Source organism: Pelodiscus sinensis, chromosome 16 (genome assembly GCF_052426305.1).
Source record: "Pelodiscus sinensis isolate ZL-2025 chromosome 16, ASM5242630v1, whole genome shotgun sequence".
In the NCBI taxonomy this organism is placed as follows: domain Eukaryota; kingdom Metazoa; phylum Chordata; order Testudines; family Trionychidae; genus Pelodiscus; species Pelodiscus sinensis.
In genome coordinates, this window is record NC_143067.1 from 1,233,797 (window position 1) to 1,502,561 (window position 268,765).

The following is a 268,765-nucleotide window of genomic DNA, read 5'->3' on the forward strand; positions in this document are numbered from 1 at the left end:
GCTCCCGGGATGCCGGTCACGGCTCAGCACCTAGGCGCACGGCCGGCCGCGTCCCCAGGGCTCCGGGCAGGGCATGCTGCGCCAGGCCCAGAATGCTGGGGGGGGGGGGGGGGCTAGTCTGACATCCCAGCCGCCCTGTGTCGCCCCGGGCCCAGAGCGCAGCCTTGGACCCTGCAGCCGGCCCCTCCGGTGCACAGCAAGTCCCCGGACGGCGGGCCCTGCTCAGACACTGCGGGGGGCCGGGCCGCTTTCCAGGCGGGAGTGCGGGTCACGGGGGGCGAAAGGCCGGGACGGTTTCTCCTCCCAGGGGCCTGCTCCGCACACGCGGCCCCTCCCGAGCCCGGGCCCGGCGGCGCGTCCCTGCGCGAGGGCGCAGCTGCGGCTGGACGCGGGTTCGCTCCGGGTCTCCCTTCCAAGGGCCGGCTGAGCCGGGCCCAAGGCTGCACGTCGCTGGCTCCCTCTGCTGGCTCGTGACCCGACGTGCAGCTCACCCGCGGCTTGGGCTCCTCGGCCCAGGCCCGGGCCTGCAGTGAGACCCTGGAGGCACTGGCTAGCTCTCAGCCAGCATCCCCTCCGCGGGCGGCAGCCGGAAAGCAAACCCCTGGTGGGAATCAGGAGAGGGCTAGAGAGACTCGCCTCCTGCCCCTGAGAATCCAGGGCGCCCACCCTGAGCTCTGCGAGCAGGTGCAGGGGGGCTGTTGGAAAAGGGTCACAGAAGGGCAGCCAACACGATGAGGGGTTGGGAACAGGTCCCCTATAAGGAGAGATTAATAAGACGGGGGTTTCAGCTCCGAAAAGAGCAGACTAAGGGGAGGGTTGCCAGATGGTGTCACAAAAAATACCGACACCCCCCCCAAAAAACACTGAGAAAACAATTGGTTGAGCAAAAAAAAGTGGGGGTGGGCGGGCAGGACTGAAATGCAGTCGCAGCCTCTTTAATTCCCATGCCGCTCCCCCTTCCTCCGCCCTTCTGTCGGGTGCCGGAGCCGGGCCTTGGGGAAAAACAGAAAATAAGACATTTCAGATGTCCGATATTTTCTGAAATTTTACCAGATAGAAGGCGCACATACCGAGCTGTCTGGTTCAATACCGGACACCTGGCAACCCTAACTAAGGGGGATAGGATGGAGGTCTATAAAATCATGACTGCTGTGGAGAAAGCGAATAAGGAAACGTTATGTACGCCTTCCCATAGCAGAAGAACTGGAAGCCCACAAATGAAATTATTAGGCTGCAGGTTTAAAATAAACCAAAGGCAGTATTTCATCACAAAACACACAGTCAACCTGTGGAACTCCTTGCTGGAGGATGTAGTGAAGGCTATGACTATAACAGGGTTCAAAAAGAGCTAGCTAGATTCATGGAGGATAGGTCCACCAGAGGCTATTTGCCAGGATGGGCAGGGATGGTGGGAATGGCGACGGGGTGGATCAGTCTCACCTGGGGAGCCGGGTTAGGCTGTAACTTAAAAACAAAGTTAAAAATGACGTGTGGTCCTGCAGCACCTTAGAGACTAACAAAAAAGGACAGAGTCTCATGAGCCTCCGTGGTCGGTTCACCCCCTCTGGGGCACCAGGCAGCGGCCACTGTCGGAGGACAGGACCCTGGGTTGGATGGGCCCTTGGGTCTGACCCCGTCTGGCTGCTCTGACGTGCGGAGGGACATGGGCGCCCAGGCAGGTAGCTGGGGCTTCACGCACGGGAGAGTGCAGCTGGGGGCAGGGCACCCGGAACTCCACCTCGTGTCAAGGCTACAGCAGCCCCTGGCAGGCTGGGGGACGCTCCTCCCGCAGCCCAGAAGAGGCCCCGCACGAGGCTGCTGTGGGGAAGAAGCCCTGGGCCCATAGAGGGCAGCCCCCGAGCGGCCGGTCTGGCAGCTGCTGGAGCAGCCTCTTCTCCTGGCGGGCAGCTGGGGGTGCTGGCTCCAGCACTGGCCTGAGTTGGGACCAGGGGGTGGGGAGAAGAGGCCTGGATTTGAGCTGAGCCCTCCGTGTCCAGGCAGCAGGCCGAGCAGCCCGGCTGGATGCGGGAGGGGACGGCTACTGGAAGGGGCAGTTGCTGTTTCTCAAGCCCTGGGGGAGTCTCTTGTGAGGCCCACGAGGTGTCCGGCTGGTCCCCTCGCCGCTGGGGGGCAGAGGGAGACCCCGCCCGTGTGAAGGCTGCTAATCAGTGCGAGCGGCAGGAGGAGCGGCAGGATTTCCAGGGGCCCCCAGGAGCAGGGAGGCGAAGTGGCTCAGCCTTTTCGGGAGGAGGGTCTGTTCTACGGGGCGCTGCGGCTCCACGCTTCCAACCGGCCGGCCAGCGTCAACCCATGCTGTGACGGGCTGGGCCGAGTCTGGGCACAGCTGAGGGCGTCCGCTCAGGGCGAATTGCTCAACCTCGGGGCTCCTTACAGCCCCCAGACTGGTGACCTCTCCAAACAGGCCACACACCAGTCCCACAGAGCGCTTCAGCAGCCTGCCTGAAGCCTCCCGAGCAAAACCCCTCCCACACCCCAGCAATATCCGTGCCCCAGATGGCCCCGGGCCTCATACACAGGTGGGGGGGGGGGTCTTAGAACCCAATCCCACCTACCCCGAACAAGTTCTGTCTGGTCCCAAGAAACCAGCCACAGATCCCAGGTCAATTTACCCTCTGGACCTTACCCACAAATCACGCTGGGCCAATCCTTTAGCATCGAACATCTAAAGGTTTATTACCACAAGAAAGAAAAGCCTGAGAGTGAGGTTGTTAAAGGATAGTACATTACATGCACCGAATCTCCCAGTTCTCGATGCAGGCTCTAGCGGAGATGTCACAGCTGCTGGTTTAAAAGTCCTTGTTGCGCATCCTAGGATCAGGATGGGTCCACAGGTCTTTCCGGCCCTTTGATCCCTGCACTGCTGCCTCTGGGATGAAGAACTGAGCTGAGAACCAAGATGGAGTCAGCCACATGGCCCCTATATCCCTCCTTCCTGGTCTCTTCTTGGCTGCAGCAGGTCACCTGGCCAGCGGCCTATCCCTGTGCTCCCTGCTGGCAGCCCTCAGGTGTCAGCCTCATTCTTAGGTGTGTCCTTGGCCCATCGAGTGCCATTGTCCCACAGGGCCTCGCTGATTAGCATGTCCACAGGCCGGGCTCTGCCCAATGCTCAACCACATGCAGGGAAACATTCAGTCTCCACACAGATCACAGATTCCTAGCTCCACACACAGACATTCTACACTCACATGCAGGGAAACATTCAGTATCCATACAAAGTCCATGCTTAGAATTTCACACGCAGGCACTCTACAATCACATGACCAGCGTACACAGGACTATCAGACAGTGAGCTTCTATTCAACACCCCACATGGCCCCTTCTATACCATTTCTGGGGCCAACACCCCCCCGTGGGTGCAGCAGTGATCTGGCTGCTCCCAAGATCCAGCAACGTGACACGTGCCCCCACACACGGCATCCGAGCGCGCTCTCGCCATGGCGGAGGAGGGCAGCTGTCTCTCCCAGGCTTGCCTCCAGGGCTGACGCCGCCAGCAGGGGCATGGCCATGAGAAGGGGCCCGGCCCAGGCCTCGGGGCACCCTGTGAGGGCCGGCAGCAGGGCGGGCTGGTTCTGGAAGACTCTCAGGGCCTTGGGCTGCAGGCGTTCGCCAGACCAGGCAAGGCTCCAGGCCAGTCCTCCCCTGAGGGCCGAGCAGCAGAACCGCCAGGCTGGCTCTTGGAGGAGGGGCGGGAACAGGCCACGTCCGTCCCTCCTCAGGCCAGAGCTCTGGACAAGCCCAGCCACCTTCTGGCCCGAAACAGACCCCGGGAAGGCACCGGCGAGGGCAGCGCAGCCCATCCCCCTGCGGCTGCCCCCGCTCTGCCGGCCAGGGCCCTGCTGGGGTTGCCAGGCGTCCGGGATTCGCGCCCTCCGTGCGGCAGGACAACCCCCGACACGTGCAGTGTGCACTGCGCAATGGCCGGTGTCCCCTGAATTCCCGGCGGGCGCCTGGCGGGGGCGGGGAGCGACTGGGAGGGGGGCCGCCATTGGTGCCGGGAGCCTGTTGTCGCACGCAAAATCCGGGGGGAAGGGCTGGAACTCCCCCCACCCGGCTTCTGCTGGCGACCAGAGGCTCCCAGCGCCAATCGCGGCCCCGCCCCCCAGCTGGGAGCCTCTGGCTGCGAGCAGAAGCGGGGTGGGGGGAGTAGCTCCCAGCCCCTCCCCCGCCCCCACCCCCACCCGGCTTCTACTAGCAACTAGAGGGAGCGCCTGCCGGGGGGGCGGCCCCTTGGACTCCGGCTGGCTGCAGCCAGTGGCTGTGCCCCCTCCCCCACCAGCTCCACTTCCCGCGCCCCCCCCCCGCTCCCGTCCAGCCCCGCGGCCCCCAACCCTCCCCAGCTCTGCTTCCTGGTCTCCCTTCCGGCCAGCCCCGCGGCTCCCCCCAGCTCTGCTTCCTGTGCCCCCCCTTCCTCCTGGCCAGCCCTGCGGCCCCCAACCCTCCCCAGCTCTGCTTCCCGGTCTCCCTTCCGGCCAGCCCCGCGGCTCCCCCCAGCTCTGCTTCCTGTGCCCCCCCCTTCCTCCTGGCCAGCCCCGCGGCCCCCAACCCTCCCCAGCTCTGCTTCCCGGTCTCCCTTCCGGCCAGCCCCGCGGCTCCCCCCAGCTCTGCTTCCTGTGCCCCCCCTTCCTCCTGGCCAGCCCCGCGGCCCCCAACCCTCCCCAGCTCTGCTTCCCGGTCTCCCTTCCGGCTAGCCCCGTGCCCCCCCCCCCCCGGCCCCCCCCAGCTCTGCTTCCCGGCCCCCCTTCCTCCCCAGCCCCGCCCCCCGGCCCTGCCCCGCTCTGCCCCCGGCCCCCCCCTCCCCCCCCTCTCCTCCCGGCCAGCCCTGCGGCCCCCAACCCTCCCCAGCTCTGCTTCCCGGTCTCCCTTCCGGCCAGCCCCGCGGCCCCCCCCCCCTCTGCTTCCCGTGCCCCCCCCCCCTTCCCCCCCTCCCCCGGGCAGCCCCGCGGCCCCCCCCTTCCTCCTGGCCAGCCCTGCGGCCCCCAACCCTCCCCAGCTCTGCTTCCCGGTCTCCCTTCCGGCTAACCCCGTGGCCCCCCCAGCTCTGCTTCCTGTGCCCCCCATTCCTGCTGGCCAGCCCTGCGGCCCCCCCCCCCTCCTCCTGGCCAGCACCGCAGCCCCCAGACCCGCCCTGCCAGCTCCGCTTCCCACTCCCCCTCTCCCATCCAGCCCCGCAGCCCCCAGCCCTCCCCAGCTCTGCTTCCCGGTCTCCCTTCCGGCTAACCCCGTGGCCCCCCCAGCTCTGCTTCCTGTGCCCCCCATTCCTGCTGGCCAGCCCTGCGGCCCCCCCCCTTCCTCCTGGCCAGCACCGCAGCCCCCAGACCCGCCCTGCCAGCTCCGCTTCCCACTCCCCCTCTCCCATCCAGCCCCGCAGCCCCCAGCCCTCCCCAGCTCTGCTTCCCGGTCTCCCTTCCGGCTAGCCCCGTGGCCCCCCCAGCTCTGCTTCCTGTGCCCCCCATTCCTGCTGGCCAGCCCTGCGGCCCCCCCCCTTCCTCCTGGCCAGCACCGCAGCCCCCAGACCCGCCCTGCCAGCTCCGCTTCCCACTCCCCCTCTCCCATCCAGCCCCGCAGCCCCCAGCCCTCCCCAGCTCTGCTTCCCGGTCTCCCTTCTGGCTAGCCCCGTGGCCCCCCCAGCTCTGCTTCCTGTGCCCCCCATTCCTGCTGGCCAGCCCTGCGGCCCCCCCCCCTTCCTCCTGGCCAGCACCGCAGCCCCCAGACCCGCCCTGCCAGCTCCGCTTCCCACTCCCCCTCTCCCATCCAGCCCCGCAGCCCCCAGCCCTCCCCAGCTCTGCTTCCCGGTCTCCCTTCCGGCTAGCCCCGTGGCCCCCCCAGCTCTGCTTCCTGTGCCCCCCATTCCTGCTGGCCAGCCCTGCGGCCCCCCCCCTTCCTCCTGGCCAGCACCGCAGCCCCCAGACCCGCCCTGCCAGCTCCGCTTCCCACTCCCCCTCTCCCATCCAGCCCCGCAGCCCCCAGCCCTCCCCAGCTCTGCTTCCCGGTCTCCCTTCCGGCTAGCCCCGTGGCCCCCCCAGCTCTGCTTCCTGTGCCCCCCATTCCTGCTGGCCAGCCCTGCGGCCCCCCCCTTCCTCCTGGCCAGCACCGCAGTCCCCAGACCCGCCCTGCCAGCTCCGCTTCCCACTCCCCCTCTCCCATCCAGCCCCGCAGCCCCCAGCCCTCCCCAGCTCTGCTTCCCGGTCTCCCTTCCGGCTAGCCCCGTGGCCCCCCCAGCTCTGCTTCCTGTGCCCCCCATTCCTGCTGGCCAGCCCTGCGGCCCCCCCCCTTCCTCCTGGCCAGCACCGCAGCCCCCAGACCCGCCCTGCCAGCTCCGCTTCCCACTCCCCCTCTCCCATCCAGCCCCGCAGCCCCCAGCCCTCCCCAGCTCTGCTTCCCGGTCTCCCTTCCGGCTAGCCCCGTGGCCCCCCCAGCTCTGCTTCCTGTGCCCCCCATTCCTGCTGGCCAGCCCTGCGGCCCCCCCCCCTCCTCCTGGCCAGCACCGCAGCCCCCAGACCCGCCCTGCCAGCTCCGCTTCCCACTCCCCCTCTCCCATCCAGCCCCGCAGCCCCCAGCCCTCCCCAGCTCTGCTTCCCGGTCTCCCGCCTGGCTAGCCCTGTGGCCCCCGGACCCTCCTGCCAGCTCTGCTTCCCGCCCCGCCCGCTCCCGCCACCCATGCTCAAGTGTGTCCGGTTCTTTGGCGGGGTCTACCTGCCACCCTGGACTCCAGGCACCCTCGGGCCCTTCTCAAGGGCAGCGCCGACACGATGTCCCTCTGCAGCCTCCCCTGCTGGGAGTCCCAGCCCCCGGGGCCGCTAACCTCACAGAGCGGACCCGGTCCCAGAGCGAAGTTCCCACCCCAGTGGCCCCTAGCGCCTCGCCCGCACCGGGTGGCGGGTGGGCAAAGCTCAGTCTAACAGCATCTCCTTGGCCAGAAACCCCTCCAGGGCTGGGGGCTCCTCCGTCTGGGGTGGGGCCCCGCGCGCCTGGCGCCAGGCCGGTAGCCGCCTGCCCTTTGCCGGGTGCAGATCTGCCGAGGCGGCGGGGAGCCGGGGACAGCCGGTCGGGGCTGCCCAGTGACAGGGCTGGCGACGGCCTGGCCCAGCGCCGCTCTGTGAGGGGGCTCCCAGAGGCCGCTGGGAAGGGAAGGGAGGAGGCAGCGAGACCCGGGGCAGACTCAGCGCCCAGACCAGCCGAGGCCAGAGCTGCCTGGACTCCTCTGCAGCAGCCAACCCCCAGCCAGGCCTGGCCGCCAGGGCACCTTCGCCCCAAGCCCGGCTGGGGGAGCAGGCTGCTGGGCTCAGCCTGGGGGTGCTGGGCAGCTGCCAGTGAACCGCGAGGGAGGCTCCCAGTGGTGAAAGCTCCTGAAACCCGCAGGAAGTGTCGTCCTGAGCCCCGGGCACTAGGGGGGGGGGTTCAATTAACAGGCTGCACCCCGGGCACTGGGGGGGGTGTCAATTAACAGGCTGCACCCCGGACACTGGGGGGGGTCAATTAACAGGCTACAACCAGGGCACTGGTGGGGGTCAATTAACAGGCTACACCCCGGGCACTGGGGGGGTGTCAATTAACAGGCTGCACCCCGGGCACTGGGGGGAGTTCAATTAACAGGCTGCACCGGGCACTGGGGGGGGGGTCAATTAACAGGCTACACCCCGGGCACTGGGGGGGGTTCAATTAACAGGCTGCACCCCGGGCACTGGGGGGGTCAATTAACAGGCTGCACCCTGGGCACTGGGGGGGGGGTCAATTAACAGGCTGCACCCTGGGCACTGGGGGGGTCAATTAACAGGCTGCACCCTGGGCACTGGGGGGGGGGTTCAATTAACAGGCTGCACCCTGGGCACTGGGGGGGTCAATTAACAGGCTGCACCCTGGGCACTGGGGGAGGGGTCAATTAACAGGCTGCACCCCGGGCACTGGGGGGGTCAATTAACAGGCTGCACCCTGGGCACTGGGGGGGGTTCAAGTAACAGGCTGCACCCTGCGCCCCGGGCACTGGAGGGGGTCAATTAACAGGCTGCACCCTGGGCACTGGAGGGGGTCAATTAACAGGCTGCACCCTGGGCACTGGAGGGGGTCAATTAACAGGCTGCACCCCTGGCACTGGGGGGGTTCAATTAACAGGCTGCACCCCTGGCACTGGGGGGGGTCAATTAACAGGCTGCACCCCGGGCACTGGGGGGGGTCAATTAACAGGCTGCACCCCGGGCACTGGGGGGGGTTCAATTAACAGGCTGCGCCCCGGGCACTGGGGGGGGTTCAATTAACAGGCTGCGCCCTGCGCCCCGGGCACTGGGGGGGGGTCAATTAACAGGCTGCGCCCTGGGCACTGGAGGGGGTCAATTAACAGGCTGCACCTCTGGCACTGGGGGGGTTCAATTAACAGGCTGCACCCCTGGCACTGGGGGGGGTCAATTAACAGGCTGCACCCCGGGCACTGGGGGGGGTTCAATTAACAGGCTGCACCCTGCACCCTGGGCACTGGAGGGGGTCAATTAACAGGCTGCACCTCTGGCACTGGGGGGGTTCAATTAACAGGCTGCACCCCGGGCACTGGGGGGGGTTCAATTAACAGGCTGCACCCCGGGCACTGGGGGGGGTTCAATTAACAGGCTGCACCCTGCGCCCTGGGCACTGGAGGGGGTCAATTAACAGGCTGCACCCCTGGCACTGGGGGGGTTCAATTAACAGGCTGCACCCCTGGCACTGGGGGGGGTCAATTAACAGGCTGCACCCCGGGCACTGGGGGGGTTCAATTAACAGGCTGCACCCCGGGCACTGCGCCCTGCGCCCCCCCGCTCTCCTGGCCCCGCCAGCACCGGCACACGCCTCTCCTGGCCACGGCCGTGGCCCCCCAGCGCCCCCGCTCTCCTGGCCCCCCACACGAGATCACGGTGCCGCCAGCGTCCGAACCGCGAGTCCTTGCGCCTCCAGGCAGGAACGCTGAGGCTGAGCCTCCGGAGCCCTCCTGCCTCCCCGAGCGCAAGGGAGTCTCAGGCTGTCGGCTCCGCGCCGTGTCCCCGCAGCTACCCCCAGCGCGCTCACTGCCTCGCCCCCGGCTCCTCTGGCAGGGCCCCACCGCGCCACGGGCCACGCGGCCTCTGCTAACCCGAGGGGCGCCGCTTTCCACGAGGGCTCGGCCCGCCCTGGCTGGGAGCTCGGTCTGATCTTCCTTCCTGCCCCCAGGCCCACCCTGGGTCCCACTTCCCCGGCCCCTGCTCTGTCTGCACGGGGTGTCTGAGCTCAGGGCCCCGCCAGGGGGCTCGGGACAGGCTGTGGCTGTGGCTGCGGTTCCCCCCGACGGCGTCTTGTCCCCGGGCCGCCTTCCAGCCACCGGGCCGAGACTGGCCGCTGTGGACGCCAGGGCGCGGGCCGGCTCGGTCGAGTGCACGGAGCGTGGCCGCGCCGCACGACAGGGCGACGTCCTGCAGCCTGGGCCTGCACCCACCCCTGCCACCGGGCGCCGGCCGGCACGTGCGCTGCCCGTCGGAGGAGCCGGCCCCATGTCCAGTGCCTGCGTTTCGGGGGCGCCTGGAGGAGCCGACGGGAGCTGCTCTGGGAGACCCCTCCGGCCACGGGCGTGGCCACCAACGCAGCTTCTGGGCCGGGGCCAGCAGGGCGGGCTGGGACTGAGCAGCCCGCTGCCCATCGGCACCAAGGCCACCTCCCCCAGCCGCCCGGGCCACAGGGGCGCACCCGGGGCTGCAGCTCCCCGGCGGCCAGCAGGTGGCGCTCTCAGCCTGCGCCATTTCCAAGGCGGGCGGCCCCCCCCCGGGCCGGCCCCCCAGGCTCCCAGAGCTAGTCCCCCCCAGGGGCTGCCAGAGACCTGGAGCACAATCGGCTCCAGCACATGCCTGCCCCTGCCAGTCCCACGCCCGGAGCCGGGGCCTGCCATGCACGGCAGGGTGCCCAGCTCATGCCACTGGTGCCAGGGCCGGGCCACGCCCAGCAAGGGGGGAACATGCCCGGCTTTCTGTTCCTGGAAGCCGGTTAATCTGCCATGGATCCTCGTGCGAGCCCCGGTGCCAGGGGGCGGGGGAAGAGCGCTTGGGCCTCCCTCGTGCCTGGTTTGGGGAAGCTCTCAGCTTCTGCTGCGCCCCGGAAAGGCAGCTCACGCCCCCCGGTGGCCAGCCCGCCCCCAGCAGGCCTGGCAGGACGCGCTGCAGAGGGCTAAGCCGTGAGTGCCAAGCAGCTGGGCAGGGCCAGGGGAGCCCAGGGGTGTGCTCAGCTCTCCTGTGCAGGCCTGGGGCGGCCCCGACCCTGCCCCCAGCGGGGCGCAGCCTGGCCCCGCAGCCCAGCAGAGAGATGGGGCCGTGGCGGGCAGGCGGGAGGCAGAGCTGGGCAGCGTCCCAGGCCTGCGGGTCTCCGGCTGGGAGAGCGCGTGTGGGAACAGGAAGCCAGCGGGATTTACCGGCTGTGCCGCAAATCCTCTGGCACAAAAGCGGCCTGTTCCCGGGACAGGCTGTCGGCGGCTCAGCCGCACTTGCTGTGCCCGCGGAGCCGGCGGATTAAGGACAATTGGTTCAGCCCTGACAGAAAAGATCAGGAATGTTTGACAATAAAACGCTCCAGCTGCTGTGGGCTCGCTGGGCCCCACCCCCGCTCAGCTGCAGCCCCCACGCTGCTCCCACGCACCCCCGGCCCTGCGGCCTCAGCAGCCACTGCACCACGCCCAGCACAGACCAGCCCGCGTCCCCGGCAGGGCCTTGCCCACCCCGCGAGGGGGCTGCCCAGCTCCCCAGCACTGGGATGGCGCCATTCGACAGGCTGCATGGGGGCTGTCCTGCCAGCTCACCCGCAACAGCCACTATGGGGGTGAGACCCACAGGCGCCAGGGGTAGCTCAGCCCTCTGCCCGCTGAGCAGCCGTGGGCCCGGACTCCGCCGCAGGAAGGGCCCTGACAGAGCAGCGACTGTGGCACCAGCTTCTTCCCTGGCCCGCCAGCCCCCTGCCAGGCCCAGGGCAGGCGGGGAGCCGGGCCTGCTTGCTGCTCACCCCCGCCGCCCGCCTGGGGGGAGGCCTGCCGGCTCCTGGCACAAACACTGCCCCTTGTGTCCCTCCACCTGCCCGGGCCTGGCGAACGTTCACTGAGCCCCTCCCCACAGCTGCCAGTGGCCCCAGGCCGGGGACGAGGGAGGGAGACACCAAGTGAGCTGGGAAAACAGGGCACCTGACACAGGGCGCTCCCAAGCCGCGTCCTTCCCCGCCCCACACTGAGCACCAAGCAGAGGGCAGGGAGGCTGAGCACCGGGCAGGAAGCAGGGCGGGGCGTGGGGCGTGGCGGGCACGGGGACAGGCAGCGCTGTGGGGCAGGCCGTGGGGCGTGGCGGGCACGGGACAGGCAGCGCTGTGGGGCAGGCCGTGGGGCGTGGCGGGCCCGGGACAGGCAGCGCTGTGGGGCAGGCCGTGGGGCGTGGCGGGCACGGGACAGGCAGCGCTGTGGGGCGGGCCGTGGGGCGTGGCGGGCACGGGACAGGCAGCGCTGTGGGGCAGGCCGTGGGGCGTGGCGGGCACGGGACAGGCAGCGCTGTGGGGCAGGCCATGGGGCGGGGCTTCTAGCACCATTTCTGGTCAAACACCTTCTCCTGGCCCAGGGTGGCTCTTGCCTGCCCCGGCGCCCGCCCGCCCTGCTGGCTGCCAGGCTCTGCTTTGTCCGTGGCTCGGTGCCCGGTCCCAGGCTCTGGTCGCTGCTCTGTGGCTGGGCAGGGCCTGCCCGTCTGCCTGCATGAGGAGGCGCAGGAATTGCCAGCGCGGAGGGCAGCTGCCCAGGCGCCGGAGGGCGGGACAGAGCTGGGGAGCGGGCTGGGAAGGGTAGCTCCAGCCAGGCGGGGGTAGGGTGCCTGCGGGAGAGGGGGGAAGGCAGACACCCGCCCCTGCCCAGCAGCACCCGGAGGAGGATGCACCCGGCCAGGCTTTGCTGTGACGGGCCGGGCAGCTCGGGGTGCCAGCGGGCGGGCGGGGAAGGGCTGTGTGACCTCCAGGGCCGGCCTGCCAGGGAGTGGTACGGGCACCACTCACAGCACAGGGCCAGCAGCCCGCGCGCCTCGCCCAGCTCTCAGGGACCCGCGGGCAGGGACGGGCGGCGCGGCGCCTCGAGGGCTCCCCAGAGACGCGTCACCCTGAGAACCACCCGTCGGAGCAGAGCGCCCCTGCCTGTGCCGAGCCCTGAGCCGCAGTCCCCTAGTGCTAGGAGCCGCCCTTCGCCCACCTGGCACAGCTGGCACTGCCAGTCAGCCCCCGCCCCGACTCCCACCTGCACCGTGAGGGGCAGCTGGGTGCCCTGCCCTGGGCCACGCGCTGCCACAGGCGCTGACCCCAGTGCCCAAAGAGCTGGACTGTGCTTGCGGGAGCAGGCTGACCCCGCGGGGCAGAGGGGGACCAGGCCAGCCAACACCAGATCGCCAACCGCCCCAGGCTGCCAGGGCCTGGCCCCGCCTGCCTCTCTCGGGGGCCGGGAAGGGCAGCTGCAGCCGCAGCTGGCGGGGGAGGCTCCTGCAGCTAACGGCCCCGCGAAACCCAATGCTGCCCAAGCGAGGCGAGTCCCCGGGGACGGAAACCCGAGCCCAGCAGGGCCTGGGGCTAGGGACAGCTGCAGCCCCGGCTGCTGGGTGCCCAGGCTCTGGGCAGAGACCCAGCCAGAGCAGGGGGCTCCAAAGCGGGGCCCCAGCACGAGGCTGCAGCTGGAATTCCCCGCAGGGCTGGCACTGCCCGCCCCCCAGCAAGCCATGGGGCGCTGTGGCAGGGGCTCCGGCAGGCGGCTGGGGGGGGCAGTCTGCCCGGACGTTCTTCCCAGCCGGAGCAGGCTGGCAGCTGCGGGATCAGGTTCGGGAGGCGCTGGGAGCGGAGGTCACGGTGGCTTAGGGCCGGAGCAGCTAAGGCAGAGCAGATGTGGCCGCCCCGCCCCCGCCCAGGACACAGGTGCATCGGGCCCTGCTCGGAGCCAGCAGCGCAGGGGCTCCCGGCCGCGTGGCCCGACTGGCCCTGGCAGCTCCGCGGGACGGGGCAGGAGGGGACCGGCCAGGGCAAAGCAGCAGCGCTTGGCCTGGGCTAGGAACAGGGCCGGGGTCCTGCCCCCCAGGGTTGGGCCAGCCCGGCTCCGGCTGGCGGGGCCCTGGCTGCAGGAAGCAATTCTGCCCCCTGCCAGCTGGGCACTGAGCCAACGGGCAGGAGCCGTGGGTCTGCACCCCACCCCCCCCACGGGCCCTGCCCCGACCCACGGGGCACCACCCTGCTGGGAGGGCAACGGTTTCCCCTCCCCCAGCCTGACTACACCCCACCGTTGTGGGGAGGGGCCTACTCGCCCCCCGCCCAGCCCTCTAGGCAGCGGCATGGGGCAGCCCCCCAGCTCCCGCCTCAGGCCAGGCGAGTCTGCAGCCCCTCTTCAGGCAGCCGGATGGGCCCGGGCCTGGCTTGTCGGCTCCGGAGCTGGCGTCCTGGCCAGAGCCAGCTGCCGCTTTGGGGTGCCACAGGCAGACAGGGACAGGGACAGGGACCCGCAGCCACAGCGGGGATGAGGGGCGGCCCGGGCCCAGGACACACAAGGCAGAAGCCTCGTGAGGCAGGGCGAGGAAGGAGGGGGCTGGGGAACATCCCCACAGGAAGGGTCTGGGCTCGGCCCCCGCCTGGCAGCAGCCCCCGCCCTGCCCCGGGGCAACCAAGAAACCTGCAGCCAGAGGCTCTATTCCAAAATAATTTATCCAGCAAGATTTCAGTGCCCGGGGGACACTGCTCTGGTGGCTATGTACAGGGCGGGGCGGGGCCCTCAGAACGGCCTGGCCTCGGGGGAGCCGCGCCAGCCCCGCGGCCCTGGCGCCCTCCCGCTGTGGTAGGAGAGGCAGGGGGCGCCGGGCAGGGGCTCGTGGGTGAAGACAGAGTCGTCGGAGGAGCAGGTGCTGCCGGTGTCCTCGCAGGAGGGGGAGTACTGCTCGAAGGGCATGGCCAGCTCCAGGTACTGCGGGAAGGGAGAGAGCCGTCGGCTTGCGGGGCGCTGCCCGGGCAGGGAACCCGACACAGGGAGGCGTGCTCGGCCAACCTACCTCCTCCGAGACAGCTGCCAGGGTCTTGTCCAGCCCCTCCACCAACTGCTTGAAGGTGGGGCGCTGGGTGGGGGCCGCGTGCCAGCACTCCCGCATCAGCACGTACCTGGAAAGCAGGACAGAGCCGTCAGCCGGAGCAAGCCCTCCTCCCCCCCGGGGCAGCGGCACTCACAGCTCATGGGTGCAGTTGGAGGGCTTGTCCATGCGGTGCCCTTCCTTCAGCAGCTTGAAGAGCTCCTCCACTGGGATGCCGGGGTACGGGGAGCCCCCCAGCGTGAAGATCTCCCACAGCAGAATCCCAAAGGACCACCTGGGGACAGAGCAAGGGTCAGGCCTGGCACGGCCACGGGAGCCCCAGCGCCCATCGGCGTGTTCCCCGCTAGCCCTGGCGGGGCCGCCCCGGCTCACACGTCGCTCTGGTGCGTGTACACTCTGTCGAACAGGGCCTCGGGCGCCATCCACTTCACCGGCAGCCGGCCCTGCGGAGACAGCAAACCTGAGCCACGGCTGCTGCGCAATGACGGCCGCCTGGCCCCGCCCCTCCCATCAGCCCCGCCCCTCGGCCCCGCCCCTCCCGTCAGCCCCGCCCCACCCCTCGGCCCCGCCCCTCCCATCAGCCCCACCCCTCCCATCAGCCCCGCCCCCGCCCCGCCCCTCGGCCCCACCCCGCTCACGTTGCTGGTTTTCTTATAATAGTCGATGTCGTGGACGTCCCGGGCAAGGCCGAAGTCGGCGATTTTCAGCACATTCTCCTCGGTCACCAGCACGTTGCGGGCGGCCAGGTCCCTGTGGACGCACTGCAGGGAGGGGACGGAGCCAGACGTTTGTCATGGGCCTGGCCAAATAACCTCTGACCTCCCGCCACGGCCTGGCACCCGCACCCAGGGCTGGGCTGGGGGGGCCCATTAGCAGCCCCCACAGGGAGCCCCTCCGCCATGTCCACTCTGGGCAGCCCCTTGGGGGAGCCTGTGCCAGGCAGTGCCCAGCCCCTCTGCCCCGGAAGGAGCTGGAGCAGCCTGGGCGCCAGCTCACCCTCTTGGACTCCAGGTACTCCATGCCACGGGCCACCTGGTAGCTGCAGGAGACCAGGTCCTTGAAGGAGAGCTGCTCCTCGGGCATGGCGCGCACGTCGAAGGTGTAGTCGGGCGTGGGCGGGCGCCGGGCGCGCAGGTATTCCCGCAGGTTCCCCTTGGAGGCAAACTCCACCAGCACGAACAGCGGCCCTGCCGTGCGGCCCGGCCCCGTCAGCCCCGCCAGCTCCGGGGCCCGGCTCAGCCCCCCGGGCACGAAGGGGGGCAGCGCCCCCGCCAGCCCCAGCCTGCTCTGCCTTTGCTCAGATGTGAGCAGCCCCCAGACCCCTCAAGCGTGGCAGCGACCCCTCCCAAATACAGCAACCCTCCCTGTTCCACCCCGCACGAGCCCGGCAGCCCCTCCCACACCCACTGGGCAGCCCCTCCCGCACCGAGCCCGGCAGCCCCTCCCGCACCGAGCCCGGCAGCCCCTCCCCCACACACCTGGCAGCCCCTCCCACACCGAGCCCGGCAGCCCCTCCCCCACACACCTGGCAGCCCCTCCCGCACCGAGCCCGGCAGCCCCTCCCGCACCGAGCCCGGCAGCCCCTCCCCCCCCCAGCCCCTGGCAGCCCCTCCCACACCCAGCCTGGCAGCCCCTCCCCCCCACAGCCCCTGGCAGCCCCTCCCACACCGAGCCTGGCACCCAGCCCCTCCCACACCCACTGGGCAGCCCCTCCCGCACCGAGCCCGGCAGCCCCTCCCGCACCGAGCCCGGCAGCCCCTCCCCCCCCCACCCAGCCACCGGCCCGGCAGCCCCTCCCCCACACACCTGGCAGCCCCTCCCGCACCCAGCCCGGCGGCCCCTCCCCCACCCAGCCCGGCGGCCCCTCCCGCACCCAGCCCGGCGGCCCCTCCCGCACCCAGCCCGGCGGCCCCTCCCGCACCCAGCCCGGCGGCCCCTCCCGCACCCAGCCCGGCGGCCCCTCCCGCACCCAGCCCAGCGGCCCCTCCCCCACCGAGCCCGGCGGCCCCTCCCGCACCCAGCCCAGCGGCCCCTCCCGCACCCAGCCCGGCGGCCCCTCCCGCACCCAGCCCGGCGGCCCCTCCCCCACCGAGCCCGGCGGCCCCTCCCGCACCGTCCTGCGTGCAGACTCCCAGCAGGTTGATGATGTTCTTGTGCTTGTCCATCAGTTTCATCATCTCCATCTCGGAGATCAGGTCGGCCAGGTCCTTGTCTGTGGCGCTGTCTGGGGGCGCAGGGAGACGGTCACGGGGGGCAGGGGGGCTGCCCAGGCAGGGCTGAGACGGGAGCCCCCGCCCGGGACACGGCCCGGAACAGCCCCGTTACCTTTGAGCATCTTCACAGCCACCGTGACGGCTCTGTCTGGCCTGGCTCTGTCCAGCCCGTAGGCCTCGGCTCGCACCACCTGGCCAAAGCAGCCCTCGCCCAGCAGCTTGCCGAGCACCAGCCTGCGGGGAGACCCTTGTGAGTGGCAGGAGGGGGGCCATGGCCGGCAGGCCCGGCTGAGCGAGACAGGGCGCCCCAGGGAGCCCCAGGCCCGGCTGTGTGAGGCAGGGCGCCCCAGGGAGCCCCAGGCCCGGCTGAGCGAGGCAGGGCGCCCCAGGGAGCCCCAGGCCCGGCTGAGCGAGGCAGGGCGCCCCAGGGAGCCCCAGGCCCGGCTGAGCGAGGCAGGGCGCCCCAGGGAGCCCCAGGCCCGGCTGAGCGAGGCAGGGCGCCCCGGGGAGCCCCAGGCCCGGCTGAGCGAGGCAGGGCGCCCCACGGAGCCCCAGGCCCGGCTGAGCGAGGCAGGGCGCCCCAGGGAGCCCCAGGCCCGGCTGAGCAAGGCAGGGCGCCCCAGGGAGCCCCAGGCCCGGCTGAGCGAGGCAGGGCGCCCCGCGGAGCCCCAGGCCCGGCTGAGCGAGGCAGGGCGCCCCGCGGAGCCCCAGGCCCGGCTGAGCGAGGCAGGGCGCCCCGCGGAGCCCCAGGCCCGGCTGAGCGAGGCAGGGCGCCCCAGGGAGCCCCAGGCCCGGCTGAGCGAGGCAGGGCGCCCCGCGGAGCCCCAGGCCCGGCTGAGCGAGGCAGGTGCCCCGCGGAGCCCCAGGCCCGGCTGAGCGAGGCAGGGCGCCCCAGGGAGCCCCAGGCCCGGCTGAGCGAGGCAGGGCGCCCCAGGGAGCCCCAGGCCCGGCTGAGCGAGGCAGGGCGCCCCGCGGAGCCCCAGGCCCGGCTGAGCGAGGTAGGGCGCCCCAGGGAGCCCCAGGCCCAGCTGAGCGAGGCGGGGCGCCCCGTGGAGACCCGGGCCCGGCTGAGCGAGGCAGGGCGCCCCGTGGAGACCCAGGCCCGGCTGAGCGAGGCAGGGCGCCCCGCGGAGCCCCAGGCCCGGCTGAGCGAGGCAGGGCGCCCCAGGGAGCCCCAGGCCAAGCTGAGCGAGGCGGGGCGCCCCGTGGAGACCCAGGCCCGGCTGAGCGAGGCAGGGCGCCCCGCGGAGCCCCAGGCCCGGCTGAGCGAGGCAGGGCGCCCCGTGGAGACCCAGGCCCGGCTGAGCGAGGCAGGGCGCCCCGTGGAGACCCAGGCCCGGCTGAGCGAGGCAGGGCGCCCCAGGGAGCCCCAGGCCCGGCTGAGCGAGGCAGGGCGCCCCGCGGAGCCCCAGGCCCGGCTGAGCGAGGCAGGGCGCCCCGCGGAGCCCCAGGCCCGGCTGTGTGAGGCAGGGCGCCCCAGGGAGCCCCAGGCCCGGCTGAGCGAGGCAGGGCGCCCCGTGGAGACCCAGGCCTGGCTGAGCGAGGCAGGGCGCCCCGCGGAGCCCCAGGCCCGGCTGAGCGAGGCAGGGCGCCCCGTGGAGACCCAGGCCCGGCTGAGCGAGGCAGGGCGCCCCGTGGAGACCCAGGCCCGGCTGAGCGAGGCAGGGCGCCCCAGGGAGCCCCAGGCCCGGCTGAGCGAGGCAGGGCGCCCCGCGGAGCCCCAGGCCCGGCTGAGCGAGGCAGGGCGCCCCGCGGAGCCCCAGGCCCGGCTGTGTGAGGCAGGGCGCCCCAGGGAGCCCCAGGCCCGGCTGAGCGAGGCAGGGCGCCCCGCGGAGCCCCAGGCCCGGCTGAGCGAGGCAGGGCGCCCCGCGGAGCCCCAGGCCCGGCTGAGCGAGGCAGGGCGCCCCGCGGAGCCCCAGGCCCGGCTGAGCGAGGCAGGGCGCCCCGCGGAGCCCCAGGCCCGGCTGAGCGAGGCAGGGCGCCCCGTGGAGACCGAGGCCCGGCTGAGCGAGGCAGAGCGCCCCGTGGAGACCCAGGCCCGGCTGAGCGAGGCAGGGCGCCCCGCGGAGCCCCAGGCCCGGCTGAGCGAGGCGGGGCGCCCCAGGGAGCCCCAGGCCCGGCTGAGCGAGGCAGGGCGCCCCGTGGAGACCCAGGCCCGGCTGAGCGAGGCAGGGCGCCCCGTGGAGACCCAGGCCCGGCTGAGCGAGGCAGGGCGCCCCGCGGAGCCCCAGGCCCGGCTGAGCGAGGCAGGGCGCCCCGTGGAGACCCAGGCCCGGCTGAGCGAGGCAGGGCGCCCCAGGGAGCCCCAGGCCCGGCTGAGCGAGGCAGGGCACCCCGTGGAGACCCAGGCCCGGCTGAGCGAGGCAGGGCGCCCCGTGGAGACCCAGGCCCGGGTGAGCGAGGCAGGGCGCCCCAGGGAGCCCCAGGCCCGGCTGAGCGAGGCAGGGCACCCCGTGGAGACCCAGGCCCGGCTGAGCGAGGCAGGGCGCCCCGCGGAGCCCCAGGCCCGGCTGTGTGAGGCAGGGCGCCCCAGGGAGCCCCAGGCCCGGCTGAGCGAGGCAGGGCGCCCCGCGGAGCCCCAGGCCCGGCTGAGCGAGGCAGGGCGCCCCGCGGAGACCCAGGCCTGGCTGAGCGAGGCAGGGCGCCCCGTGGAGACCCAGGCCCGGCTGAGCGAGGCAGGGTGCCCCGCGGAGCCCCAGGCCCGGCTGAGCGAGGCAGGGCGCCCCGTGGAGACCGAGGCAGGCCGGGGGCTCAGCGCCCCGTGGAGACGCAGGAGGGCTGAGCAGTCAGTCTGTGTGCACGTGGCTGGAAGGCTGCAGGGCCCCACGGAGAGCTCAGCAGAGCCGCCCAGAGCCCGGTCTCAGAGCCGCGCGCGGGCTGGGACACACCCGGGCCCCACACAGTGGGGCAGCACGAGGTGACCCCCCGTCTGCCGGGAGCCAGGCCCTACTTGTATCGGGGGAACTCCCAGGCGGGGTCCAGCGGCAGGCCGAGCTCCAGGACCCCTGCCAGCATCGGGGTGCAGCTGGACGAGAGGCGGGCGACTCGCACCAGGGACGCGCTGGACTTTCCCGAGCAGCTCGACTCCAAGGAGAACTGTGGGAGACCCAAGAGCCCCCCTGTCAGCACCAGGCAGGCCGGCGGGGGGTGCAGGGCCCAGCCCTGGGGAGGAGAAAGAGGGGAAAGGGGGCAGGGCTGGGCCCCAGCAGCTCTTTGGGGGTGTTGCTGGGCAGCGCCGGTTCCTGGTGGCCGGGAGGGGGGTTGCCGGGCAGCGCCGGTTCCTGGTGGCCGGGGGGGAGGGTTGCCGGGCAGCGCCGGTTCCTGGTGGCCGGGGGGTGTTTGCCGGGCAGCGCCGGTTCCTGGTGGCCGGGAGGGGGGTTGCCGGGCAGCGCCGGTTCCTGGTGGCCGGGGGGGGTTGCTGGGCAGCGCCGGTTCCTGGTGGCCGGGAGGGGGGTTGCCGGGCAGCGCCGGTTCCTGGTGGCCGGGGGGGGGGGGGGGTTGCCGGGCAGCGCGGTTCCTGGTGGCCAGGGGGGGTTGCCGGGCAGCGCCAGTTCCTGGTGGCCGGGGGGGTGTTTGCCGGGAGCGCCGGTTCCTGGTGGCCGGGGGGGTGTTTGCCGGGCAGCGCCGGTTCCTGGTGGCCAGGGGGGGTTGCCGGGCAGCGCCGGTTCCTGGTGGCCGGGGGGGTGTTTGCCGGGCAGCGCCGGTTCCTGGTGGCCGGGGGGGTGTTTGCCGGGCAGCGCCGGTTCCTGGTGGCCGGGGGGGTGTTTGCCGGGCAGCGCCGGTTCCTGGTGGCCGGGGGGGGTTGCTGGGCAGCGCCGGTTCCTGGTGGCTGGGGGGGGTTGCCGGGCAGCGCAGGTTCCTGGTGGCCGGGGGGGTGTTTGCCGGGCAGCGCCGGTTCCTGGTGGCCGGGGGGTGTTTGCCGGGCTGCGCCGGTTCCTGGTGGCCGGGAGGGGGGTTGCCGGGCAGCGCCGGTTCCTGGTGGCCGGGGGGGGTTGCTGGGCAGCGCCGGTTCCTGGTGGCCGGGGGGGGGGGGTTGCTGGGCAGCGCCGGTTCCTGGTGGCCGGGGGGGTTGCTGGGCAGCGCCGGTTCCTGGTGGCCGGGAGGGGGGTTGCCGGGCAGCGCCGGTTCCTGGTGGCCGGGGGGGTGTTTGCCGGGCAGCGCCGGTTCCTGGTGGCCGGGGGGGTGTTTGCCGGGCAGCGCCGGTTCCTGGTGGCCGGGGGGGGTTGCCGGGCAGCGCCGGTTCCTGGTGGCTGGGAGGGGTGTTGCCGGGCAGCGCCGGTTCCTGGTGGCCGGGGGGGGGGTTGCCGGGCAGCGCCGGTTCCTGGTGGCCGGGGGGGTGTTTGCCGGGCAGCGCCGGTTCCTGGTGGCCGGGGGGGGTTGCCGGGCAGCGCCGGTTCCTGGTGGCCGGGGGGGGGGTTGCCGGGCAGCGCCGGTTCCTGGTGGCCGGGAGGGGGGTGTTTGCCGGGCAGCGCCGGTTCCTGGTGGCCGGGGGGGGTTGCCGGGCAGCGCCGGTTCCTGGTGGCTGGGGGGGTTGCCGGGCAGCGCCGGTTCCTGGTGGCCGGGGGGGGTTGCCGGGCAGCGCCGGTTCCTGGTGGCCGGGGGGGTGTTTGCCGGGCAGCGCCGGTTCCTGGTGGCCGGGGGGGGTTGCCGGGCAGCGCCGGTTCCTGGTGGCCGGGGGGGGGTTGCCGGGCAGCGCCGGTTCCTGGTGGCCGGGGGGGGTTGCCGGGCAGCGCCGGTTCCTGGTGGCCGGGGGGGGTTGCCGGGCAGCGCCGGTTCCTGGTGGCCGGGGGGGTGTTTGCCGGGCAGCGCCGGTTCCTGGTGGCCGGGGGGGGGGTTGCCGGGCAGCGCCGGTTCCTGGTGGCCGGGGGGGGTTGCCGGGCAGCGCCGGTTCCTGGTGGCCGGGAGGGGGGTTGCCGGGCAGCGCCGGTTCCTGGTGGCCGGGAGGGGGGTTGCCGGGCAGCGCCGGTTCCTGGTGGCCGGGGGGGTGTTTGCCGGGCAGCGCCGGTTCCTGGTGGCCGGGGGGGGGTTGCCGGGCAGCGCCGGTTCCTGGTGGCCGGGGGGGGGTTGCCGGGCAGCGCCGGTTCCTGGTGGCCGGGGGGGGGTTGCCGGGCAGCGCCGGTTCCTGGTGGCCGGGGGGGGTTGCCGGGCAGCGCCGGTTCCTGGTGGCCGGGGGGGTGTTTGCCGGGCAGCGCCGGTTCCTGGTGGCCGGGGGGGGGGTTGCCGGGCAGCGCCGGTTCCTGGTGGCCGGGGGGGGGGTTGCCGGGCAGTGCCGGTTCCTGGTGGCCGGGAGGGGGGTTGCCGGGCAGCGCCGGTTCCTGGTGGCCGGGAGGGGGGTTGCCGGGCAGCGCCGGTTCCTGGTGGCCGGGGGGGGTTGCCGGGCAGCGCCGGTTCCTGGTGGCCGGGGGGGGTTGCCGGGCAGCGCCGGTTCCTGGTGGCCGGGGGGGGTTGCCGGGCAGCGCCGGTTCCTGGTGGCCGGGGGGGGTTGCCGGGCAGCGCCGGTTCCTGGTGGCCGGGGGGGGTTGCCGGGCAGCGCCGGTTCCTGGTGGCCGGGGGGGGTTGCCGGGCAGCGCCGGTTCCTGGTGGCCGGGGGGGGTTGCCGGGCAGCGCCGGTTCCTGGTGGCCGGGGGGGGTTGCCGGGCAGCGCCGGTTCCTGGTGGCCGGGGGGGGGGTTGCTGGGCAGCGCCGGTTCCTGGTGGCCGGGGGGGGTTGCCGGGCAGCGCCGGTTCCTGGTGGCCGGGGGGGGTTGCTGGGCAGCGCCGGTTCCTGGTGGCCGGGGGGGGTTGCTGGGCAGCGCCGGTTCCTGGTGGCCGGGGGGGGTTGCCGGGCAGCGCCGGTTCCTGGTGGCCGGGGGGGGTTGCCGGGCAGCGCCGGTTCCTGGTGGCCGGGGGGGTGTTTGCCGGGCAGCGCCGGTTCCTGGTGGCCGGGGGGGGTTGCCGGGCAGCGCCGGTTCCTGGTGGGGGGGGGTTGCCGGGCAGCGCCGGTTCCTGGTGGCCGGGGGGGTGTTTGCCGGGCAGCGCCGGTTCCTGGTGGCCGGGGGGGGTTGCCGGGCAGCGCCGGTTCCTGGTGGCCGGGGGGGGGTTGCCGGGCAGCGCCGGTTCCTGGTGGCCGGGGGGGGTTGCCGGGCAGCGCCGGTTCCTGGTGGCCGGGGGGGGTTGCCGGGCAGCGCCGGTTCCTGGTGGCCGGGGGGGTGTTTGCCGGGCAGCGCCGGTTCCTGGTGGCCGGGGGGGGGGTTGCCGGGCAGCGCCGGTTCCTGGTGGCCGGGGGGGGTTGCCGGGCAGCGCCGGTTCCTGGTGGCTGGGAGGGGGGTTGCCGGGCAGCGCCGGTTCCTGGTGGCCGGGAGGGGGGTTGCCGGGCAGCGCCGGTTCCTGGTGGCCGGGGGGGTGTTTGCCGGGCAGCGCCGGTTCCTGGTGGCCGGGGGGGGGTTGCCGGGCAGCGCCGGTTCCTGGTGGCCGGGGGGGGGTTGCCGGGCAGCGCCGGTTCCTGGTGGCCGGGGGGGGGTTGCCGGGCAGCGCCGGTTCCTGGTGGCCGGGGGGGGGTTGCCGGGCAGCGCCGGTTCCTGGTGGCCGGGGGGGTGTTTGCCGGGCAGCGCCGGTTCCTGGTGGCCGGGGGGGGGGTTGCCGGGCAGCGCCGGTTCCTGGTGGCCGGGGGGGGGGTTGCCGGGCAGCGCCGGTTCCTGGTGGCCGGGAGGGGGGTTGCCGGGCAGCGCCGGTTCCTGGTGGCCGGGAGGGGGGTTGCCGGGCAGCGCCGGTTCCTGGTGGCCGGGGGGGGTTGCCGGGCAGCGCCGGTTCCTGGTGGCCGGGGGGGGTTGCCGGGCAGCGCCGGTTCCTGGTGGCCGGGGGGGGTTGCCGGGCAGCGCCGGTTCCTGGTGGCCGGGGGGGGTTGCCGGGCAGCGCCGGTTCCTGGTGGCCGGGGGGGGTTGCCGGGCAGCGCCGGTTCCTGGTGGCCGGGGGGGGTTGCCGGGCAGCGCCGGTTCCTGGTGGCCGGGGGGGGTTGCCGGGCAGCGCCGGTTCCTGGTGGCCGGGGGGGGTTACCGGGCAGCGCCGGTTCCTGGTGGCCGGGGGGGGTTGCTGGGCAGCGCCGGTTCCTGGTGGCCGGGGGGGGTTGCCGGGCAGCGCCGGTTCCTGGTGGCCGGGGGGGGTTGCCGGGCAGCGCCGGTTCCTGGTGGCCGGGGGGGTGTTTGCTGGGCAGCGCCGGTTCCTGGTGGCCGGGGGGGGTTGCCGGGCAGCGCCGGTTCCTGGTGGCCGGGGGGGGTTGCCGGGCAGCGCCGGTTCCTGGTGGCCGGGGGGGTGTTTGCCGGGCAGCGCCGGTTCCTGGTGGCCGGGGGGGGTTGCCGGGCAGCGCCGGTTCCTGGTGGCCGGGGGGGGGTTGCCGGGCAGCGCCGGTTCCTGGTGGCCGGGGGGGGGGTTGCCGGGCAGCGCCGGTTCCTGGTGGCCGGGGGGGGGGTTGCCGGGCAGCGCCGGTTCCTGGTGGCCGGGGGGGGTTGCCGGGCAGCGCCGGTTCCTGGTGGCCGGGGGGGGGGTTGCCGGGCAGCGCCGGTTCCTGGTGGCCGGGGGGGGGGTTGCCGGGCAGCGCCGGTTCCTGGTGGCCGGGGGGGGGTTGCCGGGCAGCGCCGGTTCCTGGTGGCCGGGGGGGGGTTGCCGGGCAGCGCCGGTTCCTGGTGGCCGGGGGGGGGTTGCCGGGCAGCGCCGGTTCCTGGTGGCCGGGGGGGGGGTTGCCGGGCAGCGCCGGTTCCTGGTGGCCGGGGGGGGGGTTGCCGGGCAGCGCCGGTTCCTGGTGGCCGGGGGGGGGTTGCCGGGCAGCGCCGGTTCCTGGTGGCCAGGGGGGGTTGCCGGGCAGCGCCGGTTCCTGGTGGCCGGGGGGGGGGTTGCCGGGCAGCGCCGGTTCCTGGTGGCCGGGGGGGGGGGTTGCCGGGCAGCGCCGGTTCCTGGTGGCCGAGGGGGGTTGCCGGGCAGCGCCGGTTCCTGGTGGCCAGGGGGGGTTGCCGGGCAGCGCCGGTTCCTGGTGGCCGGGGGGGGTTGCCGGGCAGCGCCGGTTCCTGGTGGCCGAGGGGGGTTGCCGGGCAGCGCCGGTTCCTGGTGGCCGGGGGGGTGTTTTCCGGGCAGTGCCAGGCGCCGGCTGCAGCCAGAGGGCAGTGCAGGTGGCGGCACAGCGAGGACAGCCGGCCCTTGCAGCCCAGCGCAGAGCCGCGACCCGCGGGGGGCGGCTGCAGGCTCCCTCCGGCCCCGCACGTACCTGGCGGACGAGCGGGAACTTGGAGAGCCTGTGTACGGCCAGCGGCTGCTTGCTGGGCCGGGTCTGCACGCGGCACCGCGCGGCGATCACCAGGCCCATGGCCAGCGCCAGCGAGCCCGACGTGTAGATGACGATGTCCGTGTAGCTGGTGTCCGGGGCGTCCGGCTCCTCTGCCACAGAGCGAAGCCAGTGAGCCCGGGCTGGGGCGGCCAGGAGGGGCCCTGCCTCCTCCCCACGCACCGCCCCGGCCAGCCTGCCCCTTACCGGGCAGCACGGTGAGCCAGGCCGACTGGTAGGACAGGCCGATGGAGTTCCCAGCCAGGCAGGTGTACTCGCCGGCATCCTCCGCGGAGACGTTGTGCAGGTAGAGCACCTCCACCTCCGAGCTGTTAATGTCGGCCGTCTGCGGCAGGAGAGACGCAGCCTCAGGGCAAAGCCAGAGCCTGTCTGGGGGGGCGCCGAGCTCCGTGGGCCAAGCCGAGCCTGCCCGGCCCCAGGACTGGCTCCCCGGGGCCCAGCTCCTCCTGCCGGCAGCTCCCCGCTCTGCCAAGGCCGCGGGCTCGGTGGGCGACGCCGGGAGGGGCTGCTGCAGGGCTCGGCGCCTGGCGCTTACCTTGAGCACCTGGACGTAGGGCACGCCGTCGGGGCCGGAGCTGCTGCCGTTCACCTCGATGTGCCGGAGCCACTGGATGTGGGGCTGGGCGTCGCTGTACACCTTGCAGAAGAACTCCACGTCGCTGCCCACCACCGCCGTGGTGTTGGCCGGCAGCCCGGCCTGCAGGATGGGCCTGTGCGGGGACCGCTCTGCCCGGGGAGGAAGGGGGCAGCATCGCCCAGCTGCGCCCAGCACGAACCCCGGGGGCAGAGCAGGGCACCTGGGCTGTGAGCCGCTCGCTCTGTGCCCTGGGCAGGGCCAGCCCCTCTGCACCTGCTCCCCAAGCTCTCCTGCAGCCCCACGCCTCCCACGCCCATCTGTCCACCTCCCACCTTGCCCTGGCACACACCAGAGCCACTACAGCCGCAGCGCCCTGCCAGGAATCCCCCCGCCCCCAGCGGCTGGCAGAGGGGCGCAGAGGCGTGGGAGGCGGGTCAGGGACAGGACCCAGGAGACCTCCAAGCCCTGTGACGCTCCAGGATCGGCGCCCTGGTGCCCAGGCCGCATGGAGACACCCCCGCCGGGACACAGGGCGCTCGGTGCGGCCCCGAGGCTGCGGGAAGCCCGAGTCGGTGCCCCTGGCCCAGGGCTGCCCACGCAGGGAGAGGCCTCACCGAGGACGTCGAGCAGGTAGCTGTAGTGGATGCTGCCAGCCTGGTTCTCCACCAGGCAGGTGTAGTTGCCGCGGTCGGAGGGCACCACGCTCTCCATGACCAAGCTCCAGTGCTGCGGCCGGAGCTGCGAGAGAAGGGGCAGCGCCAGGTGAGGGGGGCAGAGGTGCCTGCTGCCGCCCGGCCTCCCCCCGCGCAGCTGGTGGGCAGTGCCGGGCACCGAGGGCACCCCAGGGAGGGGCTGGACGGGGGCCTTACCCGGATGCCGCCGATGCGGTGCTCCCCCTGGAACTCCTGCCCGTTCTTCAGCCAGCGGATGCTGGGGGCAGGGCTCCCCGAGGCCGGGCAGCGGAACTTGACCGTGTTTCCCGCGGGGACAGCGTACAGCTTCTTATCCATGCGCTGCGGGTGCGTCCAGTACGGCGCTGGGGGAGACGGTGTGCCAGGGGCCAGCATAGGTGCCAGGTCTGGAGAGGCCCCAGTGCCACATGCCAGAGCTGCAGCCAGGAACACACCCACCCTGCGGCGGGGCAGTGCCCAGCCAGTGCTCATAGTGCAGTACCAAGCCAGCACCCACAATGCAGTGCCCAAGCCAGTGCCCAGAGTGGAGTGCCCAAGCCAGTGCCCACTACGCAGTGCCCAAGCCAGTGCACAGACTGCAGTGCCCAAGCCAGTGCCCACAACGCAGTGCCCAAGCCAGTGCACAGACTGCAGTGCCCAAGCCAGTGCCCACTACGCAGTGCCCAAACCAGTGCACAGACTGCAGTGCCAAGCCAGTGCCCACAACGCAGTGCCCAAGCCAGTGCACAGACTGCAGTGCCCAAGCCAGTGCCCACTACGCAGTGCCCAAGCCAGTGCATAGACTGCAGTGCCCAAGCCAGTGCCCACTACGCAGTGCCCAAGCCAGTGCACAGACTGCAGTGCCCAAGCCAGTGCCCACAACGCAGTGCCCAAGCCAGTGCACAGACTGCAGTGCCCAAGCCAGTGCCCACTACGCAGTGCCCAAGCCAGTGCATAGACTGCAGTGCCCAAGCCAGTGCCCACAACGCAGTGCCCAAGCCAGTGCCCACTACGCAGTGCCCAAGCCAGTGCTCACTACGCAGTGCCCAAGCCAGTGCACAAAGTGCAGTGAACATAAGAACGGCCGTACTGGGTCAGACCAAAGGTCCATCTAGCCCAGTATCCTGTCTGCCAACAGCGGCCAGCACCAGGTGCCCCGGAGAGGGTGGACCGAAGACAATGATCAAGCGATTTGTCTCCTGCCATCCCTCTCCAGCCTCTGACAGACAGAGGCCAAGGACACCATTTTATCCCCTGGCTAATAGCCTTTTATGGACCTAACCTCCATGAAATTATCTAGCTTCTCTTTAAACTCTATTATAGTCCTAGCCTTCACAGCCTCCTCTGGCAAGGAGTTCCACAGGTTGATTACACGCTGTGTGAAGAAGAACTTTCTTTTATTAGTTTTAAACCTGCTCCCCATTAATTTCATTTGGTGTCCTCTAGTTCTTCTATTATAGGAACTAATAAATAACTTTTCTTTATCAGCCCTCTCCACACCACTCATGATTTTATAGACCTCTATCATATCCCCCCTCAGTCTCCTCTTTTCTAAACTGAAAAGTCCCAGTCGCTTTAGCCTCTCCTCATATGGGACCCGTTCCAAACCCCTAATCATTTTAGTTGCCCTTTTCTGAACCCTTTCCAAGGCCAAAATATCTTTTTTGAGGTGAGGAGACCACATCTGTACACAGTATTCAAGATGTGGGCGTTCCATAGTTTTATACAGGGGCAGTAAGATATTCTGTGTCTTATTTTCTATCCCTTTCTTAATAATTCCTAGCATCCTATTTGCCTTTCTGTCCGCCGCTGCACACTGCGTGGAAGTTTTCAGAGAACTGTCCACGATAACTCCAAGATCTCTTTCCTGATTTGTCGTAGCCAAAATTAGCCCCCATCATACTGTACGTATAGTTGGGGTTATTTTTCCCGTTTTGCATTACTTTACACTTATCCACATTACATTTCATTTGCCATTTTGCTGCCCAATCACTCAGTTTGGTGAGATGATCTTGCAGTCCCTCAGGATCTGTCTACACTACCCCGCTAGTTCGAACTAGGCTGGTAATGTAGGCAACCGCACTTGCTAATGAAGCCCTGGATTTGAATTTCCCGGGCTTCATTTGCATAAGCCGGGTGCCGCCATTTTTAAATCCCGGCTAGTTCGAACCCCGTGCCGCGCGGCTACACGCGGCACGGAGTAGCTAGTTCGGATTAGGCTTCCTATCTGAACTAGCTGTACTCCGCGTGTAGCCACGCGGCACGGGGTTCGAACTAGCCGGGATTTAAAAATGGCGGCACCCGGCTTATGCAAATGAAGCCCGGGAAATTCAAATCCAGGGCTTCATTTGCAAGTGCGGTTGCCTACATTACCAGCCTAGTTCGAACTAGTGGGGTAGTGTAGACAGACCCTCACAGTCTGCTTCTGTCTTGACTATCCTAAACAGTTTGGTATCATCCCCAAACTTCACCACCTCACTGCTTACCCCTTTCTCCAGATCATTTATGAATAAGTTGAAAAGGATTGGTCCCAGGACTGACCCTTGGGGGACACCACTAGTTACCCCCCTCCAATCTGAAAATTTACCATTTATTCCTACCCTTAGTTTCCTGCCTTTTAACCAGTTCTCAATCCAAGAAAGGACCTTCCCTCTTATCCCATGGCCATGGAATTTACACAGGGACCTTGTCAAAGGCTTTCTGAAAATCTAAGTATACTGTATCTACTGGATCCCCCTTGTCTGCATGTTTGTTAACCCCTTCAAAGAACTACGCAGTGCCCAAGCCAGTGCCCACAATGCAGTGCCCAAGCCAGTGCACAGAGTGCAGTGCCCAAGCCAGTGCCCATAATGCAGTGCCCAATCCAGTGCACAGAGTGCAGTGCCGAAGCCAGTGCTCACTACGCAGTGCCAAGCCAGTGCCCACAATGCAGTGCCCATTACACAGTGCCCAAGCCAGTGCCCAATACGCAGTGCCCAATACGCAGTGCCCAAGCCAGTGCACAGAGTGCAGTGCCCAAGCCAGTGCCCACAACGCAGTGCCCAAGCCAGTGCCCACAATGCAGTGCCCATTACACAGTGCCCAAGCCAGTGCCCAATACGCAGTGCCCAAGCCAGTGCACAGAGTGCAGTGCCCAAGCCAGTGCCCACAACGCAATGCCCAAGCCAGTGCCCACCGTGCAGCGCCCAGCCAGTGATCTCAGCCAGCTGCTCCAAAGCGCTGAGATAGCCAAGGCAGGGCCAGCAGCACCACCAGTACAGCCCCTATGCCAGACAGAGCTCAGGCTGGGAACCCCGCGGCTGGGCACAGGCCAGGCATGGTCCCAGTCTGCCACCTGCCATGGGGGGCAGCAGAGGGAATGTGGGGTCTGCTGGGAGGGACGTTCCTGCAGAGAGAGGCAGGCGGGAAGGGGCTCTGCTCTCCTGGCCGCTTGAGGGACCCAGCCCCAACCTTGTCCCTCGCCTCAAGCTGCAGCGGGGGGGGCCAGACCCACTGGCCCCGTACTCACCCCTGCGGTACGTGGGCTCCTCGCCGAGGGAGCCGTCCCCATTGCTGTCTTCATCGTCATCGCCGGACGCCAGCGAGTCTGAGAGGAAGCACCAGGCGTGGTGAGCTCCCGCCCCTGCCGTGCCAGTGCTGAGGAGCAGGACAGGGCACCGGCTTGGGGCGTGCACCCAGCTACGCCAGCTGCAGGGACATGGCAGGAGCGCTGGCTTGGCAGGCGGCGCTCCCAGCAGGGAGCGCTGTTGGGGTTTAACCAGGAGCACTGGCTGGGGGTGCTTTCAGCAGGGGGCACTGTGGGGCAGGAGCTCTGGCTGGGGGAGCTCTCAGCAGGGGGCGCTGTGGGGCAGGAGATCTGGCTGGGGGTGCTCTCAGCAGGGGGCGCTGTGGGGCAGGAGATCTGGCTGGGGGTGCTCTCAGCAGGGGGCGCTGTGGGGCAGGAGCTCTGGCTGGGGGAGCTCCCAGCAGGGGGCGCTGTGGGGCAGGAGATCTGGCTGGGGGTGCTCTCAGCAGGGGGCGCTGTGGGGCAGGAGATCTGGCTGGGGGTGCTCTCAGCAGGGGGCGCTGTGGGGCAGGAGATCTGGCTGGGGGTGCTCTCAGCAGGGGGCACTGTGGGGGCAGGAGCTCTGGCTGGAGGAGCTCTCAGCAGGGGGCGCTGTGGAGCAGGAGATCTGGCTGGGGGTGCTCTCAGCAGGGGGCGCTGTGGGGCAGGAGCGCTGGCTGGGGATGTCTACCAGCAGGAAGGTAGTTGGTGGGGGAAGGGTGTTCAGGTACACTGGTCCCAGGCTGTTCCAGCAGGAGGGGCTGTGGGGACCAGGGTGGGAGTGCTGGCTGGGGGCTGTCCCAGCAGGGGGCGCTGTGAACATAAAAACGGCCAGACTGGGGCAGACCAAAGGTCCATCTAGCCCAGTGTCCTGTCTGCCGACAGTGGCCAGCACCAGGTGCCCCAGAGAGGGTGGACTGAAGACAATGATCAAGCGATTTGTCTCCTGCCATCCCTCTCCAGCCTCTGACAGACAGAGGCCAAGGACACCATTTTATCCCCTGGCTAATAGCCTTTTATGGACCTAACCTCCGTGAAATTATCTAGCTTCTCTTTAAACTCTGTTATAGTCCTAGCCTTCACAGCCTCCTGTGGCAAGGAGTTCCACAGGTTGACAACACGCTGTGTGAAGAACTTTTTTTTATTAGTTTTAAACTTGCTACCCATTCATTTCATTTGGTGTCCTCTAGTTCTTCTATTATGGGAACTAATAAATAAGTTTTCTTTATCGGCCCTCTCCACACCACTCATGATTTTATAGACCTCTATCATATCCCCCCTCAGTCTCCTCTTTTCTAAACTGAAAAGTCCCAGTCGCTTTAGCCTCTCCTCATATGGGACCCGTTCCAAACCCCTCATCATTTTAGTTGCCCTTTTCTGAACCCTTTCCAAGGTCAAAATATCTTTTTTGAGCTGAGGAGACCACATCTGTACACAAAATGCAGGACTATATAGCACTTTAAAGACTAACAAGATGGTTTATTAGATGATGAGCTTTCGTGGGCCAGACCCACTTCCTCAGATCAAATAGTGGAAGAAAGTAGTCACAACCATATATACCAAAGGATACAATTAAAAAAAATGAACAAATATGAAAAGGACAAATCACATTGCAGAACAGGAGGGGGATGCGGGGGGGGGGGGGAAGGAAGGAAGGTGAGTGTCTGTGAATTGATGATATTAGAGGTAGGGAGAGTGGGATGTTTGTGAGTTAATGGTATTAGAGGTGATAATTGGGGAAACTATCTTGGTAATGGGTGAGATAGTTCAAATGTTTGTTTCAACCATACGAAGAAACTCGCACAGATACAGACAGACATCAGCTTTCTATCCAAGTGCAAGAAGATGGACATCGTACCCAAAGGACTGAAAGTGAACAATCCATTAAGATCAACATACTGCACTGACTACAGTGAAAGACTCTGCCTCACACTATCCAAGAAATTAAGAAACCACCTGATAAGTATTTTATACAAGAAACAGAAAACCATCAAGAATGACATTTCTAACTTAGATCGTCTCATCTCAAGACAAACATCCACACCGACTGACACCTTGCAAGACTTTTGTTCCACCAGACAAGAAATCTACTATACACACTTCTATTCCCTACAACAAAGAAAAGACAATAAATTTTCTAACCTGCTCCATACCACTGGCTACAACAGCAACTGCCTCAACCCACCGGATAATATTGTTAACCTCTCCAGCTACAAACTCAATCCAGCAGAAAAGTCTGTCTTGTCCCGGGGTCTCTCTTTCTGCCCCACGTCCCCCACAAACTGGATACAATTTTGTGGTGACCTTGAGGCTTTTTTTCGCCGCCTCCGTCTCCGAGAATATTTCCAAACCACCAATGAACATCAATCTGACCTACCAGATCCCCCCTATCAACACCAAAGGAAAAATAATTCTATATGGACTCCCCCTGACGGTCGGAATTACAATCTGGATTTCTATATACACAGCTTCCGCAACAACGCACAGACTGACATTATTCGCAAACGACAACAAGCGACACACAATCTTAGCCGCGCTGAACACCATGCCATCCAGAGTCTCAAAAACAACCTGGACATTATAATCAAACCAGCTGACAAAGGGGGTGCTGTGGTCATTATGAATAAGGCCGACTATAACCAGGAGGCAACCAGACAACTCTCGAACACCACATTTTACAAACCTCTCCCCTCTGATCCCACCTTGGAATACCAAAAGAAACTACACTGTCTCCTTAAAAGCCTCCCCACAGCTACTCGGGAACAAATCCACACAGAGTCACCTTCTGACCCCCGACCAGGATTGTTCTATCTGCTTCCCAAGATCCATAAACCTAGACACCCCGGACGTCCCATCATCTCTGGTATTGGCACGCTCACTACTGGTTTATCCAGCTATGTAGACTCTCTCCTCAAACCCTACACAACCAACACCCCCAGCTATCTCCGAGACACTACTGACTTCCTAAGGAAACTACAAAACATCGATAACCTCCCCAATAACACCATCCTTGCCACCATGGATGTAGAAGCTCTATACACCAACTTCACACATGAAGACGGATTACAAGCAATTAGAAACACTATCCCAGAGGACACTACTGCCAACCTGACAGCAGACCTATGTAACTTTGTTCTCACCCACAATTATTTCCAGTTTGAGAACAACTTATACCTCCAGATCAGCGGCACAGCCATGGGTACACGCATGGCCCCACAGTATGCGAATATCTTTATGGCTGACCTAGAACAACGTTTCCTCAACTCCCGTCCCCTTTCACCCCTCCTCTACCTATGCTACATCGATGACATCTTTATGATCTGGACGCATGGCCAAGAAACACTGCAGATATTCCACAGAGATTTCAACAACCTACACCCCACCATTAACCTCAGCCTGGACCATTCTACACGAGAGATCCACTTCCTGGACACCACCGTACAAATCAACAATGGAAAATTAGACACCACTCTCTACAGAAAACCCACCGACTCATACAGTTACCTACATGCTCCCAGCTCCCATCCAGAACACACCACACGATCCATCGTCTATAGCCAAGCCCTTCGATACAACCACATCTGCTCTAATCCCACTGACAGAGACCAGAAGCTTCAGGATCTCTACCAAACATTTATATACCTCAACTATCCACCCGGAGAAATAAAAAAGCAAATTGAAAGAGCCAGACGAATACCTAGAAACCATCTACTTCAAGACAGACCCAAGAAAACCAACAATAGAACACCACTTGTCATCACCTACAACCCCCAACTTAAACCTGTCCAACACATTATCAATAAACTACAGCCTATACTGGAACAGGATACCATACTCAAAGAGGCTCTGGGAGACAGACCCATAGTCTCCTATAGACAACCACCTAACCTCAAGATGATTCTTACCAACCACCACAGGACATACCACACTAATACCAACCCTGGTACCTTCCCTTGCAACAAACCCCGTTGCCAGCTTTGTCCACATATTCATTCTGCTGATACCATTATTGGACCCAACCAAGTGAGTTATAAGATCAAGAACACATATTCCTGCGCATCCAGAAATATAATCTATGCTATCGTGTGCCGAAAGTGTCCGTCTGCTATGTACATTGGACAAACATCTCAGACACTTCGCCAAAGGATCAATGCCCACAAAACAGATATCAGACAAGATCACAAAGAGAAAACAGTTTCTTGCCATTTTAACCAGAAAGGACACTCTCTCAATGACTTAGCCACCTGCATTCTGCTACAAAGACCTTTTACATCTGCACTTGAAAGGGAATCCTCTGAACTGTCATTCATGTTAAAATTCGACACTTTCCAAAAAGGACTCAACAATCATTTGAACTATCTCACCCATTACCAAGACAGTTTCCCCAATTATCACCTCTAATACCATTAACTCACAAACATCCCACTCTCCCCACCTCTAATATCATCAATTCACAGACACTTACCTTCCTTCCTCCCCCCCCCCCCCGCATCCCCCTCCTGTTCTGCAATGTGATTTGTCCTTTTCATATTTGTTCATTTTTTTTAATTGTATCCTTTGGTATATATGGTTGTGACTACTTTCTTCCACTATTTGATCTGAGGAAGTGGGTCTGGCCCACGAAAGCTCATCACCTAATAAACCATCTTGTTAGTCTTTAAAGTGCTACATTGTCCTGCATTTTGCTTCAGCTACCCCAGACTAACACAGCTACATTTCTATCACATCTGTACACAGTATTCAAGATGTGGGCGTACCATAGTTTTATACAGGGGCAGTAAGGGTACGTCTACACTGCATCCCTAGTTCGAACTAGGGATGCAAATGGAGACAATCGAAGTAGTTAATGAAGCGGGGATTTAAATATCCCGCGCTCCATTAACATGATCTCGCCGGCGCGCTAGTTCGAATCACAGCTGATTCGAACCAGGAAGTGCGCGCCGGGACGCGGTAGTTCAGACTAAAGCCCTTAGTCCGAACTAATGTTACTCCTCTGATTCGAACTAGCGCGCCGGCGAGATCATGTTAATGGAGCGCGGGATATTTAAATCCCCGCTTCATTAACTACTTCGGTCGTCTCCATTTGCATCCCTAGTTTGAACTAGGGATGCAGTGTAGACTTACCCTATGATATTCTGGGTCTTATTTTCTATCCCTTTCTTAATAAATCCTAGCATCCTATTTGCCTTTTTGACCGCCGCTGCACACTGTGTGGAAGTTTTCAGGGAACTGTCCACGATAACGCCAAGATCTCTTTCCTGATTTGTCCTAGCCAAATTAGCCCCCATCATACTGTATGTATAGTTGGGGTTACTCCTTCACTGCAGGGAGGGGGCGGGAGCGCTGTGGGGAGGGGGCTCTGGTTGGGGGCTGTCCCAGCAGGGGGCGCTGTGTGGAGGGTGTGGGAGCGCTGGCTGGGGGCAGTGCAGGGAAGGGATGCTGGCCAGGGGCTGTCCCAGCAGGGGGCGCTGCAGGGAGGGGGCGCTGTCCGGGGGGCTGTCCCAGCAGGGGGCGCTGCAGGGAGGGGGCGCTGTCCGGGGGGCTGTCCCAGCAGGGGGCGCTGCAGGAAGGGGGCGCTGTCCGGGGGGCTGTCCCAGCAGGGGGCGCTGCAGGGAGGGGGCGCTGTCCGGGGGGCTGTCCCAGCAGGGGGCGCTGCAGGGAGGGGGCGCTGTCCGGGGGGCTGTCCCAGCAGGGGGCACTGCAGGGAGGGGGCGCTGTCCGGGGGGCTGTCCCAGCAGGGGGCGCTGCAGGGAGGGGGTCACTGTCCAGGGGGCTGTCCCAGCAGGGGGCGCTGCAGGAAGGGGGCGCTGTCCGGGGGGCTGTCCCAGCAGGGGGCGCTGCAGGGAAGGGGCGCTGTCCGGGGGCCTGTCCCAGCATGGGGCGCTGCAGGGAGGGGTCGCTGTCCGGGGGGCTGTCCCAGCAGGGGGCGCTGCAGGGAGGGGGTCACTGTCCAGGGGGCTGTCCCAGCAGGGGGCGCTGCAGGGAAGGGGCGCTGTCCGGGGGCCTGTCCCAGCAGGGGGCGCTGCAGGGAGGGGGTCACTGTCCGGGGGCCTGTCCCAGCAGGGGGCGCTGCAGGGAGGGGGTCACTGTCCAGGGGGCTGTCCCAGCAGGGGGCGCTGCAGGGAAGGGGCGCTGTCCGGGGGCCTGTCCCAGCAGGGGGCGCTGCAGGGAGGGGGTCACTGTCCGGGGGCCTGTCCCAGCAGGGGGCGCTGCAGGGAGGGGGTCACTGTCCAGGGGGCTGTCCCAGCAGGGGGCGCTGCAGGGAAGGGGCGCTGTCCGGGGGCCTGTCCCAGCAGGGGGCGCTGCAGGGAGGGGGTCACTGTCCGGGGGGCTGTCCCAGCAGGGGGCGCTGCAGGGAGGGGGCGCTGTCCCAGCAGGGGGTGCTGCGGGGGGCGGGAGCGCTGGCAGCCCACAGCGGGGTGGCCCGTGACTCTTGCCCCCGGGCCGGGGGCAGGGCTCTTACCCGCGACGGAGATGGTGAAGCTGCGCAGACGCTGGCCGGTGTCCTGCGCCCGGCACTCATACAGCCCTGAGTCCTCGTAGGCGACGCCCGCGATCTCCAGCCGCCGCTGCCAGATGCGGAGGCGCCCGCCTGGGGCGAGCTGCCTGGCCTCCTTGTACCAGGCGATGCCCAGGCTGCGGTTGGCGTCACAGAGAAGCTGCAGCACGCGCCCGGGATCCAGCAGGAGGTGCTGCTCCGTCTCCAGCAGCGCTGCCAGCACAGGGAGGAGACTGAGCCAGGCCGGGGGCAGGTGGCAGGACCCTGGCCCAGGCTGGGACGCCTGCCCTGCAGGGGGCAAGCTGGGCCCGTGGGGCGGCGTGTCCTGTGGGGCTGGCCCTGCCTTTGGCAGCAGCTCCAGGGAGGAGGCCACTGGCAGGCGAGGATTTATTCCCCTTCCCCCCCACACAGCTGCCGGGCCGGGCCCTGGGGGCCAGCACAGGGTTCCTGCTGGGGGGCAGGGCCGGATTTCTGCATCCCAGAGCCAGGCTGCCCGCGTCACTGGCTCCCCTTCCCAGGGGCCCCAGGATGAGGCGTGTCCAGCGTCACGCTGGGGGGAAGGGCCCAGGATCCCGGGAGGGGGCAGGCGCCAGCCCCCCTGTGCTCCCAGCCTGCTGCCATTAGCTGCCCCTCTGCCCCCAAGAGCAGCGCTGGCCCTTTGCCTCCTGCTCCAGAGAGCCCCTGCCAGGCGGGCCCCCCAGTGCGCGCAGGCCGGGCCCCCGGCTCCACAGCCCCCCAGCTGTTTGACAGGCTCCCACCAGGGCACCTCTGCCGCTGGGCCCACTGGCCTCCTCCTCCCCAGCCCTCCCCGGCCCAGCCCCCCTCTGCTCTGGCTGCCGCTGGGGAGGTGGCGGGGGAGCCCTGCAGAGGCTGGGCGGGGGCCCAGCGGGAGCAGACTGGTGGGTTTTCACACTCAGCTGCCTCCAGCACCTCCCGCCTGCCCTTTGTCTAACCTGGATTTGAACTGGAATTGCTTGGTGACACCCCCCGCCCCCACAAACCAGGCCACCCCCCCCACCCCAGGGCCATGGGAACCGCAGGGGCACCCCCTCCACCCCCCCCACACCAGGGCCATGGGAACCGCAGGGGCACCCCCTCCACCCCCCCACACCAGGGCCATGGGAACCGCAGGGGCACCCCCTCCACCCCCCCACACCAGGGCCATGGGAACCACAGGGGCACCCCCTCCACCCCCCCACACCAGGGCCATGGGAACCGCAGGGGCACCCCCTCCACCCCCCCACACCAGGGCCATGGGAACCACAGGGGCACCCCCTCCACCCCCCCACACCAGGGCCATGGGAACCGCAGGGGCACCCCCTCCACCCGCCCACACCAGGGCCATGGGAACCACAGGGGCACCCCCTCCACCCCCCCACACCAGGGCCATGGGAACCACAGGGGCACCCCCTCCACCCCCCCACACCAGGGCCATGGGAACCGCAGGGGCACCCCCTCCACCCCCCCACACCAGGGCCATGGGAACCACAGGGGCACCCCCCCACCCCCCCCACACCAGGGCCATGGGAACCACAGGGGCACCCCCCCACCCCCCCACACCAGGGCCATGGGAACCACAGGGGCACCCCCTCCACCCCCCCACACCAGGGCCATGGGAACCACAGGGGCACCCCCTCCACCCCCCCCACCCCAGGGCCATGGGAACCACAGGGGCACCCCCTCCACCCCCCCCCACCAGGGCCATGGGAACCACAGGGGCACCCCCCCCACCCCCCCCACACCAGGGCCATGGGAACCACAGGGGCACCCCCTCCACCCCCCCCACACCAGGGCCATGGGAACCGCAGGGGCACCCCCTCCACCCCCCCCACCCCAGGGCCATGGGAACCGCAGGGGCACCCCCTCCACCCCCCCACACCAGGGCCATGGGAACCGCAGGGGCACCCCCTCCACCCCCCCCACACCAGGGCCATGGGAACCACAGGGGCACCCCCTCCACCCCCCCCACACCAGGGCCATGGGAACCACAGGGGCACCCCCTCCACCCCCCCACACCAGGGCCATGGGAACCACAGGGGCACCCCCTCCACCCCCCCCACACCAGGGCCATGGGAACCGCAGGGGCACCCCCTCCACCCCCCCCACACCAGGGCCATGGGAACCGCAGGGGCACCCCCTCCACCCCCCCCACACCAGGGCCATGGGAACCGCAGGGGCACCCCCTCCACCCCCCCCACACCAGGGCCATGGGAACCGCAGGGGCACCCCCTCCACCCCCCCCACACCAGGGCCATGGGAACCGCAGGGGCACCCCCTCCACCCCCCCACACCAGGGCCATGGGAACCGCAGGGGCACCCCCTCCACCCCCCCACACCAGGGCCATGGGAACCGCAGGGGCACCCCCTCCACCCCCCCCACACCAGGGCCATGGGAACCGCAGGGGCACCCCCTCCACCCCCCCCACCAGGGCCATGGGAACCGCAGGGGCACCCCCTCCACCCCCCCCACCAGGGCCATGGGAACTGCAGGGGCACCCCCCACACCCCCCCCACACCAGGGCCATGGGAACCGCAGGGGCACCCCCTCCACCCCCCCCACACCAGGGCCATGGGAACCGCAGGGGCACCCCCTCCACCTCCCCCCCCACACACCTGGGGCATGGCCAAACAACCCATCAGCTGAGGACCAAAAAGCCACACAGTCCCCCTCCCCCCCAGCCTCAGTCTCTCCACTGCTCCTTCACGGAGCCCCTGGGAGTTGCCACAAAACTGAGGAGCCCTCCGCTCCACTGCAGGGGCCGAGCACCAGTCCTGCTGCGAGCCCTGCCTTTTACCTGTGCACAAGCCCAGGATCCTGGCAGCACGGCCAGGCGGCAAAAACCCTCGGCAGTGCCTGGCCGACTGGCCCAGCCGGCACCTGCCTCCTGCTGTCTGCACAGGGCCTAGAGCAGCAGCCCTCAGCCTGCCCGGAGCCCTGGGGGCAGTGGAGCCGGAATTCACCTGCATCTGAGCACTTCCTGTGCCTGTGCTAGTGTTACTGCCCCAGTCTCACACTCGCCTGTGCAGTGCACACTAGTGCTACAGCCGCATTCTCACACTCGCCTGTGCAGTGCACACTAGTGCTACAGCCGCATTCTCACACACGCCTGTGCAGTGCACACTAGTGCTACAGCCACATTCTCACACTCGCCTGTGCAGTGCACACTAGTGCTACAGCCGCATTCTCACACACGCCTGTGCAGTGCACACTAGTGCTACAGCCGCATTCTCACACACGCCTGTGCAGTGCACACTAGTGCTACAGCCGCATTCTCACACTCGCCTGTGCAGTGCACACTAGTGCTACAGCCGCATTCTCACACTCGCCAGTGCAGTGCACACTAATGCTACAGCCGCATTCTCACACTCGCCTGTGCAGTGCACACTAGTGCTACAGCTGCATTCTCACACTCGCCAGTGCAGTGCACACTAATGCTACAGCCGCATTCTCACACTCGCCTGTGCAGTGCACACTAGTGCTACAGCCGCATTCTCACACTCGCCTGTGCAGTGCACACTAGTGCTACAGCCGCATTCTCACACTCGCCAGTGCAGTGCACACTAGTGCTACAGCCGCATTCTCACACACGCCTGTGCAGTGCACACTAGTGCTACAGCCACATTCTCACACTCGCCAGTGCAGTGCACACTAATGCTACAGCCGCATTCTCACACTCGCCTGTGCAGTGCACACTAGTGCTACAGCCACATTCTCACACTCGCCAGTGCAGTGCACACTAGTGCTACAGCCGCATTCTCACACACGCCTGTGCAGTGCACACTAGTGCTACAGCCACATTCTCACACTCGCCAGTGCAGTGCACACTAATGCTACAGCCGCATTCTCACACTCGCCAATGCTACAGCCGCATTCTCACACTCGCCAGTGCAGTGCACACTAGTGCTACAGCCGCATTCTCACACTCGCCTGTGCAGTGCACACTAGTGCTACAGCCGCATTCTCACACTCGCCAATGCTACAGCCACATTCTCACACACGCCTGTGCAGTGCACACTAGTGCTACAGCCGCATTCTCACACTCGCCAGTGCTACAGCCTCATTCTCACACTCGCCTGTGCAGTGCACACTAGTGCTACAGCCGCATTCTCACACTCGCCAGTGCAGTGCACACTAGTGCTACAGCCGCATTCTCACACTCGCCAGTGCTACAGCCTCATTCTCACACTCGCCTGTGCAGTGCACACTAGTGCTACAGCCGCATTCTCACACTCGCCAGTGCTACAGCCACATTCTCACACACACCTGTGCAGTGCACACTAGTGCTACAGCCGCATTCTCACACTCGCCAATGCTACAGCCACATTCTCACACACGCCTGTGCAGTGCACACTAGTGCTACAGCCGCATTCTCACACTCGTCAGTGCAGTGCACACTAGTGCTACAGCCGCATTCTCACACTCGCCAGTGCTACAGCCTCATTCTCACACTCGCCTGTGCAGTGCACACTAGTGCTACAGCCGCATTCTCACACTCGCCAGTGCAGTGCACACTAGTGCTACAGCCGCATTCTCACACTCGCCAGTGCTACAGCCTCATTCTCACACTCGCCTGTGCAGTGCACACTAGTGCTACAGCCGCATTCTCACACTCGCCAGTGCTACAGCCGCATTCTCACACTCGCCAGTGCAGTGCACACTAGTGCTACAGCCGCATTCTCACACTCGCCAGTGCTACAGCCTCATTCTCACACTTGCCTGTGCAGTGCACACTAGTGCTACAGCCGCATTCTCACACTCGCCTGTGCAGTGCACACTAGTGCTACAGCCGCATTCTCACACTCGCCAATGCTACAGCCGCATTCTCACACTCGCCTGTGCAGTGCACACTAGTGCTACAGCCGCATTCTCACACTCGCCAATGCTACAGCCACATTCTCACACTCGCCTGTGCAGTGCACACTAGTGCTACAGCCGCATTCTCACACACGCCTGTGCAGTGGACACTAGTGCTACAGCCGCATTCTCACACACGCCTGTGCAGTGCACACTAGTTGTGACGTAGTGGGGGGTACTTGCTGGGCTGTGGTGACCCCTGCTGTCTGGAGCAAGACCCAGCAGGGAAAACCTCACTAGGCAGAGGTAAGGACAAACTTGTGGAACCAGTGGCCAGACACCCCCCATGGAGAGGAACAAAGGAAGGTGAATGCGGCCCTGGCTGGGGGGCAGGGCTGGAAGTGGGTTAGTTGGTTGGTGGCTGTCTGGGAGGATGGATGAGACAGCCTAGGGAGAGGAGCTGGAGTTTACGGGCCCAGTCTCCCCCATCTCAAGGGGGCCTGAGGCATCCTAGCCCAGTTCCTGTAACCAGATTACATCTGTGCTGCGCTGTGCTGGAGGAGCAATAAACCACCCTCAATTCCACTGGCTGGTACAGTCTGTTTGTGCCATTTCGGGGTGCAGGAGACGGGGAACCCCCAACGTGCCGTCACACTAGTGCTACAGCCGCATTCTCACACACGCCTGTGCAGTGCACACTAGTGCTACAGCCGCATTCTCACACTCGCCAATGCTACAGCCACATTCTCACACTCAACTGCGCAGTGCACACTAGTGCTACAGCCGCATTCTCACACTCGCCAGTGCTACAGCCGCATTCTCACACACGCCTGTGCAGTGCAGACTAGTGCTACAGCCGCATTCTCACACTCGCCTGTGCAGTGCACACTAGTGCTACAGCCGCATTCTCACACTCACCAGTGCTACAGCCACATTCTCACACTCGACTGTGCAGTGCACACTAGTGCTACAGCCGCATTCTCACACTCGACTGTGCAATGCACACTAGTGCTACAGCCACATTCTCACACTCACCAGTGCTACAGCCGCATTCTCACACTCGCCAATGCTACAGCCACATTCTCACACTCGACTGTGCAGTGCACACTAGTGCTACAGCCGCATTCTCACACTCGCCAGTGCTACAGTCACATTCTCACACTCGCTTGTGCAGTGCACACTAGTGCTACAGCCGCATTCTCACACTCGCCAGTGCTACAGCCACATTCTCACACTCGCCTGTGCAGTGCACATGTTAATGCTACAGCCGCATTCTCACACGTGCCTGTGTGCAGTGCACACCTAGGATCGGTGCACCTGAAGGACGGTGAAGCAAGACCCAAGTGTTCTGTTGCTGGCCCTGCCTTTTACCGGAGCTATTCCCCCGGCTCCAGGCAGCTCTCCGTAAGAGCCCCAACACTAGGGTCAGCTCAGCTCTCAGATTTCCCTGGTCCCACCTGCCTCCCCCTCCCTCCCTCCCTCCCACCCCACCAGGCTGCTGGCACTTCCTACCTGGTTCCGTTGTCCGGCCTGGGGAGGCAGCTGCCTGGGGCCAAGCTGTCAGCACTGCCAGGAGACCCAGCAGGGCACTGGGCAGAGGCTGCATGGCCCTGCCTCTCTGCTCAGGGCTGAGCCTGGCGCCCCTGGTCCCACACCCTGGAACAGGCGGAAAGAGACCATCACGCTGTGCCACAACCTGCCCCACACCCACACCCTGGAACAGGCGGAGAGAGACTTTCACCCTGTGCTACAACCTGCCCCACACCCACTCCCTGGAACAGGCGGAGAGAGACTGACACCCTGTGCTACAACCTGCCCCACACCCACTCCCTGGAACAGGCGGAGAGAGACTGTCACCCTGTGCTACAACCTGCCCCACACCTACTCCCTGGAACAGGCGGAGAGAGACTGTCACCCTGTGCTACAACCTGCCCCACACCCACTCCCTGGAACAGGCGGAGAGAGACTATCACCCTGTGCTACAACCTGCCCCACACCCACTCCCTGGAACAGGCGGAGAGAGACTATCACCCTGTGCTACAACCTTCTCCACACCCACTCCCTGGAACAGGCGGAGAGAGACTGTCACCCTGTGCTACAACCTGCCCCACACCCACTCCCTGGAACAGGCGGAGAGAGACTGTCACCCTATGCTACAACCTGCCCCACACCTACTCCCTGGAACAGGCGGAGAGAGACTGTCACCCTGTGCTACAACCTGCTCCACACCCACTCCCTGGAACAGGCGGAGAGAGACTGTCACCCTGTGCCACAACCTGCCCCGCCCCAGGAGACTCAGGAGCCCCAGGGCTCCAGCCCAGCCTGAGCAGTGTTAACCCTTTCCACTCCACCTCTTCTGGAGCAGCCGTGCATGGGGGGGCTGCTGAGAGGTGCCCCCCGTCCCCCTGAGCACTGGCAGGGTGGGGCCCTGGGCAGAGGGCCGAGGGGCCTGCCCTGGCATGTGGCCTCTTCCGGCCCCGGCACCTCAGCCAGTGGAAAGCCTTACCTCCGCACCCGCTGCCCAGCCGTGGCCCCGGGGTCTCAGCCTGGCCCAGTTTGCCCCCCGGGGCCCTTACCCATCGTCCCGTGTGCTCACGGCTGGGACTCCCGAGTGGGGTCAGGGCGGGGGGGGCTGCCAGGGCCCCTGCGCCCCAAGGGCAGCTGGGCTCTGCCGGGGGCCCTGCGCCAGCACTCGGGGCTGGGTACCAGGCCGGGGGTGGGGGGGCAGCGAGGTCGCCCTGGGAACCGCTCCCCCCACTGTCCCCGGAGCCCCCCGCCCGCCGCTGTGGGACCAGGGGGTGCCCGGCCGGGGGCAGGCGCTGGGAGCCAGGGACCAAACGGCAGGGCTCAGGCGGGGCCGCTCCGCAGTTTAATGGTTAAACCGCCTGACAAAGGCTCCTGCGCCCGCGCTGGTCACAGATTTACAGACCCTGCCGGGCAGGACACGGGCAAAGTCCGGCCCAGCCCGGCCCCCGCGCTCCCGTCCAGCCACCCCGCCCGGGACAGAGTCCCTTCTCTCCGGAGGCTCTGGGCTCCGTGGCTACCCCTCCCAGTGCCCCCTCCCCCGCCAGTGCCCCCCAGTGCCCCCTCCCCCGCCAGTGCCCCCCAGTGTCCCCTCCCCTCCCAGTGCCCCCCAGTGTCCCCTCCCCTCCCAGTGCCCCCTCCCCCGCCAGTGCCCCCCAGTGTCCCCTCCCCTCCCAGTGCCCCCCAGTGTCCCCTCCCCTCCCAGTGCCCCCTCCCCCGCCAGTGCCCCCCAGTGTCCCCTCCCCTTCCAGTGCCCCCAGTGCCCCCTCCCCCGCCAGTGCCCCCCAGTGTCCCCTCCTCTTCCAGTGCCCCCCAGTGTCCCCTCCCCTCCCAGTGCCCCCTCCCCCGCCAGTGCCCCCCAGTGTCCCCTCCCCTCCCAGTGCCCCCCAGTGTCCCCTCCCCTCCCAGTGCCCCCTCCCCCGCCAGTGCCCCCCAGTGTCCCCTCCCCTTCCAGTGCCCCCCAGTGCCCCCTCCCCCGCCAGTGCCCCCCAGTGTCCCCTCCTCTTCCAGTGCCCCCCAGTGTCCCCTTCCCTGCCAGTGCCCCCCAGTGTCCCCTCCCCTTCCAGTGCCCCCCAGTGCCCCCTCCCCCGCCAGTGTCTCCCAGTGTCCCCTCCCCTTCCAGTGCCCCCCAGTGTCCCCTCCCCCGCCAGTGCCCCCCAGTGCCCCCTCCCCCGCCAGTGCCCCCCAGTGCCCCCTCCCCTTCCAGTGCCCCCCAGTGCCCCCTCCCCCGCCAGTGCCCCCCAGTGTCCCCTCCTCTTCCAGTGCCCCCCAGTGTCCCCTTCCCTGCCAGTGTCTCCCAGTGTCCCCTCCCCCGCCAGTGCCCCCCAGTGTCCCCTCCCCTTCCAGTGCCCCCCAGTGCCCCCTCCCCCGCCAGTGCCCCCCAGTGTCCCCTCCCCCGCCAGTGCCCCCCAGTGCCCCCTCCCCTTCCAGTGCCCCCCAGTGCCCCCTCCCCCGCCAGTGCCCCCCAGTGCCCCCTCCCCTTCCAGTGCCCCCCAGTGCCCCCTCCCCCGCCAGTGCCCCCCAGTGTCCCCTCCCCTTCCAGTGCCCCCCAGTGCCCCCTCCCCCGCCAGTGTCTCCCAGTGTCCCCTTCCCCGCCAGTGCCCCCGTGTCCCCTCCCCTTCCAGTGCCCCCCAGTGTCCCCTTCCCCGCCAGTGTCCCCTCCCCCGCCAGTGCCCCCCAGTGCCCCCTCCCTCCAGTGCCCTCACCGCCGCCGGGTCCCGTGGCCGGGTCCGTGGCACCCCGCTGCGGGGCTCTACGGCCGGGCTCCATCCGTGCGCATCCCGGAGCCAGGGGGCGGGTCCGGTCCAGGAAGGGTCCCCAAGCCGGGCCGGCTCCTTCCCCGGCCGCGCCGGCCGCGCTCTGCAGCTCCAGGCGCCGGCTCCCTGCCCGTGGCTGCGGCGAGCGCAGCAGGGGCCGCGGGGCGTGTGGCGCGGAGCTCGGGTTACACCCGAGCCAACAATGGGCCGCCCCGCCCCGCCCCGCCGGCCGCTCTCTCGGGTCAGCCGCATTCCTGCCCCCGGGCGGCCTTGGGCTGTGCCCTGCGCCGGGGGTGGCCTGCACTGAGCGGGGGGGGGGCAGGACCTGGGGCTCCCCGCCGGGGCTTGCACCCCTTTTGCCAGCAGCTGTGCTCAGAGCCCTCCCCTTCCAGCGCGGCACAGTGCCCGGGCCTGGGGAACTCACTGCCACTGGACCAGGGCCCGGCCTTACCTCCCCAGCGGGGGCAGGCGGGGTGAGCACAGGCTGCATCATCTTGTCTGGCTGCCCTGGGCCCGCTGGGGAACCTCCCTCCCCCCACCGGTGCCGAGAGCCCAGCAGCGCCAGCGAGCCGAGCCGGGCCGTGGCCAGGGCACAGAGGCAGCCAAACTGACCCCTCCAGGAGCAGAGGCTGGGCCCGGCCCGCGGGCTAACACCGGGGGGGGACAAGGGGCCACATTCACAGCGCCCTGGGGCGGGGCTGCACCATCGCCGGGCAGTGCCAAGAGCCCTCGGCCCCCTTCCTGGGGCATGGAGCCGGGCCCCCACCCAGAGCCTGGCTGGCAAGTGTCCCGCCTGCTCGTGCCAGCCTGGCTGCTGTGGGGTCCTCGGGGAATCCCCCCGCCCCAGCCCCCAGGCAGCCCCTGGGCTAATTGCTGCTGTAATTAGCTGAGCCATTCTCACGGCCAATACCTCAGTGTGGCTGCGACCCCCAGTGGGAGCCGCCCGGGACTCTAAACCGCCCTAATCCCCCTGTGAACAGGGCAGGGAGTTGGGAGCAGGGGCCCTCCCTTGGCCCCCCTCCTCAGGGCCCACTGCCTTGCCAGCCCTGCAGCTGGGGCCCGGGGCCAGGCCCAGAACACTGCCCTAGTGTGGACAGGCCCCGGGGGCTCAGCCCCTGCCCACGCCCCCTCCTGCCTGGCACGAGGCCCCTCCCAGCCGTTGCACTGCGACCCGGGGCGCGCTCTGCCCTGCCAGGCACCGGAGGCCAGCGGTTCTTGGGGCTGCTGCAGTAGGACGGGGGCACCCCTGCTGGAGAACAGCAGCTCCCTGCCCGGGGCCCCAGCTCGCAGCTCCCAGCTGAGAGCAGGACCCACCTCCTAATGCCAACGAGAGCGGGCGCAGCGCCAGGTGCAGGGTGGGCAGCTGGGGCCCTGCCAGACCCCAGGCTGGGCATTGGCCAGGGGCTACGCCCCCTCAGCGCCCAGCTGCCAAGGCAGAGAACGGCCCGGGGCTGGCCCCGCCCTCCCCCCTGTGCACCCTAGAGCCAGCCGCAGGGCCAGGGCGGTTCCAGGTGGGACCCTTCACGGCGCTGCCCCAAGCCCCGGCCCCCGCCCTCCTTGCACCCCTCCCCCCTCGCTCCCTGTGGCCCAGGGAGGGGTTCCCCGGCTCCACGCCCCCCACAGGAAGGGCAGGTGCCCTGCTGGGAGCCCTGGTGCCTCATGCCAGGCCTTGCCAGAGCCCGGAGGCGGCAGCTGGAGTCTGGCGGGGGCCAGCCCCGCTGTGCTCACAGGGCCCAGCAGTGACGCCAGCTCCAGCCGGGCTCGGCTCCCCACACACGGGACCGGCCGTGGGGGCAGGCTGGGTGTGTGCACCGGGCCAGCACCCACCCAGCCAGCCAGCCCAGCCCAGTCCAAAGGCTCCTGGCTCCCTCCGGGCGTTTGGCCTTGAGAAGCCGCCTCACCCGCTTCCCGCCGTTCCAGGGAGCAGCTGGGCTGAGTCGAGACGCCGGCCCCCAGTGCCAGGGGGAGGTTCGGGGAGAGGCAGACCCCTGGCTGCTGCCCCGGTGCCACCCCCTGGCCTGGCAGCGTCCCGCCCACGCTCCGGCTGGTGATTCCCTCCTGCCCCCCCAGCTCTCCCAGTGCCTCCTGCCTCGGGGGGGCCACCGCCCCCAGGGACTGATGCAGGGGGGGTCGGTGGCTGCAATGTCTGGTTCCCTGTCTGGCTGGGCGCAGGGCTCCCTGGGCAGGGCAGGCAGACGGCTCCACAGAGCTGGGGGGAAGGGGAGTCGGGGATCCACTTGCTGGGGCTGCAGCCTGGGCCCCTCCCCCTCCCCGGGCTCCGCAGGCCCAGCCTGGGTCCCGCTTTCAGCGGCTCCGCCCCTTGATGCCTGTGCCAGCCAGGGAGGCCCAGCCCTGGCTCCCTGCCCGGCCAGGGCCCACCTGGAGCGCTGGGTAATGGAGCTGCCTGGCGCTCGCCCCGCCCCCGCCCGGCAGCTGTGCCAGCCCCAGTCCTGGGTGAGAGCGCCCAGCCCCACTGGCGCACGGGAGGGGCAGAGCCAGCCCTGCCCTCCACCCTGGGCCACGAGCCAGCCAGCCCACCTGTCCGCGTGGCTCGTCCCAGATGCCCTGGGCAGCCAGGAGCTGGGAAAGGGGGCACGGCCCCTGCCAGCTGTGGGGGGAGTGCAGCTCAGGGGTGGGGAGAGCTGGCAGCTGAGGCAGGCAGGCACCAAGGAGCCGGGGGCAAGAGGAGGGCTCTTCCCTGGGGGACGTGGCTGCTCCGTAGCTCTGGGGATCCCATCGGCCCTAGGGTGTCAGAAGGGAGCCCTGCCCCTCAGCCTCCCTGGGGAAGCGCGGGGCTGGGATCCCTGGGGCGGGGGCGGAGTCTCCATCCCTTGAGGGGTGTGAGTCCCGGCTGGCCCAAGCCCTGGCTGGGCTGCTGGAGTTGGGCTGCTCCTGCCTCGGTCCGGGGCTGGACACGGTGCCTCCTGGGGCTCGGCGGGGAGGGGCGAGCCCTGCACGTCCCCAGGCTCCCCGGCCCGGCTGGTGCCCGCACTCCTGGCCACCCTCCTCCCAAGGGAATGCTGCCAGCACGGCCCTGATTGCGGGTCACTCCGGCCCTGCAGAGGGGGCAGCATTTCGGGCAGCCCAGGCCCCGCCCCACGCCGGGCTCTCCTGGATTAGCGCTGCCCGGCCTCCCGGCCCAGCCAGCAACACCCCTGCCCTGCAGGCCCGACTCGGCTCCGCGGGAGGAGGAGGATGGATGTGCCCCAGTGCAAAGGGCAGCCCCTCCAGATCCCCACAGCCCTGCCCCCGCGATACCCCGGACGTGCCCTGCAGAGGCCAGGCTGCCCGCGCACACAGCCCCAGGGCTGTAGTGGACCCCAGCCAGGCCGGGGCCTCAAGGAGGGGCCCGATGCTCCCCCCTGCTGTGCACCCTGCCCCGAGGCGCAGGGATCATGGGTGGGGCTGCAGCATCCCCAGGCTTTCCACCCCCCTCCCCTGCGCCCGGGCCCGGCCCCCCGCGGCTCCCCCAGGCTGGGATGCAGCCCTGAAGGCTGCGCTGCCACCCCGGCTCCTGCCACCGGCCCAGGGCTCCGCAGCTGCCTCCGGCTGGGCCCGGGCCCGGAGCGACTGGACGGCAGGAGCTGCAATGGGATCCAGCGCGGGAGTCGCCAGCCCAAGGGGTGACCCCAGCTGGGGGCCGTGATGGCGTGAAAAGGGGGGTGCAGCTCAGCAGCCCCCCAAAAAGAGCTTCAGCAACGGGCCCCAGCCTGGCAGGCTGTCACATGGGGCCACTTCTACCCTCCCACTGGCACCATGTGGGCCCGGCCCGCCTGGCCTGGCGCGTAGGGGGAGAAAAGCCCGTGGCTGGGGCACACCAGCCTGCCCACTGCAGGGGAGATGGAGGAAGGAAGGGCTCCAACAGCAGCCAGGGGGCCGGGTGAGGCAGGGGGGCAGGGGCAGAAGGGGGAGCTGCGGTCAAGGTCGTGCAGCCACTGCTGGGTGTAGGCCCTGCCTCTGGACAGGGCCCCCAGAGCGGCTCTCAGCGAGGGCCTGGCGGGGCCCGTGGCAGCTGCTTGCTCCCTGCCCGTGCAGGCTGCTGGCGGGGGGGGGGGGGGGGCTGGCGCGGGGCGGCAGTGCGGGCAGGCAGCAGCCGGAGCTGGCGGTGGGGCAGCTGTGGGAGCAGTTTTCTGGGGCTCAGGCTCCCTGCCCCATGGAGCCCCCAGCAGCAGGGAGCTCAGACAGGCCCGTCTGGGCCTGCAGCAGCACAATACGCAGCCCTGGCTCAAGGCGCTGCCCAGCCAGAGCCGGCGCCCCGGCGGGAAGTGCCCCCTGCCCATGTGATGCACTGGGCTACCTGCATGGGGAATGGCCCTGCCACGTGGGGAGGGAGGGACCAGCCTCTCCTGCTGGGTGGTTTGGCCTCTGAGGAACCCCCCGGGGAACTGGATCCTCCCACCCCCCGATACTGCTCAGCCCCAGCTCCCCGCTCCAGGAGTGAGGGCCCAGTCACACGGTCTGAGCAGTGGGAGGGGCAGGGCACAGCCCACACCGTGCTCCCCCACAGCGAGCTCAGGGCAGGGCAGAGAGGCGGTCCGGCCCACGGGGAGCCCAGCAGCTCGTGCCCAGGCCCTTCAGTGGAGCGCCAGGGGAGTGGGCAGGCTCCATCGCTGTACCCTGGGCCAGCATCAACACCGCGGGAAACCCGCCCCCGGAAGAACCAAGGCTGGTGCCCACGCAGGTCCAGCCAGCACTGCCAGCGCCCTGGGTGCCTGGCACAAGGCTGGGGCAGCAGCAGGGCAAATGGCCGCCCTCCCCGCTCACGCGTGCACCACGGGCACTTCCCTGGCCCCGCAATCCGCCCGGCGGCCAGGGCCTCCAGCTCCAGGCCCGCGGCACGTCCGCACTCGCTGCACCACGCGCTCCGCAGGGCGTGCCAAGCCAAGGCCCGGCCCCCACCCATGCAGGACAGAGGGGCCACAGGAGCCGGGCTGTCCAGGGGCAAGGCGTGGTCGCCCCAGCCCAGCCAGCGCAAAGCCCGTGAGCCCAGGTCCCGTCCCCAGGCGGCGACCCCCCCTCGCCACGCCGGAGCCTCTCGACTCCTCTATGGACAGAGCTCTGGGCTGTCGGCCGCCGCCTGCGCTTTGAAATACCAGGCGCTGCCAGCGCGGGGAGCGCCGTGGCGGGGTACTGGGCGGAGCGGCGCAGACCACCAGTGCCAGGCATTCAGGGTACTCTCCAAGCACAGCACAGACACTGCGCCCCAGCCCTGCTCTCCTGGCGCACAGCAAGGCCAGTTGGAGGAAGGCCCGCGCCGAGATCAGAGCGGTCTGACCTCAGTCACGCACGGACCGGCTCCTCACGCTCGAGGCCTCAGCGCCACAGTGCCCGGCGGGCCCATGGCCTCTCACAGCACGACGCAGCACCGCTGGCAGGCATCACGCCTCTGGCACAGCCGGGCCACGACACCGGACAGGCTGTCGGGTACCTCCCTGCGAGCGGGGTGTACACGGGGCACAGCCGGGCCACGACACCGGACAGGCTGTCGGGTACCTCCCTGCGAGCGGGGTGCACACGGGGCACAGCCGGGCCACGACACCGGACAGGCTGTCGGGTACCTCCCTGCGAGCGGGGTGCACACGGGGCACAGCCGCCCAGCTGGGCAGCCCCTCCGCACTGCCAGGCCAGCCCAGCCGGGGAAGGATTTGGCACAAGTCCAGAGCTGGACTCTCTTCCTCGGCCAGCGTTCGCCCTGGCTGACAGCCAGCCGCAGGTCGCTGTCCCGCAGCAGCAGGCAGTGGAAGTGCACGGCAGCCCCGGTGGCCTGGCTGCGGCCCCAGGAGGGCAGGCTGGCAGAGATGCACTGCCCCGGCGGCCCGGAATCGGCCACAGCAAGCACACAGCACGCCACACACACGCAGGAACAACCGTCTATTCAGAGCGCGGCGAGGGAGCCAGCAGCGACGCAGACACCGGGCATCGGACACCCTGCTCAGACTGGGGGGAGCAGACCCACCAATGCTCCCGCAGTGCTGGAAGCGGAGGGCTCCCACTGTGAACCCCCAGCACCTGCCCTCCCCCGCACGGCAGACTGGCACAACGAGAGCCAGGAAGCAGCAGAGTCCGGGTGTGCGCCCAACACACAGCATGTCCCGCCGCCTGTTAGCGCGGCCTGCTCAGCAGTCAGCCTGATGTTCGGCAGGGCAGGGAGCACACAGCCAGCCAGGCCTTGGGGCGGGACGGGGCGGGGCAGGGCAGGGCAGGGAGCCAGCCAGGCCTCGGGGCGGGACGGGGCGGGGCAGGGCAGGGAGCCAGCCAGGCCTCGGGGCGGGACGGGGCGGGGCAGGGCAGGGCAGGGAGCCAGCCAGGCCTCGGGGCGGGACGGGGCGGGGCAGGGCAGGGAGCCAGCCAGGCCTCGGGGCGGGACAGGGCGGGGCAGGGCAGGGAGCCAGCCAGGCCTCGGGGCGGGACGGGGCGGGACAGGGCAGGGAGCCGGCCAGGCCTCGGGGCGGGACGGGGCAGGACAGGGCGGGACAGGGCAGGGAGCACGCAGCCAGCCAGGCCTCGGGGCAGGACAGGGTGGGACAGGGCAGGGAGCGCGCAGCCAGCCAGGCCTCGGGGCAGGACAGGGTGGGACAGGGCAGGGAGCGCGCAGCCAGCCAGGCCTCGGGGCAGGACAGGGTGGGACAGGGCAGGGAGCGCGCAGCCAGGCCGTGGGGCGGGGCGGGGTGGGGCAGGGAGCCAGCCAGGCCTCGGGGCAGGACAGGGTGGGACAGGGCAGGGAGCGTGCAGCCAGGCCGTGGGGCGGGGCGGGGTGGGGCAGGGAGCCAGCCAGGCCTCGGGGCAGTACAGGGTGGGACAGGGCAGGGAGCGTGCAGCCAGCCAGGCCGTGGGGCGGGGCGGGGCGGGGCAGGGAGCCAGCCAGGCCTCGGGGCAGGGCAGTGCCAGGCCAGCAGGAGGCAGAGCGAGCAGCCCTTCCCTGGGGCAGCGCAGGGCGGGCTGCAGTGGGAGGGGCCACAGGGGCTAGATTAGCAGGCAAGCGGGCTCCTGGCTTTGTGCATTTGCGGCCCAGGTGCTGGTCACCGAGAGGAGAGGGAGAGGGAGGTGCCAGGAGCCCCGGCCAGCTGCAGTTTCCGGCCAAGGGTAGCTGCACTGCACGGGGCTCCGGGGCAAGTCAGTGGCCACAGGCTGCAAGCCCAGGCACCCGCCAAGTGGCGCCGACAAAGCAGTAGCAGCACACGGGGACAGCAGTGCCTCCCGCCTGCAGGGAAAGGGACTTCGCGGGGGGGCGGGGCAGCCCCAGGAGCCAAGGAGAGCCAGGCAAGCGGGCCCAAGCACCTGCACAGCCGGCTGGGAGCCGGGAGCCTGCAGCCCCGGGCAGCAGGTTAGCAACGAGAAAAAGGAGAAGATCTGTTTAGAAAACGCCACCCACATGACGGGCGACAGCCACCTCCGCCCTCCCCTCGGGGCCCCCTCTGCCGAGCCCCCCCGCCAGGGTCTGACGGAAGAGCACTCGGCAGCCAACGGGACTCCCTTCCTCTCCCGTGACGCGTCAGCATGGTCCCCAGGGGTCTCCCAGACCCAGCGCTTGTACTCTCCTCCCTTGGAGGCCCCCGAGCCCTGCGTAGCAGCAGGTTTGCACCCCCACAGTAGCTAGGAAGGGAGCCCAACCCCGACCTCCAGAACCAGCACCTGCAGCACTCCGGAGCAGCCCTAACGGCCGTCGCCGGTGGGGAGGGACAGGAAAACCAGAGCCGAAGCCTGGGGAAGGCGTCTGTCCACAGTCAAGCTTCCAGCGCCAGCTCCCTCCTAGCCGGGAGCCTGCCTTCGGGAACAGCCACCCCAGCGGGTCGGGCTCTTCGGACGCCGCAATTCCAGGCGCTGCGCTGCCGGGGAGGGAGGAGACAGGCTGTTTGCCGCTGTTGGACCCTGCCGCGCCCTCAGCCCTCCAGCCACACAGGAAAGGCTGCCCACGGGAGCGGCTCTTGGGGAGTGGCTCTCGCTGCCCAGTGGCTGCTGCTGCTGGATCCCTCGGCAGACGCCCAGCTCGGGGCTGCTTGGCAGGTGCACACGGAGGGAATAACGAAGTAACGGGGGTGGCGAAGGATGGAGCCCCTGGCAGCACCAGGACCAGGGCTACAGCTTGCTCTACAAGTCCTGGCTGAAGTAACTGTAGCCCCCAGGGGCAGTTGACTCTTCCCGGACATACTGCTGCTTTGGGAACCGGCCGACACTGGGCACTGCTCCTGGCACCCTGCACAGGGGGTGGGGGAAGAGAGGGAGAGCAGACAACAGTCAGAACCTCTGTGGAGCGGGCGCGCTAGCGTCGCACCCCCCCGCAGCACTTTCACAGGCAACGTGCTTTCAAGTGCCTTATCCAGAAGGAAGCCCCCGGCCCCCCCATGCACCGCGCCACTAACGCTGCCGTTACAAGCCAGGCTGCCTTGTTTTCTTCTCAGGCTGCAGCCCCCGCTGTGGAGCTGCCTCGGCCGACGGGCTTCGTCCAGGAGCAGCTTACAGGCCACGCGGGGAGTCGTGTGCCAGCAGGGCCCGTAGGGACTAAAGCAGCTTGCTGCGGAAACGAGCGCTTTTCAGGGTGTGTTCGGTAAGGGGTAATTATCGCTCTGCGGCTGTCACGCTGCTGGCTGTACGAGCACCCGAGGGCCCAGTGGGGGAGACGCCTGTCTCGGTGCCGCAAGACACAGGAAGGCAGACAGAGGCAGTGGGAGGAGCGGGCTTTCTGTGAAGAACCCGGGGGCTCTACAAAGCGACCCCCGACACTCAGTCTGGGCTTCCCGTGGCCCCCGAGGCTGGGGCGCTCCCGGCCGCGAGCGAGCCACGGCTCTGCCAGACTGTGGAGTGCGGTGCCACGCCGAGCCCACACGCGCCCACCTTCCACCCAGCAGCCTCCGGCCACCCAAAGGGCTGGGAGGCTGGACGAACGCAAACACGGTCAGCGCTAAGGCAGCGTTCTGGGCAGGCCCAGCCCACACGCCCTGCTCCGCAAAGGCAGGGCGTCTCCTGGCTCCGCACGCTGGCCAGCGCCCTGCGATCTGCGGCCGAACGCTTTCCATCCCCGCGGCCCAGGCTGCAGGTGTAGCCGCCAGGGCTCAGAGTCCAACCGGTGGAGGAATGTTCCCACTGGCTGCTATTCCCCACGGTCCAGACAGTGAGTGAAGCACCTTCTGCCCGGCCCCAGTCCCAGCGCTCTCTGCGCGCCCTGGGACACGTGGCTGGCTCGCAGGTTCTCACCGCGGAGACGTTCACCCGCCGAGCTCCCCTCCTTCCTCAGGCACGCTGCACCCGCCTGTTCGGCTTCACTCTCAGCACCTCTAAGGTAAAGCTCAGAATCAGGGCTCCCCTGGAGATCTGTGGTACCCAATGATTGTTCACAGGGCAGGAACACACCAAGCACAGCAAGTCATGGGGTGTGCATGGTGCTTGGGGACACGCTGTCCAAGGGCCAGTACACTTAGGCCTCGTGTCCATGTCCGAGTAGGCCAGGGTAGCAGGAAAGCTGCAAGCAGGTCTCTCTGCTCCAGAAATGTTGCTCAGCAGAAGGAAGGCTAAACAGCTGGATCTCAGATGTCCATGACTAGGAGACACCTGCCCCCTGCTGTACAGGAGACCCTTGCGATTTGGTTCTGTGTTTTCACGGCTGGGTCCCAGCCCGGCCAGGAGTTCGGGAGTTGCGGGGAACTCACTGCGGAGCCAGGAGCTGCAGCTCCCAGGATTCGTGAATTTTGCCATTCGCAGGGGCGAGCGTTTCCTGTGTAGTTTACTTGTACATCTGACCCCTTCATAAGCTACTTGGTGTTTCTGGTCCACAACGGGCAATTAGCTCTCGTATGTAGAGCTGTACCAAATTCACAGCCCAGTTAGGTCAATTTCACTGTCACAGGATTAAAATAGTGAATTATTTAAATCTGAAATCTCACAGTGTTGTAGTTGTAGGGGTCCTGATTCAAAAAGGAACGGGGGGGGGGTCTCAGGGTTATCGTAGGGGGCCTTCCAGTAGTGCTACCTAATTTCTGCGCTGCTGCTGACAGCAGCGCTGCCTCAGAACTCGACTGCTGGAGAGCAGCAGCTGCTGGCTGGGGGCCCAGCTCTGACGGCAGCACAGAAGTAAGGCGCGATGGTCCCCCCCAGCTTTAGGAAATTGACCTATGGACTCAACCATGCAGAACTCAAAGATGCTCTAGACCAGGCATGTTCAAGCTCGAAGCCTACAAACGAAACCCGAGAGCTTTCAGGGCCACCAAAGAAAAGGTACGAATGTCGGAAAGTTGTAATGATTTATTATTACAGATTGTGTTGTCGGTGTATTGGATCATATTTGTCCAGTCTTGTTTGACTAGAACACAATAATCGGAGGTGTCACATTGTTATTTGCAACCATGAAGACTTTGAGTTTAAGGTGCTGCAGCCCCCCTGCTCTAACCCAATGCCTCCCCCTCCTGCAGAGCCAGGCACCCCCAGCCCCCCTGCTCTAACTCAATCCCCCCCAAGTCAGGCACCCCCAGCCCCCCCATTCTAACCCAATCCCCCTCCTCTCCTCCAGAGCCAGGCACCCCCAGCCCCCCCCCCCCGTTCTAACCCAATCCCCCTCCTCTCCTCCAGAGCCAGGCACCCCCAGCCCCCCCCCCGTTCTAACCCAATCCCCCTCCTCTCCTCCAGAGCCAGGCACCCCCAGCGCCCCCCCCCCCCCCGAGTCAGGCACCCCCAGCTCCCCCGTTCTAACCCAATCCCCCTCCTCTCCTCCAGAGCCAGGCACCCCCAGCCCCCCTGCTCTAACTCAATCCCCCCCCCAAGTCAGGCACCCCCAGCCCCCCCCGTTCTAACCCAATCCCCCTCCTCTCCTCCAGAGCCAGGCACCCCCAGCGCCCCCCCCCCGAGTCAGGCACCCCCAGCTTCCCCCCCCCAGCCCCCCCCCGCACCCCCCCCCTCCTCCCCCTCCTCTCCTCCAGAGCCAGGCACCCCCAGCCCCCCTGCTCTAACTCAATCCCCCCCCCAAGTCAGGCACCCCCAGCCCCCCCCGTTCTAACCCAATCCCCCTCCTCTCCTCCAGAGCCAGGCAGCCCCAGCGCCCCCCCCCGAGTCAGGCACCCCCAGCTCCCCCGTTCTAACCCAATCCCCCTCCTCTCCTCCAGAGCCAGGCACCCCCAGCCCCCCTGCTCTAACTCAATCCCCCCCCCAAGTCAGGCACCCCCAGCCCCCCCCGTTCTAACCCAATCCCCCTCCTCTCCTCCAGAGCCAGGCAGCCCCAGCGCCCCCCCCGAGTCAGGCACCCCCAGCTCCCCCGTTCTAACCCAATCCCCCTCCTCTCCTCCAGAGCCAGGCACCCCCAGCCCTCCCCCCACTCCCGCTCTAGCCTAATGCCTGGGTCCCGGAGCCACTGCCGCCACGCGCTCCTCCCTCCTGGCGTTGGGGCGCGTGTGCAGAGCGGCTGTCTGTGAGCAGTCCTGGCGCGCGGCTCAGAACCAGCAGGAACCACGTGTCCGTAATGAAAGAGCCGTGGGTTGGCCGCCCCTTGTATAACCATGTAACCGGGCCGCATGCCTGACATGGCCGCACTAGACAAAACGCCCAGGTAACCAAACAGGCTTAGCGTCACCCCCCGACTGGCCTGCAGAGGGAGTGCAGCAAACCCGAATGGCCGTCAGTCCCAGGATGACAGACGCACAGGGCGGGTGATGTCATCTCTTATTGGATTAGCTTCCCTTGGAGAGAAGCCCTTGAGCCGGGCCACTCTACCGTCCCACGTGCCACCCCGCAGCTTCTCTCTCGCCAACGGAAGCCAGCCCAACAAGCCGTCCCAGGGACACAGGCACTAGGGCAGCCCTCTCCAAACGCTGACGTAGTGCTCCCGCGTCAGTGGCCTGACGGTAACTACACGGTCTGAGTGCGCCACGGTCACTTACTGATTCTTGTGCTTGAAGCCGCTGATGTGAGCCTGGTACTGCTCGATGGAGTTCAGCACTATATTGCACGTGCTGCAGGGGTACCCCTTCCCAGCTGGAACAAACAGCAGCGTTAGCACACGCCCCTCTGGAACGCGTGCAAACCCAGCACCCTGCCTGGCCGAGGAGCTAGCAAAGCCTCGCCCAAGCCCACCAACGGAGCCGGAGCCGAGGCCACGGCCATTTGCGGAGCAGCCTGCTGAGCCCAAAACAACAGCTCCAAGCGGAGGGCTGGTTCCTCCTTACACAGCATCCTGTAATCTCCCCGGGACAGTCGCACCCCTTCAGTGGCCAGCCCCTGGCACCGCAGTGCTTCTGCGGCTCCACTTCTCCCGGGACCTGTCCCTCAGTAGCAGAGGGAGACGTTTCCACGTTGCAGTGGGGACTCAGCACTGCCCGAGCTTATCTACCTAACAGGGATGACACGGGTAACCGATGACTTGGCTAGCATCCACCTGACCAGGTAATGCTGACCGGGTACCGGTTAACCAGGCCAGGGAGCAGCCCCTGGCCTGCCACCCTATGCCGCTTGTGCATCAAAGGAGCTTCTGAAATGGTGAGGTACCTAAAGTCACTCCTCCAGCTTTGGGGATTTTCGATGTGGCCTCTGGCCAACGAGGGGGAGCCCCAAGACAGGAGCAGAGCGAGAGCGAGGGCCAAGCGCAAATGGGACGTGGTGCTCGGATCTCGCGACGGGCCGTGAGGCTGTAGGACACGTCCCAGCGCTAGGCGGCAGCTGCAGCCGGGACACAGCTGGGAGCACTGTTGTGTGTGCCGCAGCCTCGGCCATGAAATCTCCGTTCTCGAATAGTCGAGTAACCTCTGAATTCTTCTCGGTTCCTTGACTGTGCGGCAGTCCCCGGGGACGAGTCCCTGCTCTGCTGCGGCTCTGCACTGAAAGCGTATTAGGAGCTGGGCAGGCGGGCAGCCTGGCTCAGTTCCGGCTCCTGCTGGGTCCCGGAGCTCAGAGCCCCCGGACAAGGGCCGCTGCTGCCCTGCACTGCTGCCTCTTCATCAGAGACAGCAGCGCGGGGCTCCAGTTGGGAGCTGGTCCGCGAGGGGAGCCAGTTTAAAACCCAGCTCCCCTCCCGCACTGGCTGCCTGTCGCCCCGCGCTGCTTCCTCTGATACAGGGGCAGCAGCACAGGGCGGCAGCAGCCCCCGTCCGGGCGCCATGTGAGCTCCCGGACCTGGCACGGCTGGAACTGAGCCTGCCTGCCCAGCTCCTAATACGGTTGAAATGCAGACCTGCAGCGGCGTGGGCCCCAGAGCCGGTGCGAGCCAGGACTGAGCCGGGCTGCTGGCCTGCCTGCTACAACGTCCTGATGGGGGGAGGGGGATGCGTAGTCTATAGCATTAACCCATGAGCTTCTGCGTGTCGGTTCATCGACTGCGCTAGCGCGCCCCTAGCCCCGCCACGGAAACCTTGTGTGACCGGCGAGACGTCACAGGAGATGTGACAGTGTCCCGTGGGAGGGGTCCCTCTACACCCCAGAGCCCCCGCGTCCCCGCACCGCCGGGGCCAGAACTGAAGGGACTCAGTCCCGCCTCTGAGCCACAGCAAAGGCCTGACACCAACGCCGGGCTCTTCTGATCCGAGGAGCAGCCCCTCAGAGCACTCCACTGCCTGCCCCTCTCCCACGGGACCAGCGCGGCTGCTCAGCACCACCGGTATCCACGCCCACGGGCCAGCGTGCGCAAGGGCTGAAACCGGGCTCCCGTCTCGGAGAGAGAGCAGAGCCCACAGGAGAGGTTAGCGACAGAGCGCGTTCGTCTGCTCCTTCGTTATCCTCAAGGGAGCAGGAATGTCCAGTCGGGAGGGGGGGTCTGACACCGTCACTCCATCTCTATACGCAAAGCTCCTTATAAACAGCCGGTCACAAAGGAGGATGTGACACCGGCTCTGGAGGGCTCAGCTTTCACGCCCCCACGAGCTGGGCTGCAGCAAGCCCACTGCCTCTTGGGCGGGGACTGGAGGGGCTAATGTCAACCCTCCCACGTGCCCATTTCTGCAGCCCGGTAAGTCCTCCCTGCAGGAACCTCTCTGGGGCACCGACGGCCATCATTCCAGGCCCTCTGGGACCAATGCACCGTGCTAGAAAAGTTCAACTTGCTCCTAAGAGCCCTTGCGCCTTGGAATGTCTGTCTAGGACTCTAGGCAGACAACCCACAACCACAGCGCCAGGCCCGAGCTGGCTGCCCACAGCTCCGGTAATCTCCCCACAGCCACGCCCGCCTCGCACCAATTTACACTTTCACTCTCACGCCCCTTCACAAGGCTGCCACACCCCACGGCCAGCAGGAGACCGGCTGCTCCATCCTCCGTGACTCTGGCTGCCCAGGACTCACCCAGGGAGGAAGCGGCAGGGGTGTCCGAGGCCCGACCATAGTGTGCCATCAGCTTGAGCTTGGTCTCTTGTTTTCTGTGCTTCTTGCCGACATAATGCTGTTTTGCCATGAGTGGATTGTTGAAAGTAGCATGGCAGAGGCTGCAGAACTTGTCTGGGTCAGCAGTGCTCTGGGTCTCCTCGGTGGCAGACACAGCAGGGGGAGGGAGGGTAGCAGGGCGTTTCTGTGCAGGCAGCATTACTGTAAAACGAACCAGAGCATCCCTTACCCGATCCCAAGACGCACACCCTGAGCCAGTGCCAGTCCGCAGGGCTGTCCATGCGTTGCGCAGACAAGGGCTCTGGACAGAAGGCTGGCTGGACGCCCTTTGGCTCTGCACCCTCTCTTCCAATCACACCCGTCCAGAGCCGTTAAACACCAACGGGCAAGACAAGGCAGGCTCCCAAGTGAAATGAGACCACAGACCCTCTGACCCGCCCCGGCCAGACCCAGGAGCACTGCAGGCCAACACTGACCTACTGAAAGAAACTGGGAACAGACCCCCCGCCCCATGGGTGCCAGCCCCTCCCAGCAAATGGAAAACGGGGAACGCTAAGCCAGAGGGCAGAGCAAACGCTCCCAAAGGGACAGGGAAGCGCAATGGCATGACATGGGCATGGGCCGTTAGTCCAGAGCAGTCCTGGTGCCAGGGCTGGGTGAAATGAACGCAGCCAAGCACATCCAGCTCCATTGCTGCCTGAGGACGGCACTGGCAACACGCTCGGATGCCAAGGAGAGGCGCCATGGGCGTCACCGCTCCCTGCAGGCACAGAGCGGCCCCGGCGCTCCAGAGTGACTTTCCTCAAGGCGGTGCCAGGCTCAGGGCAGATTGCCAGAGGGCACAGAGCTGCTGGCAGCGGTTTCATGAGGCCGCCTCAGGATGCGGCCCTCCGCCACCCGCTACACTAGAAATGGTGCTGGGAGAGCGTGGCCAGGTGGCCATGGGGCTGCTCCCTCGCAGGTGCTGCCGAAGGCCATACCTTCCGCTCTGGGGGACTGCTGCTTCAGCTTCATGTTCTTGGCATGAGTCTTGCCTAAGTAGTGAGACATGGCCACCACGGGAGACGAAAAGGTCATGTTACAGATGGGGCAGCATTTGTTCCTGTCTTCTCCGTTGCTGCTCTCCTGTGCACAAGGAGGAACACGGACGTTTGGTTACATGCAACTGGCGAGGCCAAAGCACTTGGCGCACCTCTGAAGAGCCACGTTCCCGCCTCTGGCTAGGCTCACTTTCATCGGGCAGCGGCACTAGGAGGCAAGCAGGCCCCAGAGGAGCTGAGGACAAGGTTCAATGAGCTGTGGGCAGGCCTGGGGGAGATTCCCAGCCTGTGTTCTACGTGGCATGGGCCAAGCAATACCAGGCACTCCCCCCAGCCTGCTCGTCTGTTGCGCACAGCTCCGGACCAGCTTAGCAGTGGGTTTTACCCAGCCTACCGCCACCCAGAGCCACCTCTGCACTGGACTCTCCACGAGCCTATGCAAGAGGCTGGATTCAGGGATTAACACTGAAGTGGTGAGAAAACTGGACTCAGTCACCCCAACTGCGCAGTCACCATTGCAGGCAGACAGCTGGGAGCATGGTACCTTCACTGCCGTAACGGCACCACAGCCACCAGCAATGGGAACCTCATTGGGATCAGAAGAGATTCTTCGAAAAAGTAAACTGCAGGAATGCAATTCCCTGTGACGTGCTCGCCGCAGGTGAGAACTGCATAGTAAGGGTGTTCAGGACTGCTCCTAGTCACCTTGACCCCCCCGTCCTTCCAAATGTTGCTCCCCAGACGTACTGCTATCACAGGGGTACGCATTGTTTAGATTGCAGATGTTGCCACGCACTGGCTAAGAGGTGTGCTTGCTCCAGCAATGTGTAGCAACTAGAGGACTAAGTTGTCCTCAATAAGGAAATGGATACACTTACCAGGAGACTGCAGCAGTCAATCCCTGGGGGTTGATTTAGCAGGTCTAGGGAAGACCCACTAAATCAACTGTAGATTGCTTTCTTGTCAACTCTAGCACGACCCCAGACCGAGAAGCGTAAGGTAAATCGACCAGAGAGATTCTTTCGTCAACACAGCATAGTGTAGGTAAGTCACCCTAAGCTACGCAGACTTCATCTACGCTATTCACGTACTGAAGTCAATGTAGCCCTGCAGTGTAGACCAGGCCTAAGCGACCCAATTCCAACTATCCTCTCTCTGATGTATCACATGCCTCTGTCTGGCACAGAACGTGCCACTGAAGCCCTCCCCAGCGCTTACAGGGTGCTATTGCTCTTCTAGAGCTGACGTGAGAGGCCCGGTCATTTTCTACATCACCTGTTTGGTCTCCAGCTTTAACTTCTTCCCCTGGGTGAGCTGCTCCTCCCCGTGAATCGACATGTACCGCCGCACTTTGTTCGCATGCTTCTTGCTCTGACAGGGAGTGAGGAAGAAAAGTGGGTTAATACTCCACCCGATGTCACACTGAATAAGAAACCCAGTAACACCTTCCTGCCTGCCGTACCTGGTAATGAGCAAGCTTCTGGGACTCAGAGATGAGGACTGCGCTGCACACTTTGCATTGCGCCTCTGTGAAAATGTGGCTGTTCTCTCGGATCAGGCGATCAACTGCGAAGAACAAAACACGGACGTTGAACTGCAGCACAGCGGCTCCTTCTCTCGCTAACACCGTGCCGCTGCTCCCACCCTCGAGGGGCTGTCACCTCCAGGTAGTGAGGGGGCCTAGCCTCTTGGACGGGCATCCTTAGCTGCACGCGTCAAGAAGAACGCACCCAAATCTGCATCTCCCACTCTGGCGCTGGGAATGTAGGGTAATTCTCGGGTGGGGGGGAACGAGCACAGACAAACACGGTATTTCTTTTTGCCTGGATTTGTCAGTCCCCACTCACTCACTCACTCACTCACTCACACCACCGCCGCAACGAAGGGACTAGGAACTAATGTATTCTTTGAGAACTAAAACAGGGATCGCTGTCCGCCCCATTCCAGCCTCAGCCCTAAGGCAGCCTCCCCTGGGGGAAGAACCGGGGCGAATCTGCACTTTCCACCGTTAGCACACTAGTGGATTAACAGTCCCACATTGAGGGATGTGCAGCAGCAGAACACCACCCTGATCATTCACCCCAAGATTCCACTGCAGAGCAGAACAAGCATCAAACGAAAGAAAACCCCAATGCCCATTGGCTGTGGGAACACAGCCACGAAATCAGCATGGGAGTGTGTAACAACAGGGGAGAGTCAACATCTGCCTCCTGGCATCTATCCATGGCAAATGTACCTATGGCCTCGAAGCCTCCTCCCTTACAGTCACTGGGCTACAGCAGGGGTGGGGAGCCTCCAGCCCAGGGCTGCATCCAGCCTGCGGGTTTGGGGCTTGCCCTCTCCCCTGCAGGCGCGTTAGCCAGCGCTGGTGCTCCGGCCGTGGGGAGGGGCGCCATGGCTGGAGCACCAGCTCCCACTGCTGGGGGTGAGTGTGGAGCAAGTGGGGCTCAAATGAGGCCCACGGGTTCCACGTGGCCCAGAGAGATGAAGCGGCTCCTGAGTGCTGAAAGAAATTGCTCGGTGCAGGCACCGCTCCCGTTGCTTCCTGTTTACCTCAGCTCGTTTCTCCAGTGTTCCCGGATCAGCTGGAATTCTGACCCTATCTTCCAAATGCACTTGCAACCCCTCCTGGCTTGGGATCAGCTGCAAACTTAATAAGTGTCCTCTCTATGCCGATATCTACATTGTTGATGAAGATACTGACCAGAGCCGGTCCCACAACAGAGCCCTGCAGAACCCCCCTTGTTCTGCCTTCCAGCAGGACTGTGAACTATAAAGAACTATTCTCTGGGAATGGCAACCCAACCAGTTCTGTAGCCACCTTATAGTAGTCCCATCTAGGTTGTATTTCCCTCGTTTATTCATAAAATCACCTGAAGCTGCATCAAATCCTAAGTATACCACATATACCACTTCCCCCTTATCCACAAGGCTTGTTATCCTGTCAAAGGAAGCCGGCAGGCTGGTTTGACATGATTTGTTCTTGACAAGTCCATGCTGACTATTACTTATTTCCTTATTATCTTCCAGACATTTGCAAATGGATTCCTTAATTACTTGCTCCATTATCCTTCCTGGCACAGAGGTTAAACTGACTAGGTTGTAGTATCCTGGATTGTTCGTATTTCCCTCTTTCTAGATAGGCAAAGATTCCAGTCTTCCGGAATCTCTCCTGTCTTCCATGACTTTTCAAAGATAATAGCTAAGGGCCCAGCTAAGGCCTCAATCAGCTCCTGGAGTATTCTAGGTGCATTCCATCAGGCCTGGTAACCTGAAGACATCTAACCTTTCTAAGTCATATTTAACTTATTCTTTTCCTAGTTTCCTTCTCTATCTCATTTTCTCCTCCGGCATTCACTACGGTGGGAATCTCACCACCACCAACCTTCACCGTCTACCAGCACTCTGACTTTGCTCAAGTCTGCCTTCTTGAAATCTACTGCCTTTATTTTGCTGTTCTCCCTCCTACCACTCTTTAGACCAGGGTTTTTCAACTATGGACACCAAGAGGGTCCTGAAAATTTGGCAGCGGCTTTAAAATGTTACGCTTTTTAATCCAATAAGTACCTAAACAGATACAATTTTGGAATTCTATTTTTAGTTTGGATAATTTTTTCCCAAGAAAATGATCAGAAAATTAGTAACAAAATAACACGGTCATGCAACTGTCATTACTATTTTCTTGCGGAGCCCCTGACCCATTGCATGGAGCCCCCAGGGTTCCACAGAGCACACTCTGGGAAACCCTGCAAGACTGATGAACTTTGTGATTATAGACCTCGAGGTCCCTTCCAGTTCTAGTGTTCCATGATGCCATGATCACTTTCACCCAAGCTGCCTTCCACTTTCAAATTCTCAACCAGTTCCTCCCTATTTGTTAAACTGAAATCTAGAACTGCCTCCCCCCAGTAGCTTTCTCCACCTTCTGAAATAAAAAATATTTCTAGTACATACCCAGAACTAGTTGAATAATCTGTGCCCTGCTGTGTTAATGTCCCAGCAAATGTCTGGATAGTTGAAGTCCCCATCACCCCCAACTCCTGGGCTTTAGATACATTTGGTTTTTAATAAACTTCATCTACCTCTTCTTTCTGGGTAGGTGGCCTGTAGTAGACCCCTTCTATGGAACAGGGATATTACATTTTGATTAATTGGCTAATCAAGTCATTAATGGAATTTCCATCAACTACTCAATGAGGAGAGGGGCGAGGTGGGGCGCTCGCTATCCCAGCTGCAGCGCCTCTGTCTTTGTAACAAGAACTCCTGCTATATTTCAAAGTCAAAGGCACAGCCGTCCTCTGCCTCCCCCCACGGAGAGGGTGCTGGAGGAAACCAGCTCCCCCCAGCACCAGCTCCCCCACCCCCACTGCTGCTCTGATACAGCCTGTGGTCCCGGGTAGTCGGCTAATAGCTTACATCCCTACCTTGGAATCACCTTTGTCTTTACCCCTTTTATCCTTCCTAGCAACTTTCACCAAGCCAGCCTCCCGTCCGTCTCAGCCTGTGTCCAAGGGTACACGCTGTCCACGTACGCGGTAGTTCCACCTCCCTTTTGTCCCTTGCGGCCCTACCCGGGCAAGCGGCACTCCTGTGTACCCGCACCCCAGCCTTGCCTGACGCAGCAGTGGTGCCGGAGGGAGGGGTACACTGGGTCACAGCCGAAAGAAGCGGGTTGTGCCCAGGAAAACTCATTAAACCACCTGTCGGTCTGTCCGTCTGCCTAGCTAGCTGCCTGTCCGTCTGCTGGTCCATCTGTCTCTCTGCCAGTTCGTCTGCATGTCCACCTGTCCCTCTGCGTGTCCGTCTGCCCCTCTGCCTGTCCCTCTGCCTGTCCCTCTGCCTGTCCGCCTGTCCGTCTGTCCCTCTGCCTGTCCGCCTGCCTGTCCGCCTGTCCCTCTGCGTGTCCGTCTGCATGTCCGTCTGTCCCTCTGCCTGTCCGTCTGCATGTCCGCCTGTCCCTCTGCCTGTCCGCCTGTCCCTCTGCCTGTCCGTCTGCATGTCCGCCTGCCCGTCTGCATGTCCGTCTGCCCCTCTGCCTGTCCGCCTGCCTGTCTGCCTGCCTGTCTGCCTGTCCGTCTGCCCGTCCCTCTGCCTGTCCGTCTGCCTGTCCGTCTGCCTGTCCGGCCGTCTGCATGTCCGCCTGTCTGTCTGCCTGCATGTCTGCCTGTCCGTCTGCATGTCCGCCTGTCCCTCCGCCTGTCCCTCCGCCTGCCCCTCCGCCTGTCCCTCTGCCTGTCTGCCTGTCCCTCCGCCTATCCGTCTGCCTGTCCGCCTGTCCCTCTGCCTGCCCCTCTGCCTGTCCGCCTGTCCCTCCGCCTATCCGTCTGCCTGTCCGCCTGTCCCTCCGCCTGTCCGCCTGTCCCTCCGCCTGTCCGCCTGTCCCTCCGCCTGTCCGTCTGCCTGTCCGCCTGTCCGTCTGCCTGTCCGCCTGTCCCTCTGCCTGCCCCTCTGCCTGTCCGCCTGTCCCTCCACCTATCCGTCTGCCTGTCCGCCTGTCCCTCCGCCTATCCGTCTGCCTGTCCGCCTGTCCCTCCGCCTGTCCGTCTGCCTGTCCGCCTGTCCCTCCGCCTGTCCGTCTGCGTGTCCGCCTGTCCCTCCGCCTGTCCGTCTGCGTGTCCGCCTGTCCCTCCGCCTGTCCGTCTGCGTGTCCGCCTGTCCCTCCGCCTGTCCCTCCGCCTGTCCGCCTGTCCCTCCGCCTGTCCGCCTGCCCGTCCGCCTATCCGTCTGCGTGTCCGCCTGTCCGTCCGCCTGTCCGCCTGTCCCTCTGCCTCCCCTCTGCCTGTCCGCCTGTCCCTCCGCCTGTCCCTCTGCCTGTCCGCCTGCCTGTCCCTCCGCCTGTCCGCCTGTCCCTCCGCCTGTCCGCCTGCCTGTCCGCCTGTCCCTCCGCCTATCCGTCTGCGTGTCCGCCTGTCCCTCTGCCTGCCCCTCTGCCTGTCCGCCTGTCCCTCCGCCTATCCGTCTGCCTGTCCGCCTGTCCCTCCGCCTATCCGTCTGCCTGTCCGCCTGTCCCTCCGCCTGTCCGTCTGCCTGTCCGCCTGTCCCTCCGCCTGTCCGTCTGCGTGTCCGCCTGTCCCTCCGCCTGTCCCTCCGCCTGTCCGCCTGTCCCTCCGCCTGTCCGCCCGCCTGTCCGTCTGCGTGTCCGCCTGTCCGTCCGCCTGTCCGCCTGTCCCTCTGCCTGCCCCTCTGCCTGTCCGCCTGCCTGTCCCTCCGCCTGTCCGCCTGTCCCTCCGCCTGTCCGCCTGTCCCTCCGCCTATCCGTCTGCGTGTCCGTCCCTCGGCCGGTGCGGGCGGGGCGGGGCGGGGGGGGCGGGCCCCCAGCCGGACGGGCTGCGCCCCGCGCCGGGCTCACCTGCCTCCTTGCCCACCGGCAGGGCCGCGGCGTCCCCGTTGCTACCCGCGCCCTGCGCCATCTTCCGCCGCCCGCCCGCAGCTCTCGCGAGAGGCCCCGCGCACACGCGCGCCGAGCCGCTGCGGGCACGTGACGCGGCAGGCCGGCCGCGGCCGCCATCTTGCTTGTGGGCAGAGATGCCCGGGCGGGGCGGGCACAAGCTGGGACGGGGGCGGGGCCTCAGGCTGGGAGGGGGACGGGAGGGCAGATGGGGGGGGCTCCGGGCTGGGGGGGGAGGGCACACGGGGGGCTCGGGGAGGGGAGGGCAGAGGGGGGGGGGGGGGGGGGCCTCCGGGCTGGGAGGGGAGGGGAGGGGAGGGCAGACGGGGGGGCTCCGGGTTGGGAGGGGAGGGCACACGGGGGGCTCCGGGCTGGGAGGGCAGATGGGGGGGGCTCCGGGCTGGGAGGGGAGGGGAGGGCAGACGGGGGGGCTCCGGGCTGGGAGGGCAGATGGGGGGGGCTCCGGGCTGGGAGGGGAGGGGAGGGGAGCAGGGCACTGGGGGGGGGCTGGGCTGGGGGGGGCTCCGGGCTGGGAGGGGAGGGGAGGGGAGGACAGACGGGGGGGCTCTGGGCTGGGAGGGGAGCGGAGGGCACACGGGGGGGCTCCGGGCTGGGAGGGGAGCGGAGGGCACACGGGGGGGGCTCCGGGCTGGGAGGGCAGATGGGGGGGGCTCCGGGCTGGGAGGGGAGGGGAGGGGAGGACAGACGGGGGGGCTCTGGGCTGGGAGGGGAGGGGAGGACAGACGGGGGGCTCTGGGCTGGGAGGGGAGGGAGAGGAGGAGGGGAGGGGAGGGCAGACGGGGGGGCTCCGGGCTGGGAGGGGAGGGGAGGGGAGGGGAGGGGAGGGGAGGACAGACGGGGGGGCTCTGGGCTGGGAGGGGAGGGGAGGGGAGGACAGACGGGGGGCTCCGGGCTGGGAGGGGAGGGGAGGGGAGGGCAGACGGGGGGGCTCCGGGCTGGGAGGGGAGGGGAGGGCAGACGGGGGGGCTCCGGGCTGGGAGGGGAGGGGAGGGGAGGACAGACGGGGGGCTCCGGGCTGGGAGGGGAGGGGAGGGGAGGGCAGACGGGGGGGCTCCGGGCTGGGAGGGGAGGGGAGGGGAGGGCAGACGGGGGGGCTCCGGGCTGGGAGGGCAGATGGGGGGGGCTCCGGGCTGGGAGGGCAGGTGTGTCCCTAGAGAGACGAGCCGGAGGTACGCGGTGCAGCAGCTGTAGGCGGGGCACAGGTGACATCGCATCCCGCCCCGTGCCCTCCCGGAGCCGGCACCGCGTTGCGGGGCGCAGAGGAGCGGCGGCGGGGCGCGGGGTGGTGCCCGAGCTGGGGAACCCAGCCTCGAACCGCTGCGCAGGCGCAGGGCCAACAGCTGGCAAGGGCGCCTCTCTGCCCGGGAGCAAGATGGCGGCGGGGGCGTCGCTCGGGATCGCGTAGGCACGGCCCCGCCATATTGGATGAGGGCACAGGGCAGCGAGGCCGCCGCGGCCAGCTTGGGTGTGGGCAGCGGGCTCGCGGAGCGCGGCGGGAGAGGAGCGGCCTGGGGAGCCGCGGGGCCCGGTGAGTAGCCCCCCCCGGCCGGAGCAGGGCGGGGCGGCTGGCGCCGGGCAGTGCTGCCTAGTGGGCAGGGGGCGGGCCGCGGGGGCTCCCGGCAAGCGGGGGGGGCCGCACGCGACGAGCAGCCCCCCCGGGCCCCGTTCCCGCGCTCAGCCTCGGTCCTGGGGGCGCAGCGACTAGTGGTCACGGCACCCCAAGGGGGGGAGGGGCCAGCGGCTTTGCGGAAATCCCTTCCTTGGGCCGTGCCACCCCCCGCCCCCCCTCAGTACCGCCCCCCCCCCCCGCCCCCATTACCGCCCCCGCCCCCCATTACCGCCCCCCCAACCCCCGCCCCCACCCTCAGTACCGCCCCCCCGCCCCCATTACCGCCCCCCAACCCCCGCCCCCACCCTCAGTACCGCCCCCCCGTCCGCCATTACTGCCCCCCAACCCCTGCCCCCACCTCCGTTACCGCCCCCCCGCCCCCACCCCCGCCCCCATTACCGCCCCCCGCCCTCATTACCGCCGCCCCCACCCCCACCCCCATTACCGCCCCTCCACCCCGCCCCCCATTACCGCCCCCCCGCCCCCCATTACCGCCCCCCATTACCGCCGCCCCCGCCCCCACCCCCATTACCGCCCCTCCACCCCGCCCCCCATTACCGCCCCCCCCCCCCCCCCGCCCCCCATTACCGCCCCCCATTACCGCCGCCCCCGCCCCCACCCCCATTACCGCCCCTCCACCCCACCCCCCATTACCGCCCCCCCGCCCCCATTACCGCCCCCCAACCCCCGCCCCCGCCCCCCATTACCGCCCCCCAACCCCCGCCCCCACCCTCATTACCGCCCCCCCGCCCCCATTACCGCCCCCCAACCCCCGCCCCCACCCTCATTACCGCCCCCCGCCCCCCATTACCGCCCCCAACCCCCGCCCCCACCCTCATTACCGCCCCCCCGCCCCCATTACCGCCCCCCAACCCCCGCCCCCACCCTCATTACCGCCCCCCCGCCCCCCCGCCCCCATTACCACCCCCCAACCCCCGCCCCCACCCTCCGCCCCCCCCCGCCCCCATTACCGCCCCCCCCCCCGCCCCCATTACCGCCCCCCCCGCCCCCATTACCGCCCCCCAACCCCCGCCCCCACCCTCAGTACCGCCCCCCCGTCCCCCATTACCGCCCCCCAACCCCCGCCCCCACCCTCAGTACCGCCCCCCGCCCCCATTACCGCCCCCCAACCCCCGCCCCCACCCTCAGTACCGCCCCCCCGTCCGCCATTACTGCCCCCCAACCCCCGCCCCCACCTCCGTTACCGCCCCCCGCCCCCACCCCCATTACCGCCCCCCCCCCACCGCCCCCCACCCCCCATTACCGCCCCCCAACCCCCGCCCCCACCCTCATTACCGCCCCCCCGCCCCCACCTCCGTTACCGCCCCCCCGCCCCCACCCCCATTACCGCCCCCCCGCCCCCCATTACCGCCCCCCCAGCCCCCACCTCCGATCTCGATTTTAATATTGTTAGCGATGGAGAATCTGCCTCGATCCTTGGCAAACGAGTGCATGTTAATTGCCCTCCCCGTGGGACAGCTAGGCCTTGCTACAGACGCGTGTCTGCCACCTTCTCCGTGCCAGAGCGCGGCCCCCATTGTCAAATAGCACAGGGCAGGCTAATCTTCCCTGAGCCTTCTCCGTGTGTCAACATCCTTCTTGGCCCGTGGGCGCTGGGGATGCCAACGGGTTTGTATGGGTAAACGTGTAACCGCTGGGTGTGCATTCGCACGCAGCTCCCGCCTGCCCCTCACACAGGAGTGTAACGTTCATACCGGGGTGGCTACCCCCGCATGCGGCTCTTCTCCCCTTTAAAGTGCGGCTCGTGAAGCTGCCCCTGCGCCCCTAGAAATGGCCCCCATGCTCATGGGGGCAGGGGAGCCGTCCGGTGCGGCAATTCAAAATGGGGAGCTCTTGCTTTTTTTTTTTTTTCTCTCAACAAAATGGGGGCCAGCATTTTCCCATTGCTGTCCCAGCTCTCTCCGCTGAATGGGCTGGCAGCCCCTGCTTTACGCTCACATCCCTAGTGACACCAGAGCTGGCCACAGGTTCCAGCAGCAGTAGCACCAGTGCCAAATCCAGAGGGAAAACAGCCTTTCTGCTCCCACTCAAGAGCCTGGTTGTGCCTCCATGGATGGCGTCCCTTCCCAGCCAGTGTTGTGCACACACGTCCAGCTGATTCTCCGCCACAGTCCCAAATCTTCCCCACGGAGTCCTCCGTGCTGTGACCAGGGCCTGTGCTTTGGCTCCTCGAGGTACCCACAAGCCGAATTACAACCAGTTTTGTGTGTTCCCAGGGACCAGAGCGTTCTGTCTTTCCTGGTCTTTGTTTCTCACGCCCCCAACTTTTGTGTCATGTGTAAAGCTGATCAGTGATTTTATGTCGTCTTGCTTGTCATTGAGAGAGCTGTTAAATAGGAACCGTTTCCTGCAAGACCCCTGTGGGAAAGCCCTGCTTGGTAATGAGTCCCTGTTTCCAGCTGCGTTTTGAGACCGCCCGGGTAGCAGCTTTCTGCTCGTTTCATCTGCCAGGGTGAAGCTGTTGTTCCTGTTTGTTAATCCCAGCGTCACGTGGTGCCAAGTTAAATGCCATTCAGAATTCTAAGCCTGTTACATCAACATTATTACATTTATCAGCCAAATCGCCATCTCGTCATGACGGGCATTATTATACTCCCAGCCTTTCCTTCCTCGTTAATCAACTGCTCCTGTGTCTTGTCCCAGATCAATGTCAGACTGACAGCCCGCAGCTACCCGGGTCCTCCCATTTCCCCTTTTGAAATATTGGCACCAGTCGCTTTCTTCTGGAGCTTCTCCCCTGCCAGGACGGAGTGGGACTGGCCCTCCGGCTTGTGCGCCAGCACTTTTGAAACCCTTGGATGCCAGTTCTCTGGCGCCTGCCTTTGTCGTTCCTGTGTACAATCCTGCCACGATCCTGTTGGAGTGGAAGGCATTTCATCAGCAACACCTGCTCTTCCCACATCGTCCGCCTTGCCCCAAATACCGCACTGAAATGCCTGTTGGGCCTTTGGCCTTTGCCCGTTATTCTGAGAATACTAAGGTGAGGGCTGCTTCCCTTCCGCATAGCCCCTGAGGCCCTTCCTCTCCAGCCTTGCGGCAAGGCTTGTTGCAGGGGTCAGCCAGGGGCGTGTGCTAAGGGACTTGCCCTGCTGCGGAAGGAGTGGGTGGGAAGTCCTTTATTTCCGCCTCCTGGTCTCCCGTTGCTGTGTCTGAGCCCGTGTCTGTGCTACTAGGCCTGGCCAGTGCACGCTGGGGGTGACTTTTGGCTGCTGCTCGGCATTGTGCATACTTGGTTGCTTGCTTCCTCGTGGTGCAGTCACCACAACGGCTGCATCACTAGAGACTGGTGCCCCAGGGAGGTTCCCCCGGGAGGTTCCCCCTGTGGCCTGTGCCGCGCTCTGGGACGCTGCCTTGTGGGATGTTTGCGGAGTGCTAGCCATGTGCCCAGGGAGCTAGGCACCATGTTCCCACCATGCAGCTTTCGGCATTCCTGATGCTTGCTCCAGCCTGACGTTTCCACCCTGGTTTTCAAATCTGCCAGTCCCATGTGTCACTCTCCAGGGTGCTCTGTGCCGTGCTGATGCTAATCCAGGAGGTGCGGTTCTCACCAAGTGCAGAGCCTGCGCAGTTCTGCTGCTCGGAGCAGGCAGCACAACGTTCAGGTGTAGGGACTGGCCCTGCTGGACACAAGGAATCCAAAGGCCAGGTTGTTACTCACCTCCCCCGGGAAGCGGGCCCGAGAACCAGGCACTGCCTGGGGAGATTGCATGGCCGTGCATTCTCCCAAGTGTGTGAGGCCGTGGGGACTGTTCCTCGTGGGAAGGTGCAGGGCGTGATGCAGAGAGCTGCAGCAGTACGGTTCCCTGAACTGCAGTGGGCTGACAGAGGGCACACGTCCTGTTCTGGGCTTGCACCCCCGGCCACTGAGGGATACTTTCCCAGGGTCTCGCGAGCACTGGGGGCGACTGGGGTGCAGCACGTACCCGTGGGTGCTCAGGGAGGCATCTTTAAGAGCACAGGCCTTGTCAAGAAGCTGTGAGCAGGCACATTCGTCCCCAGCTGACACGTTGCCATTGGCAATGCTGAAATGCCAGGTAGGGTTCTGGGGGACCCCGCCACTCGAAGTGCCAAAGATCCGGCCAGCATCTGGCAGGTCCAGAATAGCTCTTGGATGTGCTTTTGGTAGGTTGAAGGGTCGCTGGCGCTCTTCCCACACGAGGCTGGATTGCAGATAGCCCCGGTAGTCTCCTGCATGCCGTGGACAGCGTAATCTTGGAGAGGCAAAGAGGGGCAGGCTGCTGCCAGGGCAGAGGTGCGGTGGGCCAGCTGTCGGCTGAATGGGAACAGCTGGAGAAGAGCCAGCTGAGGACCTACCCAGCCGAGGGAGGCTTTACCAAACCGTTTGTCCAGCCAGCCGCAATAGTGTTGTGACACCTTTAAGAAATAGCCTTGTGCGTGTGAACGATAGGGGTATAGTGCTGGGCGGAAACTGATAAACAGACTCTAGATCTCCAAAAATAGAATGCCATCCTGGGCAAAGAAACAGGAAGCAGAGTGCAAACGCCCCAGGTAAAACCAGTAGCCACGCAGGCTTGGTGAGCCAGACTTTAAAACCACAGCTCCAGATCCGAGTGCCATTTCAAAGGGGGGGCGGGCTGATTCCTCCGGCCACTTAGGCACTTAAAAGCCCTCGTTTTTGGTAGATAATGTGGCCACTGGAGTGGACAGAAGCCCTGTGTGTAATTCCTCAAGAACACTAAGCAAACGCTAGCCCAGCCGTTCCCAGCCTTTTCCAGATGGGGACCCATTTTGTCAATTCAGGAAGACTTGGTCACCCAGGGCAATTCAAACAATGTGTGAATGGCTCCTTACGAGCCACCTGGCACCCCTTTGGAAATGCAGTGGGGACCCGTAGGTTGGGGCCCTGCTAGACTCTCAGCTCTGATAATAGGTTCGGACACTGTAAGTTACTTAAGGGACCCTGAAAAACCTGAGACAGCCACTCGTCCTGCAGCACCTTAGAAACTACCAACAGGCAGCTGGGATCCTGAGCCCGCTGCTTCCCGGGAGCCCCCAACGCCTGGGTGCCTAGTCCCTCGGGTGCTGCAGGACGAGTCGCTGGTTCTCAAGGTTTCTCAGTTACAGGCTGACTCGCTCTCCCCGCCCTCTGGCACTGTTGGGTGTCAGATGTTAATGTCTATTCTTACTCTGTTCCGAGCGGGCCTGCCTCCGCTTGGGGGTGGAGAGAGATCATCTGGGGTCTGTGTAGCAGCATGAGAGTGGCCGTGCGAGGTCAGACGAAAGCCGTCTAGCCCAGCAGCCTTCGGCCGTGGCCAGTGCCGGGTGCTTCAAGGGACCGAGTGACTCGCCCTGTCTCCCACTCCAGCATGGCATGGATCCCTGCTCATGCTGGCTCCTGGCCACGGAGGGACCCGCTCTCCAGGAGCGTAGCTGGCTCTCTTTGACCTCTGGCCTCGCTTTGGCCTTCTCGCTGGGATGCGCTGGTGGAGTTGATTAACTGATTAACCGATACACAAACGCTTATTGGCTAATGCTGTAGACCACCCCTCCCCCCAGTACAGGCTGACCAACAGCCCGGCTCAGTCCTGGCTCGTGCTGGGTGCTGGACCTACCCCGCTGCAGCTCTGCATTTCAGGTGTTAGGAGCCAGGCGGGCAGGCAGCCCGGCTCAGTTCCGGCTTGTGCCGGGTCCGGGAGCTTAGCCCCCCACCCCCCAGACGGGCTGCTGCCGCCCTGCACTGCTGCTTCTGTGTCAGAGGTAGCAGCACAGGGCGACAAGCAGCCGGTCTGCGAGGGGAGCTGGTTTTTAAACTGGCTCCCCTTGCGGACCAGCTCCCGCCTGGCATCCTGCACTGCTGTCTCTGATCCAGAGGTAGCAGTGCGGAGAGACGGGGGCTCCTTGGGGGTCAGGCCCGTCGACTATACAATGGTGGAGGAACCAATAAGAATTCATGAGGTTAATCGACTAGTGAATTAACCGATATTTCACATCCCTACTTCACAACACCCCGGCAAAGAGTTCCACAGGTTGACTGTGAAGAAATACTTTGTTTTAAATCTGCTGCCTATGAATTGTGTTGAGTTCTTGTGTTATCCAAAGAAACACATAACACTTCAGTCTTTCCATTCAGGATTTCATAAACCGCCATCCCTTTTGCCCCTTTTTTGCACGCTGCAAAGTCCCAGCCTTTTGAATTCTCCTCAAACGGAACGTATTTCGTGCCCCATATCATCTGTGTCGCCCTTCTCTGGGCCTTTCCAATGCCAAGATAGCTTCTTTGAGACGGGGTGTCCACGTTCGCACACCGTTTCACGTGTGGTCGCCGCACGGCTGGCCAGAGGCAGCGTGATGTGTCACGCTGCCTGTGACGGCGCGTTGGGGTCCCCCGTCTCCTGCACCCCGAAATGGCACAAACAGACTGCACCAGCCGGTGGAATAGAGGAAGTTTATTGCCTCTCCAGGTTACAGCACAGCACAGATGGAATCTGGTCACAGAGCTGGGCTAGGATGCCTCAGGCCCCCTTGAGATGGGGGAGACTGGGCCCCTAAACTCCAGCCCCTTTCCCTAGGCTGTCTCCTCCATGCTCCCAGACAGTAACTAACTACCTCTCTTCCAGCCCTGCCCCCCAGCCAGGGCAGCATCCCCCTTCCTTTGTTCCTCTCCATGGGGGGTGTCTGGTTCAACAAGTTTGGCATCACCTTTGCATAGTGGGGTTTTCCCTGCTGGGTCTTGCTCCAGACAGCAGGGGTCACCACAGCCCAGCAAGTACCCCCACTACGTCACACCGCCTTACCTCTTCCTTTGCTAATGGGCCTCAGTGTCCCTGCACAAGGAGATCTTGTTGGAGCACTGTCCTCACTGACCCCAGGTCTCTGTTGCGGGATCGGCACACGTCGGCCCTGTCACTCCTGTGCAGAGCCGGGATCCTCTTTTGCCACGAGCATTAGCTGGCGTTTCACTCGGAATCCCAGCGGCCGGCGTGCTGCCCCGTCTCCTGTGTTACGGGATCCCGCTGTAGCGCCTCGCAGCAGCTTTGGGTGGAACACCTTGAGTGATTCTTATCGTCTGCCTGCTTGCCCCTTTGGGAATGTGCTGAGCAGCCCTGGCGTCGGCCCAGAGCCCTGGGCACCACTAGGTCCCTCTCCCCGTTCTCCTGCCCTTTGCTTCCTGTCTTGGAACTCGGGGCTCTTGGACCCCTGGCCCACGGGCCGCCTGTGTCCTGCGCCTTTAACAGCCAGGCCAGGCCAGGCATCCCGGCAGGGGCAGCAGCTAGTGTGGTGACAGTGCTGAACTAGGGACTGAATGGGAGAGGCTCCCCAACGCCCAAGCAATCCCTCTGCTCCCCCCAGAAACTTCCATACTTTTCCACCCCACCCCCAGGTTTCCTCCCAGGCTCCGTCCCTCACCCTCAGCTCCTCCGGTACCCGACTCCCCGCGCTGCGCTTCGGAGGGGGTGGGAAGTATGGCTCTGCACTAGGGGTGTGAAGGACTAGTTGCTCCCCGCCCCCCGCTGCCTCTGTCAGACAGAGGCGGAAAGGGGGGGGTATTTCAAAGCGGCAGCGCTGCTTGAAGCCTGGGCCAGACCCCGGCCCCATGTGGTTCTGCCGTTTCGAAATGCCGCCTGCAGCCCGGGGCCGGCTGGGATGTCCCCAGGCTGCACGTGGCGTTTCAAAGCTGCAGGGCCACGTGGAGCCCGGGGCCGGCTGGGATGTCCCCAGGCTGCACATGGCGTTTCAAAGCTGCAGGGCCACGTGGAGCCCGGGGCCGGCTGGGATGTCCCCAGGCTGCACATGGCGTTTCAAAGCTGCAGGGCCACGTGGAGCCCGGGGCCGGCTGGGATGTCCCCAGGCTGCACATGGCGTTTCAAAGCTGCAGGGCCACATGGAGCCCGGGGCCGGCTGGGATGTCCCCAGGCTGCACATGGCGTTTCAAAGCTGCAGGGCCACGTGGAGCCCGGGGCCGGCTGGGATGTCCCCAGGCTGCACATGGCTTTTCAAAGCTGCAGGGCCACGTGGAGCCCGGGGCCGGCTGGGATGTCCCCAGGCTGCACGTGGCTTTTCAAAGCTGCAGGGCCACGTGGAGCCCGGGGCCGGCCGGGGATCCTCGTTCTCCTCGCTCAAAGACCGAGGCGTCCTATCAGCGAATCGAATAGTCTGCAAATGTGCATGGACTGCTCGATGAGTCGGTTAGTTGGTACCTAACGTCCTTACTCTGAACGGCAGCTCACGTCCGTTGCTCGCCTTCTGTAGGCATAGGCCTGTGAGGAGCCTGTCGCCAGAGGCGTTTCCTGCACCTGACAGGCGGGCGTGTGGAAATAAATAGCGAAAAGGATTGAAACTGGCGTGATTGGATTGTGGAGCCGTGGCGGGGAATGTGCAAAACTGCAGGGTTTGAAAATCCTGTGCCCAGAATCCCTACAGTTCTGGTGCAGGATCCCCCTAGGAGCAGGACTGGCGCCTGCCGTCCCTGCTGAGGTGCCTAATGCTCCCGGGGCTGCGGGATAATGATCAGCAGGCGTCTCCCGGCGCGCCGACTGCTCGTGCTCGTGCCAGAGGCTTGCTGTGGCCTTTGGGGGGAGCCTTTTGGCAGAGGGCAGCTTGACTTCACTGCTGGCTGGCAGCCAGGGCATGTGCCAGGCACGGGGCACGGCTTCTGGCTCTTGATCTCTGTCCCACCCCTGTCTTGGCACTGCTGTGCAGAGAGCGTCCGCGCTGTGCGGGCAAGCCAGGGCCTCTGCCCACAGCCAATTGGCTCTGAAAGCTGCCAGCTGGCATGGCTGCTCTGGTGTCCTGCGCGGGAATGCCAAGGCCGCCCGGCGGTCCGTGTCCGGGTGCTGGCGGGGGGAGGCAGGCTCCTGCTGAAAAGGAATGCCTGCTGAGCCCGGGAGGAGGCGCTGAGGGGAGTCTGCTCCCTGCGTGGGAGGCCAAGAAAGGAGAACAGCCGAGCCGCCCTGCGAGCTGCGCTACCCTGCGAGCCGCCCTGCCCTGTGAGCCGCCCTGCGAGCTGCCCTGTGAGCCGCCCTGCGAGCCGCCCTGCCCTGCGAGCCGCCCTGCCCTGCGAGCTGCGCTACCCTGCGAGCCGCCCTGCCCTGCGAGCCGCCCTGCGAGCCGCCCTGCGAGCCGCGCTACCCTGTGAGCGGCCCTGCGGTCCGTGTGAGCCGCCCTGCAAGCCGCGCTACCCTGCGAGCCGCCCTGCGGTCCGTGCAAGCCGCCCTGCGAGCCGCGCTACCCTGCGAGCCGCCCGGTGAGCCGCCCTGCGGTCCGCATGAGCCGCCCTGCGGTCCGCATGAGCCGCCCTGCGAGCTGCGCTACCCTGCGAGCCATGTGAGCCGCCCTGCGGGAAGCGTGGCTCGGACAGCGCGCCGCTCGGGGTAGCTTGCTGGCAGTAGCTGAGCTGGAGGCTGCGAAGGGAAGCCAAGCTGCCTCTCTGTCTTGCAGAGTGCGGGATGCTGAGGAGGAAGAAGCCCGCGGAAGGCCCCGATCCGAAGGGCCCAGCCGGGGAGGAGGAAGAGCAGAGGGTCCCGCTCCACGCCAAGAAGAAGCGCAGTTTTGTGGATGCCTTCATTGTTATATCTGACAGCGACGGAGAGGTCAGTGTGCACTCCCAGAACCAGCCGCCTTGTGCCCCACTGCCCTCAGCTGACTCCATCCCCTTTGGCCTCTCATTGGCTGGGCCGCTCATTTCCCGGGACTTGTAACCCATCAAACCTGTCCCACCAGAATCTGCCGCCTGCTTGTACTTGCTTCCCCCCTTCGGCCCCTTGCAGCCGGTTGATGGGCATCCAGGTCACAAGTGAGCCCCAAGCCCTGCGGTCCGACCGTGCGCTGGGTCAGGTGTGAGGCGCTCGGCCGGCCGAGGGAACCGCCTTGCTCGCAGTGCTCGGCGCCGACTGATAGCGGCGTGTGCGGGACAGCGCCAGAGCCTGCAGGCCTGAACTCCTCCGGGCCTGCTCGGGAACATGGGCCCCTTGTGCATGATAAGGCCCTGCCGTGCCCTGCCCTGCCCTCCTGTGCCCTGCCCTGCCCTGCCCTCCTCTGCCCTGCCCTGCCCTGCCCTCCTGTGCCCTGCCCTCCTCTGCCCTCCTGTGCCCTGCCCTGCCCTCCTGTGCCCTGCCCTGCCCTGCCCTCCTGTGCCCTGCCCTGCCCTCCTGTGCCCTGCCCTGCCCTCCTCTGCCCTGCCCTGCCCTGCCCTCCTGTGCCCTGCCCTCCTGTGCCCTGCCCTCCTGTGCCCTGCCCTGCCCTCCTGTGCCCTCCTGTGCCTTGCCCTGCCCTCCTGTGTCCTGCCCTGCCCTCCTGTGCCCTCCTGTGCCCTGCCCTGCCCTCCTGTGTCCTGCCCTGCCCTCCTGTGCCCCGCCCTGTCCTGCCGTGCTGTGCCCTGCCCTGCCGTGCTGTGCCCTGCCCTGCCCTGCCCTGCTGTGCCCTGCTTGCCTTGGCTCTGCCCGTGATTCGGCAGCTCAGGCTGCTCTGAGGATTGTCTGGTGTTAAGGAGCATTTCCGTTCACTTGGACACGGTGGCTCTCGCATCGGGCGCCCACCTGCAGCAGCTGTCCTGCGGATGAGGCAGTGAAGGCGGGAGGAGGGAAAAGGCCTGGCAAGCAGGAGCACCGCGCTGCAGAGCCGGCTGCGTCTGCGCTGCACCCTTCTCTCGAGACAAGCTCCTTTTGAAGCCGAGCGCTGTTCTGAACCGTCCCTCGCGCCTCGCGGGGGCAGGCTTCCCGGCCCGTCAGGACAGCGCGCCCCATTTCGAACGCAATCTAGAAATCCCAGAGGCGCTGTCAGGACTCGGAAAACGTGATTTGGGGATAACGGCTATCCCCTGCCCTGGCGCCGCTGTCTGCACGCACCCTAACGGAGCGCTCGCCCCCTGCCAGACATCGCTCAGGCAGTGAGAGGGCGTGGGCTGTGCGCTGAGCGCTCAGATGTCCGCTGTGTCACTGGCCGTCAGCGTGAAGCCGGAAAGGAAACCTGAACCCAACTGCAGTAAGAGATATTGACCGGGCCTGTCATTGTCCAGAACAATTCGCCCATGGGTACGGCACTGGCCGAGCATGCGGCCACCCCCTGCAGGTACGGCGCTGGCAGAGCGTCTCCCTCCCCCTCCCAGCCCGTAGGTACAGCGCCGGCCGAGCACGCGGCCCCCCCCCCGTAGGTACAGCGCCGGCCGAGCACGTGGCCACCCCCGCAGGTACGGCGCTGGCAGAGTGTCTCCCTCCCCCTCCCAGCCCGTAGGTACAGCGCCGGCCGAGCACGCGGCCCCCCCCCCCGTAGGTACAGCGCCGGCCGAGCACGTGGCCACCCCCCGCAGGTACGGCGCTGGCAGAGCGTCTCCCTCCCCCTCCCAGCCCGTAGGTACAGCGCCGGCCGAGCACGCGGCCCCCCCCCGTAGGTACAGCGCCGGCCGAGCACGTGGCCACCCCCGCAGGTACGGCGCTGGCAGAGCGTCTCCCTCCCCCTCCCAGCCCGTAGGTACAGCGCCGGCCGAGCACGCGGCCCCCCCCCCGTAGGTACAGCGCCGGCCGAGCACGCGGCCCCCCCCCCCCCCCGTAGGTACAGCGCCGGCCGAGCACGCGGCCCCCCCCCCCGTAGGTACGGCGCCGGCCGAGCACGCGGCCCCCCCCCCGTAGGTACAGCGCCGGCCGAGCACGCGGCCCCCCCCCCCCCCCGTAGGTACAGTTCCAGCAGAGCTCAGCCCCCCTCCCCTCCGTAGATACAGCGCTGGCAGAGCGTATGGGGTGTGCTTTAAAGGAGGCGTGGGCTGGTAAAAGAAGAGCTTTCCCTGAGCTCCAGCAGGGGGCGCACGTCTCGCGCGCTAAGAGAAGGGCAGATTGTGTGTGGCCTTGTGGAGCTGCCAGGGCCCGTCCCAGCGCTGCACGGCCTGTTCCCAGCCATTGCAGGGCACGCGAGAGGAGAGTGCTGAGCAGCCAGTGGGCCCCAGACGATCGAGGTGCTGAGGAGCGCCCCGAGTCATTGCGGAGAAGCGAAATGAGTTCTTGCTTCAGCCCTCATGGCTGACGGTGCTGGGGAGGGTCCCAACCCGGAGCTGTTCTTTGGAGGTGACCAGTGTGAGGAATTGTCCTGGATTGAGGTGTCATTAGAGGAGGGTTTGGAACAAATGGATAAACTAACAGTAACAAGTCTCCGGGACCGGATGCATTCACCCGAGAGTCCAGGAAGAACTCACATGGGAAATTGCTGAGCTGTTAGCTGCAGTTTGTAACTTACCCTTTAAAGCAGCTTCTGTTCCCAATGACTGGCAGACAGCTAATGTAACAGCAGTATTTGAAAAGGGCTCTAGAGGCGATCCTGGCAATTACAGACCGGTCAGGCTAACGTCAGTACCGGGCAAATGAGTTGAAACAATAGTAAAGAATAAAATTGTCAGACACATAGAAGAACAGAATATGTTGGGTAAAAGTCAACATGGTTTCTGTAAAGGGAAATCCTGTCTTACTAATCTATTAGAGTTCTTTGAAGGGGTCAACAAACATGCGGACAAGGGGGATCCAGTGGATGTAGGTGCTTAGATTTCCAGAAAGCCTTTGACAAGGTCCCTCCCTAAAGGCTTTTATGTGAATTAAGTTGTTATGGGATAAGTGGGAAGAGCCTTTCATGGACTGAGGGCTGGTTAAAAGGCAGGAAACAAAGGGTAGGAATAAATGGTAAATTTTCAGATTGGAGAGGGGTAACTAGTGGAGTCCCCCAAGGGTCAGTCCTGGGACCAATCCTGTTCAACTTATTCATAAATGATCTGGAGAAAGGGGTAAGCAGGGAGGTGGCAAAGTTTGCAGACGACACTAAACTGCTCAGGGTAGCTAAGACCAAAGCAGACTGTGCAGAGCTTCAAAAAGATCTCGCCAAACTGAGTGACTGGGCAACAAAATGGCAAATGAAATGTAATGTGGATAAGTGTAAAGTAACGCACATCGGGAGAAATAACCCCAACTAGACACACAATATGATGGAGGCTAATTTAGCTGCAACTAATCAGGAAAGAGATCTTGGAGTCATCGTGGACAGTTCTCTGAAGACGTCCACGCAGTGCGCAGCGGCGGTCAAAAAAGCAAACAGGATGTTAGGATCATTAAAAAAGGGGTAGAGAATAAGACGGAGAATATCTTATTGCCCTTATATAAATCCATGGAACGCCCACATCTGGAATACTGTGTACAGATGTGGTCTCCTCATCTCAAAAAAGATATTTTCTCATTAGAAAAAGCTCAGAAAAGGGCAACAACAATGCTGAGCAGTTTGGAACAGGTCCCATATGAAGAGAGATTAAAAAGACTTGGACTTTTCAGCTTAGAAAAGAGGAGACTGAGGGGGGATATGACAGGTCTATACAATCATGAGAGGTGTGGAGAAAGTGAATAAGGAAAAGTTATTTACTTGTTCCCATTTATTTACGGTTCTAAATCCTGCTGGAAAGGGATAGCAAGTGGAGTTCCGCAAGGGTCTGTTTTGGGACCCGTACTGTTCAATATCTTCATCAATGATGTAGATATTGGGATAGAGAGTACGCTTATTAAGTTTGCAGATGATACCAAACTGGGTGGGGTTGCGACTTCTTTGGAGGAGAGGGACATAATTCAAAATGACCTTAGCAAGTTAGAGAAATGGTCAGAGGTAAACAGGATGAGGTTTAATAAAGAGAAATGCAAAGTGCTCCACTTAGGAAGGAACAATCAGTTCCATACATACAAGATGGGAAGCGACTGTCTAGGAAGGAGCATGGCGGAAAGGGATCTAGGGGTCATAGTGGACCACAAGTTGAATATGAGTCAACAGTGTGATGCTGTTGCAAAAAAAGCAAATATGATTCTAGGTTGTATCAACAGGTGTGTTGTAAGCAAAACTCGTGAAGTCATTCTGCCGCTCTACTCTGCACTAGTTAGGCCTCAGCTGGAGTACTGTGTCCAGTTCTGGGCGCCACATTTCAAGAAAGATGTGGAGAAATTGGAAAGGGTACAGAGAAGAGCGACAAGAATGATTAAAGGTCTAGAGAACATGACCTATGAAGCCAGGCTTCATGAACTGGGCTTGTTTAGTTTGGAAAAAAGAAGATTAAGGGGGGACATGATAGCGGTTTTCAAATATCTAAAAGGGTGTCACAAGGAGGAAGGAGAAAATTTGTTCCTCTTGGTTTCTGAGGACAGGACAAGGAGTAATGGGCTTAAAGTGCAGCAGGGGAGGTTTAGATTGGACATTAGGAAAAAATTCCTAACTGTCAGGGTGGTCAAATATTGGAATAAATTGCCAAGGGAGGTGGTGGAATCTCCCTCTCTGGAGATATTTAAGAACAGGTTAGACAGACATCTGTCAGGGATGGTGTAGACGGAGCTTGGTCCTGCCTTGAGGGCGGGAGGCTGGACTCGATGACCTCTTGAGGTCCCTTCCAGTCCTATGATTCTGTGATTCTATAATATAAGAACTAGGGGGTCACCAAATGAAGTTAATGGGTAGCAGGTTTAAAACAAATAAAAGGACGTTCTTCTTCACACAGTGTACAGTCAACCTGTGGAACTCCTCGCCAGAGGAGTCTGTGAAGGCTGGGACTAGAACAGGGTTCAAAAAAGAGCTAGATCGATTCCTGGAGGGTAGGTCCATCAATGGCTACTAGCCAGGCTGGGTAGGAAGGGGGTCCCTGGTCTCCGTTAGTCAGAGGGTGGAGATGGATGGCAGGGGAGAGATGGCTGGATCATTCCCTGTTGGGTTCCCTCCCTCTGGGGCACCTGGCCCTGGCCACTGGGCAGACAGGACGCTGGGCTGGATGGGCCTTTGGTGTGACCCTGTCTGGCCGCTCTGATGTTCTTAGTCGGCCTGGGCAGAGCTGCGGGAGGGGCTGGGCCTGGAAGATGTAACTGCTGGTCCTTGGGCAGGCTGCGGAGGGGACGTTACTCTGATCCCACTAGAGAGAATCTCGGGGAGGCACCGAGTTCTGGCTTTGGGACAGCACTTGGGGCAGATGTTAGCGCCTGGGACAAGCCCCCGCATGGAGCCCTGTGGCGCTGGGCTGGCCAGGGAATGCCAGTGGCCGCCTGCATGACCCCCCGGCCAGGCCCCCAGGGAGGCCGGAGGCACTTGGCCCCGGGCAGTGCTGGCTGCATCCTTGAGCATGCCCTGTCTTTGGGAGAGCTGCGCGGAGTGGGAGGAGCTAGGCTGCCACAGCTGTCCGGTCTTGGGAAGGGGCTTGGCTGGCCGGGCCAGCGGGATGTGCTCAGAATGGGCTTGCGTCTCCTCAGACCCCGCAGAAGAGTCGCCAGGCAGGCGGACAGGGCTGGCTGAGGGGCGCCCCATGCCCCGTCCAGCACTGCCTCAGCCCTGAGCCCCCCTCCCCTCTTCATTCGGGATCACTGCCACTGGTCCCTGGGCCAGGGAGCCGGGGGGAGGTGCCCAGCCTGCTGGGCAGACAGAACGGGACCGGCCCCAGCCAGGGCACATGCCCCCTGCAGCGCCCACGGAGAGGGGCCGGGGCCATCCTCTCCCCGGGCAGCCTGCGCAGAGCACTGGTTTCAGCCAGGCCGGCCGCTTTCGCTTGCCTTTCCATGGAGCACAGGTGAGTGGTGTCGGCCCCTTGAGCCGGGGGCTTGGAGTGGCACAGGGCTCTCGCCGGCTGCGTGGCTCCTGCGGGGGGAGGCCGACTGGCACCCGGGGCAGACTAGGCCAGGTCCCGACCTCTTCGCGCCCAGGGCCCTTGGAGGAAGGGACGAGGAACGTGCGGGCGGCCCCAGGGTACGCTGGCGCTCCCTGCAGTGTCGGCGCGGGGGGAGCGCTGCTCTACGCTCGCCCCTGGGCTTGGGGCTGCTCCGGGCGGGTCTGAGCCCGTTTCCCCGCATGCCAGGTGGGAGCCCCGTCTCTCGGGGCCCCTGGAGCCGCCAGGACAGCGCTAGGCGCTCTGCAGGGCCCTGGCAGTGCCGGGGTTTGACCCGAGTCTCGCTCGGCTCCGCGCCCGGGGCAGGTCTCTTGTGCCATGGCGCGTGTCCCCTTTGCCACAGGAGGCGCAGGACGAGAGCGGGCTCCAGAAGAAGAGAACCAAGCCGCAGCTGGGCAGAGCGAAGTTTGCCGCTAAAGGACAGCTTGCACGTAGGTCTCCCGTGGGCTGGGCGGAGGGCAAGAGCCGGGCTGCTGGCAGCATGTGGGGCAGCCCCTGCCCAGTGCTGAATGTCACCCTCCCGAGTGCCCCGGGGTGAGCGCACACGCTGGTGCCCCCTCCGCACGTGTGAGCAGCCTGTCTCACCCAGCCCCTGCGAAGGTGGGGAACCGAGCGCAGGAGTCGGGCAGCCTGGGACTTGGGCGGGCAGGGCCCCACGGCGCCTTCGTGCCACCTCCGCATGGGCACCGGGAGCAGCAGCCTCACGTTGGCACTGCAGGGGAGGCCAGGCGCGTGCCGTGTCAGCACTCTGGGGAGAAGGGAACGAGGGGAGTGGCCGAGGAGGCCGGAGGGGTGCACTGGAGTGGCCGAACGACGGGCTGGCTCAGGGAGCTCCCGCCTGCGTAGTGAGTGGGCTCCATGCGCTGAACCGCTCTCCAGCCACCATCTGCTGGATTGGGAGTCCTGCATCAGGGGCTTTGTGCCTAGCTGTTCCACTGGGGCGTGGAGCTGGCAGCAGGGCATTTGGCCGTCCCTTGGCCCGGGGGCGGCCTGTCCCAGGCCTTGGCTGGCGTGTGCAAGGCCATGGTTCCTTTCCCTCCGGCTCCTGGGACGGAGTCCTGCCACTGGACTTGGGCGTCGGGCAGGCCGGGACGTGGCGTGGGGCCTGGGGCGTCGGGCAGGCCGGGGCGTGGCCTGGGGCGTCGGGCAGGCCGGGGCGTGGCCTGGGGCGTCGGGCAGGCCGGGGCGTGGCCTGGGGCGTCGGGCAGGCCGGGGCGTGGCCTGGGGCGTCGGGCAGGCCGGGGCGTGGGGCCTGGGGCGTCGGGCAGGCCGGGGCGTGGGGCCTGGGGCGTCGGGCAGGCCGGGGCGTGGGGCCTGGGGCGTCGGGCAGGCCGGGGCGTGGGGCCTGGGGCGTCGGGCAGGCCGGGGCGTGGCCTGGGGCGTCGGGCAGGCCGGGGCGTGGCCTGGGGCGTCGGGCAGGCCGGGGCGTGGCCTGGGGCCTGGGGCGTCGGGCGGGCCGGGGTCGGGCAGGCCGGGGCGTGGCCTGGGGCGTCGGGCAGGCCGGGGCGTGGCCTGGGGCGTCGGGCAGGCCGGGCCGGGACGTGGGGCCTGGGGCATCGGGCAGGCCGGGGCGTGGCCTGGGGCGTCGGGCAGGCCGGGACGTGGCCTGGGGCGTCGGGCAGGCCGGGACGTGGCCTGGGGCGTCGGGCATACGCCATGTCACCGTGGGGGCGGGGCTGTCCTGCTGCGCTGCTCGGTCACGGCTCCGACCCACTGGCGGGGGCTTTTCTCCCCGTCACACAGGGCTACTCAACACGCGGCCGCGGGGGGTTGGGTTCACGTGGGGCTGGACGTGCGGCTGCAGGGGGGATCCTGTGAACGTGGGCCTGGACACGTGGCCGCGGGGGGCTGGGTTCACGCGGGGCCTGGACGTGTGGCCGCGGGGGGTTGGGTTCACGCGAGCCTGGGCACGTGGCCGTGGGGGGGGGGGTCCTGGGCACACGCTCCCCTGGGCACACGCTCCACAGCGGCACGGCCTCCCCGGCGGGGTGAGCGCTGACAGACCCGAGCAGACGGGTCCGGGGGGCCGGCGTGGAGCCCCCAGGGAGGAGGGGCCGGGAGCGCTGGGGCATTGTGGGAAAGCCGCTCTTGGCAGATATTTGCACGTCCCTGCACCCACCCTGGGCGTGTGCTGTGGGTGTCCCCGTGGCCCCGGGCTCCCAAAGCGGAGTAGCCCTGCCTGAGAGGACGGCCCCGGCGCGGGCTGCGGGCTGACCGCTCTCCGCTCCGCAGGGATGAGTGAGGACGAGCAGTTCGCCTTGGCTCTGAGGATGAGCGAGCAGGAGGCCAGGCAGGCGAACTGCCAGGAGGAGGAGGAAGAGGAGCTCGTGAGGAAGGCCATCGCCGCGAGCCTGAATGTGAGTGCGCCCGTCGCAGAGCGCAGCGACCCGCGGCTTCCCCGCCGGCTTCGGCCAGGACAGGAGCCTTGGCAGGGCTGTGTGTGTGGGCTGGCAGGAGGGAGGGGGGCGGTGCCAACGGGGGGGGCGGGCAGGTGGCGGGGGGGCGCTGCTGGCGCTGTGCGGTGCGGGGGGGCGCGGGCAGGCGGCGGGGGGGCGCTGTGCGGTGCGGGGGGGCGCTGTGCGGTGCGGGGGGGCGCGGGCAGGTGGCGGGGGGGCGCTGTGCGGTGCAGGGGGGCGCTGTGCGGTGCGGGGGGGCGCGGGCAGGTGGCGGGGGGGCGCTGTGCGGTGCAGGGGGGGCGCTGGGCGGGGGGCGCTGCTGGCGCTGTGCGGTGCAGGGGGGCGCTGTGCGGTGCGGGGGGGCGCGGGCAGGTGGCGGGGGGGCGCTGTGCGGTGCAGGGGGGCGCTGTGCGGGGCGGGGGGGCGCTGCTGGCGCTGTGCGGGGCGGGGGGGGGGGCGCGGGCAGGTGGCGGGGGGGCGCTGTGCGGGGCGGGGGGGCGCTGCTGGCGCTGTGCGGTGCGGGGGGGCGCTGTGCGGGGCGGGGGGGCGCTGCTGGCGCTGTGCGGTGCCGGCGGGGGCTGCAGGCTGCACTCGGGGGGACGGCAGTCCCCGCGCCCCCTGTCCGGGGCTTGCGGCTGGCGGCAGCGGGCAGCCCTCTCGGCAAGTGACTGGTGTTTTTCAGAGCCGCCCGTCGTCAGAGCCCCCCGGCCTGCAGAGCCCCCCGGCCGAGCCAGGCGGGGACGAGCCCCAGGGAGCCGTGCCGCCTTGCCCCGACTGCCCGCCCTCGGAGAGCAGCGCCCCCTGCTGGGGCTCGCCGGCGGGCCTGGCCAAGAGCCCGCTGGTGGTGCTGACGCGGCTGAGCCAGGAGGTGGTGGAAAGCTCCCTGCTGTGCGGCGTGAGGGTCTCTCCAGGGACGGGCGAGGGGAGGGCTCCCCCCCTGGCGAGGAGCAGTTCCCGAGAGACGCTGCCCAGCCCTGCGGAGGAGGAGCCCCTCCCCCTGAGCCCCTCCCTTGCCCGGGTCGCCCCGAGCGCTTGGCAGCTGACGCCGCGCAGACTCTTTCCCGCGCCATGCGGCTCCCCGAAAGCCTCGCGGCTGCTGGCTGGGCCCGGCAGTGCTGCTTGCAGCCCGGCTGCGCTGCGGCAGAGCAGGGCCGTAGAGCCGGGGGCCCTTCCAAGGACGTGCTGCGGGGCGGGCAGCCCCAGGGGTGCCCCCCGCACTGGGCCCGGGGAGGGGCAGGAGGCGAGGGACACGGTGCACTATTACTGGGGCGTTCCCTTCTGCCCCAAGGGGGTGGACCCCAACCAGTACACGCAGGTCATCCTGTGCCAGCTGGAGGTGTACCAGAAGAGCCTGAAGCGGGCGCAGCGCCGGCTCCTGCACAAGAAGGAGTTTGGCGACCCCGTGGTGCCCTGCCCGCCTGCCCCGGAGCAGAGGGAGCCGGAGGGGGCGAATGGGGTGCCCAGCGGCACGGCCGAGGGAGACTCAGCAGGCCGGAGGGAGCCGGAGGGGGCAGCCTGGCTTCTCCCCACCCGCGCCAGGGAGCCGGAGCAGACTCCAGGGCAGCCCTTGGAAGCGGAAAAGAGCTCCATGTCCGAGGACGAGCCGACCACCAGCTATTGCCAGGTGAGGGGCCCTTGAATTCTGCTGAGGGGCCGGGTCAGCGCCTCGTTTCTAAGGTGTGTGCCCTGCGGCTCCCTTCATGGCGCCGGCCCTGCGCCACCCTGTGCAAAGGAGCCGGACAGGAGCCTTCGGGCAGCCCGCGGCGTACGTGGGGCCTCGGCCTCGCCAGCTGGCACACGCATCCGGCGGACACGTGCTGCCAGCCCCCTGGCGCACCCCGTGTGACGGCGAGTCGGGGTCCCCCGGTCCTGCACCCCCGGGCAGCCAGAACAGACCCCACCAGCCGGTAGAACAGGGGGGTTTATTGCTGCTCCGGGTACAGCCCAGCACAGGTGTGTGTGGCTACAGGAGTCAGGGCCAGGCAGCCTCAGCCCCCTGGGATGGGGTGTCCATCGCCCCCTAGGCCCTCAGCTTAGGCTGTTTCCTCCATGGTTCCCAGCCAGCAACTGCCCCTGCCCCCAGCCAGGCACCGTCTCCGCCCCCCTCCCTTTGTCTCCCCCCTGGGAAGAGCCTTGTTACCTGCTCAGGCTGGGCCTGGGTGTCTGGGCCGATGCCCACGTGGGAATCGCACCTCAGCGCAGGGGGCCCGGGCACAGAGCAGACAGGCCCCCCCACGTCACCCCGCCCTCCCCTTGCGTGTGCTCCGGCCTTTCCTTTCCCTCGGGTGCCCTCCCTTGGGCAGAGCCTCGAGTGGGCCGCTCCCGGGCTGCTCCCGCCGTCCCACCGGGCTCTGCGGCATGAGGGGCTCTGCCAAGGGGGGCGGGGGGCGGTGGTGTCCCCTTCCGGGGCGCCGCTGGAGGGCTGACGGCGGCTCTGTCCGTGCTGCCGGGATGCAGCCCGCGCCCAGGGGATGTGCTTAGCGGCTTATTGCTGCTTGTCGGCGGGTCGTCGACCTTTTCCAGCCCCTGGTTTTCACGCTGCCTTGCTCCCGGCTCAGCGCACGGCTCGCTCGCGGGCCTTCTCGGGCCGGCTGTCTGTGCTCTGGCCCGGGCGGCAGAAGGCTGCGGTGTGCGGGTTCTGTCTGGCCTGGGGGTCGTGTGTGTCTGGCGAAGGCCACCCGGCGCCTTCCTGCTGGTGTGCTGGGCTGCAGGCAGAGGCCCCGAACAAGCCCTGAGGGTGACGGCAGAGCGGGACGCGGGCTCTGCTGGACGCCGGCCGGAGGGGGTTGTGGCCCAAGCTTGTTTTCCCCTCGTCTCCTGCGCTAGAAGCTCAGGTCCTGTGTGCCGGGGGCGCTGCGGGGCTGGAGAGCGCGTGAGTTCTGGGAGCGGCAGCCTCTGAGGGCGGAGCAGGGGGGACGCCCTCAGGAACTCAGGGCGAGGCCGGCGGACGCGTCTCCGAACCCCAAGGGGCCTCCAGCAAAGAGCAGGCTGGGATTCCTGGGGGAGAAGCCTGAGAACCGCCCTGGGAGAGCCAGAGCACGGAGCCGCAGGACGGAGAGCGGGCGCCTCCTGACCCCTGCCCGCTGGGACGCGCTGCCCGCCGATCGGCAGAGCCCCACAGCCCGGGCTTTCTGCTGGCGGTGCCTCCCGTGTCCGCTCCACACGGCTTCCCACGTTGTCATGGCAACTCACCACGGGCAGGCCCGGCCGCCTTTCCGTGCGTACGGACTGGAGCCCTGCGTGCAAAGCCCCTCCCCCGGCCGGCGCCGGGCCTGTGCCGCCTGCGCAGCGCTCCCCCGACTGAGGGCCTCCCGTTCCTTTCAGGCCTCCCAGGGGCTCTGTGCAGAGGACTTGGCTGAAGATGGGGAGCCGATGCAGATCACCCAGAGGTGAGCAGGGGGCCATTCGGGCTGCAGGGCTGGGGTGGGCAGCCAGCTGGGGGCAGCGCCGAGAGTGGGCCAGGAGCGCTCTAAGGCAGGGACGTGGCAGGCAGGGGGCAGCCCGTGGCACTGGGAGGGGACTCTGTGCCTCGGTGCCAAGGCAGGGACGTGGCGGGCGGGGGGCAGCCCGTGGCACTGGGAGGGGACTCGGTGCCAAGGCAGGGACGTGGCGGGCGGGGGGCAGCCCGTGGCACTGGGAGGGGACTCTGTGCCTCGGTGCCAAGGCAGGGACGTGGCGGGCGGGGGGCAGCCCGTGGCACTGGGAGGGGACTCGGTGCCAAGGCAGGGACGTGGCGGGCGGGGGGCAGCCCGTGGCACTGGGAGGGGACTCTGTGCCTCGGCGCCAAGGCAGGACGTGGCGGGCGGGGGGCAGCCCGTGGCACTGGGAGGGGACTCTGTGCCTCGGCGCCAAGGCAGGACGTGGCGGGCGGGGGGCAGCCCGTGGCACTGGGAGGGGACTCTGTGCCTCGGCGCCAAGGCAGGACGTGGCGGGCGGGGGGCAGCCCGTGGCACTGGGAGGGGACTCTGTGCCTCGGCGCCAAGGCAGGGACGTGGTAGGCTCTTTCCTCCCCCCAGACAGGGTTAACGATTCTGGGCTTTGCCCGGCGGGGAATTCCTGCCGACAAGGCGTGTTCTTGGTTCTTGGGCCGACGTTGCTCCTCTGTGTCAGCGAGTCCCTTGATCTCGGTGCGGCGCCTTGCCCTGCAGAACCGCCCGTGCTGAGAGCAGAACGGATCAGACACCTCTCAGCCGGTCCTCATTCTCCCCCGCGTGGCTCGCTGTCCCGCCCCGATCCTGGCTCCGCGCCGTCAGCCGCAGAGCCGGAGTCTGCCTGAGCTCGCCGGGCCGTCTGACGGGGGTGTGTTTTGTAGCATTTCTGCCTTGACCCCGCTGGGCAGTAAGAGGAGCCCGGACATCGGCACGGGGAGCCCTGCCGCGGAGGAGATCACCGTGTGCCCCGGTAAGAGCCCGTGGAGCGCCCCGAGCTGTGCCCGGGAGGGACGCAGCCCCCTTGGGCTCCCTAGGGGCCCAGCCTTCTCTGGTTGTAGTCGCTTTCTCCCCTGCTGGGTGTTCGCACTCTGGGGGGCTGGGGCTGCCCCACTGAAAGCAGGGCTCCCACCCGCGAAACGGTCCCGGGGGCCCGCTGGCAGCGAGTCTCTGGCCGCTCGGGGGTGGGAGAGGGCAGACAATGGCCAAGGGGAGCGAGGAGGGCCCAGGGAATTATGGGCTAGTTGCCTGATCGGGTGGGAATTATTCCAGGAATTCAATGCGGGTTTGAACACCTGCGGGGTGACCCGCTAGCGGACCTGCCCCCAGCTTTGCCAGATGCCTCTTGGCAGGGCCACTGGCGTGGGGGGGGAGGCCGGAAACGGGCACGTTCTGGGTTTTCGATTCCAGGCTGTTCTTTTGCCTGGAAATATGGAGGGTGTCTGAGGCCAGGTCCTGGGAGACGTGGCTGTGTGTCTCTGTGTGGGTGTCTGTGGGTGTGTGTTTGTATTGGTGTGTCTCTGTGTGGGTGTCTGTGGGTGTGTGTTTGTATTGGTGTGTCTTTGTGTGGGTGTCTGTGGGTGTGTGTTTATATTGGTGTGTCTTTGTGTGGGTGTCTGTGGGTGTGTGTTTATATTGGTGTGTCTTTGTGTGTGGGTGTCTGTGGGTGGGTGTTTGTATTGGTGTGTCTGTGTGGGTGTGTGGGTGTTTGTATTGGTGTGTCTTTGTGTGTGGGGGTGTGTGGGGGTGGGTGTTTGTATTGGTGTGTCGGGGGGTGTGTGTGGGTGTGTGTTTGTATTGGTGTGTCTTTGTGTGTGGGTGTGTGTGTTTGTATTGGTGTGTCTTTGTGTGTGTGTGTGTGTGTGTGTGTGTTTGTATTGGTGTGTGTGTGTGTGTGTGTGTGTGTTTGTATTGGGGGGGTGTGTGTCTGTGTGTGTGGGTGTGTGTGTGTGTGTTTGTATTGGGGGTGTGTGTGTGTGTGTGTGTTTGTATTGGGGTGTGTGTGTGTCTGTGTGTGTGTGTGTGTGTGTTTGTATTGGGGTGTCTGTGTGTGTGTGTTTGTGTGTGTGTGTGTGTTTGTATTGGGGGTGTGTGTGTGTGTGTGTTTGTATTGGGGGTGTGTGTGTGTATTGGGGGGGGGGTGTGTGTCTGTGTGTGTGTGTTTTGCTCCACCCCCCGGATGGACTGGCTGAGGGCTCTGAGCTGTGCGCTGTGCCCCCGGGTCAGAGCCGGGCCGTGCTGCAGCCGAGGGGAGGCCCCTGAGCTGGCGTCCGGCCGAGGCCCCGCCTGGGCTGCGTGTCGGTGTCGCAGGCGTGGAAACGCTCATTTCACCGGGCAGCTTTGGCCCTGGGGCGCGACCGTCCAGAAGGGGCCTGCTAAGTCTTCAGGCGCGTTAAGGTGGGACGGGCAAAGGCAGCCCGTGGGCCTGACCCAGCCCACGCCTGGGGCGCGATCCCTGCCTGCCCCGCCCCCGCACGCTGCTCAAGGCAGCTGGCAGCAGGAGCCACGTGCTTTTCTGAGCACTGTGAGCTGGGGGGAGGGTTAGTGTGCTGCCCCGCCGCCAGCACAATCTCGCAGCTCCCATTGGCTGGAAACCAGCCAATGGGGGCTGCCCGAACCGTGTTCGTGGTGCAGGAAGCGCGTGAAATCCACGTGGCAGGAAGCACGTGGTCCCCGCAGCCAGCCACTTGGAGCCACGTTTGGGGGCATGGAAGGGAGGGGGCCTGCCTGAGGGACCTGCTGGGACCTGTCCACGTGCTTGGAGCGGCCCCAGCGGAAGCGGCTGCCCAGCCAGTGGTGGGGCTGCTCTGCAGAGGCCACGGCTCTCCATGCCCACCACGGCTTCGTCTGCAGCACGGAGCAGGCTGGCGACTGGGAAGGCCTCCGCGGGCCCGGGGCGGGCTCTGGTTCCCCGTCGTTGCAGCTCTGCAGAACCGGCTGGGCTCGCTGGTCCTGCGCCGGGCGCCCGGCCGGCACCGCCCTGGGCAGCGGAGAGCAGCCTGCAGGGCCGCCGGGGCTTCCTGGGGTGCGGATCAGAGCCGGGAGAGGACGGGGCCTGTGGCCAGGGCTGAGCCTGCTCCATACCAGCCCACGCCCCAGCTGCCTGGGTGCCCGTCGCGCTCCTCCCTTGCACCCTGTGCGGGGCCTCTGCCCGAGGGGGCCGCGCTGACCCTGCACTTCTGTTCCAGAGACCCAGCCGAGTCCCGCTGCAGCCATCGAGCCAGAGCGAGGAGATGCCCCTCCGCAGGTGAGAGGGGCCGAGGGGCTCCGGGGTGCACGGGCAGCTCTGTTCTCCCATCGCCCTCCCTGGCGCCAGGCTGTGGAAAGTCTCACGGTCCGCCAGGAAACACGGGGCCCTGATGCCCCTCCCCGATTCCCCGAGGCACAGCCGGGAGCCCCGTGGGAGCCTGCTGCAGCGGCGCAGGGAAACCCGGAGCTCCGGCAGGCCCGGCGGGGGGCCTGGGGCAGGCCGTAAGCGAGTCGGGAGTGACTGCTTGCCCCCCGCTGCCTCTGGCAGGAGCCGTCGCTGGGGGCGCGGGCTCAGGAGCTGGCCCCCTGCAGTGCTGCCCGTCGCGGGGGGCGGGGGGCTGCCGCGGAGCAGCCTCTGTCCACGGCGGGCCCAGGCTCACTGCGGGCAGAGGCTGCTCCGCGGTCTGTGGCAGCTGGGGCTGGGCACGAGCAGGGGCTGCTGCCGGAGCAGCTCCCCACTGGGACCCTGTGGACGGGGCTGCTGGCCGAGCAAGCCTGGCTCGTGCTGGTCCGGGACCTGCCCCTGGCTCTGCCCGCCTGGCTCTTAGTGCCTTTCAACTGCGGCGCCACAGCGGGGGCCTCCCGGCACTCCCCACCCTCTTGACGTGTTGCGTAGTCGATGGGAGTTCTGCCGACTGCACGCGTGCTTCCTGACACCCCTGCTCTGCCTGGCGTGCGCTGGGCGGGCCGGGCCTCGCACGAGTGTGCTGCCCTGGCTGGCCCCCTCGTGCGCTGGGCGGGCCAGGCCTCGCACGAGTGTGCTGCCCTGGCTGGCCCCCTCGTGCGCTGGGCGGGCCGGGCCTCGCACGAGTGTGCTGCCCTGGCTGGCCCCCTCGTGCGCTGGGCAGGCTGGGCCTCCCACAAGTGTGCTGCCCTGGCTGGCCCCCTCGTGCGCTGGGCGGGCTGGGCCTTGCACGAGTGTGCTGCCCTGGCTGGCCCCCTCGTGCGCTGGGCGGGCCGGGCCTTGCACGATTGTGCTGCCCTGGCTGTCCCCCTCGTGCACTGGGCGGGCTGGGCCTCCCACAAGTGTGCTGCCCTGGCTGTCCCCCGCATGCACTGGGCAGGCTGGGCCTTGTATGAGTGTGCTGACCTGGCTGTCCCCCTCGTGCGCTGGGCGGGCTGGGCCTTGTACGAGTGTGCTGACCTGGTTGTCCCCCTCGTGTGCTGGGCAGGCTGGGCCTCCCACAAGTGTGCTGACCTGGCTGTCCCCCTCGTGCGCTGGGCAGGCTGGGCCTCCCACAAGTGTGCTGCCCTGGCTGTCCCCCTCGTGCGCTGGGCAGGCTGGGCCTTGTACGAGTGTGCTGACCTGGTTGTCCCCCTCGTGTGCTGGGCGGGCTGGGCCTCGCATGAGTGTGCTGCCCTGGTTGTCCCCAGCGTGCACTGGGCAGACTGGGCCTCGCACGAGTGTGCTGCCCTGGCTTTCCCCTGCGTGCGCTGGGCGGGCTGGGCCTTGCATGAGTGTGCTTCCCTGGCTGTCCCCCTCGTGCGCTGGGCAGGCTGGGCCTCGCACGAGTGTGCTGCCCTGGCTTTCCCCTGCGTGTGCTGGGCGGGCTGGGCCTTGCATGAGTGTGCTTCCCTGGCTGTCCCCCTCGTGCGCTGGGCAGGCTGGGCCTCGCACGAGTGTGCTGCCCTGGCTTTCCCCTGCGTGTGCTGGGCGGGCTGGGCCTTGCATGAGTGTGCTTCCCTGGCTGTCCCCCTCGTGCGCTGGGCAAGCTGGGCCTCACATGAGTGTGCTGCCCTGGCTTTCCCCTGCGTGCCCTTGGCGGGCTGGGCCTTGCACAAGTGTGCTGCCCTGGTTGTCTCCCTCGTGCGCTGGGCAGGCTGGGCCTCGCACGAGTGTGCTGCCCTGGCTGTCTCCAGAGCGCTTGGGGTGCATGTGGGGGGTGGAGCCCAGAGGAGAGTGGAGCAGAGAGCTTGTGGGGGAAATGAATCCAGGGCCAGACCTTATCGGGCCCCACGTGCCGTCTGCCCCCCTGCGTTGCCATGGGTCCTGTCTGGCTCTGAGCCGTGCCCCCTTGGGTCGTCACGGACAGAGCCAGACCCAAGGGGCTCCAAGTGCTGCTCCAGCATGTGAGAAACGAGGTCTGTGGGCCTCCTGGGGGCGTCACTGACACCTCAGTGGCAGGGCTCCGAGCCACCCCGCCGCTCCTCGTGGCCTTTTGCCCGTCGTGGCCGCCCCCCGGGGAGAGGTTGCTGCAGCATTGACTGGCCGTGGCTGGCCACGTGTGATGTAGTGCTTGGGCTGTGGGCGACCCCTACTGGCCTGCGTCTGTAAGCACGGCCCAGCAGGGGGCACCTGAGGACCTTCAGGTCTTACAGACAGTGACCCCACCGGTTCTCACCCCCAAGGGGGAAGGAGTTTGATCAAAGGGAGGGGCTGGTTTGGAGAAGACTCAGTTTGGCTGGGCAAACATGGAGCGGAGGAGTCCAGGGGCCCCACCCCAGGGGGCTGCGGCTGCCAGCCTCTGACTCCTGATACCCCCATCTCCCCACACTGGGCTGTTCTCCAGAGAGGCAAGGCACCCTCTGTTCTACTGGGGCGGAGTCTCCTCTTGCTCGGGGGCGCAGGGCCGGGGATCCCCATGCGCACGGGAGGCGTTGAGCTTTCAGCCGGCTAGTGCAGAGGCAGAAGTGCATGTCCCTTGGCTCTGCTCAGCCTAGGGCTCCAAGTGCTCCCTGGCGGAGGCGCCAGCTGGCAGTGTCTGGGAGGCCTGTGTTCTGCTCAGCCTAGGGCTCCAAGTGCTCCCTGGCGGAGGCGCCAGCTGGCAGTGTCTGGGAGGCCTGTGTTCTGCTCAGCCTAGGGCTCCAAGTGCTCCCTTGCGGAGGCACCAGCTGGCAGTGTCTGGGAGGCCTGTGTTCTGCTCAGCCTAGGGCTCCAAGTGCTGCCTTGCGGAGGCGCCAGCTGGCAGTGTCTGGGAGGCCTGTGTTCTGCTCAGCCTAGGGCTCCAAGAGCTCCCTGGCGGAGGCGCCGGCTGGCAGTGTCTGGGAGGCCTGTGTTCTGCTCAGCCTAGGGCTCCAAGTGCTCCCTAGCGGAGGCGCCGGCTGGCAGTGTCTGGGAGGCCTGTGTTCTGCTCAGCCTAGGGCTCCAAGTGCTCCCTGGCGGAGGCGCCGGCTGGCAGTGTCTGGGACGCCTGTGTTCTGCTCAGCCTAGGGCTCCAAGTGCTCCCTGGCGGAGGCGCCAGCTGGCAGTGTCTGGGAGGCCTGTGTTCTGCTCAGCCTAGGGCTCCAAGTGCTCCCTGGTGGAGGCGCCAGCTGGCAGTGTCTGGGAGGCCTGTGTTCTGCTCAGCCTAGGGCTCCAAGTGCTCCCTGGCGGAGGCGCCAGCTGGCAGTGTCTGGGAGGCCTGTGTTCTGCTCAGCCTAGGGCTCCAAGTGCTCCCTGGCGGAGGCGCCGGCTGGCAGTGTCTGGGAGGCCTGTGTTCACCTGGCAGATGGGCTGAGTGGTGTCTGGACACCCGGCTGCTGTGAAGGGCGCGATGGCTGCGGTCACATTTCAGGCGGCCCTGGGAAGGAGCAGCGCCTGCTGCGTCTCGGCACGGCTGTGTGCATCTGGCGAGGGTGGCCGAAGCGCTGCCAGGCCCCCGCCCGGGCTGCACAGGAGATGCTCCGGGGAGGCCCAACGTGCCGGAGAGCGGGGGTTATCCCCGTTGCCTCTGTCCCTGCGCAGGTTCCCCGGGCTGGAGACAGGAGGTCCCGGCCGTGCTCCACGCTCGGCACTGGGAGTAGGGCACCTCCCGTCAGACGGGGCTGGGGCCTTGGGAGCCGCAGCGGGGGCTGGACTCTTGCTTCAGCCAGGCCTGTGGCTGCTTCCCGGCAGCCCTGGCCCCGGGAGCTTTGCGTAGCGGTAGCGCAGGGCTCCCGGCCCGGCTGCCCAGGGACGCTGCCTGTGGCCTGAGCACTGGGGGCGCGTGCAGGGATCCCTGGGGGCCGGGCCAGGGGTGGCAGGGCGCGCGGAGTGTCGGGCTGAGTCTCCTCCCCTCCCCAGGCTGCTGGAGAGGAGGAAGCCGGGGGCACGGTGCCCGGTGGCGCCGTCTCGTGCCCGCTGTGTGAGCGAGGGTTTCCAGCCGCCGAGATTGAGCTGCACGCCATGTACTGCGACGGCCACGCCGCACAGGGAGCAGACGGTGCTGTCCCAGGTCTGCCAACGTGTGGGCTTGGGCTGGGGGCCTGCGTGTGTGTGTGCGTGCGTGGGCGTGCGAGTGCGTGTGTGTCTGTGCGAGTGCGTGCGTGGGCGTGCGAGTGCGTGCGTGGGCGTGCGAGTGCGTGCGTGGGCGTGCGAGTGCGTGCGAGTGCGTGCGTGGGCGTGCGTGTGCGTGCGTGGGCGTGCGAGTGCGTGCGAGGGCGTGCGTGGGCGTGCGAGTGCGTGTGTGTCCGTGCGAGTGCCTGTGAGATTTCCCCTTCCTTCCCCAGCAGCCACGTGTGGGGTGAGTGTCCCCATTCAGCACCCCAGTGTCTCCCGCTCTGGCTGAGGCTGCTGAGGGGGCCGACCCCAGGGCTCGGCCAAATTCCCGCGCTCCCTATGGCGCTTGGCAGGAACTGAGCAGCGCTCCAGGCCCCACCGGCCCCCCCCCGTGAGACAGCCCCTCGGCTAGGGGCCTCCCCGCCCCAGGGGCCCTTCCCCTGCGGCTCCACAGGCCGGGCGTGTGCGGCACGGTGCACCGAGCCCCGCCTCCTCCCCACCCCCCACGCCCTGCCGGATCCTCATGCCCTGCTCCTCACGCCCCGCCCTGCCCCCTCCCCTCCCTGCCCCACGCCCTGCCCTGCCCCCTCCCCTCCCTGCCCCACGCCCTGCCCTGCTCCTCCCGCCCCGCCCTGCCCCCTTCCCTCCCTGCCCCACGCCCTGCCCTGCTCCTCCCGCCCCGCCCTGCCCCCTTCCCTCCCTGCCCCACGCCCTGCCCTGCCCCCTCCCCTCCCTGCCCCACACCCTGCCCTGCTCCTCCCGCCCCGCCCTGCCCCCTCTCCTCCTTGCCCCACATGCCCCGCCCCCTCCCCTCCCTGCTCCTCACGCCCCACCCTGCCCCCTCCCCTCCCTGCCCCACGCCCTGCCCTGCTCCTCATGCCCCACCCTGCCCCCTCCCCTCCCTGCCCCACGCCCTGCCCTGCTCCTCACGCCCCACCCTGCCCCTTCCCCTCCCTACCCCATGCCCTGCCCTGCTCCTCACGCCCCGCCCTGCCCCCTCTCCTCCTTGCCCCACATGCCCCGCCCCCTCCCCTCCCTGCCCCACGCCCTGCCCTGCTCCTCACGCCCCGCCCTGCTCCTCACGCCCCACCCTGCCCCCTCCCCTCCCTGCCCCACGCCCTGCCCTGCTCCTCACGCCCCACCCTGCCCCCTTCCCTCCCTGCCCTGCGCCTCACGCCCCTCCCTGCCCCTCCCCTCCCTGCCCCATGCCCTGCCCTGCTCCTCACGCCCCGCCCTGCCCCCTTCCCTCCCTGCCCCACACCCTGCCCTGCTCCTCCCGCCCCGCCCTGCCCCCTCCCCTCTCTGCCCCACACCCTGCCCTGCTCCTCCCGCCCCGCCCTGCCCCCTCTCCTCCTTGCCCCACATGCCCTGCCCCCTCCCCTCCCTGCCCCACGCCCTGCCCTGCTCCTCACACTCCGCCCCGCTCTCCTTCGGAATCACTGCCGCAGGCCAGACAGGTTTGTCTGCGCCCCAGACCTTGCGCCAGGACGCTGGCAGTGGGCTCCTCGCTGCTGGCGTAAGGACCATTCCTGACCCCCACGGGCTCTCTGCTCGTGCCCCGACCACTAAGCGCCAGCCCCACAGGGCCCAGGCGCCCAGACGGAGCAGGAAGGGCTCCGCAGGAGCTCCGCCGGCCCGCATGGGGAAGCGTTTCCCCTGCCTGCTGCCCTGAGCGGGAGCTAAGAGCCGCTGGACAAGCCCCTTCCCACCCTCGCAGGCCCCGGGTGCTCGGTTCGGAAACGGGTCCAGTGCTCTGTGCAGCCGGCCCAGTGGGAGGCAGCCCCACGGCGAGGCTGGGCCTGGTTCTCCCGCCCGGCCGCGCTCGCAGGCCACCGGCCCGGCCCTCGGGGCCCAGCCCTCGGGGCCCAGCGCCCCAGCCGGGCTCGCTCCCTTGGAACGTGCAGGTCAGCGCCTGAGCCGGCCCCCAGCCGCCCCGGCTCCCCCGCCCCCGTCGGAGGGCTCGGCTCGGCGGGCGGGCTGTGGCTGGCTGTGGGCCCCCCTCCCCCCTGCGAAGAGCAGCTCTTCCCCCCCCCCCGTCGGAGGGCTCAGCAGGGGGCAGGCCGTGGCTGGCTGTGGGCCCCCCTCCCCCCTGCGAAGAGCAGCTCTCCCCCCCCCACCCCGTCGGAGGGCTCAGCAGGGGGGCGGGCCGTGGCTGGCTGTGGGCCCCCCTCCCCGCCGTGAAGAGCAGCTCTCCCCCCCCCCCACCCCGTCGGAGGGCTCAGCAGGGGGGCGGGCCGTGGCTGGCTGTGGGCCCCCCTCCCCGCCGCGAAGAGCAGCTCTCCCCCCCCCCCGTCGGAGGGCTCAGCAGGGGGGCGGGCCGTGGCTGGCTGTGGGCCCCCCTCCCCGCCGCGAAGAGCAGCTCTCCCCCCCCACCCCGTCGGAGGGCTCAGCAGGGGGGCGGGCCGTGGCTGGCTGTGGGCCCCCCTCCCCGCCGCGAAGAGCAGCTCTCCCCCCCCCCACCCCGTCGGAGGGCTCAGCAGGGGGCAGGCCGTGGCTGGCTGTGGGCCCCCCTCCCCCCTGCGAAGAGCAGCTCTCCCCCCCACCCCGTCGGAGGGCTCAGCAGGGGGCAGGCCGTGGCTGGCTGTGGGCCCCCCTCCCCCCTGCGAAGAGCAGCTCTCCCCCCCCACCCCGTCGGAGGGCTCAGCAGGGGGGCGGGCCGTGGCTGGCTGTGGGCCCCCCTCCCCCCTGCGAAGAGCAGCTCTTCCCCCCCCCCCCACCCCGTCGGAGGGCTCAGCAGGGGGCAGGCCGTGGCTGGCTGTGGGCCCCCCTCCCCCCTGCGAAGAGCAGCTCTCCCCCCCCCACCCCGTCGGAGGGCTCAGCAGGGGGGCGGGCCGTGGCTGGCTGTGGGCCCCCCTCCCCGCCGCGAAGAGCAGCTCTCCCCCCCCCACCCCGTCGGAGGGCTCAGCAGGGGGGCGGGCCGTGGCTGGCTGTGGGCCCCCCTCCCCGCCGCGAAGAGCAGCTCTCCCCCCCCCCACCCCGTCGGAGGGCTCAGCAGGGGGCAGGCCGTGGCTGGCTGTGGGCCCCCCTCCCCCCTGCGAAGAGCAGCTCTCCCCCCCACCCCGTCGGAGGGCTCAGCAGGGGGCAGGCCGTGGCTGGCTGTGGGCCCCCCTCCCCGCCGCGAAGAGCAGCTCTCCCCCCCCCACCCCGTCGGAGGGCTCAGCAGGGGGGCAGGCCGTGGCTGGCTGTGGGCCCCCCTCCCCCCTGCGAAGAGCAGCTCTCCCCCCCCCCACCCCGTCGGAGGGCTCAGCAGGGGGGCAGGCCGTGGCTGGCTGTGGGCCCCCCTCCCCCCTGCGAAGAGCAGCTCTCCCCCCCCCACCCCGTCGGAGGGCTCAGCAGGGGGGCAGGCCGTGGCTGGCTGTGGGCCCCCCTCCCCGCCGCGAAGAGCAGCTCTCCCCCCCCACCCCGTCGGAGGGCTCAGCAGGGGGGCGGGCCGTGGCTGGCTGTGGGCCCCCCTCCCCCCTGCGAAGAGCAGCTCTCCCCCCCCACCCCGTCGGAGGGCTCAGCAGGGGGGCGGGCCGTGGCTGGCTGTGGGCCCCCCTCCCCGCCGCGAAGAGCAGCTCTCCCCCCCCCACCCCGTCGGAGGGCTCAGCAGGGGGGCGGGCCGTGGCTGGCTGTGGGCCCCCCTCCCCGCCGCGAAGAGCAGCTCTCCCCCCCCCACCCCGTCGGAGGGCTCAGCAGGGGGGCGGGCCGTGGCTGGCTGTGGGCCCCCCTCCCCGCCGCGAAGAGCAGCTCTCCCCCCCCACCCCGTCGGAGGGCTCAGCAGGGGGGCAGGCCGTGGCTGGCTGTGGGCCCCCCTCCCCGCCGCGAAGAGCAGCTCTCCCCCCCACCCCGTCGGAGGGCTCAGCAGGGGGGCGGGCCGTGGCTGGCTGTGGGCCCCCCTCCCCCCTGCGAAGAGCAGCTCTCCCCCCCCACCCCGTCGGAGGGCTCAGCAGGGGGGCGGGCCGTGGCTGGCTGTGGGCCCCCCTCCCCGCCGCGAAGAGCAGCTCTCCCCCCCCCACCCCGTCGGAGGGCTCAGCAGGGGGGCGGGCCGTGGCTGGCTGTGGGCCCCCCTCCCCGCCGCGAAGAGCAGCTCTCCCCCCCCCACCCCGTCGGAGGGCTCAGCAGGGGGGCGGGCCGTGGCTGGCTGCGGGCCCCCCTCCCCGCCGAGGGGCCGACAGAGGAGTTGGTTGCTGTCCTGTACTCGGGTGCCAGGCCTCTGCCGGGGGCCCGGAGCCGGCCTGGGGCTGTGGGCGGAAAGGGCGCCGCTCGTCCCCATGGGGACACGGTGCCAGGCCTCTGCCGGGGGCCCGGAGCCGGCCTGGGGCTGTGGGCGGAAAGGCGCCGCTCGTCCCCATGGGGACACGGTGCCAGGCCTCTGCCGGGGGCCCGGAGCCGGCCTGGGGCTGTGGGCGGAAAGGCGCCGCTCGTCCCCATGGGGACACGGTGCCAGGACGCACAGGCGCTGAGCACACAGGCGGCCGCTCCCGGAGCTGGGCTGTAAAACGCTCCCTGGACTTTGTCCCCGCAGCCCGGCTCTGTGGCCGGGAATGCAAACCTCCCTGGGGGGGAGGGGGCGCTTCCCGCCAGCGTGTCCCTGCCCGTGCCTGGCTCCAGCCGTCAGCTCGCTGGTCTGGAGCGCCGGCCAGCACCTAGTGCTGAGCTCACCCGGCACTAACAGTACCCCTCCCCCATCACGTGGGGAAACTGAGGCATGCGGAGTCTGACCCAGGGACGGGAAGTTCCTTGGACAGGAATACTCCTCCGGGGGTCTCCCCGGGCTGTGCCTGGCCCTTGCTCAGGGGGACGGGGAGCAGGCTAGCAGCTGGTGCTCTCAGGCCCTGGCCAGCTGCCTCGCGTCCCGGCTGGGCCCCTGCTCCAAGTCATGGAACTTCAGCAAATGGTGCCCTGAAGGGAAAAGGCCACTGCTCAGCCTCCCAGTGCCCCCTTCACCGTCCCCGGGGGGGGCAGGCTGGGCCGGAGGGCTGGAAAGGGCCCGTCCCCGGGGGGGGGGGGGGCCAGGCTGGGCCGGAGGGCTGGAAAGGGCCCGTCCCCGGGGGCGCCAGGCTGGGCCGGAGGGCTGGAAAGGGCCCGTCCCTGGGGGCGCCAGGCTAGGCCGGAGGGCTGGAAAGGGCCCGTCCCTGAGGGCGCCAGGCTGGGCCGGAGGGCTGGAAAGGGCCCGTCCCCGGGGGGGGGGCTGGAAAGGGCCCGTCCCCGGGGGGGGGCAGGCTGGGCCGGAGGGCTGGAAAGGGCCCGTCCCCGGGGGGGGGGGGCCAGGCTGGGCTGGAGGGCTGGAAAGGGCCCGTCCCCGGGGGGGGGGCCAGGCTGGGCCGGAGGGCTGGAAAGGGCCCGTCCCCGGGGGGGGGGCAGGCTGGGCCGGGGGGCTGGAACGGGCCCGGTGCTGCCGGCAGGGAGGGCTGCCCAGGCGCGGGGTAACTGCGTGTTCTCTCCCAGCGCTCGCTCGGCGCCCCAGAGAGACCAGGAGTCGGGCTGACCGAGGGCCCGTGGACACTGACAAGTAAGTAGGTATGCTGGCTTCTCTGCCGCCGCTTCCCCTGCACGGCCCCTGCAGCGTCGGCGCCACAAGCCACGGCCTCGGTGCCCACCTCTGGGCGCTCCGCTCGCTCCTTGTGGCCACTGGCTGGTGTTGCCCGCAGGCCGGGTGGGGAGCCGGGACCCCTGCAGGGAGGGGAGGGGAGGAGAGGGGAGTTGGGAGGGGTGGGGGGCAGGAGCCCGGAGGGGAGGGGAGGGGTGTCGGGAGGGGCGGGGGGCGGGAGCCCGGAGGGGAGGGGAGGGGTGTCGGGAGGGGCGGGGGGCGGGAGCCCGGAGGGGAGGGGAGGGGGGTCGGGAGGGGCGGGGGGCGGGAGCCCGGAGGGGAGGGGGGTCGGGAGGGGCGGGGAGCGGGAGCCCAGAGGGGAGGGGAGGGGGGTCGGGAGGGGCGGGGGGCGGGAGCCCAGAGGGGAGGGGAGGGGGGTCGGGAGGGGCGGGGGGCGGGAGCCCAGAGGGGAGGGGGGGGGGGTCGGGAGGGGCGGGGGGCGGGAGCCCAGAGGGGAGGGGAGGGGGGTCGGAAGGGGCGGGAGCCCTGCGGGGAGGGGAGGGGGGTCGGGAGGGGCGGGGGGCGGGAGCCCAGAGGGGAGGGGAGGGGGGTCGGGAGGGACGGGGGGGCGGGAGCCCAGAGGGGAGGGGAGGGGGGTCGGAAGGGGCGGGAGCCCTGCGGGGAGGGGAGGGGAGGGGGGTCGGGAGGGACGGGGGGGGCGGGAGCCCGGAGGGGAGGGGAGGGGGGTCGGGAGGGACGGGGGGGCGGGAGCCCGGAGGGGAGGGGAGGGGGGGCAGTGGGAAGGGGGGGGCAGGAAGGTTGGCAGACATGGCTAAACGGGCGTTGACATTGTCAGGGGCTTTGCAGCCCGGCCTGGGGGGCGGCGCAGGGGAGCCCTGCTGGGGGGGCGGGGGGGCTCTGCCTAACGACGCTGATGGAATTAGGCTAATTACAGGGACCCGGCTTCTGTTCAGACATTTCCTGGGCAGCCAGCGCCGCCAGGCCCCCCTTGGCTGCCCCCCCGCCAGGCCCCCCCTTGGCTGCCCCCCCGCCAGGCCCCCCCTTGGCTGCCCCCCCGCCAGGCCCCCCCCCCGCCAGGCCCCCCCTTGGCTGCCGCCCCACCAGGCCCCCCCTTGGCTGCCGCCCCGCCAGGCCCCCCCCCGCCAGGCCCCCCCTTGGCTGCCGCCCCGCCAGGCCCCCCCTTGGCTGCCGCCCCGCCAGGCCCCCCCCCCCGCCAGGCCCCCCCCCGCCAGGCCCCCCTTGGCTGCCCCCCCGCCAGGCCCCCCCCCCCGCCAGGCCCCCCCTTGGCTGCCGCCCCACCAGGCCCCCCCTTGGCTGCCGCCCCGCCAGGCCCCCCCCCGCCAGGCCCCCCTTGGCTGCCGCCCCGCCAGGCCCCCCCTTGGCTGCCGCCCCGCCAGGCCCCCCCCCCCGCCAGGCCCCGCCAGGCCCCCCCCCGCCAGGCCCCCCTTGGCTGCCCCCCCGCCAGGCCCCCCCCCCCGCCAGGCCCCCCCTTGGCTGCCGCCCCGCCAGGCCCCCCCTTGGCTGCCGCCCCGCCAGGCCCCCCCCCCGCCAGGCCCCCCCTTGGCTGCCGCCCCGCCAGGCCCCCCCCCGCCAGGCCCCCCCTTGGCTGCCGCCCCGCCAGGCCCCCCCTTGGCTGCCGCCCCGCCAGGCCCCCCCTTGGCTGCCGCCCCGCCAGGGCCCAGCTGCAGGGCAGGCGGCTGGCGCAGACCTGTCCGTCCTGTGCGCTGTCGCACGAGCTCCCCCAGCCCCGGGCCGTGGCTCTGCTCCCCCAGCGCCGCGTAGCAGCCCTGACCTCGCGGGGCACCGGGCTGGCTCGGGGCAGTGCCAGGGCGCCAGCGCGGCTCAGCTGTGCCTCGGGGCGTGGCCTGGGGCTGCTAACGCGTCTCCCCTCCCCGGGCCAGGCGTGAGAAGTGCTACCTGTGCACGGCCGTGGTGCCGCTGGCGCAGTACCCGAGGCACGTGGAGAGCTGCCTGCGCGCGGCGAGGGACGTGCAGGGGCGCCGGAGGCTGCGCAGCGCCAAGGTGAGGCCGGGGGGCTGGGCTCTGCAGGGGCATCGCTGGCGGGCTGCAGTGTGAGCTGGGCAGGGCTCTGCCCCACACCCAATGGCCACAGCCCCACGCGGGCCCAGTGGGAGGGGCAGGGTTGGGCCGTTCCCCTCGCCAAGGCATCGCTGCTCACCAGACGCCTGTGGCCACGGCCCCGAGCGGCGGGGCTCCGGTGATGGCTGTTCTCTGTCCCAGGGCGGCGGGAGGAGCGACGGCCGACTGCTCAGCATGCTGGAGATGTCTGAGGGCAGGTCCGCAGGTGGGCACCGCGTCTCCGCGTCTGGGGCCAGCACTTGGGCACGCCCCGGAGCAGCCTGCGGCCCGGCGCAGCGCCTAGAGCCACCGGGGCCCCCGCCCTGCCCTGGAGTGGTGCAGAACCTAGAGCCACCGGGGCCCCCGCCCTGCCCCGGAGCGGCGCAGTGCCTAGAGCCACCGGGGTCCCCACCCTGCCCCGGAGCGGCACAGTGCCTAGAGCCACCGGGGTCCCCGCCCTGCCCCGGAGCGGCACAGTGCCTAGAGCCACCGGGGTCCCCACCCTGCCCCGGAGCGGCACAGAGCCTAGAGCCACCGGGGTCCCCACCCTGCCCCAGAGCGGCACAGAGCCTAGAGCCACCGGGGTCCCCACCCTGCCCCGGAGCGGCACAGAGCCTAGAGCCACCGGGGTCCCCACCCTGCCCCAGAGCGGCACAGAGCCTAGAGCCACCGGGGTCCCCACCCTGCCCCGGAGCGGCACAGAGCCTAGAGCCACCGGGGTCCCCGCCCTGCCCCGGAGCGGCACAGAGCCTAGAGCCACCGGGGTCCCCACCCTGCCCCAGAGCGGCACAGAGCCTAGAGCCACCGGGGTCCCCACCCTGCCCCAGAGCGGCACAGAGCCTAGAGCCACCGGGGTCCCCACCCTGCCCTGGAGTGGCACAGAGCCTAGAGCCACTGGGGTCCCCACCCTGCCCCAGAGCGGCACAGAGCCTAGAGCCACTGGGGTCCCCGCCCTGCCCTGGAGTGGCGCGGCGCCTAGAGCCACTGGGGTTCCCACCCTGCCCCAGAGCGGCACAGAGCCTAGGGCCACCGGGGTCCCCGCCCTGCCCTGGAGTGGCGCGGCGCCTAGGGCCACTGGGGTCCCCACCCTGCCCCAGAGCGGCACAGAGCCTAGAGCCACCGGGGTCCCCACCCTGCCCCAGAGCGGCACAGAGCCTAGAGCCACTGGGGTCCCCACCCTGCCCCGGAGCGGCACAGAGCCTAGAGCCACCGGGGTCCCCACCCTGCCCCGGAGCTGCGTGGCGCCTAGGGCCACTGGGGTTCCCCATGCAGCCCAGCACCTCTGGTGGCACAGGCAGAGCGGCGCCCGTGTGAGGTCTGCCCCGCTCGGGAGCAAGGAGCCTGCCTGGGCGGGCAGTGGCTGCTTTCACGGCAGCTCTTGCTCCGCGGGGCTTGGCCGTACCCAGACGTGCCCCTGGGCTGGAACGGAGGGGCGCTGGCGGCTGGAGGTGCGGCAGGCTGTCCAGCCGGCGTAGGGTCTGTGGGGCCCTGCTGCTGCGGCGGAGGTGGCTCCGTGTCCAGGGAACGCCCCGTCCCCGCCCTGCCGGCGGGCGCTGAGGCTTGCCGGGTTCTCGTTGCAGGTGCTGATGGAGGGGCCAGGCTGACGGCAGCAGGGGAGCCCAGGTGAGCCGGCCTTTGGGACCTGCAGCCTTTCTGCTCCCGCTCGGCACTGCGCCAGGCCAGCGCCGCTGGGGCCAGGCCACGGGCTGCAGGCACCACGAGCGCAGCAGACGCAGCTCAGCTGGGGCCACGCGCGCCTCTCCCCGGCCTCTGGGCCTGCCTAGCCCCCGCCGGCCGCCCAAGCCACCCGGAGAGCATCTGCCTCCGGCTCAGCCCCCGCACCAGCTCCCCCACCCCCGGCCGTGTCGCTTGCCAGGCTGGGAGCTGGGCTCCTGTGGCGGCTGCTCCGAGGCGGGGCCAGGGCGCTGGCGGGGGGCTGAGGTGGGGCAGTGCCGGAGCAGGGGGTGGCTGGTTCGGGGGGTTGGTGTGCGATTGGCCTGGGCTGCTAGGCTCTCCCTGCACACGGCCAGGCCCCTCCTTGCCAGCTGCTGGTGGGAGCAGGGTTTGAGGCCAGGGAGGGGGCAGAGCAGCTCGGGGCCCACGTCCTGGGCTGGCATTCATTGCCCGTGTCCTTCAGGCGCAGCCCGGGGGCGGAGGAGGACGCCGAGTGCAGCCTGGCCCAGGAGAGCGCCCGTCCGCACCTGGTGTCGAGCGACAGGCCCGGGCCCAAAGCCGCGGGCTGCCTGGGCGACTTCCTGGAGCAGGCGGCCCTGCGCCCCGGCGCCCGGCACCACGGCAGAGGCAGCCGCAGGAGGAGGAGGAAATGCTGAGGCCTGGAGCAGGGCGCCGGGGGGAGCCACGCGGCAGCTGGGCCACGCGCCGCAGCCAAGCACTGAAATATATTTATGGGGTTTTTACCTGGGGCGTGTTGGGCTCTTCCTTTGGGGCCGGGCGGGGAGCAGCGGGGATCCTGGGCCCTCGCCCGCTGCGTACGGGGCTGCCCTCGTGCCCGGCACCTGCCTTCCAGGGGCAGGGGGTGCCTGCGTCAGGGGGGTGCGCGCTGCTTGTGGCGCAGGGCTCTGGAGCCCGCCCATGGCTGTGCCCTTTGCCCTCCGGCCCTGGGGCCCGGCGCTGCCTGGAGCCCTTGGGGGGGAGCCTGGCCCGCCAGGAACTGCCAGAGCCGCGGGGTGTGGGGTGTGGCCCGGCCCGGCCCTCCCCAGCTCTTTGGCAGTGGCGCCGGCTGGCCCAGGTGCTGGGAGAGCGCTGCGCCCGGGGCTCCGGCAGGTCCCTGGCTCCAGGCCCCGCCACGCCGGGAGGGGACCTGAGGGAGGGACGTGCTGCAGGGGAGGGAGCAGGGGCCCGCGGTCGGGCTCCGCGGCTGGTCCCCGCCCTGGCAGGCGCTGGGCTGGGCGCGGCGCACGTGGCCCTGCTGAGGCTGCCGTCTGCTCTGGGCCACGCTGCCTGCTGCCCCTTGCCTGGGCTCCCGTGTGCACGGCCCCCCCGCCAGGGCCCCCCCCCTCCAGGGCCGGCCCCATTCTCTTGCCATCTGCCGCCCCGTTGCTGAAGCCCCCAGTCGGCCGGGCCCAATGGGGCCTGGCGCCACCGCTCCCCAGGGCCGGGGGCACGTTCTAGGGCGTTTGTCCCTCACTGCACGGCACCAAACCCGGCACGGAGCACGTCTGTTCCCACCCTGGCCAGCAGGGAGTCACACGGGCAAACCCTGCAGACGCCCCAGTGCTCCCTGTGCCCCCCAGCCCCCCTGACACAGGGGAGAGGTGATAACCCATCCCCCCCTCCCCTCACACACCCCAGTGCTCCCTGTGCCCCCCCGGCCCCCTTACACAGGGGAGAGGTGATAACCCATCCCCCACCTCCCCTCACACACCCCAGTGCTCCCTGTGCCCCCCAGCCCCCCTTACACAGGGGAGAGGTGATAACCCATCCCCCCTCCCCTCAGACACCCCAGTGCTCCCTGTGCCCCCCAGCCCCCCTGACACAGGGGAGAGGTGATAACCCATCCCCCACCTCCCCTCAGACACCCCAGTGCTCCCTGTGCCCCCAGCCCCCCTTACACAGGGGAGAGGTTCTAACCCATCCCCCACCTCCCCTCACACCCCAGTGCTCCCTGTGCCCCCAGCCCCCCTTACACAGGGGAGAGGTTATAACCCATCCCCCACCTCCCCTCAGACACCCCAGTGCTCCCTGTGCCCCCCAGCCCCCCTTACACAGGGGAGAGGTTCTAACCCATCCCCCACCTCCCCTCACACACCCCAGTGCTCCCTGTGCCCCCAGCCCCCCTTACACAGGGGAGAGGTGATAACCCATCCCCCACCTCCCCTCAGACACCCCAGTGCTCCCTGTGCCCCCAGCCCCCCTTACACAGGGGAGAGGTTATAACCCATCCCCCACCTCCCCTCACACACCCCAGTGCTCCCTGTGCCCCCCAGCCCCCCTGACACAGGGGAGAGGTGATAACCCATCCCCCACCTCCCCTCAGACACCCCAGTGCTCCCTGTGCCCCCCAGCCCCCCTCACACAGGGGAGAGGTGATAACCCATCCCCCACCTCCCCTCACACACCCCAGTGCTCCCTGTGCCCCCAGCCCCCTCACACAGGGGAGAGGTGATAACCCATCCCCCACCTCCCCTCACACACCCCAGTGCTCCCTGTGCCCCCAGCCCCCCTTACACAGGGGAGAGGTTCTAACCCATCCCCCACCTCCCCTCAGACACCCCAGTGCTCCCTGTGCCCCCAGCCCCCCTTACACAGGGGAGAGGTTCTAACCCATCCCCCACCTCCCCTCACACCCCAGGGCTCCCTGTGCCCCCAGCCCCCCTTACACAGGGGAGAGGTTATAACCCATCCCCCACCTCCCCTCACACACCCCAGTGTTCCCTGTGCCCCCCAGCCCCCCCTTACACAGGGGAGAGGTTATAACCCATCCCCACCTCCCCTCAGACACCCCAGTGCTCCCTGTGCCCCCAGCCCCCTTACACAGGGGAGAGGTTATAACCCATCCCCCACCTCCCCTCAGACACCCAGTGCTCCCTGTGCCCCCCAGCCCCCCTTACACAGGGGAGAGGTTCTAACCCATCCCCCACCTCCCCTCACACACCCCAGTGCTCCCTGTGCCCCCCAGCTCCCCCTTACACAGGGGAGAGGTTATAACCCATCCCCCACCTCCCCTCACACACCCCAGCGCTCCCTGTGCCCCCCAGCCCCCCTGACACAGGGGAGAGGTGATAACCCATCCCCCACCTCCCCTCAGACACCCCAGCGCTCCCTGTGCCCCCCAGCCCCCCTGACACAGGGGAGAGGTGATAACCCATCCCCCACCTCCCCTCACACACCCCAGCGCTCCCTGTGCCCCCCAGCCCCCCTGACACAGGGGAGAGGTGATAACCCATCCCCCACCTCCCCTCACACACCCCAGCGCTCCCTGTGCCCCCCAGCCCCCCTGACACAGGGGAGAGGTGATAACCCATCCCCCACCTCCCCTCACACACCCCAGTGTTCCCTGTGCCCCCCAGCCCCCCCTTACACAGGGGAGAGGTTATAACCTATCCCCCACCTCCCCTCAGACACCCCAGTGCTCCCTGTGCCCCCCAGCCCCCTTACACAGGGGAGAGGTTATAACCCATCCCCCACCTCCCCTCAGACACCCCAGTGCTCCCTGTGCCCCCCAGCCCCCCCTCACACAGGGGAGAGGTTCTAACCCATCCCCCCGCTCCCCTCACACACCCCAGTGCTCCCTGTGCCCCCCAGCCCCCCCTCACACAGGGGAGAGGTTATAACCCATCCCCCACCTCCCCTCAGACACCCCAGCGCTCCCTGTGCCCCCCCCCAGATGCCCCCTTACACAGAGGAGAGGATATAACCCATCCCCCCCTCCCAACAGGCTCTCTCAGTCCCAGTGGACCAGCCACAGACCCAGGCCAATTCACAGCTCGGCTCTCCCCCAGCAGAGCTCGTGGGGCCAGGCCTCTGGCAGTTGCCGAGGGAGGGTTTGCTGATGGGGAAGACCCCTGGGCGCACTTGAGAGGTTGGCGCTGGGAGCCAGTGCTGCTCAAACTCGCTTCCATGTGGGGAAGCAACTGTAGGGCCCCGTTGTATTTACGAGGACATCTGCTCTCCGGAGGCCCAGTCCCAAGGGCCGGCGCTGAGTCGGGCTTTTGTTAGCGCAAGGACGGTGGCCGCCTTTGCTCCTCACACCTCCCTTGCCGCTGCCGTGCAGCGAAGATCCCCCCTGCAGTCCCGCGACGTGGTCGAAGCCGCTCTCTGCCTCCAGGAGAAGGTCTGTCCTGAAATGTGGGCCCACAACCGGACACGACCCCCTGCTGGGGCAGAGCAGCGCGGAAGAATGGCTTCTCGTGTCCTCCTTAAGTCGCTTCCACTGTGTGTGAAACGGATTGTTCCTGCTACGCCTGGCCCCTGGGCACTGGAGCTATGCCGGAAACGCCGCAGCGGCCAGCGACGCGTTCTTCCACTTTTTTTTTTTTTTTGGCGGAAGAGCAAGTGCGCTGTTTTGGGGAGCCCTGTGTACCCCGTCCCACGAGCAATAAGGGCTCCTCCGGAAGAGCAGGTTTTCTGTCATTTGGCCCCATCTAGACAGGCCCGTGGCGGAAAAGCGAGTGGAGAAAGCTGCACGTTGCGGCGGGCACTTTGCGTAGCTTTTTGGAAAAAGGCCTCCTAAGTGGGGCACTTTGCATTTGTCCGTATTAAACTTCATCCTATTGACCTCCGATCGTTTCTCCAGTTTGTCCAGATCAGTTTGAATTCTCGCAGCCCCTCCCAGCTTGGGATCAGCTGCAACTTAGTAAGTGTTCTCTCTATGCCAATGTCTAAATCGTTGATGAAGATACTGACCAGAGCCGGTCCCAGAACAGACCCCTGCAGAACCCCCCTTGTTCTACCTTCCAGCAGGACTGTGAACCATTGTTAAGTATTCTCTGAGAATGTATCAGAGGGGTGGCCGTGTTAGTCTGAATCTGCATAAACAACGAGAAGTCCTGTGGCACCTTCTAGACTAACAGAGTTATTGGAGCATAAGCTTGCGTGGACAAAGACCCACTTCCTCAGATGCGTCTGATGCCCACGCAAGCTTATGCTCCAATCAATCTGTTAGTCTAGAAGGTGCCACAGGACTTCTCTGAGAATAGTTATCCAGCCAGTTATGCAACCATCTTATCCGGCAAGGTTCCATTTCCCTAGTTTATTGATAAGGTCGTGAGACTGTATGAAATGATTTACTAAAGTCTAGATATACCATGTCTACTGCTTCCCCTTATCCACAAGACTCGTTATCCTATCGCACAAAGCTATGAGCTTGGTCTGACATGAATTGTTCTTGACAAGTCCATGCTATTACTTATCACCTCATTATCGTTTGTAAATGGATTCCTTAACTACTTGCTCGTTATCTTCCCTGGCACAAGTTAAACAGACTGGTCTGGAGTTTCCTGGGTTGTTCTTAATTCCCTTTTATAGGTTGGGCACTAGCTTTGCCCTTTTCCCGTCTACTGGAATCTCTCGTCTCCCGTGACTTTTCAAAGATGATGGTTAATGGCTCAGATACCTCCTCTATCAGCTCCTGCCGTATTCCAGGGTGCATTTTGACAGGCCCTGATGACTTGAAGACCTCTCCCTTTTCTAAAGCCTTGTGTTCACTGGCATGTATTGTTGCCACAAACGGCCTTTTGGGCATAAAACAGTGAGAGCGTTTACACTGCAATGGGACTTTTGGTGGGAAAAACACCCCGGCTATGTCTCCACTGGCGCGTTCTCACGCAAAAACTCTTTTGCGGAAGAGTTCTTGTGCAAAAACTCTTCCAGAAGAGAGCATCTACACTGGCATGTGCTTTTGTGCAAGAGCATCCGTGCCAGTGTAGACACTCTCTTGTGCAAGGAAGCTCTGATGGGCATTTTAACCATAGGGGCTTCTTGTGCAAGAAATTCATGTTGCCTGTCTACGCTGGCCTCTTGTGCAAGAACAGTTGCGCAAAAGGGCTTATTCCTCAGCGGAAGCGTCGGCGTCCTGGTGCAAGAAGCCCTGATTACGTACAGTAGACCATCAGTTTACTTGCGCAAGAACACACGGCCAGGGTAGATAGGCAGCAAGTTTTTGCACAAGAGCAGCTGCTTTTGCGCAAGATCGCGCCAGTGTAGAGACAGCCCCCATTTTGGTGAAACAAAGAGCAAATCACTGAAGGGCTCCTGTTCTGCCCGGCTAGGAACCTGGCAGCTACAATGTCGCTTTGAAAACCTGCCAAGTGTCTTCAATTGTTTTTCCTCATACTTGCTTCCCATGGGGCCTTGCCTACCAGCTCCCTGAGTTTGCTCAGGTCTGCCTCCTTGAAATCCATTGTCTTTATCATGCTGCTTGCCCCCCTAGTTCCTTAAGCTCACAAGCTGTATCATTTTCATGATCACTTTCACTCAAACTGCTTTCCACTTTCCAATTCTCAACCAGTTCCTCCCTATTTGTCAGTATCCCATCTAAAACACCCCCTCCCCTACTAGCTTTCTCCACATTCTGGCATCCAAAACGGGCTCCGATACATTTTGAGAACTAGTTGGATAATCTGCCCCGGTGTGTTATTTTCCCAGCAGACATCTGGAGCGTTGAAGTCCCCCCCCCCCCCCATCTCCCTCAAGTCCTGGGCTTTGGATGATTTTGTGAGTTGTTCAAAAACAGCCGCCTCCCGCTCTTCAGCCTGGGTGGGTGGATGGATGGTCTGTTGTAGCCCCTGGCGTGACATCACCCTTCAACCTAACCCAGAGCCTCGCAAGACGTCCGCCCCGCGCCCAGCTGCACCTACGCCCAGTGGAAACGGTTTAAAGATAAGGCAACGCCTCCTCCCTGGTTCCCCGCCTCCCCTCGCTGAGCAAGCTGCTCCCTGCTCCCCAGACTTCCTGCGTGTGTATCCAGACAGCTGGGAGACTGGCTTTGCCCCCAGTTCCACCTTGTCCCTCCTTTACCCCGCTATGGCAGCCCGAGTGCCCCCGGCTCTGACTGACCTGTGGCTTTTGGCCCCCTGCCCCATCAGACGGAGTTTCAGCGGCTGCTAGTGGCTGTGGACGGGGCTCAGCATCCGTGGGCACAGGGCTCGGCCGATGGGGATACGCGGGCTGCATCCGTGCAGGGCCCCATGTCTGCCAGCTCCAGCTTGGGCCAAGGCCTCTGCCTGCCCTGCCCTGCCTGCCCACTGGGCCTGTGGTCCCTTGCTCCCGACCAGCCCTGGGCAGGCTGCGGGAACTCCCCAGGAAGGCAGCGGGGTGGCCTGTGGGCAGGACCCTGTTCGTGGAAGCGGGGGAGGGTCCCGCTCCGGTGGGGAACGTTCCTGGCTCCTGCCCAGCCCTGGTGACATGGGCTGGCAAGAGGGTCTGAGTCCCTGCTCCCACCTCGTCCCCCACTGGCTCCCTGCTCTCTGGGGCTCAACCCCCCCCTCGCGGGGCCCCCACTCCAGGGGCGCTCTCCACACTGGCCCTTGCATGGCCCCGGGCACTGCCTGCCGCTCACTGCAACCCAGCGCAGCCCTCTGCAGCCAGTTCCACAGGCAGGGACGGGGAGGCTGCAGGGAACCCGTCAGCCGCTCGGGCGGGGGCCTCCCACCCATGGCTCTGGGACGGCAGGGCAGGTCACGGGTGGCTCCCCCACCTCCCCGCCTGGGCCAGGCCCCGGCTGCGCCGCAGGGTGCTGTGGGCTGGGCACTTGCTGGGGGCGGCCACAGGCCTGCAGGCTCTGGGGGGCAGGGCCCTTCTCCCCAGTGTCCGCCCCCACCCCCACTGAGGTCACCTTCCCCCTCCCAGTCTGCCCTGCAGGGGCAGGTCCAGCCCCATCCCCCTTGTCTCCTGCCGGCCTGTGATGTCTCTTGAGCCCCCTCCCCCCGGCACAGCCCTCCCCATCTCTGGGCATCCAGAGCAGAGAGAGTCCATCTGCCGCCTCCGTTAGCCTCATGGTAGGGCCAGCCCTGTGCAGGGACCCTAGACCGGGTCATCTCCCTGTGCTGGGCCCCTCCCCAGCCGCTCACCGCACCCGACTCCACCCCACTCCCTGCTACCCTGCCTCCAGCCCCGGGGCTCCTTCCCTGGCCCAAGTGCGGCACCTCCGCCCCCCACCCCGGTCTCTGGCCAGCCCGGCCCCCTCCCGCCCCCGCCCCTGCCTCCGCCCCCTACCCCGGTCTCCGGCCAGCCCGGCCCCCTCCCGCCTCCGCCCCCCGCCCCTGTCTCCGGCCAGCCCGGCCCCCTCCCGCCTCCGCCCCCCACCCCGGTCTCTGGCCAGCCCGACCCCCTCCCGCCTCCGCCCCCCGCCCCTGTCTCCGGCCAGCCTGGCCCCCTCCCGCCTCCGCCCCCCGCCCCTGTCTCCGGCCAGCCTGGCCCCCTCCCGCCTCCGCCCCCCACCCCGGTCTCTGGCCAGCCCGGCCCCCTCCCGCCTCCGCCCCCCGCCCCTGCCTCCGCCCCCTACCCCGGTCTCCGGCCAGCCTGGCCCCCTCCCGCCTCCGCCCCCCGCCCCTGTCTCCGGCCAGCCCGGCCCCCTCCCGCCTCCGCCCCCCACCCCTGTCTCCGGCCAGCCTGGCCCCCTCCCGCCTCCACCCCCCACCCCAGTCTCTGGCCAGCCCGACCCCCTCCCGCCTCCGCCCCCCACCCCTGTCTCCGGCCAGCCTGGCCCCCTCCCACCTCCGCCCCCCACCCCGGTCTCTGGCCAGCCCGGCCCCCTCCCGCCTCCGCCCCCCACCCCTGTCTCCGGCCAGCCCGGCCCCCTCCCGCCTCCGCCCCCCACCCCTGTCTCCGGCCAGCCTGGCCCCCTCCCACCTCCGCCCCCCACCCCGGTCTCTGGCCAGCCCGGCCCCCTCCCGCCTCCGCCCCCCGCCCCTGTCTCCGGCCAGCCTGGCCCCCTCCCGCCTCCGCCCCCCACCCTGGTCTCTGGCCAGCCCGGCCCCCTCCCGCCTCCGCCCCCCGCCCCTGCCTCCGCCCCCTACCCCGGTCTCCGGCCAGCCCGGCCCCCTCCCGCCTCCGCCCCCCGCCCCTGTCTCCGGCCAGCCCGGCCCCCTCCCGCCTCCGCCCCCCACCCCTGTCTCCGGCCAGCCTGGCCCCCTCCCGCCTCCACCCCCCACCCCAGTCTCTGGCCAGCCCGACCCCCTCCCGCCTCCGCCCCCCACCCCTGTCTCCGGCCAGCCTGGCCCCCTCCCACCTCCGCCCCCCACCCCTGTCTCCGGCCAGCCCGGCCCCCTCCCGCCTCCGCCCCCCACCCCTGTCTCCGGCCAGCCTGGCCCCCTCCCGCCTCCACCCCCCACCCCAGTCTCTGGCCAGCCCGACCCCCTCCCGCCTCCGCCCCCCACCCCTGTCTCCGGCCAGCCCGGCCCCCTCCCACCTCCGCCCCCCACCCCGGTCTCTGGCCAGCCCGGCCCCCTCCCGCCTCCGCCCCCCACCCCTGTCTCCGGCCAGCCCGGCCCCCTCCCGCCTCCGCCCCCCACCCCTGTCTCCGGCCAGCCTGGCCCCCTCCCACCTCCGCCCCCCACCCCGGTCTCTGGCCAGCCCGGCCCCCTCCCGCCTCCGCCCCCCACCCCTGTCTCCGGCCAGCCCGGCCCCCTCCCGCCTCCGCCCCCCACCCCTGTCTCCGGCCAGCCTGGCCCCCTCCCGCCTCCACCCCCCACCCCAGTCTCTGGCCAGCCCGACCCCCTCCCGCCTCCGCCCCCCACCCCTGTCTCCGGCCAGCCTGGCCCCCTCCCGCCTCCGCCCCCCATCCCTGTCTCCGGCCAGCCCGGCCCCCTCCCGCCTCCGCCCCCCGCCCCTGTCTCTGGCCAGCCCGGCCCCCTCCCGCCTCCGCCCCCCGCCCCTGTCTCTGGCCAGCCCGGCCCCCTCCCGCCTCCGCCCCCCGCCCCTGTCTCTGGCCAGCCCGGCCCCCTCCCGCCTCCGCCCCCCGCCCCTGTCTCCGGCCAGCCTGGCCCCCTCCCACCTCCGCCCCCGCCCCCGGCCAGCCCAGCCCCCTCCTGCCTCCGCCCCCTGCCCCGGGTGTCCAGCCAGCCGGACAATTCCCGCTCACTGGGCGGACAGGGGTACGTAGTGGGGGTACTTGCTGGGCTGTGGTGACCCCTGCTGTCTGGAGCAAGACCCAGCAGGGAAAACCTCACTATGCAAAGGTGACTCCATACCGGTTGAACCAGCCAACCCCCCATGGGGAGAAACAAAGGGAGGTGGATGCTGCCCTGGCTGGGGGGCAGGGCTGGGAGAGGTAGAGTTAGTTCCTGGCTGGAAGGCAGAGAAGAAGGAGCTGGGGAGGGGGCTGGGACTCCCCTATCTCAAGGGGGGCACTGAGGCCTCTTAGCCCCAGTTCCTGTAACCAGATTACATCTGTGCTGCGCTGTGCTGGAGGAACAATAAACAACCTCCATTCTACTGGCTGGTGCAGTCTGTTTGTGCCATTTCGGGGTGCAGGAGACGGGGGACCCCAACGCGCCGTCACAGGGTCTCCTCATTGGCCTGGCCGCCTTGTCAATCAAGCCGATCTGGAGGTGCTGCCCCCCATGGCTCCTGGGGACTGCCAGAGCCCTGCTTTCCCATTCAGAGAATCACAGATACTAGGACTGGCAGGGACCTCGAGAGTCACCGAGAGCAGCCCCCGCCCATGGCAGGGCCCAGCCCCTCCCTGAGAGACGTTCATCCAACCTGCTCTTCAGTCTCTCCAGGGATGGGGATCCCACAACCCCCCTGGGCAACAGGCCAGGGTGTGACCCCCCGACCCTCCCCCTTCCTCTTGGGGCGGGGGCTGCCCCCTGCCCCCATGGAGAGTAGCGAGGGGCCAGCAGCCCCCTGGCTGTTACGCTGGCTGGGAGGGGGCCCCAGGGCCCGGGCTGCTGCAGGTTTCTCGGGCAGGGAGTGTCTGGCCAGGCCGGGCCGCAGGGAGCAGCCTGGGGGGTGGGCGAGGCTGGAGAACCCTGGGGAGGCCGGGCCCAGCCCCGGGGGGGGGGGGTGACTCTCCCAGGCTCTGCGGGTTCCCAGGCAGAGGGAAGGGGCGGGCCAGGCCGCTCAGGGCAGGCTGCTTTCACTTTTGTTCTCCCCTCTGGGCGTGAGGAGCGAGCGTCCCGCTGCGCCCGGAGCCCCGCACCCCGAACCCCCAGCCCGGTGAGTCGGGGCGGGCGGGCGGGGGTCTCCCCGGGCTGGCTGCGGCCGGGGGGCCGGGGCCGGGGCTGGTTCTGGGGCCGGGGCCGGTTCTGGTTCTGGGGCCGGGGCCGGTTCTGGTTCTGGTTCTGGGGCCGGCCCTTTGCCAGCTGCTGCCCGGGCGCGCGGGGAGGCACCAGCGGAGCGGAGCCGTCGGTCCACGTCGCGGTGGCCGAGCACCGGGCCCCGGCTCCCGCCTGCAGAGTCCGCCTCGCCCGCACGCGTCGGGCAGACCGGCCGGGCGGGGGCGGGGGCGGGTCTGAGCCGAGATCCCCGCCCCGGCTCCGCTGCTACGTGACCGCGCCCGGCCCGGCCCTTCCAGCTGGTGGCTCGGGCTGCGGGACCCGCCCCGCTTCCCTGGGGCCGCCGGGGCCCTGAGCCAGCCCAGGGCAGAGCTCGTGGGCCGGGCCGGGCCGGGCCGGTTCCTCCCGCAGCCGGGACCCGGGACCTCTGCAAAGGGAGGGGCTGGGGCAGCGGCGGGGCTGGCGGGGGCGGGTTGGGTCTGAGCCCAGGGCTGCTCACACCTGCCGAGCCGCCCCACCGCGAGGCTCGTTAACGTGGCTGCCTCGCTCATGGCACAAGGACGAGCCGAGCTAATTAAAACACTGGGCTGGAATCTACAAGCGCCAATTGCAACGAGGGGAAATGCAAATCGGCCTGGAAATAAACCGTCCTAGCTCAGCAGGGAGCAGCGGCAAGCCCCTCCCCCTGCCCCACACGCCGCCCCACGGCCCTGCCCCCAGGGCACGCACCAGGCCTGTGCTGGGGTCCCCGTGGCCTCTCGCCCGTTGGGGTGGGGGCAGGTGCTGGGGGCGTGGCATGGTGGGGGCTGCAGCCCCTGGGGGCGTGTCCGGGGGGTGGGCCTGCCTGGCGCAGGTGAGGGGTCCCGAGCACCGTCATCCCCACTGGGCCTGCCTGCTGCCCCTAACTGCCTGCCCCGGGCTGCAGCGCCCCTCCCCGGCTGGAGCCCGCTGCCACCCACTGAGTCACTGGGTGGGCCATGGTGAGTCCAAACCTCCCCTGCCCAAGCCCGTGATGTGTGTCTGGCAGGCCGTGCCCGGACTTGGCTACTCCCACTCTCCGCAGGACTAGGTGGGGGTTGGGAACAAGACTGGGTCGGCGGGGCCTGGGGGTTTGGGATACGTGGGGCTGGGGGTGCCTGAGGCTGGGTCAGTGGGGTCTGGGGGTTGGGGTTATGTGGGGCTGGGGATTTGGGATACGTGGGGCTGGGGGTGCCTGAGGCTGGGTCGGTGGGACCTGGGGGTTGGGGTTACGTGGGGATGGGGGTGCCTGAGGCTGGGTCGGTGGGGTCTGGGGGTTGGGGTTATGTGGGGCTGGGGGTGCCTGAGGCTGGGTCGGTGGGGCCTGGGGGTTGGGGTTACGTGGGGTTGGGGGTGCCTGAGGCTGGGTTGGCGGGGTCTGGGGGTTGGGGTTACGTGGGGCTGGGGGTGCCTGAGGCTGGGTCAGTGGGGTCTGGGGGTTGGGGTTATGTGGGGCTGGGGGTTGGGGTTACGTGGGGCTGGGGGTGCCTGAGGCTGGGTCGGTGGGGTCTGGGGGTTGGGGTTACGTGGGGCTGGGGGTGCCTGAGGCTGGGTCGGTGGGGCCTGGGGGTTGGGGTTACGTGGGACTGGGGGTTGGGGTTACGTGGGGTTGGGGGTGCCTGAGGCTGGGTTGGCGGGGTCTGGGGGTTGGGGTTACATGGGGCTGGGGGTGCCTGAGGCTGGGTCGGTGGGGCCTGGGGGTTGGGGTTACGTGGGGCTGGGGGTTGGGGTTACGTGGGGGGGGATCTGGCTGGGTTCCTGCTAAGGCAGGGGTGTCCAAACTTTTTTCAAAGAGGGCCAGATTTGATGAAGTGAACGTGCGTGAGGGCCGACCATTTTGCCTGACATTCTTTGAACGATTACAATTAAATGCAAATTAACTATTTTATGCAAAGTTTATTGCAAACAGCATACTTTTCATTTCGTCACATGGATGACAAATCTAAACAGGTGTTAAATCACTCTGCCTTTCATATCTGAAGGCCAGATGAAAATAAATCCAGGAAGCTGAAATATATGTCAGGAACATTGTAAAGTACATTACATATTATTGGTAATAAAGGGTGTCTGTCAACTTTTAAGTTCAAAAAATATGAACAGGAACATAACACCAAGTATACATGTTGTGTCCAAATATATTTATAACTGATTTAGACCAACTGACATTAACTGAGATTTTACAATGTATTCATCTCAATACATATGGATTCGTTGGGGGCCATAAAAGATAGATATTGCCAAATTACCTGTGGGGCCGTATTAAACCGGAACACGGGCCGCAATTGGCCGCGGGCCGGACTTTGGACATGCCTGTGCTAAGGCCTTGCAGTCGCGAGCGGGGTGGGTTTTGTCTGGTGCCCTGGGTGGGCTGTGCCTGTCACCCGGTAGCTCCCCTGGCGCTGGTGGCAGACCCAAGACTAGCACGAGGGCCGGGTAACAAGCTGCAGGACGTTCAATGCGGGTTGAATATGAAATCAGGCACAAAGGAATTAACGCTGGCGGCTGGTCAGTCGCCCTTCGGTGGCCGGGAGCAGCTGGGCAGCCGTGGCCCTGGTGCAGCTCTGGGAAGTCTGTTCTGGCGTCAGTTTGGACTTTTTCACCTTCCACGCCCTGTGGGGTGGCTGGCGCCCACGCGTGGCAGGGAGAGGGAGGCTGGCCTGACCCGTCACTGGGCACACGGGCTCCGTGAGCCGTCAGGCGTCTCCCCCGTTGCTGGGGGGTTGGTTTTCCTTTGGGTCCATTACACAAGGGCTCCCGTCTCTGTTCCCTGCTGTGGCGCCGGGGGGGGGGGGGTGTCTGCTCTGTGACCGGGGCCCTGCGCTGGGAGGGGAGATTCTCACTGACTCCCCCAAATGTGGATCCACCCAGACACCCAGGCTCAGCGCCCAGGGAGAGACAAAGGGGGGAGGGGGAGACCAGCGCCTGGCTGGGGGGGGCAGTGGCTGTCGGGGAAGCATGGAGAGAGGGGGCTAAGCTGGGGCCTAGGGGCGATGGCCCCTGCCCCAAGGGCTCTGAGGCATCCTGGCCCCGGGCCCTGTAGCCACGTCCCGTCTGTGCTGGGCTGCCCCGGGGGATCAATCAACCCCTCTCTGTTCCACGCGTGGCCGCGTCTCTTCTTGTGGCTACGGGGCTGCAGGATTCGGGGGAACCCCGAGGGGCCGTCACACCTGCGTGGCCAGGACTTTCAGCTCTTGAAAATCACCCGTAGGCCTGGCAGCTCTTGCCCGTTTCAAGGGCTCCAAGCCAAGTGCCGGGTGAGGTTCCTGGTAGAGTCCGGTCCCGAGCTACGTGACTAGCCTGACGCCTTTGCCTGGAAGCCGGGTGTCCGGGGGGCGGGGGGGCGGGGGAGGGCGGGGCAGATGCCATCTGCGGAAGTTTCAGACCCGTGACTCCAGCCAGTCTGGTTTGCTCAGCACCTCGTTGCTGTTACACCCGGCTCCTCCACTAGCCGCCCCGGACTCCACGCCCGACCCGCTGAGGGCGAGACCCGCTTCACCAGCTGAGCCGGGCAGAGACGCAGCTCCGGCTTGGGCGTGAGTGGCTCCTGCAGCACCGGGCGCCGCGCACTCGCCGGAGGCCCCTCGCCTGCCCCAGGACCTGACTCTGGCCAGACCCAGACGTTGGGCAGATCCTGGGGGGGGGGGGGGGAGGCTCCTGCAATTTCCTCCCCAGCCCTTCACTTCCTCTTCTGGCAGCTCTTCGCTTAGCTCCCCTCAGCTCCGGGGCTGGGTGTGTCCAGCGCGCTGCTCTCTGGCTGCTTCCTGCGCCCTTCTCTCACCTGCTCTGTCTGGAGAAGCTTTGCCTCAGCCCCCCATAGCCCCCCATAGCCCCCCCATTGCCTCAGCCCCCCACAGCCCCCCATAGCCCCCCCATTGCCTCAGCCCCCACAGCCCCCCATTGCCTCAGCCCCCACAGCCCCCCATAGCCCCTATTGCCTCAGCCCCCCCACAGCCCCCCATAACCCCCATTGCCATAGCCCCCCCATTGCCTCAGCCCCCCATAGCCCCCCCATTGCCTCAGCCCCCACAGCCCCCCATAGCCCCCCATTGCCTCAGCCCCCACAGCCCCCCATAGCCCCTATTGCCTCAGCCCCCCCACAGCCCCCCATAACCCCCATTGCCATAGCCCCCCCATTGCCTCAGCCCCCCATAGCCCCCCCATTGCCTCAGCCCCCACAGCCCCCCATAGCCCCCATTGCCTCAGCCCCCCCACAGCCCCCCATAGCCCCCATTGCCTCAGCCCCCACAGCCCCCCATAGCCCCCATTGCCATAGCCCCCCCACAGCCCCCCATAGCCCCCATTGCCTCAGCCCCCACAGCCCCCCATAGCCCCCATTGCCTCAGCCCCCCCATTGCCTCAGCCCCCCCATAGCCCCCATTGCCTCTCTGGGGGCAGTGGTGGAGGGGCCTGTGGCCACACAGCCGGGGGTCCCAGCCCTGCAGCCACAGAGCAGACGGTGACGGGCCCCGGGGCCCTGTTTCCCCCAGGCCGTGGCAGCAGGACTGGTCTGGAGGGTGCCCCGCCCCTCGCCACGGCCCAGGCAGGCTCCTCCCTTGGGGAGCCAGACGCCCTGCTGGGCCGGCCCCTCGCCTGGGCGCAGCCTGCGGGAGCTCTGCTGTCCCCCGGGGGGGGTGGGCTCGGGCGTGGCCCAGCGGGGCCCCCTGGCCCGGGGCAGGCCGGCTCGGAGGGCTGGGGAATCTCTTGGCCCCACCGCCCCTTGGGGCTCGGCGAGAGGCGCGGTCGGGGGCCTGCCGGGCTGTGCCCTGGGGCGCCGGGCCAGCTGCAGGTGGCTGCCTGCCAGGCCGTTAGCCTGCGGGTGGAGCCGGAGCTGGGCTTGGCCGGGGTGAGCCGGCTGGCGGGGACGTGCCCAGGACGCAGGGCCGGGGGGGGGGGATGGAGCAAGTGGGCAGAGACGTGCCAAGGCAGCCTGGGTGCGCCAGGAGCCAGGTGCACTGACGGAGCTGGGCACAAAGCTAGCGGGGGCGGCACTGTGCGCATGCAGAGCTCTGTGTTGGGGTGCTCGTGGGCGGAGTTCGGGGGTGCTCTGTGGGGGAGGGACAGGCTATAGGTGTGGTGCTCCATGGGGGGGAGTTCAGGGGTGCTCTGTGGGGTAGGGGCAGGCCATAGGTGTGGTGCTCCATGGGGGGGAGTTCAGGGGTGTTCTGTGGGGTAGGGGCAGGCCATAGGTGTGGTGCTCCATGGGGGAAGTTTGGGGGTGCTATCTCCGGGGGCCCACTTTCACCTGGGGGGGTGTCCATCCTTCTGCCACCAGGACAGCGCCTCTCAGGGCCTCCAGCCGCCTTACTCTGCCGTGAGCCCCTCAGGGGGTCCCCTCCCCCTAGCCCCCAGGGCCTCCACCCCCAGAGGGAATAGCACCCCCTGTTCTCCCGCCCAGAGCGACTCCCAGCCGCACCCAGCAGGAGGGGCTGTGGAGCTTTGAACAGCGAAGGATCCCTCAGGCCAGTCTCCCCGCAGCCGGCTGAGTCCTGCCTGCCCTGCTCTGTCCCCCCAAACAGCCCCCGTCTCCCAGCAGAGCCCCCGATACCCCCGATAACCCTAACCCTCCCCCTCCCCCTCCCCCTCCATTGTCTCTCGCCAGGTAAGAGGGTCGCCTGGGCCCCTCTTCTCCCCTCCCTCCCCCTCCAATGTCCCCCCCTCGCTGGGACCCGCTGGGCCGGTCGGGGTCCCTCTGCCGCCCCTTGTCTGTGTCTGAGGGTGTCCTCTGAGCAGGGCCGGGGGCACCAGGGCACCAGACGCCGGCTCCAGCGCTGGGCTGTTCTCTGACACCACAAACTCCCCCCTTGTCACTGAGCGCCCCTGTGTGCCCCCCCTGAGAGCCAGAGCCGCTGAGGGACCCCGGCTCCCCGGGTCTTGGCATTTCCTGCGTCACGTATCCGGTGGCTTCCTCGGTGGCACTGGGGTTAGCCGAGGCCTCTTGCGCGGCACGGTGCGCCCATGCACGGGCGTTCGGGTGCGGCCCAGCAGGCTGCAGGTGCCCAGGCTAGCTGGGGGGGGTGCACAGGGCTGGGGGTGGAGGGCGTGTGGGTGGCTGGGTGCCGGGTGCGTGAGCCTGTCGGGGATCCACAGGCCTGCTGCTCTCACAGCCCCACCCCATGGGTCTCTGGTCGGGCTGGGTCAGCCCCTCGCTTCCCTGCCTGCTGGGCCCGACCCTCGGAGCCCCGGCACCCGGGTCGCGCTGTGAGCGCCCTGCAGCGACTGCCCCGGCTTGGGCGCTTGAGGGCGCCCCCTTCCTGCCCCGGGGGGACGCCCGGCCAGCGCTGACCGCAGCAGGGCTCTGGGACATCTGGGCGCGGCGGGCGGAGCCCAGCCTCCACTCCCACACAGACCCCCCCTCGGGGATCCCCTGCCTGGCCTCCAGCTGCTCACGCAGCCAGCCTCAAGAGGGGCCAGCTGGGCTGGGAGGGGCTAAGTGCCCCATGGCCAGGAGCTGGAGTGGCCAGCTGGGCTCTGTGCAGGGCCCTGGGCCCAGGCCGCCAGGTGTTTGCCACACCTGCAGCTCTGGCCTTCTGCAAAGAGCACAGGGCTCTGTCCCCTCGCCTGGCTAAGCAGGGCCCACATCAGGGAAACTGAGGCACATGCACTCTTCATCGTCTGTCCCAGAGCCCTCAGCGCGTGGGCGTGTGGCTGCCCGCCCGGTGGGGGCAGGGGCCTAGGGGTATGGGGCACTCACCCTGCTCTCTGCCCCTCAGGCACCAGATGAGTTCCCACATGGAGGACCCCTTGCTGGGGGAGCTGCCCCCGAGCCAGCTGAGCCCCACGTGCCCTGGCCACGGGCCTGCTGGCGTCAGTGAGAACGGCAGCCCTCAGAGCCAGGCCAGGCACCTCACCGCACAGGTAAGGCCCATTGCTGCTCCCTGCCGGCTGCCAGCGCCCCTGGGTGCTCCCTGACCAGCCCTGCCCCCACAGATGCAGCGCGCCCTGCAGCCCCTGTGCCTGTCCCTGGCGATGCTGCGCCCGGTCATGGAGCGTATGCTGGAGGCCATGGAGCGGGGCCTGAGCCACCGGACGCACGACCAGGCCACAGTGCGCATGCTGCCCGCCTTCATCCGCTCCACCCCCGACGGCACCGGTAAGGGTCGGCAGGGCCTGGGCTCCGGGGGTGGGGTCAGCAGTGCCCAGGCTGCTGGGCCGGGGCGGGGGCACAAGGAACAGGCAGGCAGCTGGCATGGGCCCATGGGCGTCTGTCCCCGGCGCCGCCGCCCGGCCAGTCTGGGGGACACGGCTGCAGAGCCTGTCGGGGTGGCCGGTCCTGGAGCTGCGGGGCACCAGGGGCCTGCAGCAGGCCGGCGGGGAGCAGCTCCGGTGCCCTGGGTGCTCGGGCCCTGACACGGCGTCTCGGGCAGAGAGAGGCGACTTCCTGGCACTGGACCTGGGAGAGACCAGACTGCGGGTGCTGCTGGTGGAGCTGAGGGGTGAGGAGCGCCAGACCGTGGCGGTGCAGGACCAGACCTTCCCCGTGTCAGAGGAACTGCGCCGGGGCTCCGGCCAGCAGGTAGGGGCATGGGCAGCCTCATGGGGGAGCAGGAGGTGGGGCGGCGCCTGCTCCACGCCAGCCAGCAGGGGGTGCCAGGAGCCAGGCAGCCTCGGGCAGGTGGGCGCTGGGAGCACAGTGCTGCCATGGACGGGGAGGGGGCGGGGGACTCTGCCATGGACGGGGAGGGGGCGGGGGACTCCGCCATGGACGGGGAGGGGGCGGGGGGACTCTGCCATGGACGGGGAGGGGGCGGGGGGACTCTGCCATGGACGGGGAGGGGGCGGGGGGACTCCGCCATGGACGGGGAGGGGGCGGGGGGACTCCGCCATGGACGGGGAGGGGGCGGGGGGACTCCGCCATGGACGGGGAGGGGGCGGGGGGACTCCGCCATGGACGGGGAGGGGGCGGGGGGACTCTGCCCTGCTAATTCTGGGCCTTGCTCCCCAGCTCTTTGCCTTCATGGCCAAATGCCTGTGGCAGTTCCTGGATGGGCGCCATCCGCCACAGAGAGACTTCGAGCTGGGACTCTCCTTCCCCTTCACCTGCCACCAGACGCAGCTGGACCAGGTGAGCGCAGCGCTCGGGCTGCAGGGGGCGCCATGGGGCCGGGCCAGGGCTGGCTGGGCGCCGTGGGGAGGGGACTCCCAGCAGGGGGCGCCGTGGGGCCGGGGCAGGGCTGGCTGGGCGCCGTGGGGAGGGGACTCCCAGCAGGGGGCGCCGTGGGGCCGGGGCAGGGCTGGCTGGGTGCTGTGGGGAGGGGACTCCCAGCAGGGGGCGCCATGGGGCAGGGCTGGCTGGGCTCCGTGGGGAGGGGACTCCAGCAGGGGGCGCTGTGGGGCTGGGGCAGGGCTGGCTGGGCGCCATGGGGAGGGGACTCCCAGCAGGGGGCGCCGTGGGGCCGGGGCAGGGCTGGCTGGGCGCCGTGGGGAGGGGACTCCCAGCAGGGGGCGCCGTGGGGCCGGGGCAGGGCTGGCTGGGCACCGTGGGGAGGGGACTCCCAGCAGGGGGCGCCGTGGGGCCGGGGCAGGGCTGGCTGGGTGCTGTGGGGAGGGGACTCCCAGCAGGGGGCGCCATGGGGCAGGGCTGGCTGGGCTCCGTGGGGAGGGGACTCCAGCAGGGGGCGCTGTGGGGCTGGGGCAGGGCTGGCTGGGCGCCATGGGGAGGGGACTCCCAGCAGGGGGCGCCGTGGGGCCGGGGCAGGGCTGGCTGGGCGCCGTGGGGAGGGGACTCCCAGCAGGGGGCGCCGTGGGGCCGGGGCAGGGCTGGCTGGGCGCCGTGGGGAGGGGACTCCCAGCAGGGGGCGCCGTGGGGCAGGGGGAGGGCTGGCTGGGCGCCGTGGGGAGGGGACTCCCAGCAGGGGACGCTGTGGGGCCGGGGCAGGGCTGGCTGGGCGCCGTGGGGAGGGGACTCCCAGCAGGGGACGCTGTGGGGCCGGGGCAGGGCTGGCTGGGCGCCGTGGGGAGGGGACTCCCAGCAGGGGACGCTGTGGGGCCGGGGCAGGGCTGGCTGGGCGCCGTGGGGAGGGGACTCCCAGCAGGGGACGCTGTGGGGCCGGGGCAGGGCTGGCTGGGCGCCGTGGGGAGGGGACTCCCAGCAGGGGGCGCCGTGGGGCAGGGGCAGGGCTGGCTGGGTGCCGTGGGGAGGGGATTCCCAGCAGGGGGCGCCGTGGGGCAGGGGCAGGGCTGGCTGACCCCAGTGCCTGTGCTTCTCCCCACAGAGCGTCCTGATCTCCTGGTCAAAGGGTTTCACGTGCCCCGGCGTGGAGGGGCAGGACGTGGTGCGGTTACTGCAAAACGCCATCGATGAGCAAGACGTAAAGGGGGTTCCACCCGATGGGACAGCGTCGGGGCAGGGTGTGGGGCTGCCCCTGGAGGGGGCTGTGGGGAGCCTCCTGGTGACCAGGGAAGTGTAGGACAGTCCTGGGTGGGACAGGGGCTCTCTGGGTGGTGGCGGGGCAGTGTGGGGCCGGCCCCTCGGGGAGCGGCGGGGCAGTGACGGGAAGGCCCCCCAGGGAGCAGTGGGGCAATGTGGGGCGGGCCCCCTGGAAGTGGCGGGGCAGTATGGGGTGGACCCCCGGGGAGCGGCGGGGCAGTGTGGGGCTGGCCCCTCGGGGAGCGGTGGGACAGTGACGGGAAGGCCCCCCTTGGGGAGTGGTGGGGCAGTGTGGGGCCGGCCCCTTGGGGAGCGGTGGGGCAGTGTGGGGTGGGCCCCCTGGGGAGCGGTGGGGCAGTGTGGGGCCGGCCCCCCTCAGGGAGCGGTGGGGCGGTGTGGGGCGGGCCCCCCGGGGAGCAGTGGGGCAGTGTGGGGCTGGCCCCTCTGGGAGCGGCGGGGCAGTGACGGGAAGGCCCCCGGGGAGCGGTGGGGCAGTGTGGGGCGGGCCCCCCAGGGAGCAGTGGGGCAGTGTGGGGCGGGCCCCTCGGGGAGCGGCGGGGCAGTGACGGGATGGCCCCTCGGGGAGCCGTGGGGCAGTGTGGGGCGGGCCCCCCAGGGAGCAGTGGGGCAGTGTGGGGCGGGCCCCTCGGGGAGCGGCGGGGCAGTGACGGGATGGCCCCTCGGGCAGCGGCGGGGCAGTGTGGGGCGGGCCCCCTGGGGAGCAGTGGGGCAGTGTGGGGCGGGCCCCCAGGGAGCGGCGGGGCAGTGTGGGGCCGGCCCCTCGGGGAGCGGCGTGGCAGTGTGGGGCCGGCCCCTCGGGGAGCGGCGGGGCAGTGTGGGGTGGGCCCCCAGGGAGCAGTGGGGCAGTGTGGGGCGGGCCCCCAGGGAGCAGTGGGGCAGTGTGGGGCGGGCCCCTCGGGGAGCGGCGGGGCAGTGACGGGAAGGCCCCTTGGGGAGCGGCGGGGCAGTGACGGGAAGGCCCCTCGGGGAGCGGTGGGGCAGTGTGGGGCGGGCCCCCCGGGGAGCAGTGGGGCAGTGTGGGGCGGGCCCCTCGGGGAGCGGCGGGGCAGTGACGGGATGGCCCCTCGGGCAGCGGCGGGGCAGTGTGGGGCGGGCCCCCTGGGGAGCGGTGGGGCAGTGACGGGAAGGCCCCTCGGGGAGCGGTGGGGCAGTGTGGGGCGGGCCCCCCGGGGAGCAGTGGGGCAGTGTGGGGCGGGCCCCTCGGGGAGCGGCGGGGCAGTGACGGGATGGCCCCTCGGGCAGCGGCGGGGCAGTGTGGGGCGGGCCCCCTGGGGAGCGGTGGGGCAGTGTGGGGCTGGCCCCCCATTGAGCAGTGGGGCAGTGTGGGGCGGGCCCCCCAGGGAGCAGTGGGGCAGTGTGGGGCGGGCCCCCCGGGGAGTGGTGGGGCAGTGTGGGGCGGGCCCCCCAGGGAGCAGTGGGGCAGTGTGGGGCGGGCCCCCCTCAGGGAGCGGTGGGGCAGTGTGGGGAGGGCCCCCCAGGGAGCAGTGGGGCAGTGTGGGGCGGGCCCTCCGGGGAGTGGCGGGGCAGTGTGGGGCGGGCCCCCCAGGGAGCAGTGGGGCAGTGTGGGGCGGGCCCCCCAGGGAGCAGTGGGGCAGTGTGGGGCCGGCCCCTCGGGGAGCGGTGGGGCAGTGTGGGGCGGGCCCCCCAGGGAGCAGTGGGGCAGTGTGGGGCGGGCCCCCCAGGGAGCAGTGGGGCAGTGTGGGGCGGGCCCCCTAGGGAGCACTTAGGAGGTGGCCGTTGAGCCTGTCCCCTCTCTGCCCGACCAGCGCTACCGCATCAAGGTGATCGCCGTGGTGAACGACACCGTTGGCACCATGATGAGCAGCGGCGCCGGGCGTGAGCCGTGTGAGGTCGGCCTGGTCGTGGGTGAGTGGCCCTGCCCCGGGGAGCCTGGCACGGCCAGAGGGAGCCGGGGGAGGCGGGGGGGGACCTCGCGTGGCCCAGAGTGCGGCGCGTCCCGGCCCTCACGGCTCTCCCGCCCGCCTGGCAGACGCCGGCACCAACAGCTGCTTCATGGCGGAGGCGCGGCACGTGGAGACGGTGGACGAGGTCGAGGGCCGCATGGCCGTGGTCACCGCGTGGGGCTTCTTCGGGGACGACGGCGCCTTGCACGACGTGCTGAGTGACTACGACCGGCAGGTGGACCAGGCCTCCCTGAACCCGGGGAGGAGCAGGTGGGTCAGGGCCTGTGGGGTGGGGGCTTCCCTGGCAGGGAGGGGGCACGGAGCATTGGTCTTCTGAGTCCCCACGAGGGCCCCCTGCTCCCCTGCGGCCGAGCCAGCCCCCTGCCCAGGGCTCTCCGGTCCTAGGGCCCCCCCTGCCCAGGGCTCTCCGGTCCTAGGGCCCCCCCCTGCCCAGGGCTCTCCGGTCCTAGGGCCCCCCTGCCCAGGGCTCTCCGGTCCTAGGGCCCCCCCTGCCCAGGGCTCTCCGGTCCTAGGGCCCCCCCCTGCCCAGGGCTCTCCGGTCCTAGGGCCCCCCCCTGCCCAGGGCTCTCCGGTCCTAGGCCCCCCCTGCCCAGGGCTCTCCGGTCCTAGGGCCCCCCCGTGCCCAGGGCTCTCCGGTCCTAGGGCCCCCCCTGCCCAGGGCTCTCCGGTCGTAGGGCCCCCCTGCCCAGGGCTCTCCGGTCCTAGGGCCCCCCCCTGCCCAGGGCTCTCCAGTCCTAGGGCCCCCCCTGCCCAGGGCTCTCCGGTCCTAGGGCCCCCCCCTGCCCAGGGCTCTCCAGTCCTAGGGCCCCCCCTGCCCAGGGCTCTCCGGTCCTAGGGCCCCCCCCTGCCCAGGGCTCTCCGGTCGTAGGGCCCCCCTGCCCAGGGCTCTCCGGTCCTAGGGCCCCCCCTGCCCAGGGCTCTCCGGTCCTAGGCCCCCCCCTGCCCAGGGCTCTCCGGTCCTAGGGCCCCCCCTGCCCAGGGCTCTCCGGTCCTAGGGCCCCCCCTGCCCAGGGCTCTCGGGTCCTAGGGCCCCCCCCTGCCCAGGGCTCTCGGGTCCTAGGGCCCCCCCTGCCCAGGGCTCTCCAGTCCTAGGGCCCCCCCTGCCCAGGGCTCTCCGGTCCTAGGGCCCCCCCTGCCCAGGGCTCTCGGGTCCTAGGCCCCCCCGTGTCCAGGGCTCTCCGGTCCTAGGGCCCCCCCTGCCCAGGGCTCTCCGGTCCTAGGGCCCCCCCTGTCCAGGGCTCTCCGGTCCTAGGGCCCCCCCCTGCCCAGGGCTCTCCAGTCCTAGGGCCCCCCCTGCCCAGGGCTCTCCGGTCCTAGGGCCCCCCCTGCCCAGGGCTCTCCGGTCGTAGGGCCCCCCCGTGCCCAGGGCTCTCCGGTCCTAGGCCCCCCCCTGCCCAGGGCTCTCCGGTCCTAGGGCCCCCCCTGCCCAGGGCTCTCCGGTCCTAGAGCCCCCCCTGCCCAGGGCTCTCCGGTCCTAGGGCCCCCCCTGCCCAGGGCTCTCCAGTCCTAGGGCCCCCCCTGCCCAGGGCTCTCCGGTCCTAGGGCCCCCCCGTGCCCAGGGCTCTCCGGTCCTAGGGCCCCCCCTGCCCAGGGCTCTCCGGTCGTAGGGCCCCCCCGTGCCCAGGGCTCTCCAGTCCTAGGGCCCCCCCTGCCCAGGGCTCTCCGGTCCTAGGGCCCCCCCTGCCCAGGGCTCTCCGGTCGTAGGGCCCCCCCGTGCCCAGGGCTCTCCGGTCCTAGAGCCCCCCCTGCCCAGGGCTCTCCGGTCCTAGGGCCCCCCCTGCCCAGGGCTCTCCAGTCCTAGGGCCCCCCCTGCCCAGGGCTCTCCGGTCCTAGGGCCCCCCCGTGCCCAGGGCTCTCCAGTCCTAGGGCCCCCCCTGCCCAGGGCTCTCCAGTCCTAGGGCCCCCCCTGCCCAGGGCTCTCCGGTCCTAGGGCCCCCCCTGCCCAGGGCTCTCCGGTCCTAGGGCCCCCCCTGCCCAGGGCTCTCCGGTCCTAGGGCCCCCCCCTGCCCAGGGCTCTCCGGTCCTAGGGCCCCCCCGTGCCCAGGGCTCTCCGGTCCTAGGGCCCCCCCCTGCCCAGGGCTCTCCGGTCCTAGGGCCCCCCCTGCCCAGGGCTCTCCGGTCGTAGGGCCCCCCCCTGCCCAGGGCTCTCCAGTCCTAGGGCCCCCCCCTGCCCAGGGCTCTCCGGTCCTAGGGCCCCCCCGTGCCCAGGGCTCTCCGGTCCTAGAGCCCCCCCTGCCCAGGGCTCTCCGGTCCTAGGGCCCCCCCCTGCCCAGGGCTCTCCAGTCCTAGGGCCCCCCCTGCCCAGGGCTCTCCGGTCCTAGGGCCCCCCCTGCCCAGGGCTCTCCGGTCCTAGGGCCCCCCCGTGCCCAGGGCTCTCCGGTCCTAGGGCCCCCCCTGCCCAGGGCTCTCCGGTCCTAGGGCCCCCCCTGCCCAGGGCTCTCCGGTCCTAGAGCCCCCCCTGCCCAGGGCTTTCCGGTCCTAGGGCCCCCCCTGCCCAGGGCTCTCGGGTCCTAGGGCCCCCCCTGCCCAGGGCTCTCCGGTCCTAGGGCCCCCCCTGCCCAGGGCTCTCCGGTCCTAGGGCCCCCCCGTGCCCAGGGCTCTCCGGTCCTAGGGCCCTGTGACGGCGCGTTGGGGTCCCCCGTCTCCTGCACCCCGAAATGGCGCAAACAGACTGCACCAGCCAGTGGAATTGAGGGTGGTTTACTGCTCCTCCAGCACAGCGCAGCACAGATGTAATCTGGTCACAGGAACTGGGCTAGGATGCCTCAGGCCCCCTCGAGATGGGGGAGACTGGGCCCCTAAACTCCAGCTCCTCTCCCTAGGCTGTCTCATCCATGCCCTCCGACAGCCAGCAACCAACTCACTCACCTCCAGCCCTGCCCCCCAGCCAAGGCAGCATTCCACCTTCCTTTGTTCCTCTCCATGGGGGGTGTCTGGCCACTGGTTTGCATAGTGACTCATCCTGTTTTGCTGGGTCGTGGTCCCCACGGCAGCCAGTGGGGGTTCCCCCAGAGCCAGCAGCATAGAAACCAGCCAGGTACCCCCACTACGTCACAGTTCTCCCCCCTCCGAGAGCGAACTGAGCAGGGTCACTCCACTCGTGACCTAGGGAAGTTCGGGTCCTCTGCGTGGGAACCCGCCCTGAGGACATGGGTGCTCCCCTTGACTCGGGCCGGCCGTGGCGAGGCCCCACATGAATTGGCTTCCCTCTGTCCACTCGCCGCCCCGCTCCAGGGTGACTGGCCCAGGCCTGTCCTCGGGGGTCACACCCACCCTTCCGCTGGCCTTGATCTCTGGCCGGGGTCTCTCGGGCCAGGGCCATGAGCCCAGCGAGCCTTCTCTGGACAGCCAGGGCGGCTTCCACCCCCGATGCTCCATCCAGGGAGGACTTCCCCTCCCATAACTCTCTCAGCAAGCCCAGAGGGTCTATCTGGGGTAGAGACCCCCAAGCCGCGTTCCTCCTGTCTTGGGCCTTCCCGTCCCTCTGGCAGGAGTCACAGGACCGGCAGTACCGCTGCACGGCTGTAAAGATTCCCGGCCAATAGAAGTGCTGGAGCAGCTTCAGCCGGGTGCTCCGGATCCCCCGGTGGCCCCCAACGGGGACATCGTGGGCCAAATACAGCAGCTTGAGGCGATACTTTCGGGGGACGACCAGCTGCCGCTGGACCCTCCATGCCCTCGCCTTCCTGGGGAGGAGCCACTCACGGAACAGGAGCCCACGCTCCCGCAGGAATCTCTCCTGGCCACCTCTCCCCCGGGGCCGAGCTGCATGGAGGCCAGCCTGGTCCCTCAGCCTCTGCAAGGAGGGGTCTGCCTGCACCTCAGCCTGGAATTCAGCTGCTGAGGCAGGGATCGGGATCTGTCCCCCACCTCTGCCTAGGTCCGGAGTCCCAGCCTGGCTGGACCCCGTGTCCACTGGGATGGGACCCTGAGGACGCTGCCAGGAGTCCTTCCCTGGACCCACGTTGTCAGCCCCCCGCTGGCTCTGGCTCCGGGTAGTGACTAGAGCCCGCTGGGATTCATGGGGCCACTCCTCTAGGTCGTTCCCCATCAGCACCTCGGTGGGCAAGTGCGGGTGCACCCCCACTTCCTTGAGGCCTTTCTTCGCCCCCCATTTCAGATGCACCCTGGCTACAGGCACCTTAAACGGGGACCCGTCTATGCCCTTCAGGGTCTGCTGGGTGTGGGGTAGTATCCGCTCCGGGGCCACTATGTCGGATCGGGCCAGAGTCACCTCCGCCCCCGTGTCCCAGAAGCCCGTCACCTTCCTACCATCCACCTCCAGGGGTATGAGGCACTCGCTCCGCAGGGGCCGTCCTGCCCCCACCCGGTACACGGAGAAATCCGCCTCCTGAGAATCAGACCTCCCAGGGGAGGTGCACAGAGCATCCTTCCCCTCTCTCTGAGCTGAGGTTTGCCTGCCAGCCCCTGCCTCTGGGGCAGCCTGCCCTTCCTCCCGCCCCAGCCAGTTAACCCTGGACAGTCCCCGGTCCTGGGACCTGGTGCACTGAGCCCTCTTGTGGCCTTTTTGCCCACAGCGATGGCAAGTTAGGCTTTGGGCTGTCTCTGTCCAGGCCCTGGCTGGTTCTCTGGGGCGCAGACGACCTGTTCCTTGGTCTCGCCCCGTAGTTGACTCCCTCCGTCGCTCAGCCGAGATCCGGTCTCTGCGCGGTTCCCTTTCTCTCCGGGACTCCCGTTCACACCCGGACCGGCTCTCCGTGAACTCATCCGCCAGTCTCCCGGCCTCCTGGGGGTTCTCTGGTCTCCGGTCCTTGAGCCACAGCCTCAGTTTGGGTGGGCACGCTTCATAGAACTGCTCCATCATGACCAGCTTGAGCAGCTCCTCTGCGGTCTGGGCTCCAACTCCAGACACCCACTTGCGGCAGTATTGCGCCAGGCGGGAGGCCAGGTCCACATAGGTCTCCCGTGGCCCTTTCTGTACCCCCCGGAACTTCTTCCTGTACATCTCGGGGGTCAGCCCGAACTTGTGCAGCAGGGCCTCCTTGACTCGGTTGTAATCCCCTGGCTGTAGGTCCTCCAGCTGACTGAGCACTCCGGCCGCCTCCTGGCTCAGTGCGGGGATGAGCTCCTGCAGCCAGTCAGCTGGGGGAACCCGTTGCAGTCCACAGGCCCTCTCAAAGGAGCTGAGGAACCCGTCTATGTCACCCATGTCCTTCAATTGGGCCACCACGAGCCTCTCCAAGTGGCTGGCAGCCCTGGGACCTTGGGGCCCATCCGCACTTGGCGCAGCCGGTGCCCCGCCGGTTCTCCGCTCTGCCATGGCCAGCTCATGCTGTCGCTGCCTCTCTCGATCTTGGCGCTCCTTCTCTCGATCTTGGCGCTCCCTCTCTCGGTCCTGGCGGTCCTTCTCTCGGTCCTCTACTTCCAATTCCCTGATCCGCAGCTGGATCTCCAGGCGCCGCAGCTCCGCTGGTCTGGCCCCTGCCCTAGATGGGCTACGGCTTGCAGGCCTCCCGGGAGACGCTGTCTCATCTCTCCGGTGGGTTCCAGCGCTCCTCCCCCTCTCTGAGCCTGACACACTCTCAGGGGGGGTCTGGCTGCTTCCCCTGGGGACAAGATCCTGGCCCTGTGGCTGGTCATTCTCTTCCAGCTGGGTAATCAGCTGGGCCTTGGCTGCTTTCCGCACAGGCAAGCCCCTCTCTCTGCACAGCCCCACCAGCTCTGCCTTCAAGAGTCGGGCGTAGGCCATCTGCCCGCTGGGCCCCTCGGTGCAGACTCACCAGTCTAGTGCTGCAGCGCCCCACGATTCCCAGGAACCGCTTCGCTCTGTCTCCAGCATGCCTGGCTCCAGGGCTCTTGCTTCTACTGCACCTTGTCGCTTGCCGCTGGAAGCTCCATCCACGGGGTGCAGTGCATCCCACTTCTGACACCAGTGTGACGGCGCGTTGGGGTCCCCCGTCTCCTGCACCCCGAAATGGCGCAAACAGACTGCACCAGCCAGTGGAATTGAGGGTGGTTTACTGCTCCTCCAGCACAGCGCAGCACAGATGTAATCTGGTCACAGGAACTGGGCTAGGATGCCTCAGGCCCCCTCGAGATGGGGGAGACTGGGCCCCTAAACTCCAGCTCCTCTCCCTAGGCTGTCTCATCCATGCCCTCCGACAGCCAGCAACCAACTCACTCACCTCCAGCCCTGCCCCCCAGCCAAGGCAGCATTCCACCTTCCTTTGTTCCTCTCCATGGGGGGTGTCTGGCCACTGGTTTGCATAGTGACTCATCCTGTTTTGCTGGGTCGTGGTCCCCACGGCAGCCAGTGGGGGTTCCCCCAGAGCCAGCAGCATAGAAACCAGCCAGGTACCCCCACTACGTCACAGGCCCCCCCTGCCCAGGGCTCTCGGGTCCTAGGCCCCCCTGCCCAGGGCTCTCCGGTCCTAGGGCCCCCCGTGCCCAGGGCTCTCCGGTCCTAGGGCCCCCCCCCTGCCCAGGGCTCTCCGGTCCTAGGGCCCCCCCTGCCCAGGGCTCTCCGGTCCTAGGGCCCCCCCGTGCCCAGGGCTCTCCGGTCCTAGGGGCCCCCCCTGCCCAGGGCTCTCCGGTCCTAGGGCCTCCCCGTGCCCAGGGCTCTCCAGTCCTAGGGCCCCCCCGTGCCCAGGGCTCTCCGGTCCTAGGGCCCCCCCGTGCCCAGGGCTCTCCGGTCCTAGGGCCCCCCCTGCCCAGGGCTCTCCAGTCCTAGGGCCCCCCCCGTGCCCAGGGCTCTCCGGTCCTAGGGCCCCCCCGTGCCCAGGGCTCTCCGGTCCTAGGGCCCCCCTGCCCAGGGCTCTCCGGTCCTAGGGCCCCCCCGTGCCCAGGGCTCTCCGGTCCTAGGGCCCCCCCTGCCCAGGGCTCTCCGGTCCTAGGGACCCCCGTGCCCAGGGCTCTCCGGTCCTAGGGACCCCCCTGCCCAGGGCTCTCCGGTCCTAGGGCCCCCCGTGCCCAGGGCTCTCCGGTCCTAGGGCCCCCCCTGCCCAGGGCTCTCGGGTCCTAGGCCCCCCCGTGCCCAGGGCTCTCCGGTCCTAGGGCCCCCCCGTGTCCAGGGCTCTCCGGTCCTAGGGCCCCGCCAGGCTGGGCTGTGCGTGGCTGTGCCAGGGGAGCCGTGGCCCCGTGGCCCTGCCCGCTCAGCGCTCTGCTCACCCCGTTCCCCACTCAGGTTTGAGAAGATGATCAGTAGCCTGTACCTGGGCGAGATCGTCCGGCTCGCTGTGGTGGATCTGGCCTCTCAGGGCGGGCTCTTCCGCGGGCGCACGACCCCTTGTCTCCTGACGCCCGGCTCAATCCCCACCCAGCACGTTCAGGAGATCACCGAGTAAGTGGGGCCCGTCCCAGCCCCTGCAGCAGCCGGGGAGTCCTGGCGGGGTTCACCAGCACCCCCGATGCCAGGTGTGCCTGCCCCGCGCCCAGACCCTGGCAGCCAGCAGCCGCTGTGCCCCACAACCTCATGGCCCTTGGGGCCGAGTGAGGCATGAGCCCCCTTTGCAGTGGAAAGCAAGTGCCCCCAGCCGTGGGCCTCAATGGCAGGGCTGGGCCCCGTGCCCTCCCTGCACCCCCTCTGTGCACTACAAGGGTGCCAGTCCTGGATAAGGATGGAAGGGTCCTCTGTGCCCTCCCCATACGCGGGGGTGCCAGGCCTGCGCTGCTGCCGGGGGGGGGGGGGGGTCGCTGCTGCCGGGGGGTCGCTGCTGCCGGGGGGGGGGGTCGCTGCTGCCGGGGGGTCGCTGCTGCCGGGGTGCCAGGCCTGCGCTGCTGCCAGGGGGGTCGCTGCTGCCAGGGGGGTCGCTGCTGCCAGGGGGTCGCTGCTGCCGGGGTGCCAGGCCTGTGCTGCTGCCGGGGGGTCACTGCTGCCGGGGGGTCGCTGCTGCCGGGGTGCCAGGCCTGCGCTTCTGCTGGGGGGGTCGCTGCTGCCGGGGGGTCGCTGCTGCCGGGGTGCCAGGCCTGCGCTGCTGCCGGGGGGTCGCTGCTGCGGGGGGGGTCGCTGCTGCCAGGGGGGTCTCTGCTGCCGGGGTGCCAGGCCTGCGCTGCTGCCGGGGGGTCGCTGCTGCTGGGGGGTCGCTGCTGCCAGGGGGGTCGCTGCTGCCGGGGTGCCAGGCCTGTGCTGCTGCCAGGGGGTCGCTGCTGCCAGGGGTTCGCTGCTGCTGGGGGGTCGCTGCTGCCAGGGGGGTTCGCTGCTGCTGGGGGGGGTCGCTGCTGCCGGGGTGCCAGGCCTGCGCTGCTGCCGGGGGGTCGCTGCTGCTGGGGGGGTCGCTGCTGCCAGGGGGGTCGCTGCTGCCGGGGTGCCAGGCCTGTGCTGCTGCCAGGGGGGTCGCTGCTGCCAGGGGTTCGCTGCTGCTGGGGGGGTCGCTGCTGCCAGGGGGGTCGCTGCTGCCGGGGTGCCAGGCCTGCGCTGCTGCCGGGGGGTCGCTGCTGCTGGGGGGTCGCTGCTGCCAGGGGGGTCGCTGCTGCCGGGGTGCCAGGCCTGTGCTGCTGCCAGGGGGTCGCTGCTGCCAGGGGGGTCGCTGCTGCCAGGGGTTCGCTGCTGCCGGGGGGTCGCTGCTGCCGGGGGGTCGCTGCTGCCGGGGGGTCGCTGCTGCCGGGGGGTCGCTGCTGCCGGGGTGCCAGGCCTGCGCTGCTGCCGGGGGGTCGCTGCTGTCAGGGGGGTCGCTGCTGCCGGGGTGCCAGGCCTGCGCTGCTGCCGGGGGGTCGCTGCTGCCGGGGGGTCGCTGCTGTCGGGGTGCCAGGCCTGCGCTGCTGCCGGGGGGTCGCTGCTGCCGGGGGGTCGCTGCTGTCGGGGTGCCAGGCCTGCGCTGCTGCCAGGGGTTCGCTGCTGCTGCTGCTGCAGGGGGTCGCTGCTGCCGGGGTGCCAGGCCTGCGCTGCTGCCGGGGGGGTCGCTGCTGCCGGGGGGTCGCTGCTGTCGGGGTGCCAGGCCTGCGCTGCTGCCGGGGGGTCGCTGCTGCCGGGGGGTCGCTGCTGTCGGGGTGCCAGGCCTGCGCTGCTGCCAGGGGTTCGCTGCTGCTGGGGGGTCGCTGCTGCCAGGGGGTCGCTGCTGCCGGGGTGCCAGGCCTGCGCTGCTGCCGGGGGGTCGCTGCTGCCGGGGGGGTCGCTGCTGTCGGGGTGCCAGGCCTGCGCTGCTGCTGGGGGGTCGCTGCTGCCGGGGGGTCGCTGCTGTCGGGGTGCCAGGCCTGCGCTGCTGCCGGGGGGTCGCTGTTGCTGGGGGGGTCGCTGTTGCTGGGGGGGTCGCTGTTGCCGGGGAGTCGGTGCTGTCGGGGTGCCAGGCCTGTGCTGCTGCTGGGGGTTCACTGCTGCCGGGGGGTCGCTGCTGCCGGGGGGTCGCTGCTGCCGGGGGGTCGCTGCTGTCGGGGTGCCAGGCCTGTGCTGCTGCCGGGGGGTCGCTGCTGCCGGGGGGTCGCTGCTGCCGGGGTGCCAGGCCTGTGCTGCTGCTGGGGGGTCGCTGCTGCCGGGGGGTCGCTGCTGTCGGGGTGCCAGGCCTGCGCTGCTGCCGGGGGGTCGCTGTTGCTGGGGGGGTTGCTGTTGCTGGGGGGGTCGCTGTTGCTGGGGGGTTGCTGTTGCTGGGGAGTCGCTGCTGTCGGGGTGCCAGGCCTGTGCTGCTGCCGGGGGTTCACTGCTGCCGGGGGGTCGCTGCTGCCGGGGGGTCGCTGCTGCCGGGGTGCCAGGCCTGTGCTGCTGCTGTCGGGGGGTCGCTGCTGCCGGGGGGTCGCTGCTGCCGGGGTGTGTCTGCTGCCGGGGGGTCGCTGCTGCTGGGGGGTCGCTGCTGCCGGGGTGTGTCTGCTGCCGGGGGGTCGCTGCTGCTGGGGGGTCGCTGCTGCCGGGGTGCCAGGCCCGCGCTGCTGATGGGCTGTTTCTGTGCCTCCTTCGCAGCGAGCAGGTGGGACTGGCCGTGGCGCAGCGGGTGCTGCAGGAGCTGGGGCTGGAGGCGAGTGACCAGGACTGCGTCATTGTGCAGCAGGTGTGCAGTGCTGTCTGCTCCCGCGCCGCCGCGCTCTGTGCCGCCGGCCTGGCCGCCATCCTCAGCCACATGCGCCGGAGCCGGGAGCTGCCCAGGCTGAAGACCAGCGTGGCCGTGGATGGAGACGTGTTCTGGGGCAGTGCCAAGTAAGGGTGCCCGGGACGGTGCCAGGGACCGTGGGGCCTGCTCCCTGTGTGCCAGCTGCCCCTCCAGGGGGCTGTGGGGACTGGGGTGGGGCTGGCACTGTTGGCCCCAAGGCAACAGGAGGGAGCTTTGGCTCAGCACCCCCCGGGGGCCACGCTCCAGCTGGCTGGGGGCCCAGCTCTCCCCTCGGCGCTAGGCCTTGTCCCTGGCCAGGCTCCCTTAGCCACCTCCAGGTGCCCCATGACGCTGGGCATGGTGCCGCGCCCCTCCCCCAGCCCTTCGGCTGCTGTGGCCAGGGCAGCCCCGTGGGGAGCAGGCACACACCTGGGGGGAGCCCCCTCCAGTGCCACGCCCCTTCTCGGGGGGGCCCTCCAGTGCCACGCCCCTTCTCGGGGGGGGCCTCCAGTGCCACGCCCCTTCTCGGGGGGGGCCTCCAGTGCCACGCCCCTTCTCGGGGGGGGCCTCCAGTGCCACGCCCCTTCTCGGGGGACCACACGCTCCCAAGGGCTCAGCCCCTCCTCCTGTGACCGCACCTCCCTGAGCCCCTAGGCCAACTGGCTCTGCCCTGGGCCCCCTTGGGGAGTCCCCTTGTTCTGGGCCCCAGCCCCAGGGGGAACAGAGCAGCCCTGTGCTCCCAGCCAGTGTCTCCGGCGGGGGGGAGGGGGTTATTGAGACCCCTCGGGCCTGTTGGCCTGCCCCCCCCAGCCCAGCACTTCTGAGTCTCGCCTGCAGCCCCCTTCTTCCCCCAGCAGCCCTGCCTGGCCTGTGTCTGTTGGCCAGGTAAGTGGGGTCACCTGGGCCCCTCCCCACAGCCCATTGGCCTCCCCCGGCCACACCCGGCCGTGCCTCCAAGCTGGGTCGCCGGGCACCAGGGCGCCAGGTCTGTGCTGCCCCCGTGACACCAGTACCCCCCGGGACACTGAGAGCCCCCCCCCCCGCCCCGCTGGCAGCCCCCACACCCCCTCTCGGTCACCGGCCCTGCCAGCCCCTCCTGCCGCTTGCCAGGTTCCTCCGGATGCTGGAGCAGTGGCTGCGCCAGCTGGCCCCCGAGTGCGAGGTCTCCTGGGTGCCCTCGAGGGACGGCCGTGGCAGCGGGATCGCCATGGTGGCTGCCGTGGCATCGAGGCTGCGAGCCCAGCGCCGGCGGGTGGACGAAATCCTGGCCCCGCTGCGGCTCCCGCCCGAGGCCCTGGGGACGGTGCAGGGTCTGCTGAGGCGGGAGATGGAGCTGGGGCTGAAGGAGACGCAGGCGAGGCCCTCGGTCCGCATGCTGCCAACCTACGTCCGGGCCACGCCCGACGGCTCAGGTGAGGGGGGGGGCCCTAGAGGGATGGGCTGGGTGTGAGGGGGGGCCCTAGAGGGGGCAGACGGCTGGGTGTGAAGGGGGGCCCTAGAGGGATGGGCTGGGTGTGAGGGGGGGCTCTAGAGGGGGCAGACAGGGCTGGGTGTGACGGGGGGGCCCTAGAGGGATGGGCTGGGTGTGGGGGGGGCCCTAGAGGGGGCAGACAGGGCTGGGTGTGAAGGGGGGGCCCTAGAGGGATGGGCTGGGTGTGAGGGGGGCCCTAGAGGGATGGGCTGGGTGTGAGGGGGGGCCCTAGAGGGGGCAGACAGGGCTGGGTGTGAAAGGGGGCCCCTAGAGGGAAGGGCTGGGTGTGAAGGGGGGCCCTAGAGGGGGCAGACAGGGCTGGGTGTGAAGGGGGCCCCTAGAGGGATGGGATGGGTGTGGGGGGGGCCCTAGAGGGGGCAGACAGGGCTGAGTGTGAAGGGGGGGCCCTAGAGGGAAGGGCTGGGTGTGAGGGGGGCCCTAGAGGGATGGGATGGGTGTGACGGGGGCCCTAGAGGGGGCAGACAGGGCTGGGTGTGATGGGGGGCCCTAGAGGGATGGGCTGGGTGTGAGGGGGGGCCCTAGAGGGGGCAGATAGGGCTGGGTGTGAGGGGGGGCCCTAGAGGGGGCAGACAGGGCTGGGTGTGAAGGGGGGGCCCTGGAGCACTGGGCTGGCTGCCTGGCGTGGGGAGCTGGTGCCACGGCCCAGTCCGGAGCCCGGCTCTGACCTGCCCCCTCCCCGGTGCCCTTTGCAGAGAGAGGCGACTTCTTGGCTCTGGACCTGGGCGGCACCAACTTCCGGGTGCTGCTGGTGCAGGTGGGCGGCAGGGAGCAGGGGGGCGTGCGGATCGTCAGCGAGGTGTACTCCATCCCCACGCAGGTGGCCCAGGGCCCAGGCAGCCAGGTACTGCGGGCACGTGGGTTCTGGGGGCCGAGGGGCAGCGCGGGGGCTGGAAAAGCTGCCCCTTGGGCTGGGCCTGGCTTGGGGCTGAGCCCTGGGCCCCCAGGTGGGGGGCAGGGCCCCCGGCAGGGGCAGCCCTCGCTGACTCCCCTCCCCCGCTCAATCTCTGCAGCTCTTTGACCACATTGTCGAGTGCATCGCGGACTTCCAGGCCAAGCAGGGCCTGGTGGGGCGGACGCTGCCCCTGGGGTTCACCTTCTCCTTCCCCTGCCAGCAGACCGGCCTGGACCAGGTGAGCCCCTCCCCGGGCGGCAGGGCAGGGGGCACGGGGCAGCCGGTTGACACTGGACTCTGACCCCCCAGGGCATCCTGCTGAGCTGGACCAAGGGCTTCAAGGCCTCGGGCTGCGAGGGGCAGGACGTGGTGAAGCTGCTCCGGGAGGCCGTGGCGCGCAAACAAGTACGGCGGGGCCTGGGCAAGGGGCGTGGTGTGCCGGGGGGGGACGTGTGCCACCGTGGTGTGCCGGGGGGGGGGGGGCGTGTGCCACCGTGGTGTGCCAGGGGGGGTGTGTGCCACCGTGGTGTGCCGGGGGGGGGGCGTGTGCCACGGTGGCGTGCCGGGGGGGGGCATGTGATGGCGGGGGGCTTGCCAGGCAGGGCCTCGTGCTTGGGAGGGATGTCATGCCGGGGGGGGCCTCGTGCCGGTGGGGGGGGCATCACGCCAGGAGGAGGTCTGGCCAGGAAGAGCCTCGTGCCGGGAGCAGCAGCCAGGAGGAGCAGGCCCTGGCCACAGGGCGCCCTGGCCGTGCTCACCCCGGGCAGCTGCGGGTGCAGGCATCTCCCTCCTGGAGGCAGCAGCGGGAGGGGCCGGGAGGGGCAGCGTGCCAGGGCACCGTTGCCGCGGTGACGGGGAACAGCGTTGCCTAGTAACGGGTCTCATTCTTCCCAGCACTTTGAGCTGGATGTGGTTGCCATAGTGAACGACACCGTGGGAACCATGATGTCGTGCGGCTACGACGACCCCAGCTGTGAGGTCGGGCTCATCGTGGGTAAGGGGCGACCCCCCCCTGCACTGGGAGTGGGCGGCGCCCACATGGAAAGCCCCTCCCCCAGCCCAGCGGAAGGGGCTACTAGACCCAGGCCCAACGGATTTGGGGGACAAACGCTGAGGAAAGGGTCGGGGTGTGTCGCTCAGAGGTTCAAACGGGGGGCTCGGGACGGGGCACCGGGCAGAGGACCCCGGGCGGGAGCAGGAGCGTGTGCAGCTGGGCCCTAGGCGCGCGTCGGAAGCAGACTGGGGCTGCAGGGGTGGGGAAGCTGGGGGGGCCCGCGGAACAGGGGCCCCATAACTAGGGCCGGAGGGCTTGCTGTGGGGGGGGGGGGACCCATCTCGCAGGGCTGTCTGCAGGAAGTCGAGAGCAGGCTGCGCCAAGGCCGCCTTCACCTCCCGGGGTAGGCGCAAAGGGTTTGGGGTGGGAGCCTGGGCCGGTGCCCCTGAGCCCCTGGCCCTGTTGGGACCCCCCCCAGTGCTGGCCCTTGGCCTTGCCCCACTCGGGGGGCTGCGCTGCTGGGCCCTGCCAGGCTGGCGGGGGGGGGCCGTGCTGACGCCCCGTCCCCCCTCAGGCACCGGCACCAACGCCTGCTACATGGAGGAGCTGCGGAACGTGGTTGCCCTGGCGGGGGAGGAGGAGGGGCGGATGTGCATCAACATGGAGTGGGGGGCGTTCGGCGACAACGGCTGCCTGGACGCCTTCTTCACCCCCTTCGACGCACAGGTGGACGCGGCCTCGCTGAACCCCGGCAAGCAGAGGTGGGCACTGGGGGAGCAGGACGAAGCAGGAGCAATGCAGGGCCGGCAGGGGCTGGATGGGCTGGGGGGGCAGGGGGCAGGCAGGGCTGGATGGCATTGGGCAGGCAGGAGCCAGGCCAGGCAGGGCTGGCCGTGTCCGGATGGGGGGGGGGGGGCAGGGGCCAGGCTGGATGGGGGATCAGGAGCCAGGCCGGGCAGGGCCGGATGGGGGTGGGCAGGGCTTGCGGGGGGGCGGGCTGGCGGCGCCCTGTGGCTGTGCTGAGGCCGGTGGGTCTCTGCTGCCGGGGCAGGTTCGAGAAGCTCATCAGCGGCATGTATCTGGGTGAGATCGTCCGGCGCGTCCTGCTGAAGCTCACGGCCGAGGGCCTCCTGTTCCGGGGCCGCCCCTCCCCCAAGCTCCAGACCCCCGACATCTTCCAGACCAAGTTCCTGTCGTCCATCGAGAGGTGAGTGCAGGCAGTGTGGAGGGGAGGCGGGGGGGAGGTGTGGAGGGGAGGCGTGGGGGGAGGCGGGGGGGCGTGGGGGGAGGCGGGGGGGGGTTTGGGGGGAGGTGTTGAGGGGGGCGTGGGGGGAGGCGGGGGGTATGGGGGAGGTGTTGAGGGGGGCGTGAGGGGAGGCGGGGGGGGCATGGGGAGAGGTGTGGAGGAGGAGCGGGGGGAAGCGGGGGGGGCGTGAGGGGAGGCAGGGGGGGAGCTGTGGGGCGCAGGGCGGGGCCGCACTGACCGTGCCCTGGTGCCCACAGCGACGGCCTGGCCCTGCGGCAGGTGTGCGCCATCCTGGAGGCGCTGGGGCTGCACGTCACCTGCGAGGACAGCCTGCTGGTGCGGGAGGTGTGCCAGGTGGTGGCCCGGCGGGCGGCCCAGCTGTGCGGGGCGGGCGTGGCCGCCGTGGTGGAGAAGATCCGGGAGAACCGGGGCCTGGAGCAGCTGGCGGTGACGGTGGGCGTGGACGGGACGCTCTACAAGCTGCACCCCCAGTGAGTGGGGGGATGGGCCCTGCCGGCACACGGGGCAGCACCCCAGGGCTGTGCCCGGAGACGGGTGCAGAGCAGCTGCCTGTCCCTGCACAGGGAATGGCCCAGGCTGGGCGAGCTGCAGCAAGTGCACCAGCGCTGAGAACCGCAAGGCCTGGTCACGGGGCCCAGCAGGCAGAGAGAGGGGCAAGGGCCAGCTGGGGGCAAGCGAGGTGGGGGACGGGGCTCAGGGCAGGGCTGGTGGCAAGGAGGGTGAGGGGCAAGGCCTGGCTGGCGGCAAGAGGGGTGAGGAGCAGGGCTCGGAGGGGGGCAGGACACTCGGCCTCACTCTGCCCCCCTCTCTGCAGCTTTGCGCAGCAGGTGCAGGCCACGGTGAAGTGCCTGGCCCCGCGCTGCCACGTCACCTTCCTGCAGTCGGAGGACGGCTCTGGCAAGGGCGCTGCACTCATCGCGGCCGTGGCCTGTCGTGTGGGCCGCCGCCAGCGCTGAGCCCGGCCGTGGCTTGTCGTGTGGCCCGCCGCCAGCGCTGAGCCCGGCCGTGGCTTGTCGTGTGGGCCGCCGCCAGCGCTGATCCCGGCCGTGGCCTGTCGTGTGGCCCGCCGCCAGCGCTGATCCCGGCCGTGGCCTGTCGTGGGGGCCGCCGCCAGCGCTGATCCCGGCCGTGGCCTGTCGTGTGGCCCGCCGCCAGCGCTGATCCCAGCCGTGGCCTGTCGTGGGGGCCGCTGCCAGCGCTGATCGTGGCCGTGGCCGTGGCCTGTCATGTCTGGGGAGCAGCTGGCGGCCCTGGTACCGTCTCCCGTCTGCAGCCAGCGCTGCCCTTCCTCGGGCCGTGTCCCCCCCGGTGGGTGGGAACACCCCGCCTTGGGGCCGCGCCTGGCATGTGCACGGCGCGAGCCCGGAGCCCAGCTAGCAATATAGATCCAATTTATTTACACGGTGCCCGCTAGCCCCCTGCCCCGCGGTGCCTGCTATGTACATAAGGCCAAGTGTAAATACGCGAATGCACTTGAATACAGAGTTAAAAACCGGTCTTTACACAACATGGGACAGGGCCTGGCCCGGCCGGCCCCACACGGTTACAGCACACACAACGCACAACGCCCCTGCGCACACAGCGCGGGCGGGGCTGCAGCCACACGGCCCCGCCCCAGGGCCCCCGCCACGGCCGCCTCTTTGGCTCCAAGACGCCCCCGGGGGCCACCTGGCTCTGGGCTCAGGCAGCCCCTCGCCAGGCCGGGGGCAGCAGGGGGCCCAGCCCCCACACTCACTGTCCGTGCCAGCACTGGGGAGCCTGGGCCCGCCCAGAGGTGGGAGCTGCAGTGGGGGGCAGCCAGGTCCTGCCCCTGTGCGGGCGGCGGGCGCCAGAGACACGAGCGGGGCAGCCGGGGCAGGAGCCCAGCAGGGGGCCGTGGGGACGGAGCTGCCGCTCTGGGGCTGCCACGGGGCCTATGCCCCCTGCCCCGCCGGCCCAGCCCTGCCCTCTGCTGCCCACGCTCGCCGGGGTGGCCCGGCCCCTCAGCACTCGGCCTCCGAGACGGCGAAGAGGGCGCTGTCCTGCTTGCCCACCTCGGCCACGGCGGCCGCCAGCTGCAGGAGGTTCCCGCTGGGGAAGTGGCGTGCCTCCCACAGGTTCAGGATCATGGCCGTGGGGCTGGCCTTCGAGGCATAGAAGCTGACATGGCTGTGGGGAGAGGGGAGGGGGCGTCAGCCCGGGGCTTGCCAGGGCCGGGGCCCCTCTGCTCTCCCAGGAGGTGGGTCTGCAGGCCTGGGTGGGGCCCCGTTCCCAGAGGGGGGGTTGCTGCCTGCACCTCCCCCTGCTGGGCCACCACCCCCTTCCGGGAGCCCCGCCAGCTTCAGGGGGCGCAGAACAGGGCAAGGCCACCAGGCCCCCCCGCTCCCGGCACGCTGCCCTGGGCCTGTGACAGTCCTGAAAGAGACCATGGCTGGGGCCACTCCCTGTCCCCAGGGTCGCTCCTTACCCCCCTGCCCCCAGGATCACCCCCTGCCCCCCTTTCTTCCCCTGGGGTCGCTCCCTGCCCCCAGGATCACTCCCTGCCCCGTACCTGTCCAGGTGGAGTTTCTGGGCCAGTGTTCTCCAGTCGGCCCCGTGGGCGCAGGGCGTGTCCAGGCTGCTGACGATTTTCTGGCGGATGAGGAAGGGGATCTTGAAGGCACTGGGCCCCACCAGGGCCGGGGAGCCGACCTCGCTGTCGGGCACCAGCCAGTCGGAGAAGCTCGTGTCCTAGGAGTCCGGCAGGGAGCGGGGTGAGAAGAGCCCCGAGCCGTGCCCCAGCAGGGGAGGGGAGGCAGCACCCCCAGGGCTCTCCCCCAGCTGTCAGCTCCTGGGGGCGTTCGGCAGGGCGGGGCACCCTGCCAAGCTGCAGCCTGGCCCCCGGGCAGCTGCTGCCTGCTCCAATCCGTGCACCGAGTGTGCGGCAGCAGCACAATGCAGGGCCACGGGGCCCCCTCCCTTGCCGGGCACCTGCCCCACAGGCCCCGCCCCGCCCGCCCGGCACCCCCGCAGGCCCCGCCCCCGCGCCCACCCCCTCGCAGACCCCACCCCCACGCCCGCCCCTTGCAGGCCCCGCCCCCGCGCCCACCCCCTTGCAGACCCCGCCCCCACGCCCGCCCCCTCGCAGGCCTCGCCCCCGCCGCAGTCCCTGCCCCCGCGCCCGCCTGCTCACCTTGGCGATGTTGAAGTTGAGGTGGAAGCTCTGCCCGTCGCCCTCCACCTGCCACACCCAGATCTTGCAGGCCAGCTGGCAGGTGGCGGGGCTGAGGCGCTCCAGCGTGAAGGTGCAGTGCAGGTAGGGCTGCAGCCCGCTCCACAGGTGGTAGAAGGGGATCTCCTGCGGGGGAGCCGGGGTCACTGCCGCCCAGCCAGCAGCAGGGCCTGGGGCAGTGGCCAGGGCAGACCAGGGCGCCTCCCCCCGCCCGGGGCTTGGGGCCTGCTCAGCCTGGACCTCCTGCCCGCCTCAGCCCCTGTGCGGGGGCAGAGCTGGGCCTGGAGCCCTGGGGGGGGAGTCAGGCCGGCAGGCCCAGGCTCCCCTACCTGGTAGCTGGCGAGGAGTTTGCTCTTCCACAGCGAGCTGGGCATGTCGTGGATGGAGAGGCGCAGGTTGTGGTAACTGTCCTTGAAGTGCAGGACACGGGGGTTGCCGATCAGCTGCCCCCCCAGCTGCTTCTCCAGCTGCATCACCTCCTGCCAGCAGACGGGCGCTCAGCGAGGGACCCGGCGCCAGGGGGGGGCGCTCAGCGAGGGACCCGGCGCCGGGGGGGGGGCGCCCAGCGAGGGACCCGGCACCGGGGGGGGCGCTCAGCGAGGGACCCGGCGCCAGGGGGGGGCGCCCAGCGAGGGACCCGGCGCCGGGGGGGGGGCGCTCAGCGAGGGACCCGGCGCCAGGGGGGGGCGCCCAGCGAGGGACCCGGCACCGGGGGGGGCGCTCAGCGAGGGACCCGGCGCCGGGGGGGGGCGCCCAGCGAGGGACCCGGCGCCAGGGGGAGGGCGCTCAGCGAGGGACCCGGCGCCGGGGGGGGGCGCCCAGCGAGGGACCCGGCGCCAGGGGGCGGGCGCCCAGCGAGGGACCCGGCGCCGGGGGGGGCGCTCAGCGAGGGACCCGGCGCCGGGGGGAGGGCGCCCAGCGAGGGACCCGGCGCCGGGGGGGGCGCCCAGCGAGGGACCTGGCGCCAGGGGGAGGGCGCCCAGCGAGGGACCCGGCGCCGGGGGGGGGCGCCCAGCGAGGGACCCGGCGCCAGGGGGGGGCGCTCAGCGAGGGACCCGGCGCCAGGGGGGGGCGCCCAGCGAGGGACCCGGCGCCGGGGGGGGGGCGCCCAGTGAGGGACCCAGCGCCAGGGGGGGGGCGGGCGCCCAGTGAGGGACCCGGCGCCGGGGGGGGCGCCCAGCGAGGGACCCGGCGCCAGGGGGGGGCGCTCAGCGAGGGACCCGGCGCCAGGGGGGGGCGCCCAGCGAGGGACCCGGCGCCAGGGGGGGGCGCCCAGCGAGGGACCCGGCGCCAGGGGGGGGCGCTCAGCGAGGGACCCGGCGCCGGGGGGGGCGCCCAGCGAGGGACCCGGCGCCGGGGGGGGGCGCTCAGCGAGGGACCCGGCGCCAGGGGGGGTCGCCCAGCGAGGGACCCGGCGCCGGGGGGGGCGCCCAGCGAGGGACCCGGCGCCAGGGGGAGGGTGCTCAGCGAGGGACCCGGCGCCGGGGGGGGGGCGGGCGCCCAGCGAGGGACCCGGCGCCGGGGGGGGGGCGGGCGCCCAGCGAGGGACCCGGCGCCAGGGGGGGGCGCCCAGCGAGGGACCCGGTGCCGGGGGGGGGGCGGGCGCCCAGCGAGGGACCCGGCGCCAGGGGGGGGCGCCCAGCGAGGGACCCGGTGCCGGGGGGGGGGGCGGGCGCCCAGCGAGGGACCCGGCGCCAGGGGGGGGCGCCCAGTGAGGGACCCGGCGCCGGGGGGGGCGCCCAGTGAGGGACCTGGCGCCAGGGGGGGGGGGCGCCCAGCGAGGGACCCGGCGCCGGGGGGAGGGCGCCCAGCGAGGGACCCGGCGCCGGGGGGGGGGCGGGCGCCCAGCGAGGGACCCGGCGCCAGGGGGGGGCGCCCAGTGAGGGACCCGGCGCCGGGGGGGGGGCGCTCAGCGAGGGACCCGGCGCCGGGGGGCGCCCAGTGAGGGACCCAGCGCCGGGGGGGGGGGCGGGCGCCCAGTGAGGGACCCGGCGCCGGGGGGGGGCGGGCGCCCAGTGAGGGACCCGGCGCCGGGGGGGGGGCGCCCAGCGAGGGACCCGGCCCCCCAGTCCTCACCCAGCACAGGTCCTGGATCTGGCTGTACCCAACAACCTTTTGGGGGGAGGGGCGAAAAGAGCCCGCAGGTGCCTCCTCACTGAGCCCCCCCCCGTCCCCCAGCCTGCCCTGGCAATGCGGCTGCGGGAGCCCCTTGGACGAAGGCAGGTCCTGGAGGCCCCGTCCGGGCTGCGGGAGAGCGACAAGGCAGGGGCAGGGGCAGGCAGAGCCGTGGGGCTGACGAGGGGGGTTCAGGGTTACTGGGGAACCTCTCCAGGAGGGACGGGCTCCACCTGGCCCACAAGGGGCCGATTCCCGGCATGCCACGTGTCCAGCGTGGGGGAGGGGTTTGAAGCCAGGCGCTGGGCGAGGCTGGCAGGGGCGGAGGGGGGAGCACAGCGCCCAGACAGGGTCTGTCTACACTAGCCCCCAGTTCGAACTAGGCTGGTTAATGTAGGCAACCGGAGTTGCAAATGAAGCCCGGGATTTGAATTTCCCGGGCTTCATTTGCATGTTGCCAAGCGCCACCATTTTTAAACGTCCGCTAGTTTGGACGCCGCGCCCGCGGCTACACGCGGCCGGACTAGGGCGTTTGGACTAGGCTTCCCATTCCGAACTACCGCTACTCCTCGTGGAACATGCAAATGAAGCCCGGGAAATTCAAATCCTGGGCTTCATTTGCAACTCCGGTTGCCTACATTAACCAGCCTAGTTCGAGCTAGGGGGGTGGTGTAGACAGACCCACAGAGACCCCAGACTCCCTGTCGGAGATCCACCCCGGAGGAAAGGCCAGAGGCTAGGGGTTAAACAGGCAGGAGGTGAAGAGGAGCAGTCCCGTTCAGTGCCATCCCAGGCAGGCAGAGAGCTAAATACTGGCAGAGGTTAGAAGTGCTGCTGCCCAGGTGCTAGGAGTCTAGGAAGACGGGCGACTTGAGTGCCGGGCCTGGGATGAGGCTGTTGCTCTAGCAGGCACCAGAGACACTAGGTGGAAGGATGCGAATCCCTGGGTCCCGGGAGTGGCTAGGGAGGACAGACTAGGTGGCCCGGGCGAGGGAGCGGTGCCGGCAGGTCTAGGCAGTGTGGGGCATGGGCCCTGCTCCCAGCGGTGAAAGCTGGACTGCTCAGAAGAGCGACCCCATGCGACTGGCCGGACGAGCCTCGTGGGGAGGCCCCAGAACCCCCCCAGCACTTCCCGCCCCGCAGGGGACTCGGCCCAGAGGAGGAGGCTGGCTGGACCGAAATGGGCAGGGCCGCTGGCAGGCTGGGGGCTGTGGGTGACCCCTACTGGCCGGTGTCCGGAGCACTGCCCAGCAGGTGGGCTGCCTACGACCCAACCGGTCTGACCGGTTGAGGGCAGCAGGGGAGCTAGGAAGTGAGTGTTGGGGGAAGGGCAGTCTGGGGCTGGATTCATGAAGGAACCAGTCTAAGGAGGGGGCTGGAATCGAGGGGCCCAGGGACCCATCTCAAGGGGTCTGAGGCATCCTGGCCTTGACTCCTGCAGCCACGTCCCGTCTGTGCTGGGCTGTGTCCTGGAGCAGCAATAACCCCCCTGTTCTACTGGCTGGTGGGGTCTGTTCTTGCTGCTACGGGGCTGCAGGATCGGAGGGACCCCGACTCGTCACAAAGGCACAGGGCAGGGGCAGCACAGGGCCGGGGCAGGGCGCAGGGCAGGGGCAGCACAGGGCCGGGGCAGGGCGCAGGGCAGGGCGCAGGGCAGGGGCAGCACAGGGCCGGGGCAGGGCGCAGGGCAGGGGCAGCACAGGGCCGGGGCAGGGCGCAGGGCAGGGCGCAGGGCAGGGGCAGCACAGGGCCGGGGCAGGGCAGGGCGCAGGGCAGGGCGCAGGGCAGGGGCAGCACAGGGCCGGGGCAGGGCGCAGGGCAGGGGCAGCACAGGGCCGGGGCAGGGCGCAGGGCAGGGGCAGCACACAGCCGGCGCAGGGCAGGGTGCAGAGCAGGGGCAGTACAGGGCTGGCGCAGGGCAGGGTGCAGAGCAGGGGCAGTACAGGGCTGGCGCAGGGCAGGGTGCAGAGCAGGGGCAGTACAGGGCCGGCGCAGGGCAGGACACAGGCCGTGGGTACCTTGAGCACGTCAGGGGTGTCGCGGAGGCAGTACACGCGCACGCTGTACTCCAGGGAGCTGCAGGAGGCTGGCGCGAAGAGCAGGAGGTTGAGGCGCTTGGCGGCTGCCATGCTGAGCGACTCCCCGACCAGGGCGAAGCGTCCCAGCTGCTCAGTGAAGATGTAGGCGGCCTGGGCCTCCAGCTGGCAGTAATAGAGCCCTGAGGCCGGCTCCTCCCCGACGTGCAGCACCTCCTGTGGCGCAGAACCCGGAGCTGGGCACGGAGCCACGCCCCTGCCTCAGCCCAGCCTCCTACCAAGAGCTGGTACCCTGCGCGGGGACCCGGCCCTGGGGGGCTCAGTGTTGGGACCTGGCCCTGGGGGCTCCACGCGGGGACCTGGCCCTGGGGGCTCCATGTCGGGACCCGGCCCTGGGGGCTCCATGTCGGGACCCGGCCCTGGGGGCTCCACGCGGGGACCTGGCCCTGGGGGCTCCATGTCGGGACCCGGCCCTGGGGGCTCCGCGCGGGGACCCGGCCCTGGGGGCTCCGTGTCAGGACCCGGCCCTGGGGGCGCCACGCGGGGATCCGGCCCTGGGGGCTCTGCCCGGGGACCTGGCCCTGGGGGCTCCGCGCGGGGATATGGCCCTGGGGGCTCTGCGCGGGGACCCGGCCCTGGGGGCTCCGTGTCAGGACCCGGCCCTGGGGGCTCCGCGCGGGGATCTGGCCCAGGGGGCTCTGCGCGGGGACCTGGCCCTGGGGGCTCCGTGTCGGGACCTGGCCCTGGGGGCTCCGTGTCAGGACCCGGCCCTGGGGGCTCCGCGCGGGGATCTGGCCCTGGGGGCTCCGTGTCAGGACCCGGCCCTGGGGGCTCCGTGTCAGGACCCGGCCCTGGGGGCTCCGCGCGGGGATCTGGCCCTGGGGGCTCCGCGCTGGGACCCGGCCCTGGGGGCTCCGTGTCAGGACCCGGCCCTGGGGGCTCCACGCGGGGACCCGGCCCTGGGGGCTCCGTGTCGGGACCCGGCCCTGGGGGCTCCGTGTCGGGACCTGGCCCTGGGGGCTCCGCGCGGGGACCCGGCCCTGGGGGCTCCATGTCGGGACCTGGCCCTGGGGGCTCCACGTGGGGACCCGGCCCTGGGGGCTCCGTGTCAGGACCCGGCCCTGGGGGCTCCGCGCAGGGATCTGGCCCTGGGGGCTCCGCGCGGGGATCCGGCCCTGGGGGCTCCGTGTCAGGACCCGGCCCTGGGGGCTCCGCGCAGGGATCTGGCCCTGGGGGCTCCGCGCGGGGATCCGGCCCTGGGGGCTCCGTGTCAGGACCCGGCCCTGGGGGCTCCGTGTCAGGACCCGGCCCTGGGGGCTCCGCGCAGGGATCTGGCCCTGGGGGCTCTGTGTCAGGACCTGGCCCTGGGGGCTCCGCGCAGGGATCTGGCCCTGGGGGCTCTGCGCGGGGATCCGGCCCTGGGGGCTCCGTGTCAGGACCTGGCCCTGGGGGCTCTGCGCGGGGATCCGGCCCTGGGGGCTCTGTGTCAGGACCTGGCCCTGGGGGCTCCGCGCAGGGATCTGGCCCTGGGGGCTCTGTGTCAGGACCTGGCCCTGGGGGCTCTGCGCGGGGATCCGGCCCTGGGGGCTCCGCGCGGGGACCCGGCCCTGGGGGCTCCGTGCGGGGATCTGGCCCTGGGGGCTCTGCGCGGGGATCCGGCCCTGGGGGCTCCGTGTCAGGACCCGGCCCTGGGGGCTCAGTGTTGGGACCTGGCCCTGGGGGCTCCACGCGGGGACCCGGTCCTGGGGGCTCCGCGCGGGGACCCGGCCCTGGGGGCTCCGTGTCGGGACCCGGCCCTGGGGGCTCCGCGCGGGGACCCGGCCCTGGGGGCTCCATGTCGGGACCTGGCTGGGGGCTTCACGCGGGGACCCGGCCCTGGGGGCTCCGTGTCGGGACCCGGCCCTGGGGGCTCCGTGTCGGGACCCGGCCCTGGGGGCTCCGCGCGGGGACCCGGCCCTGGGGGCTCCGTGCGGGGATCTGGCCCTGGGGGCTCTGCGCGGGGATCCGGCCCTGGGGGCTCCGTGTCAGGACCCGGCCCTGGGGGCTCCGTGTCAGGACCCGGCCCTGGGGGCGCCACGCGGGGACCCGGCCCCGGCCCTGGCTAGGTTCTTTCCCAGGTGGGATCGGGGGAGGGGCGTCCGCTCTCTAGTGCCTTAGGTGTCCCCTTGGCACCCCGACTACCAGCCCCCCGTGCCCTGGGCACTCACCTCCCAGGTGCCCTCGCACGACTGTTTCTTCAGGCGGATGCTCCAGTGGGCGGCGCCAGCCTCCACGCAGTGCCCCAGTGCCAGGATGGCGGGGCGCGAGAGCAGCACCCCCGGCGGCCCGCAGCTGACAATGGGGCTCAGCAGGGTCTGGCAGCCGGCCAGGGGCACCCTGACAGAGACGGGGGAGGGGGTGAGACCGGGGCGGCGCCGGCTGCCAGAGCCCCGGGCCCAGGCCCAGCACCTACCTCACGTCCTCCTGCTTGTGCAGCGTCAGGTAAACCTCGTAGACCTTGCCGCGGGGGATGGCGTCGGGCGGGATGAGCAGGCTGATCCCTGCAGCAGGGCACACGGCACAGCTCGGCTCAGCGGGCGGCCCTGGCACGGCCCCCCCCCCCCGCCCCGTGCCCCAGGAGCGCGGCGGGGGGCGGCCGTACCTGTGTTGGGGATCAGCAGGCGCCCCCCCAGGAAATTGAAGGTGCCGTAGGCCATGTTGGCAGCGCCCCGGGGCAGGGAGCGGAAGCAGCTCTGGGCGGCGAAGCGGGAGACGAAGTCCAGGCCCTCGGCGGCGGGCGCGCTGTGGTGCAGGGTGTGGCGCCCGGCGCCCAGCGGGCTCAGCAGGTGCCCGTTGCCCAGTGGGAACTTGCCGGGCCCGTCCTGGCGCGAGCACAGGGAGCCCTGGTAGGTCATGGTGGCCGTGCTGAGGTCGGGCTGGATGGTGAGCAGGTGGGACGGCCCTGTGAGCGGGCAGAGGGTGAGCCGGGCACAGCTGTCCCCGTGCGCAGGGCTCCGGCCCGTTGTCAGGCCAGTGGGAAGGGTCCTGGGGCCCCCGGGCGTCCCCCTGCCCCTCAGCACGGCCCTGTGCCAGCAGGATGGGATGCCCCCCGCTGCCCCGCCCCACTTCCTCCCGGCCCTGCTGTGCCCGCTGTGATGCCCCGCCCTCGCCACGCCCAGTGTACTGTCCCGTCCCCTGCCCCACCTCCGCCCAGCCCTACTGTATCTACTGTGATGCCCCGCCGTCACGCCCGTCCCACCCCACCATGCCCACTGTGATGCCACGCCCCCGCCACACCTGCCCCCGCCACGCCCTTGTGATGCCACGCTCCTGCCACGCCTGCCCCCGCCACGCCCACTGTGATGCCACGCCCCCGCCACGGCTGTCCCCGCCATGCCCACTGTGATGCCACGCCCCTGCCACGCCTGCCCCCGCCACCCCACTGTGATGCCACGCCCCGCCACGCCTGCCCCCGGCACGCCCACTGCGATGCCACGCCCCCGCCACGCCCGCCCCCGCCACGCCCACTGTGATGCCACGCCCCCGCCACGCCTGCCCCCGCCACGCCCATTGTGATGCCCCGCCCCGTCACGCCCACCACACCCCCGCCACACCTGCCCCCGCCATGCCCGCTGTGATGCCACGCCCCTGCCACGCCTGCCCCCGCTGCACCCACTGTGATGCCACGCCCCCGCCACACCTACTGTGATGCCACGCCCCTGCCACGGGTGCCCTGCCACGCCCATTGTGATGCCACGCCACGCCACGCCCACTGTGATTCCCTGCCCCTCCCACTGGGCTGTTGTGCCACCCCGCCCCCCACCCTGGGCTGCCCACCCACTCACCCCACTGCACCTGCTGTGCCGCCCTGCCTTGCCCCGCCCCGCTGTGCCTGCCAGGCCACACACACCTGCCTTGGCTGCCTTGCTGCTGACGGGCTGGAAGGCAGCGGTGAGAACGGACGAGTCGGGCACGTCGGGGTCCAGGCCGCCCTTGCGACGGCAGCAAACCAGGGCCACCACGAGCAGCAGCAGCACCAGGCAGACGGCCACGGCCACAAGCCCCACGTACAGCGCCACGTCCTCGGGGCCGGAGGCGGCTGGGGTAGAACGCGCTGAGCCAGGCTGGGCTCTGGCTGGAGCTGTGGGGCCCTGGGCGGCAGCACCCCACAGGTGCAGGGGCGGGGCCAGGCCTTTGGGGGGGCCTGGCTGCCTGGCCCCGCACAGAGCGGCTCTGAGCCCTCTAGAGAGCCTGGCCTGGCTGGGAGGGGCCGCCTGGGGACGTTCACCGGGCAGCGGAGCGGGGAGGCACCGACCGGACTTTCCTCCAAACCCCCAGCCTGGGAGGTGGCCCTGGCAGCCCCCCCAAAGCTGAGCCAGGCCTGGCCCGGGGACCGCAGGCGCCAGCTGGGGACACAGCAGAGCAGCCGGATTCCCTCCCGGCGCTGGACTGAACAGGAAATGCAGCTCCCCGGATTCTGTGCCTGTCCGGGCTCGCGGGGTGGGCGACGTGCCGAGGACGGGCCCTGGCCTGGGTTTGACGTGTTCTCCGGCTGGGGCCCTGCAGCGGGCGCCACCCACCCCGCCGAGGGCAGTGCCCCAGAGTGGGCGGCGCTAACGGCTCGCGGGGACGCGGCACACGCCCGAGGGACCCGGCCGGGACCTGCCGACCAGCCCACCGAAGAGGGGCCCTTCCAGACGGCAGCATTAGAGATAGCGGGGCCTGTCGGCCAGGCCACCCGGACGGGGAGCAAATACACCCTGGTAGCCATGGATACGGCTCCCCACTGCCCCGGGGCCCTGGCCCTGCCCTCTAGCGAGCAGACACGGGGGCAGACCCACTGCTGGCCCTTTTCAGCAGGGGGGGGTCCCCCAGGAGTCCTCATGGACCAGGGATCCACTTCACGTCGGCCCCGCTCCAGTGCTTGTGGGAGACGCACGGGGCCCGGCTCACCTGGGCCCCAGCGTAGGGCGCCCGGCCCAGCGGGCTGGTGGGGAGGTTCCAGGGGACCCTGAAGCAGATGCTGGAGACCTTTATGCTCCAGCACCCTCAGGACTGGGACGAGTACCTGCCCCCCGCTGTCTGCACAGGGAGGTGCCCTGAGGGTCTGCCAGGCTCTCCCCAACTAGAATTGCCAGGCGTCCGGTTTCTACTGGACAGTCCGGGATTCGCGCCCTGCATGCGGTAGGACAATTCGGACAACCCCCGACACGTGCAGTGTGCACTGCGCAATGGCCGGTGTTCTCGGCGGGCGCCTGGCGGGGGCGGGGCCGCGATTGGCGCTGGGAGCCCTGTGGTCGCACGCAAAATCCGGGCGGGGCCGGGCGGGGCGGGGGGGGCTGGGACTCCCAGCCACACCCCCCCCAGCCCAGCTTCTGCACCCGACCAGAGGCTCCCAGCGCCGATCGCGGCCCCGCCCCCCAGCTGGGAGCCTCTGGCTACGTGCAGAAGCCACCCCCACCCGGCTTCTACTAGCAACTAGGGGGAGCGCCTGCCGGGGCGTGGCCCCTTGGACTCCGGCTGCGGCAAGTGGCTGCCCCCCCCAGCTCCGCTTCCCACCCCCCTCAACGTCGGGCAGCAGCCGAACAGGGCGGAGCCGGCCCGAGCCGAGGGGAGCGCCCATGTCAGCCACTGCTGGAGCCGGCGGGGCCGACTTGCCCAGGCCACAGGCAGTGACCCCGCTCAGGTCGCTCCCGGAGGGGGGAGGGGGGCGCAGTGGGGGGCTGTGTGTGCAGGGCCCAGCGGGGGAGGGGGGCTCCTGAGCCACTGACAATGGCCCGGCTGCTTCACACCTGGTCGGGGAAGGAGGGGACGCAGGAGGGGGGCTGCCTGGGGACCCGCCGTCTTGGCTGGGGGAAGCAGACTAAGTGCAGGACGGGGGGGCTCAGGGGCCTGTGAGCCCCCCCAGGAGGACTAAGGCTCTGCCCCGGCTCCGGTGTTAACATGGAGCCTGCGCTGCCCCGTGTCGGAGACCCAAGAAACCTTCCACTCGACTGGCCGCGGAGTCGCCTCTGGCTGCGGACGGGGCCCAACGCGCCGGCTCACGCGGCCTGTGTGGGGGGGCTGGGGGGCACAGGGAGCACTGGAGTGTCTGAGGGGGGCTGGGGGGCAGAGGGAGCACTGGGGTGAGTGAGGGGGGCTGGGGGGCAGAGGGAGCACTGGGGTGTGTGAGGGGGGCTGGGGGGCAGAGGGAGCACTGGGGTGTGTGAGGGGGGCTGGGGGCAGAGGGAGCACTGGGGTGTCTGAGGGGGGCTGGGGGGCAGAGGGAGCACTGGGGTGTGTGAGGGGGGCTGGGGGGCAGAGGGAGCACTGGGGTGTGTGAGGGGGCTGGGGGGCAGAGGGAGCACTGGGGTGTGTGAGGGGGGCTGGGGGGCAGAGGGAGCACTGGGGTGTGTGAGGGGGGCTGGGGGGCAGAGGGAGCACTGGGGTGTGTGAGGGGGGCTGGGGGCAGAGGGAGCACTGGGGTGTGTGAGGGGGGCTGGGGGGCAGAGGGAGCACTGGGGTGTGTGAGGGGGGCTGGGGGGCAGAGGGAGCACTGGGGTGTGTGGGGGGGCTGGGGGGCAGAGGGAGCACTGGGGTGTGTGAGGGGGGCTGGGGGGCAGAGGGAGCACTGGGGTGTGTGAGAGGGGCTGGGGGCAGAGGGAGCACTGGGGTGTGTGAGGGGGGCTGGGGGCAGAGGGAGCACTGGGGTGTGTGAGGGGGCTGGGGGGCAGAGGGAGCACTGGGGTGTGTGGGGGGGGCTGGGGGGCAGAGGGAGCACTGGGGTGTGTGAGGGGGGCTGGGGGGCAGAGGGAGCACTGGGGTGTGTGAGGGGGGCTGGGGGGCAGAGGGAGCACTGGGGTGTGTGAGGGGGGCTGGGGGGCACAGGGAGCACTGGGGTGTGTGAGGGGGGCTGGGGGGCAGAGGGAGCACTGGAGTGTGTGAGGGGGGCTGGGGGGCAGAGGGAGCACTGGAGTGTGTGAGGGGGGCTGGGGGGCACAGGGAGCGCTGAATGTCCCTGCGCCAACAGGCTCTGCTCGGCGCGGTGCTGCAGCCGCCTATCGGTGCGCCTGTCCCTGGCTGCAGGGGGCAGGGCCCTGGGGGGCTCATGGGCTGAACACTCCCCGCAGGGCCCATGAACTCTGGCCTGGGGTGTTGCACTCACGTCCAGCGGCTGCAGGGCTCCCCCAGGCTCTGGAGCCGCCGCTCTCCAGGCCCCATGGCGGGCAGGTGGGGGGCACCACTGGGGATGGGGGGCCCGGGGAGGAGACACTCACGGTGGCTGCAGAGCTCGGCAGTGCAGTTGCGGGTCTCCAGCTCGGCTCCCTGGCACTCCTGGCCCCCGTTGCGAGGCGCCGGCTCCGAACACTCCCGGCTCCGCCAGTGTGTGCAGTCCAGAGCGCACAGCGACCAGCGGCTCCAGCCCGACCACCTGCCATCCACTGCACACGGGTGCCAGTCAGTGGGCAGGACTGGGGCCAGCGTTCCACCCCCTGGCTCCCACTGTCCTCCCCGCTGCATCTGCCTCACTGCACTTCACTGCACCCTCTCCACTACCCCCTCCCCTCGGCCCCCATCGCCTGCCCCCTCACTGCATCCTCCCCACTGCACTTCACAGCATCCTCTCCACTGACCCCTCCCCTCGGCCCCCATCGCCTGCCCCCTCACTGCATCCTCCCCACTGCACTTCACAGCATCCTCTCCACTGACCCCTCCTCTCGGCCCCCATCGCCTGCCCCCTCACTGCATCCTCCCCACTGCACTTCACTGCACCCTTTCCACTACCCCCTTCCTCTCGGCCCCCATCGCCTGCCCCCTCACTGCATCCTCCCCACTGCACTTCACAGCATCCTCTCCACTGCCCCCTCCCCTCGGCCCCCATCGCCTGCCCCCTCATTGAATCCTCCCCACTGCACTTCACAGCATCCTCTCCACTGCCCCCTCCCCTTGGCCCCCATCGCCTGCCCCCTCATTGAATCCTCCCCACTGCACTTCACAGCATTCTCTCCACTGCCCCCTCCCCTCGGCCCCCATCGCCTGCCACCTCACTGCATCCTCTCCACTGCACTTTACTGCATCTCCTCACTGTGCCTCACTGCATCTCCCCGCTGCTCCCTCCTTGGCCCCCGTCACCTGCCCCCTCACTGCATCATCCCCACTGCACTTCACAGCATCTGCTCCACTGCCCCCTCCCCTCGGCCCCCATCGCCTGCCCCCTCACTGCATCATCCCCGCTGCACTTCACAGCATCCTCTCCACTGCCCCCTCCCCTCGGCCCCCATCACCTGCCACTTCACTGCATCCTCCCCACTGCACTTCACTGCATCCTCTCCACTACCTCCTCCCCTCGGCCTCCATCACCTGCCACCTCACTGCATCCTCCCAACTGCACTTCACTGCATCTCCCCGCTGCTCCTCCCCTTGGCCCCCGTCGCCTGCCACCTCACTGCATCCTCCCCACTGCACTTCACTGCATCTTCTTCACTGCATCTCCTCACTGCACTTCACTGCATCCTTTCCACTGCCCCTCCATCCCTTGGCCTCCATCACCTGCCACATTACTGCATCCTCCCCACTGCGCCTCACTGCATCTTCTTCACTGCATCTGCCTCACTGTGCCTCACTGCATCTCCCTGCTGCCCCCCCACCCCTTGGCCCCCATCGCCTGCCAGCTCACTGTGTCCTCCCCACTGCACCTCACTGTGTCCGCCCCACTGCAACCCCCAGCCCCAGCCTGCCCCATGCCAGCCTGGGCGGGCGCCTCTCCTCAGTGTGTACCCAGCCGCCTCCTTCCCCAGCTGGCCCAGAAACTGCCTGTGAGCCCCCTGCAGCAGGCACTGGGCTTGCAAGTGGGAATCCCGCCCACCATGCCCAGCCGGGCACGCCCCAGGACCGTGACGTGGGACAGAACAAACACGCACACGGGGGGGGGGACACAGCTGGAGGGAGGGCTGGGCACAGGGTGGGGGCTCACAGAGGAAAGAACGTGCTGCCTCTGCCCACAGCTACGGCTCCAGGCAATGCCCTCCGCTGGGCACCCGCCACCCGCAGCGTCAGGCTCAGCCAGGGAAGGCCCAGGGTAGAACAGCAGGTCGGGAGTGTGGGGAGCCAGCAGGGCAGGGGGTGGGGCTGGGTCGGAGCGAGGGCGCCAGCGGGGCGGGGGAACGGGGGGCCAGGTTAGAGCGAGGGGCGCCGGCGGGGCGGGGGGTCGGGGCGGAGCGAGGGGCGCCAGCGGGGTGGGGGGCCAGGGAGCAGGGGAACGGGGGCAGAGTCGGAGCGAGGGGCGCCGGAGGGGGAACAGGGAGCCGAGGGGCACCGGCGGGGCTGTGGCAGGTTGCCCCGTGGGCTGGGGGCCGAGGCGGGTGCCGTGCCGGGGCTGTGGCAGGTTGCCCCGTGGGCTCGCGGCCGGGCGCCGAGGCGGGTGCCGTGCCGGGGCTGTGGCAGGTTGCCCCGTGGGCTGGGGGCCGGGCGCCGAGGCGGGTGCCGTGCCGGGGCTGTGGCAGGTTGCCCCGTGGGCTCGCGGCCGGGCGCTGAGGCGGGTGCCGTTCTGGGGTTGTGGCAGGTTGCCCCGTGGACTGGGGGCCGGGCGCCGAGACGGGTGCCGTTCTGGGGCTGCGGCAGGTTGCCCCGTGGGCTGGGGGCCGGGTGCCGAGGCGGGTGCCGTTCTGGGGTTGTGGCAGGTTGCCCCGTGGGCTGGGGGCCGGGTGCCGAGGCGGGTGCCGTGCCGGGGCTGTGGCAGGTTGCCCCGTGGGCTGGGGGCCGGGTGCTGAGGCGGGTGCCGTGCCGGGGCTGTGGCAGGTTGTCCCGTGGGCTGGGGGCTGGGCGCTGAGGCGGGTGCCGTGCCGGGGCTGGGGCAGGTTGCCCCGTGGGCTCGCGGCCGGGCGCCGAGGCGGTGCCGTGCCGGGGCTGTGGCAGGTTGCCCCGTGGGCTCGCGGCCGGGCGCCGAGGCGGTGCCGTGCCGGGGCTGTGGCAGGTTGCCCCGTGGGCTGGGGGCCGGGCGCCGAGGCGGTGCCGTGCCGGGGCTGTGGCAGGTTGCCCTGTGGGCTGGGGGCCGGGCGCCGAGGCGGGTGCCGTTCTGGGGCTGTGGCAGGTTGCCCTGTGGGCTCGCGGCCGGGCGCCGAGGTGGGTGCCGTGCCGGGGCTGTGGCAGGTTGCCCCGTGGGCTCGCGGCCGGGCGCCGAGGCGGTGCCGTGCCGGGGCTGTGGCAGGTTGCCCCGTGGGCTCGCGGCCGGGCGCCGAGGCGGTGCCGTGCCGGGGCTGTGGCAGGTTGCCCCGTGGGCTCGCGGCCGGGTGCCGAGGCGGGTGCCGTGCCGGGGCTGTGGCAGGTTGCCCCGTGGGCTCGCGGCCGGGCGCCGAGGCGGTGCCGTGCCGGGGCTGTGGCAGGTTGCCCTGTGGGCTCGCGGCCGGGCGCCGAGGCGGTGCCGTGCCGGGGCTGTGGCAGGTTGCCCCGTGGTCTCGCGGCCGGGCGCCGAGGCGGTGCCGTGCCGGGGCTGTGGCAGGTTGCCCCGTGGTCTCGCGGCCGGGCGCCGAGGCGGGTGCCGTGCCGGGGCTGTGGCAGGTTGCCCTGTGGGCTCGCGGCCGGGTGCCGAGGCGGTGCCGTGCCGGGGCTGTGGCAGGTTGCCCTGTGGGCTCGCGGCCGGGCGCCGAGGCGGGTGCCGTGCCGGGGCTGGGGCAGGTTGCCCCGTGGGCTTGCGGCCGGGCGCCGAGGCGGGTGCCGTGCCGGGGCTGGGGCAGGTTGCCCCGTGGGCTGGGGGCCGGGCGCTGAGGCGGGTGCCGTGCCGGGGCTGTGGCAGGTTGCCCCGTGGGCTCGCGGCCGGGCGCCGAGGCGGTGCCGTGCCGGGGCTGGCAGAGCGCGGGCGCGGTGGTGCCGAGCGGGTACCTGGGCACAGGGTGGTGCAGGCGTTTTTCTGCACATTCTGGCCCTCACAGAACGTGCCCCCGTTGAGGGGCGCCGGGTTGGTGCAGCTTCGGCTCCGCTTCTGCCAGCCCCGTCCGCAGCTGGTGCTGCAGGCCGACCAGTCTGCCCACGTCGACCAGCCGCCGTTCACTGGGGTGGGAGAGGGACAGTCAGCGGGGCCGCAGCACCGGGTGGGCGGGGGCGGGGCTGCCCCGGGGAGGGGGGGCTGTGGAGAGAGACAGGGGGACGGGCGGGTTGCGGCTGTGGTCCTCGCGGCTCCTTACCGTACACGGTGACGGCGGCCGCGGCGCTGCGGCGACGGGCCACCATGTTCTTGGCCACGCAGGTGTAGTTGCCCGTGTCGGCCAGGCGGGCCCGTTGCACCACCAGGCTGTGCTCCGGGGTGACCTGCAGGTTCGCGTCCAGCGCCGCGTCCACCAGCTCCTCGCTGCGCAGCCACTCCACCTGCAGGCAGCGGGCATCAGGCGGGCCCCCGGCAGGGCACGGGCAGGGGGCATGGGGCACTGCAGCAGATGGGGGAGGGGAGCAGATGGGGGCGCTGCAGCAGGCGGGGGAGGGGAGAACATGGGGCGCTGCAGCAGGCGGAGGAGGGGGTTATGGAGGCATTGCAGCAGGCAGGAGAGGGGGTACATGGGGACGCTGTAGCAGATGGGGAGGCGGTTATGGGGGTGCTGTAGCAGACGGGGAGGGGGACACGGGGGTGCAGTAGCAGATGGGGAGGGGGTTATGGGGGTCCAGTAGCAGATGGGGAGGGGGGTCATGGGGGTGCAGTAGCAGACGGGGAGGGGTTATGGGGGTGCAGTAGCAGATGGGGAGGGGGGTTATGGGGGTGCAGTAGCAGACGGGGAGGGGGGTCATGGGGGTGCAGTAGCAGATGGGGAGGGGGGTTATGGGGGTGCAGTAGCAGACGGGGAGGGGGGTCATGGGGGTGCTGTATCCGACGGGGAGGGGGTTATGGGGGTGCAGTAGCAGACGGGAAGGGGGACACGGGGGTGCTGTATCCGACGGGGAGGGGGTTATGGGGGTGCAGTAGCAGACGGGAAGGGGGAGCTGTATCCGACGGGGAGGGGTTATGGGGGTGCAGTAGCAGACGGGGAGGGGGTCATGGGGGTGCAGTAGCAGATGGGGAGGGGGATCATGGGGGTGCAGTAGCAGACGGGGAGGGGGTTATGGGGGTGCTGTATCAGACGGGGAGGGAGTTATGGGGGAGGGGGGGGGTGCAGTAGCAGATGGGGAGGGGGGTCATGGGGGTGCAATAGTAGATGGGGAGGGGAGTCATGGGGGTGCAGTAGCAGATGGGGAGGGGGGTCATGGGGGTGCAGTAGCAGACGGGGGAGGGGGTTATGGGGGTGCAGTAGCAGATGGGGAGGGGGGTCATGGGGGTGCAGTAGCAGACGGGAAGGGGGACACGGGGGTGCTGTATCCGACGGGGAGGGGGGTCATGGGGGTGCTGTAGCAGACGGGTAGGGGGACACGGGGGTGCTGTATCCGACGGGGAGGGGGTTATGGGGGTGCAGTAGCAGACGGGGAGGGAGACACGGGGGTGCAGTAGCAGATGGGGAGGGGGGTCATGGGGGTGCAGTAGCAGACGGGGAGGGGGACACGGGGGTGCAGTAGCAGATGGGGAGGGGGGTCATGGGGGTGCAGTAGCAGACGGGGAGGGGGACACGGGGGTGCAGTAGCAGATGGGGAGGGGGGTCATGGGGGTGCAGTAGCAGACGGGAAGGGGGACACGGGGGTGCAGTAGCAGATGGGGAGGGGGGTCATGGGGGTGCAGTAGCAGACGGGGAGGGGGACACGGGGGTGCTGTATCCGACGGGGAGGGGGGTCATGGGGGTGCTGTAGCAGACGGGGAGGGGGACACGGGGGTGCTGTATCCGACGGGGAGGGGGTTATGGGGGTGCAGTAGCAGATGGGGAGGGGGATTATGGGGGTGCAGTAGCAGATGGGGAGGGGGACACGGGGGTGCTGTATCCGACGGGGAGGGGGTTATGGGGGTGCAGTAGCAGACGGGGAGGGAGACACGGGGGTGCAGTAGCAGATGGGGAGGGGGGTCATGGGGGTGCAGTAGCAGACGGGGAGGGGGACACGGGGGTGCAGTAGCAGATGGGGAGGGGGGTCATGGGGGTGCAGTAGCAGACGGGGAGGGGGACACGGGGGTGCTGTATCCGACGGGGAGGGGTCATGGGGGTGCAGTAGCAGACGGAGGATGGGGGTCATGGGGGTGCTGCAGCAGACGGGAGGGGAGGGGAGGGCATGGGCGGGGTGGCAGGTTGGCAGAAATTTGGTGGTGCCCAGAATGGCCAACGCCCAGACCCCTCCCTCACCCAAACTTCTCTCCCCCACCTGCCCAGGGCTCTGGCAGGGGGGCTGTTTCGCAGGCTCCCTGCGTGGGGCGGACGGAAGAGGCTTGTGCTGTTGCCGTTACTGTGTGCGGCTTCGGCTGCTGCTCGTCGCCTCTGCTGGTGACCTGCTGGTACCCTGGGGCGCGCCCTTCGCCAGGCGCGGGGCCTTTCTACCTTCCGCACTGGGATCTAGCCTCTGCTTTCAAACGAGCACCTGGCCCCTCCCGGCTGCTCGCTCTCGTGGCGCAGGCTCGGCGGCCCGGGGGGCTCCGGGCTTACGGGGCGGGCGTTGAGCTGGGCCTCTGCTCCGGCGGCTCTGGAAAGGCCCCTGCAGCGTGCCGGGACTTTCCCTTTCTCGCTGCGCCTTTTCCTTGCAGGCTACAGTCATTCTCCGACTGGCGTCACCCCCCCAGCAACAGCTTGGTGCAGCTTGGTTCCTGCACGACTGTGACGTAGTGGGGGTACTTGCTGGGCTGTGGTGACCCTGCTGTCTGGAGCAAGACCCAGCAGGGAAAACCTCGCTAGGCAGAGGTAAGGCCAAACTGGTTGAACCAGTGGCCAGACACCCCCCATGGAGAGGAACAAAGGAAGGTGGAATGCTGCCCTGACTGGGGGGGCAGGGCTGCAAGGGAATTGAGTTAGTTGGTTGGTGGCTGTCTGGGAGGATGGATGAGACAGCCTAGGGAGAGGAGCTGGAGTTTAGGGGCCCAGTCTCCCCCATCTCAAGGGGGCCTGAGGCATCCTAGCCCAGTTCCTGTAACCAGATTACATCTGTGCTGCGCTGTGCTGGAGGAGCAATAAACCACCCTCAATTCCACTGGCTGGTGCAGTCTGTTTGTGCCATTTCGGGGTGCAGGAGACGGGGAACCCCAACGCGCCGTCACAACGACTGTGACTTCATTGAGTCTGTGCCCCGTGCCCCACCGGCGCGACCTGCCGGCCGATGGACTTTGTGCCCCGGTGTGACTGCGTCCCTTGGACTGTCCTCGCCCCCGCGTTTCAGCGCCGCCTGTTCTCTAGTCTCCCCCTCGCCACGAGGCGCTCTCGTCCCCTCTGCCCAGTGAGGTTCTAGCGTCGGGAGAGAAGCAAAGGGCCGGGTCCCTCATGCGATGGTGGGTGCGATAAACGGGACAGCCCCTGCCCCTGCCCCCGGCTCCTGCCTGCGCCTCTGCCTACCCCGGTGCTTCGCCTGCCGCGGGGCCTAGCTCTGAAACCGGGGGGCTTGGGTCTACTTTGAGGAGTCTGAAGAATGCACCGTGTGCCCAGCCCCTCCCCCTCGGCCTCTGGCTCCCCGGCAAAGCCCCCGGCCCCCAGCTGCGTGTCCTGCGGGTGCCGGTGGGGCCGCTCACGCCCCTTAGCTCACGTCACAGAGCAGCTTTTGGGACAGGACCCCCTGCCTCCGTTTACAGCCACGGCTGGGCTGCTGCAGGCTGGGCGGCCGTTCCCGTGGCTGCAGCGAGCCCCTAGCCTGAGCACCTAGGGCCCCTGCAACTCGCCCTACGGCCTGGGGGAGGGGAGGACACGGGAGCGCTGCCCCACAGGGACTTCCCGGGCCAGAGCTCAGGGTCCAGGGGGCCCTGAGCCCAGCCCCTCCTGGGGACAGCAGCTTTAGAACGGTTTGTGCAACGCGCTGAGTGGGGGTGAATGTTAAAGACCCCAACTCTCCCGGCCTCCTCCTCTGGGGAGGGGAAGAGCCGTCCAGCCCCTACTAGCCATCCGCCGGGTCCGCATCTCGCTGAGCCCGGGACCCGCAGGACCCTCGCGAGTCGGGGCTCACGCCGCTCTGGGGCGCTACACAGAAGAGACAAGGAACGAATCGGCACCGCGAGGCGCTTGGTGCGAGGAGCCAGAGCTCCCGTTTGTCTGGACAATTGTGTCGCTCCTGGGGGGGGGAGCGTTTGGAGAGAACAACTTGGAGGCCCAACAGTTTGGGAGGCCAGAGGGTGGAAGAGGGGAGGGGCTGGAAGACTCCGAGGCGTCGAGGTGCCATGAATCGGGCCCAATACAAAGCAGGCGGCCGGAGGCCATGCGGCCGTGTAGAAGCAAGGGCCCTGTCACACACAGGACAGCCTTGAAATAACCCTGGGGGGGGACACCAGCCCTCCGACGTCGGAGTGGAGATCCCCAGACAACAGGCACTAAGCAGAACGGACGGGGATTGCCTGAGAGCGGACGGAGCCAAACGCACGGACCTGACGGGGGAAAGTCCTGGCAAAGGTGGAGCATCCTGCACGCATCTCCGGGTCTCCGACCGTCAACATGGGCGCGTCGGTCTGGACCGAGAGACGCCCTCGCTTCTCCCCTCACGAGCGGCATCACGACTGTGCGTGTGCATGTGCGTGTGCCTGTGTGTGCGTGCATGTGCGTGCGCGTGCATGTGTGTGCGTGTGCGTGTGCATGTGTGTGCGTGCGCCTGCGTGTGCATGTGTGTGCGTGTGCGTGTGTGTGCATGTGCATGTGTGCGCGTGTGCGTGTGCATGTGCGTGTGCGTGCGTGTGCATGTGTGTGCGTGTGCATGTGTGCGCATGTGCGTGTGCATGCGTGTGCATGTGCATGTGCGTGTGCATGCGTGTGCGTGTGCATGCGTGTGCGTGCGTGTGCATGTGCGTGCGTGTGCGTGTGCGTGCGTGTGCGTGCGCGTGCGCGTGCGTGTGCGTGCATGTGCATGCGTGTGCATGTGCATACGTGTGCGTGCGTGCATGTGTGCATGCGTGTGCGTGTGCATGCGTGTGCGTGTTTCTATTGTATTCTCAAGAAATGTGGCTTGTTGCTTTTTCCCCAGGTGCTTCTTATAAGCACGACACTTCTGCTGGTGGGAGACCTGGGGCCGGACTCACCTCCGCCGGCGGGACGCCCTCCGGGGGCTGGCACCGCAGCACGATCGTCTGCTCGATGGAGACCTCCTGGCCCACCGGCTCCTCCTCAAAGTTCTTCCTCAGGTCTGCAGAGCGGGGCAGAACGGGGCAGCTGAGATGAGATCCCCTGCCCTGCGGCACTGGGCCCTCGGCATGGCACACGCGGAACCCTGCACAGCCCTGGGCATCTGCCTGGACTGGAGCATCCCAGACGGGGCCTGGCACAGCTCCCACGGGCTCAGCCAGCTCAGGATCTCGAGCCAAGGAGCCCGTCCCTCGCCCAGCGGGCACAGCCCCGGTGCCAGTGCTGGGTCTGGCGGGGAGCCCGTCCCTCGCCCAGCGGGCACGGCCCCGGTGCCAGTGCTGGGTCTGGCGGGGAGCCCGTCCCTCGCCCAGTGGGCACAGCCCCGGTGCCAGTGCTGGGTCTGGCGGGGAGCCCGTCCCTCGCCCAGCGGGCATGGCCCCGGTGCCAGTGCTGGGTCTGGCGGGGAGCCCGTCCCTCGCCCAGTGGGCACAGCCCCGGTGCCAGTGCTGGGTCTGGCGGGGAGCCCGTCCCTCGCCCAACGGGCACGGCCCTGGTGCCAGTGCTGGGTCTGGCGGGGAGCCCGTCCCTCGCCCAGCGGGCACGGCCCCGGTGCCAGTGCTGGGTCTGGTGGGGAGCCCATCCCTCGCCCAACGGGCACGGCCCCGGTGCCAGTGCTGGGTCTGGCGGGGAGCCCGTCCCTCGCCCAGCGGGCACGGCCCCGGTGCCAGTGCTGGGTCTGGCGGGGAGCCCGTCCCTCGCCCAGCGGGCACGGCCCCGGTGCCAGTGCTGGGTCTGGAGGGGAGCCCGTCCCTCACCCAACGGGCACAGCCCCGGTGCCAGTGCTGGGTCTGGCGGGGAGCCCGTCCCTCGCCCAATGGACACGGCCCCAGTGCCAGTGCTGGGTCTGGCTTGGGGTGCATGGCTGGTGCCCGCCACACTCACAGGCAATGCGCACGAAGGCCTTCTGGCTCTTGGTGGTCCCCGAGGCGCTCCAGGCGACGCACTGGCACCAGTACTCCTCCAGCCCAAAGACCCGCTCCACCTGCTGCCGGGAGATATCGATGCGGACGTCCATGAGGGGCAGACCTGGGGAGGGAGCAGTGTCAGGGAGGGGTGACGTACCGGGATGGTGCCACCTCTGAGCCCAGAACCTGCCCCTCAGGCTCCCGGCGAGGGTGTGCAGAGCTGCGGTACCACCCCGGCCTCATCCTGGGCACATGCAGAGGAGCTGGGATTCTGAGTGTGGCAGCCCCAGCCTGGCAGCCACCTGCTACCCATCTGCCCACATGCACGGCCAGCCCAGGCCCTGGGTCCCTGCTGCCCTTATTGGTGCCTGGGTCTCTCCCGCCCTTACCGGTGCCCGGGTCTCTCCCGCCCTTACCGGTGCCCGGGTCTCTCCCGCCCTTACCGGTGCCCGGGTCTGCGCTGCCCTTACCGGTGCCCGGGTCTCTCCCGCCCTTACCGGTGCCCGGGTCTGCGCTGCCCTTACCGGTGCCCGGGTCTCTCCCGCCCTTACCGGTGCCCGGGTCTGCGCTGCCCTTACCGGTGCCCGGGTCTCTCCCGCCCTTACCGGTGCCCGGGTCCCTCCCGCCCTTACCGGTGCCCGGGTCCCTCCCGCCCTTACCGGTGCCCGGGTCTCTCCCGCCCTTACCGGTGCCCGGGTCCCTCCCGCCCTTACCGGTGCCCGGGTCCCTCCCGCCCTTACCGGTGCCCGGGTCTCTCCCGCCCTTACCGGTGCCCGGGTCTCTCCCGCCCTTACCGGTGCCCAGGTCCCTCCCGCCCTTACCGGTGCCCGGGTCCCTCCCGCCCTTACCGGTGCCCGGATCCCTCCCGCCCTTACCGGTGCCCGGGTCCCTCCCGCCCTTACCGGTGCCCGGGTCTCTCCCGCCCTTACCGGTGCCCGGGTCCCTCCCGCCCTTACCGGTGCCCGGGTCCCTCCCGCCCTTACCGGTGCCCGGGTCTCTCCCGCCCTTACCGGTGCCCGGGTCCCTCCCGCCCTTACCGGTGCCCGGGTCCCTCCCGCCCTTACCGGTGCCCGGATCCCTCCCGCCCTTACCGGTGCCCGGATCCCTCCCGCCCTTACCGGTGCCCGGGTCCCTCCCGCCCTTACCGGTGCCCGGGTCTCTCCCGCCCTTACCGGTGCCCGGGTCCCTCCCGCCCTTACCGGTGCCCGGATCCCTCCCGCCCTTACCGGTGCCCGGGTCTCTCCCGCCCTTACCGGTGCCCGGGTCTCTCCCGCCCTTACCGGTGCCCGGATCCCTCCCGCCCTTACCGGTGCCCGGATCCCTCCCGCCCTTACCGGTGCCCGGGTCCCTCCCGCCCTTACCGGTGCCCGGGTCCCTCCCGCCCTTACCGGTGCCCGGGTCCCTCCCGCCCTTACCGGTGCCCGGGTCTCTCCCGCCCTTACCGGTGCCCGGGTCTCTCCCGCCCTTACCAGTGCCCGGGTCTCTCCCGCCCTTACCAGTGCCCGGATCCCTCCCGCCCTTACCGGTGCCCGGATCCCTCCCGCCCTTACCGGTGCCCGGGTCTCTCCCGCCCTTACCGGTGCCCGGGTCTCTCCCGCCCTTACCGGTGCCCGGATCCCTCCCGCCCTTACCGGTGCCCGGATCCCTCCCGCCCTTACCGGTGCCCGGGTCCCTCCCGCCCTTACCGGTGCCCGGGTCTCTCCCGCCCTTACCGGTGCCCGGGTCTCTCCCGCCCTTACCGGTGCCCGGATCCCTCCCGCCCTTACCGGTGCCCGGGTCCCTCCCGCCCTTACCGGTGCCCGGGTCCCTCCCGCCCTTACCGGTGCCCGGATCCCTCCCGCCCTTACCGGTGCCCGGGTCCCTCCCGCCCTTACCGGTGCCCGGGTCTCTCCCGCCCTTACCGGTGCCCGGGTCTCTCCCGCCCTTACCGGTGCCCGGGTCCCTCCCGCCCTTACCAGTGCCCGGGTCCCTCCCGCCCTTACCGGTGCCCGGGTCTCTCCCGCCCTTACCGGTGCCCGGGTCCCTCCCGCCCTTACCGGTGCCCGGGTCTCTCCCGCCCTTACCGGTGCCCGGGTCCCTCCCGCCCTTACCGGTGCCCGGGTCCCTCCCGCCCTTACCGGTGCCCGGGTCCCTCCCGCCCTTACCGGTGCCCGGGTCTCTCCCGCCCTTACCGGTGCCCGGATCCCTCCCGCCCTTACCGGTGCCCGGATCCCTCCCGCCCTTACCGGTGCCCGGGTCTCTCCCGCCCTTACCGGTGCCCGGATCCCTCCCGCCCTTACCGGTGCCCGGATCCCTCCCGCCCTTACCGGTGCCCGGATCCCTCCCGCCCTTACCGGTGCCCGGGTCCCTCCCGCCCTTACCGGTGCCCGGGTCCCTCCCGCCCTTACCGGTGCCCGGATCCCTCCCGCCCTTACCGGTGCCCGGATCCCTCCCGCCCTTACCGGTGCCCGGATCCCTCCCGCCCTTACCGGTGCCCGGGTCTCTCCCGCCCTTACCGGTGCCCGGGTCCCTCCCGCCCTTACCGGTGCCCGGATCCCTCCCGCCCTTACCGGTGCCCGGGTCCCTCCCGCCCTTACCGGTGCCCGGGTCTCTCCCGCCCTTACCGGTGCCCGGATCCCTCCCGCCCTTACCGGTGCCCGGGTCCCTCCCGCCCTTACCGGTGCCCGGGTCCCTCCCGCCCTTACCGGTGCCCGGATCCCTCCCGCCCTTACCGGTGCCCGGGTCCCTCCCGCCCTTACCGGTGCCCGGGTCTCTCCCGCCCTTACCGGTGCCCGGGTCCCTCCCGCCCTTACCGGTGCCCGGGTCCCTCCCGCCCTTACCGGTGCCCGGGTCCGTGCTGCGCTGCGTGACGTGCTCCCCCTGGTGCACCCACTCTCCGTTGCACTTGAAGTAGATCTGGGTGGCGGGCGCGGCCCGGCAGGCCAGGCTCACAGGCTTGTTCTTGACGATGTAGACGTCCTGGGGCTCCAGCTGGAAGTGGGGCAGCAGGTCTGACGCGGCCCCTGGCATGGGGTTGGCCACCGTGGCGCTCTGCTGGGCACCTGGCAGGAGGGAGGCCGGAGTGGGGCCAGGAGCCAGGCTGCGGCAGGACGGTGCAGCCAGGGACGGCCCAGGGTCAGGCCTAGGACAGCAGCCCAAATGGGCCCGGGGCCCCCGCTAAGCACCGGCCCTGGTGCCCGGCTGAGGGAAGGGCCCGAGCCCGCGTAGGGATCCCCGCAGCCGCGGCTCTCTGGCCAGACGGCAGCTTCCAGCCCCTTGGTCGGTCGTGGCCCTTCTCGGACCCCGGCCCATTTACCAACATCCGGCCTGACCCATGGCCCCGTGCCGGGCACAGCCCAGGAAAGCCCCGTGGCCCCGGGCCCCAGCCTGGCCCTGGGTGCTCACGGCTCCCCACACCTGCCGTGCAGCCCCCATTCCTGGCCCTGAAGCGATGTCCAGCGCCCACCGGCCCCGTCCCCACAGAGCTGGGAGACAGGCCAGTCCTCAGGCCCAGGCACCCTCAGCCCCCAACAGACTCCCCCCTGTCAAAAAACTGACAGCAACCAAGCCCTGCAGCGACCCAACCAGCCACACACCACGTAGTGCCGCCACGCCAGGGCCCAGCCACCCCCGCGATCTCCTCATGCGATACCTGCCAACCTGTGCCAGCAGCACCCTCTGCCCCGTGCATGGAGCCCCTGGCGGCACCCCCAGACCGGACAGTGCACGGGGCCCCTGGCTGCACCCCCAGACCGGACGGTGCACGGAGCCCCTGGCTGCACCCCCAGACCGGACAGTGCACGGGGCCCCTGGACGCACCCCCAGACCGGACGGTGCACGGGGCCCCTGGCCGCACCCCCAGACCGGACAGTGCACGGGGCCCCTGGCCGCACCCCCAGACCGGACAGTGCACGGGGCCCCTGGCCGCACCCCCAGACCGGACAGTGCACGGGGCCCCTGGCCGCACCCCCAGACCGGACAGTGCACGGGGCCCCTGGCTGCACCCCCAGACCGGACAGTGCACGGGGCCCCTGGCCGCACCCCCAGACCGGACAGTGCACGGGGCCCCTGGCCGCACCCCCAGACCGGACGGTGCACGGGGCCCCTGGCGGCACCCCCAGACCGGACAGTGCACGGGGCCCCTGGACACACCCCCAGACCGGACAGTGCACGGGGCCTCTGGCCGCACCCCCAGACCGGACAGTGCACGGGGCCCCTGGCCGCACCCCCAGACCGGACGGTGCACGGGGCCCCTGGCTGCACCCCCAGACCGGACAGTGCACGGGGCCTCTGGCCGCACCCCCAGACCGGACAGTGCACGGGGCCCCTGGCCGCACCCCCAGACCGGACGGTGCACGGGGCCCCTGGCGGCACCCCCAGACCGGACAGTGCACGGGGCCCCTGGACACACCCCCAGACCGGACAGTGCACGGGGCCTCTGGCCGCACCCCCAGACCGGACAGTGCACGGGGCCCCTGGCCGCACCCCCAGACCGGACGGTGCACGGGGCCCCTGGCCGCACCCCCAGACCGGACAGTGCACGGGGCCCCTGGCCGCACCCCCAGACCGGACAGTGCACGGGGCCTCTGGCCGCACCCCCAGACCGGACAGTGCACGGGGCCCCTGGACACACCCCCAGACCGGACAGTGCTCTGGCCCCATCATTACTGCCCTGGCCTCTGCTCTCTAGCCAGCAACCAGGTTTCCCGGGGTGGCTGTTTCCTGCCATGCCACTGACAGCGACGTTCACTAGGCAGAGCCAGCCCCGGCCCCCCCAGGGCCAGCGACACCAGCACAGCCCTGCCGTGCCAAGCCCCCGGTCCGGCCACTCTGAGCCAGGGGACCCCCCCGTTGGATCCTGGTGACTTCCTGCCCGGGTATCGGCTGGCACTGTGTGTGACGCAACGGGCCCCCCGCCAGCGCACGAGAAAAGCCACCCAGGGTGCGTGGCCGGGGCTGTCCCCCCCATCCTGATTTGCGTTAGTTCCCTGCCCTCTCCCACAGCCCCTCAGTGTCTGTGTGCATGTGTGTGCGTGCGAGTGTGTGCACGTGTGCATCTGTGCGCATGTACATCTGTGCGCCTGTGCGCCTGTGTGCCTGTGCGCCTGTGTGGTTGTGTGAGTGTGCGCCTGTGTGCGCGTGTGCCTTATGTGGTTGTGTGAGTGTGCGCCTGTGTGTGTGTGCACCTGTGTGGTTGTGTGAGTGTGCGCCTGTGTGTATGTGCGCCTGTGTGTATGTGCGCCTGTGCGTCTGTGTGGTTGTGTGAATGTGCATGCCTCTGTGTGTGTGTGCGCCTGTGTGCCTGTGTGAGTGTGCGCGCCTGTGTGTATGTGTGCCTGTGTGCATGTGTGCCTGTGTGTTTGTGTGAGTGTGCACGCCTGTGCGTATGTGTGCCTGTGTGTGTGTGTGCCTGTGTGTATGTGTGCCTGTGTGCCTGTGTGGTTGTGTGTGTGTGTGCGCCTGTGTGTATGTGTGCCTGTGTGCGTGCGTGCCTGTGTGGTTGTGTGAGTGTGCGCGCCTGTGTGTATGTGTGCCTGTGTGCGTGCATGCCTGTGTGGTTGTGTGAGTGTGCGCACCTGTGTGTATGTGCGCCTGTGTGCGTGCGTGCCTGTGTGGTTGTGTGAGTGTGTGCACCTGTGTGTATGTGTGCGTGTGTGCCTGTGTGATTGTGTGAGTGTGCGCGCCTGTGTGGTTGTGTGAGTGTGCACGCCTGTGTGGTTGTGTGAGTGTGCACGCCTGTGTGTATGTGCGCCTGTGTGTATGTGCGCCTGTGTGCGTGTGTGCCTGTGTGGTTGTGTGAGTGTGTGCACCTGTGTGTATGTGTGCGTGTGTGCCTGTGTGGTTGTGTGAGTGTGCACGCCTGTGTGTATGTGCGCCTGTGTGCATGTGCGCCTGTGTGGTTGTGTGTGTGTGTGCGCCTGTGTGCATGTGCGCCTGTGTGCATGTGCGCCTGTGTGGTTGTGTGAGTGTGTGCGCCTGTGTGTATGTGCGCCTGTGTGCATGTGCGCCTGTGTGGTTGTGTGAGTGTGCACGCCTGTTTGGTTGTGTGCCTGTGTGGTTGTGTGAGTGTGCACGCCTGTGCGTATGTGTGCCTGTGTGTGTGTGTGCCTGTGTGGTTGTGTGAGTGTGCGCGCCTGTGCGTATGTGTGCTTGTGTGCTTGTGTGAGTGTGTGCGCCTGTGTGTATGTGTGCCTGTGTGCGTGTGTGCCTGTGTGGTTGTGTGAGTGTGCACACCTGTGTGTATGTGTGCCTGTGTGTATGTGTGCCTGTGTGGTTGTGTGAGTGTGCGCGCCTGTGTGTATGTGCGCCTGTGTGCATGTGCGCCTGTGTGGCTGTGTGGTTGTGTGAGTGTGCACGCCTGTGTGGTTGTGTGCCTGTGTGGTTGTGTGAGTGTGCACGCCTGTGCGTATGTGTGCCTGTGTGGTTGTGAGAGTGTGCGCGCCTGTGTGTATGTGTGCCTGTGTGGTTGTGTGAGTGTGCACGCCTGTGTGTATGTGTGCCTGTGTGGTTGTGAGAGTGTGCGCGCCTGTGTGGTTGTGTGAGTGTGCACGCCTGTGTGTATGTGTGCCTGTGTGGTTGTGAGAGTGTGCGCGCCTGTGTGTATGTGTGCCTGTGTGGTTGTGTGAGTGTGTGCGCATGCACCTGTGTACCTGTGTGAGTGTGAGCGCCTGTGTGTATGTGTGCCTTTGTGCGTGTGCGCCTGTGTGATTGTGTGAGTGTGCGTGCCTGTGTGTATGTGTGCCTGTGTGCACGTGCGCCTGTGTGGTTGTGTGAGTGTTCACGCCTGTGTGTATGTGTGCCTGTGCGCCTGTGTGGTTGTGTAAGTGTGCGTGCCTGTGTGTATGTGTGCCTGTGTGGTTGTGAGAGTGTGCGCGCCTGTGTGTATGTGTGCCTGTGGGCGTGTGCGCCTGTGTGGTTGTGTGAGTGTGCACGCCTGTGTGGTTGTGTGCCTGTGTGGTTGTGTGAGTGTGCACGCCTGTGCGTATGTGTGCCTGTGTGCGTGTGCGCCTGTGTGAGTGTGCACGCCTGTGTGGTTGTGTGCCTGTGTGGTTGTGTGAGTGTGCACGCCTGTGCATATGTGTGCCTGTGTGTGTGTGTGCCTGTGTGGTTGTGTGAGTGTGCGCACCTGTGTGTATGTGTGCCTGTGTGCGTGTGTGCCTGTGTGGTTGTGTGAGTGAGCGCGCCTGTGTGCCTGTGTGCCTATGTGGTTGTGTGAGTGTGCACCTGTGTGCGTGTGTGCCTGTGAGCCTATGTGGTTGTGTGAGTGTGCGCCTGTGTGTATGTGCCCCTGTGCACCTGTGCGTCTGTGTGGTTGTGTGAGTGTGTGTGCCTGTGTGTATGTGTGCCTGTGTGTGTGTGTGCACCTGTGTGCCTGTGTGCACCTGTGTGCCTGTGTGAGTGTGAGCGCCTGTGTGTATGTGTGCCTTTGTGCGTGTGCGCCTGTGTGGTTGTGTGAGTGTTCACGCCTGTGTGTATGTGTGTCTGTGTGCCTGTGTGCCTGTGTGTATGTGTGCCTGTGTGCCTGTGTGCCTGTGTGCGCATGCACCTGTGTACCTGTGTCACAGTGACACTGCCCGGGCCAGGGAGTCTGCACACACAGCCCTGCTGGTGCCAAGCAAACCCAACCTGCTGCCCCAGCCCTGGGCTCCCCCCTCCACAGCCCCACCCCCTTCTTCCTGAGGCCCCGCCCCTTCGTGGAGCCTGGCCCTGCCCTGCCCCCCCCCCCCCCCCCCCCCCCCGCCGAGTGACTAACCGGCTCTAACTAAGCGTTTGATTAACAAATGATAAAATAGCGATTGTGCCGAGCTGTAATTGCTGCTGCTAATTGGCTGGTTCGGGTTTAATCAGCAATTACATGGAGCAGGGCAGTAATTAACCCTCCTCACACACTCCCCAGCCCCCCCTCCGCGGCTCAGCAGGGCCTGGGGCGCTGCACAGGCACCAGGGGGACCAGTCTGGGCTGCAGGGGGTCCCACAGAGCCAGGGTGGGGCAGGACAAGCATATATGGGGTGGGGGGGCACAGACAGGCCAGGAGCAGGGGGAGGCACTGGTGGGGAGCGCGGGGGGGGGGCAGATAGGCTGGGAGCAGGGGGGGACAGACAGGCTGGGAGCAGGGGGGGACAGACAGGCTGGGAGCAGGGGGGGAATGGCTGGGAGCGGGGGGGGGGACAGGCAGGCTGGGAGCAGGGGGGGAATGGCGGGGAGCGGGGGGGACAGACAGGCTGGGAGCAGGGGGGGAATGGCGGGGAGCGGGGGGGACAGACAGGCTGGGAGCAGGGGGGGAATGGCGGGGAGCAGGGGGGGACAGACAGGCTGGGAGCAGGGGGGGAATGGTGGGGAGCAGGGGGGGACAGACAGGCTGGGAGCAGGGGGGGAATGGCGGGGAGCGGGGGGGACAGACAGGCTGGGAGCAGGGGGGGAATGGCGGGGAGCAGGGGGGGACAGACAGGCTGGCAGCAGGGGGGGAATGGTGGGGAGCAGGGGGGGACAGACAGGCTGGGAGCAGGGGGGAATGGCGGGGAGCAGGGGGGGAATGGCGGGGAGCGGGGGGGACAGACAGGTTGGGAGCAGGGGGGGAATGGCAGGGAGCGGGGGGGACAGACAGGCTGGGAGCAGGGGGGGAATGGCGGGGAGCGGGGGGGACAGACAGGCTGGGAGCAGGGGGAATGGCGGGGAGTGGGGGGGGACAGGCAGGCTGGGAGCAGGGGGGGAATGGCGGGGAGCGGGGGGGGACAGACAGGCTGGGAGCAGGGGGGGAATGGCGGGGAGCGGGGGGCACAGACAGGCTGGGAGCAGGGGGGGAATGGCGGGGAGCGGGGGGGGCACAGACAGGCTGGGAGCAGGGGGGGAATGGCGGGGAGCGGGGGGGACAGACAGGCTGGGAGTGGGGGAGGGAATGGCGGGGAGCGGGGGGGACAGACAGGCTGGGAGCAGGGGGGGAATGGCGGGGAGCGGGGGGGGGACAGGCAGTCTGGAAACAGGGGGGGAATGGCGGGGAGCGGGGGGGACAGACAGGCTGGGAGCAGGGGGGGAATGGCTGGGAGCGGGGGGGGGGACAGGGCAGGCTGGGAGCAGGGGGAATGGCGGGGAGCGGGGGGGACAGACAGGCTGGGAGCAGGGGGGAATGGCGGGGAGCGGGGGGGGGGGGGGGGGACAGACAGGCTGGGAGTGGGGGAGGGAATGGCGGGGAGCGGGGGGGACAGACAGGCTGGGAGCAGGGGGGAATGGCGGGGAGTGGGGGGGACAGACAGGCTGGGAGCAGGGGGGAATGGCGGGGAGCGGGGGGGACAGGCAGGCTGGGAGCAGGGGGGGAATGGCGGGGGGGGGACAGACAGGCTGGGAGTGGGGGAGGGAATGGCGGGGAGCGGGGGGGACAGACAGGCTGGGAGCAGGGGGAATGGCGGGGAGTGGGGGGACAGACAGGCTGGGAGCAGGGGGGAATGGCGGGGAGCGGGGGGGACAGACAGGCTGGGAGCAGGGGGGAATGGCGGGGGGGGGGGGGACAGACAGGCTGGGAGTGGGGGAGGGAATGGTGGGGAGCGGGGGGGACAGACAGGCTGGGAGCAGGGGGGAATGGCGGGGAGCGGGGGGGACAGACAGGCTGGGAGCAGGGGGGGAATGGCGGGGAGTGGGGGGGACAGACAGGCTGGGAGCAGGGAGGGAATGGCGGGGAGTGCGGGGGGACAGACAGGCTGGGAGCAGGGGGGGAATGGCGGGGAGCGGGGGGGACAGGCAGTCTGGGAGCAGGGGGGGAATGGCGGGGAGCGGGGGGGACAGACAGGCTGGGAGCAGGGGGGAATGGCGGGGAGCGGGGGGGACAGACAGGCTGGGAGCAGGGGGAATGGCAGGCTGGGAGCAGGGGGAATGGCGGGGAGCAGGGGGGGACAGACAGGCTGGGAGCAGGGGGGGGGGAATGGCAGGGGGGGAGCAGGGGGGGGAATGGCGGGGAGCAGGGGGGGACAGACAGGCTGGGAGCAGGGGGGGAATGGTGGGGAGCGGGGGGGACAGACAGGCTGGGAGCAGGGGGGGAATGGCGGCGAGCGGGGGGGACAGGCAGGCTGGGAGCAGGGGGGGAATGGCGGGGAGCGGGGGGGACAGGCAGGCTGGGAGCAGGGGGGGAATGGCGGGGAGCGGGGGGACAGGCAGGCTGGGAGCAGGGGGGGAATGGCGGGGAGCGGGGTGGGCAGGCAGGCTGGGAGCAGGGGGGAATGGCGGGGAGCGGGGTGGGCAGGCAGGCTGGGAGCAGGGGGGGAATGGCGGGGAGCGGGGGGGACAGGCAGGCTGGGAGCAGGGGGGGAATGGCGGGGAGCGGGGGGGACAGGCAGGCTGGGAGCAGGGGGGAATGGCGGGGAGCGGGGGGGACAGGCAGGCTGGGAGCAGGGGGGGAATGGCGGGGAGCGGGGTGGGCAGGCAGGCTGGGAGCAGGGGGGAATGGCGGGGAGCGGGGTGGGCAGACAGGCTGGGAGCAGGGGGGGAATGGCGGGGAGCGGGGGGGACAGACAGGCTGGGAGCAGGGGGGGAATGGCGGGGAGCGGGGTGGACAGGCAGGCTGGGAGCAGGGGGGGAATGGCGGGGAGCGGGGTGGACAGGCAGGCTGGGAGCAGGGGGAATGGCGGGGAGCGGGGGGGACAGGCAGGCTGGGAGCAGGGGGAATGGTGGGGAGCGGGGTGGACAGGCAGGCTGGGAGCAGGGGGGGAATGGCGGGGAGCGGGGGGGACACGCAGGGGCAAGACAGGGAGGCTTCCCTGTGGTCTCTGTTTTTGCCCCCTGGGTACAAGGGGCCTGCAGGGACCCATGGGGGGGGCAGGCTGTGGGGGGGCTCTGAAGTCCTCGGCCTCCGTCCCTGCCCCAGAGCCCCTCTCGGACACGCTGCCCCGGGCCCTGGGTCCCTGGCAGGGGTGAGTGGACACGGTGCCGCGACCCGGCCTGGCCCCAGCCGGCTGAGTGAGGGGACAGGGCGCCTCTGGGAAGGGCAAACCCGTTACTGACCCTGCTGCCACCGGGAGCGCTCGGTGCCACCAGGGGCCACGCAGGCCACGCCCGGCCAGCCCCACGTGGCCCATCGGGGGCAAAAGCGAATCCAGGGACCCTGCTCCAGCTCGGGGTCATGGGCTGTGCAGCAGCCTGGGCGGGGCGGGTCTAGCCGGGCATCCGGCCCTGCGGGCACCGTGGCACTTCTGAGCTGGCCGGAGAGACTGGACAGAGCCCCGCACAGCTCTGCCCACCAGCGCGGGCACCGCTGGAACAGAGCCAGCAGCTGCCCCCACCCCCGGCTTCCCCCGCAGTCGGCACCAGCCGAGCCAAGCTGCTAATCCCCAGCCTGGGGGCAATTCATGCAGTTACCCCCCCCCCGTACAACGACATTTCCTAGCCCACTGATTTAACCAGCCAGCGGTGCCCAGATCATCCAGGGACCTGCCCTCGTAACATGGCCCTCACCCCGACACACACACACACACTGCGCACCCCGACACGCATGCACAGTGCAGTGTCTCACACACACACAGAGCGCACCCCGACACGCATGCACAGTGCAGTGTCTCACACACACACAGAGCGCACCCCGACACGCATGCACAGTGCAGTGTCTCACACACACACACACAGCACACCCCGACACGCATGCACAGTGCAGTGTCACACACACACACAGAGCGCACCCCGACACGCATGCACAGTGCAGTGTCTCACACACACACAGAGCACACCCCGACACGCATGCACAGTGCAGTGTCTCGCACACACACACAGAGCGCACCCCGACACTCATGCACAGTGCAGTGTCACACACACACACACAGCGCACCCCGACACGCATGCACAGTGCAGTGTCTCGCACACACACACAGAGCGCACCCCGACACGCATGCACAGTGCAGTGTCTTTCACACACACACACACACACACACAGCGCACCTCGACACGCATGCACAGTGCAGTGTCTTTCACACACACACACACACAGAGCGCACCTCGACACGCATGCACAGTGCAGTGTCTCACACACACACACAGAGCGCACCCCGACACGCATGCACAGTGCAGTGTCTTTCACACACACACACACACACAGAGCACACCTCGACACACATGCACAGTGCAGTGTCTTTCACACACACACACACACACACAGAGCGCACCCCAACACGCATGCACAGTGCAGTGTCTTTCACACACACACACACACACACAGAGCACACCCTGACACGCATGCACAGTGCAGTGTCTTTCACACACACACACACACACACACAGCGCACCTCGACACGCATGCACAGTGCAGTGTCTTTCACACACACACCCACACAACCATCTCACCCCAACATGCATGCACAGTGCGGTCGCTCTCTCTCTCTCTCTCACACACACACCTCACTGCAATACACATGCATACACAGAAACACCTCACCCCGACACATATGCACAGTGCGGTGTCACACACACACAGACGTCTCACCCACACACACAGGCACGCACTGCTGTCTCACACCCACAGAGGGCTCTCACACACACACCGTACACACCAACTCACCAGGATGTACATCCCGTGCAGCCGCACGTTGCAAAGCCCACACGCTACATGCAAACCCGTGTGTGCTCCCCGCACCCCGCACTGCCCAGCCAGAGCCCACTCGTGGCCCTGCTCAGGCCCCACAGCTGGGTGATTCAGCCAGGTGCAAATCCGTTTGCCGGAGGAATCCTGCAGCACAGCGCCAGCCCCCTGCCCCTCTGGCCCCACCATGGGCAGGGGCAGCTCCTATTGGACCAGCTTCTGCCGGCCACAGCCACCACCACCCTGCCACAGGCACCCGGCCAGCTGCCACCACCACCCTGCCAGCAGCCCTCTAGCCACTGCGAGAACCACTGGCTGTGCTGCCACAGTGGTCGGTGCGGCGCCTGGCACCCTGGGGTGGCTCATACCAGACAGACCCAGAAAACATCCCCCCAGCTCGTGCAGAACCAGTGCCCCTGGCGGGGGGTCCCAGCATGGCCCGCTCCCCGGTGGGCAGCCCCCGTGGGGAGGGCACCACGCGCTGGGCACTGCCCTGCCTGGGTCCCCACTTGCCCTGGGCCTGGGCCCTGCCGCTCTTCCTCCCCGCTCACCTGCTGCTGCGTTGCCATGGGAACAGGCTGGATGCTCATGATGTCACCTTGGCGATAGCTCGGAGCCAGGTTCCCTGCCACGCGTGGGGGGAGCGGGTGGCGGGGCTGGCTCCAGTGCCCACGGGCGGCCACATGGCGATCTGGGGGCGGAAGCTGCTCTCGGCCCCGCCAGGCTAACGAGGGCCGCTCCAGCCTTAACGGCGCGGGGGGACGGGAGCCCCACTCGGAGCCCAGCTCTTGGCACCCTGCCCACGGGGAGGGGACCGCGTCCTGCTCCCCGCCCATGGCACCTGCCCCCGCCGTGGCCTCCCTCAGCCCCCCACCCAGTGCCAGGCCTTGTTCCCCGCATCTCCCCCGCCCCCCACGCACGGCCCCTGCCTGCACAGAGCGTCGCTCATGCTCCCGGCCAGGCGTGTTCCCAGCAGGCGCATGGCCTGGGCCCCTCCCCGGTGGGCAGCTGTCACGCAGCCAGGCCAGCGCTGCCTCGAGCCCCATGGCCCCCTCGCCCGCCCGCCCGCCTCGGCCAGGCCCAGGAGCACAGCTGTGGTGCTGCCGGGCCCTGCCCCAGGCCAGCAGCTCCCCGTACGCCAGGGCAGACAGGCCCCATTTCTCCGTGTTGGGCCGGCTGCACGGGCACCGGGGCCACGCGAGAGCGCCAGCAGCCTGCGCCAAAGGAGACGGGCCTGGGGTGGCAGGGAAGGCTAGTGGGGGGAGCAGCCTCACCCGTTTCCCACAGCGGGGGGCTGGCAGCAGGCACCAGGGAGACGGCCGACACAGGAGCCGTGGCCGGTGCCCAGGGGAGGGAGTGGGGACTGGCGGCCCCCAGCAGTGTGAGCCAGGCACTGTCCATGGTGCTGAGGCTGCGGAGGAAGCCCTGTGAGCTGCCGGACCTGCCAGCTGGAGGTGGGCACATGTTTGGTGCCCAGAGGAAAGCCAGGCCTGGAGCGGGGCAGGACAGCACCAGCCATAGGCCTGGGGCTCGCTCAGGGGCCCTGCCAGGCGGCGAGAGCCGTGTCCTCTGGCTGCTGGCACTATGCGACGCCCAACGCCAGGCCCCGTACAACAGCTGGGCTGGCACAACGGGGCTGCTCTGGGCTCTGAGCCAGCTGTGCTGAGCCCTATGGCCGGCCTCCCCAGCATCCGGGCAGCCATGAGGCATGGCCACTCTGGTGGGATGTGGGCACCACCTACACCCGCTCCCTGCGATGCCCCCACCCCATGGCACAGGGGCAGGGCAAGGTGCCACGAGACGGCTGGACCCGGCACCGGTGGAAGCTGCTGCCGTGCATCACGCCCACACGAGGCTGCCACCAGTGGGCTGAGCGGGACCCTCTGGATAAAACAGACCCGTGGGGCATGGGTAGGGCAGAGACCCCCCAGAGGGGCCACAGGTGTCACTGCACATGACCTGGGCCCAGCCATGTGCCCCTGCCCCGCTCAGTGGGGCTCCCGGGAGGGGGGCAAAGAGAGGTGGGGAGAGCAGGCAGCTGCCCGGATTGTGGGACAGACAGACAGGGGAGGGGCGAGGCATGGGGCAGCTCCCACCCTGGCTCATGAGGCCCCTTCCAGTAGCAAATGAACTAGCCAAGGGAGCAGACGCACGGGGGCTGGGGGACCAAGGGAGGTTGGGGGAGCAGACGCACGGGGGCCGGGGGGCCTGAGGGAGCAGACACACGGGGGCCGGGGGGGCTGAGGGAGCAGACACACGGGGGCCGGGGGGGCTGAGGGAGCAGACGCACGGGGGCTGGGGGACCAAGGGGGTTTGGGGGAGCAGACACATGGGGGCCAGGGCAGTAGCGCAGGGGCAGGGGTTGCTACAGGGCATGTGTGTCACAGAGCATGTGTGCGTCTGTGTGCAGGACACTACAGACAGTGCATGTGCGTCTGTCTGTGTCCAGGGTGTGTGTGTGTGTGTGTGTGTGTGTGTGTGTGTAGGCTTCCACAGATAGTGAGCATGCAGGCTCATGTATGATGCACATGAGTTACACAGTGAGTGTGTGCAGGGCTGCACACTGCACATGCACGTTCACACACTATGTAGCATGTATGTGTTACACAGTGTTCTGTGCTGCACAGATGGTGCATGTTCATTACACGGTGTGTGTCAGGTCGCACATAGGGCAGGTGTGTGCTACACAGCATGTACCGGGGGCACACACTGTGTGTGCTACACAGCACATGCCAGCTGCAAAGTGAGCATGTGCATTTTACTCAGCGTGTGCCGGGTTGCGCAGACTGGGCACGTCCAGTGCATGGCATGTGGTGGGGCGCACAGGCAGCGTGTGCACATTCCATGGTGGTGTGAGCACTGATGCCCAAGGCGACAGGCCCTGATGTGTGGCTGGCAGGGCGAGGCCTGGCTCTTCAGACGGCTCCCGCCCCGCTCAGCAGCGGCTGTCACAGGAGATCAAAGCTGGCACCCCACAGAGCATCCAACACGGGTCTCTTGCCCTGCCTGGCTACCGCCTCCTGACCCTGCCCGGCCGCCTCCCGGCCCTGCCTGGCCGCCACCTCCCGACCCTGCCTGGCTGCCACTTCCTGGTCTGGCCTCTGCCCGGCCGCCGCCTCCCGACCCTGCCTGGCTGCCGCTTCCGGGTCTGGCCTCTGCCCGGCCGCCGCCTCCCGACCCTGCCTGGCTGCCACTTCCCGGTCTGGCCTCTGCCCGGCCGCCGCCTCCCGACCCTGCCTGGCTGCCACTTCCCGGTCTGGCCTCTGCCCGGCCGCCGCCTCCCGACCCTGCCTGGCTGCCACTTCCCGGTCTAGCCTCTGCCCGGCCGCCGCCTCCCGACCCTGCCTGGCTGCCACTTCCCGGTCTGGCCTCTGCCCGGCCGCCGCCTCCCGACCCTGCCCGGCCGCCGCCTCCCGACCCTGCCTGGCTGCCACTTCCTGGTCTGGCCTCTGCCCGGCCGCCGCCTCCCGACCCTGCCTGGCTGCCACTTCCCGGTCTAGCCTCTGCCCGGCCGCCGCCTCCCGACCCTGCCTGGCTGCCACTTCCCGGTCTAGCCTCTGCCCGGCCGCCGCCTCCCGACCCTGCCTGGCTGCCACTTCCCGGTCTGGCCTCTGCCCGGCCGCCGCCTCCCGACCCTGCCTGGCTGCCACTTCCCGGTCTGGCCTCTGCCTGGCCTCCGCTTCCCGGCCCTGCCCGGCCGCCGCCTCCCGACCCTGCCTGGCTGCCACTTCCCGGTCTGGCCTCTGCCTGGCCTCCGCTTCCCGGCCCTGCCTGGCCGCCACCTCCCGGTCGAGCCTCCGCCTCCCGGCCCTGCCGCCGCTTCCCAGCCCTGCCCAGCCTCTGCCTCCCGACCTGCCCAGCCGTCACGTCCCAGTCAAACCTCCCATCCCTGCCCGACCACCACTTCCTGGCCATGCCTGGCCGCCACCTCCCGGCCTTACCCAGCCTGGCCACCACTGCCCAGCCTCTGCCTCCCGCCCTGCCTGGCCGCACCCTGGAATCTCTTGCTTTCAGCCTGGCTGGCTTGTGCCACGTCAGCTCGGCTCTGTTGGCACGGGACCCAGGTCCATGCTTGGCCCCGCCCACCAGGACTGGAGGCACCTTCACCCATCTGCCGCCGCACCCACTCTGCCGGGCATGCCCAGCCCCCACGTGCCCCCGGGCAGGGTCTACCTGGCAGAGAGGGCTCTCTGCAGCCCGCTCCCCCCAAGCCAGGTGCAGGGAGAGGGCCGTTTGCCTCTCACCTCCATGTGCGGAATGAGTTTTGTTCTGCGCCGCTCGACACGAACGGCCATTGTGCTGCCCTATGGATCCCATGGAGAGAGACCTTGTGCAGTGATGCCCGGGAGGGGAACGCAGGGGTCCGGGGCTACCCCACTCCCACCCAGATGGCTCAGCCCGGGAGTGTCTCAGGCTGCTCACGTGGCCTCAGTGTTTGTGGCTGGGAGCTCCTCACGCTCCCCCCTGCCTCCACAGCGCTGCCCCCCCACCTCTGCCCCCACAGCACTGCCCCCCCACCTCTGCCCCCACAGCGCTGCCTCCCCCCACCTCTGTCCCCACAGCACTGCCCCCCCACCTCTGCCCCCACAGCACTGCCCCCCCACCTCTGCCCCCACAGCACTACCCCCCACCTCTGCCCCCACAGCGCTGCCCCCCCACCTCTGCCCCCACAGCGCTGCCTCCCCCCACCTCTGTCCCCACAGCGCTGCCTCCCCCCACCTCTGTCCCCACAGCGCTGCCCCCCCACCTCTGCCCCCACAGCGCTGCCTCCCCCCACCTCTGCCCCCACAGCGCTGCCCCCCCACCTCTGCCCCCACAGCGCTGCCTCCCCCCACCTCTGCCCCCACAACGCTGCCTCCCCCCACCTCTGCCCCCACAGCGCTGCCCCCCCACCTCTGCCCCCACAGCGCTGCCTCCCCCCACCTCTGTCCCCACAGCGCTGCCCCCCCACCTCTGCCCCCACAGCGCTGCCTCCCCCCACCTCTGCCCCCACAGCGCTGCCTCCCCCCACCTCTGCCCCCACAGCGCTGCCCCCCACCTCTGCCCCCACAGCGCTGCCTCCCCCCACCTCTGCCTCCACAGCGCTGCCTCCCCCCACCTCTGCCCCCACAGCGCTGCCTCCCCCCACCTCTGCCCCCACAGCGCTGCCCCCCACCTCTGCCCCCACAGCGCTGCCTCCCCCCACCTCTGCCCCCACAGCGCTGCCCCCCACCTCTGCCCCCACAGCGCTGCCCCCCACCTCTGCCTCCACAGCGCTGCCTCCCCCCACCTCTGCCCCCACAGCGCTGCCTCCCCCCACCTCTGCCCCCACAGCGCTGCCCCCCACCTCTGCCCCCACAGCGCTGCCTCCCCCCACCTCTGCCCCCACAGCGCTGCCTCCCCCCCACCCTTGACCCACCTGCCCAGGCCAAGCAAGCAGGGAGCACGGAGCCCCTGCCCCACCACTCGGCTGGGTTAGTCTGTCCTGTCACCTGGCTCCCTCCTCCCCGGGCCACTCCACCTCCCAGTCCCCGCTGGCTACTCCACCTCCCCACCCCTCACAGCTGCTAGGGCCTGACACCTCCTGGCCCCAGCCCTGGCACTCTGAGCGCTGGCACCGTGGTCCTGCCAGCGCCCGCGCCCAGCGCTGCGCCCGGGGGCTGCCTGTGGCCATGGAGCCGTTGGGCTGGGGGCAGGGCTGGGTGGTGACCGGCTGCAGCAGCCTGCGCTCTCGCAGCCCTGGGGCACCGCTGATCCCCGGGAAATCCCCCGGCCCCACGGGCCTGTTCTCTGCTCCGGGAGCTGGCACCAGCTCGGCATGCGGGGCCATGCCAGAGGGCAGGGGCTGCGAGTGCCAGGCCCGCCCAGGCAGGGCTCCAAGCCAGGCGGGGCGGGCTGTGGAGGGGCTGCCAGGGCTTGGCACTGGGCGCTGGCAGGGCCGGGGGCCAGGCCCCAGCCTGCGCACGAGGGGAGCAGGGAGGGTGGAGCTCCCCAGCCAGCTGGCCCAGCTCCCCAGGGCTTGTGCCAAGGCAGCTCCCCCGGCTGCGCTGCTCAGGCTGGCAGCAAACGGGGCGGGCACCGGGGGCACGTGGCACAGAGCAGGGCCCAGTGGGGCTCCCTTCCCAGAGCCACAGCCAGGACGCCCATCCTCCGCTCTAACCACTGGTGCCCACTACCCGCCCTGAGCCAGGAGAGAAACCCGGAGGCCGGGCGCCCCAGAGAAGGGCTGCTCCCCGCGGAACGGAGTCTGGGCTCTGGGGCAGCGCTGGGGCCGAGCCAGACCCACAGCGCCCTGGGCCCCGCTCTCCCCGGCCGGGGTGGACCAAGTAGCGGTGCCCCGCGCCAGCGCCCCCTCGTGGGCGGGGTGGGCGGGGCTGCGCCGGCGGCGGCGGGGCGCTGATTAAGTCAGCGGCTGGAATGAATGAATTAGTCCGCGCGGGTTTTGCATCACAATGGAGCGGCGCTAATTAAGTATTGCAGTTGATAACGCTTCCCCCATTACAGCCAATTAGCATGTGCTGGCACGGCTCCCGGCTGGGGGGAGGAGGGCACCCCCGCTGCAGGGCGGGGGGAGGCGAGGGAGCGCCCAGCAGCGCCTGCCGCGGGCCAGGCCGGTCGCAGCCCCCAGCACCTCTCGGCCGACGCTCCCTGGGGAGAGCCAATGCCCTGGGCCCCCTCAGCCCCCGGCGCTGGGCAGAGCAGGCTCTGAGGGGCACTGGGGCTAAGAGGCAGACGTGGGGCTCCCCTCCGGGCACCCGCCCGCTCGCTAAGAGCCCTAGCAAAGCTGAGAGCAGGGCAGGGACCCTGAGCTGCCAGCAGGGCCCCACCAGCCACCTCCCCAGCCCCACAACTGCTGCCCCCGCCCAGCGCCCCCCAGACTGGGACCACGGGGTCCCCCTGCTCCACGGGGAGCCAGCTCACCCTCTCCCACAGGGAGCAGAGTCACAAATACTGACCCAGGACAAAGACCACAGGCTGGTGCCCCCCACGCCCCACTCACTGCCCCAGCCCAGGGCACCTAGAACACCCAACGGTGCCCCCCGACCCCCAGCCCAGGGCACCTAGAACACCCCAACGGTGCCCCCGACCCCCAGCCCAGGGCACCTAGAACACCCAACGGTGCCCCCCGACCCCCAGCCCAGGGCACCTAGAACACCCAACGGTGCGCCCCCGACCCCGAGCCCAGGGCACCTAGAACACCCAACGTTGCCCACCGACTCTCAGCCCAGGGCACCTAGAACACCCAACGGTGCCCCCCCACCCGCAGCCCAGGGCACCTAGAACACCCAACGTTGCCCCCCGACTCTCAGCCCAGGGCACCTAGAACACCCAACGGTGCCCCCCCACCCGCAGCCCAGGGCACCTAGAACACCCAACGTTGCCCCCCGACTCTCAGCCCAGGGCACCTAGAACACCCAACGGTGCCCCCCCGACCCCCAGCCCAGGGCACCTAGAACACCCAACGGTGCCCCCGACCCGCAGCCCAGGGCACCTAGAACACCCAACGGTGCCCCCCGACCCCCAGCCTAGGGCACCTAGAACACCCAACGGTGCCCCCCCGACCCCCAGCCCAGGGCACCTAGAACACCCAACGGTGCCCCCCGACCCCCAGCCTAGGGCACCTAGAACACCCAACGGTGCCCCCCGACCCGCAGCCCAGGGCACCTAGAACACCCAACGTTGCCCCCCGACTCTCAGCCCAGGGCACCTAGAACACCCAACGGTGCCCCCCCGACCCCCAGCCCAGGGCACCTAGAACACCCAACGGTGCCCCCCGACCCGCAGCCCAGGGCACCTAGAACACCCAACGGTGCCCCCCCGACCCCCAGCCTAGGGCACCTAGAACACCCAACGGTGCCCCCCCGACCCCCAGCCCAGGGCACCTAGAACACCCAACGGTGCCCCCCGACCCCCAGCCTAGGGCACCTAGAACACCCAACGGTGCCCCCCGACCCGCAGCCCAGGGCACCTAGAACACCCAACGGTGCCCCCCGACCCCCAGCCCAGGGCACCTAGAACACCCAACGGTGCCCCCCCGACCCCCAGCCCAGGGCACCTAGAACACCCAACAGTGCCCCCCGACCCCCAGCCCAGGGCACCTAGAACACCCAACGGTGCCCCCCGACCCCCAGCCCAGGGCACCTAGAACACCCAACAGTGCCCCCCGACCCCCAGCCCAGGGCACCTAGAACACCCAACAGTGCCCCCCGACCCGCAGCCCAGGGCACCTAGAACACCCAACAGTGCCCCCCCGACTCTCAGCCACCCCCCCACCCGTGCCAGGCCCAGCGCTGTGGCTGTGGGAAGCGGAGGAGTTCTGAGTCCTGTCACTGACAGCGAAGATCCAGCTCTCTCCTGCCAAGCCTCAAGGTCACCCTGAGCCCTGGGGCCTTGGCTGCAGAGTGGGGAGGAGCCTCGGCAGGCAGCCCACCGGGAAGCCCTCTCTCCCCACCGGGGCTTCCATCCTGGGCCAGGCCCAGCCCCTCCCAGCCTGGAGCTCTCAGCGCCCGACTCCGCTGGGCACCACCGGCTGCAGCGTGGGGCTGGCTACAGCGCCCGTACGACCCTGCCGAGGCTGTGCCCAGCCCAGCCCAGCCCAGCGCCCGTACGACCCTGCCCAGGCTGTGCCCGGCCCTGCCAGCCCAGCCCAGCCCAGCCCAGAGCCCGTACGACCCTGCCCAGCCCAGCCCAGCGCCCGTACGACCCTGCCCAGCCCAGCCCAGCGCCCGTACGACCCTGCCCAGCCCAGCCCAGCCCAGCGCCCATACGACCCTGCCCAGCCCAGCCCAGCCCAGCGCCCGTACGACCCTGCCCAGCCCAGCCCAGCCCAGCCCAGAGCCCGTACGACCCTGCCCAGCCCAGCCCAGCCCAGCGCCCGTACGACCCTGCCCAGCCCAGCCCAGCCCAGCGCCCGTACGACCCTGCCCAGCCCAGCCCAGCCCAGCGCCCGTACGACCCTGCCCAGCCCAGCCCAGCCCAGCCCAGCCCAGAGCCCGTACGACCCTGCCCAGCCCAGCCCAGCCCAGCCCAGCGCCCGTACGACCCTGCCCAGCCCAGCCCAGCCCAGCCCAGAGCCCGTACGACCCTGCCCAGCCCAGCCCAGCCCAGCGCCCGTACGACCCTGCCCAGCCCAGCCCAGCCCAGAGCCCGTACGACCCTGCCCAGGCTGTGCCCAGCCCAGCGTCCGACCAGCTCCTGTCCTCGGCCGGCTCCTGATGCGCCCAGGCAGGAGCACTCACAGCTACAGCACCTGGGCCCGGCTTGGGGGTGCAGGGTCAGGGAGCAGCAGCTCAGAGCTGGGGAGACATTAAGTATTCCCAGAACTGGCCTGCAGGGGGCAGCGCCCGGAGCAGCAGGGCATGGGGGTGGGGGGGGCCAGGTGGAAGTCTCTGGCCCCTGCCGATGGGCGCTCCTGATGGCACAGGCTGGGCGAGGGGCGCTGCTGCACGTGGGACAGGCTGAGCCCTGGACAGGGCATGCACAGCGGGGCCAGCCCGGGGCCCCTGGCAAGGGCCTGTCCTCACCCCTGCGCTGGCACCCGCCTGCCAGCCTCCTGCTGGGCCCCGAGCCCCCCGCCCCCAGCTCCGAGCCTCCAGCTTTGTGCCAACCCAACCCGGTCAGCTTCCAAGGGGCAGCCCTGTCCGTGGGGCTGGGCTCTGCTCCAAGGGGGTGTGACGCAGGGGGGGGTGGTCTGCTTTTGTGAGCCTTCGCGGCTGTGTGTGTGTGTGTGTGTGTGTGTGTGTGTGTGTGTGTGTGTGTGTGTGTTTCTGTCTATCTGTGTGTCTCTGTGTCTGTGTCTGTCTGTGTGTCTGTGTGTGTGTGTGTCTGTCTGTGTGTCTGTATCTGTGTGTGTGTCTCTGTGTCTGTGTGTGTGTGTCTGTCTGTGTGTGTGTGTGTCTGTGTCTGTGTGTGTGTGTGTGTGTGTCTGTGTGTCTGTCTGTGTGTCTGTGTCTCTGTGTGTCTGTATCTGTGTGTCTGTCTGTGTGTGTCTGTGTGTGTCTGTGTGTGTGTGTGTCTGTGTCTGTGTGTGTGTGTGTGTGTGTCTGTGTGTCTGTCTGTGTGTCTGTGTGTCTGTGTCTCTGTGTGTCTGTATCTGTGTGTCTGTCTGTGTGTGTCTGTGTGTCTCTGTGTCTGTGTGTGTGTGTCTGTCTATGTGTCTATCTGTGTGTCTCTGTGTCTGTGTGTGTGTGTGTCTCTGTGTCTCTGTGTGTGTGTCTGTGTGTGTCTGTCTGTGTGTCTCTGTGTCTCTGTGTGTGTGTGTCTGTCTATGTGTCTGTCTGTGTGTCTGTGTGTGTGTGTCTGTGTGTCTCTGTGTCTCTGTGTGTGTGTCTGTCTATGTGTCTGTGTGTCTGTGTGTGTGTGTGTGTCTGTGTGTGTGTCTGTGTGTCTGTGTGTGTGTGTCTGTGTGTCTCTCTGTGTGTGTGTCTGTCTATGTGTCTATCTGTGTGTCTCTGTGTGTGTGTCTGTGTGTCTGTCTGTGTGCATGTGTCTGTGTGTGTCTGTCTGTCTGTGTGTGTGTGTGTCTGTGTGTGTGTCTGTGTGTGTGTGTCTGTGTGTCTGTCTGTGTGCATGTGTCTGTGTGTGTCTGTCTGTCTGTGTGTGTGTGTCTGTGCAGGGCCCAGCGGGGGGCGGGCCCCTGAGCCAAGACTCGTAGGCACTGGCCCGGCGCGTCACACCTGGCCCGGGAAGGCGTTTGGACAACGGAAGGGGTGGGGCTGGGGGAGGAGGATGAGCTGGGCAGACTAAAGCTGGGGGGGGGGGGTCAGGGGCCCTTGAACCCCTCCCCCAGGAGGGATCGGGCTGTCCACCCCCAGGGCATCCTGCTGCCATCGCCCGCGTCCCGGAGACCCAGTAAACCTGCTCTACGGGCTGCCCGACAGTCCCAGCTGGCTGCGGCCGGGGGCAGGGTCGGGGGCTCCCTGATGCGCTGTCACAGGGGGGCAGGGGGCTGGGGCCTCCCCACACGGCTCTGGGACCAGGGCCCCCCGGTGCCCCTATTCCTGCCCTTCCCAAGCACAAGGGCCCACCCCCAGCGCAGCCTCCCGCAAACTCGGGGTGTGGCACTCCAAAGACGCCCTGGGGGTCTTGGCTGGCAGCAGGGTGTGTGGCTTGGCACTGGGGCCCCAGGCAGGCGAGGGGCCACAGCAAACAGGAGCAGAGACAGACCGAGCTGCAAGGGTCAGAACCAAGCCAAGGAGCCGCCGGGCGGGGCAGGGTGCCAGGGTGGGCACAGCTGGGCACAGGGAGAGCGGCTCTGTCCTGGGCCAGGCAGGCAGCGCCAGCAGGGCCCCGTGCCCCAGCCCCTGCCAGCGCGGCGCTTTGGGTCAGAGCCAGCCCCGCGGGCACGGCTCCAGAACAAACAGCCCGCGCACTGACGGCAGCTTCCCCTCCTGGCGAGCACCACGCTGCCTGGGCAGCAGCAAGAGCCTGCACAGTCCCGCCAAGCCCTTCCGCACACGGCCAGCTCGCTCCCCAAGTGGGATCCGGCCCCCGCCCTGCCCCGAGCACCCCGGGGCTCAGAGCCTGCTCCAGCCCAGGCGCCACCGGCCCGAACACCCGCAGGCCACGGGCCGTTCCCTCCCACCAAGCTGGGCCAGCATGGACCTGGGGCTGGAAGGGCTGCACCGGAGCCAGACTCCTGGGCCTGTCCCCACTGACTCCCTGGGCTGGCTCGGCCAGGCCGCTCGGTGCCTCGGTTTCCCCGCTGGCAGAGGGGTGAGGGCAGCAGGCTGGGAGAACCGAGCGCAGGCGCCGGGAGACCCACCTGGGTCCCACCTAAGGCCTGGGCAACTCTCAAGGTAGCTGGATGAAGCTGATGCCTCCAAGTGCCGCCCTGCACCAAGCCAGCCTGCGGGGCAGCCCCGGCCAGGCGGGCGGAGGAGTCTCCCCCCCAGCTACTGTGCTCAGGGCGGGCTACCCCCGCACCCCCGCCCCCACGCCCACCCCCTGCACTGCGGGCTGCTCGGGCGGGGGCGGCGGAGCTGCGGCTCCCTGCGGTGCCAGGCAGGTGGGCGCTGCCAGCTGAGCAAGCAGCCAGCAAAGGCTCCGGCGCGGCCACCGCACGTGGGAACCCAGGTCCAGCCCAGGCCTGAGCAGAACTGAACGGGCCCAGCAAAGGCCTCTGTAGCCTCCGTCCAGACCTTCCCCAGCCCAGCCCAGCCCTGACTCCACGGCTCACGCTCGCCTGGCTCTGGGCCTGGAGACGCACCCGCCTCCCATCCACAGGACCAGCACAGCCCCGGGGACGTGAGAGAGCAGGGGCTGCGGGGCGGGGGTGAGGGGCACCAGCAGGGCAGGGCTGGCAGGGGCTGCGGGTTGGGGGTGAGGGGCACCAGTGGGCTGGGGGGCAGGCTGGGCTGGCAGAGCGGTTGAGGTGAGGGGCACGGGCAAGGCTGGGGGGCAGGACTGAGGGTCGGGGGTGCGGGACACTGGCAGGGCTGGGGGGCAGGGGGACTGTGGGTCGGGAGTGAGGGGCACCGACAGGGCTGGGGGGCAGGGCTGGGGGTAGGGGCTGTGGGTCGGGGGTGAGGGGCACCGACAGGGCTGGGGGGCAGGGCTGGGGGTAGGGGCTGTGGGTCGGGGGTGAGGGGCACCGACAGGGCTGGGGGTAGGGGCTGTGGGTCGGGGGTGAGGGGTACCAGCAGAGCAGTTTGGGGGAAGGTTGCTTTACTCCCACCCATGGGTCCCAGGCGCGGCAGCGGCCGAGGGGCAGGGACGCGGCTGGATGGACCGTACAGACCCTGGGTTCTGCCCCCAGGGCTGGCTTGGGCAGCTGTGAGCCAGGTGCCCCGCTCTGGCTGGGCAGGGGGCAGGCGCCGGAAGCTCGGTTCTGGGGGTTCAGGGTCCCTGGGCTGGGGCACACGTGGCCATTCCGCAGAGCCTGTGACTTCCCAGGTGCGTGGCTGCCCTGCCCTGCCCCGTGGGGCTTGGGGCCAAGCCAGACAGCTCCAGGCTGCCCTGCAGGACGGACACACGGGGCCCTGCTCCTCCCTGCCAGCCGCGGTGCCAGCCCACCGCCCCCATGGGCAGGCCCCACAGAGTAACTGAACCTGACCCAGCACCACGGACCAGAACCGGGCACCAACCCGGCTAGAAACCCGAGTGCAGCTGCCAGCCTGGTGCCCCGGGATGGACTGGCAGCTGCAGTGGGGAAGGTGGGCGCAGAGCTGGCTGGGGCCTGCGCCGAGAGGGGGGCTGGCAGAGCTGGCCGGGGCGGGGGGGGGCAGAGCTGGCCGGGGCGGGGGGGGGGGGCAGAGCTGGCCGGGGCGGGGGGGGGCAGAGTTGGCCGGCGCTGGGGCGGGGGGGGGGCAGAGCTGGCCGGGGCGGGGGGGGGCAGAGTTGGCCGGGGCGGGGGGGGGGCAGAGCTGGCCGGGGCGGGGGGGGGCAGAGTTGGCCGGCGCTGGGGCGGGGGGGGGGGCAGAGCTGGCCGGGGCGGGGGGGACGAGGAAAGCTGGCCGGGAGCTGCGCGCATAGGTGGGGGAGAACAAAGCTGGAAAGCTGGCCAGGTGCTGCGCCGGGGGAAGGGGGGCTACTTGGAGGAGGCGAGGCTCAGAGCGGGGTGGGGGAGGCGTAGAGCTGACCGGGGGGGGGGGGGAGTGCGCGGAGATCTAGTCGGCGGATGCGCGGGAGAGGACGCGCAGAGCTGTCCGGAGCCTGCCCAGGGGAGGTTGCGCGCAGAGGTGGCCGGGGGCTACGCGGAGGAGGAGGAGGGGGGAGGGCGCGCAGAGGTGGCCGGGGGTTACGCGGAGGAGGAGGAGGGGGGAGGGCGCGCAGAGGTGGCCGGGGGTTACGCGGAGGAGGGGGGGGGGAGGGCGCGCAGAGGTGGCCGGGGGTTACGCGGAGGAGGAGGGGGGGAGGGCGCGCAGAGGTGCCCGGGGGCTGCGCGGGGGCGGTTGCGCGCAGAGCCGGCCGCGCTGCGCTCCCGGGTGCGCATCTGGCGCGGGTCTAGCTCCACTCACCGGCGGGCGGGCGGCTGGCGAGCAGCGATCCGGCCAGCAGGACCCGGCACAGCGCGGCCGCGGCCATCCCCGCCCCTCTCAGCGCCCCAGGCTGCGCGGGGCCGGCGCGCAGCGGGCGCCCATGGCCGGGCTCGGCGGCGGCGGCGGGTCCCGGCGCCCCCAGCTGCCGGGAGCGACTGGCCCAGCCCGGTGCCGGCGCAGCGCAGGGGAGCCCGGCAGCGCCGCAAAACGCGGACTGGATCCGCCGCGGAGCGGAGCGAGCAACAGCTGGTGCGGGGCGAACCCAGCGCCGCCGCGTCCCTCCCCCCCCGCCGGGCAACGGGCCCGTCCCCGCCACCATCCCCCCGCCGTGCAACGGGCCCGTATCCACCCCCCCCCCCGCCGCGCAACGGGCCCACCCCCCCAGCCCGGCAACGTCCCCCCCTTCTACCACCTCTCCAGCAGCAACCGCCCGTCCCCTGCACCACATACCCCCATCTGGGCAACAGGCCCCCCCCCCCGCCAGGCAACGGGCCCGCCCCCGCACCACTGGCCCCCCCCCGCCAGGCAACGGGCCCGCCCCCCCCCCCGCTACTGCCCCACAGGGCAACAGGACTGTTCCCCCTCCCCACTACTGCCCTGCCAGGCACCGGTCTCCCCGCCCTCTGGATCCGGGCCCTAGGCCCACCCAGCCTGGTTCCCAGGAGTGCACAGGGCCAGAATTGCCCCCGTCACAGCTCCTGCCAGGCCCTGGCACCCGCTGGGCAGACGGCGCTGCCAAGGGCAACCGAGGGCCAGGACTGATCCCTGGCCCGGCCCTCCAGAGGGATAGCACAGACCTGAGCCGGCCAGGGTGGAGGGAGGCCCGGAGCCGACTCTCTGTCCTGGGGGTGACGGAGCCGTTGCTCCCAGCAGCGCTGCCCCCGGCCTGCCTGCTCCAGTGCCCTGCACCCAGACAGCACGTTCATAACCCTGCAGGTGCCCAGGTGCTGCTCCGGCAGACGGGCTCGGGGGGGCCGCTCCCCGCCTGACAGACGGTGCAGAGAGCCTCACGCCACCTACGCAGCTCCCCGGTACAGACGCACAGACCCCGTACAGACTGACGGCGCGTTGGGCCCCGTCCGCAGCCAGAGGCGACTCCGCGGCCAGTCGAGTGGAAGGTTTCTCGGGTCTCCGACACGGGGCAGCGCAGGCTCCATGTTAACACCGGAGCCGGGGCAGAGCCTTAGTCCTCCTGGGGGGGCTCACAGGCCCCTGAGCCCCCCTGTCCTGCTCCCTTCATGCTTCCCCCAGCCAAGCCTGCCCCAGCTCCCAGCAACTGGTCCCTGAGGCCCCCGGCAGCTCCGCCTGCTGCCCTGTCCTGCTCCCCTACGTCTACACTGCAGGCTTTTTGCACAAGTGCACGTCCACACGGCCATGGGCTTTTGCACAAGCGCGTCCGTGGCAGCGGGGGTGCTCTCTTGCACAAGAAAGCTCTGCTGGCCATTTTAGCCATAGGGCTTTGTGACGGCGCGTTGGGGTCCCCCGCCTCCTGCACCCCCAAAATGGCACGAACAGACTCCCCCAGCCAGTAGAACAGAGGGAGTTTATTGCCTCTCCAGGATACAGCTCAGCACAGATGTCACCAGGTTACAGGGCAGGCCTAGGATGCCTCAGCCCCCTTGAGATGGGGGGGTCTCGGCTTCTAAACCCCCCAGCCTGTTGCTGAGGCTCCTTCCTCCATGCTCCCAGACAGAGACTAGCTAACTCTCCTCCAGCCCTGCCCCCAGCCAGGGCAGCATCCCCCTTCCTTTGTCCCTCTCCATGGGGGGGTCAGACAGGTTGAGAGACCCTCTTTGCATAATGACTCATGGCCTGTGCTCCTGGGTCGCGGTCCCCACGGCAGCCAGTGGGGTTACCCCAGACCCATAGAAACCAGCAAGTTCCCCCCCACTGCGGCACAGGCTTGTGCTGGAAACCCCTGCTGCCCGTCCACACTGCCCGCTTGTGCAAGAGGGCTTATTCCTCGCGGGGAGAGGAGTCACTCTTGTGCAAGAAGCCCTCTGTTCTCACGCTTTACTGTCAATGTACTTGTGCAAGAACGTGTGTAGACGCTCTGCACGGTCTTGTGCAAAAAGTCTGCAATGTAGACGTAGCCAGGGTGTATCTTGTCACCCGGTCTCCAGGAGGTGAGACACTCACATGCTTCCACAGGGAGTCGTGCCTGGCCTCTCCCCTCTCATAGGGTCTGTCTACACTACAACGTTAGTTCGAACTAACTTTCCTAGGCGCTACACTAGCGCTCCGTTAGTTCGAATTTGAATCGAACTAACGGAGCGCTTAGTTCGAACTAGGTAATCCTCATTCCACGAGGATTAAGCCTAGTTCGAATTTACTAGTTCGAATTAAGGGCTGTGTAGCCCCTTAATTCGAACTAGTGGGAGGCTAGCCCTCCCCAGCTTTCCCTGGTGGCCACTCTGGCCAGCACCAGGGAAACTCGTCTGTCCCCTCCCGGCCCCGGAGCCCTTAAAGGGGCACGGGCTGGCTACGGTGCCCGTGCCAGGTGCAAGCCTGCCAGCACCCAGCTAGCAGACCCTGCACCTGGCACGGATCGAGCCACCCACCGAATGCCCCCCAGCCCTCCCCCTCTTCCCGGGACCAGGCTGGCGGCTCCCGGGAGCTTGCCCGGGACCGCAAGAGGCGGGCACCCGCCTGGGCTAGTGCGGACATCGTGGACCTCGTCCACGACCTCCGCACTAGGCACAAGAAGGTGGCCGGCTAGGACAGGAGAGCTGCCAGCCTGGCCACCCAGGAGCTGGTGTGCATGAAAATCAAGGGGGTCCACTGAGACCCCCGACCCTGAGCCCTGAGCTTACAATGGCCGTCCTGGGTCAAACCAAAGGTCCATCTAGCCCAGTAGCCTGTCTGCCAACAGCGGCCAACCCTAGGGACCCTGGAGGGGATGGACCGAAGACAGTGACCAAGCCATTTGTCTCGTGCCATCCCTCTCCAGCCTTCCACAAACCTGGGCAGGGACACCACTCCTACCCCCTGGCTAATACCACTCTATGGACCCAATCTCCATGACTTCCCTTTAAACTCTGTTCTAGTTCTAGCCTTCACAGTCTCCTGCAGCAAGGAGTTCCACAGGTTGACTCTTCGCTTTGTGAAGAACAATTTTCTGTTATTAGTTAGAAATCTGCTACCCATTCCTCTCCTTTGGTGCCCTCTAGTCCTTCTTTATGGGAACTAATGAAGAACTTTTCTGTATGCACCCTCTCCACCCAACTCCTGCTTTTAGAGACCTCTATCCTGTCCCCCCTCCGTCTCCTCTTTTCTAAGCTGAACAGTCCCAGTCTCTTTAGCCTCTCTTCATATGGGACCTGTTCCCAACCCCTGATCATGTTAGTTGCCCTCCCCTCTCCCACCCTCTCTCTTCCCCTCTCCCACCTCCTTTTCCCAGTCTCCCCAAGTTTTGTTCAATAAAGAGAGTTTCTATTTTTGACCACACGTGCCCACTCAGGGCACTCCAAGCCACGACTGCTTTGCTGTCCCTCATTTTGATAGACAAGTGAGCGGGGAACCCCTGAGAACTGTCTGTCCGGGGTGGGGGTCGGGTCCCTTTAAGCACAGCCCTCGGCTAGCCTGAGAGAGCAGCTCCACGCTCTAAGTCCTAATCTGATGCCCTGCCAGCACTGCTTCCGGCCATCCTTAACCTCGGTTCAGGGTCCACGCAATGTGGACATGCTAGTTCGAATTAGCAAAATGCTAATTTGAACTAGTTTTAAGTCTAGATGTGCTAATTCAAATTAGCTTAGTTCAAATTAACTAATTCGAATTAAGTTAGTTTGAATTAGCGCTGTAGTGTAGACAGACCCATACAGAGAGCGCTGCAGGGGGGAAACTGAGGTACACACACACTACAGCAGTGACTGTAACAGCACTCCCACTACATCACACAGACACAGACCCCCCAGGTACAGACACACAGCCCCCCCCCCCCCCCCGCCATGTGCTCCCTTTCAGGCCACTAGATCCCTGCCTTGGGGTTGCTGCTCCCTGTGACGGCGAGTCGGGGTCCCCCGGTCCTGCAGCCCCGGGCAGCCAGAACAGACCCCACCAGCCGGTAGAACAGGGGGGTTTATTGCTGCTCCGGGTACAGCCCAGCACAGGTGTGTGTGGCTACAGGAGTCAGGGCCAGGCAGCCTCAGCCCCCTGGGGTGGGGGGTCCATCGCCCCCTAGGCCCTCAGCTTAGGCTGTTTCCTCCATGGTTCCCAGCCAGCAACTGCCCCTGCCCCCAGCCAGGTGGTGTCCCCACTTCCCCCTTTGTCTCCCCCTGGGAAGAGCCTTGTTCCCTGCCCAGGCCGGGACGGGGTGTCTGGGCCGATCCACATGTGGGTGAGTCCGTGGGAATCGCACAGCCCAGCGCAGGGGGCCCCGGGTCACAGAGCAGACACCCCCCACTACAGCACACTGCCCCTTTCCCCATGAGCCGCCCCACAGGGGTCCCCCAGGGACACCCCTCGCGGCCCCAGGCCAGGCCCCTGTGGCAGAGAGAGCCCCCAGCCCTAGGCTCTCCCGCCCTGCTGGAGCAGCCATAAAGAGGAAAGGCAAGGCCACTGCTCTGTGAGCGTCAGGGGGACCGGCCAGTGGCAGGAAGGGACCCACACGCCAGGTGCCCTGCTCGCCAGCACCAGCCGCAGGCGCCTCTCCTGCCCCCTCCTGCCCCAGCTGCCCCCGGCTACCCCCTCCTGCCCCCAGCTGCCCCTGGCTGCCCCCTCCTGCCCCCGGATACCCCCTCCTGCCCCAGCTGCCCCCTCCTGCCCCAGCTGCCCCTGGCTGCCCCCGGCTACCCCCTCCTGCCCCCGGATACCCCCTCCTGCCCCAGCTGCCCCTGGCTGCCCCCTCCGGCCCCCAGCTACCCCCTCCTGCCCCAGCTGCCCCCTCCTGCCCCCGGCTACCCCCTCCTGCCCCCAGCTACCCCCTCCTGCCCCAGCTGCCCCTGGCTGCCCCTTCCTGCCCCCGGCTACCCCCTCCTGCCCCAGCTGCCCCTGGCTGCCCCCTCCTGCCCCCAGCTACCCCCTCCTGCCCCAGCTGCACCTGGCTACCCCCTCCTGCCCCAGCTGCCCCTGGCTGCCCCTTCCTGCCCCCAGCTATCCCCTCCTGCCCCAGCTGCCCCCTGGTTGCCTCTCTCCTGCCCCTGGCTGTCCCCCAGCTACCCCCTCCTGCTCATGGCTGCCCCCTCCTGCCCCCCAGCTGCCTCCTCCTGCTCATGGCTGTCCCTCACCTGGCCACTTGGCATGCCAGCGGGCCTGCAACACTGATGTCAGCCAAGTCGGGGTTTCCATAGAAACCCCCATTTCCTGGCCCCCATGACCCGAGCGGGGGTTCAGCAGCCCCCCGCCGCCCGACCCGGAAGGGATACCCCAGGACTGGGTCTCAGCTCCCTGCTCCATGGGGCGGTGCTGGGCCCCGGCCTGGTCTCCTGGGGCAGGGCAGCTGAGCTCCCCACATGCGGGCCCCACTGCCAGGCCCTGTGCAGGAGGGGACCCCTGACCTGGCATTGGCCTGTGGCAGCCTCTGACTGCCAGCCCCGCCCTGTGCTGGGACTGGTGCCCCGCAGCCCCTGGTACCCCAGCCCCCCCCGCAGCCGGGCACGTGCCGGGATCGCCCTGCCGCAGGGGGCTGGCGCTTGTTCCGGGGTGCTGCTGCCAGGCAGTCCCGTCGGGGTGACGCTGACACCTGCCTGGGCTGGCTCCCGCCGAGGAGCAGGGCCCGGGGGCTGGCCAACGCAGGAATGGGGGGCGCGGGCATGGGACAGGCTCGGGCCGGTGGAGATGGGGGCGGGTGCTGCACAGGAGGGGCAGGGGGTGTAGGGTTGTGGGGAGGGATGGACAATGTGTGAGTCTGGGAGCACTGTGGGGGAGGGGTGCATGTGGTGGAGCACTCTGGGGGGAGCGGTGTACATGGGGGGAGGGGCGCGTGTGGTGGGGCACTGTGGGGGGAGGGGTACACATGGTGGGGGCACTGTGGGGGAGAGGCACGCGTGGTGGGGGCACTGTGGGGGAGGGGTGCGCATGGTGGGGGCACTGTGGGGGGAGGGGCACACGTGGTGGAGGCACTGGGGGGAGGGGCGCACATGGAGAGGGCACGGGGGGAGGGGTGCGCATGGTGGGGGCACTGTGGGGGGAGAGGCGCGCGTGGTGGGGGCACTGTGGGGGGAGGGGCGCACATGGAGGCGGCACGGGGGAGGGGTGCGCATGGTGGGGGCACTGTGGGGGGAGAGGCGCGCGTGGTGGGGGCACTGTGGGGGGAGGGGCACACGTGGTGGAGGCACTGGGGGGAGGGGCACACATGGAGGGGGCACGGGGGAGGGGTGCGCATGGTGGGGGCACTGTGGGGGGAGGGGTGCGCATGGTGGGGGCACTGTGGGGGGAGGGGTGCGCGTGGCGGGGCACTGGGGGGAGGGCAGAGGCTGTGATGTGCTCCCCGCGGAGCCTGTTGTGAGCTGGGCAGAGTTAATTTCATTAGTGGCGCCAGGGGATGAACAATTAACGAGCTGCTCCGATGCCTTGAAGAGCTTAAGTGGGAGAAGTAAAGTCTGTGTTCCCGGGCGCTGCCAGCTGCCTCCCGCCCCCTGCCCCCGCCCCCGCCGGGTAACGCCGCAGCCCCTGAGCCCCAGGAGACAGGCCGAGCTGGGTGGGCAGCAGACGCGCCGAGCCGGGCGGGCTGTATCTGACTGTAGTAACACCGGGATCTGAGTAGAATCTCACAGAAGCAGCAGGCGGCTCAGCTGCCCTGAGCCCTTGAAAGTAAACGAGGCACCAGGCGCTGGACCCCGACGTGGGAGCTCCCCCTTCTGCTGCAGGCCAGGGTGGGCGGCGGGGCCGGGCGCTGGACCCCGGCGCGGGAGCTCCCCCCTCTGCTGCAGGCCAGGGTGGGCGGCGGGGCCGGGCGCTGGACCCCGGCGCGGGAGCTCCCCCCTCTGCTGCAGGCCAGGGTGGGCGGCGGGGCCGGGCGCTGGACCCCGGCGCGGGAGCTCCCCACTCTGCTGCAGGCCAGGGTGGGCGGCGGGGCCGGGCGCTGGACCCCGGCGCGGGAGCTCCCCCCTCTGCTGCAGGCCAGGGTGGGCGGCGGGGCCGGGCGCTGGACCCCGGCGCGGGAGCCCCCCCCTCTGCTGCAGGCCAGGGTGGGCGGCGGGAGGGAGGGTGCCTGCCGCACTGATCAGCATTGGCACAAACAGGATGTTTTTGCTTCTCTTGGCTCCATGTGCTCCTGTTGAAGTCACAAGTGCCACGCGTGAGCTCACCAGGGTTGCCGTGGAAACCCCAATGAGCTCACTAGTGAGCAGTGTGACCTCACAGCGGCGCCTGAGTCCAGGCAGGGCCCTGGCAGCTGGGGAACCCGGCACAGTGACTGGAGCACCCGGCACAGGCTGGCATGAGACAAAGCTGCTCCTAGCCCCCCCAGCGCCCCGCCCACATGCTGTTCACCAGCCTCTCCTGGCCAAGGTGCCAACAGCTGCAGCCTGCTCCGGGTCTGGAAAACCCACTGCGCCCAGGAGACCCTGCAGCGCCCGCCAGCCAGCCCCACCCATCCACTGCGCCCAGGGGACCCTGCAGCGCCCGCCAGCCAGCCCCACCCATCCACTGCGCCCAGGGGACCCTGCAGCGCCCGCCAGCCAGCCCCACCCAGCCACTGCGCCCAGGGGACCCTGCAGCGCCCGCCAGCCAGCCCCACCCAGCCACTGCGCCCAGGGGACCCTGCAGCGCCCGCCAGCCAGCCCCACCCATCCACTGCGCCCAGGGGACCCTGCAGCGCCCGCCAGCCAGCCCCACCCATCCACTGCGCCCAGGGGACCCTGCAGCGCCCGCCAGCGAGCACCCACCCATCCACTGCGCCCAGGAGACCCTGCAGCGCCCGCCAGCCAGCCCCACCCATCCACTGCGCCCAGGGGACCCTGCAGCGCCCGCCAGCCAGCCCCACCCAGCCACTGCGCCCAGGAGACCCTGCAGCGCCCGCCAGCCAGCCCCACCCATACACTGCGCCCAGGGGACCCTGCAGCGCCCGCCAGCCAGCCCCACCCATACACTGCGCCCAGGGGACCCTGCAGCGCCCGCCAGCCAGCCCCACCCAGCCACTGCGCCCAGGAGACCCTGCAGCGCCCGCCAGCCAGCCCCACCCATACACTGCGCCCAGGGGACCCTGCAGCGCCCGCCAGCCAGCCCCACCCATACACTGCGCCCAGGGGACCCTGCAGCACCCGCCAGCCAGCCCCACCCAGCCACTGCGCCCAGGAGACCCTGCAGCACCTCCCAGCCAGCCCCACCCATCCACTGCGCCCAGGGGACCCTGCAGCGCCCGCCAGCCAGCCCCACCCATACACTGCGCCCAGGGGACCCTGCAGCGCCCGCCAGCCAGCCCCACCCAGCCACTGCGCCCAGGGGACCCTGCAGCGCCCGCCAGCCAGCCCCACCCAGCCACTGCGCCCAGGAGACCCTGCAGCGCCCGCCAGCCAGCCCCACCCAGCCACTGCGCCCAGGAGACCCTGCAGCGCCCGCCAGCCAGCCCCACCCAGCCACTGCGCCCAGGGGACCCTGCAGCGCCCGCCAGCCAGCCCCACCCATCCACTGCGCCCAGGGGATCCTGCAGCGCCCGCCAGCCAGCCCCACCCATCCACTGCGCCCAGGGGATCCTGCAGCGCCCGCCAGCCAGCCCCACCCATCCACTGCGCCCAGGGGACCCTGCAGCGCCCGCCAGCCAGCCCCACCCAGCCACTGCGCCCAGGGGACCCTGCAGCGCCCGCCAGCCAGCCCCACCCAGCCACTGCGCCCAGGGGACCCTGCAGCGCCCGCCAGCCAGCCCCACCCATCCACTGCGCCCAGGGGACCCTGCAGCGCCCGCCAGCGAGCACCCACCCATCCACTGCGCCCAGGAGACCCTGCAGCGCCCGCCAGCCAGCCCCACCCATCCACTGCGCCCAGGGGACCCTGCAGCGCCCGCCAGCCAGCCCCACCCAGCCACTGCGCCCAGGAGACCCTGCAGCGCCCGCCAGCCAGCCCCACCCATACACTGCGCCCAGGGGACCCTGCAGCGCCCGCCAGCCAGCCCCACCCATACACTGCGCCCAGGGGACCCTGCAGCGCCCGCCAGCCAGCCCCACCCAGCCACTGCGCCCAGGAGACCCTGCAGCGCCCGCCAGCCAGCCCCACCCATACACTGCGCCCAGGGGACCCTGCAGCGCCCGCCAGCCAGCCCCACCCATACACTGCGCCCAGGGGACCCTGCAGCGCCCGCCAGCCAGCCCCACCCATCCACTGCGCCCAGGGGACCCTGCAGCGCCCGCCAGCCAGCCCCACCCAGCCACTGCGCCCAGGGGACCCTGCAGCGCCCGCCAGCCAGCCCCACCCATCCACTGCGCCCAGGGGACCCTGCAGCGCCCGCCAGCCAGCCCCACCCATACACTGCGCCCAGGGGACCCTGCAGCACCCGCCAGCCAGCCCCACCCAGCCACTGCGCCCAGGAGACCCTGCAGCACCTCCCAGCCAGCCCCACCCATCCACTGCGCCCAGGGGACCCTGCAGCGCCCGCCAGCCAGCCCCACCCATACACTGCGCCCAGGGGACCCTGCAGCGCCCGCCAGCCAGCCCCACCCAGCCACTGCGCCCAGGGGACCCTGCAGCGCCCGCCAGCCAGCCCCACCCAGCCACTGCGCCCAGGGGACCCTGCAGCACCTCCCAGCCAGCCCCACCCATCCACTGCGCCCAGGAGACCCTGCAGCGCCCGCCAGCCAGCCCCACCCATACACTGCGCCCAGGGGACCCTGCAGCGCCCGCCAGCCAGCCCCACCCAGCCACTGCGCCCAGGAGACCCTGCAGCGCCCGCCAGCCAGCCCCACCCAGCCACTGCGCCCAGGGGACCCTGCAGCGCCCGCCAGCCAGCCCCACCCATCCACTGCGCCCAGGGGATCCTGCAGCGCCCGCCAGCCAGCCCCACCCATCCACTGCGCCCAGGGGACCCTGCAGCGCCCGCCAGCCAGCCCCACCCAGCCACTGCGCCCAGGGGACCCTGCAGCGCCCGCCAGCCAGCCCCACCCAGCCACTGCGCCCAGGGGACCCTGCAGCGCCCGCCAGCCAGCCCCACCCATCCACTGCGCCCAGGGGACCCTGCAGCGCCCGCCAGCCAGCCCCACCCAGCCACTGCGCCCAGGGGACCCTGCAGCACCTCCCAGCCAGCCCCACCCATCCACTGCGCCCAGGGGACCCTGCAGCGCCCGCCAGCCAGCCCCACCCATCCACTGCGCCCAGGGGACCCTGCAGCGCCCGCCAGCCAGCCCCACCCATCCACTGCGCCCAGGGGACCCTGCAGCGCCCGCCAGCCAGCCCCACCCAGCCACTGCGCCCAGGGGACCCTGCAGCGCCCGCCAGCCAGCACCCACCCATCCACTGCGCCCAGGGGACCCTGCAGCGCCCGCCAGCCAGCACCCACCCAGCCACTGCGCCCAGGGGACCCTGCAGCACCTCCCAGCCAGCCCCACCCAGCCACTGCGCCCAGGTGTGACGGCGTGTTTGGGGTTCCCCGTCTCCTGCACCCCGAAATGGCACAAACAGACTGCACCAGCCGGTGGAATAGAGGAAGTTTATTGTCTCTCCAGGATACAGCACAGCACAGATGTAGTCTGGTCCCAGAGCTGGGCTAGGATGCCTCAGGCCCCCTTGAGATGGGGGGAGACTGGGCCCCTAAACTCCAGCCCCTTCCCTAGGCTCTCCTCCATGCTTCCAGCCAACCACTCACTAACCCTCTTCCAGCCCTGCCCCCCAGCCAGGGCAGCATCCACCTTCCTTTGTTCCTCTCCATGGGGGGTGTCTGGCCACTGGTTTGCATAGTGACTCATCCTGTTTTGCTGGGTCGTGGTACCCACGGCAGCCAGTGGGGGTTCCCCCAGAGCCAGCAGCATAGAAACCAGCCAGGGACCCCCACTACATCACACCAGGGGACCCTGCAGTGCCCACCAGTCAGTCCCACCCAGCCACTGCGCCCAGGGGACCCTGCAGCGCCCGCCAGCCAGTGTTGAGGGAGCCAGGTGCGGTGTAGTGTTAGTACCTTGCTGGTCGCTATGCGTGGGCTGTGGGGGACCCCGCCGGCAGCTGTCTGTAGCACGGCCCAGCAGGGGGCGCCCTGCCGCCCCAGGGCGGTGGCTAAAACCAGTTCGACAAGTTAAGGGAAGAAGCTGGACAAAGGAAGAGTGTGGTGGGGGAAGGGGCAGTCTGGGGCTGGAACCAGGAGGGAGACAGACTGAAGTTGCTGAGGCCGGGGCTAGGGGTGATGGGCCCTAACCCAAGGGGTCTGAACCACCCTGGCCCCGAACCCTGTAATCACCCCACGTCTGGGCTGTATCCTGGAGGAGCAATAACCCCCCTGTTCTACTGCTGGCGCAATCTGCTCTGGCTGCTCCGGGGTGCAGGGTCGGGGGAGCCCGACGCGCCGTCACACCCGGCCTGTGCCCCCCAGTGTCCACTCAGCGAAGGGGAGAGGTGTCCGGAGCAGCCAGCCTGGCTCTAGCCCGACCTCCAGCCGAATGGCAGCCCCCAGCAGCCCCCTGGGGAAAGGAGCCAGAGCTGCCTGCACCGTGGGGTAGGGGCTCTACCCTGCCCAGGCCCCCTGCCCCGTGTTTGCCTCTGCCCCGGCCCCGTGGTGCCCCTTGGGGCCATGCAGGCACAGGAGAACTGTGGGGGCAGGGAGGTCAGTGACCGCAGCCTGGCTCCAGAGAGTTCAGGGTTTTGGGGGGCTGGCAGGCGGGGCTCTGGCTGCTCAGGGTTTTGGGGGGTTGGCAGGCTGGGCTACGGCTGCTCAGGGTTTTGGGGGGCTGGCAGGCGGGGCTACGGCTGCTCAGGGTTTTGGGGGGCTGGCAGGAGGGGCTCCGGCTGCTCAGGGTTTTGGGGGGCTGGCAGGAGGGGCTACGGCTGCTCAGGGTTTTGGGGGGCTGGCAGGAGGGGCTACGGCTGCTCAGGGTTTTGGGGGGCTGGCAGGCGGGGCTCCGGCTGCTCAGGGTTTTGGGGGGCTGGCAGGCGGGGCTACGGCTGCTCAGGGTTTTGGGGGGCTGGCAGGCGGGGCTACGGCTGCTCAGGGTTTTGGGGGGTTGGCAGGAGGGGCTACGGCTGCTCAGGGTTTTGGGGGGCTGGCAGGCGGGGCTACGGCTGCTCAGGGTTTTGGGGGGCTGGCAGGCGGGGCTCCGGCTGCTCAGGGTTTTGGGGGGTTGGCAGGAGGGGCTCCAGCTGCTCAGGGTTTTGGGGGGCTGGCAGGCGGGGCTACGGCTGCTCAGGGTTTTGGGGGGCTGGCAGGAGGGGCTACGGCTGCTCAGGGTTTTGGGGGGCTGGCAGGCGGGGCTACGGCTGCTCAGGGTTTTGGGGGGCTGGCAGGCAGGGCTCCAATTGCTAAGGGTTTTGGGGGGCTGGCAGGAGGGGCTACGGCTGCTCAGTGTTTTGGGGGCTGGCAGGCGGGGCTACGGCTGATCATGGTTTTGGGGGGCTGGCAGGCAGGGCTCCAGTTGCTAAGGGTTTTGGGGGGCTGGCAGGAGGGGCTACGGCTGCTCAGGGTTTTGGGGGGCTGGCAGGCGGGGCTACGGCTGCTCAGTGTTTTGGGGGGCTGGCAGGAGAGGCTACGGCTGCTCAGGGTTTGGGTGGCTGGCAGGCGGGGCTACGGCTGCTCAGGGTTTTGGGGGCTGGCAGGAGGGGCTACGGCTGCTCAGGGTTTTGGGGGGCTGGCAGGCGGGGCTACGGCTGCTCAGGGTTTTGGGGAGCTGGCAGGAGGGGCTACGGCTGCTCAGGGTTTGGGGGGCTGGCAGGCGGGTCTACGGCTGCTCAGGGTTTGGGGGGCTGGCAGGAGGGGCTATGGCTGCTCAGGGTTTGGGGGGCTGGCAGGAGGGGCTATGGCTGCTCAGGGTTTTGGGGGGCTGGCAGGCGGGGCTACGGCTGCTCAGGGTTTTGGGGGGCTGGCAGGAGAGGCTACGGCTGCTCAGGGTTTTGGGGGGCTGGCAGGCGGGGCTACGGCTGCTCAGGGTTTTGGGGGGCTGGCAGGCGGGGCTATGGCTGCTCAGGGTTTTGGGGGGCTGGCAGGAGGGGCTACGGCTGCTCAGGGTTTTGGGGGGCTGGCAGGCAGGGCTATGGCTGCTCAGGGTTTTGGGGGGCTGGCAGGCGGGGCTACGGCTGCTCAGGGTTTGGGGGGGCTGGCAGGAGGGGCTACGGCTGCCGAGCGATGGAAACTCACCTGCTTCCTGCGCCAGTTTAATTTTCTCTCCTCCGGCGCCGGGTTCTAGCTCCAGCTTCTGACACTGCGACCCCCAGACCCGCAAAGCCACCGCTGGCCTGAGCCCCACGGGGCTGCTGGGCCGCCTGCTGGCCCCTGGAGTAGCCCCCACCCCCTGGACTAGCACCGGGCACTGGCCCTGTAGGGACAGCTGGGTCCCTGCAATTTCCTGCCCCTCTGAGCCAACCCCTCCCCCTGCCCGGCAGACCCACACTGCTGTGCCCACGTGAGGACCCTGCCCCAGCGCCGCCCTGGCTGCAGCTCTGCACTGAGCAGGCCGGGACCAGCTGAGCCCTTGGTGGAAGGAAGGGGGGAGCCGGGTGGGGGGCGCTGCCCACCCTGCAGGCTGCAGTGCCGGGGCGGGGGCGGCCTTGCAAGGGGCTGTGCCACCCAGACCACTCAGCATGGCCCTGCCTCTCGCTGCGCCCTGCAGCCGCGCTGCCAGGTGCCTGGCCAGGAAGCAGCCGGCGGCGGGGCCGGCGCACTGACGAGTTAATAGAGCCTAATTAATACAGATTGGGGAGATCACTTTCAATTGCGCTGCCTCTCCCTCTCGCTGAGGAGCTGCGGGGCGGGGGAGCTGGCTCTGGCCGTGCAGCAGCTGGCGCCCGCCCCACGGGCACCGACGGGCTCCCCGCTGCAGGGGCGCAGCCGGCAGGGAGCCGCTGTGGCCGGAGAGCGCGGGCGGCCTGCGTAGCGTTCCCGTTAGGCGGCAAGGCACCGGCCAGCCGTGGGCCCCCTGGCCTGGCTTTGGCACTCAGGACCCAGACTCGTGCCTCCCTTCCGGCAGCCTCCCTGCAGGCCTCGCCCAGCCGCCCACCCTGCCTCTGGCGCGGTGCCTGGATGCTTCACGGGCTGAACTAGCTGGTGCTGGCTCCGTGCCGAGGCCCTTGGCCCTTCCCGCCAGCCCACGGGGCCCCAGGTGCTCTGCTGAGCAACACTCTGAAACTCGCCTGGCGTCCCCTGACGCCACAGCTGAGCCCCTCTATCCCCAGCGTCGCTCCCCCCAGCCCCTGCCCCAGGGGCACAGGAGGAACGGGAGGGCCGGGGGCCGGCACAGGAGGAACCGGAGGGCCGGGGGCCGGCACAGGAGGAACCGGAGGGCCGGGGGCCGGCAGAGGAGGAACGGGAGGGCCGGGGGCCGGCAGAGGAGGAACGGGAGGGCCGGGGGCCGGCAGAGGAGGAACGGGAGGGCCGGGGGCCTGGCACAGGAGGAACGGGAGGGCCGGGGCCGGCAGAGGAGGAACGGGAGGGCCGGGAGTTGGCACAGGAGGAACGGGAGGGCCGGGGGCTGGCACAGGAGGAACGGGAGGGCCGGGAGTTGGCACAGGAGGAACGGGAGGGCCGGGGGCTGGCACAGGAGGAACGGGAGGGCCGGGGGCCGGCAGAGGAGGAACGGGAGGGCCGGGGGCCGGCACAGGAGGAACGGGAGGGCCGGGGACCGGAAGAGGAGGAACGGGAGGGCCGGGGGCCGGCAGAGGAGGAACGGGAGGGCCGGGGGCCGGCACAGGAGGAACGGGAGGGCCGGGCCGGCACAGGAGGAACAGGAGGGCCGGGGGCCGGCACAGGAGGAACCGGAGGGCCGGGGGCCGGCACAGGAGGAACCGGAGGGCCGGGGGCCGGCACAGGAGGAACCGGAGGGCCGGGGGCCGGCACAGGAGGAACGGGAGGGCCGGGGGCCGGCACAGGAGGAACGGGAGGGCCGGGGCCGGCACAGGAGGAACGGGAGGGCCGGGACCGGCAGAGGAGGAACGGGAGGGCCGGGGGCCGGCACAGGAGGAACGGGAGGGCCGGGGGCCGGCACAGGAGGAACGGGAGGGCCGGGGGCCTGGCACAGGAGGAACGGGAGGGCCGGGGGCCTGGCACAGGAGGAACGGGAGGGCCGGGGGCCTGGCACAGGAGGAACGGGAGGGCCGGGGCCGGCACAGGAGGAACGGGAGGGCCGGGAGTTGGCACAGGAGGAACGGGAGGGCCGGGCCGGCACAGGAGGAACGGGAGGGCCGGGGGCCGGCACAGGAGGAACGGGAGGGCCGGGGGCCGGCAGAGGAGGAACGGGAGGGCCGGGGGCCGGCAGAGGAGGAACGGGAGGGCCGGGAGTTGGCAGAGGAGGAACGGGAGGGCCGGGCCGGCACAGGAGGAACGGGAGGGCCGGGGGCCGGCACAGGAGGAACGGGAGGGCCGGGGGCCGGCAGAGGAGGAACGGGAGGGCCGGGGGCCGGCACAGGAGGAACGGGAGGGCCGGGGGCCGGCACAGGAGGAACGGGAGGGCCGGGGGCCTGGCACAGGAGGAACGGGAGGGCCGGGGCCGGCAGAGGAGGAACGGGAGGGCCGGGAGTTGGCACAGGAGGAACGGGAGGGCCGGGGGCCTGGCACAGGAGGAACGGGAGGGCCGGGGGCCTGGCACAGGAGGAACGGGAGGGCCGGGGCCGGCAGAGGAGGAACGGGAGGGCCGGGAGTTGGCACAGGAGGAACGGGAGGGCCGGGGGCCGGCACAGGAGGAACGGGAGGGCCGGGGGCCGGCAGAGGAGGAACGGGAGGGCCGGGGGCAGGCAGAGGAGGAACGGGAGGGCCGGGGGCCGGCAGAGGAGGAACGGGAGGGCCGGGGCCGGCACAGGAGGAACGGGAGGGCCGGGGGCCGGCACAGGAGGAACGGGAGGGCCGGGACCGGAAGAGGAGGAACGGGAGGGCCGGGGGCCGGCACAGGAGGAACGGGAGGGCCGGGGGCCGGCACAGGAGGAACGGGAGGGCCGGGGGCCGGCACAGGAGGAACGGGAGGGCCGGGGGCCTGGCACAGGAGGAACGGGAGGGCCGGGGCAGGCAGAGGAGGAACGGGAGGGCCGGGAGTTGGCACAGGAGGAACGGGAGGGCCGGGGGCTGGCACAGGAGGAACGGGAGGGCCGGGGGCCGGCACAGGAGGAACGGGAGGGCCGGGACCGGCAGAGGAGGAACGGGAGGGCCGGGGGCCGGCACAGGAGGAACGGGAGGGCCGGGACCGGCAGAGGAGGAACGGGAGGGCCGGGGGCCGGCACAGGAGGAACGGGAGGGCCGGGACCGGCAGAGGAGGAACGGGAGGGCCGGGGGCCGGCACAGGAGGAACGGGAGGGCCGAGGGCCGGCACAGGAGGAACGGGAGGGCCGGGGGCCGGCACAGGAGGAACGGGAGGGCCGGGTCCGGCACAGGAGGAACGGGAGGGCCGGGGCCGGCAGAGGAGGAACGGGAGGGCCTGGGGCCGGCAGAGGAGGAACGGGAGGGCCTGGGGCCGGCAGAGGAGGAACGGGAGGGCCGGGGGCCGGCACAGGAGGAACGGGAGGGCCGGGGGCCGGCACAGGAGGAACGGGAGGGCCTGGGGCCGGCACAGGAGGAACGGGAGGGCCTGGGGCCGGCACAGGAGGAACGGGAGGGCCGGGAGTTGGCAGAGGAGGAACGGGAGGGCCGGGGGCCGGCACAGGAGGAACGGGAGGGCCGGGGGCCGGCACAGGAGGAACGGGAGGGCCGGGGCCGGCAGAGGAGGAACGGGAGGGCCTGGGGCCGGCAGAGGAGGAACGGGAGGGCCTGGGGCCGGCAGAGGAGGAACGGGAGGGCCGGGGGCCGGCACAGGAGGAACGGGAGGGCCGGGGGCCGGCACAGGAGGAACGGGAGGGCCTGGGGCCGGCACAGGAGGAACGGGAGGGCCTGGGGCCGGCACAGGAGGAACGGGAGGGCCTGGGGCCGGCACAGGAGGAACGGGAGGGCCGGGAGTTGGCAGAGGAGGAACGGGAGGGCCGGGGGCCGGCACAGGAGGAACGGGAGGGCCGGGGGCCGGCACAGGAGGAACGGGAGGGCCGGGGGCCGGCACAGGAGGGCCGGGGGCCGGCACAGGAGGAACGGGAGGGCCTGGGGCCGGCAGAGGAGGAACGGGAGGGCCGGGGGCCGGCACAGGAGGAACGGGAGGGCCGGGGGCCGGCACAGGAGGAACGGGAGGGCCGGGACCGGCAGAGGAGGAACGGGAGGGCCGGGGGCCGGCACAGGAGGAACGGGAGGGCCGGGACCGGCAGAGGAGGAACGGGAGGGCCGGGGGCCGGCACAGGAGGAACGGGAGGGCCGGGGGCCGGCACAGGAGGAACGGGAGGGCCGGGGGCCGGCACAGGAGGAACGGGAGGGCCGGGGCCGGCAGAGGAGGAACGGGAGGGCCTGGGGCCGGCAGAGGAGGAACGGGAGGGCCGGGGGCCGGCACAGGAGGAACGGGAGGGCCGGGGGCCGGCACAGGAGGAACGGGAGGGCCTGGGGCCGGCACAGGAGGAACGGGAGGGCCTGGGGCCGGCACAGGAGGAACGGGAGGGCCGGGAGTTGGCAGAGGAGGAACGGGAGGGCCGGGGGCCGGCACAGGAGGAACGGGAGGGCCGGGGGCCGGCACAGGAGGAACGGGAGGGCCGGGGGCCGGCACAGGAGGGCCGGGGGCCGGCACAGGAGGAACGGGAGGGCCGGGGGCCGGCACAGGAGGAACGGGAGGGCCGGGGGCCGGCACAGGAGGAACGGGAGGGCCGGGGGCCGGCACAGGAGGAACGGGAGGGCCGGGGGCCGGCACAGGAGGAACGGGAGGGCCGGAGGCCGGCACAGGAGGAACGGGAGGGTCTGGGGCCGGCAGAGGAGGAACGGGAGGGCCGGGAGTTGGCAGAGGAGGAACGGGAGGGCCGGGAGTTGACAAGGAGGAACGGGAGGGCCGGGGGCCAGCACAGGAGGAACGGGAGGGCCGGGGCCGGCACAGGAGGAACGGGAGGGCCGGGGCCGGCAGAGGAGGAACGGGAGGGCCGGGAGTTGGCAGAGGAGGAACGGGAGGGCCGGGGGCCGGCAGAGGAGGAACGGGAGGGCCTGGGGCCGGCAGAGGAGGAACGGGAGGGCCTGGGGCCGGCAGAGGAGGAACGGGAGGGCCGGGAGTTGGCAGAGGAGGAACGGGAGGGCCGGGAGTTGGCAGAGGAGGAACGGGAGGGCCGGGAGTTGGCACAGGAGGAACGGGAGGGCCGGGGACCGGCAGAGGAGGAACGGGAGGGCCGGAGGCCGGCACAGGAGGAACGGGAGGGCCGGGGGCCGGCACAGGAGGAACGGGAGGGCCGGGGGCCGGCACAGGAGGAACGGGAGGGCCGGGGGCCGGCACAGGAGGAACGGGAGGGCCGGGGGCCGGCACAGGAGGAACGGGAGGGCCGGGGGCCGGCACAGGAGGAACGGGAGGGCCGGGGGCCGGCACAGGAGGAACGGGAGGGCCGGGGCCGGCACAGGAGGAACGGGAGGGCCGGGAGTTGGCACAGGAGGAACGGGAGGGCCGGGGGCCGGCACAGGAGGAACGGGAAGGCCGGGAGTTGGCACAGGAGGAACGGGAAGGCCGGGAGTTGGCACAGGAGGAACGGGAGGGCCGGGGGCCGGCACAGGAGGAACGGGAGGGCCGGGGGCCGGCAGAGGAGGAACGGGAGGGCCGGGGGCCGGCACAGGAGGAACGGGAGGGCCGGGGCCGGCAGAGGAGGAACGGGAGGGCCTGGGGCCGGCAGAGGAGGAACGGGAGGGCCGGGGGCCGGCACAGGAGGAACGGGAGGGCCGGGGGCCGGCACAGGAGGAACGGGAGGGCCTGGGGCCGGCACAGGAGGAACGGGAGGGCCTGGGGCCGGCACAGGAGGAACGGGAGGGCCGGGAGTTGGCAGAGGAGGAACGGGAGGGCCGGGGGCCGGCACAGGAGGAACGGGAGGGCCGGGGGCCGGCACAGGAGGAACGGGAGGGCCGGGGCCAGCAGAGGAGGAACGGGAGGGCCTGGGGCCGGCAGAGGAGGAACGGGAGGGCCTGGGGCCGGCAGAGGAGGAACGGGAGGGCCTGGGGCCGGCACAGGAGGAACGGGAGGGCCGGGGGCCGGCACAGGAGGAACGGGAGGGCCGGGGGCCGGCACAGGAGGAACGGGAGGGCCGGGGGCCGGCACAGGAGGAACGGGAGGGCCGGGGGCCGGCACAGGAGGAACGGGAGGGCCTGGGGCCGGCACAGGAGGAACGGGAGGGCCTGGGGCCGGCACAGGAGGAACGGGAGGGCCTGGGGCCGGCACAGGAGGAACGGGAGGGCCGGGAGTTGGCAGAGGAGGAACGGGAGGGCCGGGGGCCGGCACAGGAGGAACGGGAGGGCCGGGGGCCGGCACAGGAGGAACGGGAGGGCCGGGGGCCGGCACAGGAGGAACGGGAGGGCCGGGGGCCGGCACAGGAGGGCCGGGGGCCGGCACAGGAGGAACGGGAGGGCCTGGGGCCGGCAGAGGAGGAACGGGAGGGCCGGGGGCCGGCACAGGAGGAACGGGAGGGCCGGGGGCCGGCACAGGAGGAACGGGAGGGCCGGGACCGGCAGAGGAGGAACGGGAGGGCCGGGGGCCGGCACAGGAGGAACGGGAGGGCCGGGACCGGCAGAGGAGGAACGGGAGGGCCGGGGGCCGGCACAGGAGGAACGGGAGGGCCGGGGGCCGGCACAGGAGGAACGGGAGGGCCGGGGGCCGGCACAGGAGGAACGGGAGGGCCGGGGCCGGCAGAGGAGGAACGGGAGGGCCTGGGGCCGGCAGAGGAGGAACGGGAGGGCCGGGGGCCGGCACAGGAGGAACGGGAGGGCCGGGGGCCGGCACAGGAGGAACGGGAGGGCCTGGGGCCGGCACAGGAGGAACGGGAGGGCCTGGGGCCGGCACAGGAGGAACGGGAGGGCCGGGAGTTGGCAGAGGAGGAACGGGAGGGCCGGGGGCCGGCACAGGAGGAACGGGAGGGCCGGGGGCCGGCACAGGAGGAACGGGAGGGCCGGGGGCCGGCACAGGAGGGCCGGGGGCCGGCACAGGAGGAACGGGAGGGCCGGGGGCCGGCACAGGAGGAACGGGAGGGCCGGGGGCCGGCACAGGAGGAACGGGAGGGCCGGGGGCCGGCACAGGAGGAACGGGAGGGCCGGGGGCCGGCACAGGAGGAACGGGAGGGCCGGAGGCCGGCACAGGAGGAACGGGAGGGTCTGGGGCCGGCAGAGGAGGAACGGGAGGGCCGGGAGTTGGCAGAGGAGGAACGGGAGGGCCGGGAGTTGACAAGGAGGAACGGGAGGGCCGGGGGCCAGCACAGGAGGAACGGGAGGGCCGGGGCCGGCACAGGAGGAACGGGAGGGCCGGGGCCGGCAGAGGAGGAACGGGAGGGCCGGGAGTTGGCAGAGGAGGAACGGGAGGGCCGGGGGCCGGCAGAGGAGGAACGGGAGGGCCTGGGGCCGGCAGAGGAGGAACGGGAGGGCCTGGGGCCGGCAGAGGAGGAACGGGAGGGCCGGGAGTTGGCAGAGGAGGAACGGGAGGGCCGGGAGTTGGCAGAGGAGGAACGGGAGGGCCGGGAGTTGGCACAGGAGGAACGGGAGGGCCGGGGACCGGCAGAGGAGGAACGGGAGGGCCGGAGGCCGGCACAGGAGGAACGGGAGGGCCGGGGGCCGGCACAGGAGGAACGGGAGGGCCGGGGGCCGGCACAGGAGGAACGGGAGGGCCGGGGGCCGGCACAGGAGGAACGGGAGGGCCGGGGGCCGGCACAGGAGGAACGGGAGGGCCGGGGCCGGCACAGGAGGAACGGGAGGGCCGGGAGTTGGCACAGGAGGAACGGGAGGGCCGGGGGCCGGCACAGGAGGAACGGGAAGGCCGGGAGTTGGCACAGGAGGAACGGGAAGGCCGGGAGTTGGCACAGGAGGAACGGGAGGGCCGGGGGCCGGCACAGGAGGAACGGGAGGGCCGGGGGCCGGCACAGGAGGAACGGGAGGGCCGGGACCGGCACAGGAGGAACGGGAGGGCCGGGGGCCGGCACAGGAGGAACGGGAGGGCCGGGGGCCGGCACAGGAGGAACGGGAGGGCCGGGACCGGAAGAGGAGGAACGGGAGGGCCGGGGGCCGGCACAGGAGGAACGGGAGGGCCGGGACCGGCAGAGGAGGAACGGGAGGGCCGGGGGCCGGCACAGGAGGAACGGGAGGGCCGGGGGCCGGCACAGGAGGAACGGGAGGGCCGGGGGCCGGCACAGGAGGAACGGGAGGGCCGGGGGCCGGCACAGGAGGAACGGGAGGGCCGGGGGCCGGCACAGGAGGAACGGGAGGGCCGGGGGCCGGCACAGGAGGAACGGGGGGGCCGGGGGCCGGCACAGGAGGAACGGGGGGGCCGGGGGCCGGCACAGGAGGAACGGGAGGGCCGGGGGCCTGACACAGGAGGAACGGGAGGGCCGGGGGCCGGCACAGGAGGAACGGGAGGGCCGGGGGCCGGCACAGGAGGAACGGGAGGGCCGGGGGCCGGCACAGGAGGAACGGGAGGGCCGGGGACCGGCAGAGGAGGAACGGGAGGGCCGGGGGCCGGCACAGGAGGAACGGGAGGGCCGGGGGCCGGCACAGGAGGAACGGGAGGGCCGGGGGCCGGCACAGGAGGAACGGGAGGGCCGGGGGCCGGCACAGGAGGAACGGGAGGGCCGGGGCCGGCACAGGAGGAACGGGAGGGCCGGGAGGTGGCACAGGAGGAACGGGAGGGCCGGGGGCCGGCACAGGAGGAACGGGAGGGCCGGGAGTTGGCACAGGAGGAACGGGAAGGCCGGGAGTTGGCACAGGAGGAACGGGAGGGCCGGGGGCCGGCACAGGAGGAACGGGAGGGCCGGGGGCCGGCACAGGAGGAACGGGAGGGCCGGGGGCCGGCACAGGAGGAACGGGAGGGCCGGGGGCCGGCACAGGAGGAACGGGAGGGCCGGGACCGGCAGAGGAGGAACGGGAGGGCCGGGGGCCGGCACAGGAGGAACGGGAGGGCCGGGGGCCGGCACAGGAGGAACGGGAGGGCCGGGGGCCGGCACCGGAGGAACGGGAGGGCCTGGGGCCGGCACCGGAGGAACGGGAGGGCCTGGGGCCGGCACCGGAGGAACGGGAGGGCCTGGGGCCGGCACCGGAGGAACGGGAGGGCCTGGGGCCGGCACCGGAGGAACGGGAGGGCCTGGGGCCGGCACAGGAGGAACGGGAGGGCCTGGGGCCGGCACAGGAGGAACGGGAGGGCCGGGGGCCGGCACAGGAGGAACGGGAGGGCCGGGGGCCGGCACAGGAGGAACGGGAGGGCCGGGGGCCGGCACAGGAGGAACGGGAGGGCCGGGGGCCGGCACAGGAGGAACGGGAGGGCCGGGGGCCGGCACAGGAGGAACGGGAGGGCCGGGGGCCGGCACAGGAGGAACGGGAGGGCCGGGGGCCTGACACAGGAGGAACGGGAGGGCCGGGGGCCGGCACAGGAGGAACGGGAGGGCCGGGGGCCGGCACAGGAGGAACGGGAGGGCCGGGGGCCGGCAGAGGAGGAACGGGAGGGCCGGGGCCGGAAGAGGAGGAACGGGAGGGCCGGGGGCCGGCACAGGAGGAACGGGAGGGCCGGGGGCCGGCACAGGAGGAACGGGAGGGCCTGGGGCCGGCACAGGAGGAACGGGAGGGCCGGGGGCCGGCACAGGAGGAACGGGAGGGCCGGGGGCCGGCACAGGAGGAACGGGAGGGCCGGGGGCCGGCACAGGAGGAACGGGAGGGCCGGGGGCCGGCACAGGAGGAACGGGAGGGCCGGGGCCGGCAGAGGAGGAACGGGAGGGCCTGGGGCCGGCACAGGAGGAACGGGAGGGCCGGGGGCCGGCACAGGAGGAACGGGAGGGCCGGGGGCCGGCACAGGAGGAACGGGAGGGCCGGGAGTTGGCACAGGAGGAACGGGAGGGCCGGGAGTTGGCACAGGAGGAACGGGAGGGCCGGGGCCGGCAGAGGAGGAACGGGAGGGCCGGGAGTTGGCAGAGGAGGAACGGGAGGGCCGGGCCGGCACAGGAGGAACAGGAGGGCCGGGGGCCGGCACAGGAGGATCGGGAGGGCCGGGGGCCGGCACAGGAGGATCGGGAGGGCCGGGGGCCGGCACAGGAGGAACGGGAGGGCCGGGGGCCGGCACAGGAGGAACGGGAGGGCCGGGGGCCGGCACAGGAGGAACGGGAGGGCCGAGGGCCGGCACAGGAGGAACGGGAGGGCCGGGGGCCGGCACAGGAGGAACGGGAGGGCCGGGGGCCGGCACAGGAGGAACGGGAGGGCCGGGGGCCGGCACAGGAGGATCGGGAGGGCCGGGGGCCGGCACAGGAGGAACGGGAGGGCCGGGGGCCGGCACAGGAGGAACGGGAGGGCCGGGCCGGCACAGGAGGAACGGGAGGGCCTGGGGCCGGCACAGGAGGAACGGGAGGGCCTGGGGCCGGCACAGGAGGAACGGGAGGGCCTGGGGCCGGCACAGGAGGAACGGGAGGGCCTGGGGCCGGCACAGGAGGAACGGGAGGGCCGGGGGCCGGCACAGGAGGAACGGGAGGGCCGGGGGCCGGCACAGGAGGAACGGGAGGGCCGGGGGCCGGCACAGGAGGAACGGGAGGGCCGGGGGCCGGCACAGGAGGAACGGGAGGGCCGGGGGCCGGCACAGGAGGAACGGGAGGGCCGGGGGCCGGCACAGGAGGAACGGGAGGGCCGGGGGCCGGCACAGGAGGAACGGGAGGGCCGGGGGCCTGACACAGGAGGAACGGGAGGGCCGGGGGCCGGCACAGGAGGAACGGGAGGGCCGGGGGCCGGCACAGGAGGAACGGGAGGGCCGGGGGCCGGCACAGGAGGAACGGGAGGGCCGGGGGCCGGCACAGGAGGAACGGGAGGGCCGGGGGCCGGCAGAGGAGGAACGGGAGGGCCGGGGCCGGAAGAGGAGGAACGGGAGGGCCGGGGGCCGGCACAGGAGGAACGGGAGGGCCTGGGGCCGGCAGAGGAGGAACGGGAGGGCCTGGGGCCGGCACAGGAGGAACGGGAGGGCCGGGGGCCGGCACAGGAGGAACGGGAGGGCCGGGGGCCGGCACAGGAGGAACGGGAGGGCCGGGGGCCGGCACAGGAGGAACGGGAGGGCCGGGGGCCGGCACAGGAGGAACGGGAGGGCCGGGAGTTGGCACAGGAGGAACGGGAGGGCCGGGGCCGGCACAGGAGGAACGGGAGGGCCGGGGGCCGGCACAGGAGGAACGGGAGGGCCGGGGGCCGGCACAGGAGGAACGGGAGGGCCGGGGGCCGGCACAGGAGGAACGGGAGGGCCGGGGGCCGGCACAGGAGGAACGGGAGGGCCGGGAGTTGGCACAGGAGGAACGGGAGGGCCGGGGCCGGCAGAGGAGGAACGGGAGGGCCGGGAGTTGGCAGAGGAGGAACGGGAGGGCCGGGCCGGCACAGGAGGAACAGGAGGGCCGGGGGCCGGCACAGGAGGATCGGGAGGGCCGGGGGCCGGCACAGGAGGAACAGGAGGGCCGGGGGCCGGCACAGGAGGAACGGGAGGGCCGGGGGCCGGCACAGGAGGATCGGGAGGGCCGGGGGCCGGCACAGGAGGATCGGGAGGGCCGGGGGCCGGCACAGGAGGAACGGGAGGGCCGGGGGCCGGCACAGGAGGATCGGGAGGGCCGAGGGCCGGCACAGGAGGAACGGGAGGGCCGAGGGCCGGCACAGGAGGAACGGGAGGGCCGGGGGCCGGCACAGGAGGAACGGGAGGGCCGGGGGCCGGCACAGGAGGATCGGGAGGGCCGGGGGCCGGCACAGGAGGAACGGGAGGGCCGGGGGCCGGCACAGGAGGAACGGGAGGGCCGGGCCGGCACAGGAGGAACGGGAGGGCCTGGGGCCGGCACAGGAGGAACGGGAGGGCCGGGGGCCGGCACAGGAGGAACCGGAGGGCCGGGGGCCGGCACAGGAGGAACCGGAGGGCCGGGCCGGCACAGGAAGGCCCAATAAGGCCCGGAACAATCCCGGGGGGTTCCCCTGGCCCAGGCAGCACCGGGAGCTGTGCAGCAGCAGCTTAGAGCTGGGATTAGCCTGAGCCTTTCGCTGTCAGCCTGAATGTTCTTGCCACCCAGCACCAAGAGCCGGCTGATCCCTCCTGCTTCCTGCTAAGCGCCGCGTTCCTGTTAGCGTTTAGCAAGTGCATCGCGGCAGCGCCAGAGCCCCCGCCCACGGGTACCAGGGAGCCTCAGAAAAAATACCAGACACACTTGATGGGGGGGGGCCCGGCTGGGAGGGGAGCAGGGCTGGCGGGGGGAGGAGTGCCAGGGGAGATTGGGGATGGGCGGCCGTCGGGAAGCAGGACCACATGGAGGGGTTGGGGGGAGCGGGGCTGTCTGGGGGAGATTGGGAGGAGGAGGACTGGCCGGCGGGAAGCAGGACCGCCTGGAGGGGTTGGGGGGAGCGGGGCTGGCGGGGGGAGATCGGGAGGAGGAGGACTGGCCGTCGGGAAGCAGGACCGCATGGAGGGGTTGGGGGGAGCGGGGCTGGCGGGGGGAGATCGGGAGGAGGAGGACTGGCCGTCGGGAAGCAGGGCTGGTCGGGTGGCCGGGGGGAGCGCGGCACGGGCTAGGGAGTTCGAACTAAAGCCCCTAATTCGGACTAGCCTTACTGCTCCTGCAAGGAGTACGGGCTTTAGTTCAAACTCTCTAGCCCGTGCCGCGTGGAGCCGCGTGGAGCCGCGTGGAGCCGTGGGCAGGGAGTCCGAACTCCGGGGCATTTAAACACGGCGGCGCCCGGGAACATGCAAATGAAGCCCGGGATATTTCAATCCCAGGCTTCATTGGCAAGTTCGAATGCCGACATTAGCCACCCTAGTCCGAACCAGGGGGCCAGTGCGGACACACCCTTAGGCACCAACCCCACACCGAGCGCGTCAGCGGCCGTCTGGAGAGCAAGAAGTGGCACAAACAAATCCCCTCAGACCCCCCCCCAGTGCTCCCTGCACCCCGACCAGCCCCCCTTACACAGGGGAGAGGTTCTAACCCATCCCCCACCTCCCCTCAGACCCCCCCAGTGCTCTCTGTGCCCCCCAGCTCCTCCCTTACACAGGGGAGAGTTTATAACCCCTCCCCCACCTCCCCTCACACACCCCAGTGCTCTCTGCACCCCGACCAGCCCCCCTTACACAGGGGAGAGGTTCTAACCCATCCCCCACCTTCCCTCAGACCCCCCAGTGCTCCCTGCACCCCGACCAGCCCCCCTTACACAGAGGAGAGGTTATAACCCATCCCCCACCTCCCCTCAGACCCCCCCAGTGCTCCCTGCACCCCGACCAGCCCCCCTTACACAGGGGAGAGGTTCTAACCCATCCCCCACCTTCCCTCACACACCCCAGTGCTCCCTGTGCCCCCCAGCCCCCCACACAGGGGAGAGGTTCTAACCCATCCCCCACCTCCCCTCAGACACCCCAGTGCTCCCTGTGCCCCCCAGCCCCCCCACACAGGGGAGAGGTGATAACCCATCCCCCACCTCCCCTCAGACACCCCAGTGCTCCCTGTGCCCCCCAGCCCCCCCACACAGGGGAGAGGTGATAACCCATCCCCCACCTCCCCTCAGACACCCCAGTGCTCCCTGTGCCCCCCAGCCCCCCCACACAGGGGAGAGGTGATAACCCATCCCCCACCTCCCCTCACACACCCCAGTGCTCCCTGTGCCCCCCAGCCCCCCTTACACAGGGGAGAGGTTCTAACCCATCCCCCACCTCCCAATCCCATTGTGCTCCCTCCCAAGCGAGCCGGTCGCACGCTCACTATGCTGCCCACATCCCTTTGGACAGGGGCCCTGGGCGCTGGCTGGCCGGCGGGTCCCAGCCGTGTCCCTCGGGCGTGTCCGGCGTCCCTGCGAGGTGTTAGCGCCGCCAGCCCTGGGGCACTGCCCCCAATGGGGTGGGCGCTGGGCCCCAGCCGGAGAACGCGTCAAACCCAGGCCAGGGCCCATCCTCGGCACGTCGCCCACCCCGCGAGCCCGGGCAGCCCAGACAGGCAGCAGCTTCCCTGGGCACCTCGCTTGGCCCCTCCGCACAGAATCTGGGGCGCTGCATTTCCTGTTCAGTCCAGCGCGGAGACACATGGCAAGAGCTGCTCAGGGCTGTGGGTCAGGACGGAGGGGCCCCACAGAGCTGTGTGTCTATGGGGAGCCCTGCCACGGGCCCCGATGCCCCCAGGCCCGGGCCTGGCTGGCGTTTCCTGCGCTGGCCTTGGTGCTGGAGCGGCGCAGGCGAACCGGGGAGGAGGGGACGGGCTGCGCAGGCCGGCACGGCACCCTCCCCGGACCCACAGCCCTCTGCAGGGCTCCTGGCCGGTCGGGCGCCGTGGGCGTTGGTCATGTGACCATGGCGGCTGGCCAGGGATTGTTGCTCGGAGTAATTAAGATGGAATTAAAAATTAATTCGTCCCTGCGAGCGGTCGCGGCGCAGGGCTAAGCGGCGTGGTGCGGCCTCTGAGTGACGCCGGCCACGCATGGGGAACCAGCCAGCCCAGGCATCTCGCTGGGAGGGGCCCGCCTTGCTCATCTCTGAGCTGCAGAACTGGTGACAGACAATGCCTCAGACCCCTGGAACTCCCTGCTGCAGGATTCCTGGCCACTAAGACAATGCCCAAGGGCTCCAGGGAAGGGCTGGAATATCCTTGAGGCCTGGTCATGCAGGGAGTGACTCAAGCATGTGTGTGAGGGAGCAGGGAGGAAAACGTGCCCACCCCGTGTCACAGAGTATTGGGCAGCCAGCAGAGATGACTCACGGCTGGCGTGCCCTGCAGGCAAGCCTGGCATGGCCGAGCGTTCTCTCCCTCTCCTTGCTGGTGCGACCTCACCAGGCCTAGCGCTGCGAGGTGCCTGGGGACGGAGCCAGCCCGTGGGAAGCCAACGCGGACGCGCAGCCCGGGAAGTGAGAGGCAGAAATGAGCCTGCTTCACCCTAATGCTGCTAAGAGGCTTTTCCAAACGAGCCATTTATGAGTCGATTAACCCAGGGACCTGGGGCATGCACTCACAGAGCCCTGGCACCGTGCACCGCCCTGGCACCGTGCACCGCCCTGGCACCGCCCTGGCACCATGCACCACCCTGGCACCGCCCTGGCACGGTGCACTGCCCTGGCACTCACAGAGCCCTGGCACCGCTCTGGCACCGTGCACCGCCCTGGCATCGTGCACTGCCCTGGCACTCACAGAGCCCTGGCACCGTGCACCACCCTGGCACCGTGCACCACCCTGGCACCGCCCTGGCACCGTGCACCGCCCTGGCACCATGCACCGCCCTGGCACCGCCCTGGCATCGTGCACTGCCCTGGCACTCACAGAGCCCTGGCACCGTGCACCGCCCTGGCACCGCCCTGGCACCGTGCACTGCCCTGGCACTGCCCTGGCACCGTGCACCGCCCTGGCACCGCCCTGGCACCGTGCACCACCCTGGCACCGCCCTGGCACCGTGCACCACCCTGGCACTCACAGAGCCCTGGCACCGCCCTGGCACTCACAGAGCCCTGGCACCGCCCTGGCACCGTGCACCGCCCTGGCACCGTGCACCGCCCTGGCACCACCCTGGCATCGTGCACTGCCCTGACACTCACAGAGCCCTGGCACTGTGCACCACCCTGGCACCGTGCACCGCCCCCGCGCCCGTCTTGGCTGCGAGTGGGGGGCTGGTGTCAAGATGATCTGGCAAAGACAGGGGCTTGGGGGTGCAGCGCTGGGTCATGCACCACAAAGAGCCGGCTGGGGCCGGGGCAGATGCAGGGAGCTGGGTCGTGCGCCTCGAGGGGCCAGCTGGGGCCAGGGAGGGTGCAGGGAGCTGGGTCGTGCACCCCAAGGGGCCGGCTGGGGCCAGGGAGGGTGCAGGGAGCTGGGTCGTGTACCCCAAGGGGCCGGCTGGGGCCAGGGAGGGTGCAGGGAGCTGGGTCGTGCACCCCAAGGGGCCGGCAGGGGCCGGGGAGGGTGCAGGGAGCTGGGTCGTGCACCCCGAGGGGCTGGCTGGGGCTGGGGAGGGTGCAGGGAGCTGGGTCGTGCACCCCAAGGGGCTGGGGAGGGTGCAGGGAGCTGGGTCGTGCGCCCCGAGAGGCCGGCTGGGGAGGGTGCAGGGAGCTGGGTCGTGCGCCCCGAGGGGCCGGCTGGGGAGGGTGCAGGGAGCTGGGTCGTGCGCCCCGAGGGGCCGGCTGGGGAGGGTGCAGGGAGCTGGGTCGTGCGCCCCGAGGGGCCGGCTGGGGAGGGTGCAGGGAGCTGGGTCGTGCGCCCCGAGCGGCCGGCTGGGGAGGGTGCAGGGAGCTGGGTCGTGCGCCCCGAGGGGCCGGCTGGGGAGGGTGCAGGGAGCTGGGTCGTGCGCCCCGAGGGGCCGGCTGGGGAGGGTGCAGGGAGCTGGGTCGTGCGCCCCGAGGGGCCGGCTGGGGAGGGTGCAGGGAGCTGGGTCGTGCGCCCCGAGGGGCCGGCTGGGGAGGGTGCCAGCCTCAGAGCTCTTGGAGCGAGCGGCGCGTTGGCGTCGTCTTTCGTTTGTTCCTGCTGACACGTCCCAGCCATCTGGATGCTGCACGGCACGGCTGTGTCCCAGAATGCTTTGCAGCACAGGCCTTGGCAACCTGCCATCAGGTTTGCATCTTCCTCTGCCCCCCCACCCTACCCTGTGAGCCCAGAGCCTGGCTCCCCATTTGGCCTGAGGGGAGGGGCAGGGGGCAGGCTGGGTCCTCCTGCCACCATGCTGGTGCGGGGGCACCCAGGGGCCGAGCCCAGATTGGACAGCCACCGCACACACACCCCTCCCAGTGCAACTGGGCACTGCAGGGACTGGCGCGCCCGGATGTGGGGTTCAGGCAGGAGCCGGCTGGGCCCTGGACTGGCGCGCCCGGATGTGGGGTGCAGGCAGGAGCCGGCTGGGCCCTGGACTGGCGCGCCCGGATGTGGGGTGCAGGCAGGAGCCGGCTGGGCCCTGGACTGGCGCGCCCGGATGTGGGGTGCAGGCAGGAGCCGGCTGGGCCCTGGACTGGCGCGCCCGGATGTGGGGTGGAGGCAGGAGCCGGCTGGGCCCTGGACTGGCGCGCCCGGATGTGGGGTGCAGGCAGGAGCCGGCTGGGCCCTGGACTGGCGCGCCCGGATGTGGGGTGCAGGCAGGAGCCGGCTGGGCCCTGGACTGGCGCGCCCGGATGTGGGGTGCAGGCAGGAGCCGGCTGGGCCCTGGACTGGCGCGCCCGGATGTGGGGTGCAGGCAGGAGCCGGCTGGGCCCTGGACTGGCGCGCCCGGATGTGGGGTGCAGGCAGGAGCCGGCTGGGCCCTGGACTGGCGCGCCCGGATGTGGGGTGCAGGCAGGAGCCGGCTGGGCCCTGGACTGGCGCGCCCGGATGTGGGGTGCAGGCAGGAGCCGGCTGGGCGCTGCCCCTGGGTTTATGTCCCAGGGCAGATATCAGGTGCCAGCGAGCGCCAGGCTCTGCCAGTGGCACCAGCCCCGACGTGCCTGGCGGGGAAGCACAAGCAGCTCAGAGCTGCCAGGGCTGGGTTTCCTGCTGGCTAATTACGGGCTAACGATGCTCACCAGCAGGGCTGGCACTGCGAGGGGCAGCAGGCTGCCACGATGCCGTTGGCCCTGGCTCAGGCACCAGCCCCAGCTTGCAGCCTCCCCGGCAGCTGTGCCCAGCGCTGCAGCGGCACCGTCTCCCTGCCATGGCCTGCGGGGAGCCGGCGCAGGGACACCGCGCTTCTGCCAGGCCCAGCGCTGCCCGAGGTGCCTCGTCCCACCAGCCAGAGCCAGTCCCTGCACCACAGGGGAACCTGTACCAGTGGGGGCTCCCATCCTGGTGCCCCACCCTCCCCGTGTCCCACTCCCGCCTCGCCGCTCAGGGGAGAGGCAGCCCTGCCCGCCGGGGGCCGCGTGCTGCGCCCCCACGCCCAGCCCTGCTGGAGCAAGCCCAGAGTTCCTGGACGTCCCCCCTCAAACTCAGCACATCGAGTCTTACGGCGGGTCCATTCCCCAGGGAGCAGGACGAGGCAGGGGCCCGTCTGCAGTGCGGGGGGGTTCCCCAGGACATCCCATAATGCAATGCAGAGCTGGTTCCACTGGGGGCACTACGAGGGAGCCGCCCTCACCCATGCCCAGGGAGCCGTCAGCCCTCGTGATGAACACCGCTGGGGTCCGGCCGGAGCGGGGCCTGACTCGGAGCCGGGCACAGAGAGGACCGCGGAGGAGCGCGCCTGGTGCCCCGCCCCGCTGTCTGAACGTTGGCCCGCGGGGCCTTCAGGCCAAATGCATCATGTGACAAATCAACGGGGAAGTTCCGATCTGCTGCGCGCGTCCGTTCGATTTCTGGGCCTGGACCATGGTGTCCGGGGAGTTCGACACACGCAGGGCGGCCCCGTCAGAACTCCAGCTGTGATACGCCGGGAACAAACTGGCCCAGGGCTCAAGTCAAGCACATGAAGAGTCTTGTTTCTCCTGCAAGCGGGAACTGGGCTTGGTCCTGCCAGGATGCGTGGCCAGGCCACCGGACGCTGAAACCCACGTGGCTCCGGAACTTTTCCACTCAGGGTGAGAAAACCGTGAACGGAGCACAAAGAATTCCTGCCTTCGGCAAGGGGGAACCAAACCATGGGGCAGTCGCTAGATGCCAGGAACAGCCCTCCCCCAAGATGCCAGCTGGAAAGATCTAACCCCGATCGGGAGGAGGGGCCCCAGCGAGGAGGGAAAAGATGAGCAGAGCCGCAGCAGGGTAAGAATTTCCCTGGAGCAAGCGTCCGAGGATGGAATTAGCGGGTGTGGGCTCCGTTATTTCTGCACTGACTTTGATCTGTCTGCTATCTCGCACACTCACCTCCACCCTGCTTTTTATACCTAATCAAACACTTCTGTTTAGTGCCAAACCCAGAGTCCATAACTGTTACCTGGGGAGCAACCATCCTCACTGGCAAAGGGGGAGCCTCCTTATGAGCTCTCTCCGTGGAAGACTTTGCTACAGAGTAAGAGATTTCCAGGGGTTTGGTCCCCTTAGAGGGCTCTGTGCCTGGTGCAGCCCAGTCCCGAGAGCCGAGCTGGTTCAGTGTCTGTGTGACTCAGGGGGGGATGTTACCACAACCCAGGGCCTTGGCTGGGAGAGATCAGAGCTCCGTGATTTGATCAGCCCACCAAGAGACAGCCCTGTGATCCAGCCCATCCCAGCGGTATCTCTTCAGCACGCCCCTCTTCAATGCCCCAGACAAGGGCAGCACAGAGCAGCTCTCCTGCGGACAGCCTGGGAGCAGGACTTGCCCGAGTTCCGCATGCAAACAAACCCGCAAAGACATACAGGTATCCTCCTTCGTGTGTGCTGCAGGGAGCAGGCAGCGCCGCGCGCCAGTCACAGAGCACAAGGAGAGGGCTCTGGCTTCGCCTTGTACCTCTGAGAAATGTGGGTTGTGAAAGAGCCAATTTTCAGCAGAGACTGCAAGAGGCAAGGGGGTGCTGAATGTGTTATAAGGCTCCGCATGCATGGACTGAAAACTGCCCACTTGGGATGCAAAACCCAAAATATCAGAGACAGGCTGGATTCTTGGCTAACAGACGACGTCAGCGGCAGCCAGATTTCACCCTAGTACACGGCTGTGCAGCAGGCAAAGCACCCAGCACGAGTTATGCACCAGAGCAAAAGGCAGGAGCCACCTGAAAAGCCTGATGTGACCGACCAGGCCGAGTCTGGGCACAGCTGAGGGCGTCCGCTCAGGGCGAATCGCTCAAATCCAGGGCTCTCTCTAGCCCCCAGACTGGTGACCTCTCCACACAGGCCACAAACCAGTCCCACAGAGCACTCCCGCAGCCTGCCTGAAGCCTCCCGAGCAAAACCCCTCCCACACCCCAGCAATATCCGTGCCCCAGATGGCCCCGGGCCTATACACAGGTGGGGGGTCCTAGCACCCAATCCCACCTACCCCGAACAAGTCCTGTCCGGTTCCAAGAAACCAGCCACAGATCCCAGGTCAATTTACCCTCTGGACCTTACCCACAAATCACGCTGGGCCAATCCTTTAGCATCGAACATCTAAAGGTTTATTACCACAAGAAAGAAAAGCCTGAGAGTGAGGTTGTTAAAGGATAGTACGTTACATGCACCGAATCTCCCAGTTCTCGATGCAGGCTCTAGCAGAGATGTTGCAGCTGCTGGTTAAAAGTCCTTGTTGCGCATCCTAGGATCAGGATGGGTCCACAGGTCTTTCCGGCCCTTTGATCCCTGCACTGCTGCCTCTGGGATGAAGTGCTGAGCTGAGAACCAAGATGGAGTCAGCCACATGGCCTATTTATCCCTCCTTCCTGGTCTCTTCTTGGCTGCAGCAGGTCACCTGGCCAGCGGCCTATCCCTGTGCTCCCTGCTGGCAGCCCTCAGGTGTCAGCCTCATTCTTAGGTGTGTCCTTGGCCCATTGAGAGCAATTGTCCCACAGGGCCTTGCTGATTAGCATGTCCACAGGCCGGGCTCTGCCCACTGCTCAGCCACATGCAGAGACTCCCAGTCTCCACACAGATCACAGATCCCTGACTCCACACCCAGACATTGCACAGGTCTATGAAGAGCAGATACAGAATCAGTAGAAAGTAGCTTTTGTTTGACCCCTCACGGGCCCCCTTTGTGCCAGTTTTGGGGCCAACACCCCCATGGGTGCAGCAGTGACCCGGCTGCTCCCTCACAATCCAGTAACGTGACACCTGAACCTAGCTCCGAAGATCTACGCAGACCCCTGGGGGCTGCCACTGCCCTGAAATCCGAGGCAAGGAGAAGACATCGCGGCCGACAGGCACGTGGCGAGGACACGCCCCTGCGCCAAGCGATGGTGCCCGTCCCGGCAGACAGTGCAATCAGGGCCCCACACCCGGACCCTGTGCCGCTGGCTGGGGGGACAGACCGTGCAAAGCCTGGCTGTGTGGAACGTGTCCCCCACGCTCACAGTGGGGCCTGCCCGAGAGCGAAGCCGAACCTTCATAGCCAGCCTATGGGCTCGGGAGCCGAGCTCAGGGACCTGCAACCCCCTGGAGGCCCCCCCGGCCTGAAGGCACCTGAGCCCGCTCTGACGAGCCCTGCCGGCCCCACAGCAGCAGGGCAAAGGCCAGCGCTCTGCAGCGCGTCCCTGCCGCCCGGCCCGGCGAGGCCTGGACGCAGGGGTGCGGAGCCCGGCAGGAAGGGGAGCAGCCGCCGAGGGCGCCCACAAGACTGCCAGAGGGCTCCCATTGAGCCGCCCGGCGTTGGAAGGCCTTTGGCAGGAGCTGTGTTACCACAAGGCAGCGCTGCCACAGGAGCTCAGCCGGCCAGCGCAGGGTGAAGGGAGTCAGGGAGCGAGCCACTGCCCGCCTGGCCAGGCCAGCTTCATCCCCACAAGCAGCGTCGTCAGAACATCCAAACGGCCAGACGGGGTCGGCCCAAAGCCCCGTCCAGCCCGGTGTCCTGGCTGCCCACAGCGGCCAGGGCCAGGTGCCTCCTCACGTGATCCCTCCCTGCCACCCACCTCCAGAGAAACTGAGGCCAGGGACACCGTCCCACCCAGCCTGGCTAACAGCCATTGGTGGACCTGACCTCCGTGGATCTATCTGGCTCTGCTTTGAACCCTGTTAAAGTCCTGGCCTTCACCACATCCTCTGGCGAGGAGTTCCACAGGTTGTCTGTGTGCTTCTTCCTTATATATATACCCCTGCCTCTGTAACTGCCACTCCAGCTCCTCTGATGAGGTGGGTTTTACCCTTGGAAGCTGATGCCTCAGGCACCACAGGACTCCTCGTTGTTTTTGCAGACACAGACACAGACCAACACGCCCCCCCCCCCCCGAGACTGTGCCCAGCAAGCTTGAGCTAGGCTGGCGCTACCCTGGGGACTGGCTGAGAAGCGCCGCGCATCGGCCGGCACCTGGCAGGGTCTCCTCGGGAGCCTGCTGAATACTGGGTCACGTGAGCTGCCCTCGCGGCCTGGCGCCGAGCCGCAATGGGCCGCGTCCTGTCAGCAGCTCTGCCCAAGCCACGCTCCCCCCGCTCGGCCCCTCCCAGGCAGGGTCGGCTCTAGGCACCAGCAAATCAAGCACGACCTTGGGGCGGCACGTTAGCAGGGGCGGCATTCCCAGGTGTGACGGCGCGTTGGGGGTCCCCCGTCTCCTGCACCCCGAAATGGCACAAACAGACTGCACCAGCCAGTGGAATTGAGGGTGGTTTATTGCTCCTCCAGCACAGCGCAGCACAGATGTAATCTGGTTACAGGAACTGGGGCTAAGAGGCCTCAGTGCCCCCCCTTGAGATAGGGGAGTCCCAGCCCCCTCCCCAGCTCCTTATTCCCTGCCTTCCAGCCAGGAACTAACTAACCCCCTTCCAGCCCTGCCCCCCAGCCAGGGCAGCATCCACCTTCCTTTGTTCCTCTCCATAGGGGGTGTCTGGCCCCTGGCTCAACCAGTTTGGCATTACCTTGGCCTAGTGAGGTTTTCCCTGCTGGGTCTTGCTCCAGACAGCAGGGGTCACCACAGCCCAGCAAGTACCCCCACTACGTCACAGTTCTCCCCCCTCCGAGAGCGAACTGAGCAGGGTCACTCTGCTCGTGACCTAGGGAAGTTCGGGTCCTCTGCGTGGGAACCCGCCCTGGGGACATGGGTGCTCCCCTTGACTCGGGCCGGCCGTGGCAAGGCCCCACATGAGCTGGCTTCCCTCTGTCCACTCGCCGCCCCGCTCCAGGGTGACTGGCCCAGGCCTGTCCTCGGGGGTCACACCCACCCTTCCGCTGGCCTTGATCTCTGGCCAGGGTCTCTCGGGCCGGGGCCATGAGCCCAGCGAGCCTTCTCTGGACAGCCAGGGCGGCTTCCACCCCCGACGCTCCATCCAGGGAGGACTTCCCCTCCCATAGCTCTCTCAGCGAGCCCAGAGGGTCTATCTGGGGTAGAGCCCCCCAAGCCGCTTTCCTCCTGTCTTGGGCCTTCCCACCCCTCTGGCAGGAGTCACAGGACCGGCAGTACCGCTGCACAGCTGTAAAGATTCCCGGCCAATAGAAGTGCTGGAGCAGCCTCAGCCGGGTGCTCCGGATCCCCCGGTGGCCCCCAACGGGGACATCGTGGGCCAAATACAGCAGCTTGAGGCGATACTTTCGGGGGACGACCAGCTGCCGCTGGACCCCCCATGCCCTCGCCTTCCTGGGGGGAAGCCATTCACGGAACAGGAGCCCACGCTCCTGCAGGAATCTCTCCTGGCCACCTCTCCCCCGGGGCTGAGCTGCACGGAGGCCAGCCTGGTCCCTCAGCCTCTGCAAGGAGGGGTCTGCCTGCACCTCAGCCTGGAATTCAGCTGCTGAGGCAGGGATCGGGACCTGTCCCCCACCTCTGCCTAGGTCCGGAGTCCCAGCCTGGCTGGACCCCGTGTCCACTGGGATGGGACCCTGAGGACGCTGCCAGGAGTCCTTCCCTGGACCCACGTTGTCAGCCCCCCGCTGGCTCTGGCTCCGGGTAGTGACTAGAGCCCGCTGGGATTCATGGGGCCACTCCTCTAGGTCATTCCCCATCAGCACCTCGGTGGGCAAGTGTGGGTGCACCCCCACTTCCTTGAGGCCCTCCTTGGCCCCCCATTTCAGATGCACCCTGGCTACAGGCACCTTAAACGGGGACCCGTCTATGCCCTTCAGGGTCAGCTGCGCGTGGGGTAGTATCCGCTCCGGGGCCACTATGTCGGATCGGGCCAGAGTCACCTCCGCCCCCGTGTCCCAGAAGCCCGTCGCCTTCCTACCATCCACCTCCAGGGGTATGAGGCACTCGCTCCGCAGGGGCCGTCCTGCCCCCACCCGGTACACGGAGAAATCCGCCTCCTGAGAATCAGACCTCCCAGGGGAGGTGCACTGAGCATCCTTCCCCTCTCTCTGAGCTGAGGTTTGCCTGCCAGCCCCTGCCTCTGGGGCAGCCTGCCCTTCCTCCCGCCCCAGCCAGTTAACCCTGGAAAGTCCCCGGTCCTGGGACCTGGTGCACTGAGCCCTCTTGTGGCCTTTTTGCCCACAGCGATGGCAAGTTAGGCTTTGGGCTGTCTCTGTCCAGGCCCTGGCTGGTTCTCTGGGGCGCAGACGACCTGTTCCTTGGTCTCGCCCCGTAGTTGACTCCCTCCGTCGCTCAGCCGAGATCCGGTCTCTGCGCGGTTCCCTCTCTCTCCGGGACTCCCGTTCACACCCGGACCGACTCTCCGTGAACTCATCCGCCAGTCTCCCGGCCTCCTGGGGGTTCTCTGGTCTCCGGTCCTTGAGCCACAGCCTCAGTTTGGGTGGGCACGCTTCATAGAACTGCTCCATCATGATCAGCTTGAGCAGCTCCTCTGCGGTCTGGGCTCCGACTCCAGACACCCACTTGCGGCAGTATTGCGCCAGGCGGGAGGCCAGGTCCACATAGGTCTCCCGTGGCCCTTTCTGTACCCCCCGGAACTTCTTCCTGTACATCTCGGGGGTCAGCCCGAACTTGTGCAGCAGAGCCTCCTTGACTCGGTTGTAGTCCCCTGGCTGTAGGTCCTCCAGCTGACTGAGCACTCCGGCCGCCTCCTGGTTCAGTGCGGGGATGAGCTCCTGCAGCCAGTCAGCTGGGGGACCCGTTGCAGTCCACAGGCCCTCTCAAAGGCACTGAGGAACCCGTCTATGTCACCCATGTCCTTCAGTTGGGCCACCACGAGCCTCTCCAAGCGTCTGGCAGTCCTGGGACCCTGGGGCCCATCCGCACTTGGCGCAGCCGGTGCCCCGCCGGTTCTCCACTCTGCCATGGCCAGCTCATGCTGCCGCTGCCTCTCTCGATCTTGGCGCTCCTTCTCTCGATCTTGGCGCTCCCTCTCTCGGTCCTGGCGGTCCTTCTCTCGGTCCTCTACTTCCAATTCCCTGATCCGCAGCTGGATCTCCAGCCGCCGCAGCTCCGCTGGGCTGGCCCCTGCCCTAGATGGGCTACGGCTTGCAGGCCTCCCGGGAGACGCTGTCTCATCTCTCCGGTGGGTTCCAGCGCTCCTCCCCCTCTCTGAGCCTGACACACTCTCAGGGGGGGTCTGGCTGCTTCCCCTGGGGACAAGATCCTGGCCCTGTGGCTGGTCATTCTCTTCCAGCTGGGCAATCAGCTGGGCCTTGGTTGCTTTCTGCACAGGCAAGCCCCTCTCTCTGCACAGCCCCACCAGCTCTGCCTTCAAGAGTCGGGCGTAGGCCATCTGCCCGCGGGTCCCCTCGGTGCAGACTCACCAGTCTAGTGCTGCAGCGCCCCACGATTCCCAGGAACCGCTTCGCTCTGTCTCTAGCACGCCTGGCTCCAGGGCTCTTGCTTCTACTGCGCCTTGTCGCTTGCCGCTGGGAGCTCCATCCACGGGGTGCAGTGCATCCCACTTCTGACACCAGTGTGACGGTGCGTTGGGGGTTCCCCGTCTCCTGCACCCCGAAATGGCACAAACAGACTGTACCAGCCAGTGGAATTGAGGGTGGTTTATTGCTCCTCCAGCACAGCGCAGCACAGATGTAATCTGGTTACAGGAACTAGGGCTAAGAGGCCTCAGTGCCCCCCCTTTGAGATAGGGGAGTCCCAGCCCCCTCCCCAGCTCCTTATACCCTGCCTTCCAGCGAGGAACTCACTAAATTCCCTTCCAGCCCTGCCCCCCAGTCAGGGCAGCATCCACCTTCCTTTGTTCCTCTCCATGGGGGGTGTCTGGCCCCTGGCTCAACAAGTTTGGCCTTATCTCTGCCTAGCGAGGTTTTCCCTGCTGGGTCTTGCTCCAGACAGCAGGGGTCACCACAGCCCAGCAAGTACCCCCACTACGTCACACCAGGTAAGCAGCCGCCCCCCAGCACTGCCCGCCCCCGGCCCACTGATTTGAAAGGCTCTGGCCGCGTGTCCCCGGGAGCTGGCTGCGGCGCTCCGCCCTGCCCCGCCAGCTCCCGTCCTGCCGCGGCCCCAGCCCCCTTCGCCGGCGAGAGACCGCTCCCTGCTGGCCGCCTGGCCCGCTGTGCCCACCCCGCCCCGCCCCTTCCCGCGCTCCTCTGGCTCCGCGCCACCCGCTCCCTGCCGGCCGCCTGGCTCGCTCGCCCGTCCCTCCCCTCCCCGTGCTCCTCTGGCTCCGCGCCACCCGCTCCCTGCCGGCCGCCTGGCTCTCTGCGCCCGCCACGCCCCGCCCCTCCCCGCGCTCCTCTGGCTCCGCACCACCCGCTCCCTGCCGGCTGCCTGGCTCGCTCGCCCGCCCCGCCCCGCCCCTCCCCGCGCTCCTCTGGCTCCGCGCCACCCGCTCCCTGCCGGCCTCCTGGCTCGCTCGCCCGCCCCGCCCCGCCCCTCCCCGCGCTCCTCTGGCTCCGCGCCACCCGCTCCCTGCCGGCCGCCTGGCTCGCTCGCCCGCCCCGCCCCGCCCCTCCCCGCGCTCCTCTGGCTCCGCGCCACCCGCTCCCTGCCGGCCGCCTGGCTCGCTGCGCCCGCCCCGCCCCGCCCCTCCCTGCCCCTCCCCGCGCTCCTCTGGCTCCGCGCCACCCGCTCCCTGCCGGCCGCCTGGCTCGCTGCGCCCGCCCTGCCCCGCCCCTCCCCGCGCTCCTCTGGCTCCGCGCCACCCGCTCCCTGCCGGCCGCCTGGCTCGCTGCGCCCGCCCCGCCCCGCCCCTCCCTGCCCCTCCCGCGCTCCTCCGGCTCCGCGCCACCCGCTCCCTGCCGGCCGCCTGGCTCGCTGCGCCCGCCCTGCCCCGCCCCTCCCCGCGCTCCTCTGGCTCCGCGCCACCCGCTCCCTGCCGGCCGCCTGGCTCGCTCGCCCGCCCCGCCCCGCCCCTCCCCTCCCCGCGCTCCTCTGGCTCCGCGCCACCCGCTCCCTGCCGGCCGCCTGGCTCGCTGCGCCCGCCCTGCCCCGCCCCTCCCCGCGCTCCTCTGGCTCCGCGCCACCCGCTCCCTGCTGGCCGCCTGGCTCGCTCGCCCGCCCCGCCCCGCCCCGCCCCGCCCCTTCCCTCCCTGCACACTTCTGGCTCCGCGCCACCCGCTCCCTGCCGGCCGCCTGGCTCGCTCGCCCGCCCCGCCCCTCCCCTCCCCGCGCTCCTCTGGCTCCGCGCCACCCGCTCCCTGCCGGCCGCCTGGCTCGCTCGCCCGCCCCGCCCCTCCCCTCCCCGCGCTCCTCTGGCTCCGCGCCACCCGCTCCCTGCCGGCCGCCCGGCTCACTGCGCCTGCCCCGCCCCTCCCCGCACCCCTCTGGCTCCGCGCCACCCGCTCCCTGCCAGCCACCCGGCTCACTGCACCCGCCCCGCCCCGCCCTGCACCCCTCTGGCTCCGCGCCACCCGTTCCCCGTGCCGCCCCTGCGCCCCACACCCTGCGCCCCCCTGACTCCGCGCTGCCCGCTCCCCGCGCTACCCCTGCGCCCCGCACCCTGCGCCCAGCACCCCGGTCCCCCTGCTCTCCCTGTTCCCTGCACCCCTCTGGCTCCGCGCTGCCCGCTCCCCGTGCTACCCCTGCGCCCCGCACCCTGCGCCCAGCACCCCGGTCCCCCTGCTCTCCCTGTTCCCTGCACCCCTCTGGCTCCGCGCTGCCCTCTCCCCATGCCACCCCTGCACTCCGTACCCTGCTCCCCTGCACCCCGGTCCCCCTGCTCCCCCCAATCCGCACGCCCTTCTGGCTCCGCCCGCTCCCCGCGCCACTCCTGCACCCCGCACCCTAGTTCCCCTGCTCCCCCCAATCTCCACGCCCCTCTGGCTCCACGCCACCCACTCCCCGCGCCGCCCCTGCATCCCGTACCCTGCGCCCCCGACTCCGCACTGCCTGCTCCCCGCGCCGCCCCTGCGCCCCGCACCCTGAGCCCTGCACCCCAGTCCCCCTGCTCCCCCCGATCCCTGCGCCCCCTGACTCCGCGCCGCCCGCTCCCCGCGCCGCCCCTGCGCCCCACACCCTGCGCCCCGATCCCCCTGCTCTCCCTGTTCCCTGCGACTCTCTGCCTCTGCGCCGCCTTTGCACCCCACACCCTGCTCCCCCCGATCCCTGCTCCCCTCTCGCTCTACGCCCCACAGCCCCTTTTCCCTGTGCCCCTCATTCCCTGCACTGCCCCTGGACCCCGATCCCTCTGCCCCTTCCGTTCCCCATGTCCCATTCCCCAAGCCTCCCCTGCACCCTGCTCCTCCCTGAGTCCTGAGTCCCGCTGGCTCTGCACCTCCCATTCCCCGCATCACCCCTGTACCCCCCACACTGTTCCCCACCCCTCTGGCTCTGTGCACCCCACAACCCCAGTCCCCATGCCCCTCCGGCTCTGGCTGTCCCTCCCCTGCTCCCCCTGTGGGTCGGGAGTGAGGGGGGCTTGTCCGTAGGGAGGGGCTGGCCAGGGCAGGGGCTGTGACCCAGCAGCGGGTGAAAGGGGAGGGGGAGTTCACTTGAAGCGCCTTTGCCTTTATGGAAAAAAAATCGTTAAAATTATATTTGCTATTTATCGGGCTAAAATGCCGGGACAGAACGAAAACGAAAAGCCCCTTGCAAAGTGCAAACGTGGAAAAGCCAACACGGGAAGGGGGGGCCCGGCTCCCAGGGGCCACTGCGTCTGGGGGGTGCAGCCATAGGCCCCTCCTCCTCTGGGCCCCCCCTCCCGGCCTCCAGCGTGCCAGGCTCCCACGGGCCCTCGCCCCAGGGAATAGCGTGGCCCTGCTCTGCAGCCTGGAGCACTTTGTCCCCCCAGGCTGGGACCCACTGGCCAGGGCACCGGGGCCTCTCCCCACAGCCCATGGGCCTCGCTGGGGTCTACGTTCCCCAGACCACTGGCTGGGCCCCGCTTTTGTGCCGGTCCCTGTGACAGCAAACTCCCTGTCCCCTCGCTAACCCAGTCACCCCAGGGACGCTGAGCACCCCCTCTGCAGGGCAGCCCTTGGAAAGCCCCCACAGACCCCCGCTTCATCAGGCAGTGCGGGGGGGAGAAGACAGCCAGGAAGTGTGCGGGGGGGGGGAAGGGGAAGCCAGGCAGGCAGTGTGCGAGGGGGGGAGAAGCCAGGCAGGCAGAGTGCGAGGGGGGGAGAAGCCAGGCAGGCAGTGTGCGGGGGGGGGGGGGAGAAGCCAGGCAGGCAGAGTGCGAGGGGGGGAGAAGCCAGGCAGGCAGAGTGCGGGGGGGGGGGGAGAAGCCAGGCAGGCAGTGTGCGGGGGGGGAAGCCAGGCAGGCTCTGAGCAGCGGGTCAGCAGCCCAGACTCCGAGCTCAGGCCCAGGGGGCAGCCCCCGGCGCACGCTGGAGCTGGGTCACGGTGCTGCCCGGCCCTGCCCGAGCCGAGCGTGGCCGTGGCGGTGGCGGTGGCGCGGGGGGAGCTGTCCTCTGCGCTGCCCTCACTCCATCGCGCCCGGCGGCGGGAGAGCAAGCGGCACGTGACGGACGGGGGCTGGCAGCCAGCGCAGCGCGTGGGCCAGTGGGGCTGGGGGAGGGGAGCTCCCGGCCTTGGCTGGACTCCAGCCAGCCAGCGCGGCTGCCAAGGTGACCCTGGCGGAGCAGCCGGCCGAGCCGAGCACCGGGCTGCGGCTGAGATAAGCCCCGGGTGCCCCGTGGGAGGCAGGGCCCGGGGCTGTGGGCGGGGGGGACCAGGCTCCCCCCGGAGCCAGCCCAAGCAGCCCCGGCGGGGGGCGGGCACAGAAACCCAGCAGTGCCCGTCCCTCCCCAGCCTCTGCCCACCCGTCACGCTCAGCTCTCCGCAGCCCCCTGCACCCACCCCCCCACAACCCAGCGCCCTGCCGAGGCTCGGGGGACGCAGCAAAGGTCACGCAGTGAGTCGGTGGCAGTCACAAGCAGAACCCAGGCCCTGGCTGCCCCTCCCCCCGTCCCCGCGCAGGAGTCTGGCTGCCCCCCCCCCCGTGCCCGCGCAGGAGCCTGGCTGCCCCCCCCCGTCCCCGCGCAGGAGCCTGGCTGCCCCCCCCCCGTGCCCGCGCAGGAGCCTGGCTGCCCCCCCCGTCCCCGCGCAGGAGCCTGGCTGCCCCCCCCGTCCCCGCGCAGGAGCCTGGCTGCCCCCCCCGTCCCCGCGCAGGAGCCTGGCTGCCCTCCCGTCCCCGTGCAGGAGCCTGGCTGCCCCCCCCGTCCCCGTGCAGGAGCCTGGCTGCCCCCCCCGTCCCCGCGCAGGAGCCTGGCTGCCCCCCCCGTCCCCGCGCAGGAGCCTGGCTGCCCCCCCCGTCCCCGCGCAGGAGCCTGGCTGCCCCCCCCGTGCCCGCGCAGGAGCCTGGCTGCCCCCCCCGTCCCCGCGCAGGAGCCTGGCTGCCCCCCCCGTCCCCGCGCAGGAGCCTGGCTGCCCCCCCCGTCCCCGCGCAGGAGCCTGGCTGCCCCCCCCGTGCCCGCGCAGGAGCCTGGCTGCCCCCCCCTGTGCCCGCGCAGGAGCCTGGCTGCCCCCCCGTCCCCGCGCAGGAGCCTGGCTGCCCCCCCCATCCCCACGCAGGAGCCTGGCTGCCCCCCCGTCCCCGCGCAGGAGCCTGGCTGCCCCCCCCATCCCCGCGCAGGAGCCTGGCTGCCCCCCCCGTGCCCGCGCAGGAGCCTGGCTGCCCCCCCCGTGCCCGTGCAGGAGCCTGCCTGCCCCCCCTGTCCCCGCGCAGGAGCCTGGCTGCCCCCCCCCCGTCCCCGCGCAGGAGCCTGGCTGCCTGTGCCGTAGCCGGGGAGCTGTGTGGGCAGGGCCACACGTGAGCGTGCGGGTGCCAGCTCCCCAAGCGGTGCTGCCGTGTGCGCTGGACTCGTTAGCTGTGCTGCTGGCGCTGGGCCGTGCCTGCCATCCAGAGCCGGCTGCACGTGCTGCCTGGGCTCCTGCTCTGCCACGGCGCCATCTGCCACTCCCGCTTCCGCGCTAGGGACCAGCTGGCACCGGGCAGGGAGCTGAGCCTGGGCCGGGCAGTCCCGCGGAGAACCCGCCAGACTGGGCACGGGGGCCGGCGCGGTGCCAGGGGAGAGGAGGTTCCGCCCGGCCAGCCCGGCCCAGCCTGCAGCAGGTCTCCCGGGGAGCCTGGGAGGGGCACAGAGGCTGCTCTGGGCTGTGGGGCGCTGGGAGAGAGGGCAGCATGTTTGTCACGGCTCCCAGGTCGCACCCACACTTGGCCCCCAGCTCCTGGGCGGATCCCCCCCAGTGCGGCAGCCCCTTCTCGGGGAGCCCCCCTCCAGCGGCAGTGGGACGGCCCTTTCCCAGGGGGGCCCCACTCTCTTGGGGGGGCCGCTCTCACAGGGGGGTCGCCCCTCCGCCTCCGGGACGGCGCCTCTCAGGGCCTCAGCCCCCACCCGAGACGAAGCGCTGCTGCAGAGCGTGGCCTGGTGGGCACCGGGTCCGTCTGGCAGACTCCAGCCCCCGTCCGGTCTGAGACGCTCCCGGGGGGCCTGGCTGCTCCCCGCTGGGACAGGATCCAGGCCCCTGGACGGGTCATTCTCCTCCAGCCAGGCAATCAGCTGGGCCTGGGTTGCTTTCCCCACGGGCAGGCCCCCTCCCTGCACCGCCCCCCCAGCTCTGCCCTCAGGAGTCGGGCGCAGGCCACCGCCCCGCCGGCCCCGATGCTGCAGCGCCCACGACTCCCAGGAACCGCTTCGCTCTGTCTCCAGCGCCTGGCTCTCGCAAGCCCCTTCCTCCTGCTGCTGGACGCCCCATGCACGGGGCGCAGGGCATCCCACCCGACACCACTGGGGCGGCGCCTCGGGGAGCCCCCGACCCTGCGCCCCGGCCACAGCCAGATGTGACCCACCAGCCCGCAGAGCAGGTACACGGCCTGGCTTAGGGTCCATGATAGCACAGGAGCCAGGGCAGCGCCTTGTTCCTCTCGGGGGGACGGGCCCCTGCCCCCCGCCCCTCTGCTCTCCTCATGCTTCCCCCAGTCAAAACTGCCTCAGCTCCCAGCCCTGCCCCCAGCCAGGGGCCGTCTCCCCCTCCCTCCCTTTGTCTCCCCCGGAGAAGAGCCTTGTTACCTGCTCAGGCTGGGACCGGGTGTCTGGGCCGATCCCCACGTGGGTGAATCAAACCACACGGCCAGGAGAGAGCGCTGGGGTACAGGGCAGACAGCCCCCACGGCCTCGCACCCCACACGCAGGGCCACCCACACGGCGAGGGGGTTAACCTGGGGGACACGGCCAGGAGAGAGCGCTGGGGTACAGGGCAGACAGCCCCCATGGCCTCGCACCCCACACGCAGGGCCACCCACACGGCGAGGGGGTTAACCTGGGGGACACGGCCAGGAGAGAGCGCTGGGGTACAGGGCAGACAGCCCCCACGGCCTCGCACCCCACACGCAGGGCCACCCACACGGCGAGGGGGTTAATCTGGGGGACACGGCCAGGAGAGAGCGCTGGGGTACAGGGCAGACAGCCCCCACGGCCTCGCACCCCACACGCAGGGCCACCCACACGGCGAGGGGGTTAACCTGGGGGACACGGCCAGGAGAGAGCGCTGGGGTACAGGGCAGACAGCCCCCACGGCCTCGCACCCCACACGCAGGGCCACCCACACGGCGAGGGGGTTAACCTGGGGGACACGGCCAGGAGAGAGCGCTGGGGTACAGGGCAGACAGCCCCCACGGCCTCGCACCCCACATGCAGGGCCACCCACACGGCGAGGGGGTTAATCTGGGGGACACGGCCAGGAGAGAGCGCTGGGGTACAGGGCAGACAGCCCCCACGGCCTCGCACCCCACACGCAGGGCCACCCAGACGGCGAGGGGGTTAACCTGGGGGACACGGCCAGGAGAGAGCGCTGGGGTACAGGGCAGACAGCCCCCACGGCCTCGCACCCCACACGCAGGGCCACCCACACGGCGAGGGGGTTAACCTGGGGGACACGGCCAGGAGAGAGCGCTGGGGTACAGGGCAGACAGCCCCCACGGCCTCGCACCCCACACGCAGGGCCACCCACACGGCGAGGGGGTTAACCTGGGGGACACGGCCAGGAGAGAGCGCTGGGGTACAGGGCAGACAGCCCCCACGGCCTCGCACCCCACACGCAGGGCCCCAGCTAGACCCAAGCCCAGGCTCCGGTGGCTGCACAGGGCTAGCTCTGCCCTGCCAAGGCACTGCCAGGCAGGACCAGCCCTGGCGCGGGGCACAGGGAGCTCGGGGTGCACCCACTGCCCCGGGGGGGAACAGCACCAGGCAGACACGCTGGAGACGGGCCAGTGCCCGGGGGCCCCAGAATGCCGGGCAGAGGCTGGGGGGTCCAGCTCCCCACCCTGTTACCCGCCCACTGTTCATAGCCCCAGGCCCAGGCGCTGGGGCAGGAGGGGCCTGTGCAGGGCAGGCAGAGGGCAGCCGGCTTCCCCGCCCCACGCTGACAGGGCTGGCGGGTGGGTCCCCAGCAGGGGCAAATCTGCTCCCTGCCCCAGGCTTCCTGCAGGACACACCAAGGCCAGGCACAGACAGAAGCTGGTGAGGGCGCCCCCGTGTGGCGAGCAGCCGTGCGCGCCCACAGCCCAGCCCGCCAGCTGAGAAGGGGGCCAGCGTGAGCCCCGCCGAGGTGCAGCGTGTGGGGGGCACCCAGCCAAGACAGACACTCCAGCCTCCAGCGAGGGAGACCCCCCTTCCCGCGCCCACTGCTCCCCCCACGAGGGAGACCCCCCTCCCCCGATCCCCGCGCCCACTGCTCCCCCCGCGAGGGAGACCCCCCTTCCCGCGCCCACTGCTCCCCCCGCGAGGGAGACCCCCCTTCCCGCGCCCACTGCTCCCCCCACGAGGGAGACCCCCCTCCCCCGATCCCCGCGCCCACTGCTCCCCCCGCGAGGGAGACCCCCCCTCCCCCGATCCCCGCGCCCACTGCTCCCCCCACGAGGGAGACCCCCCTCCCCCGATCCCCGCGCCCACTGCTCCCCCACGAGAGACCCCCCCCGACCCCCACTGCTCCCCCCGCGAGGGAGACCCCCCTTCCCGCGCCCACTGCTCCCCCCGCGAGGGAGACCCCCCTCCCCCGACCCCCGCGCCCACTGCTCCCCCCGCGAGGGAGACCCCCCTCCCCCCATCCCCGCGCCCACTGCTCCCCCCGCGAGGGAGAACCCCCTCCCCCGATCCCCGCGCCCACTGCTCCCCCCACGAGGGAGACCCCCCTCCTCCGACCCCCTCACCCACTCTGCCCTGCTGCCCCAGCCCCGCCGGGCCTCCTTTGCTTTGCCCAGCAAGTGGCCAGGGACAGGGCAGGCCGGGAGCAGGGAGGGGGCCGGGGTGCACCGCACGGGGCCGGGGCTCCCCTCCTGGCAGTGGCTGGGTTCCCCGGGCGGACAGCGCACGGCTTGGGCAGCCGCCCAGGAGCGATTCAAATGCCCCTCGGCTGGTCGGGGGACGCTCACAGCCCCACAGCAGCAGCAAGAGTTTTGATTGGTGGTGCACATCCGCACGAGACAAAGTGATTCCGCACACGGGCCCTTGTCCAGCAGGATGCGCGCGCCAGGGCACTGGGGGCAGCGGGAAGCAGCGTCCCCCGGCTCGGGGAGCGACCTGGCTTTTCTGTAGCCCTGCAGCCAGACCAGGCGGCCTTGGCTGCAGAGCTGGGAGTCCCAGCCCCCGGGGCGCTAACCCGCATGGCAAAGGGCACGGGGGGGCAATTAACAGGCTGCGCCCTGAGCCCCGGGCACGGGGGGGGGCAATTAACAGGCTGCACCCTGAGCCCCGGGCACGGGGGGGGCAATTAACAGGCTGCGCCCTGGGCCCCGGGCACGGGGGGGGGGGCAATTAACAGGCTGCGCCGTGAGCCCCGGGCACGGCGGGGGCAATTAACAGGCTGCGCCCTGAGCCCCGGGCACGAGGGGGGGGCCATTAACAGGCTGCGCCCTGGGCCCCGGGCACGGGGGGGGGGCAATTAACAGGCTGCGCCCTGGGCCCCGGGCACGGGGGGGGGGCAATTAACAGGCTGCGCCCTGGGCCCCGGGCACGGGGGGGCAATTAACAGGCTGCGCCCTGAGCCCCGGGCACGGGGGGGGCAATTAACAGGCTGCGCCCTGGGCCCCGGGCACGGGGGGGCAATTAACAGGCTGCGCCCTGAGCCCCGGGCACGGGGGGGCAATTAGCAGGGCAGAGCCCTGAACCTCCCTGGGGAGCAGGAGAGATTTCTGTGCAGGGGACAGGGGTCCCCAGGGGCAGGCAAGCCCTGCGCAGCCCCCACCTGCCCCCGTCAGCCCCAGGAGGGCCCCGGCACATACATGCGCTGGGCAGTGCCAGAGCTGGGGCCCACCCGTCAGGATCGTGGGCAGGGGGGACCTGAGTCTATGGGGCTGGGGCAGCAGTGGGGAGGAGAAAGGCCCCGCCCCCCTCCACAGGGGTAGGTAGGGCCCCGGGGCTGGTGGCGGGGGGGCGGTTCCCCGCCTGGCACCAGCTGGGAGATGCCCCAGGGCGATGACCCGGGGGCAGGCGCGGGGCATGTCCCTGGATCTCCGCCCCACGGCCCCTGCATCCCTGAGCTGCCCCAAAGCGCGTCCCTCCCCCTCCCACGGATACCACCCCCCAGGGCAGGGGGAGGCGCCCAGCCTGCCATGGAGCCACAGTGACACCTGCTGGCCACGGCTGGGAGTGCAGCCGCCGAGCAGGCAGCCCCGCAGCCCGGCCCCCAGCGCACGGGGGGGGGGGGGGGGGCGAGGGGCTCAGCCCAGGGGCCAGGCACTGCCGGGCCCTCGCAGCACCTCCGCTCTGGGACAGGCCCGCGGGGCTCAGCCCGGGGCCCATCCGGCCGGGATCCACCTCTGCCACAGGGCAGGTCCCCCCCCAACCCCCTCCCCCAGGGGCAGGCCCGGAGCACCAGGGGTCACGTCCCTGCACGAAAACCTCCCAGCTCAGAGGCCACTGCCCCTGGGTTGCAGCTGCCCAATGGCAGCGCAGGGCAAGACCCTCTCCCGCCTGCCCCCCCACCCCTGTGCCCCGCTGGGCAGGGAGCACGGAGCAGGCTGGGGGCCACCTCACCCGAGGCCTCTCCCCCCCCAGGCCCCAGGTTCCTTGGAAGGGGCAGCCCTGTGAGCTGGGCGCTCGGGCGGCCACCCAGCAGAGATCCCCACGCCGCCCAGCTGATTGCGCTCCCGGCGCTCTGCTGTGTTGTGCCAGGTGGTGCACATCTGCGCATGCCTCCGTGCATGGAACACAATTATTCTGCACGTCTGGAAAGAAATCCCCAAGCCCGGCTGCCAACATGGACACCCACAGCCAAGCCCAGCCTGGTGCTAGCTCTGGGGCTGCGTCAGCCTGGCCGGGGCTGCCGCCAGGGAGCGTGCCTGGCCCGGCTCACCCAGCAGAGGCCAGAGGCGACGTGCAGGCACCTGGTGCAGAAGCTGAGCTGGGGCGTGGCAGGGCCTGGCCGTTGTCACCCGCCTCGCTGCACCAGGTCAGGGCGGCACTTCGCCCCTGCCCCCCACGGGAGCCGCCGGCACAGCTCCCTGGTTCTCCCCAGGCTGTTCCCAGAGCGCCTCAGGCCAGGACCAGTGCCCGAAGCTCTGCCCATCCTCCCCCTTCACTTCCCTGCTCACCGCCCAGCGCTACAGCAGGGTCCCATGGGGCGGGGCCAGCCCCAGCATCTCTCCCCTGGCCGTGCCCACCCTGGGCACCGAGACACGGGCAGTGCCAGGCTGAGCGCAGCCAGGGGCTTCGCAGGTGGGTGTAGGGCCTAGTGCATCATGCGTGGGCAGCTGGCCTGGCCTGGCGGGTACATGGCATCTCGCTGCCCCAGCCCCTGCTCAGGGCGGCCAGACGGGCAGCCCAAAACTGCATCCAGCCCAGTGTCCTGTCTGCCCCCAGTGGCCAATGCCAGGTGCCCCAGAGGGAGGGAACGGAACCGGGAATCCTCCCGTGACCCCTCCCGTCACCCGCCTCAAGAGAAACAGGGGCCAGGGTCCCCAGCCTGGCTAGTGGCCAGTGACGGACCTAACCCCCATGGATCTGTCTGGCTCTGATCTGAACCGTTACAGCTCCAGCCTTCACCGCTGTGACCTCGTGGGGCACTGTCTGCCCTGTAACCCGGGCCCCCTGGCTGTGTTGCTCTGTGCGATTCCCAGTCACTCACCCCCCGTGTGGTGACCCCAGACAAGGCTGTTCTCAGAGGGACACACAAAGGAAGAGAGGCAGGAATGGCCACCAGGCCAGGGGGGAGGGCCTGGGAGTTGGGTCAGTCTTGGCTGGGTAGGATGAGGAGCGGGGCCTGAGAGCACAAAGGGGGGTTCAGAGCCTGGGGGCCCTTCCCCCCAAGAGGAATAAGGCGGCTGCTCTTGGTGCCTGTACTAACACCAATCTTATGCCACACTGCGTCACTGAGAACCAAATAACCCTTCTATTCTACTGGCTCAGAGTGACATCTGGCTGTGGACGGGGGTGCAGGGTCGGGGGCTCCCTGACACGCCATCACAACCACATCCTCCGGCGAGGAGTTCCACAGGTTGACTGTGCGCTGAGTGAAGAAAAACTTCCTTTGGTTTGTTTTAAACCTGCTGCCTCTTCCTTTTATTTGGTGGCCCCTAGTTCTTATATAGTGGGAATAAGTAAATAACTTTTCCTTGTTCACTTTTTCCACACCAGTTATAATTTTATAGACCTCTATCCTACCCCCCCCCCCCCCCTTAGTCTCCTCTTTTCTAAGCTGAAAAGTCCCAGTCTCTTTAATCTCTCTTCATACGGGACCTGTTCCAAACCCCTCAGCATTTTTGTTGCCCTTTTCTGAACCTTCTCCAATGCCAATAGATCTCTTTGGAGATGAGGTGACCACGTCTGTACCCAGTGTTCAAGCTGCGGGCGTCCCATGGTTTTACAGAGAGCCAATGAGATATTCTCTGTCTTATTCTCCATCCCTTTTTTAATGATTCCCAACATTGTTTGCTTTTCTGACTACGGCTGCTGCACACCGAGGGGATGTTTTCAGAGAACTCTCCACGATGACTCCAAGATCTCTCTCTCGAGTAGCTGTAGCCAAATTAGTCCCCATTCAGTGTGTGTCTAGCTGGGATTATGTTTTCCAATGTGCATTACTTTATCAACATTCCATTTCATTTGCCATTCTGTTACCCAATTGCTTAGTCTGGTGAGATCTTTGTGAAGCGCTTCACAGTCTGCTTTGGTCTTAACTGTCTTGAGCAGCTCAGTATCTGCAAATTTTGCCACCTCCCTGTTTACCCCTTTCTCCAGATCGTTTATGAATAAGTTGAACAGGATTGGTCCCAGGACTGACCCTTGGGGGACCCCACTAGTTACCTCTCTCCATTCTGAAAACTCACCGTTTATTCCTACCCTTTGTTTCCTGCCTTTTAACCAGTTACCAATCCACAAAAGGACCGTTCCTCTTATCCCAAGACAACTTACTTTACTTAAGAGCCTTTGGTGAGGGACCCTGTCACGGGCTTTCTGGAAATCTAAGTACTTTATATCCACTGGAGCCCCTTGTCCAACTGTTTGTTGACCCCCCTCAAAGAACTCTAGCAGATTAGCAAGGCAGGATTTCCCTTTACAGAAACCATGTTGACTTTCCCTCAACAAATTATGTTCATCCCCGTGTCTGACAATTTTATTCTTTACTATAGTTTCAACTAATTTGCTCGGTATTGAACATTAGACTTACCGGTCTGTAATTGCCAGGATCACCTCTAGAGCCCTTTTTGAATATTTGCCTCACATTAGCTATCTGCCAGTCATTAGGCACAGTAGCGGATTTAAAGTCTATGAGTCTAAAGGCGAGGTTACAAACCATAATTAATAGATCTGCAATTTCCCATTTCAGTTCTTTCAGAACTCTTGGGTGATGCCAGCTGGGCTTGGGGACTTGTTAAGTTTAACAATTTGTTCTAAAACCTCCTCTAATGACACTTTAATCTGGGACAATTCCTCCGATTTGTCACCTAAAAAGACTGGCTCCCCAGTATCCTCAGCAGTGAAGACTGAAGCAAAGAATTCGTTTAGCTTCTCCACTAAGCCTGCCCCTACCCCTACCCCTCTCGGAGTGCTCCTTTAGCATCTTGATCATCCAAGGGCCCCGCTGGCTGTTTAGCTGGCTTCCTGCGTCTGATGCACTTAAAAACATTTTGCTATTACTTTGCGTTTTTGCCTAGCTGTTCGTCAAACCCCTTTCTGGCTTTTCTTTTTATATTTTTACATTTAATTGACAACGTTTATGCTCCCGTCTATTTCCCACACTCGGATTTGACTTCCACTTTTTAAAAGATTTCTTTTTATTGGTCACTGCTTCTTTTACCTGGTTGTTAAGCCACAGTGGCACTTCCTTGGTTCTCTTAGGGTACGGCTACACTGTGGGGGCGTTTCCAAAGGTATGCAAATTGCGCTTTCATTTGCATATCTTCTTCCAATTCATTTTCCCAGAAGAGGATTTTCTGATATTTGACCCTTCTACACAGGGCCAAATGTGAGAAAAAGAGCCCTCTCTCGGACGCCCCTCATTCCTAATAAAACAAGGTGTACAGGGAGCGTCCAAAAGAGGGTTTTTCCCAACATTTGGCCCCATGTAGATGGGCCAAATATCGGAAAATCTTCTTCCGGAAAAAGAATTGGAAGAAGATATGCAAATGCATGTGCAATTTGCATGCCTTCTTCGGACCCCTCCCCCCCCCCAGTGTAGCCATATCCTTATAGCTGTGGTTTTTAATTTGGGGTATATATTTAAGTTGGGCCTCTATTATGATGTGTTTGAAAAGTTTCCATGCAGCTTCCAAGCAGTCCAGTTCTATTTACCCCTTGGACCAGGCCCTGTGCTCCCCTCAGGACTAAATCAAGACTAGCCTCGCCCCTTGTGGGTTCCAGACCCAGCTGCTCCAAGACGCAGTCAGTTACGGTATCAAGACACGTTATCTCTGCATCCCACCCTGAGGTGAGGTGTACCCAGCCACTACGGGGATAGTTGAAATCCCGCACGGTTATTGAGTTTTTTAATTTGATAGCCTGAGAATCATAGAACTGGAAGGGACCTCGAGAGTCATCGAGTCCAGCCCCCCACCCTCAAGGCAGGACCAAGCTCCGTCTACACCATCCCTGACAGATGTCTGTCTAACCTGTTCTTAAATATCTCCAGAGAGGGAGATTCCACCACCTCCCTTGGCAATTTATTCCAATATTTGACCACCCTGACAGTTAGGAATTTTTTCCTAATGTCCAATCTAAACCTCCCCTGCTGCACTTTAAGCCCATTACTCCTTGTCCTGTCCTCAGAAACCAAGAGGAACAAATTTTCTCCTTCCTCCTTGTGACACCCTTAGAATCAGCCTTGTGACGGCGCGTTGGGGTTTCCCCGATCCTGCACCCCCGGAGCAGCCAGAACAGTCTCCCCCAGCCAGTAGAACTGGGGGGGTTAGTGATTTTCCAGGATACAGCCCAGCACAGACGTGATGTGGCTACCGGGGGCAGGACCAGGATGGCTCAGGCCCCAGGGTTAGTGTCCATCACCCCATCCCCCAGCTTAGCCTGTTCTCTCCATGCTTCCCAGACAGAAACTGACCCTTTCCCCCACCCCCGCCTGCAAGTCCTTTGTCCCTCTCTTCCCTTGTCTAACCGGTTACCATCCTGGGAGCGGCAGGATACCCCCTGCAGTGCGGTGCTACAGACAGCCGCCAGCAAGGGTTCCCCACAGCCCAAGCATAGCAACCACCAAGGTACTGACACTGCACCACAAGCCCCTCTCATCTCCCTTAGCATTTCATAGTCACTAGCACGGTCCTGAGCAGGGGGTCAGTAATATATCCCTACTGCCCTAGTCTTAGTATTGGAGCATGGAATTACTGGCCAGAGAGAGTCTATGGAACATTTTGGCTCATTTAAGATTTTTACTTCCTTTGATTCCACCTTTTCCTTCACGTATAGTGCCCCTCCCCCACCAGCAGGACCTGTTCCGTCCTTCCGATATATTTTGGACCCTGGTATGACTGTGTCCCATTCACTGGCCTCATTCCACCAAGTTTCCAGGTTGCTTTTTATATCAATATCCTCCTTTAAACCTAGGCACTCTCGTTCACCCATTTTACCGTTTAGACGTCTAGCATTTGTGTATAAGCACTTTAAAAACATGTCTATTTCTCTGTCTGCCATTCCCTGGCACGTTAGACTCTTCATTTGATTGTGTCTCATCTGATCCGACCCAGACGTCCATCCTCCCTCCCGCCGAGAACACAGAGCATCTGTACACGCCCCGACTTCGCAGGGACAGGGCCCTGCTCCCCCGCCCCACTGCTGCTGATGGACAACGGCTCTCGGCATGGCCAACACGCACCTGAGGGATGCGTCTGGAACCCTGCAGACTGGCCAGGGCATAATGGCTACCGGCACGTGACACACAGACAGGGCACTTGATCATGCAGCCAGCTCGTTTGGGAGACACCAGAGATATAAAGGTGCCATGAGGCTGCCTGCACCTGGTCTTCGATCGTGCTCCTGATCCCAGCTGCAGCCTTGCGAGGGACAGAGCCAGGAAGGAGGCTGACCCGTCCCGACATAGGTTGTATGCACAAGACTTCTAAGCTAGCAGGGTGTAACATCTCTGCTAAAGCCTGCAGCAAGCACTAGGTGGTTGGTGCATGTGACGTATTCTCCTTAACAACCTCGCTCTCCACCTTTGCTTTCTTTCATTACTAAACCTAGGGGCTAGGTCTAGATTAGCACGATTTCCCATAAGAACATAAGAACGGCCAGACTGGGGCAGACCAAAGGTCCATCTAGCCCAGTATCCTGTCTACCGACAGTGGCCAGCACCAGGTGCCCCAGAGAGGGTGGACTGAAGACAATGATCAAGCGATTTGTCTCCTGCCATCCCTCTCCAGCCTCTGACAAACAGAGGCCAAGGACACCAATTCTATCCCCTGGCTAATAGCCTTTTATGGACCTAACCTCTATGAAATTATCTAGCTTCTCTTTAAACTCTATTATAGTCCTAGCCTTCACAGCCTCCTCTGGCAAGGAGTTCCACAGGTTGACAACACGCTGTGTGAAGAACTTTATTAGTTTTAAACCTGCTACCCATTAATTTCATTTGGTGTCCTCTAGTTCTTCTATTATGGGAACTAATAAATAACTTTTCTTTATCCGCCCTCTCCACACCACTCATGATTTTATAGACCTCTATCATATCCCCCCTCAGTCTCCTCTTTTCTAAACTGAAAAGTCCCAGTCTCTTTAGCCTCTCCTCATATGGGACCCGTCCCAAACCCCTAATCATTTTAGTTGCCCTTTTCTGAACCCTTTCCAAGGCCAAAATATCTTTTTTGAGGTGAGGAGACCACATCTGTACACAGTATTCCAGATGTGGGCGTACCATAGTTTTATACAGGGGCAGTAAGATATTCTGGGTCTTATTTTCTATCCCTTTCCTAATAATTCCTAGCAACCTATTTGCCTTTCTGTCCGCCGCTGCACACTGCGTGGAAGTTTTCAGAGAACTGTCCACGATAACTCCAAGATCTCTTTCCTGATTTGTCGTAGCCAGATTAGCCCCCATCATACTGTACGTATAGTTGGGGTTATTTCTCCCGATGTGCATTACTTTACACTTATCCACATTACATTTCATTTGCCAAATTTCATTCCGCAAATGCTTTTAACAGAAAACTTTTCCGTTAAAAGCATTTGCGGAACAGAGCGTCTAGATTAGCAGGACGCTTTTCCGGAAAAGCACTTTTTGCAGAAAAGCGTCCGGGCCAATCTAGAGTCGCTTTTGTGCAAAAAAGCCCCGATGGCCATTTTTGCGATTGGGGCTTTTTTGTGCAAAACAAATCTGAGCTTCCTACACTGGCCCTTTTGCCCAAAAGCTTTGCGGGACTTTTGCCCGAACGGGAGCCGCACAGTATTTCCGCAAGAAGCTCTGATTTCAGACCGTAGGACGTCAGGGCTTTTGCGGAAATTCAAGCGGCCAGTGTAGCCAGCTGGCAAGTGCTGCTTTTGCGGAAAAACTTGCCAGTCTAGACGCAGCCGTAGAGTTTAGATTCGAAAGGACGGGCCCAGCGGCTCTTGTGGGGAAGATCCAGAGTGCAAACTGACCAGGGATCTGTGGCTGGTTCTTTGGGGCCGGGAGGACCCGTTGGGGGTAGGTGAGATCGGGTTCTAGAGCCCTCCCCTGAGTTAGGCCCAGGGCTGACTGGGGCGCAGGGAGAGCTGGGGTGTCTGAGCAGTTTTGCCTTTGAGGTTCCTGCCGGCCGGATGGGCAGGTGGGGCGCTCAGTGGGGCTGGCATGTGGCCTGCTTGGAAGGTCTCCAGTCTGGTTTTGAGCCATTCGCCTGAGCGGACGCCCTCAGCGGTGCCCAGCCCCCCGGTGTCCTACACTGACCCTCAGCCCCTTTAGCCCAGCCCCCCCCCCACTCTGAGGCAGTGATGCCTGCACCCCGGGTACCAGTCACCCCGGCCTTAGGCCCACTGGGCACCACAGGGCAGAGGCGCTGCGGACCCTGCTCCCAGGGGCCCACGCTGGGGACCGGCTGCCTAGCTGCTGGGGGTGAGCAGCCCAGCCCCACAGCCTGGGCTCGGGGGGCCAAGGGGGCTCAACTCCTTCCCCCCCCCCCACCTTCCAGCTGCACCAGGCAGACCGAGCCCTCCCGCCCAGCGGACCCCCCTGCCCTGGCTCCACCTCATTCGACCCCCTTCTTTCTGGGGCTCGGCTGTCTCGTGGGCGCCTCCCACAGCCCACCCAGCTGCCTTGCCAGATGCCCCGCGGCTGGGCCCGGAACGGAGCCGGGTGCTCTGCGCCCTCCCCCGCCCAGCGCCCGGAGGAGGCACCCGGCGGGGCCAGGCCAGACTCGGGGCCCCTGGCCCGGGTGCTTCTGCAGCAGTGAGGCCGAGGGGAGCCCTCTGGGCAGCTGGGCGGCACCTTCCCACAGACAGAGCCGGGGCACAGCCTCCCCCCCAGACAGCCTCCCCCCCAGGCCCCCAACACCGCGTCTGCCGCGACCCCCCCAGACAGACACAGAGGCGGGTGTGACTGCAGCACCTGCATTGTGGGACTTTACAGCTCGTGCCCCACAGCCAGTGGAGCCCCCCCCAGGCAGCCCCCCGGCAGGCGCTGCCCTCGGGCTGCTCACACCACAAACTTGTTCTTGGTGAGGGAGCCGCTCTTGGTGGCCGTGTCCGCGTGGGCCTGGTACCCGATCACCACCTTGTGGGACAGCCCCAGGCGCTCCTTGTACACCCGCCTGAGGAGAGAGCACGCCCTAAGGTACGCCCTGACCAGCGCCCGGCTCCAGGGCCCCCCCCCAGCTCCAGGACCCCCCCCCAGCTCCAGGGCCCCCTCGGCCACCTGCCCCAGGCGCTCCTTGTACACCCGCCTGAGGAGAGAGCACGCCCTAAGGTACGCCCTGACCAGCGCCCGGCTCCAGGGCCCCCCCCCAGCTCCAGGACCCCCCCCCAGCTCCAGGGCCCCCTCGGCCACCTGCCCCAGGCGCTCCTTGTACACCCGCCTGAGGAGAGAGCACGCCCTAAGGTACGCCCTGACCAGCGCCCGGCTCCAGGACCCCCCCCCCAGCTCCAGGACCCCCCCGGCCACCTGCCCCAGGCGCTCCTTGTACACCCGCCTGAGGAGAGAGCACGCCCTAAGGTACGCCCTGACCAGCGCCCGGCTCCAGGGCCCCCCCCCCGGCCCCCCCCAGCTCCAGGCCCCCCCCAGCCCCCCCCGGCCACACCCGCCTGCCCCCCCCCTCCCAGCTCCAGACCCACCCCAGGCCCCCCCCCAGCCACCTGCCCCAGGCGCTCCTTGTACACCCGCCTGAGGAGAGAGCACGCCCTAAGGTACGCCCTGACCAGCGCCCGGCTCCAGGGCCCCCCCCCAGCTCCAGGACCCCCCCCCAGCTCCAGGGCCCCCCCCCGGCCACCTGCCCCAGGCGCTCCTTGTACACCCGCCTGAGGAGAGAGCACGCCCTAAGGTACGCCCTGACCAGCGCCCGGCTCCAGGACCCCCCCCCAGCTCCAGGACCCCCCCCCCCAGCTCCAGGACCCCCCCGGCCACCTGCCCCAGGCGCTCCTTGTACACCCGCCTGAGGAGAGAGCACGCCCTAAGGTACGCCCTGACCAGCGCCCGGCTCCAGGGCCCCCCCCCCCAGCTCCAGGGCCCCCCCGGCCACCTGCCCCCCTCCCAGCTCCAGGGCCCCCCCGGCCACCCCCCCCAGCTCCAGGACCCCCCCGGCCACCTGCCCCAGGCGCTCCTTGTACACCTGCCTGGGGGAGAGAGCACACCCTAAGGTACGCCCTGACCAGCCCCATGCCCCCCAGCTCCGGGACCCCAGCTGCCTGCCCCCCCTCCGGCTGCCTGCCCGCCCCAGGTGTTCCCTGTACACCCGTCTGGGGGAGAGAGCACGCTCTAGGGTCTGCCCTGTCCAGCCCCAGCTCCAGGGCCCCCCAGCTGCCTGTCTTGCCCACGGGCCGTGGCTCCCAGCAGGGCTCTAATACAAAACAGCTCCTCCGCCCACCCACCCCGCTTGGTGCCGATCTGACGAGGCCCATGGCTTGGGGGCACCGGCCCAGCAGTGCCCACCCCCCCGGCAGAGCCTCGGTGCCATGTTACCCGATGTGGGTGACCCCCTCCTGGTTCTCGGCCTCGCGGGTCCAGAGGGCGATCTTGTCCCCCTTGGCCCGGATGTTGACGACGGCCCCGCAGACGTCCTCGCTGAACCGGCCGAACGTCTCGCCGATCATGCACAGCAGCTGTGGGGGGGGGGGGGCAGTGTGGGTTCTAGCGCCCTCCGCAGAGCCAGGCCAGCTCCCTCACCGGGGCAGAGCCGGGGGGGGGGGGGGCCGCACACTCACCGGGGCAGAGCCGGGGGGGGCCGCACACTCACCGGGGCAGAGCCGGGGGGGGTCGCGTCGCACACTCACCGGGGCAGAGCCGGGGGGGGGTCGCGTCGCACACTCACCGGGGCAGAGCCGGGGGGGGGGGGTCGCGTCGCACACTCACCGGGGCAGAGCCGGGGGGGGGGGTCGCGTCGCACACTCACCGGGGCAGAGCCGGGGGGGGGTCGCGTCGCACACTCACCGGGGCAGAGCCCGGGGGGGGTCGCGTCGCACACTCGCCGGGGCAGAGCCCGGGGGGGGTCGCGTCGCACACTCGCCGGGGCAGAGCCGGGGGGGGGTCGCGTCGCACACTCGCCGGGGCAGAGCCGGGGGGGTCGCGTCACACACTCACCGGGGCAGAGCCGGGGGGGGTCGCGTCACACACTCACCGGGGCAGAGCCGGGGGGGGGTCGCGTCGCACACTCGCCGGGGCAGAGCCGGGGGGGGGGTCGCACACTCACCGTCTCCAGCCAGAAGCGGTCCAGCTCCGTGTGCCGCTGCTGCTTGGCCAGCGTGATGAGCCAGCGCCCGCCCGACTTGTTCTGGGGGTCCTCCCACATGGGCTCGATGCCATCCTGGCCAGGGAGGTGCCGAGTCACGGGGTGCAGGTGGCAGCCCTCCCCCAACCCTGCCCCCGGAGACCAGCCCAGCCCTCGGCCCCCAGCAGGGCCCAGCCCCCCACCGCCCCGGGGCCCAGACGGGCAGGGTCCTACCTTGAAGAGGGCGTAGTCGCAGCCTGAGGTCAGCTTGCTGGCCAGCTGGATGTGGCTGTACAGCCTGGCGGCGCACGAGACAAGCGGGTCAGTGGCTGCACCGGACGGTCTGGGGCCTCCTGGCACCCTCCCCCACAGCGCTGTACTGGGCAAATAGCACCTGAAACCCCCTCCCCGATAGTCTGATACGGAACCCCCCCAGTCCCCGGTCACACACACACACACACAACCCCTCCTCGCCCCCAGTCACACACACAACCCCCCCCTCGCCCCCAGTCACACACACACACACACCCCCCCCCCTCGCCCCCAGTCACACACACAACCCCTCCTTGGTGCCCCCCTCCCCCGTCAGACACGGAACCCCCCTTGGTGTCCCCCCCCCATCAGACACGGAACCCCCCCTTGGTGTCAGACACGGAACCCCCCCCCCCCCCCCAACCCCCCCTCCCCCCCAGACACGGAACCCCCCTTGGTGTCCCCCCCCATCAGACACGGAACCCCCCCTCCAGAGCACATGGGGCCAGCAGAGCTGACAGGCACCAAGGGAGCCAAGTCCCAGCAAGCTCCGCGCCCCCCACCAGGGGAGAGACCCGGCTGGGCACGAGTCCTTCAGTGCCCGGGGCACACGCCAGCTGCCCCTCCCCCTGCCTGCAGCCTGGGCCGGGGACTCACGCCCAGAAGTCCTCCACCGTGCGGAACTTGGTGACCAGGCGCAGGTTCGCCTGCCACGTCTTGCTCTTGTCGTTTCTGAAGAACCACAGAGCCCACCTGGGGGGGGGGGGGGAGTTAGTACCTCCAGCTCCTCCCGCCACAAAGCCCAGAGAGCAGCCCACCGGCCCAGCAGCCCACCCAGCCCCCTGGCCGGCCCCTCAGCTGTCCTCTGCCGCACCCCCCAGCTGGCCACCCGCTCCCAGCCCACCGGCCCAGCAGTCCACCCAGCCCCCTGGCCGGCCCCTCAGCTGTCCTCTGCCGCACCCCCCAGCTGGCCACCCGCTCCCAGCCCACCGGCCCAGCAGCCCACCCAGCCCCCTGGCCGGCCCCTCAGCTGTCCTCTGCCGCACCCCCAGCTGGCCACCCGCTCCCAGCCCACCGGCCCAGCAGCCCACCCAGTCCCCTGGTCAGCCCCTCAGCTGTCCTCTGCCGCACCCCCCAGCTGGCCACCCGCTCCCAGCCCGCCGGCCAGCCACACCCCCAGCCAGCTCAGGCAGGGTGGGGAGAGACAGGCCCGAGGGAGCCCGGGAACCCCCCCCCCCGTCCTGCCGGTACCTGTTCTGCAGGGGGTGTTTGTCCAAGGTCTCGGGAGCCAGCGCCTCCCGCCGGGTCTTCTGCTGCCTCTGCGCCTCTTGCCTCTGTGGAGTCCCCAACGCACCCCACAGGGGACATGGGCCCTGCAGGCTCGGGGCAGGGCCAGGGGAGGTGGCCAGAGCCCCAGGAGCAGCAGCCCAGAGCATAACCTGGCTGCAAGGGCCCCAGGTGTCCAGAGCGCCCTGCCCGGGACCCGCCCGTGGCGGCTGCAGGCTGGAAGGAGGCCCCAGGCCTGCCCGAGCGCTGACAGTGCCACAGGGGCTACTTGGTGCATCCCGAGCCACGGCCCCTGGTGGGCGACCCCCACCCAGCACAGCCCCTCCCTCCACTGGACGCCGCCCAGGGCCAGCCCCTCTCAGGGGCCCGGCAAGGCAGAGCCCGCACAGCCACGCGGGGGCCCCAGCCCCCCAGACCTGCGCCCCACTGCTACTTGAGGCACCGCCCCACACGGGCCCAGGCGAGGAGCCACACGCACCAGCCAGGTGGGAACACGGGGTTAGTGCCAGGGGAGCTCCAGCCAGGCCCCCCCTGCAGGGCCACACGGGGCACTGTGCCAGCCCCCAGCCCCACAGGTGCAGCCAAGCACCCCTAGGTGCAACTCACCACCACGGTGGCAGCCATCTTCCCAGAGCAGGGCCCAGGCCCTGCAGGGCTCCTTTTATCTGGGACCCAGACTCTTAAAGGCCCAGTGACGGCGAGCGGGGCTGGGTGGAGAGAGAAGGGGGATCCCGGGCCAGAGCCCCTGGGCGGGACGGGGCAGCCCAGCTGGGTTCTCTGGCTCCTCGGTGCCCGTGCTGGACCTTTGGGCGAGGGGCAGGGCCCAGCGGAGGGACACGCGCCCCTTAGGCTGCACCTGCAAGTCGGCGGTGCCCGGGCAGAGCAGGCGGGAGCCGGGCGGATCCCGCCCACGCACGGGGCTGGAATCCCAGAGCCCAGACTGCAGGGCCCGGGGCTCTGCGGGGAGCCCTGACCCTGTACGGCCAGGCGGTCAGTTGCCCCCGGCCCCGGCCATCCAGAGCAAGGGGGCTCTGCTAAGGGCCCTGGGGCAAAGGGCCCACAGACCTAGGGGCCACCCTGCCGGCCCCAATTGGTGTGTGGGCACCAGGGCGCCCCCCTCCCCGCCTGGAGACTCGGGGAGGGTCCCTGCCCCCCCGCACGGTGAGGGTGAGGGGCAGCCCCCCCGCCGAGGAGCTTGCAGGGGCCAGGCGCGCTCATCCGGGCAGCCGGGAGGGGCGGCGCAGCCTGCGCGCCGCTGATGAAATCCCCTCGCGGCAGGGGCGCGGCGCAGCGCGATATTCAGCGGGCGCAGCGCTCATGGCAGAGCCGCGCTGAGCCCCGCCCGGCATGAGCTGAGCCCCCCGCGCCGCCCGAGCCAGCTAGCGCCGATCGCAGGTGAGCGGCCCGGGCTGTCCCCTCTCCGCCTGCCTGCGGGGGCCGGGTTCGGGCCCGCACCCCCCCGCATCCCTCCTGCCTTTCAAGGGCACGGAGCCGCCCAGGCGGGACCGGAGCACCGGGGGGGGCGGAATCTGGGGCGCTGGGCTCGGAACCGCGCCGGGGGGGGTCGCACCGAGCCCCCCCCTCCCGAGCGGCACCAAACGACCCAGCCGTGCGGGGGGGGGGGGGCCGCAGGGAGGAGTCGGCACCTGCGCCGCGGGAGGAGGGGACACAGATGTGCCGGGGCGGGGGGGGGGACAGATGTGCCGGGGCGGGGGGCGCCCCGGGGGCTCCGGAGCCATCTTGCGGGTCTGTCTCCGCAGAGCCGCCGCCATGGACGCGATTATGAAGGGCTTGTCCAGGGCCAGGGACGGGGTGGTCGCAGCCGCCGAGAAGACCAAGCAGGGGGTGGCGGAGGCTGCGGAGAAGACCAAGGAGGGGGTGCTCTACATGGGTAAGCGGAGGGCTGGAGGGGGGGTGCTCGGTGTGGGTAAGCGGGGGGCTGGAGGGGGTGCTCGGTGTGGGTAAGCGGGGGGCTGGAGGGGGTGCTCGGTGTGGGTAAGCGGGGCGCTGGAGGGGGGTGCTCGGTGTGGGTAAGCGGGGGGCTGGAGGGGGTGCTCGGTGTGGGTGCTGGAGGGGGGGTGCTCTACATGGGTAAGCGGGGGGCTGGAGGGGGGTGCTCGGTGTGGGTAAGCGGGGCGCTGGAGGGGGGTGCTCGGTGTGGGTAAGCGGGGGGCTGGAGGGGGGTGCTCGGTGTGGGTAAGCGGGGGGCTGGAGGGGGGTGCTCGGTGTGGGTAAGCGGGGGGCTGGAGGGGGGTGCTCGGTGTGGGTAAGCGGGGGGGCTGGAGGGGGTACTCTCTGTGGGTAAGCGGGGGGCTGGAGGGGGGTGCTCGGTGTGGGTAAGCGGGGGGCTGGAGGGATGGGTGCTCGGTGTGGGTAAGCGGGAGGGTTGGAGGGGGGTGCTCTACATGGGTAAGCGGGGGGCTGGAGGGGGGTGCTCGGTGTGGGTAAGCGGGGGGGCTGGAGGGGGTGCTCTCTGTGGGTAAGCGGGGTGCTAGAGGGGGGGTGCTCGGTGTGGGTAAGCGGGGGGCTGGAGGGGGGTGCTCGGTGTGGGTAAGTGGGGGGCTGGAGGGAGGGGTGCTTGTTGTGGGTAAGTGGGGGGTGAAGGGGGGTGCTCTCTGTGGGTAAGTGCGCCAGGCTAGGGTGCCACCCAAGGCTGTGCACAACCCTAGGCAGGCTCCGTGCCTATGCCCAGACCCTGGCACTGACAGGAGCTGGGGCAGCAGGCCAGGCTGAGCCCGGAGCTGGTGGTGCCCGACAAGGCTCAGCGCCCCGGTGGGAGCCAGGGGTTCCAGGCCCTGCCGCTGGCCACTGACCACCAGCCACATTAATGCCCGGTGCTCCCCCCCGCCCTGGGCAGCTCAGTGGTTGGAGGCCCTGGCTTGGCTCCCCCTTGCGAGCACGGCTGGGGACCTTTGTGGGTGCCTGGTCCGTATGCAGGGGATGTGCTCTCCTGGCTGCTGGGGGGGGATGTGCTCTCCTGGCTGCTGGGGGGGGATGTGCTCTCCTGGCTGCTGGGGGGGGGATGTGCTCTCCTGGCTGCTGGGGGCGGCACAGAGTCCGTGCGCCAGCCCCTCCCCCGGCTCCTCACTGCCACCTTTGTGCTGCCTTGGCAAACCCCAGCAGCTCCAGCCTTGCCCAGCTGGTTCTCGGCTACAACCTCAGCGGCACGGCAAAGGCAGGACACCGAACAGCACCAGGGCTGCCTGCCGGACGGCGCCTGCTCGGAGCTCCCGCCACGCCCTTGTGTGTCCCGCCTGCTTGGTCACTAGGCGCTGCAGGCCAGAGGCCTGGGTGGGAGCCGCCTGCCCCCCGCCGTTCAGTCTGTCTCCCCAAACAGCTTCTGGGTCCCTGACCCCCGCCCCACTGGAGCCACGTCTGCACAGAACGCGAGATGCAGGAGCCACGTTGGCGAAGGCCCAGCGGGACAGCAGGGGGCGCTGGGGGGAGGGGGAGGGATGCTGGGGGCTCCTGGCCCAGAGGGGGCACTGTGGGGAGAGGGTTGGGGTGCTCGGGGAGAGGGTGCTGGTGCTGAGGGAGGCGCTGGGGGGGAGGGGGTGCTGGTGCTGGGGGAGGGGGTGCTGGTGCTGGGAGAGGGATGCTGTGAGGAGGGGATGCTGGTGTTGAGGGGGATCCTGGGAGGAGGGGGTGCTGGCGCTGAGAGGGGCACTGGGGGAAGGGGCGCTGTGAGGAGGGGGTGCTGGTGCTGAGGGGGGTGTTGGGAGGAGGGGCACTGGGGGGAGGGGGTGCTGGTGCTGAGAGGGGCACTGGGGGGAGGGGGTGCTGGTGCTGAGAGGGGTACTGGGGGGAGGGGGTGCTGGTGCTGAGGGGGAATTGGGAGGAGGGGCACTGGGGGGAGGGGGTGCTGGTGCTGAGGGGGGTGTTGGGAGCAGGGGCACTGGGGGAGGGGGTGCTGGTGCTGAGAGGGGCACTGGGGGAGGGGGTGCTGGTGCTGAGAGGGGTACTGGGGGAAGGGGGTGCTGGTGCTGAGGGGGGCATTGGGAGGAGGGGCACTGGGGGGAGGGGGTGCCGGTGCTGAGGGGGGCACTGGGGGGAGGGGGTGCCGGTGCTGAGGGGGGCACGGGGGGAGGGGGTGCTGGTGCTGAGGGGGGCATTGGGAGGAGGGGCACTGGGGTGAGGGGGTGCTGGTGCTGAGGGAGGCATTGGGGGGAGGGGGTGCCGGTGCTGAGGGGGGCACTGGGGGGAGGGGGTGCTGGTGCTGAGGGGGGCATTGGGAGGAGGGGTACTGGGGGGAGGGGGTGCTGGTGCTGAGGGGGGCATTGGGAGGAGGGGCACTGGGGTGAGGGGGTGCTGGTGCTGAGGGAGGCATTGGGGGGAGGGGGTGCTGGTGCTGAGGGGGGCACGGGGGGAGGGGGTGCCGGTGCTGGGGGGGGGCACTGGGGGGAGGGGGTGCCGGTGCTGGGGGGGCACTGGGGGGAGGGGGTGCCGGTGCTGGGGGAGGCATTGGGGGGAGGGGCATTGGGGGGAGGGGGTGCCGGTGCTGAGGGGGGCATTGGGAGGAGGGGCATTGGGGGGAGGGGGTGCTGGTGCTGAGGGGGGCATTGGGAGGAGGGGCATTGGGGGGAGGGGGTGCTGGTGCTGAGGGGGGTACTGGGGGAGGGGGTGCCGGTGCTGAGGGGGGCATTGGGAGGAGGGGCACTGGGGGGAGGGGGTGCCGGTGCTGAGGGAGGCATTGGGGGGAGGGGGTGCCGGTGCTGAGGGGGGCACGGGGGGAGGGGGTGCTGGTGCTGAGGGAGGCATTGGGGGGAGGGGGTGCTGGTGCTGAGGGGGGCACTGGGAGGAGGGGCACTGGGGGGAGGGGGTGCCGGTGCTGGGGGGGGCACGGGGGGAGGGGGTGCCGGTGCTGGGGGAGGCGCCGTGGTGCGACCCGTTAAGCACTGACGTCAGCGTGAGCCAGGCAGGGCCCAGCTGACGCCCCTGGCTCAGCCCCAGCTCCCATGTGGGGCCACAATTCCCCTTCCTGGCAACCGCAGCCTTGGGGCGGGCCAGGCAATGTCCCTGGCGGGGCGGCTCTGCCAGAGATGAGCGGGGCTCTCCCAGACCCTGCCGGGGGCCCGCCCGGGCCCCGCCCGCCCTGCACAGACAGTCCTGGGTCAGTCCCTGCTGGGAGGGGCTGAGGGTGCCATGTGCCCCAAGCCCCCCGCCTGGGCTCTGCTTGCAGAAGTTCACCTGGAGCTGGGGGACGAGCTTGCCCAGGGCAGGCTGCCCCCGGGGGGGTCGGCTTGCAGGCACCTGCCCCACCATGGCCTGGCCCCTCGACCTAGGCCCAGTCCCTGCGTGGAGGTGAGGGGCCAGGCAGGCCCCTGAGCAGCGCTGGAGGGGAGATGAACAAACCGCTGCCTGGCCCCCACTCCTCCTCTCTCCGGGAGAGCCACCAAGGGCGCAGAAGTGGGGGAGCCCCCGTCCCCAGCTCAGGGGGCCTTGCAGCATGCCAGGCCCAGGGGGCTGGCCAGCCCCACAGCGCTGGGGCCTCCAAGACCCAGCAGCAGAAGGGGACCGGCAGCCAGCACAGCCCTCCCCTCCTGCGACCCACGCTCAGGGCCTGGCCAAGGGCACCGCGCCAGGGGATGTGGGGGTGGGCGGCTCAGAGCGGGGCCTTTGAACTGCTGGTCGGGGCAGTTCCCATTTCACAGCTCGGGTCTCGCCCCTCTGGCCCAGGGACCCCGCTGCCCATTGGCCCCTCTTCCCCGGGGCCTGGCCTGGGGAAGCTGACGAGCCCGGGGTGCTGGATGTGCAAATGGCGCTAGCGCAGGGAGCCAAGGGCCGTTTCTGCTCCATGTGACATGGCAAAGCCAGGGCTTGGCTGGTCTGTCCCAGAGCTGCCCCGGGGCTCGGGGGCTGGTCTTCCGACTCTCCTGCAGCCCAGCAGCAGGAGCCTTGGGTGGATGCATCAGCCAGGCCCAGTTCAGCCATGTGGTCCACATGTGGCAGTGAGTTGCAGCACAGCTGCCACCCAGGGCTGCAGGCCCGAGTCCTGTCACCTCCTGGTCCTACTTTTGGGAGGGCAGCCTCTGCCCAGCCAGCCCAGCCCCTGGGCACTGCCTGGCCTGCCCGATTCTGCCAGGGTTCTCCTCACTGCGCTAGCAGAATCCCACCGCAGGCACCAGCTGCCACCCTGCAAGCAGCCATGCTGGGCGGAGTCTGGGCTGCGCAGGTGGGGGCGCACTCACCTTGCCCCCCCGGGTTCTGGAGTCAGTTTCACAGCAAACCTGTAACCTGCGGCTCTGGCTTCCTCACACTGGAAAGCCCAGCTGCTCTGGGAGGCGCTGTAGGGGCCTGTCTCACCGCGGGGTGCTGCCCAGCTCAGCCCCACACCGGGGCTTGGGCTGTCTGGACAGATCTCTGCCCAGAAACTGCCCTCAGCCCAGGGGCCTGGCCAGAGCAGTGGTGCCCATAGCTTATCTCAGAGCCCCCTCCCCCAGGGTCCACGGGGCAGGTGTGAACACAACACGCCCAGCGTCACTGCGCCGAGCCAGCCTCCTGCAACGTACAGGCGCCAGCAGCCACAGCCGGTATGCCCAGCCCGGGGAGCCGCTCAGCCCTGCCTGCCTTCCCTGGCCTGGGCCAGCCAGTACCCTCCCCCCTTGGCTCCTCGGCCCAGCAAGGGGCGGGTCTGGCCCAGCGGGCTCCCTGGGTACTGCTTTGGCCCTGATCCCATTCTTGGCTGGGGAAAAACAGGCTTCTGTGAATGCCTGGGCCCACCCATCCAGAGGGGCCCCAGACCCCAAACCTTCCTGCCCCCCAGCCCAGCCAGCGCAGGGAGCCGGGTGAGCAGTATCCAGAGACAGCCCCTCCCTGCCCCCCACAGGGCTCCCCCTGCACAGCCGCTGCCTGCAGTGGGCAGCAGGGCGTGTGCCCCCAGAGGCACCTGAAGGCTGGGGAGAGGCAAGGGGGGCACATTGGGGGCATGGAGATGCGGGCTGGGATTGCATGGGGCAGGCCCAGGAGGAAGGGCATCAGCAGAGCCAGGCAGCTGGTTTCATCCCACCCCCCTGCCCGGGCAGCCCAGGGCACCGGCCCCTCTCACCCGTCTCTCTCTCGCTCTCTCTAGGAAGCAAAACCCAAGGCGTGGTGCAAGGCGTCACCTCAGGTACCCGCTGCCGCTCCCTGGGCCAGCACCCGGGGGGGGGGGGGCTGTGCTAACGAGCTCAGGCTAAACGGGGCTGTGATGTCACTGGCCTAAAGCCCCTTATGTAATGGGCCACACTTGAAACCCAGCTGTGAGGCGCCTGGCCCAGGCCTGGCCACATGGGGGAGGGGCGATTCTGCCCCTAGGGCGTGTGGGGGCAGGTGCCAGAGCCCCCCCCCCCCAGGGTTGGCTGGGCCCAGCCTGGCCATGTTGGGGGGAGGCGAGCCTGCCCGCCTGAGCATGTGGGGGGAGGGGAGGCGCCCAAGCCCCCAGGGCTGGCTGGGCACAGCGTGGCAGTGAGGGCTAGTGGTGAGAGCACAGCAGTGGTGCCTGGCTCTTCCAGTGGCTGAGAAGACCAAGGAGCAGGCGTCCCAGCTGGGAGGCGCTGTCATGTCAGGGGCAGGGAACATCGCGGCGGCCACGGGCCTGGTGAAGAAGGAGGAGTTCCCCACGGACCTGAAGGTGAGCGCCCCTGCAGCAGCAGCCTCTCCCATGCTCTGGGCTGACTTCCCCAGGCTGCCTGTCAGGCCCTGCCCACATCTGCCTCAGTTTCCCCTCTCCTGCCCACCCAAGAATCATCTCCCAAGCTCCGGTATGCCCTGCTCCTGGGACAGAACTGCAGGAATTCCCCTGCTCCCATGACTCCGGTCCAGGGACCCCTGCAGCCCCTGACCACATTGGGGCCTCCCCTTCTCCAAGGGGCTCAGCACCAGCCCCCTGCTTCTTAAGGGCTCCTAGTCTGGCCCATCGTTACCAGCTTCCCCTGGGGGCTGTCTGTACCCATCCTTCCTGGGTCCAGCTCTGACCCCTCACTGCCCCCTTCCCGCTAGGCGGGTGCACTGAGATGTGCACAGGTGGGTGGAATCAGGTGTGTGAATGGATGTAGCTGGGCATGTGTGTACTGGGATGTGCCTGGGTGTACAAGGCCGTGCATGGCCATGTGTACGTGTGCAAGGCCGTGCGTGGGTGTACAAGGCCGTGCATGGCCATGTGTACGTGTGCAAGGCCGTGCGTGGGTGTACAAGGCCGTGCGTGGCCATGTGTACGTGTGCAAGGCCGTGCGTGGGTGTACAAGGCCGTGCGTGGCCATGTGTACGTGTGCAAGGCCATGCGTGGGTGTACAAGGCCGTGCGTGGCCATGTGTACGTGTGCAAGGCCATGCGTGGGTGTACAAGGCCGTGCATGGCCATGTGTACGTGTGCAAGGCCATGCGTGGGTGTACAAGGCCGTGCGTGGCCATGTGTACGTGTGCAAGGCCGTGCATAGGTGTACAAGGTCGTGCGTGGCCATATGTACGTGTGCAAGGCCGTGCATAGGTGTACAAGGCCGTGCGTGGCCATGTGTACGTGTGCAAGGCCATGCGTGGGAGTACAAGGCCGTGCGTAGGTGTACAAGGCCGTGCGTGGCCATGTGTATGTGTGCAGGGACATGCGTGGGTCCGCGTGGCTGTGTGCAGCGTGGGCGGACAAGCCCGTGCAGGGATGTGCACTGCTGTTCTCACTAGAGCTGTGAGGTGCCCGGCAGCTGCAGCCTTTGCAAGCCGAGCTGCCACGACAAACCAGCTTATCCCAAAATAGCAGGAGCTGAAGCAATGAGGTCAAGGCAGGCAGACAGTCCCCTTCCCCCACACTGAGGGGAGGCCGGGACTGTGCCAGGCCGAGGGCAGGGGCTGCAGGGAGCCTGAGGGGGTAGGTGGGGGCTCTGGACAGGGCCTGTTGCAATTCAGCAAGACCAGGTTGTGAGCAGCACTGCCCAGGCCAGAGCAGAGAGCCCAGCCTGGCTCCCCCACCCATCTCTGCATCAGGAACCCAGCAGCTGCCCCCTCCTGTGGCAGTGGGCAGGACCCAGAGCCCTCTGGCAGCAAAGCTCAGGGCTGGGGGGGGCTGCTGGCAAGCAAAACCAGGCCAGTGCTTCTGCTCACCCTGCTCAGGGGCAGCGGGGCGGGGGCGAGGGGCACTGCCAGGGGCAGCAGGGCGGGGGCGAGGGGCACTGCCAGGGGCTGCGGGGCGGGGGCGAGGGGCACTGCCAGGGGCAGTGGGGCGAGGGGCACTGCCAGGGGCAGTGGGGCAGGGGCGAGGGGCACTGCCAGGGGCAGCGGGGCGGGGGGCACTGCCAGGGGCAGCGGGGCGGGGGCGAGGGGCACTGCCAGGGGCAGCGGGGCGGGGGGCACTGCCAGGGGCAGCGGGGCGAGGGGCACTGCCAGGGGCAGCGGGGCGGGGGCGAGGGGCACTGCCAGGGGCAGTGGGGCGGGGGCACTGCCAGGGTGAAGTCTGCCCCACACTGGAGTTACAAGCACCAGCCGAACTGCAGCCAGCCCCTCGGTGCTGTGCACTGGTGCCCGGGGGGGGGGGGGCGCGCAGCCCATTTTCTGCACAGCCAGGGGCCCAGGCTGGCCTTGTGCTGACCCCCTCCCTCTCCCCACAGCCCGAGGAGGTCGGGCAGGAGGCAGGGGAGGAACCGCTGACAGAGCCTCTGCTGGAGCCAGAGGGTGAGGCCTACGAGGAGCCCCCCCAGGTATGTCCAGGGGGAAAGGGGAGCCCAGGGGCCCAGTCTGCCTGGCTCACAGCCCCAGCCACCAGGACCCAGCTCTCGCTCCCACACGGGTGCCCCCCACCCTGGCTCCAGCAGCTGCAGCCTTTCTGCCTAGGGGCCAGCTCCCTGCACTGGGGGGTTGTGCCCAGGGAGCCAGGGCGGGGCAGGTGGGTTCCTCACCCAAAGAGCCTGGCCGGGGCTTCCAGGGCCCAGTGCCCCGAGGCTGCTGTCCCTGGTGCTGAGCTGGGCTGGGCTGCAGCTGGCTCCCCGCGGCGCGGCGCAGGCGCCCTGGCAGGGGCTCACGCCGGGCGCTCTCTTCTCCGCAGGACTATCAGGAGTACGAGCCGGAGGCATAGTGGCCGTGCCTGCCCCACCACCTCCACCAGCAGCACAATGACAATACCCCTCGTGCCCCTCCCTGGCCTCCCCCAGGCCTGTGCCAGCGCAGGGGTGACGGACAGGACCCCGCCCCGTGAAGTCACAAGTTCTTCCTGCTCCCAGGGACCTGGCTGGAGCCGTGTTGCTGTCTCGTGTCCTGTAGCCGGCGGGGCGGCCAGGCCCGGCTTAGCGCCCTGCGTCCCTCCCAGCGCGCTAAGCCGGCCTGGCCCGGGACCGGCTGGGGCGCGGCCTGGCCCCAGGGCCGCTGTACATTTGCTTGCATGCGCCTCGCGGCGCTGCGCCCCGGCTGGAAACTTTTGATATGAGGGATCGGTTCTGCCCTTGTGAGCCGCCCCCGCCCCAGCCCCAGCTGTCGTGTGTGTGCGCTCAGCTCGTCCCCAGTGCTGTGTTGTGACGTGGCATGGACCCCCCCCCCCCGTGTGCTCTCAGGGCAGCTGCCAGTGACACAGCTGCCCTGCCCGTGAATAAAGCCAGCTCCTGTCAGTAGCTGCCGCGACCTCTTGTTCCTAGGCTAGGGGGCACTGCCCGGGCCCTGGGGCAGCCGGGCCCCCAGCCACTTACCCCGCCCCAGGGCAAGTAGGGGCCACATCCCCACGGGGCCATACCCAGCTCTCTTCGCTGCCTTAGACCCCAAGCCCTGGTGTGACCCCCTGCAGCCCCATGGCTTACCGCGGCCCTGTGCCCCCAGGGGGTAGTAAGTCGCCCTTGCAGTCCCTGGGTGAGCAGCAGCAGGGAGGCCCAGTGCCTGCTGGGGCAAGCCTCAGTGCACAGCCCTGCCCCACAAGGATCAGGGCTCCCTCGGGCCTGGACAGCAGCCAGCACATGGGAGAAACCTGCCTCTGGCCCAGCGTGCATGGCACAGCAGCTAACAGCCAAGGCCCTTCCCGGCCCCGCAACAGCAGCCGGAGCAGAGGGGCCAGGCAGGGCCAGGCCCAGGAGGGTTTCTGGGGGCCAGGAAGGGGTGGGGCAGAAAGGGAACGGTGGCTGGAGTCAGGTTCTCGGCTACACCCCCAGGAGCAGCGGAGTCTCACCGGGCCGCTAGCTACGGCGGAGCTGGGCCGGGGGCTGGCGCTCTGCCTGGCGCTCTGCCTGGCGCGCTTCTCACCGCTGCCTCTCTGCCGCCGGGCTGGCTGCTCCCGCCCACCCTGGCTGCAACCCCCGGACGCGGCCACACGGCTCCTCCGCAAAGGCAGAACTTTACTTCTGACAAGCAAGCACCAGCTGGTTCAAAGGCCCCACCCGCTTCCGCCACGCGCCCAGGCCCTGCTGCACAGCCCCAAGCCCACCCGCACCAGGGCCTGCAGCCCCCTGCCCAGCTCACCCCGTGCTGGCCTGCTCGCCGGATTTCCCAGCCAGTGCCCGTCTGCCGAGGGGCTGCGCCAGCAGGAGCGTGACTAGCGCTCACAGCACTCAGGAGCGGGCGGAGCGGGAGGGGAGGCCGGCGAGCTGCGGCCGGCTCCAGGGCCCAGTCCGGATGCCTGGAGTTCCCTGGGGCGCAGTGCTACAGCATCATCCCGCCCGCTCTAGACTCGGCCCTGGCGCTGCCACGGAGCAAATGCTGAGCCCCCAGCGGGGGGGCGCTGCCACGGCGGCACTCAGGCAGAAGGCGGGCACGTCCAGAGGATGCCCTGCCCCCGCGAGGGTCTCTCCGGGGCGGGGCGGCACAGCTGTCAGTACGCAAACCCAGCCTCGCTGTACACCCGGAACACCTTCTCGATGGCGCACAGGTAGGCGGCCGTCCTCTGGTCCAAGCCCAGGCCGTAGCGCGAGGCCATCTCCATGATTTGCTAGCAAACAGACAGCGCAGGCCACGGGTGAGCCTGGCGGAAGCCGGGCTGGGAAGCGGGGAGGCTCAGGGCTGCCCCTGGGGCCCGGACACTGGGAGGGCCTGCAGCCTCTCCACCAGCAGCGCCAGGCGTCAGTCTCGACTCCCCGTCTGGGCACAGCAGGGAGGCCGTGCCAGGGCCCTGGGAGGGGCTGACGCCAGCAGGCCTCACTCACCCGAGCAGCCCTGGGAAGCACGTGGCCAGAGGGGCCCAAGCTGCAGAGGGCTGGCTGGGAGCGCCCAAGGCCAGCCGTTCTCTGGCGCCCCCCCGGGCACGCTCTGAGCAGGGCCCGGGGTCAGTCCGAGCCGCTTAGTCCAGGCCCTCCCTGCGGGCGCCCCTGGGTGCAGCAGACAGGGAGAGGGACCCGGTGGCACACGCCGCCTGGGGACAGAGGCACCTACCTGGGCCGAGCGGTCCATCGTGTAGGCCAGGCCCGAGTGCACGATGTCCTTCTCGGAGGCCCCCTGCAAGGGGGAACCAATGAATCCCTTGTGGGCACGAGGGGGCAGCGCTGCCCCCCCCCCCCCCAGCATCGAGCCTGGCACAGCCCGGCGGCCTGCCCGCCTCCTGCTCCGTGGATGGGGCTGCAGGCCGCTGGGCTGCCCCGGTGGACACATCACTGTGGCCTGGGCTCTGCCCAGCCTGGGTACCCGAGCTCCACAGAGCTCTCGGTGCTGGGCCCTCCCTCCAAGGCTCCGCCTCCGTGCAGCCACAGCCAGCACCATGGGCTCTCGCCCCGGCCCCAGGAACCTCCAGACCCAGCCGCCGGCCAAAGCGCAGGCTGCCTGGGAAGCTCAGCAGGGCCCCGACGCTCCGCTCCCCTCCAAGGGAGCTGCCCACTGGGCCCGCAGCTGGCACCGCCCTGCCCCTGCTCCCTCGCCCTTCTGGCCTGCTCAGCACGTGCCTGGGCCCTGTCACGCCAGCGATCCGGGGCAAAGGGCCGCAGATGGAGCCAGCTCCGTGTCCCCCCCAGGTGCAGCAGCCTGCTTCGGGGGGGGGGGGGGGGGGGGGGGGGTTGTGCACTGTTCATTCCTCCCCGCTAGACACCATGTGGGCAGCCCTCAGAGCTGCCTTGGCCTTTGCCACGCCAATGCCCAGAAGGGAGGCCCTGCCCCTGCCCAGCCACACTTACCGCCACCCTGGCCTGGAACTCGGGGGAGGGGATGATGGGGATCTCCCCGCTGCCCTTGCGGAAGGTCCGCTCCAGGCTCTGCTGCACAGACATCAGCAGGTGGTAGTTGGAGTCCCGCTCGTACTTGAAGGTGAGGCGCCCGTAGCTGACGTGGTTCAGGTTCTTCAGCCACTCGAAGAAGGAGACGGTCACGCCGCCCGCGTTCACGTACAGGTCCTGCGGGGAGAGGCGGGCTCCAGGCCAGCCTGTGACTGCGCAGAGCCCTTCCCCACAGCCCCTGGCGTTAGGGCCCTTGCCCACTGCGAGGCAGGAATCAGAGCCCGGGAGGCTGCTTCCAGCGGTGGGCAGGAGGGGGCGCTGTGGCCCTGCAGAGCTGGCCGGGGGCAGGAGCGGGCGTGTCCGGCGTGCTCCCATGGAGCTGGGCAGAGCGGTGCCGCTGGGGCAGGTTCCTGGCCACGTCCGTTCTGGGCCCCACGAGGGACTCAGCCCCCGGAGCGCTGTCAAAGGGCAGCCACCGCGCCGTCTGCACGGGGTCTGGAACCTCGCAATACAGGCTCGGAGCACAGCTGGGGGCAGACACGGCCATCCTTCCCGCTGGGCCCAGCTGCGTCTCTCAGCCAAACGGGAGGGAGGGGGGAAGCGTGGGGTGGGGTCCCACTTCCCTGGGCGGCGCTGGGACAAGGAGTGAGCCCTGGAGTGGGCCTGAGCCGGTGGGAAAAGGGCACAAGGCAGGCACGCCGCCG

At 69.1% G+C, this 268,765-nt stretch overlaps 8 protein-coding genes across 23 annotated transcripts in view; 3 read left to right on the plus strand and 5 right to left on the minus strand.

The window, feature by feature from the left end:
* Window positions 1-13,682: 13,682 nt before the first annotated feature.
* FGFR4 (fibroblast growth factor receptor 4) lies at window positions 13,683-45,141 on the minus strand. 5 transcript variants are annotated; one of them, XM_089769418.1, is made up of 18 exons: window positions 44,917-45,141; window positions 42,200-42,343; window positions 35,857-36,105; window positions 29,358-29,435; window positions 26,048-26,214; window positions 25,793-25,916; window positions 25,137-25,360; window positions 24,788-24,926; window positions 24,524-24,693; window positions 19,242-19,387; window positions 16,404-16,525; window positions 16,192-16,302; window positions 15,075-15,265; window positions 14,717-14,839; window positions 14,451-14,521; window positions 14,215-14,352; window positions 14,043-14,148; window positions 13,683-13,957 (listed from the first exon to the last, which is right to left on the minus strand). In XM_089769418.1, exons 1-18 carry the CDS (start codon window positions 44,978-44,980, stop codon window positions 13,769-13,771), a joined length of 2,556 nt encoding a protein of 851 aa, XP_089625544.1. In that variant the 5' UTR covers window positions 44,981-45,141; the 3' UTR covers window positions 13,683-13,768. The 5 variants fall into 5 exon arrangements, with proteins under 5 accessions (XP_089625544.1, XP_089625542.1, XP_089625546.1 ...); XM_089769416.1 differs by having other exon boundaries at window positions 26,048-26,256; XM_089769420.1 differs by having other exon boundaries at window positions 25,137-25,327; window positions 44,917-45,140.
* Window positions 45,142-52,905: 7,764 nt separating this feature from the next.
* ZNF346 (zinc finger protein 346) lies at window positions 52,906-66,802 on the minus strand. The gene is made up of 7 exons (XM_089769422.1): window positions 66,644-66,802; window positions 61,757-61,860; window positions 61,570-61,665; window positions 60,235-60,379; window positions 59,216-59,455; window positions 56,829-56,922; window positions 52,906-53,161 (listed from the first exon to the last, which is right to left on the minus strand). The coding sequence occupies exons 1-7, from the start codon at window positions 66,702-66,704 to the stop codon at window positions 53,056-53,058; spliced, it is 846 nt and encodes a 281-aa protein (XP_089625548.1). The 5' UTR covers window positions 66,705-66,802; the 3' UTR covers window positions 52,906-53,055.
* A 1,165-nt stretch (window positions 66,803-67,967) lies between these two features.
* UIMC1 (ubiquitin interaction motif containing 1) lies at window positions 67,968-107,625 on the plus strand. 6 transcript variants are annotated; one of them, XM_089769423.1, is made up of 14 exons: window positions 67,976-68,231; window positions 77,733-77,884; window positions 84,287-84,374; window positions 86,176-86,300; window positions 87,022-87,963; window positions 89,664-89,728; window positions 90,652-90,740; window positions 92,956-93,014; window positions 96,999-97,149; window positions 102,624-102,687; window positions 104,628-104,748; window positions 104,968-105,031; window positions 106,386-106,428; window positions 106,943-107,625. In XM_089769423.1, the coding sequence occupies exons 1-14, from the start codon at window positions 68,129-68,131 to the stop codon at window positions 107,133-107,135; spliced, it is 2,259 nt and encodes a 752-aa protein (XP_089625549.1). In that variant the 5' UTR covers window positions 67,976-68,128; the 3' UTR covers window positions 107,136-107,625. The 6 variants fall into 6 exon arrangements, 5 of the variants coding, with proteins under 5 accessions (XP_089625553.1, XP_089625550.1, XP_089625552.1 ...); XM_089769424.1 differs by lacking the exon at window positions 104,968-105,031 and having other exon boundaries at window positions 67,971-68,231; window positions 106,943-107,081; XM_089769426.1 differs by lacking the exon at window positions 96,999-97,149 and having other exon boundaries at window positions 67,972-68,231; window positions 106,943-107,081.
* Window positions 107,626-117,285: 9,660 nt separating this feature from the next.
* On the plus strand, window positions 117,286-144,931 carry HK3 (hexokinase 3). Of its 2 annotated transcripts, none has more exons than XM_089769430.1 (19): window positions 117,286-117,426; window positions 124,214-124,358; window positions 124,431-124,593; window positions 124,868-125,016; window positions 125,446-125,565; window positions 126,716-126,811; window positions 128,658-128,757; window positions 128,882-129,065; window positions 135,961-136,116; window positions 138,664-138,897; window positions 139,901-140,202; window positions 140,975-141,123; window positions 141,293-141,412; window positions 141,484-141,579; window positions 142,069-142,168; window positions 142,743-142,929; window positions 143,220-143,375; window positions 143,672-143,905; window positions 144,250-144,931. In XM_089769430.1, exons 2-19 carry the CDS (start codon window positions 124,221-124,223, stop codon window positions 144,389-144,391), a joined length of 2,826 nt encoding a protein of 941 aa, XP_089625556.1. In that variant the 5' UTR covers window positions 117,286-117,426; window positions 124,214-124,220; the 3' UTR covers window positions 144,392-144,931. The 2 variants fall into 2 exon arrangements, with proteins under 2 accessions (XP_089625556.1, XP_089625555.1); XM_089769429.1 differs by lacking the exon at window positions 117,286-117,426 and adding an exon at window positions 120,879-121,036.
* UNC5A (unc-5 netrin receptor A) lies at window positions 144,810-194,621 on the minus strand. Of its 2 annotated transcripts, XM_075900717.2 has the most exons (16): window positions 194,312-194,621; window positions 170,661-170,882; window positions 167,819-167,962; window positions 166,834-166,937; window positions 161,915-162,095; window positions 161,613-161,780; window positions 158,012-158,176; window positions 154,666-154,854; window positions 153,418-153,717; window positions 153,229-153,316; window positions 152,984-153,152; window positions 150,759-150,992; window positions 146,955-147,104; window positions 146,587-146,751; window positions 145,966-146,144; window positions 144,810-145,583 (listed from the first exon to the last, which is right to left on the minus strand). In XM_075900717.2, the coding sequence occupies exons 1-16, from the start codon at window positions 194,376-194,378 to the stop codon at window positions 145,418-145,420; spliced, it is 2,691 nt and encodes an 896-aa protein (XP_075756832.1). In that variant the 5' UTR covers window positions 194,379-194,621; the 3' UTR covers window positions 144,810-145,417. The 2 variants fall into 2 exon arrangements, with proteins under 2 accessions (XP_075756832.1, XP_075756833.1); XM_075900718.2 differs by lacking the exon at window positions 161,613-161,780.
* A 56,492-nt stretch (window positions 194,622-251,113) lies between these two features.
* Window positions 251,114-256,105, minus strand: EIF4E1B (eukaryotic translation initiation factor 4E family member 1B). Of its 2 annotated transcripts, XM_075900715.2 has the most exons (7): window positions 255,593-256,105; window positions 254,951-255,033; window positions 254,357-254,452; window positions 253,682-253,745; window positions 253,430-253,543; window positions 252,703-252,842; window positions 251,115-251,338 (listed from the first exon to the last, which is right to left on the minus strand). In XM_075900715.2, exons 1-7 carry the CDS (start codon window positions 255,608-255,610, stop codon window positions 251,224-251,226), a joined length of 630 nt encoding a protein of 209 aa, XP_075756830.2. In that variant the 5' UTR covers window positions 255,611-256,105; the 3' UTR covers window positions 251,115-251,223. The 2 variants fall into 2 exon arrangements, with proteins under 2 accessions (XP_075756829.2, XP_075756830.2); XM_075900714.2 differs by lacking the exon at window positions 255,593-256,105 and having other exon boundaries at window positions 251,114-251,338; window positions 254,951-255,582.
* A 137-nt stretch (window positions 256,106-256,242) lies between these two features.
* On the plus strand, window positions 256,243-265,900 carry SNCB (synuclein beta). Its single transcript, XM_075900716.2, has 6 exons — window positions 256,243-256,381; window positions 256,747-256,877; window positions 262,056-262,094; window positions 262,477-262,595; window positions 264,558-264,647; window positions 264,992-265,900. The coding sequence occupies exons 2-6, from the start codon at window positions 256,757-256,759 to the stop codon at window positions 265,019-265,021; spliced, it is 399 nt and encodes a 132-aa protein (XP_075756831.1). The 5' UTR covers window positions 256,243-256,381; window positions 256,747-256,756; the 3' UTR covers window positions 265,022-265,900.
* Window positions 265,901-266,362: 462 nt separating this feature from the next.
* The window catches only part of LOC102449651 (glutamate dehydrogenase, mitochondrial), a 10,483-nt gene continuing 8,080 nt past the window's right edge, over window positions 266,363-268,765 (minus strand). For all 4 annotated transcript variants that reach the window (XM_075900713.2, XM_075900711.2, XM_075900712.2 and 1 more), the window contains 3 exons: window positions 268,023-268,238; window positions 267,292-267,354; window positions 266,363-266,851 (listed from right to left, as the gene is read on the minus strand). In XM_075900713.2, the coding sequence (XP_075756828.2) occupies window positions 266,735-266,851; window positions 267,292-267,354; window positions 268,023-268,238 (396 nt within the window). In that variant the 3' untranslated portion in view covers window positions 266,363-266,734. The remainder of the gene's footprint in view (window positions 266,852-267,291; window positions 267,355-268,022; window positions 268,239-268,765) is intronic.

Bases quoted from the DNA above. Each gene is read 5' to 3' on its own strand.
- SNCB (XM_075900716.2), top strand. From the start codon at position 256,757: ATGGACGCGATTATGAAGGGCTTGTCCAGGGCCAGGGACGGGGTGGTC. The intron at 256,878-262,055 runs GTAAGCGGAGGG...CGCTCTCTCTAG, and splicing joins GGAGGGGGTGCTCTACATGG to GAAGCAAAACCCAAGGCGTG. The intron at 262,596-264,557 runs GTGAGCGCCCCT...CTCTCCCCACAG, and splicing joins AGTTCCCCACGGACCTGAAG to CCCGAGGAGGTCGGGCAGGA.
- UNC5A (XM_075900717.2), bottom strand. From the start codon at position 194,378: ATGGCCGCGGCCGCGCTGTGCCGGGTCCTGCTGGCCGGATCGCTGCTC. The intron at 170,883-194,311 runs GTGAGTGGAGCT...CCCTCCTGCCAG, and splicing joins CGCCAGCCGCCCGCCCGCCG to GTGCCCAGCAGAGCGCCACG. The intron at 150,993-152,983 runs GTGAGTGCCCAG...TCTGCGCCACAG, and splicing joins CGTGCGAGGGCACCTGGGAG to GAGGTGCTGCACGTCGGGGA.
- EIF4E1B (XM_075900714.2), bottom strand. From the start codon at position 255,135: ATGCTCTGGGCTGCTGCTCCTGGGGCTCTGGCCACCTCCCCTGGCCCT. The intron at 254,453-254,950 runs GTACCGGCAGGA...CCCCCCCCCCAG, and splicing joins AAACACCCCCTGCAGAACAG to GTGGGCTCTGTGGTTCTTCA. The intron at 251,339-252,702 runs GTAACATGGCAC...CTCTCTCCTCAG, and splicing joins GAGGGGGTCACCCACATCGG to GCGGGTGTACAAGGAGCGCC.
- UIMC1 (XM_089769423.1), top strand. From the start codon at position 68,129: ATGAGGGCACAGGGCAGCGAGGCCGCCGCGGCCAGCTTGGGTGTGGGC. The intron at 93,015-96,998 runs GTGAGAGGGGCC...TCCCCTCCCCAG, and splicing joins GAGGAGATGCCCCTCCGCAG to GCTGCTGGAGAGGAGGAAGC. The intron at 97,150-102,623 runs GTCTGCCAACGT...GTTCTCTCCCAG, and splicing joins AGCAGACGGTGCTGTCCCAG to CGCTCGCTCGGCGCCCCAGA.
- HK3 (XM_089769430.1), top strand. From the start codon at position 124,221: ATGAGTTCCCACATGGAGGACCCCTTGCTGGGGGAGCTGCCCCCGAGC. The intron at 125,017-125,445 runs GTAGGGGCATGG...CTTGCTCCCCAG, and splicing joins GCCGGGGCTCCGGCCAGCAG to CTCTTTGCCTTCATGGCCAA. The intron at 142,930-143,219 runs GTGGGCACTGGG...CTGCCGGGGCAG, and splicing joins CTGAACCCCGGCAAGCAGAG to GTTCGAGAAGCTCATCAGCG.
- FGFR4 (XM_089769416.1), bottom strand. From the start codon at position 44,980: ATGGAGCCCGGCCGTAGAGCCCCGCAGCGGGGTGCCACGGACCCGGCC. The intron at 29,436-35,856 runs GTAAGAGCCCTG...GCTTCCTCTCAG, and splicing joins CTTCACCATCTCCGTCGCGG to ACTCGCTGGCGTCCGGCGAT. The intron at 24,694-24,787 runs GTAAGGGGCAGG...GCTCTGTGGCAG, and splicing joins CTGGCTCACCGTGCTGCCCG to AGGAGCCGGACGCCCCGGAC.
- ZNF346 (XM_089769422.1), bottom strand. From the start codon at position 66,704: ATGGCGCAGGGCGCGGGTAGCAACGGGGACGCCGCGGCCCTGCCGGTG. The intron at 61,666-61,756 runs GTACGGCAGGCA...ACTCCCTGTCAG, and splicing joins AGAAGCTTGCTCATTACCAG to AGCAAGAAGCATGCGAACAA. The intron at 53,162-56,828 runs GTAAGTGACCGT...CCCCCTGTGCAG, and splicing joins GGCTTCAAGCACAAGAATCA to GGTGCCAGGAGCAGTGCCCA.